Source organism: Solea solea, chromosome 3, assembly GCF_958295425.1.
Source record: "Solea solea chromosome 3, fSolSol10.1, whole genome shotgun sequence".
In the NCBI taxonomy this organism is placed as follows: Eukaryota; Metazoa; Chordata; class Actinopteri; order Pleuronectiformes; family Soleidae; genus Solea; species Solea solea.
The window spans coordinates 27,759,905-28,048,262 of NC_081136.1; the positions used below are offsets into that span (position 1 = coordinate 27,759,905).

The 288,358-nt window shown below is 40.8% G+C and overlaps 2 protein-coding genes across 4 annotated transcripts; one reads left to right on the top strand and one right to left on the bottom strand.

The window, feature by feature from the left end:
• Positions 1-21,747: 21,747 nt before the first annotated feature.
• On the bottom strand, positions 21,748-63,431 carry cerk (ceramide kinase). The gene is made up of 14 exons (XM_058624107.1): positions 63,280-63,431; positions 61,299-61,602; positions 47,946-48,071; positions 46,402-46,524; positions 43,592-43,717; positions 42,909-42,975; positions 42,138-42,283; positions 36,360-36,434; positions 36,077-36,229; positions 34,543-34,648; positions 33,926-34,005; positions 29,769-29,974; positions 26,865-27,079; positions 21,748-24,005 (listed from the first exon to the last, which is right to left on the bottom strand). The coding sequence occupies exons 2-14, from the start codon at positions 61,447-61,449 to the stop codon at positions 23,915-23,917; spliced, it is 1,665 nt and encodes a 554-aa protein (XP_058480090.1). The 5' UTR covers positions 61,450-61,602; positions 63,280-63,431; the 3' UTR covers positions 21,748-23,914.
• Positions 63,432-63,440: 9 nt separating this feature from the next.
• tbc1d22a (TBC1 domain family, member 22a) lies at positions 63,441-180,239 on the top strand. Of its 3 annotated transcripts, XM_058624103.1 has the most exons (15): positions 63,441-63,652; positions 64,120-64,176; positions 67,522-67,705; positions 68,509-68,788; positions 71,439-71,621; positions 86,286-86,356; positions 96,615-96,743; positions 100,105-100,167; positions 100,688-100,753; positions 106,283-106,397; positions 125,178-125,284; positions 137,465-137,540; positions 146,829-146,956; positions 158,356-158,451; positions 178,383-180,239. In XM_058624103.1, exons 1-15 carry the CDS (start codon positions 63,591-63,593, stop codon positions 178,509-178,511), a joined length of 1,746 nt encoding a protein of 581 aa, XP_058480086.1. In that variant the 5' UTR covers positions 63,441-63,590; the 3' UTR covers positions 178,512-180,239. The 3 variants fall into 3 exon arrangements, with proteins under 3 accessions (XP_058480086.1, XP_058480089.1, XP_058480088.1); XM_058624106.1 differs by lacking the exon at positions 100,688-100,753; XM_058624105.1 differs by lacking the exon at positions 100,105-100,167.
• Positions 180,240-288,358: the final 108,119 nt, after the last annotated feature.

The window sequence follows — 288,358 nt, forward strand, 5'->3', positions numbered from 1 at the left end:
AAAAACACCAGCTGCCTGAGCTTTGACTTGTGTACTTTTTAATTTCATAAGTGAAGAATACACAGAAGCGTCTCTTTCCCCTCATTTTCTTGACATTGGGCCAGAGTTTGTGCAGCAAACGCTGCCAATGAACAGAGACAGAACACAAACTGTCAGTGCTTTAAAATATTCACTCAGCTATTGTCTCACGTGGGACAGCGGGGGGGGGGGGGGCTGTTAATGGATTAGTGATGTGTCGTTCTCTCCCTCCTTCTATAAAAAAACCAAACCAAACCCTGGCTTCTTCACATGTTTTAGGTTTCCATAGAGACGTGATGTGGGCGAATGAGCAAGTGAAGCAGCGCGAGTGTTGGAGATGAAGATGAAAGGAGGTAGAAGGCTGTAATCAGATTGTCTCCTTTGGTCTCACCTCGGATCCATCTTCTCCCCTCCACCGGCCCACAGCCCGTACACCCGAACCCACCACAACATAAATCACAATCGGCCACCAGTCACCTTTGATTGCTGTGCTCACCCACAGATCCACAGAAGAGAGAGAGAGAGGAGAGAGGAGAGAGGAGAGAGAGAGGTTACCTTGACTCTTCACATGAGGGTTAAGGAGGTGTGGGTGCACGGCGCTCCAAGTTCTCGCTCCACACCCTTTTCTTTCATTCAACTTCTAGAAGCTCCTTGGCTTCTCCACTGCCGTGCTTTCTTCCAGCAAAGAGAGATGAAGATGGATTGGGGGTTAACGGCGTAATGATTCTGATTTACAGGCAGTCCGCCGGCACTTTTCTCAGTGGGGAAAACCTGCAGTGAAGACTGCGGCTTCACTTTCTTTACTCTTTTGCTCCCGTCATTCCTCTCACTGGCTTTGCCTCTGTGTCACTTCCTGTCCGTACCTCCCCCCCCCCCTCCTCATCCTTACTTATTTCTTCATGAAAAGAAAAGAAAACTCTGAGTGGTCAAAGCAGAAACACCAAAGTGCTTCATAATTAGAAAACGGCTCATAATTACAGCGTGGTCACAGGCTGTTAGCTCGCTTGCTCGCTCCTCGCTCAGCTGCCCTGCGTGGGATGGCGGCCTCCTGCAATGTACAAGTGTGTGTGTGTGTGTGTGTGTGTGTGTGTAAAAGACAGAGAGCGCTTGTATTTAAAAAAAGGTCATTCTGAAGTTGAGAAGGATAACAGATGTGCTGCCCCGTACTGCCGCGATACACCAGCTGCGTGTTCTGTCAAAATACTATTAGTCACCATCAAGGAAGTGAGAACATGGCGAAAAACAAACGCTGATGGTTTTTCCCTTTTGGTGTCGGTTGTTTTTTTGTTCTTTGGTCTTCATGTGGCATCTGGTGGTTCTCAAACTCTTCACACCGAGCACCATCTGAGGAAATACTGAGCTCTCGATGTGACAACCGTAAATCGGTCGAGCAAAGTCAGCCTATTACGGACAGATTTACTCCCAATAAGATCATTTGCTCTGTCGTCATCCTCCTCTTCCTCATTTATACTTCACACGCTGCTGTAGTGAAATTAGATTAAGACGGAGAAGGCGACTCTAATTTTTGTACCACCAGAGGTGACTCGCGTACCACTGGTGGTGCACGTACCACAGTTTGAGAACCATGGCCTAAGAGCATTTGATGGACTCATTTAAAGACAGATCAATTCTATCCGTCATATTTTCCTGCACCTTTTTATTATTTACTTTTACTTGTATGTAAATATGGACTCATAACATGGCTCAGAGTTGTGTTAAAGGCTGCAGTTGTGTTGCTGAGCAACATTATCTCATTATCGGGATTTTTTATTTATTTTATTTTTTTTGAACATGTTCACATGGGAGTTTTTCCAAAATCTCTCTGGGAATAAATAAAAGACAACCACAGCTTCTGACAATCTGTTACAGTATAATTAACAGCTTCTTCATCAATGAATCACTTATCTGCTGCAACTTTGCCAGGAGAAAAGAGTTTCTCACTTGATTTATAACGTGAGCAAACATTGTCCTGAGGAGATAATGTCCCCCGCCTGCTAGATTCACATCTTCTTCACAACATGATGTTGTTTTTGCAAATTCTGTTCTCATGTGTTGGATAAAAGACGAGTGAGTGGACACCAGTGTGAATTTTCACGAAACTGCCACTTTATTAGGTACACGTGACTCCCTTATAAAGGCGGCACTTACACTTCAGGTCATTGTGATAAGTTGCCTATGTCCAGTGTCTTTAAAAACATTGTTTACAGTATATTACAGCACATATCTGATTCATGCCTCCATTTATTTCCACATATGAATGAGACTTGAAACCGATCAGACCATATCTGAATCCATGTGCCGGCTTTCCTGCTTTACATGGGAGGAAAAGACACAGTGTGGTCTTCTGCTGCTGCAGCTCATCTGCTTCAGGGTTCACACAGACGGTTGGTCTTCTGCATACACTTGGTTGTAACAAGTAGTTGTTGGAGTTCCTGTTGCCGAGATACTGTTGTACGGAACCAGTCTGGTCATTCTTCTCTGACCTCTGGCAGCATTAAGGGTTTTTCTCCCAGCGAACTGTCTGCCACTCACTGGATATTTTCTTCTTTTCGGATCATTGTCTATAAAACCCTCGAGGAGGTTGTGGGTGTGAAAATCCCAGTGGATCAGCAGTTTCTGAAATACTCAGACCAGCTTGTCTGGCTCCAACAACCACGTCGCGTTCAAAGTCATTCAAACCACCTTTCCTCTCCATTCTGACGTAAATAAGAAGTTAATTGCGTGTATTTAATAAAGTGGCCAGTGCGTGTGTGTGTATTTTTAAAGAATTGACATGTTAATGGGTGGGTTAAACATGACTTTAGCACCTTAAATTAAGTTAATTCAAACTAAAGTTAGCAGGTTGTCTGAAGTCCGCTTATTTACTTTGATTTGAAGTGTGTGAATTGTGTTTAATCACGTGAAGTTGTGCCGAACGAACGACATTGAACGCAACACAACAGACAACAATGAGGGCATCCAGCAGCTCGCCTTTTTTTTTGCACGAGAATATGAGAATTTTGTTTGGGAATAGAATGTAAGCATTGAAGAAACCCTGGTTGTCAGCGAGTGACACTTTTCAGTCGCCTTATCAGCTGATTGTCTAGCTCCACCCACAACATTACTCTGTTACCCCAAGGGAAGGGTACCAAAATGGAACAGTTGGAGCTGGTTATTTTGGTACCGTTCCTCATGGAAAAGCAAAAAAAATATGTGGGTGATTGAAGCGAAGGTGGGATCTTTGTACAGGTCCAGATCATTCCATTGCATTTTTTAAAATGAAGCGAGCAAGTGACTTTGACTCCTGTTTGGCCTTTTAAATGTCGTAGAGTATTTCAGGGTTGCTGCCAGTCGAGATATTCACCTGGGTGACCAAGGCAGGCAGACGCAGCCGGGCCCCGCTCTCCCGTATCCACCGCCAGCTCTAGATACACTGGTTTCTGTGTCTGCAATTTGGACTCCGTCCCCTTCCATGGTACCTGAGCGTGTTAGTGACAATGACCATGGGAGTGGAAAGTGGACATCTGGTAGGCCGGTCCAACGCCGCACACATTCGTGCACGCTCCACAACACTCTCCCCCTTTCAGAGAGGCGTGTGTGTTTGTGGTTTGGCGGTCATGCGTGGTGAAGCTCAGGATCACTGAGACCTGACTACTGGCCCACCAACCAACTGGCCGACCATATGGATGGAAAGTGCGGGACGACACTCCGCTCTGCACACTTCCTCCCCTCCTCATCGCCCACCTGCCCCTGCCCCCCCCCCTCGCCTGCTCGAGTATCCCTCTTCACCATAGCACTCGTGCTGACTTGTTCGTTCTCTTTAATGAATCATTGGGTTCACCTGCACTGGAGTGGAAATTCCACTCTCGTCATCCCCCATGTGTCATACTGGGCTTTTATTTCCCGCTCCTGGTGGAGATTCAGAGGGACAGGCAGGAGCATGATGCATGGAAACTATAAGATGAGATGAGGTTTTAATCATCCCCTGCTAAAACAGAGTTCTGCATTAAATGGAAATAGTTCAGAGCACTCTGAAGAACATTGCATTTCACACAATCTAATCTGAACCTCACAAGTTTAGCAACACGGAAACAAGTCAATGAACAGTTTATAAACTGCTCTTCAAATAAAACTTCCTTGCTTTTATATATCGTTAACTTGTGACACAGGGTTACACACCTTTTTTTTTTTTTACAAAGATTGTGAAGATATTTCTTAACAGAGATATATATGTTCTTTGGCCTCTCGGGGACAACCTATAAAGACTATGTGCTCACAAATCAGCTTATATATTATATATTGTTAGGCACATGACAAAGCACATGGTGTCCCTGCAAATGAATGTTTGTTTCACATAGCGTACACTTGAGCTGGCACACATTAGACCAGGTGATCCTTCTGTTAAATCTGTTTTTCCTCATGTCCCAGCTGCATGGCAGCCATATTCTCACTGAACACGCATGTGGCAAATCACCTCAAAGTGCCGCATATTATATATATATATATATATATATACAACCCAACAAAAACAACAACCCTGAGCTGTTCTGTGTGTCTTTAAATACTTGTTTTTAGAAATATTTCACACTCTGTGCTGCATGATTTCCATGTTGTTAATGTGATGTTGTGCCATAATAAAGTTTTATCTGATTCTGAGACATTTCTGGAAACCGTGCTCAACCTAAATCCCCCTTGTTGGCTGTTTTTGTTTCCATTTTGACAGTTACGGTACATTTTTGCATTAATGGGGACTCCAGAGCCCCCCGCAACCCGCATGTGGAGGACCATGTGGATGTCGACCATTTTCATTGGAAAAATTTTTTTTGCACTACCTTTGATTGTGTGTGTATATTAATACTAATGCCTCACAGTTATAAGTATAGACCCTGAGGTAAAGTGAAACGGAACAAAGCAACTCTTTGTGAGTGCTTTCAACAGCCTCTTGCCTGGGTCTACAGCCACTTTAGAGCACAATATGTCTGCAAAAAAACATTTTTTTTAAGCATTTTAGTTCCCATGTTATTTAATAGAAGCATATAATGTTTGCCACAAATCCATCAAACAGCAACTTCCTCCACCTTCAGACAATCTGACAGAAAAACTTTAATCACACCTTTTTCTCCTCCGTCTTCCTCCACCTAAACTCTCCCTCACACTGTGCCTGCACTTCTGCAGCCAACACCTCTCTGCCGGCGATTCCTCTGCCCTCTTTATGACAAAAGTAACAATTAGTGTGAGTTGCAGCACCAGTGCTGGCTTCATACTGTACTGTATCACATCACCCTGAACCTATTCCCCGGCTCCACACAGCCTGCTTTTGGCACAATGCTATTACCCGGGCCAGCCCATAGGAAATAGACAGAGAAGAGAGCTTATTGATTGTCTCTGTGTGAGAGCCGGGCTGATTCTCTCTCTCTCTCACCTGTATCATCTCGCCATTCTCCCACTCTCTCTCTCTCTCTCTCTCTCGCTCGTGTCTGTCGGTTTCTCACTCTTCATTGCGTTACGATCCAAGGCTGCGTCTGAGGGAAGAAATGAGAATCACACAGTCATATAGCAACACACACACATACTCTTATCTGAGTCTGTGAAGTCCTGTGCTGCTCTTCTGCAAGAAGTACCAAAGCATGGTCTCTCTCTCCCTCTCTCTGTCTCATACACTCTCTGACAGACACACACATAAACTCAAGTGCACTCAACACTGTCTGATGTTGGAGAGAATGTGTGTATGACATTACAGGATCAAACCACTACTTAAACTCGTGCTTGTTTGTTGCTATTATTGACGTGGGAAGAGGAGAACAGAGAGAAAAACCAACACCATCAGGCTCCTTCGCTGAGTATCTCTCCACGTGGGTAGAAGTTGTTGTTTTTTTTTGGCATCATCCATGAAAATAGTTGATTTATTATCTGCCCTTTGCTTCTTAATTCAGTTTCAGTCCTTTTCCAACACACCACTGTTAGATTTACAAGAAGCCATTTAATATTCATGTGTCTGGGAGACATAAGCCCAACTCTCCGAAGAGAGATGGAGATTTATTAGCCTTGTGTGCTTGCTTTTTTTTTCTTCTTCTTCTTCTTTTTGTTGTTGCTTTGTGTGTCAGTTTGCCACCACACACCGAGACTACAAACTCTGAAAGTGTCTTTTCCATATCGTAATTATCTCACTCACTCGTTCCTTTCCCCCTTCCCGTTCCCCGTGAGCCGCGGAAAAAAACACGTGCAAGTGCATGTATCGCAGATGATGAGATGAGGTTCTCCACGTCTCCTGCAGGCATCAGGCCGTATGTGTGTGATTTTTTTAATGACCCGCTGCTCCCACGGGGAGTGCGGGAGAAAGAGTGTTTGGAAGAAACCCGAAGAACATCCCAATATTTCTGAATGTCATCAGCGCTAATCGGCAAATTCCTCACAGCGCGGCAAAGGAAGTGTTTGTCAAACCCCAACATGTGCTCCTGTGAACGCATGATGACGAGCAGGAGAGTTAATTGGTTAATGTTTGTGGATTTGTCAGTGTGTTGGCACTACTGTGTGTGTTGGAGCCACATGTAAATATGCATGCGTCTCAAAGGTAAAGCATACTGTAGATTGGCTGGTGGTTTGTGGCCAGATCTTGTTTGCACTGGCACCAGATGTAACCTTTTCCACGACAGATCCTCAGCCTCTCACTTACGCAGATGCACACACACACACACACACACAGATATGTACGTGGGAGATGGAGGAAAACGCCAACTGTCAGCCAACAAGAAATCATCGGCGCTATCATCTGCACTCTCCACCAGCGTCCTGTGTTGAGGCTATATATCTCTGAATCTGCCTGTATGTATGCACAATCATTTGTCTTTGGATCTTTGTGTGTGTGTGTGTGTGTGTGTGTGTGTGTGTGTGTGCCGTCTGGCTCTGTAGAGGGGCTGAGGTGAGTGATTGCCTTGTTTCTGTGGGCGGCAAACTGTGGCGGTTTGCTCTCACTGTAAATTTAGAAGGATTCTTAATGGAACTCCAGAGCTGTCAAACCTCAAAGTGTTGCACCTTTTTTTCTTTAAGATAAGAGCAATGACTAGATCCAGCCCCCCCATATACACATTTATTTTCAGTGTGATAAGAAGATACGATGTGCGTATGAATGGAAACATTCTGAAGAAGGGAAAAAAAAAAGTGAATTAAATATCACACGTTTCCCACATGTCAATGAACCTCTCACTTTTTGTGATAATCTTCACACCGCACAGACATGAGGAGGCACACAACCTGCCTCCGAAGCTTTAATAGTCAACAGTTTAGCTTAAGCATATCATTATGATGCTATAAAAGCTTTACACATTTGAATGGTGAAAGAGAAATGATGCCCTCCTACAGTAGTTCACATGTCCCCATACAAGATATTGTCACTGTGTTCACGATGTACGCCACAAAGGAATTGTGATCCAAAATAACATTCGCTCAAAATAAAATCACCTGCATTTTTTATCAGTGTCTTGGTACTGCTGCGTCAGTGGAGTCCCACAAGGAAGTGCACTGGGCCCCCTTTTGTTTATATTATGTTTTTGGAGCTGTCTGCTCTGAAAATGTATTCTCTCGTGTTGAAGAAATGTCTTGTTTCGGCGCTGATAGATGAATCTTGAATATACCATTCAATTCGACGAACTACTTAAAGATAACCTCTATATAATTAACTATAGAGGTTATATGAACCGGGCTTTTTAAAAGAAAGGTAAATGTGTTTGGTAAAATGTGCCGTGGCTCGTCCTCTTTTGTGGTTTAAGGGTTCTGTTTTTGGTTATATTGTTGCTGTTGCTTCTATTATTGCTTTCAAGAGAGACTCAGAATGGCCTGACAATTCTACTTTGCATGCCAGTGCAATTAAATATGAGACCATCCATTCAGAGAGACGGTGTAATACTGTGTGTTACAAGTGGAGCCAGCCACATAATATTAAAGTCTTTTTTTTATTATTACACTCAGGCCTTGATTTTTTTTCTCCCTCTTGTTTAAAATTGTCATGGCCCTTGACTTTAAGTACTACCTTTTTTCACAGTGTGATAAAAAGCGTCTTTGTATGTAAGTCAAAGAGTTTTTCTTTCCCTTGCTTCCTCTAGTTGATTCCAACTTCCTTGTCATTGTGCCTAAGTTTTACCTAACAGGAATACAAAGTGTATTGTACAACGCACTGTAGCCTTAGCTTTGTGTATCTAACGTGTAGCTCTACAAACCCTTTCATTTAGAGTGACACACTTGAGGATTTACACTGGAGATTTACTAATACGAGCAATTTTAAAGACTTAGTACATATGTAATTCTCTCACTTAGTGTTTGGAGAATAGTGATGGAGAGCGTTGTGTGATATGTCGCTTAAAATTCTCCGATATTCTTAATTCTTGTAAAAGGCTTTCCCTTTCATCCGTCTTCATAACGCACTAGAGTTTCAAAGGTTCATTTTAATACCCCACTCGAGCGAGTCCGGGGTAAATCAGCCGAATTGCCAGGGAGGCAAGTGCAGTATATATTTTACCCCAGGTGTCGAAATCGCTATATATACTTTTTGAGCGGGAGCGAGGGATGATGAAGGAAGGAAAGAACGGAGACATGACAGGCAATAAAAACAGGGCGGCAGATTAGTTTTTGATAGTGTTCATGGTGCAGGAAGGCGACAGCCAAGATGGATATTTGATTGGCTAATGCGATGAGGCGAATAGCAACAGAGGGCATCCCGTTCGGCCCTGCTCTCTTTTCTCTTTCTCTCAGCCTTGACGGAACAAGACCACCCATTGGGGATGTCTCTGATCAATGCAGTCATTATCCTTGCTGCGCACACACACACACACGAGGGAAAGATGTGCTATGATGAGGTCAGAGCAGAAGCAAATGTAAATGTGTCAGGTGAAATATGCTGGTGAATGTCGCACCATTAACCAGGCTACAGAGCGAGCTGACTCTGTGGCCTCAGGTACAATAACCAGCGCAGATTTAGTTTTGTCGTGGCCTTTCTCTTGGCTCACCGTCTCCGCTCTTCTTCACTCTCTTCCTTCCTGCCCTGCTGTCCCTTGTCTATCTTCTTTTCATGAACTACAGCTGAGACAAAGCAATAATCCCCCCCTTTTGTGTGTGTGTGTGTGTGTGTGCGCCAGTGAAATGCTTATATTTTTATATACCAGTTCACCATATGCCAGTTAATCTGTGCGCGCGCCTGCATGCCAGTCCCAGTGGAACAGCAGTGATCCGAGTGGAACAGTGTAATGATTCCTGTCTGTTAGCTCTGCACCACCTCCACGCACAACACTGTTTGCAGACCAGATATGTCTGTTTGCACTTTCTTAATGGCTTCACCCCGACGGCACCACTGCAGGCTTTTCCTGAGTCACACGAGGAAGCGAAGGGAGAACGTGAGGGAGGAATAAGAGCGATGTGGTGGGGAAGAAGGAAGAAGCAAATTAAATGAGCATTGGAAGCTGATGAAGAAGGAAAGGATGAAGAGAGGTGAACGTGGTGTGCAGAAAAGATCCTGATGGGGGCACTGGAGGACCTGCAATCATTTCTGTTTTCCCAGTGTGCTCAGCTGTTGGACGCAGTGGACTGGGAGCTCTCTCTCTCTCACTTGCTCAAAGACAAAAATCTATTTTGAGAGCATCGTGGGATGAATAAGTTTATGAGAAATACAAATTAAGGGCAATTCTTGTTTCCTGTTCTATTCTCCATGGTAGCAGCCGGCTGTCACTTTTGTGTATGCTTCTTAAGGAGTGCTTGAATGCAGCGCAGGGAGTGATGCTTGGTAGCACCCTAACATGAACAAATATTGCTTGTTGTGGATGTAAAGGCCACTTGAATGAAGGAGGTGCTCAAAAGGGATCCGGAGCTCAGTGGATGAGACACTGGACTCTCGTGAAACATGTTGTTTTTCTGAGTGATTCACAAAAAAAACCAGCAAGACACAGCTCCTGCTGCACAGTGAAAACAATCGAGGCATGTTTAATGTTTAGCTCGGGGGTTTAGCTCCGGCCCCCCAGGATGGAATTTGTGAAAATAATAAAATATATAATAAATAATCTGAATCATAATGTGAAATATTAGATTTGTCACTTGCAGATACCTGTGAATGGTTAACTTGGGCATAATATTGTTGAAATTGTACTTATTTTTCACAAGAAATTTACAAAAAGGAACTTCATTTAAAGTAAAATAAAGGGAAACATTTGTTCAACCAACAATGACGGACACATCAAAGTAAAGAAGTATAAACTCGATGACGGCCTCTGCTCTGCCGACCTCTGACACCATGAGAGCACTGATGCATGTGCGGCATGAACCCAGTGTCCTGGAAGCAGCACAGCCCCTCTATGTAAAGCAACAAAATGCAAAATATTCAAAGCAGCACTCGCGTTGTCTGCTCGTGTAAAGGCTAATCTGATGGAAAACACCTGAACCCACAGCAGCTGTGTACTAGTGCTGTGAGCCAACACTGCCTGCATCCTGTATCCTGTTGAAAAACCCACAGTTGGTGCTGGTGTGTGTGTGTGTGTGTGTGTGTCTGACATACATTATGCACTTCAATACAGCCTCCATTTGTACTGCACAAACAAGCATTTGTGAGCATGGAGGTGGGGCAGATTTAATGGTTTTTGAAGCCGTTTTAAGGTGAAATAGTTGCATAAATGTTGCTTTGACATAGTTACGAGTGGACGCCTTCATTAAGTTACCTTTCACACCACTTTTCATGGCAACGTTTGGACCTTATACACAAGTTCTAAACTCCGTAATCCATTGTCTTGACTTAATTGGGACTGAGACACAAGAACAAGAACAATGGAAGCGAGAATTTAATCTAGAATGATGATGATTTCCTGCTGTTGATGTTATTATTCTGTTGGTTGGGTAGCTACCATCGCTGCCCTCACCCTCTGAGTTAATATTTGAAACACTCTTGAACTGCAGCCGCACAGGTGCAAAACTTGAGAAAACTTGTCAGCGCGTTTTGAAACTAAGTGCTTGTTGAAATGTCTGAAGCCCCCTCACGCAAAACACCTTTTGTGGCATATTTGTAGCTTTTTCCAAATATGACAACCTAACAAGCACTCGCACCTTTATAGAGAGTTTGTCAGCAGTTCAGAGTTGAGGGGGAAAAAAAACCCCAAAACAACCTTTATTCAACTCAAAGCCTGAGTACAATCACAGCAGCTTTGGGAATGCCTTTGTTGAGGTGCGACCGTAAGAGAGTGTGCTTCATTATCCTCAACGTCTCACGCTGTCACACAGTATTCACCTCAGTTTTAGAGGAGTTGTCATTCCCGACAACTACAAACCCCGCTGCTCTCAGATGTGTTCGGACAATCTGTGTCAAGAACGTTCGAGCTCTTGTGGTTGAAGTCGTGCAAAAGCCATTATCTTCTGTTCTCTTTGTACGTGTGTCAACAGCACTCAAGCAGATCTGGGATGTTGATGGTCGCTGTCAATAAATAGAGGAATTCTTCCAAAATGCCCTGATAAGGACTGTCGGTGTAGTTGCCAAATCATTAGAAAATAAACCTACGACGCTTTATTTCTTTTAAGCAATCTAACCTTGAACTACATTGCACACATGAAAATGGGGACTGGTTGAGGACGTGAACAACAACTTACACAGAGCACAGTGTACAGAGCAGGGGTGGCAAACTCAAATGGCCCAATGAGCATCTAGTCTGGGGGGAAAAAAGTGTTGAGTAGCAGGTGAGCAGAGGTGAAAAGAGTATTGAAATGTTCTACTCAAGTAAAAGTACCGCTATTTTGATCAAATTTTACTTACGTACCAGTAAAAATACTGGTCTAAAAATGCACTTGATTAAAAGTGACTTTACCAGGTTGGGGTTCTTTCTTGTGTCAGTCAAAATGGGTCAAAGGTCAGACATGCTATGACTTTGACCTTAATCAGTGCCAGTTCACCTGTCCTCAGTAACGTATATGTGATTTAAAATGTCGCGTAAAAGTACAGTACCGCCAAAACACATACTTAAGTAGAAGTACACATTTTAAATGATTCCCTTCACTTGAACAAGGACACCACAGACTTTGTGTAACATCAGTGGGATGTCGAGAGGACACATGGCTGAAGGCCTGGGAAACACAATCCTCCTCCACTTATTCATGGACTTGGAGAGACACTTGTTGGAAAAGCTTAATTCGCATTTTTTTTTTATTACACTCAAGCAGAAGGCCAGACAGACTGGTATACAGTTGGCACGCTGCAGAGGTCATGGCTGATCAAGCCCATGTTTTTTAGTCCTGCTCCTCAAATGAGATTTTCTGGAAGGAAGTGGCAAATATAATTTCAAAGGTTCTTTTGTTTCAGCGTCAGTGTATCTTTCACAGCCGTTCTGCTTGGAAACATGCCGGATCGACTGGGTAAAACCGATATTTATCGTTTAAAGGTCTTGCTGGCAGCAAGTAAAAAGGCCATGACAAAATACTGGCTCCAACTATACATACTTTTGTTATATTAATATTGAAAAAAAAGTTACACGCCCTAGAGCAAATGACTTATTCAATACGGCTCCAAAAAGACATGGGTGAAAAACGATGGCAAAAATGGCGTGGTTATTTAATGTTCAGTGTATTGTGTATGGTATTTTGTCTTCCTGACTCACAGATCACTCCTGGGCCTCAAATATGTTTGCTCACTCTTTTTGATATTTTGCTTTTTTTTTTGCATTTTTCAGTTTTTGTGCTAAAATGTGAAAAACTTCATTCATTCATTAATTTTCTACCGTTTTAACCTCATGAATGCCAGCTGACATGTCGCCTGTCCATCACAGGGACACATAATATAGAGACAAACAACCATCCGCTCTCACACTCACACCTACAGTCGATACAGTGTCCAATTTACATACTGTAATCCCCAAATCTGCATGTGGCTGGAAACTGGAGAACCTGAAGAACACACACACACACACACACACACACACACAGAGAGAACATGCAAACTCTGATGTGTAATTCCCAAAAAAAACACGTTTATGGTGCAAAAAACATCTATTATTAAGTCAATAACGTTGACCTAATTCCATCACCTTACTGGCAGCTGTGTTTGAGGGAGGTCATGGGCCACATGTGACCCATTGGGGGGCCACATATAGGCCACGGGCCCTAGTTTGACACGTCTGTCGTAGCGCATAAACGCCACAGGCAGCTTTTTTACCCCTCATCATTTCATTGTCTTTTCTAAACTGTTTCATCATACATCATATATCACAAAACAAGCGCCGGTGAATATCTGTTTTCGGTGAACGCCAACAGAGCTCACTTGTTGATTGTTGCTGTTTTCAGCACAAACTCCAGTTCTGAGATGCCGCGTCTCAAAACCCATCACATCATCCTTTGGGGAAGACTTGGACACTTTTTATTCGTCAACCCGTGTCAGATATGACAGCTTGGTTTCCCTCCCTGCCACAGACAAACATGGCACACTACAACCTCCTGGATGATACGGAATTTCTTTCCCTTTTTCCCTTTTCGTCAAATCCGTCTCTATTTCCAAGTCTGGGAGAGGTGGTCGGAAATGGCTGGTTGCACAATAAAGCAGGACGCCCTATAGTCCTGTCACTGCAGGTAAATCAGAAAGTCTCGTTATCCATTCTCACCCATGGCACATCTTTGCACCAGCATATTGGCCTGTTTTTTTTCCCCTCTGCGCCGCCGCCGAGGTTCGATGTCAACCCCAGGGGAGAAAACGCTGTGCGTGCACACGCGACACTGACACTGCAGGTCCAACCACTCATCGGAGGTGACAGTTTCTGTTTGCCCGAGTCCTGTTGCCTTCCACCCCTGGAGCGGTAGCATCGCACCTAATGTATGAGAGCGAGGAGGGAGAGGTGCAGACACGGGAGGAAACGACTTAAACTAAATAATCCTCGGGGGGGTTTTGTTGAGACTTGGGTCGTAAGGGTGATTGGAGCCTGGAGAAAGGAGGTATTTTCTAGGGGGCAAACTGACACACCGCAGCAGTCATTTCAGTCACACTGGCTGAAGTGCATTAATATTGGATTGTGCTGTAGCCTGTCTTGACAACAGACCAAGAGACAGTGTTAAAGGAGCATTTCTGTCTGCGGCAAGAAGCCAACAAGCAGACAACCCCCGTGCCATGTTAAAGTCCAAGGTCTGAAGGTTACACAGCAGGCAGAGAATAAAGGCCGTGGAAGGTGACACAAGTTTCTATTTAAATTTCTAAACGTTGTTTTTTCCCCTGCTGCTGAATATTCACGAGTAAATAAGTCAACTTTAGAGGTCTAAGTGTGTGAAATTCGTCTCTGCGAAACTTTTAAATGTGGATGCCTGTTACATTTAAACCAGTGTCAAATGAGTTCACACGGCACAGATTAAACCCATCAGCTCCACATAACTCGCTGTATTCTGTCGCCTGGCAACATTCCCACACTGAACACTGATTGTTTTATCACTGTTTTTCTACTGTGTGTACAGTAGAGAGGCGACGGCCTCTTACCAGAATAATGTCACGAAGCGCAACTTCAAGTGATTTCATCAGCGCTCCAGTTTCTCAAAATGTATTCAATTAGTTTCCCTCACGTTCGTTGTAATACAAAAGTGCAAATTACAGAAGTCGAAGTTTGTTTTTGCATTGTCGTTTCTCTGTGCGTTTGCTCCTGCTCCCCCCCTTCATGCAGCCACTTAGGCTGTTGTCGAAGCGTGCCTCATATTCGCGCACGAGAAGAAGCAATTGCAGATGCCTTCTGGTTAATGGAGTCGTTCGGCAGAGAATGGCGGGCGTGTGTGCGTATGGTGTGTACTGTTTCCGTGCGGAACTACCACGCTGAGGCTGGCGGGAGAGGACTAGACGGCGGGCGAGAGACATTACATTGTAATTACTTCAAGCACCATTAGGAGCACAATAATGCCCGTGCTTAGAAGAAAACAAAGTCCAACATGCCCGTTGAATGTGTCGGTGCGTGTGCCTGTACAAACAAGACCTCCTCTTCAAGTGATTAACAAGTAATGAGTAGATTGTTCCAGCAACAGATTTCCTGTTTGCTAACAAAGTGCCAGCCGAGGGTAATGACTTATTCCCACAAAGCAGTGTGGGCTCGCCCGCTGGCAGAGGCCCGAGCGCCACGGCGGACTCCTGCAGCACAACCCCACTCACACACAAAGAGTGGACAGTGAGATTGATGGCGTGGAGGCCAGTCTTAGCCAGCAAAGTTACTTTAAAAGTAATTAGTAAGACAGTGTGAGTGACTCAAAGGATCAATTCCAGTTGAAGCTGTAGTGGGCAACTGTTAAATACAAATGAAAATAACACCGTCAAATGATCACAGAGGGTTGATAATCAGCGACCAGAGAAGAATATTTTTTCCCAGTGGCCACTCGTGGTACTGCAACAATAAATACTCAAAAAGCTAAGTAAAAGAGACACCTCCAGACATAGACATAGGCATTTCTATATTAACTCGCTGCTGTGCCAGATGCACTGAGGAGAGAGTTTGGATGTCAACATCCCGTGGTTCAGCGGAGGAGGAGGCTGCCATGGGACATGGTACAGATGACGGTGTGGACCCGGAGAGGAAATTTTGCTTGTGGCCTGCATGAGTATTTTTGGCTGTAGTACCACGAGTGGCCACTGGGAGGAAAAAGTATCGTATTATAAATACATCCATGGTGTATTCCTGTACTGCTCACAGAGAGGTGTGTGATTGAGGGGAGGTGTAAGCACCAGAATATACAATAGACCTAGCAATACACTGATGCTTTAAAGATATAATATGTAACATTTCTGCGTTAGAAACAATCTAAAAATAACAAGACTAACGTGTTTCTATTCAAAGTAGCAGCCCCAAAGTTATAATGGGTTATTTCTGTACGTTTTTAATTTATTAATAGATTCATTTTGCATTATACACACGTTCATATTGTGAAGACAAACACGTTTATTTTTGAAATGATGTGAAATGTCATCATAAATATTGTTATATCGATATCTTTTTCTCAAAAGGTTTGACCTTTTTTTCACTTGACTGACTCACAAACTAGACACTCGGTTTGAGACTCCTGGTTTAAACAATTTCCCTCCTGGGGAATTTAAAATAAATAAATGCTGTTTCTGCTTTGAAAATATTCAATACCCTAATTTTGGTTGATCCTCAAGTTGTAATGTGTCATTTATTCAGGGACTTTGACTTGGTCTAAGTTTCTATTACGTCCTGGTGTCTATTAGTGAAGCACGTGACAGTCCACGGCACAAAAACAACCCTGCAGAGTGGATGAGTCACATCACTGTATGTCTGGGACACTTTTCCCTCTGTTTATGAGGTCGTTCTGATGACAACGGCATCGGCTGCGCTTCAATCAATACTCGTCTGAAGTCGATCTGAGCGCGCCGAAAAACCTATGGACAGTTGGATCGCCGTCTACCGAGTTGCACCCATCATTGCCGATAATCCTCACAGGACTCACTAAACTGCTTCTTAAATCACATGTTCGGACGTTTTCCCTCAGTTTTTCATAATCTAGGGTCACGTCCACAAAGTGTAACGTTGACAGCAGCAATAATTTGTCTCAGTGGTGACTTTGCTGTTTTATGTGTATATTGATTGTGTGATTAGATCCTCGCTTCCAGCTTTGTCCTATTTTAATCATCCGTGCTTGACGACATATTGAAAAGCTGAATTATTTGTGTTTATCCCAAAGCAACACTGTTACATTATGTCAGAGAGTGAGAGAGAGAGTTTGCTATTGATTGGAAAGTTATGAGTCAATAGTTTTTAAATGTCTGGTCTATTGATGAGACTCTAATATGCTTTTTATCAACAAGAGTAAAATATGTTTTCACATTTCTTTCCCATGTACAGCTGTACATAGTAGTTTTACAGATTAAGACACAGTGATGATTACTTTTTTGACTTATAACCAAAAATGACACTTTCCTCAACTGTCGTGCTCAGTCCACAGTCTTTTGACATAGATAAAAAAAAAGTAAAAGAAAATATTCACTTTGCAGAAGTTAAGAAAAATCGTATCAGAGAATCGATTCATTGTTGCGGCCCCACTGTGGAACACATTTAACATGTGAGATTAGATTATCAGGTTATTGATCCCGCACCAGGGAAAGAGACGGGTGAAATTTGATGCTGCAAGACAAACCGTGATCAATTTTGTTGCCAAACAAATCACAGTAAATGCTTAATTTCTGTGTCATGGTCTGCTCACTTACACTCAATAAAAGGCCAGAAAGCATTTTCTACTGTTTAACGATGTAATCACTTGTCCACCGTCCTCCGACTGAGAGCTCTCATAAATATGGCAGCACGAGTATACATTATGGCATTTTTACAGCACAATTGTCGCTGCACTTAAACATAACTGTGTCCTTTTATTTATTTATTTTTTTTAAAATACACACAAATAATGCAACTGAAAGCAGGGAAAACACAACACGAGGCTAAAAGGTTTCACCCTGAGTGCACATTAGGCTGCACTTGTGCTAAACCCAACGCTCTGTGCAGCAAATTACATATGATTGCATTGCTTTGGGATGATTATTATTATTCGCAAGATTATGGAATTTTCTGGGCGTGTAGTCGTCTTGCTAATTGCTACATTAATGCTAATTCGAGGGCCTCTTACTTTGAGTGTTGGCTTTTACTCTAAATGACTATAATGTGGAAAAATGGTTCACTGACAGGTTGGGGGGGTGAAGGAACAACTTCACTGTAAGAGAAAGTGAGAGAGAAAGAGAACGGCTGCGTTATATTCACATGAAAAACAGCCGTGATGAATGAAAACAACTGCTTTTTCTTACACCTGCTTATTACATACTTCATAACAACATCTATCATGTAGTCACTGTTTGGTCTGATCATTTATTTATAGAACTTTATAAGATGCTGAATAATTTATATAAATCTAATCAAACTGGGGAGGTAATTCTGGTGCATGTGCGGAACGCCAAGTCCAACTCCAGTCCGACTAAGCGTTTACATGCAGGAGTAATCAGACTATGAATCGAGGCATATCGGTCTTGATACTATATACATACTAATATAGTAATTCCAACACATTTCCATTCATGGTAAAGGATTGGATCATTTTGGCATCTCTGCTCCCTCGATGAAACATTGGGAGTGAGAAAGGAAGTATTTAGTGATTCACTGTGTTGACTTTTCATTTCAACGACTCCCTGTGTGTGTGTGTGTGTGTGCGTGGGTTCGCTCCGAGTTCTCCGCTTTCCTCCCACAGTCCAAAAACATGCAGATTTGAGGATTAGGTAAATTGGACACTCTAAATTGACTGTAGGTGTGAGTGTATGGTTGTTTGTCTGGCGATCTGTCCAGGGTGTATAACACCCTGGACAGGGTGCTGTTTGCTGTTTGCTGCGTGCTCGGCTACAGAAAGCTACTCCCTGTAAAGAGCGAGACACGCAGAGAAGCCAAACGACAAAAACAAGGCACTTCCCATGATCCCATGCTGCTCCTCCGACATCATAATCTCTGTGTTTTGTTATTGTTTTGATTAAGAGACCCCTAATGGGCAGACATGACATACTGTGCGTGTGTAACGCTATAATAATATACAATGACACACAAATTAAACAAAACCACATTACTGGGCTCAGTGTTGAGGTCTGACCTCGCAGCATGTGCGAGTGCATTAGTGGGTTGAAATGTGTGAGTAAAGGTGGTGTGCGGGTGAGACAGAGAGTGAGAGATAAGTGGCCGGTAGTGGCTCCTGACTGAGAGGATCGACTTTTATGGCCTTATTGATCTAAATCTCTCACAGGGAGCCGAGTCCGATCAATACAGACAGAAGTGGTGTTTGGACCTCGCTCTGTTTCTCACACATGGAGCTTTCACGCCACCCACCTGATTCCCCCCACAGTCTATCACATAAACAATACTGTTTATGGGTGAGTTTGGCCTGCAGTGGGAAACAATACTTTTTAATAGGCTACTGTGATTACGTCATGTGCAGCATATCCAACTAGGTCGCCAGGATCATATGATGCACTGGTATGTTTGTGCAAACCACACAGACGTGTGCGTCAGTATGATAAAAGCGAGATTGCAACAAACAGTCAGTACATGCACAGTTTAGTAGAGCTAAGGCCGTAGTCCGACTAAGATAGGCAATCGGACAACTCGCCGAGTCCGAGTATACATGGAGGAAAAAATCAACTTATTAGCCTCCGTCTCCGTAGGTGGCGCTGTATTTCTCTATAAGCTGGAATCAGTTTCTTGTTGACCTTTACGTCACAGAAAAACAAACAGTAAATCTTGTCTCTGCGACAGTCCAAAAGTGGTTCTTTTCCCCGTAGCTATTGCCTATGCCATTGTGTTGTTAGTTATTTTCCGGCAACAGTTTATATGTCGTCTCCTTCTACATCCGGGTCAAAGACCGATGAGGACGTGCAGAACTCCAAATCCAACTCCAGTCCGACTAAGCGTGTACATGCATGAGTAATCGTACTATGAATCAATCAGTTAAGAAAACTGAATTATTGTCTTAGTCCGACTAAAACCGGACTTTTAACATGCACGTAAACACAGAGTGAAATCCTCCACCCACCACACCCTTTCCCAAACACATCAGGGAACTATTCAGTTCAATTCAATTCAAATTTATTTGACCAACACCAAATCACAACATCCAAAAAAAGCAGAAACCTTTCAAACATTATAGAGAGAAGAGGAAACCCAGAAACAGTTCACACAACGAGCAAACAGTAGGCATCTGTGGAGAGGAGAAAAAAAAAATCACTTTTGACAGAACCAGACTCAAAGATGTGCGGCCATATGCCTAGACTGGTTGGGGTGAAAGGAAAAGAAAGGACAAGTTGGAGGTGGGAGAGCCCAGGCGCAGATATATATAACAATTGTATCAAGTTATAAGTCTCGACAAGACAATTCTCAGTCAGTTACGACATAAAGACCTTATTCGATTTGTGTGTGAGGTGATTTTACACTTAAAACGATAACCGTTTTCTGGTTGTGAAGGTTCAGTCACGAAGAGGACCTGGCTAGGAACAGGAAAAGACAATGAATCAGGATGTCTCCATAACATTGTAAAATCTGTATCCTTATCTAACAACGAAAATTGATAAAACAACACAACTTCACAAGGTTGAGACACACAAATGATGTTGTTTGCTGTTAGGTTTGAGAGTTTTGCCTGATACTTGAAGAAAAATGAACATGTATTTAACACAGTTTGTCAAAAACCTCACATTCAAACACTTTTCCCTCCGCAAACTGAACAATTATTACATATACCATGGCTTGCTGAAAAGTTCCTGCTGTTTGTGCGTCACAGCTCAGACAAAGGTTCAAAACACAAAGGGAGGTGAATAATGGTACAAAAACCTTTCGTATTCCTAATGGAGAACCTTGTTGAAAAGGCTGAACCGGAGCACTAATGATAGGAACAAGTCTGAAAGACACTCTGCATTATCATGAATCCACAAAGCAAACTGTGGTTGAAGAAAACGAGAAAAGGATGAATGCTATGTGGGAGGGAAAAGATGTGGAAGGACGTGTGAGCGAAGTGATGGACGTGTTCGATGAGAAGCGGACAGATTAAGAACAAGCGTGTCCAGGGGACGTTACAGCAATGCCATGTCCTGTTGAGAAGCCTTTTGTTCGGGTAAAGACGCTGGGGACACTGGGGACAAGTGTCTGCTTTTTGTGCGCGCGTGTGGCAGCACGGGGTGTTTGCCACTGTTTCGTCTCACCTCGCGTCTCAGGTGGGATGTGGGAATGAGATAGCGGCTCTCCGAGGGCCGCCGACAAGCAGATGGAGAATAAATCAATGAGAAAGTAGCAAAGCAACGAAATGGTGGGGGGTGGGGGAGAGAGAAAATGAGACAAATTTAGTTGCAGGTGTGGACTGGAGTCGCTGACAAATCCCTCTGGTGTTTGTTGCCATGCGTGTGCTTATGTTTGAGTAATGTGGGACCATTTTGAGGACATTCGGTCACTTAGGTAGAGAATATTTACTGTGCTACCAGCAGGAGGTTCACACTGTGGTGGTCAGACGTGGTAGGAGATGACTTCAGTAAAAAAAAAAGGTATTATTCTTCATTTAATATCACACACAATAATCATATTAATACATTTTTAAGTGGGACACAAGATGGTGCTACTCTACGTATGTGGCGCGTTGTGCCACCTTATAAATAATGCATAAGGGAAGTATAGTAAAGATGTGTTTTTCCAAAGAATAAACACAGGCTCACACTTGCACATAAAATTAAAACATACGCCTGGTTTCAATTTGTTAAGCATTAACTATAAGGGCTTATGTGAGGACAAGCCTTTTAAGTGTCATTTGTTGATTGACAGCCTGCGCTGTCACTTGGATCACTTTGCATATCTGCGAATAGAGCATTTTAATAAAATATGCGCTCCAAATTCAGTTTCTCCTTCTCTTTTTGCCCATCTGTCACCTTGAAACTGCCTCACGGTGTCAAGAAAGAAACGGGACTCCAGACTATGTGTGCAGAATGTGCACAGCTTGAAATACCACTCCATCTCAGCAGAGACCTTTGATGTCTGATGTTCTTTAATGAAACATCTTGCTCACATCAGAGCACCCTATTAAATTTCCCTCATAAAAAGGAGAAAGAGTGAGATTGAGAAGGCCAGAGCAAGGGAGGTCTGACCTTTGAGTGTGTGTGTGTGGGAGAGAGACAGATAGAGAGTGAGTGAAAGAAAAGTAAAGAATAAAGCAGCAGTAGCCTCAAACATACCGCAGGGACAGACGCTGGTGGAAACACAGTTTCAAAAACCACTTTATTAAGCATTTAAATAAAACAGATCATCACAGCGTCTACTTACATCACAGTTTCATTTAGGTTCTAACTTAAATATGGAGAGAACAGCAACACTTAACAAAAAGAAGCTTAACTTAAATTGAAATTTATACTGAACTCGAACTAGTCACATCCTTGGTGTTTGTTGTGTAACAATTTCTTTGTGATTCATACAAACTAACATACTGTGTGCTGAGGTCAGTCCTCTCTAATGGAGTCGGACCAGAATGGACAAACCAAAAATATTGACCATATACACCTGTACATTAAAAACCAGTGTGCTAGTTATTCACGATCCAAACTAATGAGTTCACACACACACACACGACTTATTGCTCAGTATAGCACTATCAGGTCCTGTGCACAGCACGGAGGGATGTAGGGTAGTGACAGAGTTAAAGTTTGGGGTGGACGGACGTAAAATGGAGAATAAATGGAGAATAAATGGAGAATAAATGGGCCTTGAGTCTCACAACACCAAGAAACGTCTGCTCAAAAGACCGGTCTTTCAGCAGTTTGACGTTTTTTTTGGTGCTGCTGCTGTATACACACAAACTCTGTGTCGGGTCTGATAGTATTGCTTGACAGAGTACTTTCCGATGAAGGATCCAGCCAACAACTAATGCTACAGCGTTTCTGCTCAAATCGAATCGAGGCAGAATAATAACACACACTAAAGAGGAACTTTGGATTTCAATTCAACGTTTGTTTTCACTGATGCATTTCTGAAAACAGTGCTTGCCTACATTTACTGTGTGTGTGTGTGTGTGTGTCTGAGTGTGTGTCGGAGCATCATACCGCAGACTGAGGATGAAACATCATAGACAACAAACCTCAGTACTGACTAAGCCCGATGAGGATTCAAAGAGAGGAAAGGAGCTTTTAAGGTGTTACATTTTAAGGAGTGTGCGTGTCTGTTTTAGCAGTGTGTTGCTACAGTGAGCGTGAGTGTCTGCAAAATAGCAGTCATGAGACTTGTTGTGATAAAACGTGACACACACACACTATTCTCTGTTCTTCTTCAAAGACACTGCATTGACTTATCCCTCACCTTAACCATCACCACCAATTTAACCAGTTCCTCCAAAAACGAGGTTCTGCCTCATTAGAACCAGGTTTAGATCTCCATGAAGACTAACGGTCTTTGCAAGGTCAGAGTTTATGCTCAAAAGAAAGAAAATATCCTAGTGAGGTAACACATACAAGTACACACGAAAAAAAACAACACAATAGAAGCAGCTGCTTCTTCTACAGTGACCTCATCTTCTGACACATCAAGGCCAGCTTGACCTGGTCATTTTTCTTTTTTTAATCCATTCAACAGATTATGTCTCTAATAACAATAACCATGTATAATATCAGCTAATCCCAGATGATGGTGGAAACTGTTGCTAGTTTCCAGCCAGAGAGGGAAAGAGCTCAGAGCCACAGGTGCAGCGCAGCAGTGCTGAGACACAATGAATCACTTAGCAACCACTTTGCCTTATTACCCAGCAGCCACCGGGGTCCTGTTAGTGTATTAGCAGGGTATTCAGTTCTTTTCATTATTGCCCCTGGCTCATATCTACTTTCACCTGAGTCACAGATGAAATGTTTTTTTCCCCCAAAAAAGGGAGCAGCAGATTGCACGTGGGAGCTTCTTCTTTCTTTAAAGTCTTTATTTTATCAGTGTCGCAGGATTTTTCTTTTCCATTTAAAGCCATCCTTCTATCACCTTGGCTTGTCTATTTGCGTTCTCCTTCATGTCTGTTTGGAAATCCTATTTCTGACTGCCGTGAGTCCAGCTCAGGCCAGTTCAGCTCTGTTTCATGTCTGCGTGGACACCCACCCAGCCTCCACCAGCCAGTGTGGCAGCTTTTTTTTCTTTTATCATTCCATCACATCTTGAGCAAAGAGAAGACCTCCTGCACATTTTACTCGCACTAAAGAGATACGGGATGCTGGTATTTTTCTTTTTTTTACGTTGACACTTTGGTGATGTGTGCCTTTCCCCCCCCAAAAAAAAGTTTTTTTCAGAGTGCAACTTCACGAATTGATTTCTAGTGGCAAAAATGCATCGTCCAGCTCTCAGTCCGCACAGTGTGTGATTGGCTGTGGGGCCCGCGGTGCACAGGGATCTTCAAACACACACGGCTACGGCTGCTGCTGCTGCTGCTGCTGCTGCTGCTGCTGCTGCTGCTCCTCGATACCGCGGGCAAACAGTCGGATCAACCGGCACTGGACGCTGCAGAGAGAAAAGAGTTCACACACAAACAGCTCATCATTTCGCCCCAATAACAAACCCTCAACGTAATGACTGTTGACCCCCCCCCCCCCCGGTGTGCTGACTTGTGTAAAAGACCCTTTTAAAGAGTTGCGATAACAGATGTCGCAGTACAGATGGGCCCTGACGCACTTTAACGACACGCGTGGCGGTTTCTGATGCGTGTGAGGTACGAAGAAGACTGAACACAATGGGTGTTATGATAGTACAGTATGTTGTGTAGCCTGTGGCTTTGTCTGGCACCTCTAATTTCTCTTTTTTTTACTGGAACACCTGTTGTTTTGAATAACGGAACAGCGCAGCGTTTTATACAAATGACCGTGACCGTAATAACGCGAAACTGACCATGATAACGACATCCACGGACCCTTGCGGGTTAGATTCCTTGCCAGTTTTTACTCCCACATGGATTAGTAACTTTAAAAGCAAAACTCTTTGCTCTTTCCCTTTTTCTTTCTTACTCTCAGTCCGTTCGGCCTGGGCTATTACCATTAATTATCCACAGCCGGGCAGGCTCTTCACAAGAACGATTAGCAGAGAGGAAGAGACGATAAATGGACGGACTTCTGCTTTAATTAAAGGGGAGTAGCCTTTTAACATGGGGAGGGCCATTAAATTAGCAACATTACAGCGCCATGCATCACTGGCAAAATACAATGGAGCATGAAATAAATGGCGTGTCAAGCCGCAGTGCCACACTGGCTGTACAGAGATGTGATGTGTGTGAGAGGCTGACGTGTGGACAGTGCCAGGATAATGAGGGCAGACACGCTGCTAAGAAAGTCCAGCGGAGAACAATGAACGTGTCTCCAGATCAGACGCAGCTGGACGCTCGCACTGCCAATTGAACTACTGCTCTCGCTCCTTTCACAGCAAACAGTGGGACATCTTTATTTCCAGGTACTGCTAATGTTTCCTCGGTACAGATTATTTTACATGCTGACATTTTCAACTTTGGGTTTGTTTTTGTTTTTGTTTTTTTAATTAAATGATTCATTTCTTACTTGTTTCTAAATAGTGTTAAAAGAATAGGAGTCAGCTCTAAGGTGATGGCAGTATAATATACAGTGCGTTTGCTCATTTTGTCATAGGGTAACTAGATTTGTAGCTCGGGTTTCAATATATGAATATGTATTTGTTTTTTACACTAAATGACTTGTTTTTATTATATTTTGCTTTTTATTGTAGAACTTCTTTTTATAAGTATATTTGTGAAGCATTTTATATTGCATTTTTGCACAAAATCTGCACAAACTATTGCTAAGTCTTACTTAGCAATTAGCAAACGATCACTCGATTAATCGGGGAAATTATCGACAGATGAATGGATTATAAAATAATCTACTTTCTTGCCAAATGAATGTAGCACATTGGCCCCGCGGTCCATCATGCTTTGTGCTAGACTAGTCTCATTGTAGTTTTTTTTTAGTGCGTCTTTGCAGGCTGCTTTATTTTGGTAATTAAAAGGGATTAGGGAAAAGAAAAACAAAAAAACAAAGACCCTCTAATGAGAAAATTGGTCACAACACATTCAATCGTTAGCTATTTCAGTCTTGTTTAAAAGTAAATGTGGCTAAAAAACTGTAAGTCCTACCGCGTGTGCTGTGAATACTGAGCTCCCAAGCAAACAGTGTGTGATCAAGTCCTACTTAAGCCTCAGTTATATATGATCGTCAAAAAGAAGATTACAGCCTAATACGCAGAAGTGAAGTCTTTACCATGGTGACGTGATCGCTTTGAGCTCTGCAAGGATGTGAATATTTCTTCCATTATATTGTTTCTGCAATATTGCGCACGCAGACTCTAAGTCATTTGCCAGTCATCATCTGAGCTGCCGGCCTCTTCAAAATGTAATTTTTGTCACAGCCTTCTTAATAGTGAAAATGAGTGGGCATGGTGGTAAAATGATTGAAGTGTGCCCTTCTTGAGCGGGGGGGAAACGAGTGTTTGTTTCAGTGTTACAGTATTAAAAAGCCGTATACATTGGCAAAACATCCATCATTACACATAAGTGACAATAACTTTCCGCTGCCAGCTGCCAACTTTCTGATTTATGCTTCACACTGAAGCTCAGTTTTAGCAACTTTATTTCAAATAAAAACAAAGTGCGGGGGGGCTAACGGCCCGTGGTCATACTAACCACGTCTCGCACATTTCACACCTCATTTGTGTTTCGCTGAGTTGTGCATGTGTGGGTACTTGCTGACTTCTTCATAGCCATCAAGACACTCTCCGTGTGTTCTGAAAAGGTCTGTGTGGTCTTACACTGCAGACCATCACGCAGACCCTAGTGGACCTCTGTGCACAGGCAGACGCTCAAATGGCGTGTTTCTACCGGCTGGACTAGCCTCGCCTCGGCACTGGTACCAGGTACTTTTTTTAGTGCCTCCTCTGGTGAGGTTCCAAGCGAGCTGAGTAGGCACTAGGCGAGTGCCGTCACAGGAAGAGACGTCCGCCCCAAAAACAAGCCGAACAATGCCAAACAGTAGATCAGTTTAAAAGACTTAACAATTCCAAAAAACGTGGGTTAATCTCCAACAATTGACAGGGAAATGTCTAAATTCTCAATATTTAACAGAGGAGTCTGTGTCAGATGGAGTCTGTGCTCCGGTCATGGAGGAAGTACTGAACAAACAGTTTTAATGAACTGATTCTAATGATTACGTTGAGTAGGTGCTATCTTTGGAGTGGAAAACCAACCTAAACCGTGGTGAGGCGAGGCGAGGTGGAAAAGGGCCAAAAGTATGACCCTGCCCGAAGTTACCCGACATAACAACTGTAATGCGGCAGTTGAACTGACAGATTCTGTGATTTGTTTACCTGACTTGGATCGCGGCATGATGCAGGATCTCTCCATCGCAGCTCCAGCTGCTGTGGGCTCTGCCGTCGCTGCAGGTGGTCTGGCAGGAGCACACTGGACTGAAGTCCGCCTTCTTCTGAGTCTCGATAAGGTCTTCGAGCGACACCAGCTGCTGGTGCCGCGGCTGGAAGCGAAACTTGGTCACCCGGTGGACCTCGACAAACGGGTGGTCAAACTGGGGAGAGAGAGAGAGAGAGGCAGAGACAGATGCAGTGGTGGATGAAAGAGAGGAGGGGGAGGAGAGACGGATGGATAAATGGGTGAAGCAACAGATGTGACAACAGATGGTGCAGAGGTTAAAGACCACACTCTCTTGAATGACCCGAAGTTTCATCCTCAAAATGCAGTTTTATTTACGGTAGAATGACAGACAGGTAGTAAAGGCACGTATACCTCTGCTCCAAGTCAGGGAAACAAAACACAAGCATCAAGTGTCACAGAAACTTGTCTTTGGTGGATGACTTGAGTTCACACTGTGCTCTGACATTCTTCTGGATCATTTAAACGCCTCCCAACGAACATAAACCACTTCATTTTATACACAAGAGCACACAAAATGGGCAGTGCAACAATTCTGTGAAATATGATGATTATATTGCCTGATAAAAGAAAAAAAAAGGTGTCTTTTTTTTTGTTTAGCTTACCAGCTCCTGGTGGGTGCGGTAAAAATTTAATTTGCCTTCTATTGTGTTTTTTTTATGGACTCCTACTGATTTTATAATGAAAAGCAAAACTTCATGTGGGGTTGTCCTTCCCTTTTCCGCCATTTATCAAACAGGAGAACAAATACAAAATAATGGAAAGAGAGAGAGAAACAGAGAGAGAGAGAGCGGGGAGGAGAGGTCAGATAAAATGGTGGTGCATAAAAACAATGTAAACGACGGAAAGAAGAAAATAGAGAGATGAAAAGAAACGATGTCGTCAAAATCTCCTTTCATCTCGCCCAGTGTCGCAGAGAGGTGCAGCTCACTCCGACGCACTATTTTCCTCAACTTCACAGAGTGCCACTTTCTCACTGACTTCTTTTCTTTCCTCCTCTGTTTTCGTCTCTCTCTCTCTTCATGCTCTCACTCTCCGGCGCTCTCTCATCCCCGAAAGCAGAGTGACAGCCATTTATTTCACATCAGACCCACTTTATGACTGCAGCCGCTTTGCATTCATGCCGGACGGTCTGCCTAAAAGGCTTTCTGACAAGGCCATGAATACGCTTAGTGGCTTCTCACTGCTTGTTTCTCTCTGCTCGGCTGGACAGTGATGCTGATATTAAGTGAACTTTGATGCAAAGTCTCGCTCAGGCTGCTCATACGACCACTTGTCTACCTCATACTGTGCCGCGAGGAGAGCAGCGACAACATCCCGGAGCTGGAGACGTGACTCTCCACTGACAGCGTCACAACATGGATACTGAAATATGGGATTCTTAGACAGCTGTTTAGTAAAGTATAATCTTTTGTTTCATTGTAAACCAACGCTGTTTTGGTGGCCGTGGAGGATACGTCGCCCCGCAGCTGTCCAGATATTGCTTTCTGACTTAAGTCGTGGACCCAGCGTTTCGACACTGCCGTCCATACATGCATTTCCAAGTGTCTTGGCAAAAGCTACACTGCAAAACACAAATATGTGAGTCTGAAATGTTAGTATTTTGACCTTGGGGAGAAAAGGGATGCCTTTCATCTTTGTTTGCATATTAAGCTTCTACTTCAAATCACAAAATGCAGAGTCTGAGTGGTTTGTCCATTTGGGCTCCATAAAGAAAACCCCCCCCCCGCCGAAAGTGCACATAAAAGGCTTATCCTTGGGCTACGAAAAACCAAATGATTTGAATCATTTTTAGAGCAATTATTGACTTAAACAAACATACTTCTGTACCACTGTCACAAAGCACAGCACCACCTTTTCAGCCTCTGCACTCCTGTCTTTGAAAAGCTGTATTACTGGGTTTTATCTGACAGTAACCTTTTAAAATCATACGTTTAAAGCTGCAGATGCATAATACCCCCCCCCCCCCCAAAAAAAAGAACCCCAACTCATCCTTGTGCTCCACAAAGCTAAAACATGTTGATTTGAAAAGTTCAGACTGACCTCGGGGTGTCAGTGTTGACTCAAAATACAGTTTACAATCTCAGAACTTCACCAAGGCCGAGCCACTGAAATTACTTCCAAGATTCTTCTAAATGGGATAAACTTCCCAAGGTCCGTCCTGAAGTAATAATTACTAATCACTACACTTCCCCTGGTAATACTTTCACAACCCTAAGAGGGCATTAGTCTGGTATCAGCCCGTTCTCCCATACAGCAGATCCCTGATGCAGCGATTACTGGTGCCTCTCCGGACCATGGTGGAGGTTATTTATGATACGTGGGAAGGCACAAGGGCTGAGGCATTTGAACTAAATTGAACCATAGTTGAGGAATTGAGCGGCGTCAGCAAACGGAGGTGCTAGCACAGCAAGCGCGCTCATTCACAGACTTAACAGACTCTCAATTCATCAGTGCACAGATTGAGAAACTCCTGATGCTGAGCATTAAACTCTGAAGCGGAGGGAGGGAGGGAGGGAGGGAGGGAGGGAGGAGATGGAAGGAGCAGAGGCGAGCGATGAAATTGTCTTAAAAGTTTTGTGGCTCCTTTCACTCCTGCTGGATCCAACTGACGTATAATATCTGACATTACTCTTGAGCAATGAATGACGTGGATGTGGTTTTAAAGCAGGCAATAAAACATATAATAAACTTTTGCAATGCCAACTGCTGATTACATGAGCATTAGAAAATGAAGTGACTTCCATACCTCCTGAGGTTGGAATACAAAGCTAAATGCAAATCGGTGAAGTATTCCTTTAAGTTACGACCCCTTCCTTCCTAACCTGGTCGTCTTTGTTGGTGTGTTGAAGAAGGTGTTTGAAGAAATCGAGGCGGGAGCACTCCCTGACCAGGATGAGGTCTGTCGTGCCGTCGGCAAGGTGGGCAGACGGCGACAGGCCTTGCGGGCTGCGTGGACACGCGCAGCTCATACTGGCTGCGTTGATGGCAATGAACTTTCCGTGGATCACGCTCCAACCGCCGCTGTCACCTGAAACAGAGGAGCGTGTCGAGTTTGAGTGAGATTGACTTTTTTTTTTGTTGCCATTATTCAGTTCATTCTGTTTGGAACAGAAAAAAGTTATCCGAGGTTTGATTTTTTTCAGAGTGGGAGGATGAAAAACCCTGGCAGACATCATAGCATTCTCCATCAAATGATACCATTCCCTGGCAAAAACAGAGAGGAAAGAAAAATATAGCTTTTGGATAAAAAAAAAAATTAATAAAATAAAACACTACTGTATTAAAGCTCTTACAATTCTGCTTTGAGACTTGTATGTAATACTTTAATATAAAATACATTATACAGCATATTGGACTTTTGTTCAGTATAAATATATGAAAAACTTTAATGTGCAAATAAAGTGAATTCACTCTGACTTGAAACATGAAAGTTAGTGCACGTTCAGCGGGGAAATCTGAGACTTTTCAGCAAATGCTGTTGAACACGTTAAGCCTTGTCCACTAGCCATTTACTTTTAGCTCCTCTCTCTTTCCTCTCGACCTAAATCTCCTCTATCTGACACTAGTAAATAAGGAGGCTCAGTGCGGCAGTGAATAGACGCCACTGCAATGTTTCTTTTTCTGCAACGCTCTATTCAACAAAAGTTCTACAGCCTCTGCAGATGTTTGGATTGTGTCAGCCTTGAAGTGATGTGGTCGTTTGGGATTTTAGGTCTACTGCTGCCTCCATCAGTACATTCAGAGACTCCAGTGTTCAAAAGCCTTGAGAGGCAGCAGAAGATGACCCAATTCTATACTCTATACTATAAAATGACTGGATCCAATATTAGAACAATTAAAAACCTGATGTGATCCAAAACATAGACTGTAAAACTCAAAGTCCATGAGTCATTTTTTAGGCTGTTTATGTTGTCTTTTTGGAAGCAGAATACTTGAAGTAAATGCATCGGCACCAATGACTCCATTTGAAACTCATTAGTGGTTTTAAAATGACTGTGGGCGGCTGATATCGGTATCAGTATTTACTCAAGGTTGCGATATTGGTATCAGGCAGGAAAAAGAGGCATGCACAAGATAAAGAGCACACATATTAACACACACTGACTACACAGAACAACGTTATTACATAACCCCACTTCAAAAATCTCGAACTTCCTCAGCACAAACCTGTACGAGTTAGATAAGAGACAAAATTAGCTACTACCGCTACTTTTAGGCCGCCAGTTTTGTTTTTTTACAGAAATGCCGAAACTAATCATCTGTGTACCATCAGGTAATGACTTTTAGAAATTATACTGTGTATTTTGCACAAGCTTTATGAGTCCTGGGGTTAAGTTCCAAGCTTGTCACACTACAGCAGTGATGCTGATGAGGGTCCATTAAGATCCAGATGTCTTGGCAGGAAGCCTCGGAGCAGCATTTCCCTGACGACTGAGCCGAGAGAGAAACTTTGATGCTGTACTAAAGCTTCTGTTACGAAACACAATTACGTTTGGCTGATGAAGGGCTCGCGCTATCAAAGAGAGCTGTACAGAAAAGGAGACACACTGCGTTAACTTGAAGTCATCTTGTTATGATTAGATGCACATGTGGCCTCCGAGTCTCAAGTGACAGACGCGACGGCTGCACTTCACAAATCGCCACTCTGTTCCTCAGAGATTAGCGGCTGTTTACAAATGATGGCGTATCAAAGACACAGTGGTATCATCACCCACGGGACTGGCAGTGCCTGTCACCAGCCAGTCACTGCAGTGAGCTGCAAAAAGTGATCACAGACTTCGAAAATTAGCATCTGACGGTTTTTTTATGAGCGTCTCAGAGGGAAAATTATGTGATCTCGAAAAAGCAAAACGACTCATTACCTTTCCCCCTCATTTTGCAAAACAAACCGACAGAGGTGATAACGCGAGCCGATGATAACAAGCCCGTTGAGGCTACATGGATAAAACAATATTTTAATTGGGAATCTGTGATTAACGCTACATTAAAAAAGAAAACGTTAAAAAAAACAACAAAATCCAACTGCGGACCGTAGGCTCTTCATTTGGTGAATGTCTCCAAATGAGTATTTGCTTTTCAGAGGGGAGGTTGGCTCATTTGCAGAGAGAGTGAGTGTGTCGTGCCTCATTGATTTAGCAGTTGTCTCAGATTTCCCATGCCAGAAAAAGAGAGAAAGAGACACAGAGACGGAGAAATCGCAAAAAACAAACAGCAGCAACGGCGTGAGACAAACCCGCTGGCAGAGCCAAATATCTTCCTGATTAGTGGGAGTCTGTCACATATCACACACACACACACACACACACAGGATACACTTGCTTTCATATTTACACAAGAACACACACACACACACACACACACACACCATAAGAAGTCGCAGTCCCAGATAGCCAGAGCAAGACGTAAAAATCTTAAATGTAACACCAGCACACTAATTAGAGGGAAAAAAGAACACACACAAACATGCACCAGTGCACCCACACAGGAGTCACTATTTCATCTGCCTCCAGAGGTTTGTGCTGCTGTGCTGGTGGGCTGAGTGGATAGTAGATAATGAAGTGTGTGTGTGTGTGTGTGTGTGTGTGTGTGAGAGAGGGGAGCCACATCACCTTCGAGGAACTCGGGCGTTGACTTTTTGTACGAAATTTGGATCCCAGTTTATAATTGGGATCCAAATTTCACACCTTAAAAACCCACTCAAGCCTAGAAGCACATCAGACGGTCTGAGGTAATTACTACGTGGCCCGGCCTGAGTATTGCCTTCCAATTTTAGGCTGATTTGAACAGATTGTCTGGCCAAATGATCCTGTGAAGGATCAACAGACGCATCAGAGTCTTCGCGGTTTCAAATCGTAAGTACGTATTTACGACTGAACAGCGATTGGGGCGTGAGCAGACCCCCGCGATAGCCAATGAGAGCGAGTCGACCGGGAAACGGTTCTATTCTTAAGTCGCAATAAATCACGGGAGTTTCTGTGAGATCCCAAATCCCTGGAATCTCCTCCCTGAAATCGTTTGACTGAACACCAAGTGTGTGGTCCTGCGTCTGGACTGGATCGTCTAGTCTGCGCTTTCTCGCGATTAAAACGTTGAAAATCGGTGACAGTTTGTTGTGCTTTTGTGGGGCAGGATCTAGCCGTAGATTCACTTCAGAATTTGTTGTTTTGCCGTGAAAATGGAGGCACACGAGCAAACTAAACCATCTTCTCGAAAAGCAGCATGTGAAAGTATTTTGGGTTCTACACCAAATCAAACAGAGGAACAAGTTAGACCCACTCGAGTGAAGCAGCCAGAGAAGCATCACAGATCAGCAGCACAGTTCATCAACCTCACATAATGTGTGTGTGTGTGTGTGTGAATATCATGTAATATATTATATTGGAAAAAAAGTGACAGCCCTGCTGTACACGTAATCTGATCATGCAGAGGAAGAGCTGGATTATGGAGATTTGGAAATGTGGAAAGAAAAAAAAAAAAGAAATTTACAAACAACAGCACCAGTGGGGCTCGATGGAGAGTGGAGCAGTGTCACTAAAAATCAGTTTTATATTTTCTCGTCAATAACCCATCAAGAATCTCATCAAGAACTCCTCCTTGCTGCGGGAGACGAAAATAGTCCCAAAAAGAAAATTGAGATAAAGTAAACATTTGAGAAGCAGGGGATGGTGTTATTTACTCCCAGACTTTCTCTGGTATTTATTGTTCCCCAAAAGAGAGAAAAATGTGAATCTCCCCTGATTTAGCTCCTGGTGTGTGTGTGTGTGTCTGACTTTAAGAAAAAAGACAGCCAGTGTGGAATTGTCTCATCCTCTTAGTTCTTGGTCTTTTCCTCTCCAAGCAGGAGTTTAGGAAAAACCATTTACGAAAATAGTTCGAAAGGAAGAAAAACAAGCAGATAACGACGCTGAGGAATAAGAAAAACACTTTTTTTCTTTTCCCCCCTCGGTGTGATTAATTTAACATAATCCCAAACTTGTACCTTTATCAGACGCTTCCTTCTCCTCCAACACCCCCCGCTGCTTCTCCTTTGATGAGTGCTTGTGCTGACAGACGTGGCACCTGAAATATCAGCATAACTTAATTCCTACAGTCATCACGACAACAGCGAGCTGCTCTGCCTTAACAAGCCTAAATGATTCATTAGGTGCAAATACATTCTAGTCTATTCTACCCTGATGTGGTTTGTACCTCTTTGTATTGCAATTTAACTATTTTGAAGTTCTTTTTTTCAGAGGTAAGTCGAGAGAAGGCCTTTAGAGGCCTAGTCATATCACATTTTTATGGTAAAATAAGCTGTCAGGAAACATGGCGTTCTCACTGATGAATGTTTTTTCTAGCCTTCCCTTTCAGTCTCAATAACGAATGCAAACAGCGTTCGGCATCTCAAAAAAACACAAGCCACTTATTCTGGCTCGTGTCAGAAGAGACTGAATGTGTTCAGTCCACAATAAATCAGATAGGTTTCCCTGACAGCGCAAACTAGCCCATTTACGCCGTGGCAGGTGCAGAGCTGCTATTGAACTACAGTACATCAGATAAGTTAGTACGCAGTGTTGGGAAAGCTGCAGAAATAGATGTGGTTAATGTTTTATTTACCCTGATCGACAGAGCAGCTTGTCCCTGGGGCTCCCAATGTTGTGCTCGGCAGGAAGGAACGAGACGGTGCCTTCATAGCGGTTGTGGTTCAGGAAGATTTTTGCTCCTGGAACAAAAAAACAAACACTTTCATGTCAGCGTGTCCATATTTCACAAAACAGTTAAGGATAAAAGCTGCTCAAGTGAAATCGGGCCTAAAATCTGCAGGCTGAGTATGTTTAAGGGTACTATGGGATTTATTCCATGAACAGAGATAAAATATAACATTTTAAATGATGTTTTCATTAGTCAAATACCAACTAAAAGGTAAGAAATGTTGTGTTTTTGTAGCCTTAGAATGCCACATTGTCCTGCCGTGTTTGTACAGGAGTCTAAAATGAACCAATCTAACACTAGCTCTATGGAGGGCATTGTATTTTTTTATGTTTTATGTTTCAGCGTTTCCCAAATCATCCCATATAAAGACCCAAATCCCAAATATAATACGTGACAAGAGCAGATCTGTGCATTATGTAACGACTAATTCACAACCTAATATCGTTTTGAATTAGTAAACGAGAGATGTTTGGCATATTATGTTTCAAATTCAGCAAGTCTGTTGAAAGAAAATCTCCTGTAACCCATCTGTTGGTCTGTTGGTGTTGGGCAAAACACTTCACCTCTAGATGCCACTTAATCCTACATACTGGTCCTTTTAAAGCGCGATGTCATAACAAAAGCAAATTTGTGCCTAATATACAGTTCACATTTCTGATTTTTTTTACTTTTCTAAGTTCGATAAATGTTACAGGACGCAGGTAAAGACAGGAACACTTCATATTATTTTAAATATTCATTTGCACAGACATTTTCAACGGATATGAGAGATTTATTTCTTTCTTTTCGTTCCTCATACTAAGTCCTGTGTGATATATACTGCGCACAGACACATAACCATAACTCTACAGACAGCTGTGCTGTATCTTATTGATAGACTATTTTGGGACTTGTTTAGTTTCACCTGTCTGTGAAATGATCATTGCACCAAAGGCGTCCGCTTTTAATACAAACCTTTTTTTTTTTCAAACTGACACACATTTTCAACTTGTTTTATTGATGCTTTTGAAGGGTAAGACCCCAGATTTAGATTTCCGAAGGATTCCTCCTCTGTGCACTCAGCCCCACTTTAATTTAACCTGGCTTTATCGCGTGCATCATAGGGCTGACACCTTCCAGTACAAGGAATGTGAATATTTATGTGCAGCAACCCAAAAGGGAGGAGAAATCTTAGCAGTGGCCCTGAGTCAGTTGAGGAAGCTCGCCTCACAACAGACCAACACACGTGTCTGAGCCCAAGGCGAGGTGCATTTGATTTATATCTTTAATCCTCCGAATCCTGGATTGAGAGCGAGATCGGCACGCTCTGCCAGTAAATCCACTCTTACCCATCATTAATAGAAGCAGGTGTGTGTGTGGTTATTACACTCTGAAGCCTGGGAGCCACACCGGGACTCGGTCTGAAGAGTCACTCAAGTTTAAAGAAGCGACGGCATACCTGACAGGTCATATCTGGCGGGGCCGAGCCACCTCTTCCTCTCGCTGTCTGTCAGGACATCTCCATAGAAACCGTAGCCAAGCAACGAGACCGAGTATTTGAGGAAGGTGTCGTTGTGGTGAGCTGAGCACACGTCCATCGGCTGCGAGTCACCTGCAAAGACAGAGCCAGTGGAGCCGTCAAGTGCTGCTGCTGTAATAAATGATCAGCGCGCTCTGAGAGAACTGACACTGTGACGCCAGTCTGCACACTGAGACACACACAACAACAGACTTCCACTGACCTACAATGACGTGTAAAGCAGAGGTAACTGGATCAGTGGTTCCCACGGTGGCAAAGCAGATACAATCAGTGGAGCCTGTTGGAGCAGAGACACAAAAGAAAACATAGCTATTATTCAAAAAAGAAAAAAACAAAGGGGAAATCCTTTATTCTAAATGTTAAAATATACACACACTCCCTCCATCCATTTCACTTATCCTTCCCGTGTCAATGGGGAGCTGGAGTCTCGGCTGACACTGTCTGAGAGGCGGGGTTAACTCATTTTATCACAGAGCCAATATAAGCACTGTTTTCACATTTTGATGAAGATCAGTCTGTTACACAATTATTTGCACCTCGATTGTCAAATGTTGTAAAGTATCTGTACTGTCCTTTTTCAGAGAAGGACTTTGAAGTCACTTATTACAATATTACTTGAGTAGAAGTCTTTAAGCATATGACATTTACCGTACGCAAGTGTCAAAGTAGAAGCAAAAATATCAAAAAAGTGAGGAGCTACAATTTTTAATACCATGACTTCCTTCCAGTAGAAGGTTAAGAGGCATGGGCCTGTTCAACGTTAAAAAAAAAAAAAACTAAATTAAAACTTGCTCCCTCTTGTAGTGCTGTCAACCACCCTGTGAGTTATAAGGGCAAACTACATGAAGGCAATTTATTAGCTGAAATTGTAAAAAGGTTTGTGTGCATTTTCAGAAGACGTTGGTTTTTCAAAGCGGGAATTCAGTCACGCTCTTCTTGGACTGAAGACAAGTCCTGCAATGCCGGAAAGAGCCTTTCACAGGCCGCTGATTTCAGAAAATCCATGTGATCTGCTGGAACAGGCCAAGTATCTATCCAGATGTTTGGCACCGTCACGTGCTTGAGACGACTGCATGGCAGAGAAGAAGTCCTCTGTGATAGAATCAAGTCATGTGACACGCATGCGCATCTTCTTATTTCATTTGTCAGTAACTAGTAACAGAAGATAGTTAGGGGAAATGTATTGAAGTAAATGTGCACAATATTTATTTCGGAAATGTAGTCCGAAATAATAAACGTCGCTCAAAATAGAAATAACAAAGTGAAGTACCGATACGTGAATTTTGCACTTCAGCCTTTATCGATCAATGAGGTTTCCATATATGGGTCCTTACCCGTCAAGGGTAAAACATTTTCTAAAAGGTGTATATAACACAAGAAAAACACTTAAAGAAATAGTTTACAGATTTGCATTTAGCTTTAGAATAGGGGTAGTATTTAAACCGCAGTTTCCTCTGAGTCGAGAAATATCTTCATTCTTTTTTTGGTTACGTGCCCACCAGTGACACTTGGTCCGAGGCTTGAAACTGCAACGCTAATTCCGCACTTTTTAGACCCACTCGTAGGGGGACGGGACCTCATTCCCAGAATGTAAACAGTGTCCGCCATCTTTGCTAACAGTTACGCTAACAGGACCAACGGGAATAGAACCAGAAAAACATGATACTTTTTTTTTTTAATATACCATGTATTATGATAGAGAGAGGATTCATCCTTTTTTTTTAACAAACACATCAGTGTGTAGCAGTGTTCACCGTGTTGACTTTGTCTTCTCCATTTCATTTATTGATGGGCGGCGCTTCATAACAGTGGCAGGCTATCATGTCATGCTATCATCATAGGTGACACAGATACTGCCATTCAGCGTACACACCCCACAATGGAAACACAAGCCAGGTCAGGGTGTACTGTTTGAAAAATGCACTGCACTGAATTGAAGTGCGCTGCCTCGCTTAGTGAAAACACAGCCATACAGAGACAAGCAACACATTTTGGATTGTTTCCATTTTCCAAAATGTCCAAAAAAAACAAACCAGAATGTCTTGACAGAACACAAACATGATCCCTGGAAAAAGATGTCAACACATATCAGTAAAAACCACAAATGTGAAATGTGGTCTACACTGGTCAACACTTCAGTTACGTAGGCTTTGTTTTGCTCTCTCATGCATCAGTGCTGGCTGAGAGCTTGTTGAACCATCAACTGTCATTCATATATCTGAACCCGTTTCTTCATTCATTAGTGTGGAAGGGAAGTAATGCCTAGCTTTGGTTTGTAAATCTAAAAAAAAAATAAAAATCAAAGTTGTGGTGAATGTATTATCACTGACTGCTCGAGATTCTGAGGGGCAACGCTGGAAAGATGTTAATCACGTGTTTTTGTTTCCTTCATTCATAAAATAAATCAGTGGTCCTTGGTAGAGGTGCACATCTACTGCCAAGTAAGCAGTTAAATTCACTTGAATTACTTCATTAGGCTGAAGTGAGGAGACATTTCAGTCATGAAGTCAACCAGTCGGAGAGCTCTGGACCCTGTGCTATCATCAACTCCCTTCAGCCAAGAAATGAAGGATGAGAGGCAACCTCCGCCTTGAGAGAAATGTTGAGTTTCTTTAAACTTTAGACGTAATAAGGCTCTCTTGCTCTTTTTTTTCACTATTGTGTGTAAGAGTAAGTCACACTAAATACTTGATGATGAGAAATGATACTGTAGGGTCTATTATAGCATTGTTTAAATCACAAATCTCACTTTTGCACAGTGCTGTAAGACAGAGACAGTGAGCAAAAGAGGAGAGTCAAATTCAACTTGCGATGTTTCGCCCAGGCTCATAGAAGCATGACGGGGGAGATCAGGTGGTGGACACAGATGAGTATGAAGATGAGCCCGCTCCTGCACTCAATCTTGACTTTTTTATGAATATCACTTATGTGGCCTTTGCCTCTTCCCCTCTGAGCTTCAAATTGAAATCCGGAAAAACAGTGCTCTGCCTCTGACAGCACCGCACTTATCTGCAGGAAAAAGAAAGAAAAAAAAACACTGCGATGTGGCGACATATGCCATTTGACTCCTCTAAAGCTACACAGTAAAAGCCAACTGACTTTGAATGGATTAAAGTGGTGCACGCAGATGTTCAATGATGTTCAGCGCTCAGATGTTCAATGTTTTATTCTCCTTAAGTTACTCAAGCACAGTAGTCTGTCGGAATATTCAGAGGAAAAAGAGCGTAAACTGTCACAAGGCATATCCTCAGCGGGGAAGTTCCAGTTCTTATCTGCGTTTCCTCCCCAAACTGTCTCGCCAGTATGATCTTCCTGGCAGCGAGATCATCTTTATCTTAGGGACAACAACGCGGTCTAGATGCTTTAGTGCTGCCGTTGGAATCCTCCGTGCATGAATGTATTTATGGCTGCACTTGTAACAGTATCATATAACGGCATCTGCCAGCTCTCATGAAGCAGACAAAGTGATCTTTGAATAGCATACTTCCTTTTTTTTTTACCACCCAAAAAAATAACTTTAAGTGTTTCAGAGTTACTGTAAAGCTGCAGTGTGTAACTTTTTGTTGTTGATGTTTGGTCTTTGTGAACAGAAGCAATGCAAAATGCTGTGTTATTCATCTGAAAACGGGCTCTGTCAGACCAGAGGGAGCGCTTCTGTCGTATACAGCAGCAGGGCAAGTGTGGGCCTGAGCAAGAGGCATTTATTCCGTCACATTGCGTAATGACCTCTTTCTTTGGGTAGTTTCGTGGGCGCTTCTTTATGTTCAGTCATACTTCAGCCATTTTGGAGCTGTCTTACTTTACTAGGGCAATGTTGCTGTTGCCTCCATCTGTCTTAACCCTTCTGTGACCATCCTGTCATTGAGGATTAAGGCTTCAATACCTTAAAAACCTACTTGTTTTCCAGAGTCCTTTGATGCAGGAGTGAATGGGATATATGATATATCTATATTTTTGCAAATGTTGCTCAAACAAGAACAAAATTACATTTGTTGGGGGATGTTTTCAGCAGTAGATAACACCTTTGATGGTCAAAGCATCAGTTGGGTGAGTTTCTTCAAATAAGCTACTTCACCCACGTTCATTGTAATGCAGGAATCTGTGTCATGCACCACCTTCATGTCTTGCCTGCGTCTCCTCCCCTCCTGCATGCAATCAGCTCACCTGCGGTGGGAGCACACCTGCTCCCAATCCAATTACCAAGCACCTCTACTTATTTCCTGGTTCTCCAGGCCTTGGTCGCCACATTGTTACAGACCTCTGTGTGGTGAACACCGCTCACGGCTCTCCTGGAAGATGTCTCGGTTCTCTAGTGCTTAGTTATTTGCTTGTACTCTGCTCTTGTTCTGCTCAGAACTTCCTGGTGCTTCCTCCACCTCCAGTTTCTGCATTAGCTCATCTCATCTGTTAACTCATCCGTTCAATAAACTGCAGAACTTCGCCTGCCTGCTCTTTGGGACAAAGTAAACTTTGTTGGTTTTTGTCTCAGATCAGTGCTTATTATTGCTGGTTTTCATGATTCAATTCATTAAAAAAACGATGAAATATTCCCCTTTTAAGTGTGTTGGCTGTGAGAATCACAGTTTCAATTACATGTGCGAGCGAAGAGAAGGAATCTGTTATTCTTTCCGACATCAAACCTAGTCCGTCTGATCATCAGCTGTTATTTTCCTTGGTAGCTAACGAAAGAAGGAAACTTTTGAGGGCAAATATTAAAGTCTAGATCACTGCTCATCAACATGTTTATGCTTATTTAATGCCCTGAAAGCTCTGATGAGAGGACGGTCTTGGCAACAAGAGGGTTTGTTTCACTTAACATCACAAAGAAAGCAAAGAAAAGAACCTTTAGTACTACAAACAATGCAACAACTCAACTACTTGTATCAAAATGGCAATGATGACAATTTAAAAAGCTCTCCAGAACAGTTGATGAACATGAGCTTTTATTCCAGTGGCCCTGGGTTATTTGCCGACAGCCTCGAGTACCTCAGCTCAAGAATGATGATGTGACTGTTATCCAGTTGCATGAAAACAAAAAATTCATCCACTATCAAAAAAAATACAGGTAATAAGAAAAAAAGTCTCTTATTGAATCCCTGTGCTTTTATAATCCAGCTGTACATAGATGACCTCATACTGGTCTCTTATGCACAGTGTTTCTCTGCTCATTAGAATTACAGCGATTTTCAAAATGTCACGCAGCACGTTCTCATTCGTGGCACTTTGAATCGTTGACCCTTCGCAGGGACCAAGCGAGACTCCCTGCCCTGTTGCCATAGAGATTATTCTTCAGTAACTGGGATCAGTGGGGGTACAGGTCTTAGAAAGGGAATCAATCACAGTTCTGATGAGGGCGATTTTATGCGCAGAATAGTTTCTGTAGACTTGGGACTTTAAATTCACAAAGCCCTATATTTCCCATATTACACAACGGTGGACTTACATAGGTGACGAAATGGAGACAACAGTGAGGCAAGAGTTTTTTTTCCCATTTAAGAAAAAGTGGAAGTTGGGTGTTTTAGGCAAATCATTCTTCAGCAGCACAATCTGCTGCTGGGGAAAAAGACTTGTCAGATTTCCATTTTGTCTGACTGACTGTTTACAGAATTTCACATTAAGGTATTGATGGCAAAGGAAGAAGAAGAGGTTTTATTTTCTGTGTCTTTAAAGTTCTCCTCTGGTCATTTATTCACATTTAAAGAGATTTACCACCAACTTCCATGAAAACCTTTTAAAATATTTCTCAATGCTGCTGAAAGATCGATACTAAAGATCTCTGAGGCTTAAACTGAGCTTTAAAAAAAAAGAATATTTTAGACAGGATAAAGAAAATGTTTTCTTTTTGTTTGTGGCTTTTATTTGACTATTTGAGTTTAGAGGAAGAAGAACAGGGTGGGGTAGAATGAGAAAGGTTCCTAACTTCCTTCCTAAACCCTTTCCTGGGATCACTGTCCCAAAAACACGATTGGCAAGAGCTCACCTGCAGGAATGATCCCAATGCGTAGATCGCAAGGCACCAACTCTGCATCGGGATCGTTCTGGTCCACGCCGCGGTCAGCTTGTGTCCTGGTGACCAACCCGTGCAGGACTTCACTGAACATTCCATCTCCACCCACACACACCACCCTGGGCAAAGACAACACGAAAACACATCCGGGGCCGCAGGTTTAACAGCAATGGAAGACCACGCTGCTCCACTCTACTCCTGGTTAAACGGCTGATTTATTAAATGATTTGTGGAATCAGTTGAGGATGGTTAGACAGACAAGACACTATTTATAAAGAACTGTCTTTTCTTACATTAATTATATCCCGCGTTTGTTTCCATTTGATATTAATTATTAAGGCTGTTTTTATTACACTATACATTAATGTTTTATGTTTTCTATGACGCTCTTTGTGATTTATTAATGACAAGTGGGATATAAATAGTGCTTGCAGTTATTATTTGGAGCCTGCGATTCAAAATAAAAAAATGAGTTACCTCATTTTAATCTGTCTAATATTAACAAGGCCTGATCTGTAAATAGTGGTGGGATTACACTGTTTAAGTGTGAGATCCTCCCAGTGGTTTGTCTCAGCGACAACACAACGTAAACTGCAGCACAAAAATTCCTGTAATAGCCACAAACTGAAATACAACTCATGGCCAAGTTTGTCAAAGGTTTTATTACAATATGAAAAGACGAGAGTCAAAGTGAAGGACTGGTGTTAAAAGTCTGAAAGCAGCAGCTGTCGCGCGAGTACTCACCCGTCATATTTATCTAGATTGGCTTCTGTTTTCAAGTGGTCCCTGGCATGATTGGCACGCTCTGTAACTATAGAAGCAAATCAAATGATAAGTGTTAGTGCAGCTTGAATGAAAGGCAAATGTGCTGACAAAATGACTAGATGCTTTGTGGCTCGACTGGTACAGCAGGCCTGCTATTACTGGCCTTTCAGCAACAAGAGGACAAGGGAAAGAGCTGCACTTTGAAACATTAACTTCAACACTTCCTGCACAAATAATGTTCCCAAACACAGTGACCTAAAACTCTGTAATTCAGCTATTTCATATTAGCCTGCAAAAATGAGCCCAGAGCCTACAAAAACAAAATTTCAACAGTAAATCTGTTTACACGGCATGTGATACCAACACAGATACAATCCTGCAATTCATAGTGGCTGCAGTATCCCCAGCATTCATCCTGATTGACTATCACTACCCCAGACTATGTGAAGCTCTAGCAGGCACTTATTGAATAATAGATGTGTTTAGATACCCAAGCTTATCAACTATCACAGCTTCCATTAAGGTGCAGATGTGATTAATCGTGCTATAAGCCAAATCATATCCTTTGCACAGAGGCCGCGGTGGCCATGGAGATCTATACGGCATTCACACGGACTCATTCTTTATTTAAATGTTGGGGAACACTCCTGACGGGGACCCACCAATCACATCGGCTGAGATGCAGGCACGGCGAAACAGTGGAGCCACCTTCTGCTCGTAAATATGCTTCCCACGCCGCTTTCCGCCGTAGGGATTGATGTACACCAGGAGACTCTTGGGCCGATTGGCTGCAAAGTGAGTGAAGAGTATGAGATAGTCGTTAAAAAGCCCCAGTGTTTACTTCCCCCCCCCCCCCCCCCCCCCCCCCCAACAAATGTGTAGTTGACAGCAACTTGATGAAGTTTTCATTAACCGGAGACCTTTCTCAAAATGCTCAGTCAAACTGACTGCTCTCCCATACACGCCGCTCAAGAAATAAATAATGTCTCCACTGGATATGCGAGGAGTGTGGGGCAATTTGGAGGTGCTACATCATTTGGTGATAAACCTCCAAAGTGCTCTGATGAAGCATACTAAATGGCTTGTTTATGGCTGCGGTGGAAGAGTGCGTTTAGGACAACAAACCCAGATCGCTTAGAACAAAGCAGCTGCTCGAGGAGAAAAACAAATGCTAACTGAGCACAAACAGGAACGGGGTGATGTAAAGGTGCGACATCTTCACAATGAACGTAGTTAATTTCCTTGGACTGATTTGTCTTCGTGGGAGTTTCAATTAGCTCGTTTTATTTCATCACTCAGCCTTTTTAAAGGGCTGATTACAGTCACTGCGTCATACCACATGTCCCAAGGTGTTAAAACCAACACTAAAAAAAAAGGTCTAACATGTCGGGTATAACATTAAGGTAATGCATTATGAGTTTTATATTGTGTTTGGCAGGTGTATAATCACTTAAAAGTGCAGGAAATATGCTCACAATCTTCCTGAACACAATGGTTCTGAGGCCCTGTTCTGACTAAGCATTACGGTGCATCTTAGGTGATCCAGTCACACGTTGACGGCTCCAAACTTCATAAGTGTCAGGGATGTTTTGGTACTAATCAGTAATATAATTAATTAAAAAAAAATGTGCAATATTACACACCCTTTGTTTTTGGTACTTTGATGGTCAGCAGGACTCATGGCACTACGTAAAATGTCAGTGTTGAACACTTTAATTTGAATAAATGTCTGTTTATGACGAGTCAATTGGCACCGCATTATTTATATTTTTTATAGTACTGAAAAAGATATTGTGACAGGAAAGCATTTAAAATTCAGATTATGTTAGTCCCTATGTTGAGTACCCTATAATGAATTGTAATGTACAGGAGACTGCATGGGGCGTGACAGTGAACATGCAGGAAAGCTAAGTGCAACTCGGGCCATTATTCATTCGTTTATTCACGTCTGTGAGCTGTCAAAATGGCTGCAATTCCCAGTGTAGCTCCCCATAGGTTAATTCTACCCGTGGCCCTCAAAATCTCTTGAAACGCCTCTACGGAAAAAAATGCTGTAAGCGGAACACGTAGGGCTCCGACACTTTCCCAGACATGCTTTGAACATACTGAATACTGAATGTGCAACTCACAATAAAATAAAAAGACAATCTCGACATTTCAGAATGTGACAAAAGGCAGCGTCATGAATCAAGCCGATGTTGTGGAAAATGATGAAGGGGAACAGTTTTCTTTGCCAGACAACAGCCCATTTAACACGTACTGTAGATGGTGTGCTAGTGGACAAGTATTTATTTAGGTTTCCTTGTGGAGTTTTTAGTATTCCAGTTGTTTAGATATTTATTTGAATGTCTCCTTTTACTCCCCTCTTGTCTTGTTTTACGCTGTAGTTCTTCCTGCATGTGTGCGTCTTCCCAGTTTTACTTCCTGCTCTTTACTTCCTGATTGCCTCATTAGTTTCACCTGCATCTCGTTAGCCGTCCGTTGAGAATATACAGCCTCTGTGTTTGCCAGTTGGTGTCTTCCTCATTTCCTCACTGCATTCTTTCATTTGTGTCTGCTTTGCCCTGCCTTCACCTGTTGCTTTTGGATTCCCTCTGCCTCTTCAAGTTCCCTTTCACAGTAAGATTTGATTTAAAAGATACCTTTTTAGTTGTTTTTGCACACGAGCCTTGCTTTGGGTTTCTTCCCTTTTACTAAAAACCGACAAAGTGCATCATAAAATCTGTGAAAGCAGCAAATCTGTACATACTGTGCACCATCCATGTTGTTATCAGACTACACGGCCTTTGGATCTCTTATGATGGCGATCACAGAGCCATACCCTTGTGCCACATATGACTACACGATGGTAACCAACCCAGAGGGACTGGAGCATGGGGCAGGTTTAGTCAACACCCGTAATCGTGTCCTCGGTACTCGCTGCGTCGGTTTGCGAGAGGACAGGTTGGACTGTCACTCGCCGTCACTCTTCTTTTGCTTTCGCCATTTTTTTCTGCCTACGCTCTCTACTCTTTACAGCACTCTGCGCTCTCGTCGGTCAAAGTCACTGAAGTGAAAGACACGAACTGTCGTAAAAGGGGCAGAACAAAAATCAAACATGCCAGACATTCTGTCAGGAGGTTGTAAGATCTGTCCTTCATTCACCATGACACACTACACGGTATAAAACGATCCACTTTTGAGGCGGAGGGCTCCCAACACCCCACGTCTGTCGGCTTGGGTTACGATCGTGCTTTAATCGCGTAGTCTGACCTTGTAATTAGCCTGACAGTCAAATGTCAGCAGCTTTTAAACAAACAAGTCTTGGACCAAATATTTATAATATACCAATTAAAATATTCCATAATTCTCAGTTTCCCCCCATATGCATGTGAACATACAACTTTCCTACAGTAGATCAACGCGTCCATAGTGATTCTGATGAAGTATTCCTCCGAACATCTGTTATAGAACATCATTAAATGGTACGCACTGAGTAGTGACAGCTGCTCGTTGATAACGTGGATCCACTGCTCACACAGTGCTTGACTGGCACTGCGGAAGGTGACATCGCTGCAGCGCCACTGGTGCTGCGTCGTCCTCTTCACATGTGCAACTGCAGAGAAATAAAACGAGGAGAAAAGAACAAAAAAAAAGAACGTGGGGGGGGTAAAAGAAATGAAACATTCAAGAGTATGTACAGTAGCTATACTGATAGAGTATATTTTGTTCATTTGATAGTCCTTCCACTTTGTGCTATAACCTATTCATTTATCAAGCATCCCTGACTAGTTCCTCCTTCCAAAATACTGTGTCAAAGGTAGTTAGATGCTATCAAGACTGGAAATTCTGAATCTGTTCCCCCTGAGATAGTATCAAGCTGGTAAATAAAGCCTCCAACAGTTTTTGTCTATTCATATCATGTTTCCCACACACACACACACATACGCAGTCTAAAAGTATGTCCACAGAAATGAATCACTTCTGTGTATTTTTGGAATCTAGGGCAGGTCCTTTTTACGTCACCAATGAGGTATCCTACCTTCTCTATTAGTTCTGACTGAGCTAATGGTGGACATGAAGCCACGGAGCACAGCTTGACGCTGACCAGGTAATGTGAGTGAGAAATAAAGTAGAAAGCAGAGACATTAGAGTCACATGAGAAGAATATTGACATTTAGGGCCATTTTTGACAGCAGATTTACTCCCTAAGCAAATGACTAAGCACGCGTCTCCTTCATCAGATAGAAAAGTTAACTTTTCAGCTCCGGCATCCACATCATTTTCAGTATCTCATACTTAGAGGCAGGGAGAAGATGAGCGGGACTAAAATCGCCCTGTAATACGTTACACGATCGGGATGTAAGTGATGAGAAGCCTCTTTGAAGCCAAGCACGCACAGATTGTGGGGATGCAGCTGTGTCAATGTCGGCGCAGTCTGACTCCGGCATCCGCTAACATTAATATGGTCGTGTTGCCTGTGATAAATAATGTAAATCTGATCTTGTTTGAATATAATCTAATGGCTCAAAATCAAGCATTAGCTCCTAAATCACTGGCGTGCTGCCATCTTAGACCCAGTCAGCTAATCTGTGAGTGTGGGGGAATCTACGGGCTTATTCCCAGTGTCAGATCACATGTGATTATGGTTCTTGGTACACTTACTCAAACCTGTGATGTGACATTAACCCAGTGTGAGTCTGTCCCTATATCTGTCTGTATTAAATCCACTTCAGCTGCTTTATCCTCCACACGAGGGTCGCAGGGGGAGCTGAGCCACACAGAAAGGCCCTTGTTTTGATCCAGGATCTGACCCGGTGACCTTCTTGCTGCGTGGCAACAATGCTGGCCACTGTAACACCATATGACCGAGTCTAATTCTAGCTGGAATGAAGCAAAGATGTCTCTTTATTAAGTATTCCATAAAGAATAGTGTTCTCAAAATAAAAGCAATAAAAGACATGGGGTGACCCTGAATGGTGAGAAGACTGAGGTGAAGATAGAAGACAGACATGAAACAGGAAGCATGTTTTGTACCTGTGAATGCGTGAGGATACAGCCCAGTGACCCGCTTGTCGTTTCTCTGGCTCTTGGCCTTGTTGTCGTTGTCTTCGGCCTCGTGCACGGCCACGATTTCACACACCTGAGCCGTCTGACTGTGAGCTGAGGACATTCACAAATGAGCGAATAAATTAAAAGAGATAACAGTCTAAAACAAGATGTTCTTTTCCTGTCACAGTTTGGTAACGTTCTTCACTTTCTGGCAGGAAAAAAATGTTAAGAAAAATACAAAACAGCACTTTTGTGAAGATAAACTAATCCTTGTCTTTTCATGTTCACGGTGATCACATCACTACGGGTAATATTAATGGGTTTTTATTCACATTTATGGTCTAATTGAAGCTATGCTTGCACGATAGGAGACTTATCGGTGATTGTAAAAAAATAAAACACATATTAGGTGGGAGGAATGAAATGGCTGGATCACAAGAGAGTATGACTCAATTTCAACAATCATGGAAGGACATCAACAAGTCCAACTAATCATCAGTTTAAAAAGACGTCATCAGCAAGCACTTGTGGTAAACGACAGAACAAGATGAGTCATATTCTGACAATTGCTCTTTTTATTCAAAGAACAAGGAAGTGGCCATGTTGCAGTGATCAGTGCTTCTTTTTTTTGGAGCTGGTCTAAAGAGCTAAATGTTCACAGCAGATCTGTGACCGCAAGACTGTGTCAACAGCTGTTTTTGAACATCTCTCGCAGAGCGACGTGGGAACAACTGTTACAACTGAGCTTCGACCAAAAGAAATGACCATGATTGTTTCACATTGGTCATCTTTACTGTCTTTGTTGCTGTGACAATGCACATTTCCCCCCTGTGGGACTAATAAAGGACTCTTATCTTATATTTAGAACAGTAACACTAAATGTGCTTTAGAGAAGGATCACAAAAGCATCCGAGATTATTTCTCCTTGGGAAATGGGAATCAAGCTGCTGTGAGTGACATTATCCTTTGTCTAACTTCCTGCTTCTTGTTGACTTTAGCATTAGCTTGTATGAACACAGGACCTGTGGCTCCTGACTGGATAAAATGCTTCACAACAACAGTCAGAGCCGGGAGACAGAAAGACCTACCACACACTCTAGATTAGTAAACAAATGTCTGAATAAAGCACAATTAAACACACATTTTAACTAGCATTTAACTGACAGTTGCATTAAAGCTGGACAAAAAGATTGGGGTAAAAAGGGAATTTACATTCCTACTCTAAATTGATGATATAAATTAAAATATGGGGAAACTGTGTTGTTGGAGTAAATCTCTCCACTGTAAAATTTCCCATATTCAAATTCAAAGAGCAAAATTCGGAGTGCTCAAGCAAAACATATAGCTTTTCCACAAACAGAAGAAATTCACTTTCACTTTTGTAACCGGAAAATGACAATATTGCTCGCAAAGAGTTTAACTGACCTCTTCAACTGCATCTCTCCCTCTCTCTCTCTCTCTCACACACAGACACACACACACGCACAGATCTCGCCGACAAATTTATTCAGGTGATATAGTGAAATGGATGGGAGGAATGCATGACATATTATTTCCCTCCTGGGAGTCAGAGGGAATAGGATTTCATTTCTTTCTCAAATAAAGATGATGCGGCATGCAGGCATGAATAACTTTATGGCCATCGATATTCACACTTTGACAAATAGGAAGAAGACTTATGGCCGTGTGGGTAATGGCTTTATTTCGTTGGGGGGGGGGGGAGAATGAGGTGTGTATTCCCACTATTTGAAAAATTACATCCACAGCTCTGCCAAAGTGATTGTTGGTGTGATTTTAAAAATATATAATGTATTAGCTATTAGAATTAGTTAGTGATACTTTATCCTTCCATCTATTTTCACAAGGGGCCAAAGACGGATCAGGTCTTCCATTTCTCACATTATTAACATATTCATTTTTAAGTTTTCAATTACTTAACAGATGTCTTATTGGAAAAAAAGAGATGGACCACCAGAGGAAAGTGCTGAGAGAGAGAGAGAGAGAGAGAATGTCAGCATCGTGAGCTGACAGCACTAACTGACTGTAGCGTTATTTTTTCTCTTGTAAAATAATTGTAGCTCTGGGGAACACGCGCTGTCAAAGATGTTTTTAAACTCATCCCAGAACCTCAACACCCACACAACATGTCTCCCATACTCAACACATTAAGGACGAGAAAACAAAGAGACTGAATTTAACAAGGAGTCAACCGGTAGTTTTGAAGGCCTTAATAATTCATTATTGTGTATGAGACTTATTTTCATGGGCTGTGACCTTTTGATATTTAAACGATTTGAGTTGCATTTCCACGGACTTACGTTTTTCAGTGGTCCAATTTTATTCCCTTGTTTTGGTTTCCTGTCTGACTCTGTTAATTACTTCCTTGTCTAGTTTTTACTTCCTGTGTCCTGTGCTGTTTTCTGTGTTAACTTTCATTCAGTTTTTTTTTTTCCTGTTTATGTTTTTGCCTTTTTTGTGTGTGTGTATTTCAGTTTACTATCATTCCTGCATTTGGGTCCTATTGTTTTTGCAAACCTGACACTTATCACTGTCTAACACTTGTGGATGTAGTGGTGGGACTCGTCAAGTTGCTGATTTAAGCAACCCTTCCACGTTGAGCGTGATGGTGTGCAAGGAAGATAGCTGACACTCATGTGTACGTACATCAAGTAAGTCTGCAAAAGCAGTATGACAAGAAACGCCGTCAGTTCCCCCCCCCCCCCGCCCATCGTCGAGGTGTGCTGACAGTACAGTCACGGCGTACGGAGCAGGATGTGCGGTGTGAAATATCATTTCATAAACCAACCCAACTTAGATGATGAGATTGTAACAACTTGTATTGGATTTGAGATAATTCATGCATTTGCTGTTCATTTTCATACCAAAGAACCCGGAGTTTAAACTGAGTGGTATACATTAGAAATATCTGATCTTGTGTCCTACACATTTCCATGTACCATTACCGTGAGCTCTGTGGCTTGCAGTGCAAATCCGACAACTGTAAAAGTGTGTGAAATCTTTTCTGTGTAAACCTGATAGTCAAGCTGATTGTCTGAAAGCACATTAAACACTAAGTCTCTCTCCCTCTCTCTCTCACACACACACACACAACTTGGTCATTAAGCCCAGAAACAAAGAGAAAAATCCCATTGAAGTGTCTTAGGAGGGAAATGGGAACAATCCCTGACATTCCTACTTTCTTACGCTGTTCCAATAACCCTGCCACACACAATAATCTCATGGCACACACATTCTAGTTCAACGCGGTGCCTAAGCTACATGCTAAGCCCTCGGCCATACAAGCCAGATCCTCTCTACTCTGCACTGACACACTTTCTTTGTGCTTGAACAGAATCTTCGCCCTGGCAGTCCGCCACTGTGCTCTGCCTATTCACACCACAGGGCTCAGTGTGTTACTGTGAGCTGGAGAGGTCCACTATGTGCACACAGACTTTCAGGAACTGAAGGGGGAAAAAGGTTTATTTCCCAGTGACTGGAACTCATTCTGGGCTCGAAGCAGAATGTTTTACATAATTGTGTTGTTTGCAGTACAGTGCTGGTGACACCTGAGAACACATGAGACCCAAGATCCAGGTCCTGGAACAACCCTGGAATCAAAACGTGCTACTGCTGCCTCCTTTGAGTCCTTCCAAATGAAAGACTTGAATAGAGGACAAGTCCTAACATCTCCTGGAGGCAAAGTATGAATGATCCATCGCAAGGAGAGTGACGGAGAGAGCGGAAAAATGACATTCATGGCATAAGTGATTAAAATGACCCACTGTGTTTGGGGTTACTGACTCATTTCACTGAGACTGAGCCAACTGTAAACACCCAAGATTGCCAGGTGGTATTGATATCAGAGATTTCTTGAGAAATCCATTAAACAGTTCTCATCTTATGTCCCCTGATGGGTCAGAGGTGTTGTTTATATAGATTGATGTAAAGATGTATGCATATTGTGTCATCTGGGGTTACAGTATATCAATTGAAAATGTGGGAAGTATGGTACACTTACATCTCTACAGTAAAAATAAACCAGTGACTGGCGAGTTAAGCTGAGCACAGACACTGGAAACAAAAGAAAACTGCTGTCCTCTCGAGGACTTAATTTCTACGAGTTCAGAATTTGCCCATAAAGCCAGAGTCTGATGTTTTCACACTTTGGTTTTTACACAAATAAAAAAAAGGGGGGGGGGGGGGGGGAGATGCAGTTGAGTGTTCCATAATCTGACAATGGAGTGGATACAGTGGAATGAATCATCAGCTTCTGGATTAATCTGCGCTGCATAACCACCAAAGTGCTCTCCCTAAGTTTTATTTTTTACTTCTTCTCTGCAGGGAATCTCAGAACTGCCGTTAGGCCGATTTAATCATTGATTTCCTTCCTCAGGAGTTAACCATGGGCAACAGAAAAACTAAAGCAAGTCCATTTGCTGATAAACAACTGTTGGAAAATGACTGAGAACCATCACGGAGACATCGATTTCCTGAGAAAGCAAAAGGAGATTCATTTGGTTCTATTGTTTTTCAGTGAGAAGTTTTAAAAATAGCATACAGTTAAGTATCCAACGGGGGCATTTTGGCAGACAACTGTAAACCTGTCAGGTTTCAGATTTCCCACACGACAGATTCAAATTGACTGCTTTGGGAAGATGGCCAAGTACAGTCACAAATGAGAAAAAGAAGCAAAAAGACAGGGGGCTTCTCTGAGCCTGGGCATATGTAACCAGACCTCAAATTCTGCCAAAACCAATGTGATGCTTCGCCCTGAGTGTGAATGTAATCCCTGCAGCTTTCTCTATTGAGCCACAAGTCCTCAGGGTCAATGCAGGGCACAACTAGTTCACACTGGAATCACGTGAGACGGATTAACACTTGCACGACACAGTGAGCACGGTTAAAGAGCCACATTCAGCTTGGAGATATTTGAACAGTCTGTGAGTTATGTTATGTTTTGAATGGGCCTGTACACCAGTGGCTCATTAAAATTGGGTTCGTTTATTCTCAGAGGGCCTGTAGATAAAATAAACCCAAGATTCAAAAGACATAAAGACAAAAAAATCTAGTTTTTCACTTACCATCAGATATCAGATATTCCTTGTGACTACTTATGACTTCCATGTTGGAAACACTGACGACAACAACCTCTCATCTTAGTCTTTTTAAAATACAAACTAATCCTACAAGTGCTCATGTCACTCATATAAAGCTGTAGTCCTGCTTTACCCTACAAATGTACTGTACAATGTGTAGCCTGTCAATGGCAGAACTCGCTACTTAATAAAGTTGCCGTACGTATGTCTACAAATAAGAGAAAGTTCCAAATCAGTGAAGAGGCCCTTTCACCTCAACTTGTACTAAGGAGGACTAAGGACTAAGAGCAACTGGTCTTGGTAATAATTGTATAATAATGGAAGAAAGAGGATCTTTGTGTTCACGTAACAGAGCTTACGAGGCCAGTTAAATTCATCTCTCCTGGTAGAAACTCAATCCAGCATGTAATTCAGTACAGAGCTGCTGTTCACTGTGGCAGTCATGCACACACAATAAAGGGAGAAGTGTGTTGTACCTTTGGTGCGCAGATGTTTGTAGCTCGGTGGAAACCTATATGTTACACTAGAATACCCCTGGATTTTTCTTCTTTAAAGAGTAATACCGTGCACCCCAAGTGAGACAAAAAGGTTGCTTTGTTTGACAACATTCTTTTCATTTTATTTTCACTTTCGAAAGGGGGCGATTTCACAAGATCCCTCGCAGGCTTCCCACCACCGCGTCGAGGCCCAATCCCATTTCTCATCTACGCCTTGGGCCTTGGAACGGAGTTATGAAAGGCAGTGGTTAAAATCTATATCATGTCATAAACAGGATGGACATGTTTTTGCCAGAGAATCATCGCTGTGAAGGAAAACAAAACAACAAAAACAAAACAAAAGCTGTACCACTGTCAGCTGTTGACATATTGGCCACGTGGGCTTGTCTGCAGCGAAGTGGTGTCACGAAGCGTCAAGTCTGTTTGTTGTTTTGTTTTGCTTCGTTTAGTTATTGTGTTAGTTTAGGTTTAAAGTCCTGTTAAGTTCATGTCACTTTTGGTGTGGGTTTGATTTCCACTTCCCCTTTTATTTTGGTAAATGTCATGTCTTCCTGTCGCGTAGTTTCCTCAGTTGTTTTGACACATCTCCCCTAATTCCCTCATGCACTTCACCTGGTGATCCTTTAGTAATCACTCGCACCTGCCCTTGATTCCCTCTCCCCTATATAGCGTCCCCAGTTCCCTTGTCATTTGCTAGTGCGTCGTTTATGTGTCCAAGAGAACACGTCCAAGCGAACACGTCCAAGCCTGTTTCGCCTTTTTGTAAGCTCAAGAGCCAAGTCTAGTCAAGTTTAGTTTATCCTTCTGTAAAGAAGTGATTTTGATTGAGGAAAATAAACACTGTTGAATCATTCGTCGCGTCTCCTGTCTCGTGCATTTGGGGCCAAGCAGTGTATTCACCGTTCCTAACAAGTGGAGACATATCAAGAAACATATGCCTGGGAATACTGGTGAACCAGTTTGTGATGTTCAGTACACAGCGAAGTCCAGTGAGTAACGATAGCTTCCACTCCTTTAAACTAATTTCACATTTTTTTTCAAGACAGCTCATTACAGCTGGCCAATGGTGCATGTTGTCAGAATCAGGATCTTTATTATATAATTATTGCAAGGACAATGAGAGTCCTTGTGGCTTTCTCCCCTTCTCAAAAAATGAAATAAAATAAATAAAGTGGACTAAAACAGAAAAACACACAGGCACTTGGCTGCAGTTTGATCATGAACCCAAGTTGAACTTGTTCAACTTTTTGATTGACTCTTCAAATGGTTCACAAGAATCACTGCAAGGAGCACAATAGTCTCCATGGTGCAAAGTTTTTAGACAATGGGCCCTTTGCTCAGCACACATTATGAGCAGGAAAAGCACTGGTGGGACTGATTACATTAACAATAGCTCTGGAAACACTGTGACAGTGAGCCCCTATGAACAGTAGGGCTGCAACAAACTAATTATTTTCATAATTGTATAATCTGACGATTATTCTCTCAAGTAATTGCTTGGTCATGGAAAAATATTGATCAGTGATTTTCAGACCTGGCAATGATTGATGTTCTCAAATGTCTTGTTTTGTCCACAAATCAAACTGTTTTCTTCAGGTTTAATGATTTCTTTGTTATATGGAGCAGACACCAGAAAATATTCACATTTAAGAAGCTGAAAAATCAGAAGACTTGTTTTAATAATGAAAAAAAAACACACCCTCAAATGGATTATCAAATTAGTTGATGATTAGAGGCCTTTGCACGTTTGAAAATATTTGCGTCCAATCAACACAGCATTCACTTCGGCCGAGGGATATTGCAACCGCTATATTTTTGGGTCGTGGTCGACTTTCCTAAGCTTCCTTTTCTGACGAATTCACAGCTAACAAATCAGAACGAGTGTTGTTGACAACGTACAGTCGACAAATTCACAGCTAACCAATCAGAACGAGTGTTGTTGACGACGTACAGTTGACAAATTCACAGCTAACCAAACAGAATGAGTGTTATTGACGACGTACAGTTGACAACTTCACAGCTAACCGATCAGAACGAGTGTTATTGACGACGTACAGTTGACAAATTCACAGCTAACTGATCAGAGCGAGTGTTGTTGACAACGTAGTTTGTTTCTAAAAACCCCGTTCTTTTTATTAAAAATAACTATAAAACAATTACAAGATATGTGGAAGGCAGTTGCAATGGAGCTTTACCTTTGTCCCGTATATTTGCAGCACGTCCGGTGTGCAAAGACTTTCGTTTACTAATTGATTGATCAAATAATTATTTCAGTCCTAATGAACAGTGAAAGTGAGGAAGCTGAAGAGAACTCAGCCAGTATTTATGCTGGTGATGGCAAATTGGCTGCTGTGACGACCTTATGTAACCGAGAGAGTATTTGAAAGTAAATCCCAATGACTTGGTGATGTTATGATGGCTTAATGTGTACATGTGATAATGTTTGGAGTAGAATCATGACTCATGCTGCTTTCATACAACAGGGTGGCATGCCACCTCGCAGGATTCCTCTTAACATACTGGTTTCTTTTGCACACGTCGACATAATGTCTGTGAATTCCTCGTCACGCCCTAGATGGTTTGTTGTGGGTGTTGAAGTGTGACCGAACCCGAGCCATCATCAGTGCAGATGGAAAAATGTGAGAGTCTTGTCGATTCGGAGATGACTGATCATTACCTCGGTTTATCTCGTACAGTCATGTTTGCTCGGGAGATTCTATTTCTGTGCGCATCTGTGACAGCGCAGCACCTGCCCTTCATCTGCTTCTACTCCTCCGACAACAACAAGCTGTCATCATTTTTACATTCTGCTGTTGTCCTCTGCACCCTTCCCTCCCCTCAGGGAATCAATATGTAATCCCTTTATTGTTACTGTGGTTTGGCAGCGACAACGTGTTAGAGGACAAGCCAGTGCAAGCTTGAGGAAATGCTTTGCACGCTTTGGTGTTCCCACACTATATTTGTTGTGTTTATGTCATTCTTGTTTTGCTTCTACATCTTGTGACGTGTGACGCAGGTGCAAGAGAGAAGATAAGACTTTATGCTGAGGGTGTGATAGAACTGTGAATGTTGTTCGGCAGTCAAACTAAAAATAATAAAGAATTTTTGCCGCCATGCTGCGTATAAGTGGAAGCGAGGTCTTTGTTGTACTGCGGTTCATGCAAAATAAACACAGTGGATGGCTGACCATGAAGACAATAGTGATGCGTTACACATATTTGACTCATTGCTAACAGTTATTAGTTTTAGAGGTACGAATCTGAACTAAGCCACAGGTAAATAAATACAATAAAGCAGCAACCCACACACTTTACCCCCTCACCAACAATTCCTCTGTATCTCTCCTTCCCTCTGTAGCCATCTCTGAATACACAGACAGGGAGGCTGTGCATTGAGCTCCCAGCTTTAGATTACAAAGCACAGATCTGCCTCGGTAAACATGGCAGCGAGCTGTCAGACAAGACTTGGATTTCTCCCAAGCATAGTGATTCTGTTAAGCCGATGCTTAGGCAAGCAGATGGAGAAGAGAGGACAGACAAGGTGGATGTAAAAACAGGAGAACAGTCACGGGAGGTGCCGTGAAACTGCTTGTTCACTGCCCAAGCCAAAAGTAGCAGTGGACAGAACATCACGTTGCAGACTTCCTTTTTGTAACCTTGCTTTTTCGAAAGAAAAACTGTTGGATGCTGCTTTTGGATGGTATCCATCCTAGCAGTGTGGCTTTAGTCACTTTGGCCAGACGATGAGATGATTTCTTTGTGTGAGCACTGGAGGATAATGCCTGTATTGACGACTTTGCCTTTTTAACCAGTGCAACCCATTCAGTGTAATATAACTTTTGTGTTTTTTTAGAGGAATCCTGTGTCACTGATTCCACCACGTTTTCCAAAACCTCTAGTGTCACTATACTATAAGTGATTTTGTAGGGCCTCAGGTCTGTTTCCAGGTTTGCTTTGTAGTAGGGCAAATATCTTAACACCCTAAGGCCAAGAGAGATATCCAGGCTTAGAGGGCCCGAGGAAGCTCTCTCCTCACTAAGTAAAGTGATTTGGAGGAAAGGGGAGACGCTCTGTAAAGCATATGCCGTGCTTTGTTCCCGATTTTTCCCCCATTCTCTAGACTCAGAGGTCTCCGCCGTCCCATTGATCGGACTGTCTGTGAGAGTGAGGAAAAATAACACTCCCGACTTGGGTACCCGGTCATGTGCTCTGCTGAACACATCTGATTCTCAGACTCAACCAAATCCACTTAAATGTCAAGCAGTAACATAGGTTATGTGGCAGAAGCCAAAACATCAAGGCCAGATTGATGTTTACCTCTCATGGCAATTCCTCTTGACATTTATGGGACTTCTGCATCAGTTTGATGTTGGGCAGAAACTGGAAATACAGACTGAGGGCAACCTGTCGACTTTGAGTCGGCTAAAATACAAAGTTTCTCTTTATCTCCTACTTTACAATTCTACTTCTCCCAATAACGCAGCTTGATTATGTTTACTTTTCAATTTCAGCTAAATAAATTGGAAATGTTCATGGTAAGCACAAAGAGAAACATTCCATCCCGCTGCTGACTTACTCCATTTGTATTTTTAGCTTTTGTATGCACTCAGACACTCTGTACCTCAAGGTAATTTATATCACCACTGACAGCTGTGAGGTTTTACTGCTCCAAATCTAAGGTAAACACACGCACACACACATGCACACACACAGACATAACCATGCCAATGGGGAAGTGTGGAGTGTTGGAGCAGTCGATGATGTAAGTCGTCAACATGTACGACACATGGAGTCCAGATGTAGAGAATTTCACATTTAATTAGGTCCAAAGACCAGCCCCTGTCTTTACATCAGTCACTGATTAATTACACTGGATTGACCATCTGCTCACACTAGAGAAAGGTAAACACACTTAGCCTCTTTAGCTTGTTTCAGCACATTTGGTTTTCTTTAAATTAAAGGTGACAACATCACTTTTTTCCAAAGTCATTAAATATTTATTACTGGCAAACACTTTTTCTTTGAGCCCTATCATGAGGGTAAACTGACCTGTTCTTGTCACAATCATCACTGCAGGGGATTCTGATGTGGCTGCGTTGAACATTGACTCAATAAATGAAAGTCTTTATGGCAGGTTATTATAGGGCACTTGATACCACTTTGAGGAAGGTCAATGGCCAGGCTTAAACTCAAGTGTGCAGTGCCAGCAGTAATCACACCCCTCGACGTGGTACAGTAATTGCAGACCGGGGACCTCATCTAGATGAACAAACATTAGCCTCGAGGGGTTACATGGGTGCCTGGATTAAGTGGGGGGGTTTTTTTAGTGAAAGGGTGGAATAGAGGGTAGGGTGGAATGGACTAAAATTTGGAGCGCCGCTCAACAACCACATTCACAACCTGAAATACAGACCGTTAATCTGGGGCATGCTGGGAGTCTCTCTACTTTGATGGGACCCCGGCCTGGATTAAGTTGCACTGCTGTCAATAAACACGACACCGCAGAAATGACTCCAAGGGAACCATTTCAGAAACTCTTGACGCAACAGACCATTTCCTCCAAGTGTTATCAATAATTGGTCACTGTTGTAAAGACATAACAGTAGACACAGATAAGGATGCTGGTACTTTTCCTCAGAGCCAGTGTTTTTCTTGTGCTATAATAAGTAACCCTGTCGCCCTGCAAGAGCGCTTATCATGACACTGGCTCATGAGAAAGAAACTTAATCACTTTGTTTGAAAGTGGAGGAGACAGAGGAAGTATGCGCATGACATTATCATACCGTTAAAATAAAGACATGTCATTTCTCCATGAAAACTGCATTGCTGTAGCAAAGGGCTAATATAAACATGGCGTTTTGCTATTGCAATAAATTAAATCACAATGAGAAATAAAGGTCAAAGCGTTTCAGCTTTAAAGTCCGAGTTCAGGAGGGAGCACTTTTTAAAGGTTTTAGGAAGTCGGTGTAAGTGGCAGCATTGAATATCTTATCGTGAATTATCAACACACCCATTTCTTGAAGCTACAAGCAGATTACTGTAGAACCTGGATGACAACCACATCCTCTATGGATCCTGTTCCTGTGAACAGCAGTGTTATAAAACATTGTTCAACCTCAACTCAACATCAATACCATTGCATTTTACAAAAAAAAATAAAAAAAAATAGTGATGTGAAAGCTGCTTTCAGATTAGTGAAAGATAAATAAGGTCTAAGCAAAAATGTCTGAGTCTGAGCCTCTGAAGAGTCAGTCCAACAAGCTCCTTCTGCTTTGGGATCATGTCTGTTTGGAGGAAATTTTACCTCCTTTATAGTCATGAACAAACTCTCTGGAATAAAAACTCAAAACTTAACAAATGGAAGCGTTTCAAGGAGCTCACTGAGGCAGACAGCTCTGAGGGACAAGTCAGTTAAATAAAAAAAGAAAAAAAAAGAATAAGAGTGAATTCATGGGAGACATTCCGTATCAGATACCTGTCAACCTTTAGTACTTTTTGCTTGTAAGAAACAAAGCCTTCTAATTATCTCAGACTGGGAACTTTCCACCACTGTGACCTGCTCTTGTCAGTGAACAGACACAAACTACAGTGTTTACATGACCTGACTGTTCCTCCCTCAACACGTGCACAGTCCTGATAAGGAGAGCAGAATTGGCAGACAGGTTTCTCTTCCTTTTTTTTTTTTTGCATGAGTGACAATGGGTATAATTACCTCAGGCAAAATATTTAATGGGCACCAGTGGCTCTTTTGTTTAAGGAGCCCGTGGTATTTGCACATTGACAAGACCATGGTGATCTTATTTTATCGTGCTTGGACTGAAGTGGTTTCATCTTCTAGCCTGGTGTCATGGTTTGGACACTTTGTCTCTTTAAAACTAAGGTTGGCTGCAGTTCAACACAGCATTCCTGCATACAAGACACTCTCACTCACTCAACTACTGCTTTATCCTCCACATGAGGGTCGCAGGGGGTGCTGGTGCCAATGCAAATTTATATCTTTTTAGTTCTCAACCTTGGGTGTGTCACGTTGGTAATGCTCCATCATGTTTTAGATTTAGCGACACGGCGAATTTTGAACAGAAACTAGACCAAATCAAAACAAAAGTGTCAATATAAAAATCGCAACTCGATATTTTGTCCTAAATCATTCAGCCCTGCTTACTGCAAAGTGAATTTGAGCTTCCCTCTGGTCAGGGGTTTCACATTACTTATTCACTTAACTGAATAAGTAATATTGAACATTATTCATTGATATAGTTGATATAATTGTTTATTCTATTGGTCCAGTGTCCTGCTGTTGTGTATTTTAGGTCATCATAAGCGGAACCTGGAGCACCTTTATCATCATCAACATCGTTTCCATTACATTGCAGATTTTCACATGAGGTACTATCAAATGATTGACTTTTATAATGCAATAATGAAAATGTAACGATTGCTACCAAAAAGTGATTCATAGTTTTTTTAATTAAAACTGACATTTTATTAAATTGCAGCCTTTGTAATTTTGCAAAGGATGTTTCTGTTTTAAAACTACAAAAAATGAAATAATCGACTTATTCACTGGAAATAATAAGCTTTATTGCAACTTGCCACTGGGTGTTTTAATGCATAATGTATTTATGATGTGTTGACCTGTTATGGATGTTTGTTTTCACTTTAATTGAAAAACTACTTTTAATAACTGATGACACGTGCATTAAATGTCAGCACAGCTCTTTCTCGGACCCATTCACTCTGACTTACCTGTGTCAGACCAACTGCTGAAGCCTGACCTCCGTCTTCTGCTCTTCTCAGTTTCCTTCCAAGCCAGCACACTCCGGTTCAAAGCCACTTCCACCAGCCTGTTCTTCAGGAAAAGCCTCGAGCACAGTAACCGGGGCTGCTCTTTCTCCATAACGTCGCTCCAACGCGCTCAGTCGATGTCCTGTAGTCCTGTAGTTTCTTCTCATGACAACTTTATCGCGGCCCAGCTCGGCACAGCACTGCGCGTATCCGCGTGGCGGTGTGCTGAGTAAAAGTGCCGGTGTCCCGTCACAGCAAGACTGAGCTGTCAGCAGAAGAGAGGACTTTACACAAAGATCGTGTATGAGCAAGATAACTCACTCCGTGGCAAAACATGGACAAGGCTTGCTTTCCAACATGGACTGTCATACAGCGCTCTGTGACACATATGGCGTGTAAATAAACGAATAGATAGCCATATTTATTTATGACAACAGGCTTAGTGTTGATCTAAAATATGGAGAAAAATACCTATTTCCATTAAACTGCGAAATTAAGCAAGTGGACTTAACTAATGGAATTGGTACTTTTGTTTTTATGTTGTTAATATTACTGTACTTATTGAAGCATTTAGTAGTTGCACAGCACACATTTCCCTACAGTGACAATAAAGTGAAAGTCACAATAATAAAGTTATAATATCATATTTATTATAATGTATCATACATCTTGGTCACAAAGTACTTATTATTGAAGCATTTAATAGTTGCACAGCACACATTTCCCCACAGTGACAATAAAGTCACAATAATAAAGTTATAATATCATATCTTATTATAATGTATACATGTTGGTTACAATGAATGATTTAAAAAACATGACTAAATGATGTTTGACTAAAAACATGCAGAGCAAAAAAACAAACAAAACAAAACTTAGATAATTTTTGAGTGTTTCATTTTAAAGATTTCTATAGGTTGGAAACCTGACTTTTTTATTGCTTAATGGTATTTATGAGAAACTTCCCAAATGCTTCTACACTTATGTTCCTGAAACTAATGCCTACTTTTTCAATAAAATAACTGTAGACTTTTCAAAAGAAAACCTGAAACAGCTTTTGCAATTTTTCCATTATACAATTTGTGGCAGCAAAACATGACGATGGACTGACTGGTCTTGATCCGCCCCTGTTTCTATTTTGGTAAACAGACACCAAACTCAGCTGTGTAACCCATGACTCAAAGCAAATAATTACTTCCCCCACCCTTCCACACCGAGGCAGTGAATATTTATATTACACTGTCACAACCCATCAGTATGAGGCAAACATTGGCATTAGCACTATGATTCTTCTCCCATGCAGGACCAATAGAAAGGTCTCATTTCAGCTGCAACTTGAATTTGTGATATTTGTTTCACAGGAGATGAGTTATCACATGCCCATTGCATCTATTCAGCTGTTTCCAATATATTTCATATTCTTTGGAAGGTAAATAGATCAGGTTCATATATACATTTCCTTGAACAGAGAGAACAGAGAGACAGATGTATGTGTGCCGGTTCCTTCATGTTTCAGCCTGTTATTGTGCATTATGACATCGTATTTATTTCATCTCATGATCTCTGGTGTGTCCTGTCTCTCCATTATTGGGTGTGTGCAATAATTAACTATCTAATCAGTGTGGGTGTGCTTAGAGGAAACGATATTCAGTGTTGTATAGAAAATGCCCATCTTGGTGATAGAAGAGATGCATAAAGAATGTCCCTGTATATATATATATACATAGTTGTGAATGTAAATGTGGGGAATAATATACTAGTGGTGCCTGCCACACGGGTGCACAGTAGGTGCCATTTTTAATTTTCGCCCCTGCCCTCTCAAATGTCTGTGCACGCCACATAATTATATATAGCCATGACAATATCAACAAACGAATGTCAATATCTTTTAACTGTAAACAAGCCAAACGTTACCAAAGTATAAATACATTTAAATACATACATGAGAACGTACTGCTGTGGTCCTGATGCTGATGGGTTTTCTGTCAACATAGCAAATACAGCGGGGAGCGACGTCAGCTTCTCCCCATGCCACCTTACAGCAGAACTCACTTATGATTGGCTGCCGCTGAGGAAGTTTCGCCGCGGCCAATGAGAGGCGCGCTTGCTGACCCATTAGACAGTATCAACATGGCAGCTTTCTGAGTTTTGGTGGAGGGAAGGTGGTGTAAATAAACACATAATTCGTGTTTCACAGACAACGACATCGTTCGCGTGTTCGTGTTCGGGACTGTCCGGAGACGCGGAGTGAAAATGTCGAGTGAAGGAAACAGGAAACAGTTCTGGAAGCGAAACGCAGCTAAGGTTCCTGGCAGGTGAGTGACGTGTTCCCTCCTGCTGGCTAGCTTAGCGTAGTTAGCCTCACTACATTGACGCTGCACTGTTGAGCTTCAAGCACAACTTTCGCTGTCACCGACTGTCCTGTTGTGTTGCACACTGTTTACTAAAGTGGTGACCCCTCTTGCATTATATTAAGGTTCGTGGTCCATTAGGCTTTAAGACAGTTTTACACATTGATACTGTTTGCCAGCTAAGAGCTACATTGCTAACAGTGGCTAACAGTGAAGTTATTTACCCACACCGAATTCACAGATTTAAAAATAATTACATAGTAATATATTTACATCGAAGAGCAACCGGGGTCTCAATTTATATTGCTCACAGACGCGTTATCACTGTTTTATCCGATATTGGAATAGTTGGAAGCTAACGTAGCTGACTTGACAGCCAGTTTTAAATGAACTCACACTCCATTGACATTTGCTCTTCTTCACTTCCTTAGCATTCAACATGTATATGGAGCACAACATCCACCGTTTGACCCGCTCCTTCATGCTAAGTAAGTTCAAAGCACATCTTTTTGTGAGCTTGTTGGAGAATATTGAACATTTGTAAGGGGGTTGCCTTTTGTAGTTTCAGTTCCTCTCATAATGTGTTGCAGTTTGGACATTTCTACCTGGAAATTATATTGTAGCTATTGTCATCATCTGTTCTCTTTATCCTCTTTAAAAAACAAAACAAAACTTTATTGTAATAATGGATGATAATATTTCCAAAAATCAAGGACAACCCCATCAGATCATTTTACTTATTCTGGTCTGTATTCAAATTGTTTAGTTTCTCTTTCTTTTCTATGACAAACTTTTCGAATCATTTACTCAGGAACATGGTTTCTTGATGACACAAAGGACTGATAGATGATTACATTAGACTTTTATAGACTGTTTCATTGTATACAAACATTCCAAGCCTAGCGAGAATGTGTGCGCAGTTTGGGGTCAGAAAATGTCCCAACAGAGAAGCGAATAGCATGTACGTCCACCGAATAATTATGAATTATGTTCTTTTGTTGCCGATTAAGGGCCTCTAACAACACCTAAATAAATTAGTACTAGCCAACGGCAATAGTCTGCCTGACCCAGCTTCCATAAAAGATTGGGTAGATGATATTAGCAAGTGGCCAGATATCCAGTCACCAGCTATTCACTCTTACCTTATAGATAAACCGAGCCTGTACACTCGAGAAAGTCCATGCACATACAAGTCTTACAAGGAACGTTTTTAGCACACCATGTGTACTTGTCAGCCCGTTAGCCGGCCGGCAGCTAACTATAAGCTAGCTACGTCCAAGACCACAACATAGCATAGGTTTCATATACGTATGTGCATTGACACACACATTTCTATGAAATCCATGTTTTTCAATTAATCTATAAGAAAAAGCTGATAAATGATAACTTGCATGAAATGAAGTGAGCACTACAAACGTGAGCCTCTTTGACTGCAGTAGCATAATCCCACAGTCTTCTCTTTTTAATGCTTGGAGCCACAGACAATGTCTATTTTTTTTTTTTCTCTCAAAGATATTTTTATTGAGTTTTTACACATTACACAATCACAAAACAAGAAACCTTATCTAACCCAACCCCACCCCTCAAAACACATCATTACCTAGCCAGACACATTCACAAATGAATAAACAGGATAAACACCGACTGTGCTTAATTCCTGGAGTGGTACAGGTAACAGCTGGAAGTCGGGTTTTACTCTGAGAAAATAAAATAAAGTAAAACAAGATAGAAAAGAGAACATATATATATATATATATATATATATATATATATATATATATATATATATATATAAATTATGAACTCACAGATGGGTCAAAAGCAGATGTCTATTTTCTGAAGAACTTGCTGGTTCTATTTTCACAGCCAACTACGTTACATGTAGGCATCTTGTGTGTGTTTTCTGACCCCAAAGTGTGTGCACACATTTCTGTGACATAGCTCTTGAAAGGGTCTATTGAGCTGCTTGTCCCATAATAATAATCAGAATATCAAAATCAGAAAAGGCAGACCTTAAAAGTCCATTGTCTAAAATTTTGGTGAAATTATGGATTTTACCTAGGAAGAAATTGAAGATAAGTGCACAATTATACCTGCTTGTATAAATTGTTGTTTTTCATTATACCAGAGTGAACCTTTCATATTAATATCAGGAGCTGGGTCAGCTTGATCAAGGGTGCCGTTGTGAACCACCATGATTTTACAATAACCCTCGATGGAAAAACGAAACATCTTTTACATTTTGATGCTAAAGGGTACATAGGTTTTCAAACACTTTGTAGGGAAGGGTGAGGTTATGGATATTCAGCTGAAACTACACCAAAAAATAAATCGTGAATTTTACACACTGTAATTCACAGGTCAAATTCAAATTCATTTTGAGTGAAATTTGCATGACATTCATATGTCTTTTTTTTTTTTCTTAAATGAGCCGGGTTATTCAGTGAAAGACAAAAACTGCTGCAGTAACTGAGGCAGCACTACATTATTCTTTAAGCCACATATACAAATCAGGAATTTGCACCCCCCTTTTTTTTTATTTATTTATTTTTTTTATAAAGCATTTGACCACTGATGACACCGTTTGTGATAGGGTGTTGCCATATGTGCTTGAATGTATGACAACCTCTCATGGATGATATCACAGTATAACATTCTTCCGTTTGCACTGCATGGCCATTCCTGTTTTAGAGGAAGTGAACCTACCAGTAAATCTAGTTGGGAGAGAACAGTGTAAAGTTACAAAGACCTACACTTAGTGGTATTGTAATTTACTTGAAAAGTAAATTAAATGAATGTGATTATTATTATTATTATTATTATTAGTAGTAGTAGTAGTAATGGTTTTATTACATTTTTATTGATCAAATGTAGGAAGGAAAGCCTCATTTGGATACAAAATCTGGACCTTCTTGTTCTATTAATTTTAATTTCAGTACTAATCATAAACTGTCACTAATTTACTGTAAACTTTAATTATAAAGTGTGTGGAAAATCCTGTTTGAAAGTGTCACCATTCACCCTTGATTTAGAAATACATATTTGAATTTAAATTTTTTGTGATATATGTCATTGATGCTACCTGTTCTGTTTCTACTCCCCACCCACCAACACACCCTCACACATTGTGAGACAGTAATCATCTATTTCTTTCTTCTCTCTGATGTTTAATCATGTGCGATTCCTTAAGGGGATGAATTTAATTAGCTTTTTTTTTATTAAATAAGTTTAAGTTCAGGTTTTCAAGTTGTGATAAAACTTGGCTAATATGGAATATAAGTCTTCCACTTTATGGTAATTATTTTCTTTTGAACAAATTAGAGCACCTTATTTTTCAATCTGCTCTGTATTGCAAAATGAAAAGTTGAGTTTAATTACATTTTTTTTCTATAGCATTTCTTGTTCCAGCTAAATGAACAGGTATCGTTGCAGTAGAAAGAAAGCAACTGAGTGAAATTTTATCTTTTGAACGTGATCAGATTCTCTGAGGTGTTTAGAGTATCCATGTGTCTTACATTGAGTGCAAGTCACTGACAAGTCTTTTAATAAACAATTTTAAAGCTATACAGATTGCAATCAGTCAGTTAAGTAACATTTTTGTCTATTAGTTAATTGTTAAAGTCTTTACCTTTTTCAAAGGGCTGATGTATGTTTACTTCATTGCCCATCTATCAGTGTCAAACTGATTAACTGTCTGTTTTTTCCTCCCCCTGTGCCTATTTACTTAATCTCCATTTCTTTTCTCTCCTTCCTCTTTTCTTTTAATTCATATCATCTCATTCCCTTTCCCCTTATCGTCTCTGCCTTCATGGTACACTCTCTCTGTTCTCTAGTCTAATTAAAGCAGGAAACAAGCCTCCTCCTGCCACGCCAGGCAAGCCCAAGAAGGCGACCACCTTCCAGGAGTTTGAGAGCATAACCAGTGATGCCTGGGATGTTGGAGACGATGATGATGAGCTGCTGGCCATGGCTGCACAAAACCTCAACATTGAGGTGGTCATGGAGACAGCCAATAAGGTGAACAAACTAATGCAAAGACTTGTGAAAGGAGATGATGGATGTTTGCAGAGATGATGGATGTTTCTTGTTCCATGGAATAGTCAATCGTAAGGGGCATGACTTTTCTCATTGGGTGCGTCTGTTGTGTGTGACAGCAACTGTGCCGATCTGCTGTGTTTTGCGTGTGTCTGTTGTCAACACTGGGTTCTTGTCTTCTGCTCACCTGTGATGTTTTACATAGAGTTTGCTGATGCAAAAAATAACACGTATGCATTAAATAGTCTAAACTCTTCTCTGAATTCAACTAAAAATCACAACTTAAGTGGGAAGCCTTACATGTGTTGGTTGGTGCTGTGCATGTTTTACAAGAACACTATGTTGGGAAAATAAAAAAAGAATGGAATCAGGGAACTGCAATGATGGAGTGCTTTAAATTTGAAGGCTTCATGGAAATATAATGTCTATTCCCAAAAATAGCTGTGCATCGAAAGGCAGCCAGTGTGTCTTCTTAGTTAACATGTGTGCCTCAAGGAAAAGAGAAGTGCGCCATAGCCGTAACGCATCACATGCGTATCTGGTTTAAAACTGGCCTTAGGCCTTAATTATACTCATTTGCTGACTTGCATGCAGACAGTACCAGACACTACAAAGAAGTTGTTTTTGTCTGTCTGTGTATTTGAAATGATTCTATGCCCTTTTTAGTTAGAAATTGGCTGTTGTAGTGGTTTACTAATAAATTTTGTGTCATTCAACAATGGACATATTCTACACTGTGTACAGAGTTTGATAGAATGCTCTCTTTTTTCCTATAAACTTGACAGGTAATAGAGAATCACAGCAAGCAGCAGGAGAGACAGAGGCTGGACGACTCCACAGAGCTAGAGCAGAGAGAAGAGGACACACAGGAGGAAACGGCAGAGGACGAAGAGGAGGACGAGGAGGAGGAGGATGAAGAGGAGGAGGAGGAGGAAGAGGAGGAGGAGGAGGAGGAGGAGGGAGACGTGACCAGCCCAGAGGTGTCGTTTGCCTCCCAGAGCAGCCCTTATACTGATGGTCGCCTGGTTAAGTCCCAAAGCGAAGCTCCAATTGGGTCACCTAAAGGTTAGTCGCCACCATTGCTCACTGTCCAAAAAGTTTTGTGGCTCACCTGCATACTAAAACCTAGACTGTTTATCTGCGGAACACTGTTGTCATGGAATATTTTGAAAGGATGCCCTGAAACCTCCATGCAACCGGAAGGCAGGTCTCATCAATCACCTCACACAGTACCTGTCTGTAACACTTAACTGAGTTTCCATTAACAGGTCTATTCTTGTTTCATGATTTTTTTTTTTATTGATTTTAACATTAACCTTAATAAACAGGTGTTTGGGCAAAGCAACAATAATGGCTTTCACAAAAAAACAACAACATGTCACCCAATTCACTTTTTAATGATATGTTAAAATAGATGAGCATTTTTTTTAATGACTGGTGGGGCTTTTTTGTTGGCTTTATTTGTAAGCCGGAGTGAAATATTGACAGAAAATGAGGAGGAGAGAGTTTGGGAATGACAAATAAAAAACATTTGGGAGTTTAAGTGGGGACCCACTGCTCAAGACTTGCCTTTATTTGCCCAAACCATTCAGCCCAACAGTTGAGCATTCAGTCCACAAAGCAGAGGACTGAGCATTAGAGATTGGCTAATGTTAACACTCACTACAGCAGTGCTACTGATAGACTGCCAATGTTGTGCTATAGTTTGACTTGTGGTTGTGTAGTGTGAAACGTCTTTCAAAACATTGACGTGACACACTCAAGATTTTATAGCAGATCGTTCCTGTTGAAAGATAAACGTTTTTGCTCTGTGTTCTTTCTACACTTATAGACGATGGTGTTTGCAAAGAGATGGCTCTACTGTTGCTTTTTCAGATTGTAACATCAGCAATTGCAGCAGATGGCACACATCATGAATGTCTGGATGACTGTTGTCCTGTCTGGCAGGTCATCTGCTTGTCTGCCTGGGTGTCTACATGTTGCTGTGTGTAGATACAGATGACACGAGCAGTCTGTTGCCTTCTGGCAGTTCCTCTTATCTCCTCAGATAAGATGCAGTATGGGCTTGCACTTTCATAATGTGAGCATGTGATTATGAAACACTCACATTAATAGATGGGTCAACTGTAGGACATTTACAGTAAGGTACACAGCTTTTTTTTCAACTGTATGTTTATTTTCCAACACTTAAATCTTCTCTTCTCTCCTTGGCCAAGTATAATAATAATAATAATAATACTACACCGCACGACTTTCATTAGTGAGGCTCCATGTACTCACATTAATCATGGCAGTCATCATCCAACAACCATGTATGTAAGAGAGCAAGGGGTACGCATGCACACACACACACACACCTGTTGTCATTGACAATCTCTGCAGCCTCTGGTTTTCCTGTTATACTAGTTCATGTGATCTTCTATCTTTGTATGTGTGTTTTCTTTCTTTCATGTATTTTTCCTAATTTGGAAGAATGGACAAGTGGCCTTAACTGACTTCCTTAGTTTTTCTTTTTCACTAGCAAGTTAAAACATAAAACTTATTAAATGTGCTATAAAAGAAGTAAATTGTGACAGTCACACATGGCTCTACTACAAAATAAACAGTGGCTGGCCCTAATAAGCTTTTTTAATTATTGAAAGTGCAAATAAAGGGGTTGAGAACAGATCCGTTGCCTTTTATTTGCGCCTGTAAAGACTAAAAGGGGTATTAAAATGGGCAGAGTTCCAGTTTTGTTAATTGCTGTGGAGTTTGTGTGACTGTGTCCACACAGTTGAAATGTTGGCATCTTTCTTTATGAATGCAAGCTTCTTTATAAACTTTTGCTGAGTGTTATGACACAAGGAACTTCCCTCTCCGCACAGTCACTGTGAACTTGGCAGCTTGTTAATAACTTGTGTGTGTGAGAGCGACTGTTCTTTTTTTATTTAGCACATCTGGGGGAACATGTGGCCCCTCAGCAGACTGAATTAATGTGTTTGCGCATCCGCTGATGTAGATGCTTCACAGAAATGTTGCAACAACTGCTGCTTTCCTGGAGGCTTATAACAAAACAAACCATTAACAGTAACTACATTCATTTACACCTGGCGAGAAAAAGATTTAAGCCTTCAAATAATAATGGTATAAGGCAAATTTCCCATTGTAGGTTATTGTGGGGGTTATTTAATCCAAATGGCCAGTTTTCTACCTTTTTAAGTATTTTCTTTTCAGAAAATGTAATTTAATTGAATACATTGAATTTGCTTTTTAAAAATATGACACTTAGTGAGGCGTTGAAACAGAAGTCGGAGTATCTTTAAGTTTAAACAATAATTCAAAAGAGATTTATATGAGATTTGATTGGATCGCACAAAGGTTGCCATAGTTGAGTGAATACAGGGCAACCCAGAGCTGTGGAAGACTTTTATCCTCCACTGTGTGGGTGGATGAGAGAGAAATACAAACTTTAGAGCAAAACCATACTCTTTTAAACAGGTAAACAAAGTTTCTTCAGACTGAGAGCCAAACAGACATCGGTGGTGAGACTCCAGATAGATCACTTGGTAATAAACACAAAATATTCAGTTCTACTACATGTAATGAAATATTTCTTTCCCAATTTGGCCAAAAAGCTGCAAAGTCAACAAAGTCCTATCCTGCATCCTGTGAAATCCGTCCGTTTGTGTGTTTACATAACCCTTTGCCCTCCCTCGTGTCTTTGTCTGCCCATTAGATGCAGCGGGTGAGTGTGCAGCCCTCCACAGACAGCGTTCTCTGCCTCACCGGCCACCCGTTATCCCACTAGTGGCTCGCATGGCTGACCAGAACACATCTGGCACCCCAGCCATGACAGAGAGGGAAGCGTCCCGCCTGGACAAGTTCAAACAGTTGCTAGCTGGGCCCAACACAGATCTGGGTAAGAGATGCTCATCTAACAGTCACTCAATTTTCTCCCCATTTCTGATATGTCCCCCCCCCACACACATACACACTTCCTCGCACTTCTTTGCTTCTCACACATAGTTTGTTCACTCTGCCAGCTGTTCTGAGCTTTTAATGATGCTGTGAGGGAGAAAGTCATCCAGCCATCTGGACATGCAGATTACATGGAAAAAATACCACCACCAACAAAAGCAAATGACAGCCTTTTGTTTTAACCAATCGACAGGCCTTTATTGTTTATCCAACCCCAGAGACTTTGTTTGCTATCACTGCTACCCCCAGTGGCCTTGATATCCTCGCAGATGTCCCTCTCCATTTGATTACTGTTCTCTGAAACCCAAACTATTTTTACAGAAACTTGTATCCATTTTGAGGTAGATACAACATCCTCAAAGATGGTCTGAGTGTACAATTTTATTAAAAAATAATAATAATAATAAAAAAAAATAATAATAATAGATAATCCAACCAGTGACTAGTCTATAATGGGAGAGTAATTACAGGGAGTAATGTAATGAAAGTGAAAAACTGCTATTGTAGCATGAATCTGTGGAGTTATAAGCACATTTCACAAAAACACCTACAGTGTTCAGTTTGGGGAGCATAGTTGAATGATTCATACAGGGAAAATCAGAGAACTGAGCTGCCAAAATTAGTCCGGCATATTAAAACTCTATAAAAGTACTATATATACAACTAAGAAAAAAATATAAGATGTTTTTCTTGAGAAAAATGAACTCCAATACAGATATTTTCCATTACAAATCACTATTATTGACAGCAGAAGCTCGAGAAGATGTTTTTATTCAATACAATTTTACTTGTGTAGCACCAAATCACAACATACAACCTTACATTAAAAACACTGCAAGGGTAACTTTTCATCTCACCAGTCAAGATTATTTTAATTTGTATTTGCTAATTAGATTATATATATATATATATATATATATATATGCACTGTCAAAGCTGCTGTTAGAAGCTCTCTTGTGTGCAACTTTTTTCTGCGTTAAGTGACGGATGTACATCTGATATCCTAGGGTAGTTTTTATGTGCTTATGGTGCACTGTGCATGTGTTTGAGTGTCGCCTCATAGAAAGGGAGCATGGAGTGGGACTCCAACAGCGAATTTACAAAAGTGCAGACGTTTGCAGGAGTAAGGGTTACGTGCCTGTCTAAATACCCTAAATATGCTAAATGCAGAAAGACTGTGTCGGGGATATTTCGCTGCAGAAATTACACAGTTTAAATACCATACCTGCCATTGTTAAATGATCGCTGTGGTCTTAATATACCACAACTAAAGAGGCTAGCAGGCATTTATCTGCGACAGGCTCATATTAGAGGCAAACCTTTTATTCCCGTTTCTTCTCTTTTGATTTCTGCTGTTCAGAAATTGAGTGTCACTGCTGTCAACACAAAATCAACAGGTCATCTTTGTATTTCACTATAGGATATAGGATTATCTAAAATTAGATTAGATTTTTGTGGTATAACATTAAAAACTAGCCAGATCAGTTCTGGATTAAAAATGTCATCAATGTTGTACTGGGCTGGTTTCACACTGTATGCTTGTGCAGGGCGCGATGATGGTAGATTTGTTGTCTCACGCGCTCATGTCCTTCACATCAGCTGTGTGAATCCTCTTCACCTGCTGCAGAGCTTCTGTGTAGCTTCGGCTGCGTTTTATGTGACGTTGAACACCATAAAACACACTTGTAAACATTCTAATAACTCCTCTGCATTCAACTAAATACCAGGATTCTTCAGTATTGAGCAGCGTATTTGTATGTGGCTGCACATTATTTCACAATGAAAGTGTATACTATATAGACCAAATGCGGGCAGTGTGAAACGAGCCAAACTACAATTCAGTAATTCAGATTAAATATAAACCGTGCAGAACCACACTCTTTTGTTCTGTAGCCACACTGTCAACAGCTTCGCATATTTAGAAAAACTGACCCCAGTGTGTACATTCAGTACATTTGCTCTTTAATTTTCACAGTATCTTTGTCACCACTAAAGGATCTTTTCTAATATGTTAACGCTGCATTCACATCCATCATGTGCCATCAGCACAGGCTGCTGATTGGTTTAGCTGTAAGTGTGCACATTTGTATCACTTGGATCACTTTGCCACTGCTTTACTTGCCACACGTAGATTACTCTTAGCATTGGCCAAGATCCTAAAATGTAAATGCAGGATTTCATTAAGTTTGAATGGCCTTAGTCAGCACAGTATTTCACCTCTGTGTGCACGTTCCCCTTGGAAACTTTTTAAGCGAAACAAACTGGTTCACAAGTCATCAGCATTCGTCAACTTTCGGCGCGGCCTGCTCGGGAAGAGTGTATCGTGCACTTCAGCAGAGTGTCGTGAGACGTCAGCCGCCATTAAGGCCTGCCAGGCATCACAATCTGGCTGACTAAATTTAGTTTGGTCTCTGCGCCATGATTAGATAGCCCAGAACGGGTGAGCCATGCTGCCGGCTGCTGGCAGCATGAAAGATGAACTTCATTCACAGGACATAATTAAGTGAAGGAGTCAGGGTAGGGGGGGTGATAAGGAACGGGGCAGAGGGATAGAGGCAGATAAGATAAGATAAGATGAAACTTTAATGATTCCCTCGGGGAAATTGGGTCATTGCGGCAGCAAAGAATGGGATACAGATGAGAATACAAAGCGACGAAAAATAAAATTTCCACCAGTTGAAGTAATTCAAACCTGTAACTGAAAATAATCTGTTAATAGCTTAAGTAACTTGTTGTTATCAGTCGTCTTAAGACCTCGGTTTATGAGGTTGTTCGTCTGATTTGAAATACTGATATCATTTTTCAATTTACACACGAGCAGATTGTTTGACTTTTCCGTGAAGGGGGAAGATGACAAGAAGGATTAAACTCCTTGTCAGTAATGCGTAGGTCACTGTTCCCCGCATTGCCGTCTGTGACACATTTCCACGCATACAGATTCTCCACACATACTGGTAGACACTGTCAGCGGGGATGACGCCCCCTTGTGTAAAAGAGAAACTCGACCGACTGTCCTTGAAGCTCGAAGCAAGGGAGGGCTGAGATGATGCATTAGCTGGTCCCTTCAGTTGAACGGTGTCATTAATTGCCGCAGCCGCCATGTTTTTGGGACAAGCCATGGTGACATGTCATGGCTGCTTCTCTCCTGAGTCCACAGTTAGTCTGTGTCTGAATGTGTGGCAGGCAGTTTGACCGCGAGCGTCCATATACGTGGCTCATACCATAGCATCGTAGCTTCAGTACGTTGAGTTGCAGGTTGTCGGAAGCACGAAGTTTCACTTTTCATGTCTGAGCTGTTATGAAACTTTGCTGAAACCACTCAAAAAAGCCCTGCAGTGAGCTGAAGTGAAGGCAGCTTCACTCACCTGATTTCCCCCTTTTCCTTTTACTTGTCAACATCATTTCAGTTTTTATACCTGTCCGACTTTCCTTCACGATCACCTGTGCAATGCATTCAGATCTCTAACAGCACTGTCAGTTTCTCTCTGTCTCTTTAACTCCCCCTCTCTCCCCCTCGTTCCTTCTCTCTCTCTCTCTCTCTGCCGAGCCTTGCGACAGGTTGTGACAGCGGCCTGTTTAGCATGTAAGGTCATGTAGAAGGTGATGACCCGTGCACGTGCGAGAGTAGGGTGATTGATGTCCGGTTGATCTCGCCTAATTATTCCTGATGTCCTGAGGCGAGCCTGTCTGTTGCATGAACCTGAACACAGCACCCACTGTGCGGTCAGTGAGGAGGGAGTTCTTTCAGCCGGGGATACTGAGGAGGAAGGAAAACTGACTGATATAGCAACTCCATCCAGTAACAAGAGTTTCACTTCTTGTTACTGCTGCGCTGGGTTTTATGTCGGAAGATGACGTCTTTTTACACGAATAATCAGATATCGGAAGAATGTACTTGAATATTGAGTGAATTAGTTGAGCACAATCACTATGAAATTTTTAAGCAAGTCATAAAAGCAATATAGCATTAAATCAGTTTATAATATTAATCATTATGTTTTTAATTCCAATAAAAAAACGTGTTTTTGATGTATGTGCCCTTCTTGCTAAACTGATTTCCAAGAGTAGGCCTGGATTCAAACCCTCCTGCTGTTGCAGCAAAATCTATTTACATATGTGCACATGCAGATGTATTTGACTGCAGTGAACTTCAAAGTTTCAGTCTCTTGTATCACGTTCATCCGTAGAGAACTGCCAATTAATCATTTGTAGGGGAAAATTAAAATCAAACCGAACAACATGTAAAAAGACATCGATTCGCTCGTCAGGAATGAAATGAAACGCCGCTCAACCCCTCACTCCCTATCGGCATTTTGTACAGACCTCGGTATTGACATTCATCATTCATAGAGCCCGTCGATAAATAAACTTGTACACACAAAAGGGCTTGTCTCACCTCAACTGGGCCGTTGTTTCCCCTATCCTGTTCCTCATTTTGTTTTCCATATGCGATGAGCTTGGAAATAAACGGGGCTTGTCTCCTTCATTATTTTCTTCCTTTAGGTTTTGCCGAATTAGTGAAATACGGTTGTCTCCAGCGAACGGAGCTTAGCGTTCATTTTGAGACAGCTCCATGTCACTGGCTCGCCAAGGAAGCAAATATGCCAGCCTTCCAGTTAAGTCCCTCCGGCTAAATAAATAACAGTGAATAGTTTATAGTTAAAAGTGCTGTCACTTTTGTTCAGGTTGACACAGCAGTCTTGGTCCTCCAGCAGCCACCCAGGATGACATTTTTGTTAAGATGGTCTGTCATATTTTTTCCATATCTTGTTATAGATTCAAGCTATTCATGTTTTCAGTTGCTTGTGAGCCACTTGCCCTTTGATAAGCAACATCGCCAAGTTTCTACCGACTTTCTGCATAGCGTTTTATTTTTAATAGACTTTAAGACAAATAGCTGGCATCTGACATCAAGCAGTTAGTGCTGGATCACAGAAATACTGCTGTTGCTATGGCAATGATCCTTCTTTCTTTTCTCGTGGCAATTTATCCTTCCCCTTTTCATCAATACTTCTCCTTGTTTGTGACTTGTCTTCCTCTTTTTTTCCCCTCTGATTACTCTCTTTGTGGTCATTTAGGAGGTTCACGTCACATGTGAACTCCTTGGTAAAAGCATGCTGGACACAGACACCATTAAAAAAACATAATTTCTAGCAATTACAAAGAAACTGATGACTAAGAATGAAGAAACAACAAATAAATGCCCACATAACAAGACTATGCAGTTGCACTTCTTTCATTACATTGCTTCCTGCCGGTATGCCTCTACCCTCTGTTGGGGGTGCTACAGCTCTTTGTTACACATCCACCACCAGCACCTGCATCACAGTACAGCTTCTCCTCTTCTGCCATCTTCGTCGCTGCAGAAGCTGTGGCAGACCTGTTTCTTTTTTGCCATGCGTTGCTTGCTTACTCACTATAACTCAAGTGCTACAATGTGCAATCCTGTTACACAGCCGCGGCCATATGACAGGCTTAACATCAGCACTGTTTGCCAAGTTAATAGCCTGCCATCAATGTGGTGATGTAATTCAACTGAACTCAGTCCTAATGCGTCTGTGCATGTGTAGCAAGTTCTTTGTGTGCGACTCTTTTTTGCAAAGTGCAGAGAAGAGATGATGTAACATTAGTCTGTCATGGTAAGTTCAATTTTTTCTCTTGTAAAGTCTCAATGCAAGTTTTTTTTTTATTTGAAACATCAATAACATGCATTTGCTGAAAGCTACAAAGGAGCGAAAGTGCGCTGTATGTTGTTTTCTGGATAATACGTGACTTATTTTTAGATACAGTGAGAATGCTGAATCTTAAAATCTCAGCATTTTGTAATTTCACTTCTGCTTTAAGAAGTGTACTCCACTGTGTCTCTCTCGCACAACAGCCATGCCAACAGTCAGGGGTATATATATATGTATGTAATATGTGCACATGAATGTTGGCGTGTGCACTGCCTTCGAGCATGTCCCCAGGCAAAACACCTGACTTAATAAGGTTGGTCTAAGCACCAGCTGTCTTTTGTGTCAGTAGCATCCCAGGTTGCCTGGTTTAGTTTATTCATACGTTACACCATGTTGTCCTTCCATGTGAACCTGTAAGAGAAGCTTGACTGAACACACCTCAGCCCGTACAGTTCACATCTGTTCTCGACTGGCCGCCAGAAACTGCTGATTGTGTGTCCACTGGCAGTATTTCCACTTCAACCTGACAACTCATTGTGCACATTTTTGTGATTTATTGACTTATAGCCCGAGGTCTGTTTTTCATCAATGCACTGAAGTTTGTCTCAATGCTATTACAAGATTATATGTGTGTAATAATATAGTCATCTGTCAGGTTGTTCTTTCCCCAAGGCACTTTGTAACTCCTGCTCTCATCCTACCACAAACTAGCACCAAACTGGACGTTAGTTATAACCTTGTTTATATTAAGGGTAATGTTAACATGAGGTATTTGAAATATGAATCACTTAAAACTCCTCTGGTTTTCGACACCATAGGACTCAAACCTAACAGATCACAAGATGGCAAGGTTTTTTTGTTAATCTTTGAATTGTTAATCCATTACTATTACAATAAATTATAGCGATAGTAAATTGATTAATCAATGTCTTAATCAGCCGCCAACTATTTTCTTCATGGAGATATTTGAGTTTTGCATGGATTGAATGTTCAGTCATTTGAAAAATGGCTCAGCGTGCCTTTTTTTTCTTTACCTACTATTCTCAGTTGCATAGTGTGTAAGGGGCGACGGTAGCTCAGTGATAGAGCGAGTCATCTTTCAACTTGAAGGTTGTGGTATCCGCTAGTCTACATGCCGATGTGTCCTTGGGCAAGACATTTAACCCCACGTTGCTCCTGATGGCTGTGCCGGCAGCGTGTGAATGGTTATGAAAGATGAGTGACAGAAAATGCGCTGCCCATAGACGCACTGCATGAAAGTGTGAGTGAATGGGTGAATAAAAAAATATCCCTCCCAATATAATCACTACCAGCAAAAATGGCATAACAGAAATTAAAAAATAAAATAATTTTTTTAAAAAGTCACTAGGTCAAATATTTTAGAACTTGTTTCATCTAAATCAGTTTAAGGCAAGGCAGTCTCTATGGAATTGACTTTACAAGTCCTTATTATAGCGCTTTCCCACACATACACACACATTCTCACACCTGTTCACTCATCTATGCTTGGTGTCCTCTCCCAGCCATCTGGGCCATCCATCAGGCCTCCCGAGCAGGTATAATCCAGAGGGGAGTATCTTTTTACAAGAGTCCCATTAGTTTATGAGCCGTCTGCTCCCCGGCGCCATCACTTTGTCCTCTAGATGAGTTGGACCGTTCGGGACTCTTACAGTATTCAAGGTTTATAGGAGGGGAGCTTAACTTTTTAATACACTGCATGATAAAGGTATCTGTCTTGACTGTATTGTCTTCCTGACACTGGCCAAATGGTTTCAGATGACACTGGTTGTCCCAGTTCAAGAAGGAATAGCATTCATCTGCTTTTTACCATTGTAATATTGTCCAAGGTGTTTGGGAGTATGTGTCGCAGTATTTTCAAAGTGTAAAGCACAGTAAATGGTGGTGTTAAGAAGTCTGAACACACTTTCCCGTTTCTTCCCTTTTTATACTTGAAAACCTTACTGCTAAGCATGTTTGCACCAAATAGCACAGCACAGTACAGTTCATTTCAGTTAGGTACAATTATTTGCGTCTCCATTATCAAATGTTTAGAAGGTACCAAAATAACTGATCTGTAACACACCGGTTTTTGGCACCCTTCCACTGGGGTACCAAGAACAGTGGTCAGGCTCCTAAAGGTTGGAACTAGACTGACTGCAGTCTATTGACTGGTCAACAGATAATCGTCACTTGCGTGTGATGGTAGTGAGAAATGGCGGTGTTTTTCCATGCTGCCTTCTCAAACAATGTTTGGTGGAAAGAACACAAAATGCCCTCTGTCCTTCAGTGTTCCTTACTGTTGGCTTACTGTGTCCTGGTGTGATGTTACAGTATTTAGGTAGCTCGTGCAGCTGTCATCATCTGGCCTACACACACTGTGTCATAAACCCAAACCACATCTAGGTTTATCACTCAAAACCACACCGTGGTGAACTAAACTGCACTGTGTCGCTTGGTGGAAATGAGGTTCTACAGTGCTCACCCTGAATATGCTGAGGCAAATCCTGTTCTGGAATATGAACCTTTGAAGCTTTGGCAGGTGTGTGCGGTATTCACATGTGTCAACGTGTGTGTTGCCGAGAACCCTGTGGTGTTTTGCCCCAGTGGTCGCGCTCCGTCTGAATGCTGCCTGAATAGTGCATGGCTCCGGCCCGCCAACCATCTTCTCTCCTGCTCCTATCAGCTCCTTGTTCAGCCAGCAATGACTGACAGCACCTTCTCCCTTCTCCACAGTCTTCTATTCTTCTTACTGGCTCCTTTATAGAGAACCATGCAAATAGGTAGGCAGACTGAATGACAGGCAGGTAGACAGTTGTGTGCAGGTTCATTTTTGCACAATTACATTCAAAATCCCGCATAAACACACGCACACGTTTGTAGTAAGAGCTCTTACTCGCTTTCAAAAGCTCTTCGAACCTCGTTGTTTTAGTCCACTTGGTGTATGATTACTCTTATGGTGGCACATCATTGTAAATGCACCATTTATGTACAGTGGAGATAATTATCTAACTTCTAAAATTCTTAAGGGATCCTTAGTTAACATTAGCAAGATAGAGTCCTATCATCACATCCTGCCCCTCTTTCATCATTGTCTCTGAACATTTTTAATTAATTATTTTTATTTTTCACATTTAAGGGTAAATTGGCATCCACTCCACCAGGTAGTTAAATTTAGAAGCTGTTCATTTGTCATCATATAAACAAACCACTACAGCTACCATGAAAATGTGCCTGTATGGCAGCAGGGGTACTTGCATCACTGCTGTGTTTGTCTATATCCATTAGGCTAGAGCTGCAGTTGGACTTAAATTAAAATGACCTGCCTTATAGTAAGCCTTTATTCCAAGGCTGGGTTTTTTAGTAAGGCTGCAAGGATTAATCGACTATTAATTTAAATTTAAAAGTTTTTTTGCACCATATAACAAAGAATTTCTTTGTGGACATCAGCATTTTGAGTTTTGGGTAACACTAACCAAAATCAAATCAAATATTTTCTTACAATTTATCGACCAAACAACTAATTGATGAATCGAGAAAATAATTGACAGATTTATCCATTATGAAATTAATGGTTAGTTGAAATCCTAGTTTTTAGTCATTTGTCTTTTGTTTTTTTGAAAAAAAATTTGTAGTTGTGAAAACCAAGTTCCAGTTTCACTTTATCTGTCCGTTTAGGCCTTGACTACTGCAAAAGTGTGTCCATGTAGCTGAAATGTTAAAGCAATGGTGCTGTGACCCACATGTAAGTGGTCCAAATCCCCATGCAGGCCGAGAGAATCTGGGCCAGAAAGGTGAATAAGACACATTCTCTGCTCTCAGCAAGTACTGTACACTTGAGGTGGCCTTTATGAAGACACCCAATCCCCATCTGGCGCACCAACGCTGCTGTAGGCAAAGGTACATGAGTGACTGCAATGGGAATTTCCACATTGTGTTGTGCCCCTTCCTTTCATTTTAAACTACTCAATTCCTTTGCTTTTATTGCTTGGTTAAATAAGTTTTAATGAAAAGAAATTATGATATTTAGTTATATTTTGCCCCCTTAACATTTCAAGAGTCATTGAGCATTCATTACCTACGAGGGTCCCACATCAGAACAGCTGTTGTGGGTGTTCAACAGAAGGTACATGGTGTCCTAATCACCCCCTGTTGTCCCCAGCTTAACTCCAGCCAAGACAAAGTGCACCCGTGTAAGTTCATGCATAATGGAATACAGTAGACATGCAGAGGGAAGACTAGCAGCGGCTGCCCTTGAGTTGCACATTGCCGATGTTACAGGTGTTTTCATGCTGGGTAGGAAAAAAGATTCCTCCTGACTAATTCCCCCGGAGGTCTGCGCTTACCAGCATATTAAACGTCCTCATTCCCGATCACACCAATTTTAATGCATGTGCAAAAATTACGTGATACTTTATTGGTCCCATTAGGAAAATTGTGTTGTCTCTTGTACCCGTGTGCATATAATTTTAAATAATTGCCTGGTGAATTGACTGTAACTGGAGTTTTGGCTTAATGAGTTGCTGCTGCATTGTTTGTACCGAGACCTGTTGAAGAAAATTAGTTTTGGATGTACAGATTACCGCATGTAGGGAGAGTGACATCATTTGTGGGCTTGTTTGCACTGTTTTCTTTATTCTCTGGGATCTTGTTGCCTCAGAGGACAGCTGCAGAATCCTTTTTTAGGCACATTGTGATACGTGCCCACGGAGCAAAAACAACAGATAATTTCTTTTTTTTTAAATGTTATAGAATGCCTTTAATTTATTCCAAAGATGAAAAACTTGACTGCCTCATTTATAATGCACAAGGTAGGCCCTAGAGAGTCAGATATGTTTTCTGAGAGATGAGCTAGGCTTTCACTAATGAAATGACATCTGCAATTTAGCCTGAGTGTCAGCTATGCTCACATCGCCCTCACTCTCTGTCTCTGCCCACCTTTGGAAATGGACTTGTATTCTACAGAGATGATTTCTGAGGAATTAGAGCTCAGAGGAGTGCTGCTGTATGCTGTAGTGAGCATTTAGGAGAAAGTGGAATAGATGCATTTCCTTTGAGAGTGTATTTGCATTAGAATAAAGTGTCACCATGGAATTTATTTCACAGATGGATTATGGATTATGTGTTTCCATGAGGGGATCTTCTCTCAAAGCAGCCTTTTTAGCCTGGGACTAATTACAATGTGTGAAACTGGAAGAGTATGGTGAGACATTATTTATCCTGGTACAATTTACAATGTACTCTCCCACTGCAGAGTGTCAGGGCTCTGCCAGTCAAACTGTAGGTCGTGGTCATCAAACTGTGGATTCTTCAGTGGTCTGCCCGGCTCTCTGCTGTAGAGAGTTTGAAATAGGCTGTGTCTGGGGTTTACTGCAAACCGTTTGATGTATGGGCATAACATGCACAATCGCTATTGCTGGCCACATGGCTCCAAGTAAATATTTGCTCCTTGCCCTTTCCACACATTTACATATGCCCACACAAGGAGCCTCTGCAGTGCACACGTTCATTCCTCCACAAAACCAGTCTTAGAAAACCTCTGACCAGAGGTGAGATCACCGCAGCATGAGGATGAGACCATTAGCCAATTTGTGCCCCACGTTCCTTCTTCACCCCTCCTCTGTACCCCCATGGCGAGATTAATGCCAGGTAGGGGAAATATAACATAGTTTAATTAAGCCCGAGTCCAAAAGATTCATGGACTAATTTCTTTGTCTGACAGTGCAAATGAAGGTTCAAAGGGTGCAAGGCATGAGGAGAGACACTCTTGACTCGCCGTTAGGAGCGTAATGAATGTGGAGGTGCACACAGGATAACGATTTCACCCTGTTAGACTTAAATGAATTCTCTATAACTGCTCTTCAGCTGCCCTGCTCTGCACGCGTAAAAAGCAGATGTCACCGTGAATGGCCTCGTGGTTCAGTTGTGTAGGTTTGGCTGCAGAGATTTCAGAGATATCAAAAATGGGGAGCTGTGAAATAAAATATATATATATAAAAAATACTTTTTTTGAAGCAATCAACAGTCAAAACTCATTACTAGGTGTTTCCTGAGCTTGGAAACAACAATGGGACTGGCAGCAACTCCAGTGCATAGTCAGGCTGTCACTTTTTCCCCCAAATCATGCTTGAATGAAAATAATGTGACACCATTCCTCTCAAAAAATTTTAGATATCCCCCCCGAGGTGCGCGCACACACACACGTCCACAAAAACAAACAAGATGACATAATTTAAAAACAAATAGTCACGTGAGGCTGATCACGTGTTGTGCAGCTCATCTATGAACAGCTTCGTCCATGCATTTGTACATTTCTTTTGTTGTCTTTGGTGTAGGACCGATAATACTTTGACTTTTCAGATGCTTTGTTGTTATGATTGTCCACATAGGAGGACATTTTAGTTTGTGTGCGTCCTCCATTTTTACAGCGAAACAACATAACATCACTGTCTTTTTTTTCTTTACAGATTTCTTCTTCTTTCTTCTTCTTTATTTTAATATTAACCCCCCCCATTTGGAATTTCTGATTAAGTGTTAGCCCACTTTTTCAGTATGAATACAGACTGTGAAAGTGGGGCCTCCTAATCCCTTCATCAGTACATTCAATAGTTACTTTTCAGTTAAATTGACATTGAGGCCTTTATTAGACATCATCACACTCAAGATGGTAAGTGTCAAGACAGACTAAAGTTGATTTAGATGCAGATGATTCTATTGCATACATCAGAAACGGATGCACACATGTCCATACACTGCCCTCCACTCGCTGTGAGCAGAGATGAAGAGAATCCACCAGCAGTACCTTTACCTTTGTTACCTTAGTCATGTCTGAGAGAGTTTTTTAAATCTTTGTTTTAAGTGCAGTTAACTACTGCACAGTAGGCCTTGGGGTAATCGAAACCTTCCCATACTGTGGTTGTCTGACAGCCTCCAAACCAACAGAGCCATGCTGTGCACTAGATCACTGTATTGGATTTCTATATAATTAAAGTCACAGGGGACAGGGTAAGAGAGAACTTTTAAGTGGAAGATGCACAGGAACTATAGGGAATAAATAGCTTCTCCCATCAGTTGAACAAGCTCTAATGCGTTTCACTCAATTTAGCCAATGGACTTAGCCCATTCCTGTTTAGGTGATTGCTGTTTCCTATTCTGCTATCTGTCACTGACTCTTCATTGCATTTGCCTTGAAGAACAGGCAAGGCAGAGTCATTTGGCAGCACTAATCAATACTGTTCACTCTCTGTGAAGGGCTTATCAATTTTAGGCCAGTGCCTGGAATGAGAGTCAAAGAATTTGGCTTATTCATTAGGTACATTTGTTATGTTTTTCTCTTTCCTTTTTTAACCTCCAGAAAGGACAATGCCTTTTCATTTGCACAGAAATCAATTTTGCCTCTTCCCCTCATTCTTGGAATGCAGGTAAAACAGTGGCAGTTGCAATTACAAGTGAAGAAATTTCCATTGTGGGTTTATATTTGTCTCAGTTTGGCGTTGGCAGCTCGTTTTATTGAATGCTAATGGGAGGTTTGTAGAGTTGAAGGGCCTTAGAAAAGAGGGAGACCTCTCTGTGAATAATGGATGAGTTAATGTCAGTGAGAACTCATCCCGGATCCTCAGGCTCCTTTTCAAAAAAAAAAAATAAATGAATAAAAAAAAGTGCTGAAGAACACAGTCATCTTTAATAACCTGACCTCCTTCGTGAAGGTAGATAAGGTCACTCGGCAACGATTCACATGATCTGAAACGTGTAACTGGGGCCACTACGTCATAGCCAAAAACATGATCCATGGCACTGGGTGTGGACATCAGGGCAAGGCCTTGAGCAAACGTCTTATAGAGGCCGTGAGACTATACACAATGGCCTTTGTCTTCTGTTTATGAATATGATCTCGTCTTGAAATCAGAGCCTACACCTTTTTCTTAGTCTGCTTTTTACATTCCATCGACTTAAAATGGGATGAAACGGAAGACACGGGTTGCTACATACCACAAGACAAAAGCATTGTCATTGTTATATCATTGCTAATCCTCACACCTAACTGTCCTCTTCTTCTGTGGATGCGTGTGTTTCAGAGAGAGAGAGAGAGAGATAGAGGGAGATGGGCACGCTTTGAATGTAATCTGTAGCACTTTGTAGCTTTCAGCTATATTTTCTGGGTCTTCTTAGACCCAAAGGGAATGACTCTCTTCCAATTTAAAACTTCAATTTGCACTTCTCCATCACATTTATTTTACATTACAGCCCACCGGCTCCGCTACTCAGCCCGAGGAGAACGTAGTCAATAATCCACTTCTATCCCATCATGTAATTTCAGTCAAGGGAGAAAAAGACAGACAGATGAGAGGGGAAGTTAAGATAGTGAGGATATGGTTGGATGACATGTTGGCAGACTCTGCAATTGATTCAATGGTTAAATAAAAAGAACTCGCTTTTCCACCCAAAAACTTTTTTGTGAGGATACATTTGTGTCCTTGTGTAAATTGATTTTTTTTATATTAGGAAGTCTCTACTTGTTAGTTTGAGTAACAGATCACTACAGTTTGTGCTATATTATCTTCCCCTGCGCCTCAAATTGAAACAACTGCGTTAATAGGGATGAATTAAATTGGAAAGTTGAACCATCTTACTTCATAATCAAGATCAGGACATAAATTGTCAAGTAATTATCAACATCACTGTGTGCACTAGGCGTGTGTGTGTTTGCTACAACCTCATCATATGATTGTGCTACACAGTTAACAGCAAAGGTAATGGACATGTTTGAGATACATGCTGTATCATGTCAGTTGTCTGCTTCTGCCACCCACAGACTTTATTATGTAATGCTCAAAATCAGAAATGGCTTCCGTTTTTGAGCATTACATAATAAAGTAAAAAAATAACCTCTGTGATGAATTCTTACATTACTTATGTCTATTTTTTTTTTACAGAGGAGCTGCGGAAACTCAGCTGGTCTGGAATTCCAAGACAGGTCCGGCCGATCACATGGAAACTCCTTTCAGTAAGTACAAAAACTGTACATTTAAACACCAATTCCTAAATTGTGTTGAATATTTTTTGAGAGAAACACTCACAAAAACATTTAAATACTAAAGGACTCGGAGGGAAAAAAAAAAAACCCAATGTGACCTCATTCACAAACCCTCATAAACACAGATTAATCAAATCCACACAATTGCACACAGATAAAATTGCACAAATAAACACATTACCGATGATCTTGGGCACACGCGCGTGCGCACACACACAGACACACAAAGTTGCTGTCATGTTTTATCACCGTATCCCCTCCCTTTTTTGATTAATGAAGACTGGTAATAGTCCTGCTCTTTTTTTTTTTTTTTCAAACTTCAGTCGGGAAAATTAATTGCGAGGCACAAATAATTTATTCATGAGAGGCGCCGTGTGTTTACTCATTAAGCCATTGTTGTGGAATACAGCTCCTAGTCTGCAGAGAGAACACTGGCTTTTTGAGCGCCATGACTCTTCCATTAATTACCGCACAATACCTAATGTGCCGCAGAAAAGATGTCATTAAAGGAGTGTGTGTGACTGTGTGTTTGTGTGTGTGTGACTGTTTTTTTTTCCTTTGTGGTAGGCACCTACTGGGTGCTTTAACCATTAACGACTGCTTTGTTTAGCACTCTAGTGAAGTGATGGCTCTTAGCAATGTATGAAATCGAGAAACGCTGGCTACAGTGTCGGGAGATATGCTCAGGGGAGAGCGGGGAAGAGGAGGTCACTCTTACTAATTTAGTGCACCGTTTGTTTGTTTTTGTTTTTTTAGGGGTTTTGTCTTCTCTCAGTAAATACGCTTGTAATTGGTAAAATAATTTATGTTTGTGTGGTATGCAATAAGCATGAAATATCAAAATCTCATAATACAATAATGTTGCTGTAACATGTCCATGGTACAATATCTGTTGTGTAGTTGTGATCGTATCCATGGTACAACATTTACTCATAACATAAGTCCACTCATACCTAATGATGAGATGATTATTTTAGGTTCTGTGCAACTTAAGCTGTTATTTATTTTTAAAACGCTGGTAATGGTGATAGCGTCACGTTACTCTTTCAATTAGCGCCACTGGATCATCTGTGTGTTCCTGTGTGCGTAACGTGAGCCAACTGGTGACTTCTCGCCTGGGGCTAATGCTGGCGCTAACTAACAACCAACAACAGTGCGACCAACAGCTTGAATCATGAGCTGCTTGAATGATGCACACATTATTTTCAGAAATTACCAGGCAGTGCGACTTCCTCACTCACATTCGTCCATACCCTCCCTTTGTGCTCTCTTGGTCTGTTGGGCACTTGGTCTTTGGATTGTTGCTTATTGTCACATATGCCAACAATCCACAACAGGATGCACCATATTGCTGTGCATCTGTGCATCAACGATGATGGATGCTCTAAAGGTCACCGTAGTTCTCACTATCTTCCTCTTATTGTTTGATACCACCACAGGGAACTTTTGTCGCTATTAAACTATGAATTGGACAACATTAACAATACCTGTTACAGCCCGACAAACACCATGGTGAACTTCGGGGGAGTTGTGAAGCACAGCTGGCCTGTGACCTGTATCGATTACAGCTCGAGCACCTCTTCTTCCCTGCAGAGATAAAACTTAAAAAAAAAAAAAGGAGGCAGCAGAGGTGCATGGGGATTGTAAGATGTGCAAAGAAGTAAGAGAACTACAAAAAACCAAAACGATACAGAAGTAGAGATTTAGAAACTATCCTCCAAGAGTTTTTTACAGTTGTTTATCAAATTGTAGCCAAAAAAGTGGTGCTGACACTAGAATTTGAACAGACCCAGATTAGCTCTGTCTCCCTGACTCCAGTCTTTACCCTAAACTAAGATATCACACCATGGCTTTAGCGCTACCTTTTTTCCACAGACATGAGCGAGTTGTGTCTGAACTAATTCTCAGTAAAAAAAAGTAAACAAGTGTATTTGGCAAAATGTCAAAAAATTTATTGAAAGTTATATTACTACCAACATTCATAGAGTCTAAAATATTCACCCTTTTCTAACATTTAAAATGTAGCTGCACTTCGGGTCTTTATTAGGTAAATCATATGATACGTGCACTGCCTGAATTATTATAGTAAGTTAACTTTTCTTGAGACTTTAGAAAGTCTCAAGAAATTACTACCCTCAAATATTTTTCCCTTTTCTATACCTCGGGCTTTTTTGTCTTTTAAAGGACAAAAGAAACCTTCAGTCTGCTTAAAATGCATTGGTCATTTCAAACTGGTAAATCCATCTTTTTTTTTAATGCTGCAACGTTGCATAGCTTTGTCCCTGGTGGTTTACTTTTTTATGACCATGTCCCAAGTGATAAACAAGTATTCTGCATTGTATTTAAAAGTCTGAAAAAGTTGCAATTTATCTTGGTAGAAAAACTGCAGAAACACTGTACGCTCTCTTTTTTTGTTCCACATTTGTCTTTATGCCATAAATACTGTTAAATACACAACCTCTGAAGCCCTGAAGCTCCCAAAGAACCCATTCATTTCCCTTTAGTATTTCAGACAGATTCAGTTTTATTTCTCAACTTTCTTTCTGTTTTGTAAAAAAAACAAAAAAAAAACAACAACAACAAATTGCCGCATTGGCTACCAGACTCACCACCACAAATTCAATTGCACCTTAACAAACTAGCTGTGTGTCCGTGAGGGCACTTGAGTTCAGAGGACTTTAAATAATAACGCTTGGAGCTATTTTGACTACCTAGGCCACAATCCCGGACATTGCAATCGATTTGTAGGTCCTAAAGTAAACCCAAGGTTTGGCTTAAAGTGAAACGTGTGCCACGGTGTCAAAAGCTCCCAAATCATCTGAAGTTTCATAACACTTGACTGCCTTTTCTGTCCTGTCTGTGGTGTGACCCAGTGGAGAAATAGATAGGAGGGATCAGTCTCGAAAAATCTATTCGCCGTTTTGCACACACACACACACACACACACACACACACACACACACACACTCTCACTGAGACTCACAGCCAATGGTATTCTATAACCTTGGCAGAGGCACCTAATAAAACTTCACTCCACTGGTGTCCCTTGTGCCCTTCTCCTGCTCACTAGTGTGCGCCAACTTATTTGATTCCCCCCCACCCCCCCCCTCCAGCAGGCATGCTTGAGCTCCTCTTTTCTTTACCTGACAAAGATAAGACACAGTTTTACCCACTGTGGTCAGATGTGTCCCAATGGGCTTCATTTACCACCATGTCAAAACGCGTCCCCCTCTTTTTAACCAGTGTGGAAATTAAAAAACCATTGCCGACTGCATAGCTCTCTCCACCTCCATCCATTTTTTCTTTTTTTTTTGGGAGCTGCTTGCCCACAGCCTCAGAAACACATTCGATTGAACCCTGTGTTATTTCAGAAATAATACCGTCTTATTTAATTTGTTTAAAGAGCACTTGGTGTCCGAGCCTGAAGCAGAAAGGAGGAAATTAAATGGATTTTGTGCTTTGTGAAAGAATGTCAGCCTGTGGCGATATGTACATTTGCTAATGGAGTGTGGCTGTTAAATGTGAAGTAGTGGGAGAGTGGAAAACTAACTGGCTGTGGAAATATTGATAAGGCTAAAGTGTTAGATGAGATGTATTGAGGAGCAGTGGCGGCAGGGACAGATTTCGAGATTATTATGTTAAACTGTTAACCTGCAACAGTATGCATAATGGCCTGAGAGAAAAGAACAATGTGATTTTCTTTTTCATTTGAGACAGACTTGTATTTGACCTCAATTGGCTTGCAGTGTTAGAATCATCTCTCGTCTCGCTGGAACATTTTGTACCCTTCTCAGTCTGTACCGGTCTTGTGTAGTTCATGAGAAGAGGAGGATCCACTGTTACCACTCAAGAAAAGGAGACATAAGTAGATCCCCTTTAATCAGATCCAGGAGTAAAAATTGAAAGATGACACCTTTGTGAATGTATATATTTGCTCTCTGCATTTAAAGCATCTTAAAAATCTTAAATAGTGAAGATGAGTGAAATATGGCACCACGCTCTGCCTGACACTGACCGATTATTTCACTTTCAAAGTTAAAAACCTTGATTTCAATTCCTTCTGTAACCAGGAAGTAAGATCACATTCACCATAGTATTTTGATTATTATTTAGTTTTATCAAGTTATGTGTTACACTTAATAACACTGAGCGTAACGCAGATGACACGTTTGCGCATGCACACTTTGCATTACCGTAATGACGTGGCGGTTTATGCTATTGGATTTTTGGACAAGAAATGTTATTTTAAATATGTTGTTATACTGTTAAAATGTTCAAATTTAACACACAAAATCTGGTGTTTGTGTACAACTACAGTGATTTATTTATTTATTTTTTTAAATAAAGCATTTTGTTTTTCTTGATTTTAAATTGTTAAAACACCATTTTATCATGCAGTAAATTGTAAATAACTGCCAGATATTAAAAGTTATTCTGGAAACATGGGCAAAAGCACTTAGTTACAGGACATTTTTGAGGCTTAGATGTTAGAGGGTGAAAAGTAAACCTCATCTGTGGCATCAGGTTGATAAGGTCATTTTAAATGGACTCTTGTTTTAATAAGGGTTTGGAACATTGAATACATTTTTTTTTATTCCCTACTATTACACATACATGTTTTGGCCAAAAATGTAGAAAAGCTAAGCGTTATTAGTTTATGTAATGCACTTCCTGGCTGCTTATTTTGAATGCCAACATTCAAATAGATATCAGGAATTTGGATAAAAAATAACAGTCTGAACACGCATGCATCAATTTGAACTGTACACAGGAAGACTCTCCTTGCTAGGCTGTTGTTTATCTCAAACCAATCGAGGATACAAAGTTACAGAGTCAGAAAGAAAGTTGAGTCAGAAAGTTCAGTTTAGTTTGTTCGCCTTTTGCTGAGCCGGGAGCAGGACAGTTTGTTTCCAGACTGCTCTTCCAAGATGATGCGCTCCTGCTAAGTAGAAATCAATTTACTGCAAGGGGGAAAAATAAAATTGAACTCCCCAAATGGATTCCACAAGCATATTTCTCCTGAACGTTGACTGATGTGGATGATCCATTAGACAGAAGGAAAGGATTGAGTAGTCGATTGTTGAAATGGATAATGAAGAGATGCACTTTCTGTTGACTGATAAACAGAGGCAGCACCGTTGAAGCCCTGCGGTGCCACATTTTGTACGAGTGGCAGTTCTCTCTGAACTTTCATGCTTTGTTTGCTTTTAGCCTCCATCTCTCTCCCGTAGACCACTTATTTAATGGAAATGATTCACTCAGGTTGTCGGATGAGTACACTTGAATCGTGAGTTAGTTGTTCTTTTTTTTTTTAAAGTCTGCGCTTTTTTAAAAGAAAGGCAAACCGTTTGTATGTCTTTTCTGATGTAATGTAAAAAAGTACCTACTCAAAGTGGGCGGAGACAACACAGCACGGCTGCATGAAACTGCGGTGACTTTGTTTTACACGTGACACACACACACACACACACACCAGTGACTAGTGACTTGTAAAGCAGTTGTTTTCAGTGTAACTGAATCAAATCACTAGAATCAGTAAATTAAAACTACTTGTTCAGTACTTCCTCCATGACCGGAGCACAGACTCCGTCTGACACAGTCACTGGACTGAAATACAGCGGCAGGGTTTCTGATGCCGGTCTCGATCAGCAGTGCTGTCGCTAAATACGCCTCCTCTGTTAAATACTGAGATTTTTAGAGATTCCCCTGGTAGTTGTTGGCGATTAACCAACGTTTTTCAGGATTGTTAAGTAGTTTTAACTGATCTGCAGTTTGGCACTGTTAAGATGGATTTCTGTGTCGGACGTCTCTTCCTGTGACGGCACTCTGACCAGATCAGTGGCCTCTGATCACTGGCCGGCAGTGTGGTGACGTCACGCCAGAGATAGGTACTAAAAAAGCCCCATATAGAGACAAACAACCATCCACTCATGAAACACTGCCTTTGTGTTCTACAAGAACAGACCACATCACAAAAAAACCACTTCATCTTTGCTGCCCTTCAATGGTTCTCGATGAGTTACAGAATAGATTTTAAGATTTCACTGAAAAGCCTCGAAAGATCCGGCTGCTGCTCATATTTGTGACCGGATGAATCCTATGAAACAAATCTGAAACGTAAGCTTCTTACTACAGCTGTCCATGCTGTTGCTCTTAACACTGTCATCTTCTATAATCTCTGATAGCCATTTTTTAATTTATTTTTATTTTTGTATTTTTTATTTATTTATTTATTGGTTGTATTATTTGGGCCACACAGTTGGTATAGTGGTAAGCACTCCTGCCTTAGCAGCACAACCCCGGTTCGTGACCCCGTCGGAACAAGGGCCTTCCTGCACGGAGTTTGCATGTTCTTCCCGTGTGTGTGTGTGTAGGTTTTCTTCGGGTTCTCCGGCTTTCTTCCACAGTCCAAAAACATGCAACATGGGGATAAGGTAAAGTGGACACTCTAAATTGACCGTAGGTGTCATATTGTCTTAACTTCACATAACCTATAGATTGAAGGCCTTTTAAGATATTTTGTTATGTCATTAAGTTAGGATTTGGAGTAGATGGACCACATGGCAAAGCATTATGAGTGGAATTCTAGAGCCACATCACTGATGCCAACATGAAAATGGAAAAAGAAATCTCTTCTGTGAGGGCATGCATTTCTTTGTGAAATGTTATTGAAAAATAGAAATTGGAAGGGGAAATAACGGTAAACTGAGAGTTAATAATAACAAAAATACGTGCACCGGCCATCTGAATGCAGCTCAAGTGTGTTTATATTCTGAAAAACTTCTTTATATCCCTCCTCTCTCAAAGTCCTATAAGTACTTTTCACGATTATAAATAAACTGACTGTCTTCTTTGACACAGTTTACATCCACCTTATTTTCCTCAAACTCCTGTGTGTGTCCAGCTGCAGTGTGATTGACCTCTACTAAGCTGTCCATTAACCTTCAACACACACACACACACACACACACACACACACACACACACACACACACACACACACACACACACACACACTCTCTCTCTATCCCACCTCCCTTCATTTGGCAGAGTTCACCTCCCACTGGAGCTTGCTGCGTTGTAGCTGACCCGTTGTGTTTTCGGTTCGTGTGCGTGCACCGGGTGTGTTTGTGCATGGAGACGTTGCCTCACGTGATGATGCATGGCCTTTTTGGCAGACTGTGAATGTGGGGGACAAAAAAAAGTCCCCGTCAGTGTGACCGTCTGGCTGACTGGCACGAGTCAGGGAGGTGGGGCAGTGAGTTTGGAAGCATCTGCCTCCTTCAGAGTGATTTCCTTTTTTCTTTTTTTTTCTTGTGCAAAGATTTACATTTTTTGTTCTTAGGGTCAGTGACTGTAAACAACAGATTAAAAGAAAAAGAAATACCTAAAATGATAGATGTGCTGAATGAGGAGAAATGTGAATGTATTTTAGGGGTGCACGATTCTGGGAAAAAATATGAATCACAATTTTTTTGCTTAGAATTGAGATCACGATTCTCTGGTGCGATTTCTTTTTTTTTTTTTGCACGATTTATTGTGCTGCCCTAACATATATATTGTATAAATATTAATGTGTGTGTCTGCAGACAATCTAATCCTCTCACCTGTGTTTCTTCTTCGTCTTCCTTTCTTTTTAAGAAGTGAAAATGAACAGGAAAAAAAAACAACAACGTTTCGCTGCTGCTCCTATTGATTTTCTTTTTGAGAGTTGCCAGACATTTATAGTTTGTGCGTTCCTGTCTGCCTCGGTAGCGTGTTTATAATAAAGTCATTGCGAACTTCGAACATCAAGAGACGGCACACTCATGACGGAGACAGAAATGCACACCCACACACGGAGGCACCGTCAGACTCTTAAGGTCTGGTATTCATGTGAAGACTGTCTTTGTTGGTGCAGGCAGACGAGAGTTTTATTTTGATTCTGATGATTCTATTAAAGTGTGAGGTGTGTGTATGTGGGAGCTGCAGCCAAATGTGCTCTCAGAAAAGAAATGCTCAACTTAAATTTTCAGCAATGTCAAATCAATGTAAGAGACAAAGAGACGAATGAGAAGAACATATGAATACAAATGTGCTTAAAGGTATGGAACTCATTGAGATTTGAGGAGGGACATTTTAAACAGCCATTACATTCTGTTGGCAGCACTGATCTGCTGTGTCAGTGTGTGTTTGTCATTCACACCCACTGTGTATCTCCGGTCATTATATTTCCCACTGAGTTTGTCTTTTAACATCTTAAAACAACACATTTAAAAACTCCAAATTATTCTCTGTACTCATCAGGACTCATCTTTACATGCGTAAATGCTGCAAATATTATTTTACAATTGAAACGTTTGTGACACAGTAGGCATCGGATATAGATGCTGAAACGGTGAAGTAAGATCAACTTCACTGCATGTTTTTGCTGCGAACCGTGCGCAGTTAGTCGTAGAAATCTGCAAGAGGTCGCTCCCAGAGACGAGCCGTGCACCGTTAATTAATAGGGAGATGCAAAACAGGCGTGATGAGGGAAACAGATTTTATCCAACCATCAACAAAAACAAAAACAGTAGCTTAAAGGACTGCTTATTAGGTGTGATCCATAACTTTGATTTACACTAGTCTTCAGTTTTATGATAAAATATGTTAAAATTACAAATTAAAACTCCAGTCTGGTTACTGCAAAGTTTGTAATGAAGTTTGTCTAATGACATGCTCTTCATCAGTAGATAGACTGGATGACTCATCACATGTAGAAAAAGTGCCATATATACACGTGTGGCGTTTAAAATACTTCTCACTAATGAGAATACAATACAAGTATTACAGTTCATAGGATGCCATAGGATGTTGGTCACTAGAAGATTAGGGATTTAGGAATTAGGGATAAATGGCTCCAGTGTCAAAAGCTGCACAAACAAAATGTCTACGCATGGCACACGAGGCGTCACAAAGTCTGTCACAGCTACACGGGGGACCTTTCGTAGGAAGAGGAAGACAATCCAGGGTTTCATCACAGGGCCATGTTTTGAGGGCCAGCAGTCATGTTTGAGTTTTGTTTTGAAGTTTTTAACTTAACAAGCCTCCGGTGCCAACTCTCGCTTTTCTTCTCATTGCATAAGCCCGACTGCACAAGGAGGGTATAAACTTTGAGAAAAGTGTGTTCAAAAATGGTCTGATACATAAAAGGAATAGTACCTCCCCTAAGAAGAAGTGTATCATTTATCAATTCTACATGTCCAGTGGTGGTATTTAGTTTTTGATTGGACTTGGCTAATGTCCTCAAAAACCGGTCAAGGCTTTAGAACAAAAGATTCAAAATAAATGCTCATTAACGGTGCTATGCTGTTGGATAAGTAAGCGTGAGACAGACAACATGAAAGGCTGTGTGGTTTCTGAAAAGATGGTCTGTCTGAGTATCTATAGAACTCAATTAACGAGTCCCATGTGAACGCAACTGGAATCCAGACAACGCGATCTAAACAGACTAGTGTGTTAGTTTACTGTGCACTGTGATTGGAACTGTGCCACAAGGCATGAGAAATATTTAGAGTTAATTACAGACCTTTTTTTAAAAAAAAAACAAAAAAAAAACAACACAAGGTTTATGTATTAATAAAGGAATAGTTCCACAATTTGTAAACAACAACATATTAGCTTTTATTTTGGCAAAAGATGAAACGCCATGTTAATGAAATATAATCATTTGTCATCTCATCTTTCTGTAATCTGCATAATTAAAAACAAACAAACACCCAAGTGGCACTTTAATAGACAGTGACGGTATGTGCAAAATAAATAAATAAATGGGATATTGTTGTTTTTGCTCTTTGGAGTTATATTAAATTGTAACAACCAATATCTAAACTGCTAAACTGAGTTATTAAGATGAGAAACTCAGAGCCAGACCAGTTTTTTTTTTTTCCAGTCTCTAGTCTGCTGGCTTTTACTCCATATCTCTCATTCAAGTCAAAATTGATATATACAGATATATATATATATATATATATATATATATATATATATCAATGCAATTATTTTTTTAAAGGTTAAAAGCTGGCGACGCATTTCCCATTTTTACTTAACCTTTTGAGTGTAAGCTTCCAAATCTAAACTCATTTCAGTCTTGAAACCTCTATTTTATTACTAGATTCTGTTAGATGTAGTCATAATATTTTACATTATCTTGAATGAATTTCATCTTAAATCTCTGCTTGTTTGTGTTTCCCCCACTTTCTCTCAGGGTTACCTGCCAGCCAATGCAGAGAGGAGAGAGAGCGTCCTACAGAGGAAGAGACAAGAATATTTTGGCTTCATCCAGCAATACTACAACTCCCGCAACGACGAGCACCATCAAGACACATACAGACAGGTATATACACAGTTCTCTCAAGCACATGCATATTCATTGTCACAATTCTCTGATGTGTGTGTGTGTGTTTAATCATTTATTTATACATTTCTTTATTTATTTATTTTAAAACACCTTTGATTCCAACAGCTTAAAGGACAGAATGGAAAAAAAAGGACAACAAATAATTCTGTTTTCATTTAAAACACGTGTCAAACTGGTGGCCTGGGGGCCACATGTGGCCCTCCAATCAATTACATACGGCCCGCCAACCACTGTGCGAGGTGATTGAATAGAGACAGAATATAAGACTAAATGTATTTGCCGGCATTATTTTAATAATAGTAATCAGACATTCGGTTGTTTTATTAAATGTATTACACTCAACATGAAATTACATATATTTCAGCTGTTTTAATCACAATTATCCTCGTCATTATTTGCTAAATTTCAATTTAATTCTCTGTTTTTGTGCATCATAAATATGTTTTTATTGTGAATCATTTTATATCAAAACAAGCAATTTTACTTTGCAATTCTGTCTAATATAATGAATATCTTATATTGACCACCGACTACTAAATAGTTGTTTTTTCCACTTTTTTTCCTCTGTCGGCCCCCGCTTGACCAGACTAGATGCTCATTGGCCCCCAGGTCGTTTGAGTTTGACACCCCTGATCTAAAACAACAACTTTTCATGTTTGTACTGCAGCAGAGACCCAGGGCACAAAGCTGTTTGTTTGTATGTTTAAGAGCATATGTGTTTTGACGGATTGAACCTTGCACAAAGGATTAGTAGAAACGGTAACTTTGGGGAAAAAAAAACCCAAAACAAAAACTTCTTTTTTAAATGTGTTTATTTTCTTATGTCCTTCAGTCTCTCTCACTCATTGTTTGTCTGTCTGCCTGTCCGTCCGTCAGCCTGCCAGTTTGTTTGACCTCTGAATGGACCCAACCCACATCAAGCTTTTAGAAAAGCTGCCTATATAACATTTATATTTCACTTTAAAAACAACATCTCTATTTCTCTCTCTCTCTCTAACTTCCCCGCACACTCTTTCTTTTCAACATTTCACTACTTCCTATTCATTTTAGGCTGATAACAGACATCAAAGTGAGCGGTCGATAAGCAAGAATACACATCTCCCGCATTCTGTCCAATTTTCTCATTGATCTGCTATACACAGTGGCAGGAAGCTGGCATATATCGTTTTGATGTTTGTTTGGATCACGTCTTCAAAACCTTTATTTTTTTGGACAAATTCTGTTCATTCCATCACTGTTTAGATTGTTAGTGTTTTTTTTGTGTGTGACTTTGTATTTGTTCATATTTTTGCTTTGGCCCTCAAATTGCTCATTGTTGTGTGTTAGCACTGTTAGTATGGACCTCATCTATATGTTTATCTATATATACACGTGTCTCATACTCTATGTCTATGTTCATATGGGAGGGTTTATTATTATCCATCTTGAATCTCCATCTGTCTCCTTTGTGTATTTGTTTATGTTGCTGGTTACTTGCCTAAATAGCTTGTGTAGTGTATGGGTGTAATTAAATGTGTTTGGACGAGCTACTGTAGAAGTCCCTACTTACATTGCTGCTGCAGTTTAATTCCATTCAGAGATGAAGAGTATTTAAAGGAGCCATATGAAAGCAATTCATACGTAATTTCAAATTTATCTTACTTAACTCTTGTTGCGTAGCTTACATATTGACTCTTTTAAAAAGGAAAAAACGAGCTTTGCTATATGTATGTGTGTGTATATATATATATATATATATATATATATATATATATATATATATGTGTATATATATATATATATATCTATGTATACGTGTGTGTGTGTATATATATGTATATATGAACAGTATATATATATGTTTATATGTATATACACATATACACACATATATACATATATACATATATAAATATATACACACACATATACGTGTGTGTGTATATATATATATATATATATATATAAAAGAGTTGCCTACTTGGAAATCCAGAGAGCAGAGAGAGAAAAAAACTCATTGAATTTGTCACTTAATCTTTTACACCTAGTTTGATGTTAATGAGTCTCTCATTTACTTTATCAGTCTGCCAAGTTATGCTTAACAGATTGGATGCAGGATGCTGTTGTCTTATGCAGCCTTGTGCTGCCTTTAGTATTATTCCAGCTTAGATTCAAGCCACAATTGAACACAAATTATTCCCCTGGAGCTCCTGTGATAGGGAAGTTGTCGTTACAAGGAATTTATACGCCGCAACAACGAGAATATTTACCCAGCTAAGATGAAAAATAAAAACATGATTCCCGTTGACTGAACGTAAATGAAGTCCTTTATCTTAATTAACGTGAGAAAGACTTGCCCATGAGTCAAACAATTTAACGCTTTACAGTAGAGTAGTAACAACAAGTAACAAGTATTAGCTTGATGTAAGCCTATAGCAGTGACTTGTGGGTCATTTTGACTGGCCTTTTACTCTAGATTTTTTAATAACGCAAAAAATGTTGCTGTGATTCATTTATCAAGGACATATATTGTACAATGTTGAATTTACCTTTTCAAAATAATATTAGCTGCTAAAGATTGGCTGTAAAAATAGTCGGATATGTATATTTAGCACTAATCTGCTCTTTTTCCTTTTTCTGTTCTGAATTTTTCATCTTTATAAATTTAGTCCTTGTATAAAAGGTTTTGGAGAAACTGGCCTATAGCGATTCTCACTACCAAGCTTGGAATATACATAGTAAAACTGTAGTACGATACAAAATACTTAATTGTCAGAACAGCCCTGAAACTTGTCTTGCATCACAGCAGCTTTGTTTACAAAAACATGTAGGACAGAAAGAAAAAAGAAAACAGACATTAAACATTGCAATCCCCCCCAACAACCACAGACATAAATACGCACATTATAAGATGAGCAGAAGATTACTTTTAAGGCGTTTAATGCTCCTTAAAGTTCCATATTTAGTTTCAAGGCATTTTATCTTAGCCAGGATCAACATTTTATTATGGTAGAATAAAGTTTTTCAACTGGTTGACCTACAATCTGTGAGAGGAGTTTCATTCAAAGAAATATTTTGATTTCACAGCAATGGGCAGACTTTTAATATTGTCTTCTCATTGCCACACTGTTGTTGTTATTATTACCAAGCTTGAAATGACTTGAAGATGGTATTGCAATAATATGACTTCCCTCCCACACTTTTTTTCTGTCAAACTTTTGTGTCATTGTTCTGTAATATAAAGTATTACCCAGGATTAAGTGTATTGACATGTGCATGACGGGGACTTCTACATTGGCACTTTTGTGTGTGTGTCTGTCTGTCTGTCTAACACAACTCTCTCCCATGTTACTGTTAGATCCACATAGACATTCCTAGGATGAGTCCAGAGTCTTTGGTGCTGCAGCCAAAGGTGACAGAGGTAAGGCGGACAGAGCAGACAGGACTGTGGACATAGCTCAGTCCCTGCTCCTGTCAGTAAAAAAAAAAATAAAAGCCACACACCCTCACAAAACCGTCCACCTGTCCAGTTTGGAACATTTCAGCTGGCTTGGCTCCAGGCGCTGTCCCCCTCATCCGTCTGGCTCCCTCCTCTGACGATTCTGTCCCTCCTGTCGTCGTGTTCGTCTGCAGGGTGGATACTCTGAAATGGTGTAAACGTGGTCTCACAAGGCACATGAAAACTACACAGAAATGCACGTACACATACTGTGACAGAGGCGACTTGTCGCACAGAGACACACCTATGCACACTCAAGACCACGGCTGCAATCCATTTCAGATCACCGCAACCCCTGTTTGCCTTCAATCAAGGACATCAATCCACTAACTGTTGCTCTCTCCCACTGTCTCCGTCACTGTCTGTAATGGCCAGATCTCTGCTAACCTGCCTGATGCTTCAGTGTTTGTCTCTTTTTTTTTTTCTGTCTTTCTCTCTGCAGATTCACATTGACATACCGAGAACTAATCCCCTTATTCCTCTTTTTCAACAAGCTTCTGTCCAAGAGGTGAGATTCAGTTCCAGTCTCTCAAAATGTCCCCCCTCCCCTCTGCTGCACACACACACACACACACACACACACACACACACACACACACACACCACCTCACCCAGCAGGGTTTTCCCCTCTGCTGTCAGGCAGATAGGGGTCGTAGCATCAACCAGTGACTTGAATCACATTAAATGACAAAACTAAGAAAAAAGAAAAACTCCATCAAGGCACAAACAAAAATGGCAGCATGGGGTGTGTTAATGGCATCAGTGGGGGGTCATAATGGTATAATCATAAAACTCAGTGAAGGAAAATTGAAGATGTCAATTTATTTTGCTGCTTTGGTCTGCCTAGTGTTAAAAATGGGAAAACCCTCGCTTCAGCACATTGCATGGACTGGCATGGGCACACACACACACACACGGACATTTAGTAAGAACACATACAGAAACATTAAACCATACCTGCTCTCCTGCATGTGACCAGATCCACATTGTTGTTTGCATTGTTGTTCCACTTTGTTTAACTTTGTTGGCGCTGCTGAGCATATTGACCGCTCTGTTGTCATGAATCGAAACGCACAAATTCTGCTCCGACGACATCCGTTGTCCGCATATCGCCGGTGTTTTAGACTTATCTTTTATTTTATGACATATATAGCTTACTGTTGCCAAATCATAGACCACGTCTATTTTTGTGCTGCCTAATCACATGCCTGTATTTATAATAGTGTAGTGTTTTAAAGTGTAGCTTATAGGGTAGCTAATGGTAAGTACATAACATACTTCTACTTTTACTTTCAGTACTTGAGTAGTACATATTAAAGTAAACTACTTGGAATACATAAGTACAATAAATGTTGAATACTTTAGTACTTCCACTTAAGTGTGGTGCTTAAAGAACATTTCAACTTCTATTGAAGTACTTTTACTCAAGACTTGGTCTCTAGTACTTTATACATCTCTGCACGATATATATATATATATATATATATATATTTAGGTGTATTCTTATGGGCGCAGATTATGTCAGAAACCGAGCTCAAATGCTCGCCTGGACACGGATGATTTTTAATCTATAAATACCATTTTTAAATAAATGAAAACACAGCAAAAGGATAAACTGTTGCTGCGGTTTACTGTGTTGCTTGGAATATAAGAAGTCATTATCTTAAAGACCCTGTAAGCATTAGGTTTGATAAAGCAATATTTATCAGTGGTGGTTAGGGCACACGACCAACCATTTTCTACGCCAGTTCCTTTTTTAGACAAGAGAGTTGTTTAAATCCTTAAAATGTAAATGTGTTCACTTGTGTTTTGGGGTATAATAAACTACTTAGCATGTGCGTAGGAAGCGTGGCTCATCAGGCCAGAGGGACTATCAGAGCGCCTTCCTGATGCAGCTTAACACGGAAATTAACTCGACGCCATTCATATCTACGAGGTTAAGCTGATCTTATTATTGCAGTGCTTCTGGGAGGTCCTGTCATACACAGAGCCACTGGCTTAAGAAGTAGAGAAGTGGAAACACTGATAGCGAAATCCCATAATGAGGTGCAGGCTAATGAGGAGGCCAATACTCTGGCCTGCTCTGTGTATACACCTACACACAGGTGTGGGCAAGAACACACACACTCACACTCACCTACCCACTCTCCTGAAACCGGCGCACCACTACTATATTATGCATGTTTACACACATTATTAAAGGGAAATGGAAATGAGAATTGCTGCTATAATCTATGCACAAATCTGCGCACATGTACAAGAATATTAATTCATACACTTAAAAATATACACGCGCGCGCATACACAGTGCCCCAGGCAACACCACCTTCTGTTGCCCCCGTCTTGTACAGGATGCAACCAGGGAGGTTAGGAAAGTAGAAATAAGATCAGACAAGGTCTACTATCTCATGTGCAGCCACTGTATGCATTCTTTTCTTTTACCTCATTTTGCCTTGTGTCTCTCCCTCCCATCCCCGCACACCTCTTTGTTTTCCAAATGAAAGCCACTGGTGTGCTTTTATATATTCAAACGGAGTGCTCCTTATATATTTTGGTATGCAGTAGACTCCAAAGGCCTCCTTCTTTATGTGTGTTTTTTTCCGTGACGGCACCTGAAAATCACCTCTGCTTCATTTCATTAACTTGTTTGTCTCAGCCAGCCCTCCCTCTCTCCCTTCCACCTTCCCTCCCGTGGGGCTCGCTGAGATTTTTTGTCGAGATGGAAAGCAGTCAACAGCCTGTTCCATTTCAGGGAGAGATGGATAATAAAGCAGTTGCGCAGAGATTTTCTAAGTGCTTGAGTTTTTCTCATTCCAAAGAACAATACAGGCTTCACAAGATTTTGATAATCAGCAATTACAAGTCCCCGACATGAAAAGAAAGCACTTACTCATGGCTCCAGATTCTGATTACAGGCTGAAAGAGCAGGATTCATCACTAAACCACAATGTCTGCTATATTAAATCTCCAGTGCGGAACTTCTGTAGCCCCCCCGGAGGAATTCTGAGTAATCACCAAAACACTACCGTCGCCCAAGTGATCGCACCCGCCCTTACCCTTCCATTACTCAGTTGCTGGAAGTGTTTATCCTGTCAAACTGCTGAAAGTTCATTTTATTTTAGCAGTAGAATCTACTTCCACATCTTCTCGTGGGCCCTTTCAGCCACACTCGAACCACTATTTTGCCTTTTGGCTCAATCAGCACTGATAATTATTTGACTGTAATAGACATTCATTTATATTATTATAATGCTATGCAGTGCAATTATATAGACAGAATTGAGCTTTTACATTAACTTAGTGTTAACTTAACTTGAAGTTCCTAATCTTTTTAATTAAATAATTTGCAGTCTGCTCCTTTCTAAAATTAGCCCTATTGGGTTCTTAATGGTCTGGAGCTCATGATAAGTGTACTGTAGATCACCTGTTTTAAAGATTATGATAAAGGATTTTTAATTCATATGACATCAAAGCTGAAATATAACATTTCTTGGCTTACACCACCATTCATTGCCTTCAATGGTCTGTAGACTGACATAAATAAAAATATGTGACGTCATTTGCACTCCAGTATGCCCGAGTCAGGGGCGGCCCTCTTCCCGCCGTTACCAAAGCAGTCGGCAGTAAGTTGTAGTTGAGTTTTTGTAGTATGAATAGGAATGGAGTCTGCTAACATCGACAAACAACACACTCCCGGCACAACACAGACACTCAACAGAAACCCCACAAAAGCATAACAAGCAAAAGAAAGTTTTCTCAAGCTCCGCTCTTTGTACATTTTGCCCCTTTGACTAAAACAATGAAGGCAAACACACTCGCTTGGTATTGAACCCCCAGTTCTAAAGTGCTAGTGCTGCGTCATCACAACAGTAACCAAACAAAGTGCCGTCTGTCACCACAAAGGACATTTAAGTTGTTAGTTGAACATGATTTGCAAGAATCTGCGTCTTTGTAGGGTTGAGCGAGCTTTGGTTAAACTTGAAGACTAAGTTCTCTGTGTTCATCACAGTTCCTCCGTGTTTTCACACTGTCACATACAAATGTCCCCACACACACACGGAAAAAAACCACAACAACCCTAAATTAGTGGGTGGTTTCTTTACTTAGATGAGGGCAGGGCAGTGAGTATGTGAGTTCATTCATTGTTGTTGTCCGTGCAGGTGCCAAATGTGAAATATGTATGTCAGCTTTTGAGGTTGCATGAAAAGAAAGCACCATTACTCCCTTGCTAGCACCAGCATCTCTCTTTTGTTTGATGGATGGGGCTTTGATAAGGGGAGTGGAGGTGTGAAGTGTGGAGGCAGGTGAAGGTGGTTCAAGGCAAAAGTCTTGTGAAAACCCAGAGAGAGTTGCATCTTTCCAGTGGAGCTGTCTTAATAAATAAAAATGAAAGCATTTGCGTGCACAGCTTTCCAAAGGGCGACATTGTCGTGCTTATGTTTTTGTTCCCCGTAAAGCAATGAGGTATGAGGTTATTTAGAAAGTGCCAGGAACATGACAAACACCACAAAAATAAGAAAGTGCTTCATGGGTGTCGCACGGCAAGGTGAGAGAGAATGTGTGTGTGTGTGTATTTTGGGGAGGAAAAGCATACGCTTACCAGAAAATGAAGCTGAACATCAAGCGTCCTCTAATTCACTGGGGCTGTCAGCATTAAATAGCCACCCATAACCAAGATGGAAGTGTTTGCCTTGCAAAAAAATATGAGGAAGTAGGGAGAGAGGAAGGGAGAAGGTAGAGCAACCAGACTCGTGGGGGAAGAGAAGGATACAGACTGAGTGGAACTGGAATTGCTGTCTTGTGCCTCCACCAAACCGTCAGGTTCCAGGAAATATGATCACAATCTCCCCATCTGTTACTGAGTTATGATGTAATGGCCTGGAAAAGAACATTACGATGACGCAGTAAAGTTGAACCTTAAGCCTTTTAATATAGAAGGTTCACCACTTCGTCATTTTATACAATTAGGCATTTGTCATACTGACAACATGTAGCCTAAATGAAATGTGAATAAACACACGCATAAAGCTTTGAATGCGGCATTGTAAATTGTTTATTATTACGACTTGAGGCATTTAGTTGTTTTTGAGCTGACTGTGCAGAACCACACACTTTAAGCAAACGCTAACTAATTCTTTAGGATTAATGAACATGTTGAATGCATGTATGTCCTTAAAAACATTTTAAAATTCATGTTTACTGGATTATATCTCCATTGTTTTCATCTTTGTTGGTGCATTGCTATTCTTGTGCCTTCTGGTCCACATGAACACTGCTCTACAGCACTACTAGTGGTCAGAATCTCCACAGGGTGCCTTTAATGTAGTTCTTTATGTACTCTACGTCGAGAGAGAAAGGAGACAAAGTGTTGTGTCTCTTTTTAAAACTGTGGAATAAATATTACAAAAAATATTTTTATTTAACCAGGAAAAACTCATTGAGTACAGAAATCCTAGACCTGGCTAGGCAACCGCACATTTAATACAGTTAAAGACAGACAACAAAACAAATAACCCTAACATTTACAGAGATATATCATAAAATTCATAAATATTCCATCAACATATTAAGAAAAAAACCCTAGAATGATAAAATACCAATTTTAATATCCACTTTTGTATTGTAACACCCAGGCTCTCGTAGCAAGATTGTACCCGTTTAACTGCTTTCCTCTTCACCAGCTTGGCATGCCTCGATTGTTCCAATTCCTCCTTTCCACACTCTCCCTCTAATCTTTACACTCACATGATTTAAAGCTGCAATTTTAACAGCCCAATATTTGAAAGTTTGATGATTGGAATAATGATTTAGTGTCTCTTTAAAAAGTTGAATATTTCAGTGAATGGGAATCTGCCATTTTGTACAAAGAAAGATGAGCCAGAGACAGATTATACAACAAAAAGTTTTTTTTTTTTTTTAGCTTATACACAACAGAGGGGCTTAGTGCCTTTCTCTGTAATGTAATGAAACTATCATCTCTGTCATGTAAATGTGTTTTGACTTTTTGCCTCTGTGTGCATGTTTGTGCGTATGAAAGATTTTTGAGCGGATCCTGTTCATATGGGCCATTCGCCACCCGGCCAGCGGCTACGTGCAAGGCATCAACGACCTGGTCACGCCGTTCTTCGTGGTCTATGTCTTTGAGTACATTGGTAAGTGTCGACACTCTCCCTTTTTTTTTTTTTCAACCACTTTAAAACTCTGATCTTTTGTGCTATGAAATGGGATAACGCTGCTGAAGTGAGGATCAGTCTTGCCTTTGTGCCGCTCACCCGCTCAAAGTGCTGCCGTCCGCTGTGCGGAGTGAGGCCGTGTGACAGGCAGAAGTGGCCTCTCACATGCAGCCTCAAAAAACACTTGGAAAAGACACACAGAAGCTTCAGGTGTTTTTTAACCGAGGCGCTTCTGTGGGGGACGGGACCGCATTCCCAGAATGTAAACAGTGTCCGCCATCTTTGCTAACAATAACACTAACAGGACCAAGTGTCACTGGTGGGCACGTAACGAAGAAAAGTTGGAAGATGTTTCTCAACTCAGGGGGAACTGAGGTTGGGAAGCACAAGTTTTTCAAAACTACAAGCCCTATTCTAGCATGTGAACGACCCCTACACATGTTGTTACTAGTTCACCACCACAGGCTGCATAGAACCAACCTTTGGCCTCTCTCTACATGTAAACTAATTTCTTCTACAGCTCTGTGCCCTCTGTTTTCCACTCTTCGTTTTGATTTACACTTCAATCTCTCGTATCCCCGCTAGTAATCTCCCCCCACTGCGTGAGCTCATGTTGTGCTACATTTATGCAGATGAATTTAATGTCGTACTGTCACAATCCATGCATGTGACAGTATAAACACGAGTCAGAGCAGCTGGAGGAGATTGTTTTGTCCTTCAGTGATGATTTTGATTGTCACAACTATTAAGATGAGCGACTCAGTGACGCTTTTTTTTTTTTTACTTGCACCTCCCTCCGTCCAGGAAGACTAAAAGACAGTGACGTGCAGTCATAATGTGATGCGTCGTAAAAAAGTCTCTCAGTCAGTTAAATAAAAGTAAACAGTTTCTTCATTACATTTTTTTTTTTGGTCTATTTCAGTACACCAGACGCTTAAACACAGTCAGAAGAAATCAAATTAGCAGGATACAATAAAATCTCAATCAACCTTTCATAAATATGTCCATGATTTTGGCCTTTATTGCAACTGCTTCAGTCAACAACTGGCACTGAGAGAACAGTTTTTAATGAGCATTTTGCAGCATCCAACTTTTCATTATGTTAGTGATAGGCAGTAAACCGTGCATTAAGCAAATGTAAGTAAGTTGCACTTGCTGTCACAGAATGTTTATTTCTATTTACATCTCACATGCACTATAATGTGCTTATTTGAGCCTTTTGTACTATGCCGTGGCCCAAAAAAAAACCCCCCACTACTAAACTGAAACCACAATACTCGAGAGGAACACCTTGCACACGTCGTACCATCTGGGTGTCAGAGACACAATTAGGATCCACAAATTAAGTGCTGGGAAGCCCGCAAGATTTTCAATTCTCGTTTTGGTACACAACGCTTTACTCGGAGCAAATGAGTGTTTGTTTTTTAATGCGTTTTTTTTCCCCAGCTTCTTTGTTTTACTAAGTTTACTCCAACACACCCAAAATGATCCTGTTTGTTGTGCGGCTGTTTTTAGTCGATATGATCAGACCTAATATAGTTGTTCCTGTTATTCTGTGGAATGATTCAGAGCTGTAACACAGACCACTGTGTATGAAGTATTATTATTTTGACCTTTGAACAAAATAATACCATTGACTGCTTTATATTCAACTCTGCAAGCGTTTGGTTGATATTTAATGTGTGTACTCCAAAATGCAGTCAGCAGATTAATCGCTAATAGACATAAATGTTTGGTATAGCCTTAAAATAAACTGCGAGGTGAAAAATTGTCAGCCTAATAATTTAGTCTTTTTTTTTTTTTTTTTTTAACCTACCTCAACAATGCATTTGTTTCTCTTCTCCTAATAATTCCGCGCAGGCTGTAGACTGAAAGGTGCAATACTGCCCTCCACAGCCCGAAATCCTCAATGACTGGTCATTTATCGTAGTTCAGAGGTTTATTTCCCTCCTCATCCCCCCCGACAGAGACACATGCAGCTCGAATTGATTGCATATCCTCTTGAAGTTGGGGGGAACCTTGTACCTGTTAGGATTCCCTCCTTCCTCGGCCTTCAGTTTCTCTTCCTAACAATTTGGCACATACAATTGCATTCTTCATTCTTTTCTGGAATAATGGCATCCAGCCTTTTTTTGTCAGATTTTCCCAACTTTCTCGCCACCACTTTTTAATGATTTAACCACTTTCAAGGGATTGACCCCCCCCTCCCAAACTTGGGCTTTCAGCTTAAAGCTCCTCCACATGCTTTTCCATTTTCCTTATTTTGCTCCCCTTCCAAAGAAGAGTCTTTTGGCTTTTTCTCTCGCCGTCATTGGAATCCCAAGGCTCCCATAAGGGACTTGGGGATGGCTAACGTATTGCTACTGGACCTATACAGACTGTCGGCCAACACCCGCACTCTCCCCAACCACATGTCTCCCCACCAACAGTTCACAATTCAAACTCCCCCGTTGTAGCTCAGCAGATGAGTCCATTCCAAGTTTATTCAACACTGATCACACTTGAATCAACACAGACAAGGCTCCCGCAAGGCAAACGGGGAACAGTAGCACAGTATTGCTACTGGACCTATGCACGCTGTCGACCAAGACCTCAACTCTCCCCGAACGCCGGTCGCTCTGAGACCAGTGTGTGATCTAAACTCTTTTATCTAAACTCAGCAAATGAGCCGATTCAAATGAGTTTCCGCAACTCTCCACTTTCTCTGTGGGTGAATTTAGGCTAATGTCAGATCATCAAAGTATCGCCTTGTGCTTTGTTGCCTTGTATCTCCATGAGCTGCTGAGCCTTGAACGTACACAGCGAACAAACCTTCACAACATGCCCGGCTGGCATCTTACATGATGGGCTGATGCACTGTGATGTTGTTGCTGTTAGACTCTCCTGTTTTGTGGAGCAGAGTGAAGTTTGGCTTTTGGCCCAATTCTGCTTCTTTGTGGACGGGACGAAAGTAGGAAATTCTTACTCTGTTTTGCTAACGCTTTTCTAATTCTGTCAGTCTTCCTTTTTCACTCCTGCCTTTGTGAGCTCATAAGCACATAGTGAAAGCAGGAAGATAAATTGTTGTCATTAAAATAAAATACCCAGGCCCTAGACATGGAGACATGCTAGTGACATTTCTATGGGACATTAGGGAATTATTTTTATGCAGTGTTTAACTAATGCGCAAAACCACAACCAAGTATGATTAACATGGGACGTTTGTGAGGTTTGTGATGTTTCCAGCTAAAATTCACTGAGGCTGAAATGTGTGTTTAAACCTGGATTCATTTCTTTTTACGAGGTGATTTGGGGGCAGCAGAAACAACCTGTACATACTACCACTACACGGATACCGAATTAGGGTACTAGGTTTAAAGTTGATATGCTGAAAATGCCAGTAAATGATCACTTGCCATTCATTGGACTTGAGAAAAACACTGAAGAGCTAAGTAAAGCTGAGTAAAGCTGCAGTTAAAATCATCCATGACATTCGAAGAAACGCATTTCCTGCATGTGTGCGTCCTGCTGTGATGAGCAGTGGTTTTGTGTCTGCATCATCTTATGTACTGTATGATGTGTAGTAGGCTTGCACACAGTCTCTGAGTCACAGCCAGTGAGAGTGATCTTTTTTTGTAAAGCACTAAATAAATAAATTAAACAACTTAATTCCATGTGGAGATTATCTCATGCTCTGCCTCAAACCCACCATCCCGCTCTCTCTGAGAGAGCTCTGCTCTGAACTGTTGTCTGCATTTACATACGCATACACTTGTGTTGAGCTTTATTTCTTACTTCTTGTCGGTTTCCGTCTGACAGCTAACCAGGTTACACAGTTCACCGCAAGTGGCATCTGCTCTGTCGGTGCATCACGGTGTGTGTGTGTGGTTTTTTTTTTGTCTTTTCACTTGCACAAACGCAAATGTTCAGATTTAGTTCATCCAAAAATATGCTTCTTGTGTCTGAGCTTGAGTGACAATCTGTACCTGAGGATGTGAGCAAATGTGATTCAGTCTCTGACCTGTTTTGCAGTTGTTTATTCTCTCCTCCTAATGAGTCTTGTCCGTTTTTCTTCAGCTCCACTGTTTATCAGGCGCTTTCCTTTTAGCTCTCTCACTCTTTCTCTCAGGCTTTTTCACAGTCGTATTATAACCTCTGTGTGGCACTGCAGCTCTTGTTTGGCTATCAAACACTATATTTGCTTTTTGATGATGCAATGTGAAGCAGTGGCTCAACCTCTTAACCACTCCATCTTTTCAGCTGCCCTTATTTTCTGCCTCTGACTAAATTCCATCAATACCTGCCTGTTAATCCAAATTGAAAAGCTCCAATTGGTAGATTATTGATAAAACCTCTAAAGTTGTTGTGTATCCACTTGGACTGTTAAGCAGTCTAGCAGGCCTCCATCTTGTCAAAGGAAAAATTGATTCAGCAAGTCTGTTGTGTGAGGTAACTGTGAGGCATTACTTTGTCTTTTTCCTATCTTGCTTTGTGGAGTGCCTTTCCAATTAGCTGACAAAAAAAATGAATCCAATTAAGGCCGGGATGAGCCATGACAGGCCAGAGATCATTGCTGTTCTTCATTTAATAGCGGGAATGGTCTTTGATTGGTCAGTGGATCCATATTGTAATCTGCATGCCGATGTCTACGTATGGATCTGCTCTGAAGAACGATTCAAGACAAGGAGGCAAATAAGAGAGCGGGCAGTGATTTTGAAAATCCAAAGAGATGAGCATTTGACAGGCGTGCATGAAAGAGATGTAGAATCTGAATGAGGACAAGTGAGATTTTCTCTTGGCAAGCCTTAAGAGTAGGAAGAAGTGAGGGCCCAGTGAATGACCGAGAACGACAAACTACAGAGCAAACAAACACGATTTTCAAAGAAAGTGCCCCCATGCTGTCAGGAAACAGCCGAGCCAGGCAGCCCTTCCTCCCATCAGAAAAACCATCGCCCTCCCTCACTTTGAAGCAGAAGTTGTCATAACAGGCACAAAGTGGCTAGCAACGGCGTCTCTGTTGCTAAGATTGTTTTTCTATTTTGAGTGTGTTGTCACCACCGTGGAAAAGGAGGGCTTCTAATATTTGTGTGACTAAAAACCCTCACCATGAGGTTCACATGTTGGATACCAGTTTAGAGAGTAATTATTTACCAAATGCCTCCCTAACAGCTTTCCCTATTCTTCTTTTTTAGTTTGGTTTATTTAGTTTTCACAACAACACACTAAAGTGGTGAAACAACATCATAAGATGCACATTGTGCTTGGAGAGATTCAGAAACCCTCAGACACAGGCTTGGAGTCTTGGATATTCTTACAATTATTATAAGTACCTTGTCCAAAACTCAGTAGCCAATCAGCAGACAGCTTGCTTTGTCCCATCCATGGTCAGAAAAAATCCACGCACCTTGAACAAGTATGGCCCGCAAAGGCAAAATAGTCGCCGCAAGCAAATTTCCAATCAGTGCAAACAAAAAGTGTATTTTCAATAAATAAAATCCAATCATTTTGAATGATTATATCGATATTTTATTTGCAATTTATGTATTTTGATTTTGTGGTTCATGGTTGGTGTAGTGGTTAGCACTCTTGCCTTTGCAGCAAGAAGATCCGGGTTCGAGCCCCGGTTGTATTATCAATCATGTATTGTATTTCAGAAAACAAACAAACAAAAAACACACAACAAACTTACTGTGGATGTAAATCTAAGAGAGGCTTCTTAAAAATGTGAGCTGCAGTAGAGCCTTAAAGCTTCCCTAGTTTTTCATCATGTGAAAGTTTTTCTATTCATTGACAAACCTGTGTGGAATCATCACCGTCTTGGCACTTTGCCTCAGCTTTGTCGCATTTTCAACTCTGGTTTTTGCTGCGAGCAAGAGTATAGATGATCACTGTTCTCCTACACTGATTGTCGTTTTTTTTTTTCTAAAGTAAAACAAACAACAAATCCAGGAACACACACTACCTGTCTCAATAAAGTTAGCAACTAGCTGATGAACAATGTGAACAAAAAGAACCACATCCTTCTTTGTGGGTGTTAAATACTGCCTGAAGGTTGAACAAGTGGGCTAAAATACAACTTTGAATAAGTGATAAAGCTGCTCAGTTTTGGCACACATTAACCATAATGAGCTACAAAGACAGAATTTGTAGCTTGTTAGAGTTGAAAACAAATAAGTATTACTGATGGGTCTCTGCATATATATAGTGTCAAACTTCTTTTTCTGGGGGCGGTCAGTTGTTCATTTCAGTTCATTATTGAATTATGACGTTTCCTGGTTCTTTGGTGAACTGCGTGCTGTTTGGTTCCCTCATTGTCTAGAAAAAGAAGCACCCCTCCATGTTTGAAGAGTTGACTTTAAGCCGACACAAAAGTGATCTTTATTTCTAAAAGTTGTGATGCACTTTCAAACATTTTGTAGACAGAAGTTGTTTCCCTAGTAGAAATGAGGTAATGTCGTGGACAGTGGCCCTTGAGAAAGCGAGGTGGAGGACAAATCGCAATGTTCGAGGTTAAGTATATTTTCAAATATAAATGTGTTTCTTTGCAGCAGAAGTAGGTGCTCATCTTTAAGTGGCGCTGAGTTTTACTAGGAGAAAGGATTTTAAAAGGGAACTTTTAGACATTTGCACAACTCAACTCGCACACTTAGTGACGGGCAAAGAGGTAAAAACGTAAGGTGCTCAGCCAACCGGAGCCATTAGCAAAACCACAAAGTTTTTGGTGATGTGTCCTTGTGGCTGTTAGGGGAGACTGGGAGAATGACGAGCAAGGAGAGACTGCTTGTTTGTCGTACTGTGGATGATTTGTGTTTATTATGTGTGTGTGTGTGTGTGTTTTAGTCAGCCCCTTCTAAAACATGAAGACTTTGCCGGTCCCCAGACGCACACTTTTTTTTCCTCTGAAAGCTACTTTAAGCTTTCATAAATGCAGGAGATGTGTACTTACTTTCACGGCATGCTCTTTATCAAGTGCTTATGCTGAGCAACCGGTGTCTGCCAAGGGCATATTTGTAAATTATACACACAATTTTTACATGCTTTCAGCATGGTCACCTGTTTTTTTCCCCATTTACTTTTTCCACATTTTTTTTTAACATACTGGAGATGCACAGCTGCAAGATTTTGAAAATAAGAAATAGCACTTAAACCAACAGGAGCTTAACTCATTTATGGCCTCTTTAAAGATTTAAAAAAAAATATATTATATCCTTGAGCCAAAGGAGTGCACATTTAAGAACACTAGTGTGTGTGTGTGTGTGTCTTCAGTTTTTCGTAACTTTTTTTTACCTGAAAAAATTATTGTTATGCAATTATATCGTCAACATTTCTTATTTTAGTTGCTGCTGCAGTTGTGTCATTTTAATTGACAACGATCGACTGTGGTCCTCTGACGACACACAGATGCTGTGTATCGTCTTCAGCTGCTTTTACTGTTTGTTGTCGGTAACATGGTCATTTTTATGCTTTTTAACACATTTTGTTAAATATCTCAGCAGAAGCAAATCCTCTTTGGTTAATTTTAAACAAAATCGAAATTGCATTGACTTCCATTCATTTGGATAGCCGAAACCAAACATTATCACTAACCTTAACCATAACCAGTTAATGCCTAACCCAAACCTTAACCTAACCACAAATCGAATCTTTGCACTGAACTCAATTCCTCAGAAATGAGTTTTGGCTTCATGTCAGTGTTTATCACAGAAAAGGTAGACTAGAAACATTTTATTGTAATTTTACACTTTTTACACTTAAATTCAAAGAAACTGTGAGTGCTCTCACCAAGATGCTTCAAAACATGGTCACATACAACGCACAAACTGCGTATTCCAACCATGGACACACATGCCAATCATAAAAACAAGGCAGGGAAGAGTATGTCAGCGGAAGATGTAACAAGTACACACACACACACACTTAACTGATGTAAGGAGAAGAATCTAAACTGTCATAAATAAAACAAAAGCTTACAAATACCTGAGACACAAAATATGTCTCTTTACAATATTCTCAGTTCAGACAGGATGTGTATTCCTTAGTGAGCGGTAGCTTGGTGAAAAGCCAGAGATGTCTGCTTCGTACTTTGCATTTTTGACCCTTTACGCATCTCCTCTCCTCTTAATCAATTGTTTTTCTCATTAATCAATTCGTTGTTTGGTCCATATGATGTCAGAAAATGTCGATTGTCGTTTGACGGGGATTACAGTGCTTGTGCCTTTGTTTTTTTAAATGTTATTTTTCTTCTCGTCAGGTCATTTATACATCTATAGATTGAGTAGTCCTGTGGAGTGGATGTTGGTCAGTAGGTGGTTAACTAATATTGGCTTCTTTCTCCCCATGGTTGGGCCACTGTTGGCCGAGCCTTCTATTCTGACTCTCCCTCTGATTAACGGCTGTTATTAGCTCTAATGAGCTGCTTAGTGGTTGCCCAAGCACAGCTGCTGACACCCAGCAGGAACACTGTCTTTTCTGTTTTTGTTCTCTGTCTGCTTTTGCTTTCTCAAATTTCGCCTCCTTTAAACAATCAGTGAGGTATCAGTGGTATTGACTTGATGTAGGCATTATCTATAGGGATGTCCTGATCCGATATCAGCCAAAAAACAAGTATCGGATTATATTGGACTGCCTCTGAAATTTTCAGAAAATAATAGAGAACCCCTGGGCTAATCCAAAATAAGGGGGGTGTTCTCTGAAGACACGCTGTTACCTTTGAAACACGGGTGCTCTCAGAACACCCCCATTAGCAAAAAAAAATCGACTATTCTTATGTTAAAGGTTAAAATTTATGTAATCCATTGGTTGATAATAAATGGGTCAGTTTTTCTCATACCTACTGTTGCTGACTATTGTACTCTGTTTAACTAACATCACTTGAATGATATTCTAACATTCCACACTAAAAAATAAGTAAGTAAAGTATGTATGATTCGTGCTGATATCGTATCGGATCGATATCGGTTTCGGCCAATACTCAAGGCTGCAATATCGGTATTGTATCGGAAGTGAAAAAGTTGTATTGGGACATCCCTAGTTATTTAGGCAGATGGTTTGAGATTTGTTCTATCTTCTTTGACGTTGCCTCTCTTTTTCTCTCGCCCCCGCCTTGAGCTTCTGTCTCGGTCTCCGTCCCTTTATTTTGTTTAGAACCCAATCGCCACGTTTCTTATGTTAAGTAAAAGCATTTGAACTCAGCCTTGTGATTTTGACCCTTAGTCTTTGTCCGCCTCCACCTTTGTCTGCATAAACATCACTCTTCATTCCTCTGAAAGAAGGTCATATCTTTCAGACCTCTGAAGGCTGCCATTTTGCATTTTTCTCTCTTTTTTTTTTTATTTCTCCTGAAATTGGTTACTCTCAGTGTCTACAGTTTCTTTGCGTGGACATGTTTTCATGATACTTCTGTGGTATCAACAGTCTACTTAACTCCCCCTGTATCACCTAATATCAAAAATAATAAACAAACTTTGTTTACCTAAGCAGTTAAGTTCATCAACTTCAGTGAGCCTATATGCATGCGGCGTGCTGTTTGGCTGAAGTCTAACGTTGTTCGTGATTGGCTGTCTAGAGGTGTGCAGGAAGTTACTACCAGAGATGGGAGCTGATTTCCCAAAGGAGAGGAGGAAGATGGGGCTAAAGATTGTGTTTTCAGGAGCTGGTGCTTCTCGTTGAATGAATGAAGGTATATCGAGAATGTTGAAAGTGACATGGACTAAATTATGAGAGCAGGAACTGGAGAAAGATGACTTTTTTTTAGTATTGGTATTGAAGAAGTATTGGTCAGGAATCTGAATCAAAATGTTGTTATGAAACATTTAATATCTTGTTATTTGCTACCAGCACCTTAGTGAGGTGAGGGCACCATAAGGAAGTGTTTTAGCCATTTAATACATGTCACTGTGACAGAGAGCAGGATGACAGTGTAGTCGCTGTTTTCACTCCGAGAATCCATTTTCAGCTGATGGAGACAGAGATTTTATATTATAATTGGTCTTAAATAGACAATGACATGCATTTGTTCTTTTAAACTTTACATGCTTTGGCTCGTAGTGAAGAAATATCCAGTAAAATCAATCAGACCATTGTCAGTCCATGACAGCAGGGCATAAAAACCTGAAAATCAATAGCTGTGCTGTGCTTTCATCTGCATCTGACTTGAGCTCATTCCCCCTCCATTTTTTTATCAGAGATTCTCTCATTGCTACTGATAAAAAGCAACAGTGCCCTGAAATGATCCAGAGAAATAGTTCTGTCAAAAAATGATTCATCTTCTTTGAATAATCGCAGGGGGTTATTGAATATTTTTAGATTTAAGTTAATTACTCGACTATAAAAAGCCATAAATTGAAACTCTCCTTACCAAGAAGCCACACGTCTCTCTCTCCAGTCTTTATTCCTCGTTCCCTGTCAGCCGTGTGATTGGGGGGGGGGGGGGGGGGCAAAAAAGAAAACCTGTTTTATCATTCTGTCACCAGCAAAACGCGTTCCGCTTGACCTGATGCAATTGGAGGCAATTGAAACAGACGTCTTACTGTGCTGCTGTGCCGGTGGTTTTGTGGTGTTTTGGGTTACATCATGACCACGTGCACACACGTGCACGCCGGTACACTCGCACAAAAAGACGCACACAAACATATCCTGGTTTCCGATATGTTTGGGTACGTTTTGAAACGATGGCACTCGTCGTTGACTATATACACAGATAAATGACCTGTGTGTGTATACATTACTGTGTTTTGACAAGTGGAAATAGTAGTTAACAAATGGAATTGATCCCATTATGTACCTGGGTTTAGATTGGTGCCCTTGTTTTTTTTAAAAACAACATAGACAGCACAACAGCATATTAAGAAATGAATCGAATGCAATTGGTTCTAATACATAATAATAAATGCTTCATTTAACTTGTCAAGGGTCTATATTTATAGGGCACTTTTCCAGCCTGTTGACTGCTCTAAATGCTTTATACAGTACTTCACTCAGCGTATTCACAGAGAGAAAACACATGAAATCTAAAGCGTGAATGGTCTGTGTTCAAAGAGCACCTTTTTAATTGCATGTGTGATGGACATGTGATGGACATTCAAGCTAAAATTGTATTGCTGATGTATGTGATATAAAAGTACAGAACAAGTTGTCGTGACTGTGCACACAGACACACTGAAACCCCAAAATGCTCCTCATGCTTAGGGTAACCATCATTCCAGTAAATTGTTGGAAATGAGGGTTACATTAAAATTTTCTTCAAGAACCTTGGATAAGTAGTTAGTAGTATTTCTCTATAACCAAAGAAGGAAAGTGGGAAAAAAACGAATATTCATGAAGGAGGACGGAATCTAAACCTTACTTCAACATGTTATCACTATGTAATTAGAACTCAAACACAGGCCTCATCCTAGGCACTGTTGCTACTCTCTGGCATTGCCATGGTTACACAATTACGCTGTATGCCACCAGTTGCACAATAGTTCAGTCACTTATTTTCACACACATCTGTGGTCAGACGTTTACCACAGGGACAGTATCACTGCTGTGGTGATGAGGACGACATAGACAGTGTAAAGACAGTGGTAGCAGCCGCTACCGTTAATGTGATGCAGTGGCCATACTCAACATTAAACACTTAAAGCTCTCTTATACAAGACACCATTTTACCTTAGGGCAAGCAGATCATTATGTGTCTGCACATATGATATGGTATTAATAGCTGTATTCTATTTGATGTCAAGTGCTTGCATTATCTTGCCAACAGCTGCGGGGGCCTGCTGTTTGATGTATGGACACACGACTCAAAGTGCAGATAGTAGGCGATGAGAACATTGTGGGAGTGATTGTGCAGATTTTAGGGCCTTAAGCTTTCTTTATCACTGGTAAGGCTGAAGTTAAGTGCTTTCAATGAGTAGACTTCCCAGCACAATTTCAAGAAAAAACTGAAACTTCTAAGAACTATGACATAAAGGCACCGGGTGAAGGACCTGAACAATCGGTTGTTTTCAAATGTTTGCCAGTCATAAAGCTTGCACTTTAATAGTTGTATTCTGGATTGTTCTTTAATCATTTAGGTGCCGTAAATAGATGTCCGAATAAGATGAAGCCACTTGCATTAGAGTATAGTCAAAGTTTTAACATTTTTCACACAGGAAATCACAAATCAAATCGTAGTCGCAGTATCTGTCAGAAAAAAAAAAGCAATTGCATATTTTCCCCAAATAGCTCAGCCTTTGAGTATGAAACTAGAAAGCAGACTTGTTTCCTAGACCTGAGGTTTGTGAGAATTACAACAGAGAAATATTTAATTAACCCTAATAATGTAAAAAAGAAAAAGAAAAAGATATCTTGTTCATATAAACCATTACTAATATTTGCGTTATCCCAAACCTAAATGTATTGTCACCCCAACTTTGAAACAAGTCTTTACTTCAAATTTAATCACTGAAGTTATGGGAACTTGCTTTCTTTCCTTCGTAGAGTGACGATGTGTCATGAGTAATATCTAGACTACACCAAACACACACACCTGCTTCTAACTTCTTTAGCTCGAGCTGAACCTTCTATTTTCATGTCTCCATATTCTGTTTTGCATGCTGACATTATTCCATCGTTGTTATGCTCAAATCACCTGTGACTCTGTATGTGTGCGTGTGTACTCGGGTTTGTTTGCTGGCATAAAAAACAGATCTCGTCAGGACCAGTAGTCCACATATAGAACAAAACCTGGTCCTGAGGTAGAACCTAATTTCTTAGGAGCTGGCTAAGTGTAGGGCTAAGGGTTAGGGTTAGGCATTAACTTGTGGTTATATTTAAGGTTAGGGATAAGGCTTTAGGCTGTCAAAATGAATGGATGTCAGCACAGTGTCCTAAGAAGAGTAGCTATGTGTGTGCGTGCGTGCATGCTCGCTCTCCATGTGTATGTGAGGTTGCCAAGATGACTCTCCTCTTAATTATCCAGCAGTATGAATGCCACATCTCTGGAAAATGTTCAGCTCTCATTAACATGGGTGTTATCACACTAATTGTGTCACAGCGGGGAAGTCTTGCTGCAGCCTGGGTGAGAGGTTGAGCGAGGCTTTGTTACAGATGCAGCGTAGGTGGAAGTATCACTGTACATGTCTCGCGAGCCGCCAACGTGCTTATAGAACTTCAGCCTGACTGCTTTAGTGTCATTCCAAAGGTAGAAAGTGCAATGGGAAACGTTTGGATTCACCACCTAAATTGTAAGTCATTAGATTCATTAGATTTAACTGTGACTGCCGCTGTAAATGATAAGTAATGACTGCACCTCTTCATGTGATCTTATAAACTTTAGATGGAGAAATCTTGTTAAAGCCAATTGTGTGCTGTCTCTCTGTGGCAGTCAGCAACTCAGGATTGCCTGTGATTAATCTGAACCAACAGAAGGTTGTCAAATGGGACTGTTTTTTATTGCCAATTGCTGTTTCCCCCCCCTCCACACACACACACACACACACACACACTTTATGATTACATCAGGCCGTACTAGCTCGTTTATCATCTTACATCACATTACCTTGTGGCCCATCGTTGTAAAGAGCAGATGGTAGCACTGGCCCAAGTGTGTGTGTGTGTGTGTGTGTGTGTGTGTGTGTCCTGTGCAAAGTTTGTGCGTGTGTATGAGTGTGTTAGTGCCCGCACTCGATCTCCGGAGGTGTAACTCAGCTCCACTTGCCAAGCTGTGCGAAGTGCTCACAGCTGGCAGTGGCCAAGCAGTTGGTCTCTCTGGACAAGTTACCCCCTGCGCCAGGACAAACCAGGAAATAAGCCCTTGGGCTGGCAGGAAACTGGCTCCTTGGCCATTATGATGAAAGGTGAAGAAGAGTGGAGTGGGGCAGGAGTAACAGCATGGAGAAGAAGGGTAGCGACATAGACTGTATACAAAGAGAAGAAAGTTTTCTGGTGTGCTGGCTCAGGATGTCTCTGAAGTAAGAATAAATTGAATAGCAACCAGGTGGTCACAAGAATAATTCAGTCTGAATGGAGGTCTATGGGAAAATGAGCCAACTTTTAACTTCATTTATAACATCAGTAAACATTTTCCTGACTAGCTAATGACCTCAGTCAATAGTTTCAGATCTTCTTCAATAAAACATGATGTCAGTTTTGAAAATCAGGTTCCCATTAGGAGGACAATTGAGTGCTAATAGCAACAAAATAAAGTCAAATTGCTATATAGATTTGGACACAAGAAGTGAGAACGGCGAGCCAAGAGAAAGAGCATTGATGTGCCACGGAGTGATGAAGAGATAATCAGATGAAACAATAAAGGGAGGAAAAAGGAAAAAATCTTATTGTGAAAGAGGAGACATAAGGGAGACAACAACTAGCAGAGCTGAAACTTTGTTGGGAGAAAAATTGTTCACCTCAACTTTTTCAAAAGATTTTTGTTAAATGAATGAACCTCCCTGTCAGGAATTCAATCTGATTCAATGCTATCAGATATCTGTCCAATTCTACCTGGATTGTATTGGTAACAACATGGAGCCGATCCAGCCAGTTTCATTCTGTATCGCTCCATGTTTATGTCTACACTCGTATGCCCACTTTATTGGGTACACAGGACACTTATCAAAGTGGCAGGAGTAGTCTTCTGTCACTGTAGACCATCTGCTTCAATATTTGAAGATGGCCTTCTGTACACCTTGGTTATAATGAGTCGTTATTTGATGTACTGTTTTCTTTCTATCATTTCGAACCAGCCTGCCCATTCTTCATTGACCTCTGACCTTAACAAGGCTATTTAAGGTTTTGTTTGTTTATTTCCCAAGAATTCACTGTAGACCCTAGAGATGGTTGTGTGTGAAAATCCCAGGAGAGCAACTATCTCTGAATAACTCAGACCATCTGGCACCAACAACCACTATGCTCATAGTCCCTAATCGCCGCTCTTTCCCATTCTTTCAACTTCAGCAGGTCGTCTTGAACGTTTAGTTGCTGCGAGGTCATTGGCTGATTCGATATTTGCATAAACAAGCAGATGAAAAGGTGTACCCAATAAATTGGCTGTTGAGTGTATGTTTATGTGTACCTCAGTAGTGTACTGACACACCCATACATCATGGTACAAGGAGACCTAATATAGACTATAGCTTAAAAAACAAGAGCCAGTATGTTCTACTGCCGTTTCAGTTCCTACAAAGCCAATGTTTACATGGGTGGCACACAATTAGAAAAAAATTTACATTTTGTTTTCCAAAGCTAGAAAAGCAGAGTTGCAGTCAGGCCTGATGCTGCCCAACATATAAAAGAATGATCCTAATCTCCTCTATGCAGTGAGGCATCCAGTGTATTGATTTAATCTTCGTTTTGGATTGGTGTTTAGTATGGATGCCCAAAGCCCAGCTCGCTATATTATATTTGGAAATGAAAAAATCCTGAGTATTTATCTTTTCTGACTGAGGAGGTTTTTCTGTAACAAGCCCAAGCATCAAATAAATCCTGTGATGATTCTTTCTTGCTGTAATTTTACTGATGTGAGCGTGCAGACTTGTGTGCATGCGTGTTAGCCTCCCATGTCTGTCTGTGTTCTGCTGTTCTGCCAATTAGATGACAAAGTGCCCATCTTCAGAGGCCTGTGCGGCCATGGATGTGTGTGTTTGTCCTTTCAGAGTATGCTGCATCAAGTGCACTCTCCTACCAAGGTGAGTTTGTGTCTGACCTCTCAACAACCTGAGAATATTATTCTTGCCTAAGATTATTATGGAGCAAAAACTGACTTGAGAGCGGCAGCCATCGAGACTGCAGCTCTCTGATGGGAGGCTCACTGAAGCCTGAACTTCCTAGAAATTCCCCAGGTCCTTATTTGTGAAGGATTTCTACACGGATCATGTCTCAGACACATATTGTCAGCTGGTCCTTAGCGAGGAGGCAGATCTCTGTAAGTAATCATCAAGAGACGATTTCAAATGAATTTCTACTGAGGCGTGGATTCCATGAACGTAATTAGCACATTTTTGTTTTGTTTTTCTGGAGGCAGGTCAAGTCAGACTCAAATTTGCTGAATTCGTAGTAAGTTGGCCTTATGGTGTTTGCTTTTGTTTGTTTGTTTTTCATGTCGCAGAAACACACACGGATTGAAGGAGGATGAAGTGGGTCACAAAATCTGAATTTGGCTATGGTCTAGGTCGAAATCATCAGACATTCACTGCACAGCTTTGACTCTTCCATTCTTTAAACAGTGAACAGACAAAATACTCTCTGGACTACCTGACCATGAAAATGACTAATAACCTGAGCAGTCATCCATGTACAGCTGGTCATTGGTGTTTGTGTCAGGGCCACTAGCAATCACAGACTGCACTGTTGCCATCTGATCCAGTCACTCCCACTATGGCCTTTTCTCCTCTTCGCCCCCCTCCCTCTCGTGCGTCCTTGTTATTGTGATGAGCTATGCTCAACTCCAGTGCGGCCACTGGACTCCTCCAAGCAGCTGTCCCTTCTAATCTGTTCAGAGTCAAGGTCTGGCTTTGGAACTGTGCCCGACGAAATGGCTTTCGGCATGACGGCGACTGATTTGAGACTTTGGGATCCTCCGAGTCTCTGAGAATGCTCAAGCAGTGGCACACTCGCCACCTTGTTAATCAGCAGTGACACCGCACCAATTGCCAGTCGGCCTGTTCACAATTAATCCTTTCAACTTCAAATTTAATGTCCAGAGCCACTGCATCCCGCAGAGAGAAGGCTGCAATCATGGGCCGTCATTATCTCCTGCATCGCTATAGAGGTGCTATCAAATTAAATACTGGCTTCAAATTGGTCAGATGGTGGCTCTTTTTTTGTCTTTGCGCTGTTATAACAGCTGCTCCAACACTACGTTTAGGTCTACTTGATTATAGGTGATGTCTGTTGTGTTGAAGGGAAAGTTGAGGAGCAATATTGCATGTTTTCATCCTATCAGTTGCCTCTGACTCATAGGATTTTTGGTGGCTGACCTCTTTCTCCCCGAGTATGTTTACACTTTCATCCAAAAATTGGATTTCATTAGATGGAGCATTTGCACTAGTAATGGCTGTTGATGTGTAGCCCGTGGCTTTATTAAAAAATTTTTTTTTCTCTTTTTACATCGCTCCTGTTAAAATGAACTACGCTGATGTGTAATCACATTGCAGCCGCTGACCACTTCATATCTTGTATTAAGCATCTGATAGCAATGTGAACAAAATGAGATTTCTGTGCGCATGGACACCTTGATCAGTGCGAGCGTGATAGCACCAAAGGTCTCACTATAATGACGAACCTCTCTGTTTCTGCCCACTCTTGCCTGACTTGAGACGAGATAAGACACACACATACACAAACTTGTTTATATGTGTTAGTGAGGACATAGATATAATGTATTCCCTTAGCCCCTTACCCTAACTGTCACGACTAGGTGCCTAACCTAATTCTAACCCTAACCTTAAAACCAGGTATTAACACTGAAAAATTAAAAAAAATCTTTAAAATTGAGGGGGCCAGACAAAATGTCCCCACAAAGATAGTTTTGTACGTTTTTTGAACCTCACAAAGATATAATTACGTGTGCACACACACACTCGTATGCATTTGCATTTGTACAACCGATTTGTCAGTAGCTCTTTAGTCTGGCTTTCTTGCGGGACATGCTCATTACAACATTCCACTTGAGTTGCCAAGGATACCAAGCATCGCTGCTGGGCCCTGATTGTAAGGAGAGTGTGAGCGTTGGGAATGCACAAGGTCACACGAATGCATACGTACAAACACTACATGTTTAGTAGACCCACTCATACTTCCTGTTTCTTTGTTAATGTCTGTGGTGCCTTCTCTCTCTCTCTCTCTGTATGTCTGTCCGTCTGTCTCCCTCACTCGATCATTGTTTGTCAGTCTCGTCCCATCTCCTCTCCGCTGGTTGTCAGTGGCTTGTCAGAAGCCCGTCAAAACCCCTGCAGTCCGTCACACGCTGCTGCCATTAATGACATCTGATGACACCCGTCGCTGCAGTCACCCGCTGGAGATGACTGAGGACTTGGTGCACTCGCTGCTGGGAGACTGTTGTTTCCTCTGTGCGGTCTGCGGTTTTCGGATTGCTCTGATTTGTCTTTATATGCATACAGCCCAACCAATTCAGCAGTCTACTGGGAGAATAAACCTCTGGTTGAGAATGTATAAATATATAATATATATAATATATAGTATAAATAATGTATATATATAAAAAAAATATGACTTTGCCAGTTGGCCACCAGGGAGCGACTCCGCAGGTTGCATGGAGGTCCATGGTCTCAATCCTTGTTTTGGGTCATATTTATTGGAATCGGATGTCAATGTTGTAAGTTATGTTCCAATTCAGAGCAAAATCGATGATGAAGCATGACTCATGAGTGGACACATTGTGATTGAGTGCTTGTACTTCCAACCTACACTGTACTGGACAAATTGCAAATCTTGAGCCTTTGAAATGGGATTTTGTTTTGAACTTCAATCTACGTCAATTTTGTACATTCAAAGCATTCATGACAAAAACCCTGGCGTTTTTAAGGGACGAGGATGAAGTTCAAGTCAAGTAAAGCTTCATTTATGAACTCCATTACATGCACATTCTTCCTTTTTTTCCCCTTCCTCGTTCTCCTGTTGAATAGGGGGCTTATGATGGCGCCCCTGCTGTGCAGGTCGGCCTGATTTGTTCTCCATGTCTGATTCTCTCGAGCTTTTCATTTTTCGTTTTCTTACACTTGTTTGCTGTTTCTTTCACTCTGTGTCCTACAGTGCTATTTTCTTAAGCTCTTTCTTTTCCTTTCTCTACTCTAGAAGAGGAAGTGGAAAACTTTGACGTGTCCAGTCTCCAGGAAGAGGCCCTGAGGAACATTGAGGCTGACAGCTTCTGGTGCATGAGCAAACTGTTAGACGGCATCCAGGTAAGCATGTGTGTATGTATGTGTTAAAAAGATATCAGCTGTCTTAGCACAAACTTTGATCTAAATAACCACATCCAGTCTTATACTTGCAATAGACGGTAGATGTTCAGTCTCCTGCTGACTGTCTCCTACGTGTAGTCTGTGTTTCCTACGGTTTTTCCTGCGTGAGTCTTTCACTTTTTGTCACTTTTTCTGCATTGATGACGGCTCATCTGGTTTCAACTTACAAACCTTTCCTTCTTGTCAGTACTTTAAGTCTAATTGACTGAAACTTTTGGTGACGAGGCATTTTGCGGTATGTTTTAATGGCTAAAGTTTCCTGAAGCTAAAGTTATTGATCAGTTACTTGTTTTGATGGAAAGAAACTTTTTAGATCATTAAAGAAAAAAAATAAATACAAAATTTCCTAGTACCAGCTTCTCAGACTTCACTTTCAATTTTTTGTTTTTCATGGACTAAATAGTTTATTAATTCAATGAAAACAATGCTGACCTATTTACAAGTTTAGGACACCCTGGTGCTTCTTCAAGTTACATTTCAAATGAAACCTCAGCTCTGCTTTTTTACTCTTCCGGGCATGAACTGCACAAGCAGCTTGCAGTATAGTATATTCAGTGATAACTTAAGTGAGAGAACTCTCACACAGATATGTTATTCATTCAAAATACTGAACTACAGAGTGTCTAGAAAATTAGTATGGCTTCAAGACACAAAAGTGCAGTAATATTTGGCCTGTTTAACTCAGTTTTGTTTAATTGAATGGCCAACTAAATTACTGGTGTCTTTCCAAACAAACATTAAGCTGTTACACAGTATGTCTATAAGGGTCAGTCATGCATATGTCCAGTGGCCAACTCATTTTCTCACTGCCTGCACTTCCACAAGGGGATCTAGCATCTGAATTAAGTTAATGGGGAATACATTAAACAGAAAAAAAGTTCCCTGCTTGAGGTCAGTACTTTCTGAATATTAACCATGTTGTCAGACGGCCCTTTGGCAATGTAGTTTCTCAATGGATTCATATGCACGTCAGCGAAACAGTGTAGGTGTGTTACACAGTGCCAAAGGAAGGGGATGTAAGAAAGCATGGTAAGCCACTGAAAATGTTGGACTGCAGCACATTTTCCAGTCCAATCCAATGCCTGCTTACACAAAAAACTATTTGTAAGTCACGTTCTGGCCCTCCCAGCTTTCTGTTCAAACAGGCAGGATGCTAAACTGCTGTGTTTGCAACAGTGACTCTGCTTAGGAACCTCAAACTTCTCTGCTTCAAAAGACTAACTGAACAGACTAATGCAACTGTGAAAATTTAATTAATGTACAGTTTTGGGATGGGCATGAATATTTGATAAGAGATTATTTGTTTGATAATAGAAGGTAACTATTATGAAAATGAATACCTTGACTGCTACTGACTAATTGTGCATTGCATATATTACCACACCGTTTGCAGCAGCATTAGGCATTTGGTTAGTGGACTGCATGTGTGAAATTTGCAAGGTTTCTTGAATGCATCTTGAAGCTGCTACTTGAAACTGCTACTACAAAATTAATGACATTTATGAATTTTCATCAGATGATCCTCAGTGACTGTTGAATAGCATTGTTGCAATTGACTGGCTTTACATTTCGTTGTGATTTAAAGCATGCAGGACCCCCCCCCCCCTTTTTGTTGTTTACAGCATAATCATCAAATGTAAATTAGCTTTGTTTTTGTTGAGAATTTAAGAAATATGATTGTTTTGCTTATTCAAAAGAAAAGTAGGCCCTAAAGTCTGCAGACTAGAGAATTGAAGGCATACCACAGCTACACAGAACTTCAATTTGTTTCATCATTCCTTTCCAAGAACTTTTTTCAGCATTCTTAAACGACCTCACTCTCAGTGGTCATGGCTGAGCCATCTGTCAATATTAAATTTGTCTGCCTGCTAGATTTGCCTTGAACAGCATCACTGTCACATTCCATGCTCAACTCTACCTTTTGTCCTAAAATGACTTTACAAGAACTACATGCTGGCTCAACACAGGGATTTGTGCTGGTGTTATTCCTGCTTCAAGAAAGAGTGTCAAACATAACTTTTGATCATGAATCACCTCGGTTTACATTTTTGACTCATTCATATTATACTATATGATTTATTCTCGCTGATCATGTTTTAGCACGGCAACACTCACAATTATTTCCTGGCACAGGTTTTAAAAGCATATGCCAAGTCTTTGCAGTCAGGTCAATGACCCAGCTCTAAAATAACACTTAGGAGATTGGCCACATCAGTTAATGTTTAAATGCATTGATTGGGCAATATGTTTACTGTTGTATGGAAATAAGCAGTTAAAAAAGTTTAAGTGAGAAAAGAAAATGTTTTATCCTCATTAGTGCATGTAAGTGCATTAAAATACACTTAGGCTCACACTGCCCTACACTAAAAGCAATAAGTGCATAAAATGTAAGCAACAATAAATGACAGTCAATTGGTCAGCTATTCATTAAAGAAATTAATAGATGCTGTGCCTTGTTGTCCCTCAGAGAGCAAGACCGAAAGCAAGTGTGAGAGGAATAAAAGACGATGGGGAGTCTGCGTGTGTCGCTGTGTATGGAAGTTGTTTGTTCCCGTGCTTGTTTGTTTAGCTGCAAACTAATTATGTGCAATGGACCAGGGATGTCCCCTCTCCCATTCCAATGCATTATGCACACTGTGGTTGAGGCTGCGTGACTCTGCACTGTAATTTGTCGATGATCTGAGAACAACTTCATACAGTTGCATTATGGCTAAAAACACCAAGAAGCCCTCCCCCTCACTGAACGAGTTTCACAAGTCAATGCTACTGCTGAAAATAAACCTGGCTCTTCAGCAGGACTTCACAATCATATTTTATTCACAAGCGTGTCAGTGTGCTCGTATTTTAATCAAGTGTCATATTCAAATGCGTGCTCTGCCAGCAGAACACAAAGCCAATGCTCCGGCAGCTCCAAGTGTCCTCAATGAAGTCTGGACATGTTTAAAAGACAGATATACAACACATAACTTATAAGCACGGGCAGAAGGTGGCAGCTGTTTCTCTGTGAATGTGTGTGTGTGTGAATGGAAATGCGTGAAAGAGGGCAGGGGGACCGGGATGCCACCGTGTTTAAGTAATCGAAGCTAAACACTGGAGCTCTAAGCACCCTGTATATTCCCTATTGGCTGTGGAAATGATGTCACACTGGTGTCCACCTGTCTTGGGAAAAGTGTTGGGAAAAATATTTAATTGCATCTCAGTGCAGAAACTCATAAATGGTCGGTTTGAAAACCACTACATGGTTGGAGGATTTTATGAGGAGAAACTTATACTTCCTGTCATCCATCTATGAGCCACAGCTGGTGTTCTTTTCGCCTAAATTTATATAATTACCTGGTGTACAATGGCGATACTTTTTAAAAGATTTTTTCCCCCCACCCTCATCTTTTTAATACAGTAAATTGGCCATTAGCGCTGGTTTTCGTTTTTCACCACCACGCTTCTCTCCCACCTAAAACAGAACAGGCTATTTTGGCTGTCATTTCCCTTAAGCAGCTTCTCTAATGAGCAGCTGCATAAAACTCCCTTCCGCTGAAAGAAGGGTTGGGATAAATTGCAGGTTAGAGAGATCAGCTGATCCCAGGCAGCACTAATGTCTGAGATGACAAAATCAGGTTGACTTGTAGATGAAACTTTTCTTGTTAATGCTCACACTTCAGAGGCACTCAAATGTTGTAAGTCTTCCTCAGACGCCCCCTATATTATATCATTTTCTTTGTATATATTATTTATAAAAATTAAACTTGCTGACTAGGCTGATATCCAGGCCCATTTGTACCACTCACAGCTTTATTAGACTGCAGGTGACAGTTGAAGGGGTAAATATAGTAAACAGCAATACCTCTGTCCTCGTTTGACCTAGTGGGAAACTCATAAATGCGAGTGTGTGTGTGTGTGTGTGTTTGTGTACAACCGAATTAATAAGCACTCAGCACTCAACTGCACATTTGCACATCAAACAGGCCAGCCACAGTTGCCTGGTTACATGGTTCTGACATGATCAAAAAACATGGCTGAACTACCCTGAGCTACTAAACTCATGGCAGGGGCCTGGCAACTTAAATAGGCTTGTGCGTTTATTGTTCATGATGATCATCCACTCATGTGACACATAAGAGAGCTTTTAAGCATAACTACCTCTAAACTAATAAACAGACTGTGAGGAAATGTAATTGATTTTGTTTGAATAACTGGCTGAAGGACATCATAGGACTGATTATAATGGAATGTGCGGCCTAGGACATCACGTTGTCGAAGCCCAATGGAAACTAATGATCAAAAAGAGACATTTAAATAAGGCCCTGTGTTTTATTTGTGTTTTATTTGTTTGTAAATTGAAGAGACTGTCCGCAGAAGTGTTTGTATCCAGTCCAGAACTGTCCAGAAAGACTGACCAAATGCAATATTTCATTATATTATTTTATCCATTTTTGTGAATAATCTGTGTGATGTGTAAAACAAATAATAATTATTGAAATAAACTGAAAAAAAACCAAAAACAAATTAAAATGACAGCTTAAATGCCCCCCAAAAAATAAAAATCTTCAAATTGATACATTCACCCATATTGGCCACAGCTCTCCGGTTGACCCCAATGTTGCCTCAGAGTCTGCAGCATCCAATTAGTCTTTTAGCGTGCTAAATTTGACAGTGCCTCTGGCTAACTTGACTTATGTAACTTGTTAAAATTGTTCCAAGTCTGTCTTTTCAATGAATTTGAGTGGACTAATCATCTCTGCCCAGGATGGTGTTGTTGATTTCGACATGTCCTGCTCATCCCAAGCCATCATATGTTGTAAACATATGCATTTAAAAAGAAAAAAAAAAGTACTCCGTTCCAGAAAATTGATAACATCATTTTCACTGCTTTTTCTCCTACTGTAATGTCACAATGGCTGTTTTGAAAAGACCAATAGACATCTGAAAGCTTCCCCAACCCACCCGTGAGTCTGTGTCTTACCTGCTTGCCATGCCATGAGTAGAAAATGAAGTCAGAAAGTTTCAGAAGTCCATTATTCTTCCAGCAAACCCCCTAAGGGTTCTCAGTTTTAAAGCCAGCAGATGAAAACCTACTTTTATGCTAATTCTGCAGATATGCCTTTTTGCAGCAGGGGCTCTTAAATATATTTTTTCCAGTGCTGGACCTATCTTTGAGAAATTTAATTTCGCCCTGGGATCTGAACTCTGAATATTTCAACGGTAGTCTTGACAAATGGGGCCCAAGTAAAATGCTTCAAACCTTTTCCTTTTTTTGGTTGGTTTGAATGCCATGGTTTGATGTACTAATCTGTGCACATGATGCACACTGTAGCTCTGACATGAACTGCACAGCCACTTATTTGAAGCCAAAGAGTGGGAAAACATGAAAGATGCTTCATTTATTCAGTTTACACAGCACTTTGGCTGGGAAACTTGAACAGATGAGCTGCCTGTAATAATATTTGGCAGGTTTTTTAGTACAATTCGAAGCATTGAATGGAAATTAGCTGTGTGTCAGAACACCCACGCACTCGACACATATCCCACTAATACTCACTAACATTTGACCTCTGTCTAATCTGCATTGATGGAAATGTGACACCTAAATGGAAGCTGTATGCTAATTTTTTCAGCCTTTCCATTGCTATTGGTGTGGACCCAACGATCAGTAATAGCTACTGTGGAGGCAATGAATTCCTGTTGCCTACATCTTCTGTGACTCATCGCGTCTCTGCCAAATACAGTTCAGTTTGTGTTTCAAAAGAGTGAAAATACGAGTGTATATTTTTCACTTGGGAGACGGAAAAAGATTAGTCATTTAGACACACATTACTTTATCATAAACCTTTATCATGTAAACCTCTCTGCAGTTCGACATAATTCAAATAATGGAAAACAGATGAAATGGTCAACAGCTCCCTCTCATGCTGCTTCACGTCTGAGCTGCCTTCATCCCCTCCCTTGGATTATGAGCCAGTCGGTGTGTGCCTGCACTCTGTCAAGGCAACCATCTGTTTTCACTGTGCCAGCAAGAGATGGGGTCTCCCTTGAGTGGGAACAAGGGTCTGAGGACCGACGTCTAGCAGACGGTAGCCAGACTAAACCAGACGCCATGTCCTGTTCTGGTTTCCCCAAGGGTTCCCTGCCGTCACCTTGGGCTGTCACTCAATCCACATCCCAACCCGCCCACCCACCCTAACACACACTGAGGAGGCATAACTGCCAGCTGGTGTGTCTGCGGAAGTGTGATGCTTGACAGCATATTTGAATGTGTGTTTGTATTGTCTGTCTTATTAGTCTACCTCTAAATGTATCGGCTGTTGGAAAACAACTTCGTCTTTGACACGCCCACCTCCCTCTTATGAGTGCGTTTCCACGTACGGTTAAGTTGAGGCTCGACTACGCGGTTAAATTGAACTACTGTCCTTGTGCCTGGATACAAACACTAGTGGGGAACTGATTTATTGTCTGCCCTGTGTCCACCTCTGCTATGCTACAGTAGGTGGTGATATGCCCCGGTTTCAGCTTGTTAATATTAAGCAGTTTCTGGTTGACATTGTGGACCACTTTAGCTGCTAGCTAGTTAGTAGCATGTTGTACACCATTCCAAATCTTCCTATAGTCCAGGAGTTTTAAAATAATGAATCAAACGCACTGTCTGGTTCAGTCTGTGAGAAATACAATTGAATTCAATGTCAGATGCATGGGCATGTTAATTATATGTATTTTGCATTTCAGGTTTAGTTACACTAACCCAATAAATCGCTTTTCTAACAATATATATGGCCATATATAATCAATTGGCATCATGTTTGCTAAAGTAGGTCAGTGGTAATGGAAGAAGTAGCTGCGGTTGTCAGGCACAGGAAGGATGCATGAAAAAAAGAATGTGTATTTTGATTACTTCAATTATTTTTTATTATTTTTGTTGAAGAACCAGCCACAGAAGGTTTCACGTGATTTAAGTAAGTGACGAGGAAATTCATTTTTTCAGACAAAGTCCCGGGAGATATCTACATAATGAGAGTATGCACTGTTATGCTGGATATAAACGTTGTTAGCAAAGAATCAAATAGTGTTGATCACATTAGGGATCGTGTAAGGCAAGGCAGGGTTCTACATTAAGCACAAATCATATTCTGCAGTAGACTCCAAGTACTTGATTAAGAGCGTGTATGTCTGTGTGATATGTATAACGAAACCTCGTCTTTGTTCTTCTCAATCATAACACTATTGTGGTGCTCTTCAATAAATAGTCCTCCTTACAAGGAAACATAAATTTAATTTGAAAGAATAAGAGAGTTGTTGTAAGAGTTGTACTGCGTGTCCCTTTTGTTCTGTGCTGTTTTAATTGTCCAAGAGATATTGAGCAACAGCGGTCTGCTGCTGGCAATGACCTGATTTCTTAAAACGTCACATTTACGAGAAACACACCATGTTTATGTTGTGAGTGCTTGTGTGATTTTCATGTGCCAGTTTCCAACTGATAACACAGGAGGTGAAAAATTAGTTCTGGAGGATAGAACAAGACTATAATGAGCTGATTACTTACTTCTGATACATCACATCTGTGTTTACTGTGTTGTTAATTTGTGATATCACAAGATTTCTGTTCATTTTCCCCTGAAGCACCCACACGTCTCACTTTTCAGTGTTGACTTTACGATAGGGGGTGGGAAGGGGTGAGAAATGTCAATCTTTCTTTGTTTTACTTCACAAAAAGAAAAAAAAAAATTGGAACGTCTACTTTACAATACTTTAATATTGCCACACAAAATATTGCGATATTTCACTGTATTGATTTTTCACCCACACCTACTTTACGGTTGTATATCTGCAAAAATAATGTTTTATGTCCATCAGCCTCAGCTCTTCCCTCTGTGTAGTGCTAATTCCAATCATTATCTACAATGCTTTTCTTTTGAGTGCGGTGGGAGGAGCTGGAACCAATCCCAGCTGGTTTTGAGGGTGAGGGGCAATTTACACCCTGGAAAAGGTCACCCTGCTATCACAGGACCAGTGATAAGCAACCATTGACTCTGGTTTGCTTAATAATACTGCATTATACCGAGCACAGCCTCACAGATCCACAAGCAGGGCGAGAGATTTTGTCATGGTTGTACTCGGTGCTGTTGGCTCATTTGTGCCTGAATCAAAACAAGTGACACAGCCAGGACTACTGACTACACCTTTCAGTTGGAATTCTGCTTACTACCACGGAATTACTTGATTGAATTAAAGGAATAAAGTAAAGAAAAACCATTGACACTTGGTCCTGTTAGCGTAACTGTTAGCAAAGATGGCGGACACTGTTTACATTCTGGGAATGAGGTCCCTTCCCCTTACGAGTGGGTCTAAAAAGTGCGGAATTAGCGTTGCAGTTTCAAGCCTCAGACCAAGGCTCAGACCAAGTGTCACTGGTGGGCACGTAACAAAAAGATATTTCTCGACTCAGGGGAAACTGAGGTTGGGAAGCACAATTTTTCAAAAATACTACCCCTATTCTAGTAATACAAAGCTAAGTGCAAATCGGTGAAATATTCCTATGTCAACCAAGAGGCAACACCAGGTGGTTTCTTGTTTAGCTGGCTGTTGGTTGTTAGCATGTCAACTGTCATGTAAACGTATAGTATTTGTATTGCGGCTCGTATTCATTCAAGTCAAACAGTTTCCCATCATCAACTATTAGTGGTACATTGATATTGATGTATAATGTAGCAGTGGTGGAGCGCTGCCGAACGGTGTACATTTGATTTTTCTGCCCTCTTACTACATGTGTTGTACCATGTTTTTTGTATGTGCTTCCACAAACCCAGAGCAATTGAATGAAACCTGGACAATCTTCCCGTACCTCTGAACAAATGTAATTTATACACCCTGTCACGGCTCGTCATCTTTCTCGTGTAATCACTTTCTGCTTCTCTCTCTTCACACGCTTGCAAACATACCTGGCAGAATATTGCGCTGTCCTTCACTCTTCCCCACCTCACCGCGTCCATTATTGTGTACCTTTATCTTGACCTGTCATCTCTCTGTCGTTCTCTCTCTCTTTCACCTCTATCCTTATGTCTCTCCATCTTTCACACCTACACATAACCTTGCGACGACGTTGTGTTGCCTCTGTCCAACTCACTGATAGACATCCAGAGCTTCAATAGGAGGCAATCTTAGTCCAGCGTGGGGCCATTGTTGTCTGTAATAGAACGAACTGAGAGGTGAAGAGGAGCTATTGATTCAGCTGACTGAGGGAGAGAGAGAGAGAAGGAGAGTAAAGAAGGAGAGAATGAGGGGCTGTTGAAGACAGGCTAAGAAAAGAGAAACACAAGAGGTTATGTCTGCGCGCTGTCTGTCCATTCGCTCACGGGGTGAAACGGGCAAGTTCCACTTGCTGGGTCAGATGTGGTGGATGGACAGATGGTGGAAGAAAAGGGGAATGTATGAATAATGGAGTGAGAGTTGATTTCCTCCTGTTGCCTCAGCTGATCAAAGATTTAAAATATGGGATTTGACAAAGAGAGAAAGTAAGTGGAAAAGGAACGGACCAAAAAATGAAAATCAGGTGACATGGGGAAGGATGAAGAATGGAAAGAATTAAGCAGCTAAAACTGTCTTACCCGTAACATGAATATGTCTTCACCAGTGAATAAAAAAGTAATTTAAAAAAACAGATTTAGTTTTATAAACAACAATCAGTCACCAAATAAAATGCAATACAGCATGCAATGGATGAAACACAGGGGAACACAACGAGGCAGCAGAGACTTAATAGCATGTAGAAAACACTTAGTCAAGTCTAGCTTCATTAGCACCGGCAGACTGATGAAAATAGACAATGAAATGAAGAACAGAAGGTTGGGGGGGGGGTTTAGAGATTGATAAGGGGAGAAATTAGTAAGATGTATAAGGAGTAGGATGAAGGAGAAGAGAAAGATTTGTAAGAAAGACCGAGGGAAGGAAGCAAAATTGAATGGACAGTTTTACAAACAAGAGTTTTGATAACCTCTTGAACTTCCAATACCTTTTCCTTAAATAACTGGAGCAGAAATACATTTTATTTTTCTGCACACAGTGCAGAAAATGCCATAGTAACCCTATGGTCTAATGTTTAAAGTTCAGCTTTCTTCTAGAAGTTTACTTACAATGATGCTATGGCAGAACATAGCACGAGAGATTGTAATCACCAGTGCTGCTGTGGAGCAGTTTTTACATGTGGATCCCTTTATTTTGCTCTTTATCATCACCACTTATTTTAGTCACAACAAAGATGGAAACTTGGTTTAGGATATACATGTATATGAGGAAGTCCGCCTGTACCTTAGGCTCTTAGTTCCTCATAAATGCACACACGAGTCTAAAGTCGTGGTGCTTACATGTACAGTAGGAGCAGTACAGAGGCACTGCAGCCATTGATGCCCTGTTTTTTTGATTCAAGGACCTCGCATACCATTCACAAAAGAGCTGCAATCAAATTTTTTTTCCCCGCCTCGATCTTAGATGTGGCCACAAACTAACAAGCTCTGTGACAACCTCTACTGTCTGTGAAAAAGGCAGAATAACAAATTCCACGACTCCCCAGATACCAAAGTCCCACATTTGGGCCTTTTATAACGAACACCTCTCACAACCAAAGACACCACATTTTTTTTGTTTTGCTTTATAAAAGTGGCCAGACATCGAAGAGGAACAGCAGTTGATTATATCCAGCAGCTTCAATAATGCAAATGCAATTACTTGTACTGGCCCTTACACTTGCTAATTGCCGAACTATATTAGTAGTGTGGTGAAAAAATAATGAGAAAGAGAAGCACAGAGACACTGTGAACAGTATGGCAATATACAAATGTGAAATTAGCGACAATACTAGAGGATTTTGCTAATGGAAACTAATGTAGTGCAGAGGAAACAGAGAAGTGTCATGTAGAGATGAAAGAAAGATGATGGGAAGAAGAGTTAAGCTACATTTGGATGGACAGAAGTGCTGTGTGGAGGAAAGAATAATGGCAGGTGAGAATGGGGTTTCTCTCCGCTGCCAGACCCTGATGGACTCAGGAGGGCAAGTGTGCCTTGGTTCTGCTGAGCCAGAAGGACAACTGTAGCTGTTCATTGGTAAATGACCCTGTCTCTCTTTTTCTTCCTGCTCATTTTCTCCCTTCTCCCCTCTCCATCCTTCTATCCTCCTCTCTCTCTCCATCTGTTGGAGAGTTTGCCACATCAGCTGTTCTTCAGCCACACTGAAATGACCCCTTGCGGAAACTTGATCTTCTGTGTGTGTGTGTGTGTGTGCATTTTGGTGTCAGCCCACCCACCCACCCACACAAATACACAAATACACAATGCTTATATGCCATTTTCCTGTGTATTGTATTCTGCAACTTCACTGTCCACTGTCCACTCCTGTGTTCCTGGAGTCCTAAATCAATCATTATTAAATTATTGCAATATACATGTTTGTATGTCTAGTTGTTTGCCCCTTAATATTAACTTATTAGCTGCAAATATAGACATATTTCATCTTTTGTCCAAGGATAACCTTGATGAAAAGAAAAAATAGGCTTATTTGAAGTGGAAAATTAACATTTTATTCAGATCGATAGCTTGTTACACAAAAACGAACACAAGGTGCAAGTACGTACATCACTCCCTCCTGCAAAGACGCAAAATATGTTTAACATTTGAGCTGGGTTTCACAAGCTCCATCTCCCAACATTAATGTTAACCCATAACCTTTCATACTATACCAATGTCACGTTTTGTTTGCTTGCCGTTATCACTCAAATTCGACGAGAGACTGTGGCTACACCTTGGAAAAAGGAGGGCTGCGATCCGTTCATGGCTCACATTAAGTCAGCCCACTTAGTCTTCAAGGCCACAGACATGCCTTTTGTCATGCCGGTGCCAGTTAGACGGCCTATTTTCTCTGTTTACTATTTTTAAAGATTGCTCAGGCTTTGTGTGAGGTGTGAAAGGAGGCCCGGCGAACACTTTAAATATGCACTTTCTTATTTCACTTTTCTGACGATGAATCCTCAAAGTGAAAATGTGTGAGTGAGCCCCCCCGACGAACTGTCAATGTGTTTTTCACTCACCCCATTTAAAATTCTGTGGGTGTTTTTAATACCTTCTGATTTCTCCTTTCCTCAGGACAACTACACGTTTGCCCAACCTGGGATCCAGAGGAAAGTCAAGGCCCTGGAGGAGCTGGTCAGCAGGATTGATGGTTAGTCACCTGTCTTGCCTCCATCCGTCCTAGTTTCTTCTTCTTTTTCTTTTCTGTATCATTCATCTATTTACCATTTTGTCCGTCTTCTCTCTGCATAGTAGGCTGTTAAATAATAAAAGTTTAAGATGATGGGTAAATGTTTTGTTGTGAAGGAGAAAAGGGTGAGTGTAACTGGACACCCACGTTTTTAGTGTATTCTCACAGGCTGCATAATACATGCGGGGGATCAGGATTTTATTCCTTCAGATTTGATTTATATTTTGTTGAACTTTCTTTGATAGTTTGAAAAATTGCGTCAGAGCTAGATCCACACCAGGAGGAAATATTTCACACCTTGATTCTTCCGGGGCTTTGTCAGTTTGCAGTGACACGACACTGCGAGCGTGTCTTGCTAATTTTAATTCCACTTGACTGGTGATTATTAGCGCAAAGCAGCGGCCTGCTGAGTGCCTGTAAGTTAATATATGCACAGAGTGTACTCACACATGGCTCGGTGACATTTCACATACACTCACAACTATGTGTTAATTAGCAAAGCTGATTTCCTCCCCGTCTAATTCCCATTTTGTCAAAAACAATAGACTCACTTTGTTTCTTGGGAGCCAAGCTCCCACCTTTTGTCCCTGGAAATGCTCACAGTGTTTTCAAAGGGCCATGATGCATTGTGCAACATAAGGTTTTATCAAAGCCTCTGCGCCGTGGTCATGTCTGGGCTAACCTTGATGCTGTCAGACTATCCTGTCACCTGCTCCGGCAGCCAGAGGCAGGGGAGAACTCGCTTGCTGCATTCAAATAAAGAGAGCAAGAGAAAGTGGAGTGAGTGTTTATGCTGCCCCCGTCTTATGCTGCGCTGTTTGCAATTGTGAATGTTACCAGTAAACCTATAGAAAGGGCATCTGTGTGTGTGTTTTTAAGCGTCGGTGATGGTGCACGTCGTTGTCTTGTGTCAGAATAAGACACTGATGGTTGAGAACGATGAACAATCACGCCTCCGATTGGCATGTGTCAGAGGGGAAAGTTGGACTCACTCACATATACTGTACTGTACAACCTACACTTATGTTGTGCACCTATGTGAGAGGAGATTACTTCCTGCACCAGCAGTTTGTCTGTATTTGTCACGTGATCATACAGACGCTGTTTGTGCCCCTTTTTCCTGTGGTTGTCACTCAAAGTTTCCTGTGTCTTTTCTCTCGTCTTGCGATTGGCTTGAGCCGAACAGCCAGTCACGGTGATCTTTTTTCAGCAGTGGACGGCAACAACGCTGACTCAATATGCTGAATCAGCAGTAAAGCCGTAAGGGCCAGACAGTGTGTCCTTAACTGTAGACTAATATCTCAAGCTTGTGTTTATATTTGTGAGATGATTGTGCATATGGGATTATCTGCCTCTGCGTGTATGTTTTTATATCTCTATGTTTAGATAGACAAAAAAAAGAAAGAAAAGAAGTGGAGGAAAAGAGAGACAATGGCCTCACACCATCTGAGCTCCACCACAGCCCAACAAAGACAAACAAAAGTGACTCAGCATTCTTTCTGTACCCTATTCCATAAGTGCCCTGTCATCATAGTTGGGCCAGAGCCATTTTATACCTCACTGGCTTGACATTACCACCTCTAATGAGATCCCAGATAGCTTTTATCTTGTGTTACTGGATTGTTTTTCGCTCGGCTGTCGACACGATAGCATCTGTTTTTGGGAACAGTGGCCTCTCGTCTTTTCCAAAATTACCCCTCAGTGCTTATCAGATGCCGTGTATTTGGACAAAGGCTCGGGTCGATGTCTGCTCACAAAAGGCAGATGTCGTGACTACAGTTTTACAAAATTTCCTTTTGACGACTCGTCACTTTCGACAACACTTTCTCTCTAAAACCTCTAAGTGCCAATCGATCTGCACTGTCTACTCCTGCACTTTCCTTCTTGTACTTGTTACTTATTTCCTTCCTCTTGATGGTCTCTCATTTCACCATTAACTAAATATAAATGATGATAATTTTTTTGTTGGTCCTTTATTCTCAGTTTAATGTTTACTTGGATGTCACCAGGATTAATAGTAATAGTTGATATTCAAGATAAAACTCAGAGACCGAAATGCGTCACTCCCTTGCGACCGGGGCTTGTTTACGTCCTCAGTCTATTCTCATACAAAGCTTGACGTCTTCTTGAAGCAAACAGCCACAAACAAAGCAGAAAAACGAACTGCTGGATGTTTGTTTTTTTTATTGTTATTCATTGTGTTATTGTCTGTTCTGTCGCGTTCAACGTCGCCGTTTGTTGTCGGTCCAATGTTGCGCTACGTATCTTGCTGACGCGGCCATCTCGCACACTAGAGATGGGATTTATGGCTCTTTGAAGGGAGCCTAATCTTGAGGAGAGCTGTTCAAAAGACTGGCTCACTATTTTGGATCTTTGGAAATAGTGTAAATAAAGCTCTTTTGACTTGTAAATCATGCATCAGCTTTTTATTTGTGGTGCAATAAAAAACTAAGCAGTCTACAATAAACTTCCATGCAAAACTATAAAAAAATATATGAATATATAATAACTAAAAAGTATAACCCTGCAGAGGACTCCTAAACTGTCCTTGGATATTTAGTAAACAATTTGAAAGACTTGAAAGAAATATTACGGAAAAGAAAAAGAACAGCTCCTTCACGTCGACTCGGTTCCCATCGTTCATGCTAAAGAGCCGTTCAACAGATTATGTTCGTTCGTGAACATCACAACTCTATCACACACCCCTCCTACCAAGTAAAGGTACTGTTCACGCCATAATTAGATTTTCTTTTGCTGTGGGGCCTTGAATTGGTTTGATATCCGATGCAGAGACATTAGATAGATTATAGACAATAGGAGGAGAGGTGAGGATCGGCGGTAAAGAGGGAGTCTATGGTGTGTTTCTTTTACCTCGACTACGTGTTTCGTTTCATTAGTGTTTGCAGCACGGGGTCAGGGGGGTTAGGACACTGCTGATGTGTGTGTGTCTCACAGCACTTTCTGTGTCACCTTCTATCTGCGTCTTTAAAGTGTCTCTCCTCCCGTGTGTCCGTCAGATGTTGGGGGAAAAACATACGGTACCGGAGCAGTTTCAATCACAAAGAGGGAAAGAAGGATACACAGCAGTGAGGAATCTGTATTCTTGTATTTCACAAGGACTTAGTTGCCTCCCTGAATCAACCAAAACAACTTACTCCAATTTGTAAACTCCAAAAAGAGACGAGGTGTAGCTGAGGCACAGCAGTCCTCCATTATGGAGGGGCAGATATTATCATCTGAAGTTCTCAAACTTTGAGACCATTTGTCAGTTTGCATGTTTGTCTTTTAAAGTGAAAGAATAGGCAATATAAAGTGTGTAAATATTTCATTCAACCAACTGCACAAAGCCATGCACCTTCTAAATCGAAAAAGAATAGCTCACCTTGTATCTTGAGTTATCTCATATTCAAAGTGTTTGCTTTTCTATTAATATGAGCCCCCACTTGATTGCAGAATAATGTCCAAGACCGTTCAGTGAGTCTAATTAGTGACTGCAACTTCAGCAAAAACCTTGAAACCAGCCAAGGCTGCATCACAACACATTTGACCTGTCAACAAAAACCCATCGTCAGCCTTAACTCCAGACATTTGATCATCCTGCTGACCGCCTCTCACTGTTCAGCGACTGCTGCATTTCTGGGAGAGTCTTTCTCTCTCGATCTCTCTCTGGGAAAGCAGCGTGTAGACTTTGAATCCGACAAAAAGGATTCAGTGTTGATGCTGCAGAAGTTTGTGAAACTTTACTTCGGCTGGCTATGATGAGGTCTGGTGTTAGGTAGTGCTCTGAATTATTAAATACAAGAAAGAAAAAAAAAAGATTCATTCCCCAGGGTTCCATTGTTCTCCACATCTAATTTCACTGTTTCCAAGCTAAGTTGATTGTTTTCATTGAAACATCAAATGACTTCATCTGTTTGGGTTTGACCTTGTGTTTGTTGACAATAAATCCCCTCAATCCGTCAGGTACCCGTGGACGTTTTTGTCACGTTCTGCTATAGAACAAACAGTACAAACATCCCAATGCTAATCAAGAGGACGTAAGCCAACCTCAACTAACTGACAGTATGTTAATGGCAATATATCATTTACTATAGAAAGATCAACATGTGAATGTCGGGAAATGTTTACTCATGAACTTCCTCACGCCAATGTACAGGCATGAGTTTACTGGCCAGTGCACATTGGCGATCACCCTTTAACTCTATTTCTTTTTTTTCTTTTTTTTTCCAAATTGGAACGATTGCCTGCATTAAAGGCGATGACTTTTAGATCCTTGAGACATCAATAAATTTCACTGTTTTAAGGGACAGGTTTAATGGCCATGATGTTGCCAGTTAATGTCCTGGAACGACTGAAAAGTCACTCCCTCCTCCCTCGAGTGCTACATGACACGACTCCTCTTTAAGACTTTTAGTGGAGAATTTCCTTTGCCTGTTCAGTTTTCGTTTGTTGTCTGTGAATCCATGGCTGCACAGGTTTAGTTAATACGTGAAAATCAAAGACGCTTTGTCTCACATTTGATTTGCCGACTTGAAAACAGCAGGTGGCATCTTTGGAATGCTTTCACTTTGAAATATCTTTTGTTTTTTTTTCCCTTTGCTCATACTCTTCCTCCTCTGTAATTAATCCTACTTGTAATAAGTGACGCTAACTCCCATTAGCCTTGTTTAACGCGAGCACATGTACCCCCCCTCAAAAGACAAGCTACTTTGTCGACATGCTTTTAATGTTTCACTGATCTCTTTATCCCTCCCTTATCTCTTTTTCGTGTATTTGTTGCATGCAAGTGCATTAGCGCAAGTTCATCAACATGCAAATTGCCCAAAGGTGAATTTATTTATGTAAATTAGAGGATGCACTAGCTGTGTGTTTTCTGTGCCTGCATTGTGTAAAAAGGCTGGTAGCTTGATTGTGAGACTCTGTTGCTTAATGGAAGGCTCTGACGTGTCTTTATAGCTTAAAAAAAGAAATTATGATAATTTGAGGGTTTTTTTTGCAGGCGTTGGTGTACTTAACCAACACCTGCTTGTTTATGTCCGTGTATGTGAAAAGGCCACTTGTTTACGTGCGTCTCAAACAGATGTTTGATTTGAAATGAAGAAAGACAGAAGGCATACTGCATTAAGTTCGGGTTCAATCCTGTGACTAGTTTTATTCTGTGTGTGGTCAGTGAACAACATCTATCTATCCTGTTTTCCAGACATTACATTACAATGTTCATGCAACCTTCTTACGTATTTTTACATAGTGCCACACAGACGTTTTTCAATGTTTTTGATGCATTATGTTGAAATCAGGAGAAAACGTCCAGTGTGAAAAATACAATAGTCAGGTCCCCGTTGTTGCTGTATTTAGCTGGCATCCCCTTTTTCTGGACACATCTTCATAAAATTGATAGAAAATCTAACGTCACATGGCATTTTTATGCATTCCTAATGCAGACGCTAATTACGGCACTATTCCTTCCAAAGGGATACACACTTCATTTAGACGCAGTCTGTATTTATCACGTTTTAAACATTTTTATTTACTTTTCTCCGGACCTGAGAGTGTTTTGTTTTAAAGCTGTACATAAAAATACAAAACGCACTCGCATGACATCTGTTGTTCCCTTGTTTCCCCTCTGCCAGGTTCCACATGAACAATTTTATTTTGCCTCATTAGGACAGAAATAACAGAGAAGCGTGTCGGCGTTTCACAATGACCAAGCTAACACGCATAAATGGAGGGGGGTTTCACCATGAGAGCTGTAGTCGCCCCCCCCCCCCAGGCTAAATGGTAACAAATAATGTGACCTTGTGAAATAATTAAGTAATCGTTGCTTTAATGGACGTTTTCAAAGAATGGGGGGGAATACATGCACCTCTAGAATGCTGCTGGATCAACAAAATCTCACAGCAAGTCAAAAGATTTAGACAATTTAGACCTCCAATTCGTTGCCTTTTCAAATCAGTTGCTCAGACTGTTACTATTGACATATGTGACACATGTCTGTGCATTACTCATTTTATAAGTAGTGGAGTTTTAATGTATTGCTTATTATTTAAAGTGATAAATGATGTATTTTTGTGGCAGTGTCATCCTAAAAATAAACTAAAGAATACTCAAGCATGCAGAACAGTAATAAGATAGACAGAAATCAATATTAATAAAAGCACGATTCAACAACTGGTACACAATGCAGCATATTGTACTGTACCAGTAATTATTTCCTCACACTACGGCTCCTGCTCTCTCTCCCCTGTCTCTTTTTCTCTTCCCCCATTTTTCCTTGTGCCATTTTTACCTCTCTGGTTTTATTGTGGAGGCCTAGTCTCATCTAGGTTGCCTATATTGGTTGTTGTTGTGAATATGAGACAGTGAAAGCAGACGGGCGTGACTTAGACAACAGGTGACTGCAGCACCACACACGCATGCTCGAGCAAGTGATAGTGACTGTATTATATTAATCCGACTTATAATTTAATTATCCCTTGTGCAAAAGGATCGCACAGCGGCACATTTGAACCTTGGAAGTATTTGGCTGTAATTGCATTTCTCACCAAGGAGAATATGAAGCCAGGCAGAACTGGCCTTATCAGCAGAAACCTAGAATCTACTCACTAGTCACTGTATGACCTCTGACCTCCTGCTGTCCTTCAGCACTGTGGCCCCGGCGCATTGGCCTGCATCGCAAACTTTAACCAGCAGTGGGAAGAAAGACAAGACCCATTAGTCAATCGGCGTCGATGAAAGGTGTCATCCTCGGCCCCCACAACTACTCTACCCAGAATGCCGAGCCCTTTGCGAGCTGGATTTTTAGCCCATCTCTAGTTCAAGCAGTGCTTCTATTTTATGGTTTTATTTCCATTCTCTTATAATGGGCAGAACCATGTCATTTAACACTTGCTCCTAAAAACCTGCTCCTGTATGTGCAGCAGTTGGTATAGATCTGCTTACACCGTTAATCAGCCTTCCTTGTTTATGCATTTACAGCAGCATGTGATAATTAAACTGCGGTGAGGAGTGTGAAATAATAGCTTTGTGTTTACTTTGCGCCCCGCTCATGTGTTTGAGTGTGTGCGCCTAATTGTTAAACATGCTTGTGTGTGTGCGACAGATGTCGTTCAAGTGTCTTAGGTATATTGGAAGGTAAAAACATTATGTTATGTTTTCTTGGCCATAAATAACATGCAGAATGTTTCACTAATTAAATCTTTATTGAAGCCGTGTTTGTCACTGTGTGTGAGATAAGAGGAAGCAATAGTTCTTCCCCAACTGGCTTCTTTTTTTTTTTTTTTTCTTAGATTCTCTGACAGCTCTATAATTAAAGCTCTATCATGAAATGTGTGTGTGTGTGTGTGAGACAGAGAGGGGGGGAATGAGTGCCATGGGTTTGATGACTGAAATAGGGAGCCGCTGAAAACTGAGAGGTATTTTTAATCTTTTGTTATGTAAAGAAGAAGAATAAAACAAACATTTATCAAGAGAAAAGAGAGAGGAACAAAGGCTGCCGTTCTCAGTGTCACGGCCCCCTCTGCGGCAGGTCTGCAGCTGACATCTCTGTGACTCATCCATTCTTCCCGGAGTCTTCGTCTCAGCTTGCCATGCCATGACACCAACATCGACACTGACGTCTGACTCCAGGCTGAGGACGTATGAACAGTTGAATCGCATGGTCTTCTCTCTGCCGTGAGACACAATCGGGAGCGAACACTGAAGGAGAAATCAAACATTTGCTAAGGAGACAGAAGAAGCTTTTTATGACTGGAGGTTGAGCCAAATGACCACCTTGAATGTTGCTAAAAATGCACGCTTCTTGCCGTCTTCAACCCCGTGTTGATACAATAGAATATGAAATCCAGAAACACTTCTGCTTACTTTGAAGAGTAAGGCCGTTGGTATTCCATGTTTTTTTCTCATTGTCCTCGAATGCCACGAAAAGATCAAAACCCGGCAATAAATTGAAAGTCTCGTCTGTAAGGAAAGCTTGATGTAACATATATTCTTCTGACGAGTGTGTGCTGGAACAGAAACCTTTTGAGGAGCTCGAAGGAGCTCGCCGTTTCTTCTTGGGGAACAAAGGTTTAAATGAAGTTTTAGGGAGGAAGTTTTATCCCCTGCAGACGTAGTATTTTCCTGAGGTCTGAGCAACTTTTGGGTCCAGCCCTGTAGTGGTGAACGTCTTTGGTTGGTCAAGAGTGTCCTTCACTTACAGCGTTGTTCATAGTGCAGGCTCTCAGACAAAAGACACGTGTGCTTGAGCTTCCTTGGACTTTGGATTGAGAAAGTTTACACCTGGGAAATTTGAATTCCAATTTCACAGTGATAAGCTACCTCATCACAATTAACATATGTTAAGTTGACGGGTTTGTTGTGAAATTGACTATGAAAACCTGCAGTTTCCAGCTGCTGTAGGAAAGTCTTTTGCCATTTTAAAACGCATTCCTTCATCATGCTTCGATACTTGTGACTAGTTTCTTACCGGCACATTAATTATTGTAATGTTCCCGAGACTGGAAACATTTTTTTTAAGTTCATGTATTTTCATTGCCAATGAAATATATATTTTTTTTAAATGTCAAAAGAAACTGTGTGACCATTGTTTAATATCTCTAACATGGAAACGGAGCAAATGAGTCTTAACAGGAACTGTAGAATGCCTCCCCAGTAAAACACCAGGGAGATATTTCTGAAATAAAAAAGTGTATGTTTTGACAGGGAGGAGTAGACGTGCCAAACACAAGTAGGTATTCGTCACTTTAATTAAAACTGAAATTGGGGTGAAGAGTCACACACACACAAGCACGCTTTCTTCACGGCTTAAACACAGCCCACGTTCCGCGCACTTCAAAGATAAATGGTTATAGAGGCGTAGAAATAAACAAAAAAATTCCGTTTTAATCGGTTGCTACTGGAAGCGCTGATGTAGTGTTAGGCAAATAATTATATGTACACAAAAAACATCTCATGACTTTGTTTCCTCTAAATGCCATCCATTCCTCAGTGGACCGAATTTGCGTCAACGCTTTATTTAATAATGAATACTCTCCCTATTCAAATCCCAGTTCCACGTGGAGCTTTTCTCAGACAATTCTGATGTGTGCTATGATTACATCTCTAATGGGTGAACTCGCACTCAGTTGTATTTTTGCCATATAGACATTCTTTTCTCCACCCTTTCCACCTGACAAAAAGCTCAACCGTGATTTGTAGGAGTTGATGTACGTTTTAGTTTTTAAATGATGGTTATTCTTCGTTTCCTTGCAGAGTCCGTTCATCGCCACATGCAGCAGTACGAGGTGGAGTATTTGCAGTTTGCCTTTCGCTGGATGAACAACCTCCTGATGAGGGAGCTGCCGCTGCGGTGCACGATCAGACTGTGGGACACTTACCAGGTATACACAAACAATGACGCATGGACACACAAGCATATGTCTGGCCTTAGGTGAGACTTCAGGAAGGAGCACATTCTCTCACAATGACCCTCTATCATCACCTCCCAAATGCCGTTGTCATTTCCACAATTACATCCCACAAATTAGTTGTGTAAAGCAGTAAAATAAAGGCATTTTTATACATTTTATACACATTTCTCTATCACATGCTTAATACGCGTATGACACATATTGTGTTGCTTATCCTGATCTCAAAACCATGCTAATTAAAAAATAAGTTAAATTACAAATAAAAAAAACAAAACAGTTTTGTCAGATTTGCATGCGAGGGATTATGAAGGATTAGCTAATTCAGAGACATTTTTTTCATGCGTAGAACAAAGGGTTTTAGATGTTGTAACCATTGGTTTCATTTTAATTTCATGGCTGCCGAGAGAGTTTCCAAGTAAAACCTATTACCGTGTTGAAGTCCATGTGCAAATAAGAAAGACTGAAAGCAGGATCTTGATCTCATTCAAATGCACCTGGACTCGTTCATTGTGCTTCACATTTACACATAATAGGCAGAAATAGGCGTCGGATTGCTAACCTCTGTTGGCGGCTGCAGTAGCACCTAATAACTGATATTGATTCCGTGGGGTGTGTGTGTGTGTGTGTATGAACTGTGGATAGTTCAGCACATGAGCTCAGTACATATAATGGATTTTCTGGTTAATTCAGAGGTTGAGCACATAAGACACGCAATCACATGAGAGCGTGTGATTAGTGCAGGCTAGCAGACGAGCGGCGAGTTGAGGCTTAAAATGAACTTCTCCATTGGTGGCGCAGGTGGTTGTACAGACATATGAAGTGTGTGTTTGTCCTGCTGTGGTCTTAACAACAGTCTGCAGCTGTCTTCACTCTTCTCTCTGCTGCTGCTGCTGTCATCATCATCTTTGGCATCACCAGGTGGGATTTTAATCATTTTGTGAGACTTAAAATCTTACATAATTACACTTTGACATCACCCACTGGTTTATGAACTTCCTTTTTGATGCCTTTAGCATTTTGTTTTTTTCGGGTTTTAAAGAAGAAGACCACATTTCGATGGGAGGGCGATGTTGGCAAAAAAGTGATGTGTGGATCTAGCAGAGAGTGTGAGGAGACGATGACAGGTCATGCGTGACATCAGCTGTCAGTCGCACTATTGCCACAACCTTAAGCACACCTTCTTTAATCATCTATTTGACACAATGGGACCAAGATTAACAAAATGGACACCATGCTGTGTTGACAAAGACCTGACACTCGTCATTAAGTCCTAAAACATCTCAGGATATCACTGGTTATTGATGTTATAAATCAAGTCAGAAGTAGTGTCATTTGGCTCACTTAAGTAGACCTGGGACACATGTGCAGGATAAAGTGGAAGAAGACAGTAGACTCAGAGTTCTAGCCAGGATTTTATTTTAGCGTAATGCTAATGGAAATTGAGCGCAGCAGGGGGTTTGGTGTGGAATGAAATCTAAAATAAAAACTTTACGTTACAAGGTGGGCACTGCAATCACTTTATGCCAAGTGCAGATGAGCATTTTATGGGATATACTGACATATTTAAAGTTATACAAACAAATAAAAAGGAATGGGTGAGGTATAATCTGCCAAATATTAGCCTCATGATTGAAATCAAGTGATTATAGGGCAGAAAATATTTTTCGGTTATGAGGTAGGAGCTGCAATTACTTTTTGTCAAGTGGGAATGCGCATTTTATGAGTTGTACTGGCAATTTAAAGTTAGTCAAACAAATAAAAAGGAATGGGTGAGGTATAATCTGTCAAATATTAGCCTCATGATTGAGATCAAGTGATTTTAAGGGCATCTCAAATCATAGCGTAATGGCTAGAGCTAGAACGCTGAGACTTGCCCCCCTGATGCCCATTCAAGAGTACAGGTTTCAGGACCTTACACAAGGCTCCACTTTTTAGACCTGGCGTATATGAACAAAAAAATTTTTTTTTAACTCACCAATATAAATCCTCCCCTCTCTTCCCACTGACATTTAACAGCTACATCATGTACAGTGCAGTGCTCATGAAACTGGATAAAAGAGTCTTTCCATTCACATGACTCATATGGGCATCAGAGGATAAAAAGTTGAGGGAAATCTATTTCTCCTCAGGAGGATAACTGGTCGGCCCAACAGCAGCACTTATGTTTTCATAAACCAACCCCCTGGTCAGTTATCCATTACACTTAGCCGCTGAATTTCGTTCTATTAAAGGACTGATGCTAAATCATTACTACAAACGCTTGTCCTTCTCCCTCAGAAGAAGTTTTTTTCTTGTGTACTGTTCACTGAATCAGAGCCAGCTGGCAGGAGAGCTGTAGAGAGCTTGATAAGAATGTATTGCAGGTGTTTTTTCATGTTTTCAGTGCAGTACAAGTCTGTCCAGCGAAGACATTTCCTTGCAGCGGTCCCTTGTTATTCCTGATGAATACATTGCAAGTGATGTGAAGGGGGAAAAAAGGTAGAAGATGACAAGCCCGAAAATTTTAAGTTCATGTGACCGAACGCGGGTAAAGACGTCGGATGACCTTCACGTGACATTCTGGATCAGTGTCCTCATAAATTAAATAGGACATTATCACATTTTTGACCGCATTTGTTACCATTAAAATGCACTAGCTGACCCAGTAACGCTTTGCGCCTGACCCAGCTCTGCAGTATAACGAGCTCCGTTACACATGAGGTCTGCCTGGTGTCCATAGTAACAAGCAGTTATTTTTCCATCATGCATCATCAGGTAGGAGCTCAGCAACTGATCTATACATCATTCTACTGAAAGAAGATGGTAGTGACGCCCAGAGCTAAATGTACAAGACGGACAGAATAATGCTGCTTTTAAAATGGATTCAGAGCACCATCAGTTACTTTTATACTTAAAAAAAATCCCCTTTGGTCACATTAAAGTCTTATTTCCAGAGTGATAAATAAACATGGTGGCTCGCACTTTTGCCTCACACCTTGCTGACAGTAACTCAGTAACAAATGAAGTGGGTTTTGCTGGATGTGAGGCTTGGCAATGAAATGATGATTATCATAATATTATATACTTCAATAGAATATAACAAAAGTTCAACACATCTATCTAGGCATTGTTTATGAACCGTGCAAACAGATCTTTAGATGTAATAGCTTTCAATGTTTATCTCTGTTTAATAAATGTCTGTTTTTCTGCCCGTAAATATGTTTAAAACCACAACTACATTACATTTCCTCAACAAAATCAGCCTTCAGTTATCAGACTTCTATTGCGATACTTATCGCTATCAACCATTTGGAAAATAAACGTGTAAGTGCTGATATATTTATGGCCACATTACCCAGCCCTGCCTGTGGATGCCGCACATAAATGATCTTAACCAAGAATTAAGACTCAACCAACCAATTGTCAACAGGAAGGAGAAGAAGAAAACAGTCTAACAAAACAACACAGACATTTAAGTGAATGATTAAACGGTGTTCTTCCTCTGTGCGTGACTTGACAGCAGCCCAGCGACACGTTGTACTCGTAAGTCGCCCTCTAAATATTTGATGTTCTACAATGTCTTTTGGATCGCAGCCTTGAGACAGCTGCATACACGGGGGCCCACAACACATAAACACGCACACAGCATACCTTTTTGGGCAGTCCCTCACCTCCACTCTCCTACTACTCTGGTTGGAGATTTGGGCTCATGATTTCTACTCATGAAACTTTCAGTGGAGCTTGAAAGCAAGACACAAAATGCTCTCTGCTCCCCCTTTCACTTGCATGCTAGTCTTCCCAGATCTTTTTTTTTTCTGTGTTATATTAACATGTGACCACAGTCCAGTTGGTCAAACGGACTGTGATCATGGACATTTTGCTTGAGGTTACACAAGCAGGTTCACCAGCGCCCATAGGTACAGCTAAAAGAATACAAAGACATACATCTCTGTGAGAACTGTGCATTATTGGAATGGATTTGGAGGTTGAGTATACATGCGTGGAATGCTAATCAATTCTTTAGTATGAACAGAACCGTGGGCTAAAAAGCTGAGTGAAAGGTGACGACCCTGCTCTCTTTACTCTCAGCTTTGTTAGGGAGTCAAAAGAATTGAGTAATTGCGGGCTGCACCAAGTACTTAACTATCCTTGCGAGTGATTTTTGTTCAACGTCAGCTCTAGAGACGTGCTGTCCACTCCAAGCTTCACACCTGTTTATGTTTCTGACGTGTTGCTATGCTCGAGTATTTTCTTTTTGTATCCTCTTTGTTTGAGCCCCTCAGCAAGCCTTACCAGCTTTACCTTGGAGGCAAGGATGTCTGTTAGATGATAACGTTGCTTTTCCTCCCCATACAACCAGATTAATGTATTATTTGTTAATGTACCAGATTAATTCTGTTTTGTGATAAATGTCCTTTGGGTGTCTCACAAATGGCAGTGACGAATAGAAAGACCTTGTCATTTCCAAGTGTTTTTGTGTCTTTTGTGTGTTTCAGGGGAGATTTTAACCTGAGTGTTGTAATGTCTCCACTGTGATCTTCTCTCTGTGGTGTGGCCATCTGTTCAGTAGCCTGATCCAGCACAAGGCAGCCTTTGCTTTGTCTTTGTTTAGATCTGTTTTTTTCCCCTCTCTTTTCTTTCTTTCTACCTTCATCCTCATCTTAATGCTTTACTTTGTTTGTTTTTTTTGCTTGATTTGTGTAGTTTTCCTTGTTTTTCCTCTTTTGCACGTATATCCATATTTGTATCTTCGTAAGATAGCGAGAGGCAGGCGGAAAGGAAACACGATTGACATCAGAACACACACACACACAACCACACCTACTCCTCCCCCGTACATATAGACGGAAAGACAGACGGGAAACCAAATTTTCTCTGTTGCGTTGAGCATGAAATTAGCAAGTAGCTCAGTGTGGCAGCATTAGCATGACTGTTATAGGCCTACTATAACATTTCCAGCTTCTTAAACATGGTGCTTTTCCCAAATGCATGCTCAAAATCCTTAAGCAGTGAGCGAGGTATTCAAGCAACTTTGTAAAGAAGGATCGACTCTAGGTATAATGGCATTTGTAAATTAAGATTTTGGTTATATAGCACTTGCTTACTCTGGTTGAAAATAACTAACTATATCTACTTAAACGTAATATCTCAAGCTGCAGTTCTCTATTCAGACTTTCGTATCTATACTTGGGCTATATCTCGCATGAATATCAATAATAAAGCACATCTCAGTCATCTTTCGTTATGTTCAGCCTTTTATTCGCATCATAATGTAAGGCCTGGTTCGTCGTGGCTATGTTTTCATTGCAGTGCCCCGTTTTCCCACACGTGATGAGTGCGTTTCCCAGCAAAAATAGACAGAGAAAAGATCAGTTGATAATGCTATTATTGATATTTTCCCAGCACGATTCAATAAAACTGACCCCTCTCACTGTTGTTTAGTGTCTAGGCTGAATCTGAATTTATGAAAAACACAATTGTTATATATTTTAAACTATTTTCAGCCCGTGAATCCAAAACCTTAATCTTAACTTAACCTAATCACAATTCACAACTGGACCACTTCCCTTAGAAATGAGCTTCTGCTTCATTTGAACCAGGTTTTGATGCACACACAGCCTAACCAATTTCCAGAAATGCACACATCTTTGCTCTTCCACACTCCCACTCGTATGTGCGTCATTATTTCTCCTCTTCCGTGTTTCTTTGATTGTCTCTCGCCCCGACTCTCTCAGCATGACATAGACATAGATGGCATTTATTGCGGAGTTAATGTGCTGAATTGCATTACTGTATGTTTCTTATTTTCTCATCACTGTATGTTTCCTGGCACACACACATTGTCGTCACTCCCACACACTTATTATACTGTGTGTTCTCATTTTCAGGCACTCGGTTAGGGCTATAGACACTTGTGAATTGCCTTTATTTTAATGCACTTCTGTAGATTCAGATTCAGGACCGAGTTTATTATCCTTTCAGCATATATTCCTGACATTACTGTCCATAATAATACACTGAATGTCAGTCTTTATACCCCACACTGCAACATTAAAAGACTGTTAGGGCAAGTGCAAAACAAAAGATGATATTAATGTAGACTAAAACTGGCCGCTGTAGATTTCCTACGTGGGTAGACCACATGTGTTTTAATAAGGGCTGCAAGATATATCGATTAATCACTTTTAAATTTGTTCACAAAACAAGAACATCATTATTTCAGGGTTTGAGAAACACCGATCAACATTTTCTAAATACATTTTTGCACCAAACAACTCATCGATTCATCTATAATAAGAAACACAGATGAATTGATTATGGAAATGATTGTTAGTTGCAGCTCTAGTGTTCGTAGCTCAAGCAGGGCTACGAACCCCCATGGGTCTTGCTGATATCGATGATTCAGTCGGCTCAGTAATGGGTAACTTTGTCCACGAGATTCTTTGCAAAAGGGAAGATAAACAGCGCTGGGATGTTTCATCTGTGAAACCCCACTGCGTCCACATGCACCTCCATGGCAAACAAAATTTTGTCTTCATCATACACTTCGGCGCTGAGTGAGATGGAGCAGAAACAGCAGGTATAGGTGGGAATTCAGATTTTATTACTTTCTCCACCTTCCCCCCCCCGCGATTAACCTCGGCATTTGGTAATTTAAAATGTAGCCCGAAGCAAGACACCATATTGGAGGAGCGCGCGGTAACAAAAACTGCACTAAAGTCGATTCTTTTCACTGACTAAAGGCCTCTGTGCCATTCATCAGCCTTTTCTTGTCTTTTCTACCTCAACCACAGGATTTAAAACAATCCTGCCAGTTCCACACTTAATTAAATCAAATTAACTTCACGCGGGATTGCATGTGGCAACTTGTAGCATATACAGTTACTTTAGACTGAGACAGCTTGAAAGTACCACATACGGGTTCTTGGTTCACCATATTCTATCTGTAATAGCGTTGCATAATTGCATCAGTTTAAATCTTCTGGTTTATCATTTTACATCACCTCGATGCACCATCACCTTTTCATCTTGTCGGAAAAGTTCCTCATCAGGCCTTTTTTTTTTGTTTTTTTTTCCCCCATCTCATCAGACAGCAAATGCAGCAGTTTAAAGATGCTCTGAAGTTCTCCTTCACATTCCCCTTTCCCTCTTTGTTCACCTTTAGCCCCCCTCACCCTCTCTGTCACTCATAGACTCCCCTTTTTCATCCTCCTCCTCTCCCCATCGACTCTCTTCCCCCTAACCCGATAGCCCCCTTTCCACCATGTTACTCTTCCCACTTTCTCCTTTCTTTGATCAGCAGTGCTTGTCAGTCAGAGTCTCGTCCGTCTCGGCCAATACGGCTGCTCTGACACGAGCGGGGAGGAGTAGGACTTAGAATAACAATGGAGGAGGAGAAGGAGGTAGAGACACATTTTGACAGAGTCACCTTGGCTCCCATGACAAACTTTGGTTTTGCAGCTTAAGTGGACGGATAAAAGGAGAAATGGATGGAAGGCAAAAGAGAGAGAAATTACAACATTTCAGATCCAAACATTTATTTAAATAAATGTAAAAAGAGAAAAAAAAAAAAAAGCACTGCGCAAATCAAAAGAAAAACCGGCTGATGCGATCGATTGGAGATCAGACATGTTGCTCTGTTTGGTGCTGAGAGAGAGGGAGTTGCTTCCTCTTGCTGTGACAGTATGGTGTTGTTTCAAAACAAAAGTTTAGAAAGACATGATTGACTCGCATGTGCCACCTGCTGTAGAGAAGACGTGTGTCCACACAGACAGATCTGCAGCTGCGCACAAGAGCATGTCCCTGTAGTTACCGGAGTAAGATGTTTATATCCGTCATCTGGGCCAGTCCGCTCGGCTGTGGGTAGTCTTTGGGCGCTAAATTGTGCGCCTCAGAGTTTTCCTTGCTTTTGCATTGCAAGGGCGTTTCTGTGTGCATGTGTCACTATAGCGAGAGTCTATGGTAAAGATTTGTGCGGCCCAAAGGAACAGGAAATACGTCACAAAATGTTTTTAAGCTACATTTGAATGCAGATTGCACACGGTAGTCACGGACTGTATCATGTGTGGCTCGGTTATTTAAATTTTCCGTGTTTTTATAAATGATTTTAGATCATTCCTTTCTTTTTCTTCTTAACTCTAACCATTGTGAGGCTGGTGGCGCCCTAGCGCCCTCTATGGACGAGCCACCACTGGTAGGAGTTCAACTTGCCTGGAGTTGGCTGTTAGGTAGGAGCGTGTCAGCATAGCTTAGCTCGACAAAGCAACTCAGCAAATGTATGAATTTTCCTGCATCAAATATGTACTGTACAACAAAGGCATTCGTGACCTAAAGTGACTTTAGTGTCTTTTAGCCATAGTTTAGTTATTTTTACACAAGCCTTAATTATTAAATAAAAAATCTGAAAAGCAGAAATTACAAAAGAGAATCTACGACAAGTTCGACCAATTTTCTGCATAATTAATGTGAAGGAAGAATTGAGTACCAGAGTGCAAGAGCATTACATTTAAATCAGTTAATCACCTAATTGTTGAGCATTAATAAGCTTCAAACTCATCAATCATTGCATTGACGCCTGGCAGTCGAGTCGACGGCAATTTAATAAAATATTCTGCTTTCAAAGCATATGCATAGTAATGATTTAAGACTCTTAAGTACTCATATTTCAATTCCCTGTTCCCTTCATGCCAATTATTTTGTTTCTTTACTTTTTATTTTTTTTATTTCTTTATTTACTTTAACACAGGCTAACACTCCAGCTGCAGCCCGTGGTGTCAATAGACACTTTTTTTTATTAATGCTGAATGAGTTTGAATAATGATTGGTGGCAAATCAAAATATCAATAGTGGTTGTTAACACAAGTCTTTTTAATGAAGAAGGATCACTTTGTGGTTTGTGAAATATCCCTCTCTGTCATATCAATGAGAGAGCGAGAGAAGAGCGCGTTTAACGAGACTGTGAAAAAGAAAGTGATGGAGTGAAGGAGAAAGGCGGAGGTCGGGGGTCAAAATACAAAATAGTTTAACCTTTCACTGCAAGTTTAATGTTGCAGACATACACACAATTAAAACTCTGTAAATCTTTGGGGACTGATAAACATTTAGCTTCCATATGCCGGTCTTTTATTCCCTCATCTGTGCACTGGAGCATTTTTTTTTTTTTTGCTGCATGCTTCAGTTGTTTAAATTGGAGCTACAAGGTTTAACCCTACGAGGTCGTCACCCGTCGGTTTACAACTGGCATCACACTACGCTGTGTTGTTCGCAAATCAAATCCTTTTTTCCACCCTCTCTCAACACACTCTGTGCTTCTTTTTTCTCTCTCTCTATCCATTTCCCTCTCTCGCTTGCACTCACAGGCACACTCTCAGTTGGAAAATTCTGAAAAATTTGTCAGCTAAGTGGGTGGTAAAGTTAGAGGAAAGCCCGAGCAACAGGAGACCTACACTGAGGCGTAGAGAGGATCAATCAGTCCGGAAGGCTCAACACAACAGAAGCAACACTATCGTTACAATAAAGCGTTTCTTATTCAATTTTGACATAATTAAACATGACGCGTATCATCGCTTCTGTTCAAATCTGCCTCTTCTGATACAAATCTGTTTTTATTTTATGATTTCCCGGAGATAAATTCAGTTATCGCAGCAGAAAGGCGATTTCTGTTCATGGCTGCGGTTCTCTGTGAGAAGCAGATGGGTAGGATGAGTTAAACAGTAGCATGTGCACTTGGTTACCACACCAGGACAAAGCAGGAATAAGCAAGGCCCCCAATCCCATTTCACCCCATTGCCCCTACCACTTAGCCCCACCACTCCATTGTGAACGATTACATGAAGGTGCAGGGTTTCCCGATTCTTGCTGAGATAAGACGTGGTAGGGGTGAAGTGTGCAGGGTAATTGTCCCTTTAGATATTTTTAGGAGCACACTTCAAATGGAGAATCATGAGATTAACCGACTCCCAGGAAACAATATTGTTACGTTCATAAACCTAATGTTGTGTAGCTATGCTAACCACAACACAATATGTTTATAACATAGTAAAATCTTTAGTGAAAACATGTATTAGTGATGATGAGTTACATCCTTTAAGGGACATGTCACATTTGGAAGGGCAAGATTATAACTCTAACCCTTGAAACTCAGTTCCTAGGAGAAAAAACCGGAGGAAGATGTAAAATAAAATATGAGAAATTGGACTGGGGCTAACGGGAATCCTGTTAATAATTTGAATGTTAAACATGGCTGGATTACTGGAACATGTGTGCAGCCTCGGGCTCTTTATAACCCGCGCTAAAGAGACATGGGAGCATCTCGTAGAATTTAAGAGCATTTGTGTGCAAGTCTGTTTCCCACATGATGCCGGCGTGGTAAAATTTTGATGTAGGATGCTATGAAAGTAGACGCATCAGAGAAAATGCAATTCATGAATTCAAGTGATTAACGAGTGCAAGGGTATTTATGTGTGTGTGTGTGTGTGTGTGTGTGTGTGTGTTTTCCCCCTGGTGGCACACAGAGACATTTACAATTCCACACTATGAATCCATGAATTTTAAGCTGAAGCAACACGTGGGGAACTAAACCCTCAGACAAGCATGCCAGCGTGCAAATCAGGGAAATCTCTGCATTTTTAAGATTCACATTGGTTGTTGTTCTATCCCACCTTTATGGGAGATTGTGCTCCTAATTGACATGCATTCAAACACCTTGGTAATTATCCGGTCTGTGAAATGGCTCTGGAGGGAGCAGAAAGAAAAGAAATGATGAACAAGGAATATCTCATCCTTTGTCTTTGCTCCTGCTTTAATTTCCCACCTTCACTGCTGAGTCATAAAAAAAAAAGTGAGCCACTAAATGTAACAAGGAGCGGTGATAGAGAAGCTTAAAAACACGAGGGGATTTGTTTCCCTCTTTGGCTTCTTTGGTTTTGCAAATGTAAATGTCTGGATTTTAACGGATAAAAAAAAAAAAGTTTCACAATCTTTTTTTTTTTGCATGTATTTGTCATTTCTCAAGTTTAATCCATCGAGCTACATACAATTTGTGCGGGTCCTTGAAATCCTTGAAATTGAATGTGCTTGAAAAGTGCTTTGGATTTTGATAAAATAGCTTGAAAATGCTTGAAAGTGAAAGTGCATTTCTTTCACAGCACATTGCTGACTAAGTAGTTTCCATAGAACATAACACCGCTTTCTTTTAATATGATTTTGTGAAGTGAAATGACCATTTTGACTATGTTTCTGTTTCGATATTTAATTTACCACTATAAAAAAAACTTCAAGCTTCATTTTAGCAACCTATGACACCACTGAGATGATTGTACTATTTGTTTTATGGCTGTGAATTGTTAAACGTGTTGTAAATCAACATTTTTTTTTCTCTGTCTTCTCAGGCCGAACCAGAGGGCTTCTCCCATTTCCACCTCTATGTGTGCGCAGCCTTCCTGGTGAGGTGGAGGAAAGAGATTCTCGAGGAGAGGGATTTTCAGGTAATACGCACACAAGACGCGGTACCACCCATAAACCTTATTATCTTTCTAGTTAGAAGTAGGACACACACACACATTGGCATTTCCCGCACACAATCAATGTACACACGTCGAAATTCCGTACCTAGCCGGTGACACTTATTGTGATATATTGCGTTTGCTGATATCGTAGCTTCTCTCGTAGGAATTAATTTCAATTGTTCCGCTTGTGTCGAAGAAACTCCACAATAAAACAGTCCACCAGTCTGCCGTTGTAGAGCTGCTCATGGCCTACATCCCTCTCCATTACCGCCCTGGTCATTAACTGCGAGGTTCAAGAGTCATTGTGAGTGTATTAGTCGATGACAGTAAACAGCTGCCAGAAGGTGACATTGTTTGCCAGCTCACTGTGGGAACCTTGTGTCTTAGCAGAAGCAACACAGTCGAATATCATCACATACAGACATAATTGCTGCTCTTTGGCTGATCTCTCCTAAGTCACCACAGTGTCTTAAATATCCTATATTTACCTCAATAGCTATGCTTCTCAATTGCAAGGCACTTCTATCGCTTGTTCATATATTTCTTTTCGTTTTATTCTGAAGTGAAGTGGCGGCGGCGGCATCCACAGGTGCTGTATAACTTCCCCATTACCTTACAAGCACGTATAATTTATCAGCTGGTTGACTTGCCGCACAGACGACTAAGTGTTGTGTGCCATGGGCTAAGTATCATCCCCTTGAAGCTTAGACAAAAAGAGGAGGCGTTTGGGGGGCGATAATGAGAGGGTAGCAAATAACGTAGCATTAGGAACAGATCAAACTCCAGAGCAGCAGAGAGGACACAAAAGAGTTGCACGTTTTTGACACAGCTTTTTTTTTTTTTTTTATCGTCCTGGCTGTGCCCCGTTCTCGGTGAAACACTTTTAATTTGGTGATTAATTGAATGTGACTGTGCAGTTGGCTGCAGTGGGATCTTAAATGCAATAATCACTCCAAACAGTGTTCCAAGTGAAACCCCCCCCCCCCCAGAATTCAGTGAGATTGCACTGAGATCAATGGTTTGAAGTACTGTATATTAGAGTTTAGTTTTTGTTTGATTAGGGTCACCGTTGTACTGTGGTACTTTTCCCTAAAAGCCTGCTTTGTGTCATAATAAGCAGCCCTGTGTGAAAAACACAATCGATATCAGGTGAACGCAGGCTTTGGTCGCAGGATAATGTGTTTTTTTTCCTTTGTGCTGTAAATCAAGCAGTGATTTACTGCCTTACATTACAGTTAAAGAATAAAGGTTTTACAGTATGACAAATATGACTCAACAATGAGAGTTTGTTTGAATAACACGTGGCTCCTCGTGCTGGGGTTGATTCATGAAAACGACTATTTATTATATATATTATATTCTTTGATACCTTTGTATGTTAACAGCTTCAGAAGTCCTGCACATCAGAGGTTACTGTTTCAGGCCTCAGGTGGGTATTTTGAAGAACAGAGGGATGGAAACCAACATCATTACTGTTAATGCAAGAGGGATTTAATCCTCCTCATAATGTGCGTTGCTGATGGGTGAGATTCTTCTCTGTGACTCCGACCATATAATCAATCAGACAAAGTCTTCAAAGGCAACACGAGTCAGGGAGTTGAGGTTCTGAAGCAGCTGTGTTTTAGATGGAGACCTGTTGATTAAAGCAGACTCGCCTACTGAGTCAGACACTGGAGGCTGTCGGAGTTCTTTTTACTTTCACCTTCTCAGCCTCTTCCACCATTTCCACTTTCCTCTCAAGCTGAGGCCCAAATGCTACCTTGTTAGACTTAATTTAACTTTCAGATTGGATCTTTTGGCACTTCTCTGCGGTGTTTTGAGTGGCGCATGCAGGGAAAAACCTTGCGTTGTATTGTGTCCCACTCTCGAGTTAAAACGGTTTCAAAAGAAAATCTGTTAATTTATGGAGATATTCATCATCTTTTGAACACGAGGAGGAGACATGCTTACTGAGAGCACTTACTGAGAGCACTGGTGGCGGAGGTCAAGAGTGGCAGACTGTGAAGCCATAATACATCTGAGCAGCATCAACTATGAGACAGCTGGGTCAGCTTCATTTTTAACATGATTAGAACGGGTGAAGTTGGAAAGTATGAGTCTTCGCCCACGCACGCGTCATATCTTCGGAATAAATCTCACCTTAAATCTGTTTCGTCCTCGCTGTTGTGTTCATGGCATAGCTTTAGGGGTTGAAATATATATATATATATATAAACTTAAAGTGGCAGGCACCTTTATCTTAATGTATATAATAAATATTGGACCCATGGTTTTTGCAGGCAGTCATTGGCCTATAGGGTGCCAGCTCTACCAGCTAAGAACCAACTTCATATTTTATTGCACAACCCTTAGCAGCAATCAGTGCCAACAGCTAACCTCTGACTTCAGTATCTGCCAACATGTAGTTTGGCCCATTCTTCTAAGCAAACTGCTCCAGCACTCTCAGGTTTGATCTGGGGCCTTCTTCACATTGTACGCTCCTAAAACATCAGCACTCATATAGGATCATTTCAGAATAGCTCATTGCTTTTTAATCAGCCATTCTTAGGCACTTTTAGCTGTGTGTTTTCCTGTTGAAGGACTCATGTCCCGCAACACAACCAGAGCTTCCCAATCCTGGGCATATCCAGAATGATGAGATAGTTTATAGTGCGCTGCACAGATTAAAGATCTCCCCACGACAGACGTAGCAAAGCATCCCTAAATCATAGCCAAGCACCTTCCATGTTTCTCAGTGGGTATGGGTTTTTATTTATTTTATTTTGACAGTTTCATTTTTCTCTCCATGAACATAGGGGCTGATTTCCGATCTCATCCGTCCAAAGAAATTCCTTGACGCTTTACAGCTTGTTGACATACTTTCTTGTCCACATCCGTTTTTCATTTTGACAAATTACTTTTTTGATGACGTTTTGAATAATTTGCCATGTATTTTTATACAGATATTCACTGTACTTTGATGATAAATCACAGTTACTATGGTCTTTTCGTACACGGTCAACAACAAAATATGTTTGTATCTATAAAATACCATATCGTCGATACATTCATAGCACCTGGTCGAGTTTTCTTGTGGCTTTTTTATGTGGCCATCACATTGCATACATATACAACTTTGAATGAAATATCTTACTAACTACTGGACGAGCTATTGACTTTAGCAAACACCTTTGCGTTGCCCTGAGGATGAATCGAATCTCCTGAGGGACGGCAAAGCTGTAAACAGATTTTCAGTGTGTTGACGTTACCATTCAGCCGGAGGCTCCAGTGTAAGCAACTGTTTGACAAATTATTGAGAGCCAAGTGCACGGTGTATATCTTTAATATGTACTCAGACATACAGTACAGCCCCAGCAGTCTGTTCAAACTTCTGCAGTGTTGCTGGAAATGAAAGGAACCCCAGGACTACAGACTCCTCATTGAAAAACTTTAAAGATACTTTCCCTGCTGTACTGTACTTTGATGAAAGTCTGTGTGAGGAGGCCACACATTCATCATGGTGGCCTCAGCTGTAAGAACTAAGGGTTGTTGTTTTTGTTTTTTTTAATTTCACCCCTTCTCTCATCTGTCTCTGTTTTGATTTTCCTTTGCTGTCATTGCAAATTCAGTACTTCATCTATGTTTAACTGTTATACGCAAAACACTCTGGTCTTCTCCATGCACAGAAACCCAGTTATAGAAAGCCACGTGTACACAAAAGCAAATACGCTCATAAACGTACATGGCCAAATGTCATCCTAACATTTCCTTCTGGCTAGGATGCAGCAAATGAGCTCTCACTGTCTATTTGTTTACGTCTTCAGGTAGTTTGTTGTCTGTACCTAATGAAACACAGATGTCCTCTGTGTGTGTGTGTGTGTGCGTCTGTTCAGGATTTTCCTTTGTGTGCATTGGTGATAAAATTGCACGTGCACTTTAAAGATCCTATGTTGACTTAGAACAGATCCGTGCCTCTCTCAATAGCTGGCTTTTTTCAGAGTGTGTTGTTCATTTTGTCATATCGATCAACCAAATACCGCACAAATTACCATTTTTTTTCTGACAGTGATTAGCAGCAGTGGGGGAAAGAGACAATTTATTTTATTTTTAGACGTTTAATTCCGAGAGATTTCTGGGCCTGTTGAACAGCTCTTATCTCCTCTTGCTTTACCCTGGCAACCCTCGTGGCATCGCTCTTCTCTTCTCTCATGTGTGCCATTTCTTTTTCAGGCCGGTCTTTCTTTGTGGCTCTGCCACTCTGCTTCATGTTGCTAATTCCCAGCTGCTTTGTGTTTGCCTCTCCTTTATTTCTCTGCTTGTGTCACACTTGGTTTTGTTCTGTTGTTTCCTGGATCTTTCTCTCATTCTGATCGTCGTTCTTCCTTTGTTTCTTTTCACCATGGATCTCTGCCACTTATTCTTGGTTGTTTTTTGTTTTTTTTTTGTGTGAAATTTGGTTCACCATTTTGGTATTGACTGACAAATGAAATATCTCAAAGTTTCATGCATCGCCATCCAATCCTGTGCAGGCATGTGCGGTCTTCCCTTGAGTTTTCCTCTGCGTTTTCCTGCTCCGTCAGCAAGCCAGAGTTTTAATTGATCTTGTGAAATTCTTCAACATCTGTTAGATCACTTGATATTCATGGTTGAGAGATGATGAAATATAATAAATTACTTTCTTAAATCACTATGAAGTTAAATATATCTTGGGTTGTTTGTGTGTGCGGAATATGTTGACGGCTGTGAGTCAGATTGCTCAGAACTTTTGAAAAATATTCACGTTCCCATGACGAGGATAATGCTTGTTGATGTGGTGACTTTATGTGCTTGTGGGTTTTTTTTAGTAAAATGTGCCTTGAAATGATCATAGGCACAGTCATGTTTCCCCACAAGATGGCCTAAGAAATCATCGCTGATCGTTTATTTCTCCTTGTCTTGTTGCAATCATGTTGTCAACATTTTATTTTCATTCAACCAGAACACATGAACCATGTTAAAAGAATATGTCAACACTCTCAAGAAGTCGTCACAGTCTAGTTTATTAGAGCTTGTGTTATTTTTGCAGTCCTTAAATAAAGTCTTAAGGATAAGTGGAATCACTCGTTTTCAATCTAGAACATTCACACAATCCAACAACACATGCGCTCGGCCTCATAATAAATGTTACCATACCTATTCTCATCAATCAACAAAATTAGTGCTTTAATTTTTCCAGCCCTGAAAACCTTCACACACGGCAGTGAAATCAAATAACTTCTTTAAATAATATTTAATTACCTTTAAAAGGTGACTTTTAATTTGAAAAACAATATGACAGTGAAATCAAATACTGTCAGCAGTGAAATCAAATAACTTCTTTAAATAATATTAATTACCTTTAAAAGGTGACATTTAATTTGAAAAAAAAAATTCAAATACAAACACTAGAGGAAATCTGTTCTTTTGTGGCCATTTCAACACACACAACTGTGCAAATCTGCTCAGTGAAGCCATTCACTGTAGAGAGGAAAAAAAAAAAAGTGAGCTAATTGCCTTCACTTTAAAAAGTAGGACTCAAGGAGCATCAGTGTATGACAAACTTCTGGCAAGTTACATGCTTGGGTTCTTGAGAGGGAACACAAATTATTGTTTGCCTTTTAATAGTTAATTAAAAAATGCTTACAGAAAGTAATTTAAAAAGGATAATTCATGCATTGTTATCGAACTCAGAAGAGTAACTGTGAATCTTGTTCCCTGGTTGTGGGATTGGATTGGTTAAGCTGCTAAATGGAAAGCAGGAGGAGTGTAGCACTCCCCAAGCAATCTGCCCTCCACCGTTCCACTCCAGCTAGCACACTACTGCTAACTGCAGGCCTGGACTGACTGGATAAGTTAGTACACTACACACACACACACACATGTTTGTGCAGCATTCTTAGTGAGGAACCTCATAGACATAATGCTTTCCCTAGACCCTTACCTTAACCCAATTCCAACTTGAACCTTAAAACCAGACCACAAAATCTGTTGGAAACCACACATAAAATATGACCGAGAGAAGTTTGCACGGAGCGTTGGCATCCTGGGGAAAACAAGGCATATTCTCACTGTATACATTATATTGTTCATTACTTTTGACATATTTGAGTTACTGTACTGTGTAGAGGTATACACACACATATATAATGTAGAAAAGGGCAATCAGATTACTAAATAACTCAGGATAAGGAGACCACTGAACTCTTCTTAAAAATACAAGCTCTAACATTTACATTTTAAAACAGCGCAAATAATGTTCGGAGCAAGAAATCATTTACTTCCAGATAAAATAAAGATGTTGTTTTCAGAGAGACAAGGGGGATATAATTTAAGAGGGAAACTAAATTTAAAAATGCAGTGTGCCAGGAAAACTTGAATACATTTAATCTCGGGGGTTAAATTATGGAACAGTCTAACAGATGAATTGAAGCAGAGTAGAAACATAAATCATTTTAAATAAATATCAAGATGAAGAACAGCAGTTTATGGAAATCGTCGTGTTTAAAGCCAGACATATTCTTGTGTGGTACTGAGAACATTCAGAACATTGTATAAAATACTGTAAATATGCTAATAGTGATGGGATAGAGTAGTGTATAAAGTTCATACTTCTTCCTACTCCTTTTCAAACGTGACGAGACGTAAATGTTGCACATGTGTTTGAAATAAAAAAAAAAAAAAACAGGTTTCTACCAGGTCGTAACCCCCAAAAAGCCCTTTAAAGATGGGGACCAAAACCTGATCCTGACAAGGTTAGTGTTATTGCCAGAAAAGGTCCTAAACGGGTAACAAATACAAGTACACACACACACAGAGCTCTACTTCTATCCACAAAGAATCTAAGAATGCACGGTCATCGGTGTAAACTCTCGATCGTCATCATTTAATATTGTCTGCTTGAGATATCATTAGTAAGGGCTGTCGAATAGCCTCGGCCGCGAGGAAGCCCACTGTGATTGTCAATGTGAGACTGAATGTCTGTGTGAATGCAAAGCAATTAGTTCTGCCTAAAGTGCATCTCACTGTCACCCCCCTCCCCAAAGATCTGTAGAAGAGCTGTGAGAGGTAGAAGGTTGAGAGAGGGAGACAAAGATTTGTTTTCACCTTAATTAATGATGTGTGAGAAACTGCGGACCTTTGCAAATGTCAGCAGCATCGGTCCTCAGATCAGTTACGAGTGGAGAACGCCTTGGGTTCAGCAGCCTTTGCAATAAAGGAATGGAGGGCACTCCAGAGAAACCAGTGATGGATGAATATATTAGGGTGAAAAATTTGGTTTGTGGTGAGACATGCAATTCAGTTATTTTCAGCATAATGTCAATAGAAAAATGTTATTCAAATAGAATACTCACCCTTGGCAGTTATCTCCACAACGCCCTAAAAAATATATATACTTTTCTTTTTTCAGCTGTAACAATCATAACCTCTTTGGGGCTTAGACATGTTGATAATTGTACTATCCCCGCTTTTCTTCGTCTGTCACCCCCGGCCTATTTCGAGTGTTCATCTAACCCTCTTAGCATAGTGACACATTTCACAAAAAAACCTCTTTCAAAAAGTTTATTTTTGGACAAACAAAACTCGGATCGTTCAGTCCAATTATCAGAACAATGTGTGTTCCTGTCAGGATGCCAGGACAAATGCTTGGAAAATTGGAACTCTCACTGTTTAATCGGGACATCTGGTCACTCTAGATGTTTTACTCTGCCAACAACACAAATGCTACCGAGTATTGTAAATAATGGAATTCACAGGGCCCTCTACTGGAAAAATCTGTGTTTTGTGTTATAATTTCAAAGCCTTATTCAGCCTTTAGTCCTTTTCCTTTTATTTTTATATTATATGTTGAATAATATATTAATTATTCTGTCAAATTTGGCCCACTGTATCAACATGAACCAAAATAATATTTTCATAATGAAGAAAATACTGTAAATAATATACGTAGTCTTCAGGTTTGCAAAACTAACTCCAACGAGGCACCTATTGGAAGGTACTAGCTGTCAATCACGTGGTGCCCACTTATAGGTGCCATTCATTACCTCTTTTCTTGTGTATAATTTACAAATACAATATCATGCTGAATTGAAACCTGGGACTTTCAATTAGGTCATTAACTCCCCAGGAAAAATGTTAACTGATGTTATAAATCAAATGAGAAGTGGGCTCATTTTCTCATAGCTTTCCATTAAAAAGGAGGTCTTTTTGCCCCCTGGTGGCAAATTGCTCCTTCTATCATACATCCTTGGCTTCTCTTTTCAAACCAGGAGACAACGTTCAATTGTTACATACAGTATATGAAAGAGCCGGGTCCTCCTTTCAATAATTTATTACTTTTCACCCATTTATCATGGCACAGTCTTCTCATCTTCTCCCCCAGAACTTTGTTTCCAAACTTGGTTTGTATGAATAATACTGTCTCAGGCCTTTGAAGCCTCTCTGATGGATGGCAATGTAGTCAATAGGACTGAAAGTGAAACAAGGCCACTCCCAGTAAACAACTTTTAATAATCACCCCGTTGATTGAGTGCCGCGTCCGATGTGGCAAATGAATCCATTTGTGCCAAAACAATAGGAGAAGGGAGAAAAAAAATAAGTGGAGAACAGAGTACTTGATATGGTAGAAGTAATTATGCAACCCTCCACCCATCTGCTCTTTTATTCTGTGACATCCTTCTTTCATTGCTCTTCATCCTCCTACATGCTCTCCCTCTCTGACAACTTAAGTTCGCTGTGAGGCTAACTTGCGTGGGCTGGCACGCTGAGTTATAATTCTTGTGTGGTTTTGATGACCAGAGAAAGTTGGCAGTGATCAGTCACGGTAGACAATATATGTAAATGTGTGTGTTTTAAAAATCTGTGCAGAAACGCTGTGCAATTGATTTTTGTTGTTTCCCCTGTTGATCAATACACCCAGGCGCTGGTTTGCCATTGTAAGGGAGTCTCTGCAAAGCATTTATCAGCTGAGAACAATTGTGTGTGAAGTGATTAGCCTGCCTTGAGTGTCATTACTGACATAATCACTGGCTGAGGTTTGCCCACAAGAAAAATAGAGATTGGAGGAGTCAGAGCTTTATGGCATTTTTGCTCTAAGATATCATAATAGCAGGAGTTGCTGTCAGCCCTTGTCAAGATAAACAGCAATGTTATCCCACTTCTGAGGAATAACAGACTGCAACAGTAGCAGGAGGGGACTAATCTTTTTTGTCAAAGAAAAAAAAGAGATGGAAAGAGATTTGAGGAATGGTGGTTACTGCTCTTTTTTTGCTTCCAGATAGGGCTGGGCAATATGGATTATAAGTGAAATCTCAGATTTTCTCACTCCAAAATCAGTTATTTTTTTCTTCTTAAAAACAAACTAGAATAGAAATGATTCAAAACAAATATAGTGCTTTTATTTTCCCTTGTGGGATTTGGACAAAATTTCCCCCTAGTGTTGAAAGTGCAACAAAACACTCTCCCACTGTGCAGTTATACACACGGCAAAGCCACTTCGGCAAAATACTTTCGGCCTGGTAAGCACGTATATGGGGTCAAAGGTTTTCAGCATGTGGATAAACCCCAGCTGTACAAATGGGCACCACGTCATTAGCAACATGAAACGAAACGGCATCAGTAATAGCTTTCCACCGGGTTCCTTTCTTGTTGCACGGGACACAATGTGGAAAAAAAAGATTCAACTACTGAAGACTGGTCCTTTATCTCTCGCAGAGTGCAACGTTTCTTCCACTCGGCCACATGCCGCTGTTTTAGGAACAAATTTGTCGTGCTGCTCCCTTTGGTTGCAACGGCTTTCAAACAAACCTTGCAGTGGGTCGTGGTTTGTACGTGATCTGGCACATCTATGGAGAAGTGCGGTGAGGGGTCAGCCCAAGCCAAGGAGATTCGATTTTGTGAAAAACAAATCGCCTTAAATTCGAATGAATCGATTTATTGCCTAGCCCTACTTCCAGGGTTTGTGAACTCCATTAGGGTGGTAGAAGTTCCACACAATAGTTGTTCCTACTCATCATTGTACTCTGCTTGGATTTTTGGTGAATTTGACATTTCTTATGTAAGTTTGCCCCCAAAGCTTTTGGGTGGTAATGTCTGATGCTAAGAGGGCAAATGGTTCAATACTGCTCTTGAACTTTGTTGTGAAGTGGCAACTGTTGCCGTGCTTAGACTGCTTCTGCCTGCATTCATCTGAAGGTTAGGAACCTTTCATTGGACTAGCATTGAATGGTACAGAATGGTTGCAGGACTCTGTGTGAAGCGCAACAAGGGCCGAGTTTGTTGTTTTTTTTGTCCATTTTTTGTCCATGTCCATTTTTCCCTTGTATGTGTTATTTTTAATAAGAACCATTAAGAGACACCTTTCTTTGAGGCATCAGCGGTGGCTTCAGTATCCAAATGATAACCTCAACACAAGGACACCCACGCTTGTGATTTCGTTTGTACCGAAAGCTTTCAGGCGCTCTCATGCGCTCTCTTGTGCTTTAATCTTATTCACTCCCACAGTATTTAAATTACCATAGGCTGTACCCACATCCTATGGTGCCCTAATTTATTTCCTTTTTTACAAAGGACACAGCGGTTTTTAATTTGTTTACTCTCAGCTACCTTGGACTGACGTCAACCTGCTGCACAATATGCATGTTAGAAATACATATATATTAAATGAGAAAATTGTCCAGGTTTATTTAGACATTTTTATTGTTTGCTCAAGTTGTCAGTTTTTAGTTTTTTTTAACAGCAATAATATGTCGTTGGGCTAAACACGAAGCGCCAACCAGAAGCTCTTCAGATTAGCTTAGCATAAAGCTTGGGTAACTGTAAGAACATCATTTATATTATATGTGCTATAAACTAGGTATATTGTTGTACTGTGCATTAGTTACTAGGTGTTACACTTAGACAAAGTGCTCATGGCTGTAGATTAATACATTGACTCAGTCTTCACAACTGATTCTCTGCAAGATTTCATTTGGCTGGTCTTGCCATTCTTACCTAAACAGTATGCTCAGTAATTACCGTATTGTATCAGGTCAACAGGTTGTTGCTTAGTTGTAAGAAACTTTAAAAAATGAATAAGTTGGGAAACATTTTCATTTACAGCAGAAATACAAAAGTATTCATAAAAACAACATCACAATCAGTCTGTATTAATTTGTTGGGCTCTTTACAAGATGACTCGACTGTGCCATCCCATGTCAGCTTCTACCTCCACATGCTACAGTGCCTCAATCCTACATTAGCACCCACTGTTTGCCAGAGTGCCCATTTTGTGTAATTATACGAACTACAGCAAGCTAATGGCCCCGACAGAGCAGTGCCTGGGCCCATTACACCTCAGGGTGCTGCAAAACACCATTACCACCAGCAACCTGGAGTGCCTGTGCTCGTAGTTTACAGACGGTCTGTGTGTTGCGCGTGCAGCTGCATGTTCCTGTGTGTGCGCGCGTGCAGACGGGTTGTTTGAAGGAGGTTGGCGGTGTAATGATACATGTCAAAGAAACACAACAGCTTCTACAGACGTTTGCCATTTTTAGCCCCGGATGTGTGTCTTTTGGTATGTTTATGTACACCTCACCTGTCATCTCTCCCCCATTAATTTCTCAAGGGCTTTAGCTGCTTGTTGCAGGGAAGACAGCACGGCACCTCGCACGACTCCGGGCACTCGATGTACTCACTTTACTTAGCGCCATCACATTCTGCCAGCAAATAGATAGTTTGGTTCTAAAGTGGGCTTTAATTGTGTGTTTTATCTTTGTCTATATCTGTCTGTGTTCACATTGGTCTCAGTGTATGAGTTCAGCATTACTCAGTCAGTGTCTCAATGGTATTTTAACTAATATATCTATCTGGCTGAGTGCAAGGTACAACTATGATCACACATACCAAGTTCAGCTCACCATGGTCCAGCTTGGAATCGTAAACCCCACCCACTGCAGGCTGTGTAGCCTTCATTCATTGTATATAATGTCCATAACTTTCGATAACTTTAGTTCTTTTTTCTGTTTTGCCTTTCTTTAATCCCTTTCTTGTTTTGTGTTGTCTAATTTTGCTGTCTGTCCTAACTGTTTTTGCTGCTGTAACAAGTGAATTTCCCCAATGAGAGATAAAAAAAAGTTTATCTTATCTTATCTTAGGCTACAGGGAAATTAATAGTGTGACAGCATAGCAACATGGCACAGTCTATCCTACCAATAAATGCAGCAAAGAAGACAAACACAAGACAGTAAACACTCGTATTGTTTACGTGACATAAGAAACAGTTGATGTATTGTGTTAGCCTGACCAAACAAGGACTTTAATTCATCTGAGAGTGTACTAAGTCGAATTTCTCAAAGTCTGACTAACACTAACACATTGCTGTGTTTGTTTAGCTCCACACTTGCTTTGCACCCCGACAGAAGGTTACCAAAAAAGTGGGGCAGTACAGATCACTTATTTTGATACCCTTCACAACTCTTGTCAATTAAATGCAAAGATTGTGTAAAGTACCAACCTCTACCAGTGGAATATGAAATATCTGCTGTCAGGTTATTGTCTGGCTTTTTACTTTATTTACCATATATACTGTACATAGTGGGAGGGAGACGTCCGTAGGGCACTGGAGGTCACTGAGCAGTGAATCATAGTCACATTAAGAAGCTCAGGGAGATTTTCGGACAGACATGTTAGACAGCTCACCACCGTGATCAGAACACCGAGTGTCAGAATATTTTTGGAAGAATCGAGTACGTCTCGCGCTAGAGCTCAGATGCCGAGGTGCAAGCTGTTCTGGCAGCTTGAGGTGGCCCATCGCTGTGTTAAGGCACTTTGTGTCGGTGTTCCCTTTTAAATTAAAACCATCTTTATGTTGCTGTGGAATCATGAGGTGTCAGAAGTGGGTTACAGTCATAACTATATACACAATGGATGCATTTCCATTAGCAGTGTGCACAATACAGTACCTGAGTCTCCTCCTGAAGAAAGAGGCTTAGCACTGACTCTATTGACAATCTGTTTTCCCCTTACTATCAATATCCATTAACCACTTTAAGCCTTGCCAAGTGGAGAAGATGGAGAGCTAATTGCTTTATTCTGTAGTGAATGTATACAGTAATAGTGGATCAATGTGTTTGTTAGTATTGTGGGATAGTTAAACAAGCACAATTGCATTTGGGGGTGTCAAGCTCCTTTTTGGCTAGTTATACATAATCTCGGCACAAAGTGAGGCACAAGGCACAAAGGGTTGTCTAAATTATACGTAGGTGTGTTTTTTGGCATAATCTCAATTAAACCATTCAGAGGTTTGCTTGTCATTCCTTTTAAAAGCTAGGTGCATTGCTTTTTAAGTGGCGAACGCTGAGGAGATGGCTCTGCTCGTGTGTGAGGTGAAGGTGTGCAAGCAGAATAAATGCAAAATAAAAACAAAGCTGAGCACGCTGAAAAAGCAGCGTTTAAAAAGAAAAGGTTTAAGGAAATCGTGCCAAAGTCAGGATTGAAAAGAAGCACAAGCGCCAGAAGTGAGCTACGATACAAATAATTGCTGTTTTACTTTAAGACTGATATGTGAGACCCTTTGCTCTTTATTTTTTCTCAGCTGAATCAGCAGTGTAACAGTTTAACCATGAAGAGAAGGAAGAGACAAAGGTACAGCACCAGATACGAGTCCTGTGACCTCACTGTTCAGATTTGAAGGATCTGTGTGTGTGTCTGTCTGAGCGCTTTTACGCACAGGAGGGGGCTGCAGCCCTGGAAGCCAGTATACCCCCATTCTTATACCTTCACTAATGGGTTTGTGGTCCTTGGCCAGTGGATCCTCTTCCTCCACCATCCACTGATCCTCTGTCCCATCAACAACTCCACAAGGCTGCACTGGATAAGGAATTGACATTCAACCTTCTGTGTACATCAGAAACAGTGCACATGCTTCGTGTTTTTGTTGGTCAATGGTGGGCACAAGAGCATCTCTTTCACCGCTTCCTTCCTATAGCACACTTTTTTGCGACACCTCCCTTGTTTCTAATTTCACATCCCTCCTGACACCAACAGAAAAACCATACACTAGGATTTCACCCACTGCACAGATTGTCCCCCTTTTTCCCCCTCGCAAACGCACACACTTACTCACGCAGACACTCATGGCCTCTCAGCGTGGAGTGCTGCCACCTGCGTGCATTGGAGTGGGTGTAGTGTTTCCCCCTGACGGTGAGATGTATGCGATTAAACCCTATTAAAGTCATTAGCCCAACAGAAGTGATAGCCAGCAGATGGTCACCAAGCACAAATATGCTCTTAATGAAGCTCCTCTGTCACTGTGTGCGTGCACACGTGTGGTGGAGCATGCACGATTGCACTGGTGTGCGTATGCTGTGTGTATGTCTGGGTGTGTAGACGAGCGTCTGTGACACTCCAAGCAGCACTTGATTAGACAGTGGTTGGCCCTTCTCCTGTTGCATAGTAATCAGTGGCCTCTGTTGATTTATAAAGATGGTGGTGTCACATTGCAGATTCCCTCCTGCTATTTATCCATCTCAGTTCTTTTTACTGTTCCATAATATTTTACAGCAGTTGTTATCCATAATGTTGCATTGGTGCCAACTTATTATTCCTTATCCTTGAAACTTCATTGTTTAATTTTATATATACAGTAAGGTACAAAGGTCTCAGCCCACCATTAGATTTGTTGTTTTAGCAACACTCTAAATCACCATACAGTATAGTTATTTCACATGTATGCACTTTTAAAATCATTTTCAGAAAAGTCAGAATAGTGTGACCTACAAAACACAGTACTTTTTTTTTTTTTTTAAATGTCTAGTTTAAAAACACTGGGTGTAGTTCTACTGCACCAATATTTAGTTTCAAAACTAGATGTAATTTAGGTCTTTTTTGTCTTGAGTCCTGTGCTTTCATTATTTAATAGTGTGAAGGTCAACAAGTTAAGTGAAGAAACAAAGTGACTGAAGGGAAAATAATATTCAGCTTTTAAATAAAGTACACCGTCAAGTGTGTTATGCAACATTTCTTAGTCACAGTGTTAAAGGTTCTAGTTTGAACAAACTTTGACAGTTTTCCCACACCTGTACAATAACTCACAATGTGCAATAGCTAATATCAATTGGTGTAATGTTCAACATTTATTCATTTTATTATTCATTATTTTTACCTTTGTAGAATGACATTTGTAATTTTTTTGTTTTGTTTTTATCTTTTTTTATCTTTTATAATATGCACTGACCAGAGTTGCTTAACATTATCTTATTGTATACAATGATATATAAAGCTTTCTATTCTTCAACTCTATATTTTAGCATCCCACTTATGTGGTGATTTAATCTCTTAACACATTTTACTTGTAGTCTCATGAATGATGCACCTTCATACCGTCAGCCACAGTGTTATAATCAAAGCATGTTAGATTACATAAGCCAATACTGGCCTATCGCATAATACATCTGCGGGTGTGGGCGTGTGTGGATGTGTAAAGAATTTTGCCTTTAAATGGATGTGTTTCGGAAATTTTTACAGCCTCAGGGGCTGTTCACATACAGTATAGCCTTCTTTTTGCACTCACACAAATTCATTATTTTAAATGGAGACACGGACACAAGGATGTGTGAACAATCGGAGCAACGCAGTTGATATGTACCTGTTTCTAGAATCTGAACCTTTGCCAATATGATTTTCAACCTCACACGAATCTCAGGGGCTCCCAGGTTTTGGTTACTTAGTAACAACAGGAACAGGAGCACTACCCCCAAATTTCTTTTGATTAAAAACACTTTAAAAAACTGCAACTAACGATTATTTTGTGCCCAATGTTGTTCTTTGAAGGCGTTAATGTAAAGTGCTCCCATACTTGGGTCGTACATTTTTCTCTCCGCTAACGTTGGTCCATTCTATGTCCTTCCAGAACCACGTCACATGAGCTACACAACGCGTGGCATTGGTTCTCTCCTTCTTCTTCTTCTTCTGTTCTACTGTTCTTGTCCCTAGGACTACACATGTTTACATCAATACACGCATACACAAGAACTGCGCCCCCTTAAAACTGACGGACACATTAAAATGGCTGCGGTACAAACAATTCTTCGGGTGATAAGTCTGTTCCAAAATGAACTGTTGCTTATGAGTGTTCACAGGCGCATGTGCTGCTTACGCCGATTTTATTCCACTTGTTTGTAGTATCTGATTGTTTTCACACAGGAGCAAACATAGCATAGACACAGAACATGCATCCACCCTTCACCCTGTTGTCTGTGAGTAAAATGGGTGGATTTCAAAAGTGTGTGTGTGTGTGTGTGTGTGTGTGTGTGAATGGGAGAGAGGGCGAGTGATGAAAGGAGAGAGCTGATAGTGATGCTCTATTGAATACAGATGAGAGGAAGGCAAGCTGAATTCTGATGAGGCTGCTTCCCTCTCTTTCTACCACTCTTCCTTTTTTTTTTTTTTTTTTTTTACCCCCACTCTCCATCCCTTGGTGTTGATACACTTCAGAGAAGTGCATCTTTTTGAACCATCACTCTGACCTTTCAAAGTCAAGTTCCAGGTCTTTTCAAAGGAGAATCTCTTACTTATTTTTTATTAAATAAGTGGAATGATGTCGGTGATAGTCACATCAAGAATTGTTATATACTCCGAGTCCTGTTTTATGTTTATCGACACTGGAGGCCAAATTTGCTCACATTTTAAAAAGCGCTCTCTCGCGCGCCCGCTTGTGAGTTTTTTAAATACTTGAAGAGGGGTTTAACGCATTTAAGGAGCCTAAGGCTCATAAAAGTCAGTCACCGCCGTAATCACCAGCTGCTCTTTAAGTCGAGCCAGGACATTTTTTTAAATTTACTGTATGTCAGAACTGATATTCAGCTGGGCTCACCTGTTGGTTACTTAAGAAAAACAGATGTGGAAAAACAAACTCCACCTAATCTGTAAGATCTTGCTGGGAGCGCGGCTTTGAGCTTCATTAGTTGGAGAAATTGTGCACGTTTTGTTTTTTTTCCAAGGCTCGACTCGGAATACAAATGCTTTTTTTTTTTTTGTTGAGAAGTCATCAGGGTCGTCACTGCAGCTCATTAAAACCGAGGCAGGAAAGAAAAAAAAATTAATGGAGCCAAACACCTTGGATTTAATTTGTCAGAAGGTAAAATAATACAAAGTGCCTCGTTGTGGTAAATATGCCCAATTAAAGTTTAGCATAGTTTGACTTTCACAACAGTTGGAATGTGCTGATAAAATAGAGGTTTAGAATAAGTCGATATTAGTGACCCGTTATAGCAATATTCACATAATTAAAGGTAAAATGTGGACTTCAGCGACCTTTACTGTTAATAATGGTAGCTTCCATCCCAATTCCTTACAGTGGATGAGTGCGGTTGAACATTTTGTGAATCACAAAGATGTATTTCTTCTCCTCCACTCTTCAGTTCATGTACTTACTCATCCGCATATATCATTGTCTCACCATCTGTTTTATTTTTTTATAAACATTGATCCTATTTGGGGCCACATAGTTGGTGAGTTTGCATGTGTGTGTGTGGGGGTTTTCTCTGGGTTCTCCGGTTTCTTCCCACAGTCCAGTAACATGCAGATTTGGGGATTAGGCAAATTGGACACTTTAAATTGACTGCAGGTGTGAGTGTGAGAGTGGATGGTTGTTGTATCCTGCCTTTCGCCCTACGCCAACTGGGATTGGCACCAGTGCTCCCACACGACCCTCAAGTGTAGGCTAAAGAGGTAGGAGATGGATGGATGGATCCTATTTGGCTCATTTTCATGTTTAAGCAAATAATGGAGAGTGAAAGTGTGCCCGCATTAGATTGACAACAGTGATGACAAGGATGACAGGCAACAGTAACAGACTGTGAAAACATTACATATTTTAAAATTTCTACCAACAAAGTGTAGGAGAGAGCGGAGAGTTGGCTAACCTTGGCTGACATTCTCTGTTTTGATTTCCTGTCGGTGAGAAAAGTATCCACGTCGGCAAGTCTGAGGTGAACTTCCTCTTAGGTTTGAGCTGCTGTCTGTATTTCAAGCACATTTCCACTGGAGAACTTTTACATTTTTCCTCCTCTCTGGTTAAGGCTGGGTGGGCGGTGGTGGGTGGCACATTGGACCATAACACCAAACTAAAAGAAAAACTCTAAATATCTAGGCTGCACCATTGTTCCCATTGAAACCAGTATCTCAGGTTAACATGTTTTCCCCAATCTCCAATGACACATCACGGTCATTTTATGTATTAATATTGTAGATTTTCATATATGGCACCTTTCTTTGTTTAAAAAAAATAGAAAAAGAAAGAATAAACACAGTGTTGAAGTGCAGCAAATTACTCAGGAGTCAAATGAGTGTAGAAGACCCAACGTGACATGTCCTCCAATGTGATTATCAGCATCGTGATTGGTCGTAAAGCCTGTTGTCACGGCAATGATTTCAGCCTTCATGATGAAAACTCCAGAGACACTGATAGCCACGCGCGCACACACACACAGGTTCAATCTTACAGACTAATGCCTCTCTCTCAAAGGGGAATGAGACTGGTTAGCACTGAGACAAACGGATTGTGTGTGTGTGTGTGTGTTTTGCTGTTTTCTGTCTTCACACTCGCAGTAATGTACAGAAGAGGAATCTGGGAAAAGGATTGAACCTCACTGAATTGTACTTGACACTCTATCCTTTCTTTTACTCCCACTCACCCACCTATGCCACTTTCTTCCTCCCCGCTTTTATTAAACCACTTTGACTGAGTTAATAACATCTCTGTCACACTCAAACACACAGACAGAGGCAAAAAAGCAAGTGTAACTGTGCCTGTCTGCTCCACTAACATTAAACTTGTGCGTACCAGACAAGACCCCTAAAGGCATACTTTGTCAGATCACAAACGCAGCTACAGCCTGTAATAATATTTTGTGCTGTTGTTGCATTTAGATAGTCGCACATAATTTTCTTCCAGCAGCAGACTTCAGCCGTTTTATTCATCCATATAAGATATCAAGCCAGAGATGCTTATTCCTCCATGTCTGGAAACAGCCAGTGGCCAGAGACATTATGTTTGCGGTTCATCTGTGTGTCCTAGACTTGTGAATGCAATATCTTAAGGGCACCTTGAGGGATTTGCTGTGCATTCATTTACCTTGCTTATGTTCCAAATGATTTGAGGGAATGTTTTCATGACTGGCTCAAATGTCCAGTTATACTCACTGATTTAGCTGGCCTCTGGTCAGGGTCACGGTAAACTCACAACTGGGGTGATGAGGAAGTTAGTGTGCTGCTTGCCGAAGTCTGCAGCTTGAAGTTCACAGGGTCACAGTCAACTCACAACAGGTGTTTGCCCTCTTGAATACAACGAAAACAAACAAACAAACAAAAATCTACTACTAAAATACTATTGATGATACTTTTGTTAAACCTAGTTTAAAGTTAATCGTGCAGTCTTTTCGCCGTTGTTTAAGCGACTTTACAATCCACGCGCAGACGTGCTTCAGCGATCCTCGTCACTTATATGCAGAGTGAATGTCGATGTAATTCCTTATCCTGTGCAGTCTAATGTGGAGTTGTTGATTGGACCGAGGCTCAGTAGTAGTACGATGAAAACAGAAGGACCACCGGCCAAGGACCACGTACTCATTAGCGCAGGGGGCTGTTGGCTGCTGGGACACAGACACACAGGTGCCTCCTTCAGATGTCAGCGGCGAGGTTTCAGGACTCCTATCTGCTGCTGTACATCTGTCTCTTCCTCCTCTCCATGAGTAAACTGTTATACCACCGATTCGAAATAACGAGCAAAGTGTCCCTGACGTTAGTTCCGACATTGTGCGTCGTCTTACCCACATCATCATAAAAATGTTCCATCCATGTCTTGCACAATTTGTATTTATCACTCTCCTCTAAATGTTTGCGGGTTTTTTTCTGTTCTTGTCTTGTTTTTCCAACAGGGGTTAATGATCCTCCTGCAGAACCTTCCCACAATGCACTGGGGTAACGAGGAAGTTAGCGTGCTGCTCGCCGAAGCCTACCGGTTGAAGTTCGCCTTCGCTGATGCGCCCAACCACTACAAGAGATGATGAGCGTGGCTCATCTGCAGTTGCTCCCATCCCCTTCCTTCTCCTCTTACTCCTCCTTTTTCCTTCCCAGCTCTCATCTACTGAACCTAAAGGCCTCTCTATTCCTGTATGGAAGGACCTCCCCTATTCTTAACCCCTTTTCCCAAAATCGCCCCAATGGGCCTTTCAGCAACTAAGAGATTCAAATCAACCAATGACTTGGAGGAGAGGACAGGCGGTGTCGTGTTCTAACAAGTTGATGTGGAGCCTTTTTTTTGTCTTCTTTTTTTTTTTTATTAAGTTTATTTTTCTCTGATCAGCTCTGAAAGGTGCACTCCTACAATTGCAGTCGTATTGCAGAACCCTCATCTTCATCATCGAAGACCACAGCTCTGTGTTCGTTCTGCTCTTGCCGACACCCCAGAATACAACCTCAGGCCTGATGCGGGACTGTGAGCTGGTGCTCAGCAGTGCCTGAGGGTCTTGGGTGCTTCTTTTCTGCTTTCTCTTGTTGTTTGCAGTACCATGGCAATATATTGTTCTTTGTTCCCCAAGGCAAAAATGTGACCCTTTCTCTTTTTCAGTTTGCAAAGACAGAGAGTGACGAGTGGCAAAAAGGGCACAGCCCTAGATGTTTACATGTCTCAGCCCCTCTCCTGGTCAACACAGAACCTGAAGGAACAGGAACTCGACTGTTTTCCTTCCTTCTCTTCACGGGGGATTGTTGTTTTTTTTTGTTTTTCATGAACACATCAGGATTTTACACGGGAAGAGAGAGAGAGAATGAGAGATTGTTAGTCGTGGTGGGGTATTATCATGTCTTCTTCCTTCCACAAACCATGCACACTGGTTAAATCGACGTATTTTGTTCTTCTTCTCCCACCATCGCCAACATAAGAGACAAACAGAGGTCAGGAGAGTCACACATACACAGTAGCTATTTATTTCCACTCGTTAGGATTTCCTCCAACCTAACTATACAGTATGTAAAGTCTTATTTATTCCTGCTCCTCCACTCCTACCTCAGAACACCGTTATAAAAACGCGCTCATTAGAGCGTACGAAGACCGTAAATCATTATCATGTTTATTGTGACAGAAAAAGACTCGCACCATTACATACCCTTCAGTTCGGTGTCAAAACACACTATTTGCGGTTCATTCATTTATTTAGCACTTGGCATAGTAAGACTTATTTGTGAAATTGTGAAAAACAACAACAATTCTGCCTTCAATAAGGTTTGTAGTATATTTCTTTCTCCAACCGTTCCTCTCTTACAGGCTTTATTTTCTTCTCAATGTTAAAAGGTTAAGCGATCTTGTCCAGTGGTTTGGTATAAGTGGACACCAACAGTGACATTTGTTAGCCAAAATAAAACTTTCTGACTTTTGAGACATGTTACTAACCTGAACCCATGTGCAGCAGTTTCAATTTACCTTAAAAGTTAGAGTTTTAATTAATGTGTGTATTAATTAATAGTTGCATGTCATCAGATGGTCGTGGAGAACACCCTGGAGTTGTACTGGGTACACTCACCAAAACAAAGTTTTCTTTTCCAAATGCAAAATTGTCTTAATATTTTTAGATTTCTTGATGCTTTTTGTTGCACTAAATCACCTATTTCATATTTAAAAAAATGATGGATTCATTTTTTTTTTTTTTTTTCGGTCACATGGTGGGCAAAATCAGTTTTAACGCTTAGAGACTTGGAAAATCGAAACAATGACAATATAGTCTTTTGGTGTACTTAATTATGGCCTTATTATTATTATTATTGTTATTATCTGTGCGTCTGCTGTTTTTGTCATCTTTGTCACATTTAAAGCATGTGTCTTAACCAAAGTCACCGTCACCAGAATCGGCGGGATGTTGGGAGGAAGTGAAGTGGATGTGATCAGACGTTCACGACACAACACGTTGCTGTACTGTAGATGTTTGGAGCCTATTTGCGACTCTTGACAGGATCCATTACTGTCAGCGAGCTCCACAAAGACGGTGTGCATAGATTTGTGGGAGACACATGTGTCTCTTTGGAGGTTTCTGAGCTTTTTTTCTTTTCTTTTTTTTGTGAGAGCTGCCAGTCCCTGATCGCACAGTGGGATATTTTCTTTTCTTCTTTTGTCAACTTCACCAGTTTCACAGACACAGAAAAAAAAGTCCACAGCCTTTCCTCCTCCACTCGCTCTCACTCTCTCTCTCTCTCTCTATGCGATGTAAATCTTCCAATTAGCATTTTAAAGATTTGTCTTTTTCTTTTCCTTTTTCGCTTTTAATGTTTTTTACTGTTTACATGACATGCCTGTTAAGTTGTGCCTGACTCTGAAAACACGAGACAACAACCTGTCTTCAGCCTCAAAATTAAGAGGTTTTAGATTTTCAAAAGCAATATGAAATTTTGCATTTTTTGTCTTTTTTTTCTTTTGCACATCTAGATTTTGTGTGATTTTACTCTGGGCATTTTACTCCAAACTCACCCACTGACTGTGAAACTTCTCCCATGAACAGTAATCGCAGCTTAATGTTGGTATTGGGTGTAGTGTAGTCAAGCGTCAGCTTCCTCCATGTGCTGAAGTGGTTTACTTAGCTTTTAGAGTTTGTATGATTATGTCAGATGTGTCCGGATCAGGTTGAAATGAAGGTAAAACATAATTCTACTTCTCATTCTACAAAGATGAATAATTAGAGCTTGAAAATAAATTGTCCTACAGTGTGTGTAATTGAAGCTAACTGCTTTAAATGAGTCGTTGCGATTAGAGGTGAAGTTTTTGGGGTCCAGCACTGATGTTACCCCCACGTTATATTTGCTACACAATCGCTTTCTTTGCTAATATGAAAAATGACATGATAATATTTGCTCACTTACAATAGTGTTAAAGCTCAGCAGCATTTTACCCGACAAAAAAGGAAATCATCCTCTTTTTTTGGTGTGTCGTTATCACCGACCACGTGTCGAGAATGAGAAGTTTCACAAGCATGACAACAGTCACTGAGGTGAGGATGAGCAAGCAGTCAGTTATTGTCCAGTTTATAATCCCCGATCCCTACATTTAAAGATACAATTTCGCCTTATTGCACATATTCAGTTTTGTGGGGGAAATGATGACAGTGGTGACTCGGGCAACAAAGATAGAGGTTGACACTTTGTGAAGCCGTGTATGTGTGAGTGAGTGAGTGAGTGAGTCATGGCCAAACAGCGTGGACTCCCTCACTCCGTTTTAATCTTATCAAACTCAGAAGAGTTCTTGCTGTCGTGTCTTATGCAGCGATTTCTCTTTAACAAGAATCAGCTGCCTATAAGATGGGTGCGCTTGTGTAGTGAAGATGGTTTAATGAACAATCCTATTAATATCACATCCAGCTGCTAATAATCGTGTCAAAATGGACCCGTCTGTGACGCCCGGTAGCTCTCGTCTGCACACGTGTCCCATGTTGTGATGAAGTTCTGTCAGACAGGAGTCCTTTTATTTTTTCTCTGAGTGCATAAACACACACACACACTGAGGCAAACTTCAAACACAGTTTAGAGCGTCTTCCTAAGGGTAGTACCATTTTCAGCAGCTTTCATATCTTTTTCCCCCCCCACCTCTACTCTGCTCTCTCCAGTCATGTTTATGATAAAAACCAAACTGTGTTTTGGCTCTTCATTACTCCCGAGAAGTCTAATAATACTAGAGCAATGTGGGTGACACGAGTTACTGGTTCTTGGATTTAAAAGAAAAATGTGTACAGAGAAGATTTTGAAACAAGATTATGTAAATAGAAAGTGTAAATAAATCCTATATATGACAAAAACGGTATCGGTATGTGGTTGTGTCTAAATGTCTTTTCAGGTGCCCGGTGCGTGTGTCTCCAAATGTTCCGTGTCCAATTGCAGTCACTTAAAGTCAAGGTATGTGTCTGCGTATGTGTCGCTTGCCACAGACGCAGTGTAACAGGTAAACACTTCTTGTCTGAGCCGTCTGTGTGGAATCATTGGCAGCAGAAGCTCGATTAATGAGACTTTTTTCCCCCACCTCTGTGTGAGTGTGTGCTTGTGTCTCTCTCTCTCTGTGTGTGTGTGTGTAGGTGCTTTGCAGAGGACGGAAAGAAGAAGATGGAGACGACAAAAACGAGAGAGAGCCAGCTGCATGTACTTGCTGAGTTGAGTGTATACCTGCACGTGTGTGTGTGTGTATGAAAGAGAGAGCACATACAGCAGCAGCAGAAGCTCCTCACTCTCGTTAAGCTGACTGATGTTCACACAGGCAGCCAATTATGGAGTGCTGGTCACTGAGGACTCCAGTCACTTCATGGGAAATTAAAAATACATTAAAACCAACAATGGGCACAGGAAGGTGCCCCTGCTTGCTCTCTCTCTCACACACACACTCACACACACACACACACACACACACACACAGAGTAAGTGTAAGAGAATGAAAGATTTGTCGAGGCACTAACAGCCGAAGCAGCCGGCGCTCACTGTGAAGCTAAAGAGATATAGCGCACATATTAGCACAGTCAACTGTTCTTTTGGCCATTTCCTCGCGGCCATTCTCCTCTCTACATATCGGAGGTGTTTACTATTTATTTGCACAGTACGTCACATTTATAGCACGGAGCCTCTGCTGGTTTATTTTGGAGGCACTCAGAGCTCCGAGCACTGCAGCTCAGGAAAACACACACACAGAGAAGCAAATAAGGAAAACATCTTCATCAATTTGACAACACATGCTGCTCAATTTGGTTGCTGTTTTTTTTTTTTTTTGTTTTATTGTTATGTTTTCTTAATTTGCTTGTGTTGTGCGCTGAGCTCTGGAGGACGCGGTGGTTTTTACCCACTCGATGCCATTTTGACTTGTCTAATTTACAGTCCTATAAACCACTATTCACCAGTGTGAGGCCTTGTCGTCAAACTCATTGTAAGTCGGGGGACACGTCCAGAGCTGTCTGAGCCCAGATGGGCCGGACAAGTAAAATACTAGCATAATAACCTAGAAACAACAAGAAAAACTCCAATGTTTTCCTCTTGTTTTTACACAAAATAAATCTTTTCACACAACATTATTATGAAAAACTTAAAAAAATGTTATGTGTAATTTGACCATTGACACGTGCACTGTATCTTACAAATCACAGTGGATCTACAAAGGTACAAAACATTTAGTCACAGGTATCTGGAACTAAAGATTCTAGTATTTCACACATGATTAGAACATTTTACTAATGAGGGAGCTAATGACTAACCCTGGCTCTTAAATGCAATTTTACACAAATTCCATCTTGTGGGCGGAATTGGAACTTCTGGTGGGGCCGTATGTTTGACACCCCTGTTGTAAAGGAATTAATATGTTGAGCGTCTTTCCAATGTCGGGCACTGAATGGAAAATAGTTTCCGGCTTCTCACACATTCAATGTTAAGTGAATCTGTGTTTATTTCCTCTGCAGAAGAAGGTCTGCCTTTACAGGGAAATCCAGTGAAGAGAGTCAGCGTCAAGTGCACTGCGAGTGACTATTGTCTTTAATTTTTGATTTCTCCTCCACCTGTGAAGGTAAAGCAAACGCCTGCACGGTAATTTTATCATAAAGATTATAACACTGGGCTAGTGCATGTTTTTGGGAGTAAAAACATTTTCAAAAAGCAGCTTTAAAGCAGGAGGTAAGAAGGTAAACGAGCAGCTGAGGGAAAAGTCTTATTTCTGTGAGCTGGTAATAGTAAAATCAGCTCAGTAGCACTTGGATTTATCAGTCAGTGACAAATGCAGCTTCTGTGGAACAGCGTGTTCTTCACAGATTAACGTTGATGAGTAATTAAAACAAAGGACGCTCTGCTGTAACGAAGAAATAATCCCTCATTTAACTGTCAGAATCTTAATGATTCAAGGTCATAAATCTGGCATCTTCACACACTTCCAGTGTTAAATTCAAACTTTCTTTTTTTTTTTTTGAAGTCCTCACGTCAACAGTGAGTCAAGCTGAACCGTCAGATCTGTCGTACGTCCTCTTATCACTGCTGACAGTCTCGCCGCTGACGTGACGTACACACGTCAATCCGAATCCACTTCCACAGACCCAGTGGTGTTTAGACGGATCAAAACAAAAAACGCAGCGAGACGACCTCTGCACACGTTTATTTATTATTTATTATTTTATTACAGTTTCAAGTCGCCATTCAAATGTTATCCCAAATGTTGGTGAAAGAAAATGCGTCTGTGTTTCCATCAACTGCTGTGAAGTGAAGTACATATGTAAGTTGCTCTGTCCTGTAATGAACCAAGCCAGGTTTAAGGAAAGGGAAATAATGAAAGAAAGTAAAAGTTATCGTAAAGCAGCCAGACCAAACAACAGTGTTGACACCTTTGTGACTTTATCGCAATATTTAGCTTCATGTATCGGTATTTACTGCGTCTGACTTTAAAAACGGAGAGAGAGAAACGGGCAAGAACGTGTGGATGTGCAGTGTGCAAAACAATCACACATCTATATTGTTCGTTCGAGTAAAACTAGCGTCTGTTTTGGTGTCTTCTCCCCTTATTTTACGATTAATCTTCAACACTTTGTTTTTTTTTCCTAGTGTGAAATCGTTAAAGACGGGACTTGTTCTCGTGACTTAAGTTACTTTTCATTGACAGTGAACGCTAGCACAAGAGAGAGCAGGGGAGTATAACGTCAACGCGTATTCGTGTAAAGCAAGTTCGGTGTTGGAGACCTTTTAAAAAAAAAATACAGTTTCAGGTCTCCGGAAACACTAATATGATATAAAAAAAAAAAAGTATGCAAAGCTGGAAACTGGAGAAGGTGCAGCTCTTACATCACTTGAGCTGCATCAGGAGTTATTGCTCTGAAAGCCCTGTCGGCCTTGTTTGTTGTGTGATGCTTCTCTAACTAATGCTGTTCACCCAGTAATTCCTCACTTTTATCTCACAAAGCTAAACTATTAAGCTACTGAATCCAAGACGTGCCAAACACTCTTTCTTCCATGTAGGATAATTGTTTTGCTCTATGCCGGTAAGAAGGCAGTAAATCCAGAGGTCTTTTTTGTTCTTCAGACTGGATGGTAAACAGTGTCACAAATGGAAAGGGTTATACAAATGTAATCTAACATCTTTGTGGGGTTTTCTTGCACTTTGCTTAATGCAGTGCCCGTTATCAGCAAGGAAAACGCACTAAAACGCACACTACATTTTTTTTTAAAAACACACACATTTCAAATGTAAATGTCAAATTCAGATCTTTCCCCAAAAGGTGCTGCGAAAATGTGTTCATTTGAAAATGTCAGTCTTGAGTGTGAGAGTCGGCGGAGCAAACTGAGCTTGTTTGAGAATGTCAGTGTGACTGTCGCTTGGTAATAATACAGGCATAGATGAGGCCTCAGTAGTTTTACCTGTCACATTTCAGTCACGGGCACATCATCTTGTTCCCTCTGCTTCTCCAATTTCTTATGTGGTCCTATTATAAGTAATTTAATAAGTAATTATTTTAGTGAGATTTCAAAACGTCTCTTTTTTTAATTCACTAAAATGAGTTTCTATTGCAGTCTTTCCCTCCCTTTAAGGGTAAAACTTAAATATGAATAGTTTTTTGTGTCCTTATTGACATGTTTTAGGTGAAAATGTGTCTTGTTTTTGTCATGTTAGCAGGGTGGACAGTTGGAAGCGTTCAGTGCACAGATCTATTAACACCTCAGTGTGTGCGGCTGAAAAAAAAAGAACAACTGCTGTGTTTACATGTCGGTCATCCAAGAGATGACTCAGTATCAACAGACTACTGCCGCCCTTTTCACGCCAATATTGGATTTTCACCTTTGGTCCTGACACATAATCTCATCTTCTCAAATAACCGTGGGAAGCCCCAGCATGGATTATTTATCTGCTACATAGTTGATGGAGCTGCGTGTCTACGATTCGAGTTTTTCTTCTTTTCTTCTTTTTTTTGTCCTCTCCCTGGAAATTCAGTGAGTGGCGAGCAGGCTGGTGATGAGCTCTCCCTCAACATCACTAAGAGCCTCTATGAAAAAAGGTCTGACCCACACGGCAACATGGTGAACTGTGTCACACCGCACCATGGAACCAGCAGTGAGCAAATGTGCAATTTACAGGCAGTGAATGTGTTTCGCTGAGTCAACTGACGGTGAGGGAGACGGAGGGGAAGCCGACGTGATCTGTTACAGAGCAGAATATCATCGGTGTGAATACTGATACTGTCAGCTGCTCCATCATTACTGCCTCTCAGAAAGTAGGCCTCAGTCTTTGCAACCAGCAATGTGTTCTCCTCCATCTCCAGATGCCAGGTCACTGTAATGGAACACATCCAGGAACAAACAAGAAACATGTACGCAGTTTTCACAGTAATACGGAGTTAATGTTACTGTTTGTCCTATTTTATGTTAACAAATATCTGCTGTGAAAATCTATTTCGCCAACTTTATTCGAGACATGCACAGCCGCATTTCCGGTGGGATTTTAAAGGAATACTTCACCGATTAGCATTTGTGTGTGAAGATGTGAAGATGAAGGAGTTCCGTGTGGTAAGACGGTGAAAAAAAATTAAAAAAAAATTAAGTCTCAAAATCAATCCTAAAATGAACAGGAAGCAAGAGGATGGAGTGCAAAACACAGGTGTGACGTGGTCTCACTTTTTTTTTTTTTTCTCCAGTGAAAAGGCGAGCGCCGGCGGTGTTCTGGACAAGCCGGATTTGTTGGACAGATGACTGGTCTAAGCGCACATGCAGAGAATTATAGTAATCCAGCCGAGATGTTATAAAAGCATGGATAAGTGTCTCTAAAACTTTGAGAGGGAGATGAGGGCGCGATGAGCCTCAGCTGAAAGAAGTCAGACTTACTACTCGACGTAGCATCTGTCGAGATTTGCTGTCAAAACGGACGCCAAAGGCTTTTAACAGAAGAGTGGGTTTTTGCATCCACATCCATTCAATATGACTTATACTATACAGTCAAGCAAGGGCCACTGAGTGTCTAGTTTGGTCAGTAGTGAAAAAAAAAGTCGAAAAAACAATATCTATGATGATATTTCACATCATTTCAAAAACAAAAGTGCTTCTTATGACTTGGAACGATAAATAGTTCACAATATAAACTTATTGATGATGCAAATTGAATCCATTAATAAACAAAACGTGGAAATAACTCATTATAAGTTGATGGAATTGATTGGGGTGCTGCATGTAGCCCGGGGGCCGCGAGTTTGAGACCTCTGGCTGAGCAGTTAAATGCAAACTTGGACACTATTAGTGAAGAAACATCTAAAACAGTTTAAAATGTTACCTGTACTATAATCCACACAAGTTTGCAATCTTCTGATGTACGGTGGTTGCAGCTTCTTTGCAGCACAGTCGTCCACGGCAAACGCTGTTCTTGTTCTCATCCCTCCGCTGCTGCGGCGGCCGTTTTCCCCCCGGGATTATTGGGAAAGAAAGAAGAGCGCTGCATTTCAGGAACACATCCATTTCAAAAGTGCAATATGTGTCTTAACCATCACACCGTGTGTGTGTGTGTGTGTGTGTGTGTACACAGCCTCCATCACAGGCCACCAAGCTGCTGTGTTGGCGAAAATAGCAGGCGACCTTGCTGGCCTAAGCCTAAGTGACTCTGTAATGATAAAGACAGACCGGTTAGCAATGACACACTCAGGATATGTAATCATCTGGTGTGTGTGTGTGTGTTACCCCTGTTTTTCATTTGGCAGCTTAACCTGTTTAATCCTGTCTGCTGGACAGTACAAATCCACACACACACACTAATGAGAAATACCCTTATTGGCTTTGTCCCTAATTGTTTGAGGTTAAACTGATGAAGTAAAGTCAAATGTATTCTTTTAACCTTATCTCTGTGTGTGTGTGTGTGTGTGTGTGTGATTTCTGCTGACAGGTTACAGTCTACCATGCTGCATTGCCTGAAGCGCTGTAAAAACCTCATGCAGTGACATGGCGCCACCTGGCAAGTATCCCCAGAGTGGATCTGCGTGTTTACATTTTGTCTCGCATGGTTCAATATCATACTCAACGTTATGGCGGAAAAAGGTGCCAACAACAGGTGTTGGTCGCAAATGAAAGACGGGAAAGCGACTGCCAAGAAAAAGGCTGATGCAGAGCGATCCAAGAGCAGAGTGAACAACGGTGCTGCGTTTGAACGGTAGCCCTGTTTCTACTGCACAGGTGGGTTCACTTTATGTTTTTTTTTTTTTGAGTATTTGTTGTTTTTCATCATCACGTTGTGAATCGAACAAGTATCCAAAAACCTTGGTACCAAAAGTAACCGTTCGCGGTGCTCGGGAATCCGCGTTCGTTGCGCGTTCCTGTGCTCTGGAGGCGTAGCTTCGGCGGGAAGTCTGGAAAAAAGGGGCTCGGACTTTTAAATTCAATATGTAGCCTGCTCCAAATGTTTTTCCAGGATCTCCAACCCTTTACCTTTAAGGTTAGCTGCAAGGTTAGACACTCTTAAAGTCATCATTGAAGTCAAAAACACACCTCCCTGCACAGTTGCAGATACAACCTATGAAGCTGTGGAGCCAAATTGTTCAATATAGAAACACCACGGACTGGCAGCTTAATATGTTGCCTTCACACCTAGCCTTCAAAGTGTCTTATTTTAACCATAAAAGCACCAGAGAATGTCCTGTAACTCAGTGCTTTTGCCAGCTATTTACAATTTAGTGTGTGAAAATACTGTTTTGACAACTTAAAAGGAAGAAAAACACACGCCAAAAAATGGAACGTACGTACAGGTGTTCTTCCCGTCTTTGAAGTGCAACTTCTCAGCTTTCAGAAACCGTTGGATTTTTCCGATAACTACAGTCATACAAAGTGCAGTTTTAAAGGGTTAATATTGATCACGTTTGGACGTGTGGGCTTAATTATGCTGCAAAGTTAACCTTAAAAAGACAAAAATAAATGTAGCACAGTTTTCTACCGTTTGTCCACATCCATATTTGCAGCACGCGGATAAATATCTAATATTTTGCTCTTCGGGGTTCAAACTTTAAATGCTGCCAATTAGATGAAGGACAGCAGGGACAGAACTCGATGAGATGTTTGACCTTTTTATTTGTTCCGCCGGGTCGGGCTGGCCCGAGCCGAGCAGCAGTGTGTGCACAGAGTTAAACACGGGAATGAAAAACTACACATCCAACAACTGTCCAAACCAAGCATACCAAAAGTACACAAGCGAATGTTTGACTGTGTGTTTTTACAGCCAGTTTACTTTGGTATGAGACCAGTGGAGCCTGCAGAGGACAGTGAGCAGCTTCAGGAGACAGACACTGTGTGCCCAACTCACCCCTTCACCTGAAGAGGGCCTGAAGAGGACTATATATATGTTTGTCTGCAGCAGCCTGAGATAAACTGTTGGTTTCTAATACGTCGAGAGGACTTGTGAGGAATCCAGACGCCACTACAGACCGTCTGAGTGTGTACCTGCTCAAACATACAGTCCGTGGCGTATAGAAGAGGAAACTAAATAACACCGCTCCCATTCTGACCTGACGTTAACTTCCGTCCGGAGTGATCTCATCGAGATCGTGATAAGTGCAGGCCTCAGTCTGTCCTGAAAGCATTCTGTGTTCTGGTTGTCGTCTGCCTGGCTGTGGAAAGGTGTCATTATCACGTCTGAATAAGGCTTTTTGTCTTCGCTTGGCAGAATTCAATACAAGACAATTATTGTCATTCTCACTGAACATCATAATCTCGCTAAGCCTCAAAATGTCTTATTTTAACCACAGAAAGGACCCGAGAATGTCCTTAAACTAAGTGCTTTTGCCCATTTTCCCCAGAATAACTTCCAAAACAAACCTGCCAGTTATTTACAATTTTACTGCATGTTAAAATACTGTTTTAACAACTTAAAGTGAAGAAAAACGGATGTTCCTGTGTGGTAACAGTAGCTCGTTTTCTCCTTTACCTTCACATTTTCACACAAAAGCCACTCGCTCAAATATATCCATCTCCGCACAGACGGATGCAAGAGGCCTTCAACTGTTTGACCCACAGTGACATTCTCAGGTCACAGTCACACACATACGACACACGGCTGAGTGCCAGTGTCTCCTTTTTCCTTTGATTACCACTCGTGTGCTTCCTTCCCTCTCCCTTTCCCTCTCCTTTTCTTCCCTTCCCTCTCCTGCTCCTCTGGTGAATCCTGCAGCAGACTTCTTATTAATCTTCATTTGGATGTCAGAGGAGGGATATATCGGCTGCATTTCATGATAGTTTAGTCTGATGTGGCAGATTGAGACGAGGCGTCTGGTGGGTCCTGATTATCGCAGGGTTTTTCCACGTACGGCAGCAAAGTTCACACTTGGTGACTCTCAGAGTTGAAGAAGTGCCGTGTGTTATACACTTTGCAGTTAGTGTAAGAGTTCAGTGTTAGACTGAACTCTTTTCTTGTGTGGTGTCCAACAACTGTTGTGCAATTGGCCAGAAATATGAAGTGGGGAGGCGTGGTTAATGCCTTGTCATCCTCTTTGAGGACCTCCCAGGAGTTCTGCACTTGAGGATGTGGTGAAGTATGAAATGTCCTCACTTGGTTCTTGTTCTTGCCACCTTGAGAAAAAGAAGAACACATTTCTTACAGTTCTTGCAGAGCACGCACAGGCCTTTAGTTTCACCTTGTCGTAGGTGTGATAAAGGAAATGCCTTTTGATTCTCGTTAGTACTACTCTCTACGAAACTGAGCAGCTGACTGAAGACGAGAGAATCTTCCCGTTTACACCTCCAAGGACAAGGGCAAGTTTATTTGTATGGCGCCATTCTTACACAAGGCAATTCAGAGAAACACCGAACAGACAAAGCATCTGTTAACTGAAAATTAATAAAACATTGGAATGTAATTTAAAATCATTAAACAGGCAGATGTGAAAGTAAACGTGGTTAAACCAAAATGTTTTCAACCCTGATTGAAACAAGCTGACAGTTTGTGCACACCTCAGGTGTTCATGGAGGACCATAGAAGCTAAAGGCAGCTTCGTCACCTCCATGCACATCCTCAGTCTACCTGGTCATGTGATTAACCTTTTAAGGCATTTAATCCTTTAACACCTTATTATTTTTTTTGCTTATTTTAACCATAAACGGGCCAGAGAATGTCCTGTGAGTAAGTGCTTTTGACCATTTTTCCCAGAATAGCTTTCAATATCTGCCATTTATTGACACTTCACTGCATGTTAAAATAGTGAATTAACGATTTAAAATGAAGAAAAACAAGTTTTATTTAGAAAAAACACTGTTGTTGTACATGGACACCAGATTTTGCGTGTACAGTATATTATTTTTTTAAATTTGAACAGTATAAAACATATTTAAGGTGACATTTGTTGGAGTTTTTGTCTCAATGTCTAAAAACAGGCCAAAAAAAAAAGAGGAAACTATGCACAGGCGCTTTTCCAGCTCTCTTCACTCTGGTGACAAGACGCTGATTCTCCAGCTTCCTGCAACAGTGCAGGTGAAATGACTGTAATAACCACACGTTGGCTTTGACGTGCAACTTCCCAGCTTTCAGAAACAGTTGTCATTTTTCCGTTGCGTAATTACGGTTAACGCAAAGTTAGGGATGTAGATTATTAAAAAAAAAACTGCCATTGAAGCATGACTACACATTTGATTTAGCTGTTGTTGTTTTTTTGTTTTTTTAACTGCAGCAGTGTTGTCTCTGATCTCTGGCACTTTTTTTTTTACATATATTTCTCCTCCTCTCTTCCATTTGATGAATTCGATGTTGTTTTCCTGTTTCCTGGGTTTCAGACATAGGTCATATGTATGAAGACAAAACACACACATGAGAAGCGACATGGGGGAAGGATGCCGTAAAATCAGCCTTGATTTCGCTCAGTTTCATCTCTGCCATTTTTAGACTTGGTTTCATGTCACAATGACTCATTTACTCATTCACTTTCAGGGACGTCATCGAGAGTCACGAAGCTCTGAAGGTTAAATGAGTACGTTTGAATGTGTTTTTTTTGCTAGTTTTTATTCGTTTTTATGTTTTTGTAAATGCTCAGTTTGAGTTGAGCGTTAAATGCACTTCATATCAACCCAAAGGATTATGAACGCAATGAATTTTACAAAGATGAGAAGTAAGTTAGTTTTATAAACACAAAATTCAGTTTCAGAAACGGTGACTGCCGAAGATAGACTTACATACAGTAATAATGCGCGTTAGAATTACTGTCCATGGTGTTGCTATTGGATTCAATAAATTAATCTTCATTTAACCATGAGATCATGAGTGTGTTTATTGTTGTCTTCTTGTGCAGGAGACACTTATTTAAAGGCGCTGGAGTCCATACCGAGCCCACGGTCATTGTCCATTTTCCTTGAGAAAAGAAATAGAATAAATGAGTCGCCGGAGGTTTACCTTGAGTTCCTTCTCAAAGGAGACTGACAACAAAGACCTTGCTTTGCTCACTAAATGCAACCTTTTATCTTTGGAGAGTCCGAAGGTTTCGCCCGAGCAGAACACTGTTCTACACATTCAGTTCTTTACTAGACATCTTTGATTCCTCGTTCTAGTTAAACTCTTCTTGTTTGGTTTGCTTCATAATAATGCTGTATTTGACTGTGACTAGCAAAGGGCTAACCTTAGCATGAGAGCACTCCTCCTCCTCCTCCTCCTCCTCCTCCTCCTCCTCCTCCTCCTCCTCCTCCTCCTTCTTCTTCTTCTTCTTCTTTCCACCCTGATGACTTTGTGGACAATGCAACAGCAGCTCAGACAAAATCTGAAACATTGCAGAATACAGAGCTTTGGAAGCAGCTCGCTTCGAAAAAGTCACTGGAGTCGTTCTGTAATTGCCTTCAGCGCGCTTACCACTCAAGTAATATTTTCTATTGCCTGGGCTTAGTTTGATTTGTTGAATCTGTTCCACCTCAGTTATTTCTTTAGTAGGGAAATGCTTCGCAGTGTCGGCTTACTTAAATTGAAAGTGACAAAATTGCATTTCTCATTTTCGGGGGAGGGAACATAACTGAATAGTTGTGAGGATACGTGTTGTTTTCAAACCCTCACACGTCAATTTTGGATTAAATCCAGATGCAGAAAAGAAATGTGTTCTGGAATATGTGGACAAATGGGTTCTCCAATCGGGTTGCTGTAGAAAAATTGTGGCGCAAAGCCCTTACCTATAGCTTTTTGAAAAAGATTGTTTACTTTTCATGCCGTTACCATCTGGACGTGGCCTTACTCTACGCTTCAAGTGATTTTGCTTTACACATTCAGCGTCTGAAATACTGTGATTCTCATCTGCTTGTTCCGATTTCCCCAGGTGCAGCACAAGGGTTACCAACTCCCTGATAAGAAAATAAGAAATGGTTATACGGTTCTACATAGTTTTATTTTCCCTCATACAGATCGTGCAATCGTGAGGCCTGATTATCTGACGCGCTAATCATAAGAATTTCACTGAGATTTCAAAATAAGTTGAACCTTTTATTAACGGAAGGATCAAAGTAAAATAGTGACAAAACAAAATATATGTGGGCAACCCATCTCACCCCTTAACTTTTGATCCTCACCCATATGTGACCACAAACAGAACACGGAACGTGTCTTTTATCTTTCAAATACGGAAACAAATCCTCATTTTACGGAACACACGCGGCACGTGTTTCGCTCAGTTCGCCGTGACAAAGGAGCACTAATTCAAATGTGTGTTTTGATGTCTCAATAATGGCGCTGTTTTGGGAAATGAAAAGGAACGAGAGCGTTTCATGGACTAAATCGATTGGTTTCTGCAACACAAAAAGCCTCGTGCTTTCACATTGTCATGGCTGTCTAATTATAGTCAACTTGTGTGTTGAGTTTTATTCCCCCCCCCCCTTCTATCTTTCTCCTGAAGCTCTCCCTGCTTGAAGTACGGCTTTGAAGTGAAACCCACAAGGTTGCAGTTGGGCTGCATGTTGTTTTCCACCTGACCGTCGGTGGAAACTGCCCGGGCAGCAGCTGGTAAAGTTACATAAGATGAACCTGGAAGAGGAACTTTTGATACGAGAGATGAAAGGTCCAGTACACATGCACAAACACGTGTACTGGTCTGTTCACATCCTCATGTAGTACACCCTACTCGGGTTACGTAAGCCTACAGCTGTGAGCGCGTCTTTATCTCTCCTTCTCATTTATTACGCACCAATCACCTGTTGCCATGGAGCAATACCCGTATCCTATCCACTGCTACTCCTACACAGCCGCTGTCTAGGCAACAATTTCCTCACATCACTTTGAATGTACTTTTTTTCCTCTTCTTTTTAAGAGCAGTGTGACACCAAGTTTAGGGGGAAAAGAAACACCGCTGAGGTTTATTAAATGGAGCTGTTTTATTTCTCTGACATTATGTAAGATAGAAGACGCTTTCAGTACACGTAATGGCTGGATCTGAGGAGTCGCAAAAGATTCGGTTTACCTTTTATTGCCTGCTGAATGTTGGATTATCACTGTGACGGCTAGTTTGACCTGTTTTTTAACCAACTAGTTTAACCAATTAGTCCCTTCATGTTAGTGTTCACCATAGATTGTATATAAAAATGGAGATTCATAACTTAACAGGTGCCATTCTCCTTTAAACCTTAGAACACAGGGTGCTTTTTATATCCTTTGTTTCAGCACAGCCTAGGCAAAATTATGCCTTTTTTTCTTTTTTTTTTGAGCAAAAAGTCGTACAAAAGTACTCAAAATTTGAATTTGTGAAATTGGGAAATACGTCACAGTTCATGAACTTGTTTTTATGAACAAAAAGAAAAGCAAAGCGGTCTATTTTGTGACTTCTGAACAATTATTGCTACTTTATATCATTACTAAAAATGCGATATAAAATGAATGAAGATGAAAAAAAACACCTGAATATGTGACCTCATCACAGCACGGCACTAAGGGTTAAATGGCAACATAATTTACCGGATCAACATTACGGGCTGTTGAAGAAACTTGAGATTAAGATTTTTATTGACATCATAACTCAAGTCTCTGAAACGCATTTTCCTATAGACTTTCATTCAAATGGAGATATTTTTGCTACTAGTGGAGTCAGTGGAATATCAATTTAATCATTCACAAAATGATTGTATTTTGTTTTTTGAACGTTAGATACTTCAGCATGTGTCGTCCAAAACTCAGTAGACAATCAGCAGGCAGCTTCCTCAGACTCGCCCATGGTCAGAATCGCAAACAAACAACCACGGAGCAAAGAACAAGTGTATTTTTAACAAAGAAACAACAAAAATCTAATTCCACACTCCCAAGGCTTCACTTTTCTAAGCAGAAGACGACCTCCAACATTATTCTGTCGTCCATGGTCTTCAGCTCGTCCATTCATCTCTCCGCCGCAGTCTTTTCTTTTCCCTTATGTAGTCAGCGCCACATTCACGTCGTGTTTATCTGATTTAATCAAGCATACAGAATATAAAATTCAAGTCTGGTCACAGCAGCTGGGATATCTTTTAAAGTAAGGACCCTGTGCATCACCTTGGCAACACTAAAGAAGACTAAGTTGGGTAAGTGTTTGAAACTGAAGAAAGATTAAAGTGTAACACTCTCAGAAAAAGTTATTGCTGTTCAAATGAGTGAGGGACTAACTAATTCATATTAAAATTGAACTCCCCACTGAATCTGAAATAAAGCTGCAAACTCATTAAAATTATAACAAAATAAATCAATTAAGAAGTAGAATATTTGCTATATCTGTAAATGTCATGTGTGTTTTCTCTGTACTAATCAACTATTTTTTTTTTATTATCAGATTATGTCTGTTGACTTAAGGTAAGTATAAGGGCTAAGGTTAAGGTACTTGCTTTCACATGAGATATGGGATTATTTGTGTTTATAAAGGAATGGCCGTAACAAAACAAAGGAAGAGTTAGAAATGATCTTTTTCTCAGATGCAAATAATGTGTGGACATTTATATGTCAGGTTTTTTGTCAGATTACTCTCACATTATGTTTTTATCCATATAATTGTGTACTGGTCCTGAACCTAAATGAGGAGTTAGCAGTTCTTGTATAGCTTACATTGACTTTTGCTGTATTTTCCCCTTAACTAAGCTCTTTTTAGGACCACAATGTCAGTCTGATGTGGTCGCTTGAAGTTCAAATCAAGAGGAGACTTATGACATAGGCCATCTATCTGAAATCTGTAGTCACTGTAAAAGCGAGCCACCGTGATACTGATTCATCACACCTCCTCTTCTTCTCCCCCTTTTATACTCAGACATCAGAAGAAAAAAAAACCCACACTGTCCACCTCCAGTAGTCCAGTATTACCTCTAATCAAGCATTGATTTCCTTCTCTGCCGAATAATCCACAGGAGTCTCTCCACGTCAGGGTGTAAATCAGTAAAGGACAGGGACAGGGAGGAGGAAAAATGGAGCACAGCGCGAGACCTAGACTTTAAATTTACCGATTGAGGAATCATCTCACAAGCCACATCGGTGTCAAATGATTGAGGGGGAGAGGTTTGCGCTCACGATGAGCCCGGACAGGAAGATACATTTTTGCGTGTCAACAAAAATAAAAGTGAAAGATGTCCATTGATCTATGTGGGAGGATTGATTCCCCACAGTCTGGCTCAGAATGCAGAAAGAGGCCGAGTTATATCTGGGACTTCCTGGGCAGCACATTTCCTCCTATAATAATAATGACTTCTCGGGCCAAAGATGTGTGTCAGATGTTGTGTACTTGGAAATCAGCTTATGATACACTGTCATTGTTTAGACTTCAGTCATCTCAGCAGCTCCCGGATTTCGGATGCCTAATAACAACAGACATGACAGAGAGGCAACGCTTCGAGCACCTTGGTGTCTGTGGCTTTGAAACAGGGGAAGCTCATTTCAGGCCCAGTTTTTTATTAATACAAATTCTTACGTAAATTCTGTAAACGAACAACAACTGAGGCCGAAAAAGGCCCCACTGTCGTGTATGTTTCTGTGACGTTGTCAATCAAAAACTGGTTCCGCCTTTCAGACAGTTCCTCCAATCATCACGCAGAAGCCCAGCTTCTACTGTCGTGGAAGCCCAGCTTCCCTGGAAGTGATGATTTTTGGCCAATTACCACTGAGCTCACCACAATGAAAAGAACCTGTTCTGAGCCATCTAATAGATTGAAGCTGAAGTGGTTTTAACACGGAGGCTGCTACGGGAATACGAAAGTCACGTAAGACGATCCTGAACAGACTAGCGCACGTTAAGTGTTGAAAACACACTCTGTGTTCCCCCTAAAAACATCGTATCCCCTTGACTCCGCCCAGATTTGGTGTTAACATCAGAGTCCTCAAAAACAAGTGGCTATACTGGAACTTACTGTCCCCTGGGAAGACAGAGGATGGAGGAGGCCAACGAGAGGAAACGCTCTAAATACGCAGAGCGCGTGGTCTGTGGTTAAATGCACCACTTGGAGAAGTCGGGGGCTGATCATCCCCTGACTGGGTCGCCCGGGTGAGGGTGTCTGATGGTCAAAGACCCGAAACACCAGCACTGATGATTTCCGGTGTATTTCAGAGCGACATGGAAATACAAAACAGTACATATTTGACGACATTTTAAAGGAAGCTGAGCTTCCCTTGCCGTCTTAGAGCAATCACCACTGGTTGGTTTCTGTCGCGTACCGTCGTACGACGACCTCAAGTGTTTTCTCCCAATATTTATGGGCCTTACACCTAAAGCCTGAGAAGCTCTACTTAACATCCTCACATCTGTGTGTGTGTGTGTGTCTTTTATTTATTTATTTTTTTGCATTTCCCAGTGACAACATGACAGGAATTTGCCTCCAATCTGACTCTTCTTCACAACACACTTGTTTGAACCCGCAGCTTTTCTGACGCCGGGCAATTTATCATCCCGCCATGTGTCTCCACCCGTGTGTGACACTGAAATATTTCTTAGACAACAGGGGGGAATGTTCAGTTTATAAAAGAAAAGAAAAAAAGAATCATGGCGTTTTCTTGAACAAGCAGACTTGAGTGATATGAATCAGTACAAATGCAACCATATGGTTCAACTAACAAACACTCATTGTTACTAGCAGGAATCAGACGGAGGACATCCAACAACAGATACAGTATTCATCGAGCCATGTGGTTCTTGGTCGGGGGTCTGATGAATTCTGTGTGTGCGTTCACATCGGTGACATAACATTTCATCGCTCCGTGTAAATTGTGGATGACACCGGGGAGGAGACTGTGGGAGGATGCCGGGGCAGACTGCAACACCCCCGGCAGTGTCTCCCGCTGAGGCGCTGCCTGTTTCGTTTCAGGCTCCGAGCGTGTTGAGCTGGAGAAGAACGAGTGGAGAAGGACGAGAGACCAGGAAAGAAGATACAGTGAAGTTTTTTCGGGGGGGGGGGAGGAGAGTCAGAGAGCAAAAGGGTAACAAACAAGATTTCACAGTGTGCCACACACTCAACCCACCAGATAAACACTATTCATTTGGACTGTGGATTTTCACACTTCAGGGAATGATTTGTTCAGGCATACTGTCGGGCTGCCCTGAGGTGATGTTTTGTCACCTCTGTGTCACCTGTGCAGGACACACGACATCACAAACACACCACAAACAACAACACAGTGGTTTGGGCGACCAGAAAGGAGGACACAGAATGACGCTACAATACAATGATGCTATGGTGATTCTGAGATAATCTAATTCATGAGATATCACGGCAAAAGTTCAGTGACATTTTTATTCGTGTATGGTAGAAAGCGAATACTGATACTGACATAATGGCATACAATAAATACGGAAAATTGAACTACATGGTTGCATAACAGTCGGTTGGTTGTCATCGGGATGCAGAGCTGGAGTTCAGTAGGTTGACAGCTGAAGGAACGCCTTACCTGACATGCAGCGTTACTTGCCAGTCGAGCACTGCGTTCATCATCTGCCTCGGCTTGACGGCGCCTTGTCTCACTCACAGTGCTGTGTGAGTGAGAGGGGGAGTGGCTACCGGAGAGCGGCGAAAGGCAATGTGTGCTTATTTAACAATATATTTTGCATTAATTATCGAAGCGACGTCAGACTTGGCACTGCACTTACTCGTGCCCGTCGCAAGACACCTGTATTTGACCCCCTATCAAAACATTACTAAGTTCTTGGTGGAGAAACCCTTGTTGGCCAGTACAGTCAGACGTTTCTTGTAGTTGATCACCAGGTTTGCACACATCTCAGGAGGAATTTTGGACCACTCCTCTTTGCAGATCCTCTCCAAATCCTTAAGGTTTTAAGGCTGTCGCTTGGCAACTCGAAGCTTCAGCTCCCTCCACAGATTTTCTATAGAATTTAGGTCCGGATACTAGCTAGGCCTCTCCATGACCTTAATGTGCTTCATCTTAAGCCACCCCTTTGCTGTATGTTTTGCTGGAAGACCCATCCACAACCCATTTTATGTTTCCTGGCTGAGTGAAGGAGTTTGTCACCCAGGATTTCACGGTACAAGTCCCCATCTATTTTTCCCTCGATGCGGTGAGGTTGACGCTGACGCTTCCACCTCCATGCTTGACAGTGGGGATGATGTTCCTGTGAGTCGAATTGATTCCAAAGAGCTCGATTTTGACCACATCACCATCATTCTCTGAATCATTCAGGTGTTCATTGGCAAACTTCATGAGCAGGGGCACCTTACGAGCACTGCTGGATTTAATCCACTATGGCGTAGTGTGTTACCAATGGTTTTCTTGGAAACTGTGGTCCCAGCTGCCTTGAGATCATTAACAAGCCCCTCCTGTGTAGTTCTGGGGTGATCTCTCACCTTTCTCATGATCATTGATGCCCCACCAGGTGAAATCTTGTGTGACCGATGGAGACCGCAGTCATTTTATGTTTCTTCCATTTTCTAGTTATCGCACCAACAGTTGTCTCCTTCTCACCCAGCTTCTTGCCGGAATGGTCTTGTAGCCCATTCCGGCCTTGTGCAGGTCTACAATCTTGTCCCTGATGTCCTTAGAAATGTATTTGGTCTTGAGACAAGTTTCCTTTATACAGGTAACAAGTTGAGATTAGGAGTACTTTATTAAAGTGAGAGTCTGTTGGAGCCAGAATTCTTTATTGTTGGTAGGGGATCAAATACTTATTTCACTCAATGAAATGCAAATAAATTTGTATCTTTTTTTTAAATACGATTTTCTGGATTTTAACTTCTGACACATGAACAGACTTTAGCTGTAAAAACATGTCTTTCAGTGGCTCCTTTTCCTCCTTCTGTTGCTGATAAAGCCACACTCTCTTGACCATTCAGAATCAAAAGACTTTTTACCGTACTGCATCATTGTCACGTTAGCCGCAGCCGTGAACAGCAGCACCGCCTTTTCTGTGAGTTGCCACAGCACACGGAAACATGATCAGACGTGCAGTATTTGATCGACCTTTAAGACCATAGATCTCTTCCGAAGTCCTACCTGCACCTCAACGTGGTGGAAGGGTGAACAGTTAAAGTAGGGGACTGCCTGCTAGGGCTATGCCATCAGTGGAGAAGGTCTTGCGGGCCCAAGTACCACCCAGGGCGTTACGCGAGGTGGACGGGCCTGGCAGGAACCCTGAAAACACTGGCCAACGCAGGAGGCAGGCGCTGGAAGGACTGTCTGTCTAGTCGGAACATGACACACCGGAGAGGAAAATAGAGGTCGCAGAAATTAGATGATGGTGGAGAAAAGAAGAGAGGGATCTCAGGGTGATGTACAAGGTATTGACATATACGTGTTGTAGCGTGTAAATGATGGAAACGATACTGGTATTTGCATCACTACTAAGAAGAAAGACAATAAAACCTCACATGCATTTGACCTGGTAGTGAATGCCGTGAGAAATCCATTTAAATTAAAACATTTTATCAATTTGAATGCTGTATAAATGATTTTAAAACCATGCAGAAGGGCCACTTTATTGTAAATTAAGAAATCATAATCAATTGCATTTTAACTTTGAATAAGCGTCAGATGTTTGTTTAGTGATCCGACACGTTCTGTGCTGGAGGCACGTGCAAATATGTGGCTCCCGCTGCACAGACACGAGCCGGGCATACGAGACTTCACAGAGCATAGCAGATAACACACACTTTTCATATCCAGTGAAATCAAGCAGACATGCGAGACAGTCCACCTGCGTGTTTGACTGATCATGAAAGAATGTTTGCTGTGATGAGAAACATGTTCATCCGTTCACGTAATGGACATTTGCAATTGATTTAATGTTATCACAGCTATTTCTGGGTATGCTGGGGATACCTGAGACCAACATATGTACTGTAGTTACCTGTTAGACATTGGAATTATTGTGTATTACATGTAAAAGTATAACCTTATAACAATAAGTTAAGTAAGTTATTGGAGTAAGTTATTTTATTTGCTATGATCCTGTGGCATCAACGCTGGTTCTTGTCCCCTATAGCAATAATGATAAGATAATGCTTATAAATGATCTATTTTATTTATAGAGGTATACATGCCTGAGAAAAGAGCCCTTATATATTGAAGTAGTGTGTTTTTTTTTGTGATTCACAAGAGTCAGGAGGGATATTAGTTTAACGTCAGAAAAAAAAGCTCCATATTTGGTTACATATTATTTAACCACAGGTCAAAGAAAAATACCGTTTGACCTTGAAATCTCCTTTTTTTTGGCTTCCCACTGAACAATTGTGCAATTTTTTGGTGATCTTAAGAAAGTAAAGAAGAAAAATTCTGTAGCTCCTACAAAATCAATTTAAAAAGAATCTATCCTCACTTTTGGCAGGGACTGAGGCTCCAACAATCAATTCAAGTACCTGCAAGGTTTTTCAGGTTTTTGTCCTGCTGCAGGATGTACTTTAGTCGGAGATATTTCCGCCAAAGCAGCCCCTCACTTTAATTGACCTTTCTCTAACCTCCTGCTCTAATTGTGCGTGTGTTTCTTAGGCCGAGTGTTTCAGAGTGACTGCAGCCCCTCGCTGAGAAAAGCTCAGGAGCTGGAACATAACAGCAGCTTGACCCTGTGTCTGCAGCAGCGGCGGCGGCACTCTGCCTCTCTTGTGGTCCCTTCTTTTCCCTCCCGGCTCCCCGCAGCATCCGTAACTGCTGACATCAGAATAAGGTATTAAATTCTATTCCAGCCTTGAACCGTCACTTTCTCAAATAAACCCACTTTTCATGCTTCCACCTGCCTTTTCGTCCTGTTGTATTTCTTGCTCCTGGCTGCTTGGACTCACACTGGGCTGGTGGCTTGTGTGTGCGTGATACTTGTGGTTCTAATGTGTCCTTTTTTGAACAGTTTATCTCACGAGGGAAACGGGCAAATGAAACATATGGGAGGACAAAATAAGAAATGAAGGCAGCGCACAGATATAAAATGCTAGTTGCTGTGGGAATAGTTAGGCTGTCACTTAATTTTAGAGCTTATTATAGAGACCGACAGTGATATACTGTTAGATTGAGGTGTAGAAGTAGGAATGGAGAAATGTCATACTGGCAGTGTTAGCCTGGTGTTGAAACTTTGACACCAGAGAACTGATGTGTTTTTAAGAATACCAAGATATTATACTATATTATTAGACTGATGAGGTCATTGTTGGCCAGATATATTGGCCCAAATACACCGGTTTTTAAATTACAATCTGCATTCTATCAAATTTAGGATCACTTTTGACCGGAGAATCAGATTCCTGACCAAATCAAATTTGACACAGAATTAAGCTGCGAGATTCTCACCTCACATTAAAGTAGGGTTAGGGTAAGACCTGTAAATATATGTTATTAGTATTTTAAATTGTTAAAAAAAGTATTTTAACATGCAGTAAATTGTAAACTGCCCAGATTTTGAAAGATATTCTGGAAAAATGGGCAGTTAAAGGACATTTTCTGGCCCTTTTTTGGTTAAAATAAACAAAAAAAAGTCATTTTGAGGCTTAGGTGTTAAAGGGTTAATGCGTATCACAAGTTACTGTATGTCTTTTTTATCATTGTCTTTTGAGGTCAGTATTCTACCCAGAAGGCATTGTAATTGTCTGGGTTTTGAAGGGTGAGTACACCCTCAAAGTTGATGATCAGGAGACTTTGATAACACCTTGGTCCACACATCCCCTGAAGGTTTTGTTCAGTGTAGATCACCCCCAGGTCCCTAAAAACTCCTTCAAACATCCCTGCTTCTGCCTTTGTGTGCTCAGCTCTCCCAACAGTCTACAGCGCATTTACTCTGAAATTCATGGCAGGAAAGAGATACTGAAATAACTCTTTAACTGCTGCCATGAACAACCTCGTGCCCCCTCTTGCTCCCCCGCAAAACATCTCCACGTTTTTCTCTTTATTTGTCAGCCACAATGCTCTTTGTCCCCAACTCACAATCACTCTCACCTTCCACTTCTCTCTGCTCTACCCTTTTTTTGTTCCGTCAAGCATCTGCACCGAAGCACCTTCCTCCACGAGGAGCTTGAAAAGAGCATCTTGAGAAGGCTCGGCATGGACGGAAAACAAACCCTAACCATGAAACATGGTCTCTCCAAGGCAACTCTTACTCATCTGCCAAGTGTGCCTTGCTCGCTCCGAGACAGCCTGCGAGAGGAGTTTTAATAAGTGCCAGCTCCATCCTGAGTCCTTTGGTGTAATAAAGAGGGATATTATTGCTACATTCATAATCTCCCTTTCATTTGACTCTGGATTTTCTTGCCGTCTCAGAGACTGTGCTCTTAGTCTCTTGAAGTTCATTCGGAGCTAAGTCATAAAAATGTTGTGCCAGAAGTGACAGGAGATTTAAGTGCTGGAACTTTATCACGCGTTTGTCCAATTTTCTACAGCAGCGGGAAGTTAAAATGCTCGGTGAGCAGATAGAGAAAGATGTGGTAACAGATCTTTGCTGTATTCTGTAGCTGAGGTTTTTACTGACTGCTTGAGAAATTTGCCTGCGAAAATGTCGGCAGTTACTCCTGTCAGCCGTTTTCTTATTCCCTTGTTTACCTTGGATACTATACCTCGCTATTATTGATCTGCAGTGTGGAAAAGGTCACGGGATTGAGTATGACAGCAGCCATGGTAACCATGGAGACTCACTCTCTTGTGGCAAAGCACAATATCAGTCAGTGAACGTACCTTTTAACGCTGGTTGCTCTGGTTTGTTTCAAGTGAGTGGGCGATCACTTCCCTGTTTTCTTTGCCCCATCTGTGGTGCAAATATTCACATGCACATCTCACTTGTGACCAGCCGTCTGAGCCGGGCCTCTTAGGCGTGCAGCAGGCTCAGCCCCCAACGCCGAACCTCCGGATGGCGGTCAACTAACCCAGAAAAGTCAGCTTGTCTGAGCTGGGGCATGGTGGAGGAAATTCCATCAAAATCCATCATCCACTACAACCAGGACCACCTCCAGATGCCTGGTCAAGAGAAATCAAAGTTCTCTGCTCAAATCACGGCCTCTATCACCGTCTGAGACATGGCATGGTCATCATCAGCTGTGATGGACGGACGAGAGAGACGCACATAAACGACCAACTTAAACCAGCAGCGGTATCATTTGGGAAGTGGCAACCAGCCGTGACGTCATCTGTAAATATGTCTGCACTCCTGTATTGAAGCTGCAAAGTTTGACATTGTCGAGGTTTGGCAACCTCGTCTGCACCTGCAACAGGTCACCACACCAGTGTCCGCTCATATGTGCCGTGCTTTGGCGTTTATTTCCCTCGAAATGGGATCTTGATTGGGATTGTTCTATTGGAGAAAACCTGAAACTAGTCACTGATACCGTTAACTAAATCAAGTTAGAGGTCAGCTTTCTCCAGAGACTTCAATTGAAACTGACTTTTTTTTTTCTTTTTTTCTGATGGATTCTCACTACACTCACTTAATGAGTCCTCATCTGGCAAAGCAGAAGTCCATCTAGTTTTTATATAGTCCATTCTATATTTGGACTCTCAAGGCTCTCTCTCTCTGTCTTTAAGTCCTACCAGATGAGCTGATTTACTCTGTCTATTGTCTTAATGTCTTCTTGACTTTTTTGCCAGTTGCAAATAAATGCAACTGCAAAGTCAAACAGCCAGTAGGAGTGCTCTCTCTCTCTCTCTCTCTGAACTGTCCTATGATTGGTGAAATCCTTTAATTATGGACCAGATTTGACTGTAAACAGCTTTCAGCCAGCATGTCCATGTGGACCCCATAGGGGTTATATCAAGGCTGACAAAATGGGTTCTAAGTGGGTTCGTACGTGGTTTCCCAGCCCATGTCTGGGCCCATGTGTTACTGAAACCATATGGGAGTTGTATAATTAGCCCACTTCAAGACCACTTAGTACCCTTTCCAGGCTACCTAAGTGGTCATGGAGGGTGTAGAGAAGGCGGCACAGAAGTCTAGTTTGCTCTCAAATCACATGCTGAAACATTATTATGCACTTATTGATCGATACTGCCAAAACTGCAGTGCCAAGCCCAGGTTTAAATGTTGAACACCGAGTTCTCAGAGCCTCAGTCAAGGACTGATTTAAGCCATTTATGACCGGTGATGTTTTTTTTTTTGACGACTAACAGTAACAATATTTCACAATCTCTTTAGTATTCCATACTTGGATCAACTCGGGTCCATAAATCATCTTTCTACTGGGCAGTTTTATAGCCGGCTGTAATACTGTAATTTAGGGGAAGGTAGTGCAAGAACAATATAAAGCCCTGCACTTTATAATTATGTACATTTAGACATATTTAATAGGTTGTTAGCCAGATTACAATTTAACTGCATTTGTCTTGGCTTTCACAGGTCTTCGTGCAAATCAGCATGAGGTCCACTTTAGTCGAGTAGGTGATGGTGGTGCACTTGAATCTGCTGAAACGACAGCAACAGTCTACATATGATTTAAACCTGTGTGATCTATATGATATTTGATGACCTTTTTGTCGACGGATGCAACAAGAGGCTGTCGGATTTTGTTTTTGACGCATTTAACTTCTCGCCAGTAGACGCTGCCTCTCAAGGCCCTTTAGGTAATTGATGAGTTTTTTTCCCCACAATGTTTTTTTAATCAAATTCTTCATTCTATGTGGACATGACTTTTGCTGACTGGATGATGTACAGTGAGTGACTACAGGCGAGGATGAAACAGGCCGGTGCACTCAGGTTCACTCAGTGTGAGCTTGACAGCTGGCAGTCACAACACTGGGAGGTTCGCCTCAGTATAAGTAATGAAAATAGAATGGCTAAAATATCCCCGCTGTAAGACTACTGTCTGCATATGTGCTGGTCGAATATGATTATTCATTTTAGACATTATAGTAACTTATTATATGAACTCATTTAAAAGTGTTTGCTGATGCGATATTGCTTACATAACCACATCCTCCTCACTTCTTAAGAAGTAGAGGCACGACTTTTGTCAAATTCCAATTACGTTGCATTGTGAATTTACTGCAAAGGGCTTATACAAATCTCTAACTAATTTAGGGTAAAAAACTATTATGTACCTGTGCTTTAAGTCAATATATGGTAATTTGTTTTAGCCCACTGACTTGAACTTATTGATTATTTTCGAAGAAACTGTTTGACATTATGGTAAATAGCCTTATTTGCTTTCTTATTGAGAATAAGATGAGAAAAAAAAGTGAGACATACATAGAAAAACCTGTGCGCAAGTTAACTTAGATAAACTTAAAGAATCATATATCAGGCTTTCTCCCCACAGCTTATTAAATACAGCTCACACCTTTCACAGACAATGAAAGCAGGCACCCTGAAACTGAAGAAGCTAAATGGTGCTCACCCATTATTCACTGGATTATTTACACCCTTTAAAAATCATATCTGGTACTTTTCATTTGCTAATGATAAAACTCTCCTGGAAGCTACTGCAGCCGGCCAACCAGAAGACCACCATAACTGTCCAAATACCAATGAGTGTCATTTTCACACTTCAGTCTTTTATTAAACACAGTTAATGAGCTTTTCTGAAGAGGTGGTAGGCAAAATATCACAGGCTGTTACTGTAAATATGTCTGAAAATACAAAAGCAAAAGTGCTATCATTGATGTCAGACAATTCCTGTGTTTCTGTTTGTTGAAATCCTACAAACAGAAACCTCTATAGTCCATCCACGCAGTCTGCAAGTCAGTTTTTCAGATGCCCTGTGACCACATATCACCTCATTTTTAAACAAGAGAATTCAATAGTTAAAGCTTGCATGGTTTGTGCATTCCATTTTAACATTTAGCATTTTATCGTTTATTTAACCGTTCATGTTTTTGTAATACTATTTCATGCGATCCCTATCTTCTTCTTCCTCATGCGAGACAGGTTGGGCGGCGGTTTGACTGATAGCTCGTTCTGTAGCACCTGATTGGTTGAGCTCACTTTGCTATCGTTGTTATTGGTAGTCTCAGGCACTATGCCCTGAAACCAATAAAACAATTCACCAAATAAGAATAAAGCAACTGTCACAAGTTCTTCTAGTTGTTAATATTACATTTCAGCATTTGATTAACTAGGTTTCAGGTCCTGTCTTGACTCTACAGTATGTATGCTAATTAGCTCACCTGGCTTCACTGATCTCCTCCACACCTGTGGCTCATTCTCCCTAATTAGGCAGCAGTATATTATATACACCTGCTCACTTTCACCATTTTCTGCCACGTTGTCTGTTGTTTTAGCCAAACATTGCTTCTTCTTCTTTGTTCTTTGTTTTTTGTTTGAATCTCAGCCTCTTTATTTTTTGTGACGTGGATTTCTGCTTCGCTCTCTTGGACTTGTTTGCCTTCATTATTGGACCCGTATTCCCGGTGTCTGACCTCTGCCAAGTAAGCCGACTGAACTGGTTTTCGCCGGCTTCTCTGCCGCACTTTTTGGTCTCCAGCCTCCTGGGTGGCTACAGAAACGTTAGTTTTATATAATTCTGTAATTAACAGTTGTATTTTTCATGCGTTACCCTCTGGAAGAGTGACTGCGGAGAGAATGGGGGACTATTAAGTGTCATAAATCCAGTCATTAGTAAAGCAACGTGTCTGCTTTTTCACATTTTTATCAATTTGCTGCTCATTACGCTCTTTAATGTATAATGTAATGGTTTTAGTCTGAATGATCAGAGCGGAGAGAAAGAGTGAGCGGAGAGATCTCGGCCGAACAGCTCGTTATGCCGCGCGTCACTTTGGCTCATCAGCGAGCAGCCAGTCAGCCAGTACGTTATGTTATTAAATATTGATTTGGCCACTGCCACTGCTGTGCTACATTAGATCTATGTGTTCTTCACGAGAGGACATCAGCTGCATTATGGATGCACGATGTGAAGCATGTTGGAGTTGTGCTTAGAAAAGGGGAAAAACCTGAAACCCAATCAGCTGCTGGTTTCCTGCTTTGTGCTGTCGACGATGAGTCTGCTTTTGGACTAGATGTTTGTGTGTGTGTGTGTGTGTGGGGGGGGGGGGGTTGTTGATCTGCAGAGGTGGCAAACATACCCACAGTCTTTACGTAAGTGCAGATACTTGTGCAAGAAAAGACTGTTAACGGGAGAAGCACTGACTCCAACGTCCTTATTTAAAAAAAGTTAATATGACATTTCAACTTTGAATAACCCTTAGCAGCAATATTCCACAGTTTATATCCCTCATCAGCGTAATAACCTCTCTATATGGTTGTCTATCGCTCTCTGTACTGGCGTGCAGGTGGACCTTTAAGCCGTGGGCTGTTTGCGTGGACTTAAAAGAAAATACTTCGGGTTCAGGTGGGTCGGTCAAAAGACGGCACCGTTGTAAATAAACTATGAACGACTCTCTTCCGTCCCTCTCACTCACATGTGGATGAGAATGAGGCTTCACCTGTGGGGGTATCTATAGCTTCTTTGGTTGTTGTTTTTCTTGATGCACCGCTTGTGTCAAAACTCATTCTGGAGGGATCTCTTCTCTACATGCCCTCCCCTCTCCTCTCCGTGCAGGCTTTTTTTTTTCGCCCTTGGAATAGTTTATTTCTGTTCATTTAGTATATTTATTTAATCTCTTCCAACACCTGTGGCCTCAAGCCTAATGGAGGATTGCTTCATTCCCAGGTCGTCCGTGCGCGGGGTTCGTCTCTCATAACAGGCCGGGCAGGTGTGGGTCATGAATATGTTGTGTTTTTACATCATAATCCATGTATTTTAAAATCAGCCTTGATGTTGGGAAGGTGGCGTAATGCAGTACAACTTAAGTAATAAGCCTGATTTGAGAATGTTAAAGTTACATATGTTACATGTGTGTTCAAATGCAAGCGTTAAAGTAAAAACTTGTCATCAATCAATCTACTTAACGCCTGCTATGGGACTATTACTGTACACACACATCTGGTGTTCATGTACAACTACAGCATTGTGTTTTAAATTGTTAAAACACTATTTTACCATGCAGTAAATTGTAAATAACTGCCAGATATGGAAAGTTATTCTGGAAAAATTGGCAAAAGCACTTAGTCACAGCACATTTCTGGCCCTTTTTAGGGTTAAAATAAAATACTTCACCGATTAGCATTTAGCTTTGTATTACTAGAATAGGGCTAGTATTTTTTTTAAATTGTCGAGAGTCGAGAAGCCTTGGTCCGAGGCCTGAAACTGCAACACTGATTCCGCACTTTTTAGACCCACTTGTAAGGGGGCGGGACCTCATTCCCAGAATGTAAACAGTGTCCGCCATCTTTGCTAACAGTTATGCTAACAGGACCAAGTGTCACTGGTGGGCACGTAACAAAGAAAAGAAACTGAGGTTTCTACCCCTATTCTACTAATACAAAGCTAAATGCTAATCTGTGAATTATTCCTTGAAGTATCACATTTCATTTCTTGTTAATCTGACACCTAAACGGATCTCTTCTGCTCTTGTTTACTTAGGTCCGGATTAAAATGTCTCACTGGCGAATGGATGGACATTCACGGACGTGGTCATCAGTGTCACCATGAGGTAAACCATTTTGCTTATAAAGTCTTATACTGTGTGTGTTTTTTTTTTTTGGGTTTAGTATTGTTGTCAAGAACACAACAAATTATTACCAACCAAGACCAGTGCACTGCTTTTCATTAGTTATCAAAATATTTGCGGGTTGATCCTTTGTCGCATCATAAATAGAAATTTATGGCGGTCCTTCTCCCAGACAGTCCTGGTTCAGATGCTTTATTATAAAAGTGCCGCAGTATATGTGCTGGATTATATGAAGAGTGTGTGTGTGCCCCTGTCTCTGTTTGCTAGCCTTTAGAATTTAGTCCCACCTGAACCTGGTTTTATCCTTGCTTCAGCTCTTTAAAGAACTCGTGGGATCGCCGGTGAACTTTTCTGTCTTCAGGTACTTTGTGGTGCCATTATTGCTGTCTATTCCGGCCAATACACACAGACACTTTATGCGAGCAGACACATTGTTTCCTGATAAAGGATTAGAGTTCGGCGATGAGCAACGTATTTCACGGCAAATCATCACCCCCACAGGACTTAGAAGTTAGACGCTTATTACTGGTATTTCAGGGCAATATAATGATAAAGTTTGCTGCAGTGCACCTGCCCTCAGCATTTAACTACTGCAGTAGTACAGTACTTTTTCTTTACAACATAATGGTTCAGTGTTGACATATTTTTTGTGTCACTGCAGCTCTGCCTTCGGTCTCCCTGGCTGTAATTATGTATGTTCAAGTCAGTTTGACCTTTGACTATTACAGTGTATATATATATCCTGATTCACGTCAAAAAAGTTGCACTTTTCCCTAACGTTTCTTGTGATATTTATACCTTTACACCAGTGATGGCTATGCCTGAAGGCGTTATGAATATTGGGTCTGTCTGTCAAATGTGAAACTAGTCATCACTTAGACTCAAGGGGTGAAGTGATTAGATGTATATGTATATATATATATATATATGTATGTATATGTATATGTATATATATATATATATATATGTATATGTGTATATATATATATATATATATATATATATACACATATATGTATATTTGGGGGGAGGGGGGTTATAAGTCACATATTCAGGTTTGGTTTATTTCATCTTCTTATGTGTTGTTGAGTCAAAGTTATGATTCATTTTATATTGCATTTTTAATAGCGATATAAAGTAGCAATAACTGTGCAGAAGTCACAAAATAGACAAGCCAAGTGAACTTTGAACTGTGATGTATTTCCAAATTTCACAAATTCAATCTGATTTTTAACATTTTGAGTAGGTGTGTTTATATAGTTGGTGAAAATAATCTTTTTCTTAATCCGATTGCCTAGGTTGTGCTGAAAAAAAAGGATATAAGACACTATAGACACAATATATATATTCTTATAGCCTCTGTAAATTTAAACATATTTAAAGTAATGGAAAAAAGCAGCCCCAATGCTCTGTGTTCTAAGGGTTAAAGTGCATCCTGAATGTGTCTCCTTTGACCACATGATTGGATTTGGCATCCCGCATTTTATTCAGAAACACGCTGAAGTCACACGAACAAATGAGCTTTGGTGAATCAAAGCGCTACTCCATCTGTTGTAACATGTAATAGGTTTTCATCAATCATCAAAGAAAATGTGTGATCAGTGTTTAATATTGCGCTGGGAGCTGCAAACGAGTGCTTATTAATGTAAAAACAGGCTTTCTGTGATCTGCACGGAGAACAGATTGTGTTCATGCAGCGCAGGTGTGCGGCCACCAGCACGTGTCCTCGGATCGAAGGTAGTCATAGCTGTACTTCACCAGATCACCCAAGACTGATATTAATACTCGGCTTGAACAGGGACTTTTAAATGTCTTTGGCACAGATGTTCACCGGGACTTGTGGATTTACTGCGTAGATATGCTTGGTTGAAAGGATAAGGTGACTTCACAACATGTTTTTGTCCTCTTGAAAATGTCCTCTTCTGTCATCATGAGCCTTGGTATGAGTTTGAAGAATATTCGAGTTGTTTCGCTAAACCCCCCCCCCCCATTTTTAATCTCTCTTAAACTCTGCGGCCTGTTTTGCTGCAGCTCTCCGTTTTCCGACCTGTTGAAGGCAACATTTGTATTTAGAGACTTAATAAGCAAAGTAGCACTCACACAGAACATTATCTCTACAGTACATAGGCTTGTATATCGGATGAAAACGCAACTTAATGCAGTAATTATATTTATTTACTGCTACATGAGCTCCGGCAGTGAAAAGCGATGTTCTTTTGGCATCAAGGGTGAACCAGTGTGTCTGGAAAAAAAATAAAAATAAAGGCATAAAATTGTTTGCATTTGGAGGCAGTGAGTTTGCAGTGCACAGATGTGCATGTGTGTGTGTGTGGCATTTTTATGGATTCAATAAGGCACAGGAGGAGTGTGAAAAAGTGAGGCCTCTTACTATACAAACACACACCCCAGCGAGATGTCACGATGCTGAGCTGTGCTGGGTGACTCCACATGGTTGACGCTAAAGACCTCACTGCAGGATGCATTTATATACACACACACACACACACACACTCGATCTCCACTCACACACACACACACACACAGCAGGACTTAACCACAGCTCATTACTGCTGGTTGACATAAAATGCAGCACACACACTGGGAGTAAATGGGTAAATAGCTCCCATAGAACAGTGTGAGCTGGTGTCTGTCACTGTCCTGTGTGTGTACGTGTGTGTGTGTGTGTGTCATTTGTGTCTATGCAGGACTGAGCTCCACGGGTCAGAGACGCTGTTAGATCAGTGCTCGCCGACTGACGCACTTCTCTTGCTTCACTGTTTACATATAAACCTCAGTCACGCTGTGTCTAAAAGCCAGGGGTTTGGATATCTGTATCCACAGTGGCGCAAATCATTCCTCACACACACACACACACAAACACACACACACACTGAGCGATGGCCACATTATACAGTGCAGAAAATCTTGTTCCAGCTTCATCAATATCCGGCCCTCAAGCCAAAAAACCTCACCACAGCCAAGAGAAAAATATGACTGAGGGAGTCAGAGAATATTCATCACGGCTACGGGGAGGGAACGGGTGTAGCTCTGGGGAACCTACAGGTTGTTTGTTCAAGCCAGACAATGTTGTGTTAGTTTATTGTTGATGTCTGTTGCCAGCTGGCTTCCCCATCTCTGCCACAGGACAGGGATAATGGACAGTGTCTTGTTTCTTCCTCGCTAATATTGGTTTGTTTCCCCTCTACCCCGGCAACGCGGCCACAGTAAACGCTGTGTGCAGCACTGGTTCTGCGGCAGGAGAGCTGCAGAGGGAGTTAGTCGCCTCTCTCACCTCCACAGGAGCTGCTGAGAGACTGGAGGATGCTATATCCGTGTCTTCCCCCTGTCAGATTTCACTGCACCGTAGCTGGCGATGCTTCGACTCCTGAGCTGTCCTCACATCCATAACATATAGTTACAAGGACAAGATACGACTGGAGTGGTGAGGCGTTAGGGAAGGGAAATAAATGAGCTCACTACTAGAGTATTTGTGCATGTCCCTAGAATAGTGTTACTCAATCCTGAGTCCTGGGGACCCTCTGCCCTGCATGTTTTAGACGTTTCCCTGCTCCAACACACCAATTTATTTGAATAAGGTGTGACACTGCTCTAGAAAATGCAGTCGGGACAATGAGATGGTCACAGGCTGTCTGACCAAGTTGTGACTATAGCTCCTGTTTCGTCATGTGATGCTGTGCACTGGGAAACATGCGACTGCTGCCACTTTCGCAGACGAGGAGTTTTTCTTCTTTGGGACGGTTGTTATGTTTATACAAATCTGGACATTTCAGTCAGAAAAACATGTTTGCACTGTACTCTAAAAGTCTCACACTGTCACATGATCGCTCCCGCTTTCCTTTTTAAACGGTACTGTCAATTTGCAGGGCAAGACGACGATGACAGCAGGCGATCCGCTAATTGCGCACTGCCGCTTTCACACACGTCTCACCTTGATTAACACAGATATGACAGTATGGCCAACGAGGTGATGAATTTCTTCCCCTCAAGCCAGACTTCACATTTGCCGGCAAATTAAATTTAAATTCAACTTTATTATTCAAGGCATAAAAATAATTTCATCAGCGATGCAATGAATACACAAAAGCAATAATAAGACTGTCACCTCAGTCCCACACACCTCCTCTCCGTACGTTTTCTAAATCCTATTTTAAAGTGAACATTTCTAAAGTTGAAAAGTGAGATGTGCGTTCGTTTTTATTTAAGGTGCTGTGTGAATTTGGTAAAAATATCAAAAGCTACAGAGCTCTAGATGCACCTGTTCAATTGCTTGTTAACACAAATGTCTAATCCGCCAATAACATGGCAACAGCCCAATGTCTTTTGGGATGTAGACAGACGTTTAAAGCGAGCATCAAAGTGAGATAGAAATGTAATTTCAGTGAGATTGGCATGGTTGTTGGTACCAGACGGGCTGCGGTGACTTTTTCAGGAACTTCTTTAATCTATTTGGTTTACCCACGTTAAATGTACTTAAAGAGACACGAGCACGTAATGATTTACTGTTTAGGTAGCGTTTTAATTTGAATTCAAGGTTCTCTCCCGTATCTTAAGGGCTTGCCAACCTTTCACAGTCTTATGAAACCACACTGGGATAAAGGAGGAATGTGTTTTTTTTGGAGGATTTCATGGGGCAGATGCAGCTTGCTGTCAGTGCAGGATGTGGTCAGGCCCGCTGGGTCCTCTCCTCTGCTCAGGATAGTCAAAACCTTACCAACAGGGAGGAGGACAGTGAGATGAAAGACTGGCTTATAATGAAAAGACCTTCCCCAGCTATGTGACTGATCTTTTGTAGGTCCCTGTGTGACTCCTCACAAACAGTGCAAGACAGCATTTCATCCATTATGTCACACATCTGCCAATATAATGCAATGTCTTGCTATTAAGTTACTTTCACTGAGTCCCTGAAAAGGTAATGTTCATTTTTTTTCCTTCTAGTTTATAGCAAACCCATCTGTATTTGCCGTCACAGAATTATCTGTATAGCATGCTTAGCACAGCTTATGTTATAAAAACAATGCATTCTGTGCATGTAATCCCAATGTTTTCTAAAGGCTACTAAAAGCTGGCGCAGAAAATGACAATGAAATGGTCTATCCTCATTCAAATTCATCATTGTTTTTATGGTCAAAGACAAAGTAAATGCCTTAATTAGGTGACATATTTTCCGGATACACTCAACATTTAATGTAGAGATGCTCGTTTTTATGTGAGGATCATATCGAGGGAATCCATAAAATGAATGAGACACATTGTGAAAATCTCTCTGTGCCTCTAGCTCATATAGGTATATAGACATTTTAACAAACAAATAAAGGTTTTATTTAGACCTGCGGATGGTGCTAGGTAAAAAGTCTTTAACCCTTTAACACCGAGTGTATCGCAGGCGACACGTTTGCGCAAGCACACTTTCCATTACCGCAATTCCACGACATTTTGTGCCATCTGAAAAATTCCAGCTGTTTCCGAAAGCGGAGACGTTGCAAGTCAAATCCAACATGTGGTTATTACGGTAATTTCACTCTCACTGTTTCAGGAAGCCAGAGAATCGGCGTCTTTGTCGCCTGAGAGGAGAGAGTTGGAAAAGCACCTGTATATAGTTTCCAATTTTTTTGCCTGTTTTTGAACATTGAGACAAAGACTCAAACAAATGTTATTTTACTGCTGAAAAACTACAGTGTGTTTTGCTTAATTTTAAATTGTTAATAGGCTATTTTAACATGCGGTGAATTGTAAAAAACTGTTAGCAATTGAAAGTTATTCTGGAAAAATGGGCAAAAGCACTTACTCACTTTATGGTTAAAATAAGCAAAAGGCTTAGGTGTTAAAGGGTTTAAACAGATGACTCTTTAGCCCCAAACCATAGCAAGACTTCAAGCAAGACTACAAACTATCATGGAAATCAAATTTCCTATCAGTATGTGGGAGTATTCATAAAATAGACAGAAAATCTGAGGCAGGTGTAGACGTTTTTTCAGAGAAAGGTGCCGTATAATATTGACAGAACTCGGATAATGTACATACAGACGTCCTGTGCAGTACTGTATGTTGTATGTATTGCTTTGGCTTCTCATACATAACTATGCTATTCAAAACTTGTCAGGCGTTCATCAGTGGATATTTGAGAAAAGTGACATGTTCAGTGATGTGTTAACAAAAGGGAATCGCAGTATTTAGTTACAGTGCGACACATATACCGGTGATGAATGATATTAACATTTCTGAAGGCAGTACTGATGACCTACATTAATATACACGATCCATCCTAGTCCCTTTAGGACAGACACACATTTCACAGTTTCTACTTTCCCTCACACACATGCTGAACACACTCACACACACAAGTACGCACATTTTCATACATATACTCTAGAGGGACATTAACTGCAGATTAGAGGAAGCGCAGGTACAGACAGAAAAGCTGCTTCATTACTGGTGGCATTTAGCAGGAGGAACCCCCGCACCTTATCCAAGACAAATGCCAGTGTGCAGCACACGCTATAACCTATTATATTATGACATCTGTGAAAGGTTAATTCAGTCCATAAGTGGAGGAGATGCCTGACTGCGCTGCAATGTTTCAGCTTACTCCATTTCCATTGGCCCATGTGGTGTGAAGGGCGGAAAGAAAGAGGCACGTGCAGGGTCACTTGTGCTTATGTCTATTTTTATGCTTCACAGTATTCCCTGTGTGTGTGTGTTGCTGTACAATGAAATTAAGAAGCAAAAATAGTTAACGAGAATTTGTGCAGGTTGAAAGGTGTCAGCAAGAAATTTAGGAGAGATTCTATTTTGAAATGGTTTGGTTACACGTCCACTGTGATCTATAGCAAAGCTTCTTTAAAGTCGGAGTTTTGAGACCCCTAAAAAAATATATAGCAAAACTTGGTCCGTATTACCAATGAAAAAATCATAAAAGATAACTGGACCATTGTGATGGTAAAAGTAGATAGATAGATAGATAGATAGATAGATAGATACTTCTCACAGAGAAATTCACAGTTCAGCAGCTCCAAGAATATGTTGCAAAATAGAAACATAAGAGGCATGCAAAATACGTATATATATAAAAAAAATAGACATAAAAAATATAAAAGAAGGTAAACTACATCAAAAGATACACATCAATAACCATAATCCCGTAACAAAAACATGTAAAATATACTTCAGCAAAATGTTAAATTATATCAGGAAAATGAACAAGAACCATGGAAACCATGATTTGAATGATAATTGCTCTAGGGAGTGTTGACAGGCGAAAATGTAGGATAATTTTAGTCATTTCAATATGTAATGTATAATAATTGCCACTTTAGCTGCGAAGCCGCGTGTTGCGTTTGCAAATAAACTTATTGCATGCCATTAAAATGCCAATAACAAATTGAGGGATACTATTTCATCACACATTATTTTAACATGTTGCTATGATGTTTTATCTGTTTTGTCCTAGTAAAGACAAAATGTGTTTAAGAATTTATATATCCAGTTGATATAATTATACAGAAAAAATCTTATATTTTTTATTTCTTGATTGCTGTAATTCTTTTAGATTATATGGGGAAAATGCACTTCCCAAAATATCTCAAGGTTATTTGGTTCTGGGTAATTTGTGTGTGTGTGTGTGGGCTGTGAGCAGGAGGCTGATGTGGGGCTTCAGTGGCCAAATGGTTGGACTTGATTTTGTGCTCGGCCAAAAAATACAACTCACATATTCTAATATTTGGCTTATTTGCCTTCTTCCACACAACTCTGCGGGGGCACTGTGTGATCCGGGGTGGTTTCGGTCAAAAAAAATGAGGTCAGCTGACTACATAAATGTACTGAAAAGGGTTTTTGGACATATTCGAAGAAGACAATGTTAGGATCCATCAGGCTCAAATTGTGACAGAATGGTTCAGGAAGCATGCGAGTCATCATTTTCACACATGGATTGTTCTCCACAGACTCCAGACATCGTTGAGAATCTTTGGGACGTGCTGGAGAAAACGTATTACAGTGGTCCAAAAACAATAAAATAAAAGTCAATTCATTAATTAACAGTGGATTGGAATAAATTGCGTAATTTGCGCCTGTGGCTCGATGTCACAACATCTCAGCGGCGAACAGAGATTTTTTTTCTTAAAAACAGAGCTGTGCCTGTTGCTACTCTAAAATGCAATGTCTCGCTATAACTGTGAATCAAAGACACTGTGTCTGCAGGTAAGTAATTGAATTAGGAATTTTCAGTTAACTGCCTGAGGGTAAGTGGCCTCACGGGGAAAGTTAAAAGAAAAAAAGCTTTTGTCATGAAACTTCATTCGCGGCCCCTGTTAGCACAGCTTTGATGGATTCTGTGTTGTAAAAGAAATACACAAATAAAATAATACAAGCGACGTTAATTTTAACAGGAGCAGTTATTTTGAATGTAAGGAGAGCGGAAAATAATTGGTATTATTAGCTCAACATCAGAACTTTTAATGATGACAGCTGTACAAACTTAGCACACATTTATGAATATATAATTTGATAAAACAGAAGGGATAAATCACAACAAATATAAGGCCAATACAGAAATCCATTAGTTTCCCCACATTACATTTTGTTCCGGTGTAATTACGCGGTAATCTAAATCACTTTTAGTTCTCCTTGTTATCTTTTAGATACAGAGTAATTAGAGTGTGCAGGTTGCATTTATTACACGGTTAATTAGTTACCCCCTTGTTACATTAACTTACAAAGTAATAGCAGGTTACATGGGCAGTAATCTAAAGCCTTTGTTACCTTTAGTTACAAGAAAAATGGTATGCAGGTTGTAATCACTAATGTGAACCAGAAAATTGAATTTCTTGCACACAATTAAGGCTGCATTTGTTGGATAAAGAAACTCTAAAAATGTTACCCGCTGCGTTAATACTGCCCCAATTTGATGATAGCAGCACTACATAATGTATTAAATCTTAATGACAGACTGCTCAAAATAAACTAGTTACTAGTAGAGTGGTATTGAACCTTGTTGGTGATTTGCATTTAGCTTTTTATTACTATAATAGTATTTTTGAAAAATTGGGCTTCCTAACCTTCATGTCATATTTAGACTCGTCATACTTACTGCATAAGCTATATTTCATGAGGCTTAAGTATATGTTTTCCAAAAATGGGTTACACTAATTAATTAATGGTTTCTTATTAAAAAAAAAAAAAAAGAAAAAGAAGAAAAAAGTGCAGCCTTTGTAATTCTGAAAACGATGACTTTGGCTGTAAAAGATTGGCCAAACAATGCAAGGCTTTGTAGTTACTGCACAGAAAAAAAAAGTCCTCGGCATCCCGGAGTTTCCTGGAGGGGCTGATTAATGTTGGATGGAGTAATGTCTGAGTTGTTTGTGTCGCACAAGTCTGCTGCATTATTCCAACAGGCGTCTGATTCAGGTTCTTAATCACGCTTTCTGTGCTGGAAAGACCCTGCAATACAGATGTAACCGTCCTCTTCTTTGTAGCTTTGGTTGACTCTGAGGTTGACAGTCCCACAAACAGACACATGTAACAAGAGTACTTTACCCACACGCACACACGTACACATGCGCGCAGCCTCCTGCGTTTCCCTCTAAATGATTTATCTGCTCCGATTTGGGAGAAATGATTCTCTGTAATAAAACAGACAGGGAAGATGATTTTTTATTCATCTCAGGACAAAACAGGCCACGGCCCTTCTCATTGCCCGTAGACAGCTCGTATAAACATCGCCAACGAGTTTGGAGTTTTCCCATTAGCCTCCTCACACCATCTCATCATCCCCTCGCTGGATTCGGCGTGCTTGGACAGACGGTCCGTCTAATGAACGCCTGAAAATTCATCACGCTGCGCTTAGGAGAAGTTCGCAGAGAATCTTTCTGTCATCATCGTCTTCTTAATCAATTTACAGGTCGTGAGCTGCGGGCTTAGCTCGATGATTATTGTCATGGCGAGGCGGGCGTGCTCATCGCTCGCTTGTCTAACCTCGCTAACACCTCCAGAATAGGCGGCCAGATTGAACAATAAAGTCGTCCCTGCAAAACCCATCCTGATTTAGAGTCCCTCGTAAAATTGATACTTACTTTTCTCTTCTCTGGTGCCCACTGAAGTGCGATATCATAAACTGCACCCCCCCCCCCCCTTCATTTTTCTTTTCTTTTCTCTTTTAGAGATTTAAGGCTATGGGTCACAGGGGTCACTGAGCAGGGCTCCCTCAGTGTCAACAATAATCAAGCGACTGCCTCTGAAGTCTGAGATTCTGTTCGGCTGAGGGTGAAAAAAGAAACAACAAAGGCAATTGAAGTCTGACTCACAGCCCGCTGCAGAAAAACACAGCAGTGACTGACGCATGAGGTGGCTACTTTTGAGTGATTTAAACAATTTTTCATGAGCCTCAAGTGGATATTCAGGGGCCCCCGTGACCCCCGCTCCCTTTTTCTTCATCTGTCTCGTTGTCTCCTCTGCGCTGCTCATACAGGGAGCCGCGCTAAACTAGAAGACAGGCTTCGTGAATCCACTCCTATTATCTTCTGTTAGTAAGCTGGTTTTATGAGCTGCAACGCTAGAGTGGGTCAAAAGCTGTCATATCTCCTTAGATGATTGACAGAGAGACACACACATATACACACAGGACTGTGGAACACTGTGACAGAACAAAGCTTTTCAGTCGCACACAAAACAAACTCCTATTTTGAAGCCTCAAGATTCTCAAGGGTTTTTGAAATCAGAAGTTCAAATATTTCCCCGGCAACCAGGCACCTATTGGGCGTCAATCACACTGGTGTCCTATCATATGCGCCATGCTTTATCGTTTATTGTCCTCTAAGTGGGATTTTTTTTGGCATCCTGGTGCACAGAAGCTATCCACCATCTTCAGTGTTCATGAATACAGCCAGCGAGGGGACGAGTTTCCAGGCACAGGGACCTGGTGTATATGCTGCAGGGTTATATAAAGTGTGGCTTCCTGCCAAAATGGCGTCGTTATGGTTCTGGAGTGTTTGATGCTATGACATCAACTGCCAGAGTTCTAGTTAAGAAGAGCTGAAACTAGTGCCAGGGGCCATTAAATCCTCAGGAAAATTACGACTGATGTTGTAAATCAAGTATGACGTAAACTTATTTTCCCATTGGAACAAGAGTTCCTTTTTGCAGTGGCTACCTGCTACGTCTTTTTAAATATACAATCACATATAGAGGATTTTATATGAATATAGGTGCTGTAGTAGATGACTCCATGCTCTGACATCCACACTCCCTCTGGGCCGTGTTACAGTGTGATGGCGAGGACATGTACATGTGTAATGCAGTGGAAGGGACACGACCTGGCTTCATGTACTTTGAGATAAGGAGGGTTTGGAATAGGCAAGGGATCTATTTTTATCTCATGTGAGCACTTAATTGTAAGGATGTGTCCTTACAGGTCAGGGTAAATTATGCATATTCATATTCAAGCAGTGGATGATGACATGTCATGAATGTAATTTTTACTTTTGTCTGTTAAACAGGCTATACAGTGGAGATGGTTAGACTTTTTTTTTTTACCCCCTAGAGGAAACAGGCCAGTACAAAATGTTGCTTTTACAGTTAGACAGGACACAAGTACAGTACACCAGCCTGTGCACACGTACGAACATGTAATCTCCTATCTTTGAGACACTGTATTCATGGATAATTTCTCACGATCATGTTTCGTGGCGCACAGGAGTGGAGTGTTTTTTCAGTGAATGCATCACAGGACGGTGACTAAAGTGACATGATGCAGTGGCTGGCACTGGTGCACATTAATCTGTGTCCTCGGCTTGTATTCAGTACCAAAGCCACTGTCTATAGCCGTTTAGGATTTGTAAAGATTCCTAATTTCTTTTATTATTCTTTATTTTTCCTTTTATTTCCACTTAATGGTTCCATCACTCCTTGTGCACTTAATTGGCAGTCCTTTACAGGTGTGTCCTTGCATTTTTCTCTTTTGTAAGGACAAATTAGGGGTGGGGTCAGGGATGTTATTCATGTTAAAGGTCTCTCTCACACACACAAACAGAGTAAATAGCATATCTGTGTGTTTCGTCTGCTGTACTTTACTTCCCCTTTTCCTACGTTCTGCTCCTCTCCAGTGATTAGCCCCGTGTTGTCTTCAGGATCAGCATCAGTTTGTTTGGGGCTGAGTATTTTCAGAGCTGTAGTCAGAAAAAGGCAGATTTTGCCCACTACAAAGCGGCAAAAGCTCTGCTCCTGTATGAAACCTTGTTGGCTTACTGCGCAGCTTTGTGTTTTGACAGATAGGGAAGAGCTGTGCTTTGCTTTTCTCGGGGAAGGTTGGTAGACAGCAGAGACACCCAGAAGAGGATTGTTGTGTTGTTTTTTCTTTCATGTTGTGCTTTTATTTTTTAACTATAAAATCAAATGTGCTACATGCTGCTGTAAGAAAAGAAAAAGTGTTCATATTAACAGAAACAGGTGATGTAGCATATCTTAGAAAGCAACTAGCTCTACATTCTTTACATACTCATTCACACTTTTCATTGACTTTTAGTTCAAAGTAATACATTTGGAGTCTATATAAACAGGTTTATATACTGGAATAATATAAATCTGGACCCCAGAGCCAATTGTACAAATGTCATTGCTAATAAGGGCTGGGCCATATGGACAAAAAAAGTTATCATGATTTTAAAAAAACTTTCCAAAAAGCAGTAAAATATGAATGATTGTCCAGCCCTGTAATCTGAATATGAGATACAACACAGAGTAATATCCACAGCTTGTAATGCTTCCAAAAAAAAGAGGCTGGAGGGCAAGACCTGAGGAGTCTTGACATAGCAATTTAAATTAAGCAAAATGGGTCGGATATATACTTTAATTATATATGAATAATTAATACGTGTGTGTGTGTGTGTGTGTGTGTGTGTGTCATGCAACACTTGCAGGGCTCACTGAGATCACTGCACAGCAAAGATAATGTAAATGAACACTCTGGAAAAATGATTTCCTCTTGACACGAGGAGAGTGCAAAGCAATTACAAACAACATTAAAAATGTAATGAACTATATTTGTTTCTGAGCTGTGGGGGAGGAACGTGGGGGTACTTGTGTGAAGGATGGAGCTTAAAGAGATTCAGTAGATGAGAGGACTGATAGAAGCAGGGACACATATTAGGGGGACCTGTAAAAAAAAGAAAAAAAAAAACTCACACACTCAAGGAGGCGTTGAGAGGAGGAGTAGAAAAAAGAACTTGAGGAGAGAGCGGAAAACATACGGAAAATGATGTGCGAGTCCGTGCTGCTCTTTGAGGTGAATATTTGGAGTCTGCACGAAATAAATGCAAGGTCTCTCGTAACAGAGCAATAATAAAAGGGCCTGCAGACACGGGGGGAAATTGGATTTTTATGGCAGCTCATCAAATATAATTAAAAGTTTGGGATATACAGACTGGCACCGCTAAGAGTTTAGACAGGAGAGGAGGGTGTGTGAATACCTTTGTCTCGAGCAAGGGACAAGTGTGAAACACCTTGAGGAAAGGCAGCATGTAGGTGTCGACTAATTGGACTAAGCTGAGACTGAGTTTGTCCTCTGATCCGGTCGCTGCCCATTATTACCGAGTTGCTTTTGTTGTCATCAGTGTGGGTTTATCTGTACGTTTGTCCTTCTGTTAGCAACTTCCTGTCTACAATCTCCTCACTCTTGGTGTCTCTTATAATGGCAAAATCTTAATCTTAACTTTAATTTCGCGGCCATTTAAAGTCAACTTTGAAAGGCCTGTTTAACAAGTTTAGATGTGTAGGGTGAATTATGTCAGGCTTACGATGCCAATAGTTATAAGCAGGTAAAGTTCTTCACACATAAAATTTCAGGTGCTGGAATTAAACGAACAAAGGTCTGCTCTTGTTCTCATTAACATCACTTCAAACCTCTATACCTTAAAGGATCATCCTTGACCTTGGACAGTGACTTGACAGAAATTAACAAAGGTTCATCTGAGACATCTTTCTCTCTTGTAATGGCCCTGAGTGCTTTGGTCTCGAGGAAAACATGTGATGATTTTTGACAGAGGACTTTAGTGGCATCACAGAAATCTCTCCGGGGGGGGGGGACACAGCCCTGCTGCTAGATAACTGGTTTGAAAAACACATTGTGACCTTTTCCGTAATACCTGTGTTGTGAACAATGTGAGACCAAATCCTGGAGATACAGCGTGCCGAGGTTGCAAATAGCCCTGTATGCTGCCATAGTTCACCCGACTCACTCTGAGAAAGTTTACTCACCTCCTGCTCCCTTCAGACTGTACAGTCCCTGTTATTCTCATCTCTCTATCCTTTATCTCGTCCAAATATAGCTGTTTTCCCTCCTCTTCTGTCCAGACTGCGGTGAAAATTAGTGTATTTTTGATGACTGTCAGTTTTTGTTTTGTTACAGGAGACCTGCTTATCTTTGGGGGATCATTTTTGGGGGGATTTGATAGCTGCCTTGCGACATGACTGCACCTTGTGTTGTGTCTCTGTATTTACTCAGTTGCTGAGTGTGTTCCCTGTTGTCAGAACTAAGTTAGTATTTGATTTGTCCTCTATGTGCAGATTCCCTGCAGTGTGACCTAAGCTTTAGCTGTATAAAAGAAAAGGATTTTAATTATCTTTTCTTCTGAAGAAGCTGGACTTGAAAGTACCAGTTAATTCTCAGTGTGTTTTTCACCCTCGTTTGTTTTTTAATCAAATTACATAAAAGCCATTTTGTAATTGGTGTTTGCTGTATTTATAAAGCTGTAATTGGTAGTTGTGAATTCACGTCTTGCATTGTTAAAAGTTTCATAAAAAAAAGTTAGAACAAAGCACATGTGTATTTGTGTTGTTAAAGTCAGTAATAACCCACATTTTGTTTTTATTCAATTGTTTTTATTTTGATTTCTCCAATTCTTACTGTTAAATGTTTGTTTCCTGTAAAGCACATTGAGTTGCCTTTGTGTATGAAATGCACTATACAAATAAAGCTGCCTTGCCTTTAGCCCACCGAGAGAACATTGAATCTCAAAATGAAAAACCAAACACCTACTGAATAAATAATTAGACAGATCACTGGGCCCAGGTCTAGCATATTTATTTTATATTTAATTTATATTAAGGCCCATTGCCTGTAGAGATAATGGACACCCCTTCTATAACATGACAAACAAATGATGCGCTATGTGAGCTGTTATTAAATGTCTTCAATGCCTGGAAATAGTGGTGGACCAGTTTAAGGTGCAGAAGAGATGAAAACAAGGTTTGGGCTCAATCCCATTTCACCCCTTGCCCTCTATCACTTAGTTCTACCCCACCAGTCAATTTTCAAGTCAATTTTATTTAGAGCCCAACATTACACAATTTGCCTTGAAGGGCTTTACTGTTGATGCTGTACAGCAAGTGACACCCTCTGTCCTAAGACCCTCACATCTAGTGAGGAAAAACCCCACAAAAACCCTTGTACAGTGTACAGTGTGTGTAACTACAGCAAAACCTGTCTCCGTTTATTTTCAGGCAAGCACATTCTCATAGACAATGTTTGCAACGTCGATATAACAGGTGATAGTGGCAAATGATACGTGGAATCTCCAAAATTGGTTAGCAAATTGTGTAGCTAGCTATGCTAAATACAGCAAAACTTGTCTCCGTTTTGTTTCAGGCAAGCACATTTTCATAGACAATGTTTGCAACGTCGATATAACAGGTGATAGTGGCAAATGATACGTGGAATCTCCAAAATTGGTTAGCAAATTGTGTAGCTAGCTATGCTAAATACAGCAAAACTTGTCTCCGTTTTGTTTCAGGCAAGCACATTCTCATAAACAATGTTAGCAACGGCTATTTAACAGGTGATAGTGGCAAATGATACGTGGAATCTCCAACATTGGTTAGCAAATTGTGTAGCTAGCTATGCTAACTACAGCAAAACTTGTCTCCGTTTTGTTTCAGGCAAACACATTCTCATAGACAATGGCGATATAACAGGTGATAGTGGCAAATGATACGATGAATCGCCAGCAAAAAGCATTTCACTTTTGCTAAAATGTGATTATGTGTCATATACTTGAAGGGATTTATTTTAACCACTACCTTAGCCACTACCCTTAGGGAAGAAATATATTGGACCTTGTGATTAGTAAAGCTACACATCTTTCTAACCAAAGTTAGCATTTTGAAGGTAACATTAGGTTGTTTGGATTTGGTTAAACTGGGAAATGGTTCAACCTATAATAGTCCAGTATCTTTTGGCTAGTTTCAGTACGTATTTACATATTTTTTTGCATTTCCATTAGGAATAGTACCAAAATAACCGTTCCCAACCATTCCATTTGTTGGTACCCTTCCCTGATTGGGGTACTAGAGTAATGGTATGGTACTGGTTGACCCACAACAGTGAGCTGATTGGGTGACAGAATAGCGCCACTCCCTTGCCATCGGTGTTTCTTCAAAAGCTTTAGTCTATTTTCATACAAACATGGTCGTGTGGAGATAAACAGCCACAAACTGAGCAGAAAAAAACAAGCTGTTGTCTGTTGTATCACGTTCAATGATGTACTGTTCTCACAAGAAATGCAAGCCTGACCGAGGGCTTTACCTTTCCAAACCATACTGTACCGATGGGACCACGGCTGATATTTTAACCACAGTTTGACGATGTATGATTCATACGCTGCTATCTAATGAAGACATAATTACATACACAGCCATACTGTAAGCCTCAGTAGCCTACTGTTTCAGCAAGAGCCCATTATCACGTTCAAAATGAGATGTACACATTACTGGTCTGCACTGAAGTAAAACAAGCGAAGCAGGCGAGGGTAATTCCAAATGGAGAAGAAAAGTTTAATGAGTAGTCTGGTGTTATAAGAAATGAGGAACTGGTTGAATGAGGGCGAGAGAAACAGGAGAGAGATGTAAGAAAGACCCGAGTTCCTCAGGCAGGAAAACATCACAGACAGAGTGTGAGGAGGGGAACAGAGCATGTGTCAAGTATCTATGGGAGAGACAAGATATTTTTCTCGCCATCAGATGACACTCAGATCTCATTCAGTCATTTGTCGGCCACACAGGCTGTAAGACTAATGGACTAGAAAGGCATAAGAGACACAAGCTCTGGGAATCCTTTCAGTTGTTATCTGCAATCGACATTATCAGACCTACTTACTGTGAGCTGGCAGACAACAGAGCTGACTCCAAGGAATGGAACTACACAGCCAATAATTTAAGTGTTAGAGGGAATAAAAGATTACTGTAATCTCATAGCAGTACATGTGATCTGATAACCAAAAATTGCATCGCCCTTGAACATGGACTTAACTCCGACACTGCTTACAGACCACCACCAACACTGCAGCCTGAGCTATAAATATGTACTAGAAACTATCAAAAATAAAAGAAGAGAGAAACAGAACCCCAGATTGAAACAAGTAGTATTAAACCAGAACAGAATTTGGGAAGCAATTATGTCCAGATAGGTATTTGAAATCCTTCGAATAAACAACAATACAGAAGAAAGCAAATGATACAGCTGGTGCGCTCATGACATAAGAGCATTTCTTTTTAAACCATTATCACTTGGTTGCTAGGAACTCTACTACATTCAGCTGTCACATGGCTGTTATATAATCAGCCTTTGGTACATTGGGCGTACATTCACACCATGCTGTCATATCATTGCTGCGATTACAATCAAAGCAAAGTACATCCTCTCGTTTATAATTGCCGTAATACTTGGTGTCTAGTGGGATAATACTAATTTGGCAAGACAGGAACCAGACTTGTATTATGAAGAAAAAAATATAAACTTTTATACATATATCTATATATATATATATATATATATATATATATATATATAGATATATGTAGTTGCATTGACATTGAAACTCTATGTTAAAAGGTTACAATCAAAAGTTAAAAGCAGTGTGGATTTACATGCACAGAATTGTCTGACTGCCGTGCTGCTTTTTGGTCGGCGTTGTGTGGTTAAATTTAAATACCTCAAGCTGTTTGAATCACTGCTGAATTTCTGTGTGTGGAAGCAGAATGTATTTTACCCTCCTGTGGCATAATAGCACGCATGAAAAAAGAAAGAAAGAAAGAACGAAAGAAGCAGAGAGCTATCACTGTAGGCTGCTGTACTGAGCTGTGTCTTACACACGCAGCCAACAGAGAATATCGAAGGCATCTGTGGGTTTATGCTCCCCTCTTCCCGTGCGCCGCTCAAGGAGACACAAGAAGTGTAGATGGACAAAAGGCTTTGTGAATCATATGTGGTGCATTTCGGGGAAGACACAACACGGGATGAGCCGAAAATAGACGGCGCTCTTGTGTCATGCACTGAATATAGCTTATTGTTACCATCCATTCGCTGTCTGATGTGCTCCGAGACGTCGATGGCTTGAGAACATTCTCCTCCAAGAGGCTGCACTCAAATTGTAACTGTGAGCTGAGATGTGCAGCACCTGAGGTTGGCGTCAGCTCTCAACTTTATTGTTATAACTTTGTTTGGTCATTTCTTGGCAGATATTGAGGGTGTAAAAGTTTTGTTCATTGTTTTTAATTGTTTTTTTTTACAAAAATCTGGCAATATCATACATATCCTGATATATCGGGATAGAGTCAGCAAGTCAAATATGTTTTAAGAAAAGCTCCCATATTAAAAATGACAATGTAATACAGTATGCATGTTTAATATACAGTGCAGTTTTCTTTTTTCTAATAAAATGAGTGGGTTGAGGGATAGAAAGTCAAATGGTTGCAGTCGGAGGCTCAAACTCAGTACAAATCCACTGTCAAAATATGTCCGATGTTGTGATTTTGCATTGTAAATAATTGATACAGTATCACACTATGAAATATTAAGATATTTTCTTACACTCCTTATAGACAGTGCGACACAACTCACAGTGAGTTGATAGAGAACCTTTGTCATTCCTCATCATGATTAACAGTAGAATATCTGCAGCACATCTTTGCATCAAAAGAAAAAGGGACAGCATTAACCTCACTCGCAGGGTGCATTTTTGAAATGAAACCCCAGATTTACACCTTACTTTGGCTTAGTCACCATGGCAGCAGCATCATCATGGGTAAAGTACTGCTGACACATTTTGCCAAAATGATGGATTAAAACAGGATTTATCGGTGACAGAGTTAAAACATAAATTAGTGGCTGTGAAATAAATGTGAATTATTAACAGGCAGTTGTTTGATTTTAAAGTAACACAAATCTGATCTTGAATCTTGAACGTTCAACTCACAACTGTGTTCTTAAGACTCATTTAAGTCTTAATGGGCAAGTTTGATCTTCTCAACTTTTAGATAGATTAAAAAAAAAACGAAAAAAAAACACACTTCTCCAGTCATGACAAACTGTTTCCTTTATTACTTTTAAAAGGTTGAAATCTGATGGTGCGTCAACTGCCAGGTCTTCCATAAAAGAAATGGCAGGTTTAAAGAAGTGGCTTAATGGTTTGACTTTTAGTAAATGGGTTCAGAATCATGTTGGAATCTGTTTGAAATTACTTTGTTAGAGTATGTGCAGGTGAGAGTAGTGGAATACAGTTGTACTGTTCTGTACTGTACTGTACTGGACTAATACTGGAGTAAGAGAACAGTACTGCAGTGCAGGAATACAAGGGGACCAGTTCTTCTGCATGGTTCCAAGTGGTTTACTGAGTTACTGTTGGGAGTTTCCTTTAATGCTCAAAGTATAATTCTGAACCAGTCTGAGTATTTTTTTTCTCTGACATTTGGCATCAGAATTGCTGCTCTCTGGATAGTTTCACTTTTCCGATCCATTCTCTATAAAAACCTAGAGCTGGTTGTGTGCGAAAATCCCAGTAGATCAGCAGTTTCTGAAACACTCAGACCAGCTCGTTTGGCACCAACAACCATGTTCGATCCTCAGCAAGTCAGCTTAAACATTTCCAGTAGCTGCCATGTTCTTTAATAAATCTGAAATTGTTATGAAGAAAATTTGTTATGAAGTAAGATTATATGTATTATGTATACTTAAACAGCTAAGTGGATTGTGACTACACAGTATACAAATCATTCACAGATTCCTTTTATAAGAAAGGAAGTTTACTTCACATCAATTTAACAGCAATGTCACATGGTGTTAAATTGATGATATTTTAACAGACAGGTGTAGTCTCCTATCTTATTTTTCCACAACTTTTCAGAAAGGAAGATGCTTTACATTGTGTCGGTCAGAGTGTCTGTGCAGCAATAATGTGAACAAACTGCTTATTAAGTCCAGAAAGATGATTTTGATCTTCTCTGTGCAGGTCATTATGTCATTATGTACGTAACTGTGTATTTACGGTTTTATTGAAGTCGTTTTTTTCAGATGAAGACAGTACCTGTCAAAGGAGAAAAAAAATAATGTTCTTACTTTTTTCAACTCCGCTGTGGTTATTCGATTAGATCAGATTAGATTAGATTCGATTAAATTTTATTATGTTATGTATGTCACAAATTCTGTACAAGGTAAGGAAATGCAGTAGGCAGAAGTGCATAGCAGTGAGGTATAGACACAAATATATTATGATGAAAAGTACAAATATGGCCATATGATAATAAGTAGGTGAAAAACAGGTTATGAGGTGCTATGACTAGAAATATGGCAGTATATTCAGACTGAAAACGATAAATAGGTTATAGGTCGTAACAGGTCGTATAAACAGGAAGTCTGATTACTAAAAGACTGAAAGAGATGAAGATAATAAGATTATGAGACAATAAATGTGAGTTTATTATCAGAATCTACTGAGTATTAATTGAACACTGTCCTTATAAAGCATGCTCTCCTCACTGGTTTCTCCTTGCACTCAGATCAATAAAGTAGAAGTCATTGTCATTATGTCACGATGACAGCGTGGTTTGTATCATTTCAATTTGTCACAGCCCGCTGATAAAAATATACACGACCACGTGTGCTACGTCGTCCTGGATTTTCGCCCCGAAGGCGCAGCAGGAGGCTAAACATCTGCCCGCATTGTTTTGCACCATGTCCACTGGGGGCACTGTGCGGCACATCTGGAGCGGTCCACCAATGCCAAGGAGCTTCAAAGAAACTGGCATCCTTTGATGCTCGAGCACATTGTCTCTGCCCACCAGGAAGGTTGTGTTTTTGGCATCAGGTACGGCAGCAGACAGACAGCTGGGACCATGTGAGACATGCTCCCAAAAACAACTGAGGGATACAACATGCACCTACTTTTAGAACAATAGCATTGCATGTTTTGTAACCATTCCTTCTGTATTACCTCTATTTCAGAGGGATATTGAATGAACTTGTATGAATGACTTTGTTGCATTTGCAGTGGTTTTTTCAGAGAATGAATGGGTTTGGTTTTAAATTTTGTTTTTAAATATGAAGATGGACATGACCTTTTAGATGTATGTGGTGCAATAAGACAACATGCATTGTCAGGTTAAAGCAGTGGTTCTCAATTGTTTTCTGTCATGCCCCCCCTAGAGGACAGAAATGTTTTCACGCCCTCCCAAATTGAAATACTATTGAGAACCTGAGCAGCAGTGGCCAAAAGTGGTAATTACAGGCTTGTCTTCCTACATTTCCCAAGATACTGTTCAAGGTCTCTTCAGTGATGTCATCATTAGGGGACTTCAATGGGACAGGCCATGTTCAGAGATCCTGGTACACAAATATAAGTCTGGTGGCTAGGACTGAGGGAAATGAGTCTTTGTTACTTTAAAAAAAAAGGACCAGAAAACAGTCTTGTCTATTTTTATGGCCCAGTATGAGTGAATGGCTCTCTGCTAATTAACACTGTAGCTCACCTCATGGAGAACCATTGGAACAGGACTGAAAGTAGGAAACAACAGATGTCTTGTAGAAAGGTACAGTGCCCACAGTTCTCATTTACTTTTAATATTTAGCTTAAATGTAACTCAAAGACATGGGTATTAACTTACAGGGATGGGTGAATGTATCTTTTATTTTATCTAACTATAAATTGAAGAAGTTGATTGTTGCTCTTACCATGAGGGTGATGAGTAGCCAGTTAGCTTAGCGTAGCTTAGCTAAACATTAATGTCCTGAGCAAACAAACAGGTGCCTTTTAGCACCTCCAAGGCTCACAATGTACTGATGTGGCTTGTTTGTTTTGTGAAAACATTTTATCCCCACTGCTTTCACTGCTGAAGCAAAGCTAATTGGCTTTTATGTATCAGACATGAGTCATGAGTGGTGCTCATTTTTAAAACTATCACCAGCTTTGTAAAATGTAATTAGAGAAACGCACACATGCTATAAATACTGGAAAAGTAACACAAGATAACAAGTGACGTGAGTGGAAGTGTATCACAAACCTTAGGGCCTTACATGGAAAATGTTAAAATAACAGTAGACTAAGAAAAGCAACAATACATGATTTTGTACATAATGCGTCATCATTGACTCAATATTCAATCAATATTGTACAAAATGGAAAATTGGACAGTTATGGTCAGTGTGTTTCCTCCTGACCTCAGGATGAGTCGGTGAATGCAATTTCCATCATTTCTTGTGGGACCACATTCTGCGGAAGTTAGGAGTTTTAAAGTTCTGAGTGACTTCATGCAGTGCCCACGACCTCAGAGTGGAAGAATGAGTTTTTGGTGGCTGCTCCTGTCGTCGTCAGTCATCCCTTTGCTGCATTTTGTGCCCTACTGCAGCCGCAGTGTATCATAGGCTCTTCTAATTGTGTTACGATCAAGCGGCGTCTTTGAAAGAGCGCGTAATAATCGATTTTCCGGGCTCCCCCTCTTCCTTGTGTGCACGTGTGTCGTCATGTACAGTTGTGGATCGTAGTGGCAGTCACTCTATAAACCCCAGAGGAGCTCTGCTGCAGAGTGTTTCAGATGAATCACGGGGGGGTTATTACAGACAGAAAAACACAGAGATACAGAAAATTTGAGATGAGATAAAGATGATTGATGCTTCTCCAGGGGGCACATGTGTGAAAACATGCCAATGACTCTATCACCTTTAGGTCCTCGCTCCTCTTTGCTCTTTGCTCTGCCGCTCTCTATTTCTTTCTTTCATACAGTCTCATATTCAGCCCACCGCTTCTTCACTTGTTTCGTCTCTTCACCTCTGGCATCTACACTAATAAATTCATTTGAGCTCTTGTTGCGACCTCTCAATCATCACCCGAGACCACCTTAAAATAACACTCTGGGAACAGAAAGAATGGGGCTGGCGTGCAGAGGCCTCATGCCGATGTTATTAATTGTTCAAGAGATGAATATCCCATTACAGTCCGACTGAGGAATGGAGATGGAGCGGGGGTTATACCGTGATTAATGCTAAGTTCATGCAATGCATGATTAATTCTGAAGTGCGAGTGGGTGTTTAATCAAGGCAACATGCGATATGATCAATTATAGGGTGAAGAAAAAGAGCTGGATGATTAGACTACCTTCCAGAGTGTGAAACATATGTCACCCGAGGTTTAGTGGGTTCAGCCGTAATGTAGGATTACAGTGGTGGTAAAAAACTAGGAATATAACCGTGGAGGCTGGATTATACTGCGGCTTTAAAAAGATGGGAGTGTTTGACTTTACTGAGCTCATCCATGTGTGAACTGAATGTGTTCTGCACTTTTCCAACAGGGATAGAAGTACAAGTGCACCTGAGGTACCGTATCAAGTGAAGTCACCTTCAATATGGGTTGCCTCACCTCACATGTCTCAGTTTCCATTTCACTGGCAAACCTTTACACCGAAGCATTAATATTCCTTAAAGGCACAAAACTTACTCGCTGGATGTTGCGCCGGTGCGAGATGGATTAAATTAAAGAAAATGTTCCACATTTTGGGACATACACTTGCTCTGTTACTTTTCTGCACAGAGTAAGATTACGAGATCAATACCATTTGACAGCACAGGTGTTAGGAAAGCGTTACCCAGCAGCTGGTTAGTTTAGCTACGCATAAAGACCATAAACGGAGGAATTGACTCACTGGCTCAGGCAAGGCGTTGCAAAATACACATTTACACTTCAGTACGCAATCATCCAGATTGTTAATTTTGAGACGATAACAATTACAGTTTGCATTCAAGACGATAAAGTTTTTACTGACATGAAGTCAAAACACGACGAGTCACTTGCGCTTGGAAAATGGCAGCGTTACAAAATCTTCATTTATAAAGCATTCATTCTTCACAATTTTTAATTGCTTAAATGATCACAGCGCGTCATAATATCAACCCCTAGGCTACGAGTCGTACATTTTCTAAATTGATAATGTGTTTATTTTTCCCCCATAAGTTGACTAAGTTAAAAAAAACAAACACCAATTAATCACAACATAAAACTCGTGTCTAAGTGATGTGGCTGGTTATTTCTCTATATTATGGCCTGGTTTAACGGATCTGCCTTTATGCCACGTTGAAACAAGAATCCTCTTTTGGGACATTTCTTGTTATTTTTCAGCCGTACTCTCGCTTTATTAGGAACAGTGCTGCTGTGTTTCCTCCTTGTTTCAGTCTTGATGTCACTTTCGACGTTTGACGTCAATGTTGCCCAGCAACACAACCTTCAAAACCTTAATTTTCTATTCTTTGTTGTTGTTGATGGTGATGTCACTGTAATGCCCGTCTTTGGTCTTTCTGAACAGAAATGATGTGACATTATTTGTTTAGTTTGTGTCCCGTCTCAGAAAACTTCAGTCGGTGTTTTCAGTCATCCTCCAACCTGTTTGCAGCCGTCTCACTTCACTAATGCAATGCTTCTGTTGTCTCCATCTGTCTGGACTTAAAACACGTCACTTCCTGTGTGCAGTGCAGGAACGTTGTCTCGTGACACAACACCTAAACACTTCTAAACATAGAATCGTGTGGAGGTGACAGACTCCATCAGTGGCGTGTGAACTTGTGTGACTACGGCTTCAATCTAAGCGACATTTGTTTGTGTTTAAAAGTGACACACTTCCGTTGTTATATCGATCATTATAACAACACAAAACAAGAGCTTGCCGATGAATAAAGAAGGAAGCGCGATGCGTCAAAGCTGTTGGTGTCGAGTTTGTCCGACACCAACCGTCGGCTGTCTGCGCTTGGCTGCAGGGGGAGAACAGCTTATGTGAATGTGCCCTTAATCTGGCCCCTGTAAATGGTTTTGTTGTGTTGTGCCAACTTTCATAAGCGAGCCAGAGAGAAAGCGTAACACAGCCTGGAGCAAGATATCATCATTCAGGAGAATAATTGGGGCATTTAAACCGAACCTGGGACTCATCCATGCCAGACAGATACAGGTCAGAGTGGTCTGTCCACATGGGGAGGAGGAAGGGATGGATGGATAAAGAGGCTGGGAGGATGTGACAGGGGAAGAGTAACCAGGAAGTTCATAAAAAAGAAATTCCTGCTTCATGGATGCTGTGTTCTTAATACAAATATGGAGCAGTTGATTCAAAAAATGTGAACAAATAAGCAGTTTTTTCCTCAAAACATTTTGGATAAAGGTCATACTATGATATTATTCTAGTGTAGCTCAATATTAATTTATGTTGAGGTTTCACCTCTGAGGAATATAAATCAGTCTCAGTGGTTGGATCCATTTTATGTTATTTATGTTCTTATTAAAAAAAAAATCAAAACTTTTGAATGAATTTCAAAATGAGAGTCGCATGCAGCTATTTGTGGGAACGTTGTAGCTAAGGTTTTTATCAATACACCTGCTCTTATTGATCTGGCTTGTTGGTCTGGCGCTTTAGCAGCTCTGCTTATCAGTTGTTTTTTTTTTAATTACTGCGCAAGAAAACAAACGGTATTAGTGTAACAGAGGGTTCACTGCTTAGTGCTGGTTGTGCTGGCAGAGTAAAGACAAGCTTGCTGTTCTCTGCTGTTGTTTATCTGATAAATGTCAAAAATTCATTGCTAATTATGTGCAGCAGTCACATTTAGTTTACTTATTTAGTATTTAACGTGTGCATAACATTTGCACGTACAGCCTGGTAAGCCCCATATGGCTCTGTGAAATATACCGACTGAGTTCAAAGCTTTATTGACAAGCTGTTATGGTTCTTTGACAAGGAATACATTGCCTGCGCCGTCTCCCTAATGACAGCTTGTATTGTGTTGGCTCGATTGCGTGCTGTCTTTGATGACTCACACTCTGATCCCTTACATTCAGGTGGAGTTGGTACTGTAGATCTATCAGCTGAGAATGAATCCTCGACTGTTATATGTTGCTTTCCTTACATTTTTACCCCAAACTTTCTCTCAGTGATGTATTTGAAACCTGCGAATTTGTCCAGAATACTCATGCCAGCTTCTTCCAGTTTACACGAGCACCTCGCAGTGTTGACTCACTGTAAAATCATATGGCGCTTTTCCACTATAATGTTCGGCTTGGCTCTACTTGGTTCGTCAAAGCAAAAAAAAAAACAAAGAGCAGAGCCGTGCTCGAGCTGTAAAGTGGAGAAGCGCCAAGAGTGTGATCAAAGTGCAGAGTTTTTGAGTAGAGGCCTTTGCACACTACATCCTCAAATGACAAATGTAAGATTACATTTGGCTAACCTCACTGACTGTGAGGCTATTTATCAGCAGGTCGTCTTCATCAAGCTTAAGGTCCCGTTTAGACCTGGTATTAACATTCGTCCTCAGTAATGTGATTGCAAGTGGACAGCGCTAAATAGGACTGTTCACGCCTGACCACATTATGATCGGATCTGGCTTCACCCATCCTTTCTTCAAATACACATATCAGGCATTTGTGTGTCCTGTGTGCCTCATGTAGTCATATTTGAGCCATTAGAATAATGGATCCTATGATGATCAGTGATACAAAAAAAAATCAACATATGAGCATATGATTGGTGGAAAAGGCTAAACTCAGCAGGTCAAAGGTGGTGGTCTCTGATGTCCCGGGGACGGATTGTGTTCATGCAGTAAATAGGCTACACGTGTCCTCCAACTGCCTCTGAATGTAGTTTCTGTGACCGGAGGAATCCGAGGACACGAGAGCATTCAGACCTGTACTATGCTCGGATAGATGTTCATGTCAGGTCTGCTAGGTTTTTTCATTGAAGTATCCTAAACCTGGTTTGTGTATGCGTGTGTGGTGTAGGAGGTATGAGACGTTAGTGTGCTGTGTGTTGCGTGTGACGTCAGAGGGGTGCGTAAGTAAAGCAGGAAGTAATGTGTGCCGTGTGTTTACATTAGCGAGCCACGGTGAATATCTCTGTCACCCTGCATATTTTGAGTTATTTTCCCTTTTGTGAGAGTCACAATAATAAGAGAGGCTGTGCATCACCCTGCAGTGCTGTGAATAAAGTGTGTTGTTGCTATAACAAGCTAATCCAAGCTAGAGGAGCTAGCAGTCTTCGGATGGCTAATACAGTACCTACAATTATTTTAAGACTTAGCCTTTTAGTTACAATTCTTGCAAAGAAGTCTCCAACATTGTCTTAATTAGTATTTACTGTATTCATCAGTGATTTAAAGGCATGGCACAAAAAGATTGTGTTTAGCATTTAAATTAAGGATTTAATTTGCTATACCAATGAGATTGTCTCACTTATCCACCTTACAGCAATGTAAACACATAATAGTAATTATGTATTAAAGCAAAATCAGTTACCCAAACCCCAGCAACCCACACTCTATGAGCGTCTCCTCTATAATTCAGGTAGTGAGACAGCAGAGCCTGTAACAAACAATGAGAATTTGCCTAAGACAAAAAACAACGCCACACGAGGGGATTCTTACACGAGTTTGAGAGACGGCTGCCTTATGGACTGTGCCACAGCAGTCCCACACCGCAAACCACGACCATCTGGCAAGAAAGGCAGGCTAACGCAAACAGTCAAACTATCCAAGTGGATTCAAATCTCAGTGCAATAGTCCCACCCTCTCTTTATCTGTCTCACACACACACACACACACACACACACAGAAACACGCAGCTTCTTGTGTCACTCTATATACATGGCATTTGTGCTGGCAATGTTCGCTATTCTTGGCTCTATTCAGTACAATTTCTGCTGCATAAACACAACATATTCCATCCAACACACCAGTTCTTATGTAAGTCAGACATTTCTTTTTCTTTGCTTTCTTGTACTTGAAACTCCTGCGTAGGTTTTTTTTTTTTTTTTTTGCCCACCTACTGTGTTAATGCGCATGTGACTGCCAAACCATTATTATTATTATTTTTTAAATTGCTAAGCAATTTTTTTTCAAAACTTTTAAAATGTCAAAAGAATCACAAAAAAATATATATATACATGAATTTTGTAAATGATGTTCCCATTAGAGGAAAATATATAATACATTTGAGTGGTATTGTCTCATAGGTGACAGGTGACAGGTCTGTGAACTTTTCAGTGACAGTCAAACTGTAAATCTAGGCTTCAAAATGTGTGGGAAAAAAATGTTCATGCTTTCTGATTGGACCCTTTATCCTGAGTTGGCCCTGGATTTTTTCAGAGACAAGTAAAACACAAACCATCAAGACAAACACCGCTGTTGGTAATATTGTGATGCATCTTGTCCAGGGACTTTTTTAATTTTTTTACAAAACTGAAAAATATAGAACCAACACAATCTTACATCCCAACATCTTTCCTATAGTAACACATTGTTACCCCAGAAATTTGGGATTTTTGGGAATGTCCAGAAGATATGGGAATGATCTGCACTCAAGTTTCCACTCTGTCTCGAGCACTTTTCCTGTGATTTGAATTTCCCAACCTAATACTCTCCACTTCTTTGAACTTGTGGATGATTTAGCTTTTTTTATGAAGTGTTTAATGCACCTCTGTTACACTGTGTCGGAAGAACCTTATATCACAATATATATTGTTTTATATATATTGTTTTTGAATTATTGCCCAGGCCTGTCAGTGTAGGTTTTATGGCAAGCTCAATTAGGGTAATGAATCAGGCTTTAAAATGCAATCTCTTAAAATGTGTACCCTAAGGCCTTTCTGTCTAATAACTGAAGCATCAGTGTGTCGTGAAGAGGTCGTAAGTTAAAAACACCTCGCTCCTTTGTCACATTATTGCATCAAGAGAAGTGACGGCGCTCTATATGCACGCGTCGTTTTCCTCGTTGAAACCCATATTAGACCTGAATCATTTTTCTGACCTTTTTCCTATTATTGCACAGTGAGTGATTATCAGGGCAGAGATGGGCTTTTTCCTGCATTTTACCAACACAGATTACCTGTATAATGTAATTATATAGAGGGGTATATGGACAGACAGGGGTTAATGGCTTCTCTCTCTCTCTGCGAGAGCGCGTGTTGCCTTGTCTATTATATGGCTGCAGACGGTGAGTGACTGTTCAACCCACAGCAGAGTGCTTTCCCCCCCGAGGCTTAGCCTGTGGGGTGGGTCTACGAGCAGCCGTCATGAGCAATTACACAACACCGTGTTAACTGTTATCAGTAGAAGATGGGGCTTTTTTTTTTCATCCCAGAGCCTAATAAAATTTCCTGCAACATTTAGGATGCCCTTGGGGGAGATACATTACCTCCCCAATATTCCATTGGTGCTGCTCTTTGGTCGAACTGTAAAAGGATCCTTTAGGTGCATCACTGAGTCAGACATGGAACGGGTGAAGCCACATCTGTTTGGACAGATTGGCACACAGGCCCTATTGATGTTCCTCAGATTCCCCCCCCCCCCCCCCCCCCCTTCCAAATGGAGTGCCTTTTTGTGGACTTGAACAGAAACAAACAAAATGTAGCTCAAAATAGGACATGCATTACATTCTACTTTTTTTTTTCTTCTGCTTTAATTTTAAAATGTGTTAAGGGGTGTCAAACTCATTGTAAGTCAGGGGCCGCATACAGAGCAGCCTGACCTCAAGTGGGCCGGCGAGTAAAATAATACTTCTCTGTGTTTTACATTGAATGAATTTTTTCCACAAAACATATTATGAAAAACCTGAAAATGTGACCATTGGCACACGTGCATTACAACTTACAGATCACAGTGGATCTAAAGGTACAAAACATTTAGTTTGATTGATTAAGAGTTTGTACTGTACTGTAAGTGTTCTGCTTCAACGTTGTCATCAGAATAACACAGCAGTGAGAAAGAAAAGGCCTTAAGATGACAGTTTTGTAAGGAACTGCTAGGTAACACTTTGCAGATAAAATTATGGTCCCCAGAGGATGAAGTGTATTTATGCTGGCAATATCGAGAATTTTCTTTTCCCTCCTGTGCAGCAAACCCCATTGCCAGAAAATCTGAGATGCTTTCTCAAGATGCAATAAAACCAATTGAATCTGAAATTGACAGATTATAGGTAACATTAGGCCTACAGGTAAACCTTCTCAAAACAAAAAAGGAAATAAGACCACACTAGCATTTTCCCTATGGATTGCCTGACAGGTCTTCTGAAGCTTTTCATTGATTTCTGCAAACTACTGCATCACATCATCACTCATTTAATTTGAAATGCAATAATAAAAAAGGATTCAATGATAAAGAGGAACAGAAACTGAAACGAGTAAAGAGAATAAAACCCATGTCGGAGTCTGGATCAGGATGTTGGAGGAAGTGCATTGCAAAAAACGTGGATACACGTGGCGAGACAGGAGGTGGAAATGTAATAGCTCTATTATCTCACCCTTTTTTTGTGTGAAAATGTTATGACACAAAGACGGATTGTGCAAAGGAGCTTTATTTTGTCTCTGTCGGAAAGCACTGGCTCATGAGCTGACAATATGAGCCACGCTCGCCACTGAAAACGCTTATCTGCGTTTTCACTACTCTAAAACAGTCATCCAAAAAACGTGTCTCCACTTCACTTGAACCCTGAGTCCAGCCTGTTAAAAAGATGTCACATTGTCTTAAAGTAGATGAATTACATCATCTGGCTCTGATGTACTACATAACATTACCTAACAAGCAGATTCAATTCACATGGAGTTTCCAGTGAAAGCCAGTTTTTAGGTCAATATCACAGAGGCTATTTCTTTAAGTGGAAGAGAGCCGAGACGCATCAAAAAGTCTTTTTTTTTTCTTTTTTTTTTTTTAAAGGATGACTCATCAAATCTGCCTGAATATATTCTCTACTACTCAGCTAAATTAACCAAAGGGGAAATTCACCAGACACGGTGAGTGCTTCTTTTTCCGCCATTACAGCCAACCAGCAGATGAACTGATGAATGGCTCGGGTTCATGGGACCCTTAAATTGTTATCGTACAACAATTTATGTCAGTCATCAAATGTTAAATCCGTGTGAAATTGCTTCATGAATGGCAAGAGGTGAAGTGAAAATAGAATTATGACCCACTATATGTGCATTCCCCAGCCGGTTAACCTGCAGTTTACATCAATGTCTTTTTGGACCTTTATAATTGTATTGATTTAGCATGATCATAAAACCTGACCAATTCTTGAGTTATGGTTAAAAAAAAAAAAAAAATTGACATGCTTTTGCTCATTTGTGAATAATGAAATTCCTTCCATACGTTCCTAATGTATCACCTTTACCAAACTGGGATGGAAGTGAGGTAAAATTAGTCTTGTCTAAAGTACTTTAAAGGGATACTTATCTAAGTATCTTACCAGAAAATTATTTTGGTAGAAGTTGAAGTCACTTTTTTTACAATATTACTTTAGTAAAAGTCTTAAAGTATATGACATTTACTGTACTTATGTATCAAAAGTAATGTTCTGATATAAAATGTACTTAAGTAGGATTGAGCCATGGTAGCCCAGCGGTGGGGGCGAGTTATCTTTCAACTCGAACGTCTCTCTTGACTTTAATCAAGTCACTTCCTGTGTGCAGCAAGGAACTGTCGATGGGCGACAGGAGATCCTAACACAGAGAATCATGTGGTGCTGATCAGCTTCATCTGCATTGTGTGAACTCGGTTAACAATGATTTCAATGTAATGGACATTTTGTTTATGTATTTAAAAGTTGCTGTTTTAAATAAATCATTTCAGGTTTCTGTCTCAACTGAGGGTTATAAGAAGCATGGGTATCATTTTTTATTAGCTCTGTAAAGTTATCTTCTGGCTGACTGCTTTGTTCTACAGATTAAGAATATGCTTGACTCAGTTTGCCACCCAACAGGCCAGGCTTATCTCTCGACTACTGTGATGGCCTTCTGGCGGGCTTCCATTCATGCACAATGAAACCCTTCCAGATGGTGCAGAATTCCACAGTACATCTGGGCTTCGATCAGCCTTAAAGGACACATTTCACTCCACTGCTCATCGGCTTCTGCTGGCTACTTGTGGCTGCCCAAATCAAATTTATGTCTCCAGTACTTAGACGAAAAAAACAATCCCTGCTCTTCATCCAAGTACTTGAACTCAAGCATGCATAATCATGCACAATCCATTTCCATCAGCCTCTTTTTTTATGTTTTTGCCCATTGTACCACCGACTTGCTTATCTACAGTTAACAAACTCCCACTCTCTTCCCAAAAAACGTAACTGGGATCGGAACAACTACTGCATGTATACCTTCAGTTGGACCAGAGTCGGGGTCAAGCTGACCTGGGTCATCACACTTCCCACCCAGTGGCGGTTGCTGATCTTTGAAACAGGTGACGCTCATTTCAGGCCCAGTTATTTATACATAAATGATTACATAAATTCTGTAAACAAACAACTAGAACAAAGAAAAAAGGCGATAATTATGTTAAACTGAAATGCTATAATAGTGCTTTATTTACAGTGTTCATGTACAAATCAAAATGTGCTATATCGCCTCTCCATTAACTCAGAGAGAAGCTGAGCTTCCCTGGAAGTAAAGTTTTTTTATTGCCGCAAAACTTATTCTATGCCATCCCATAGAGAACAGTTGAAGCTTCTGTGATAAACGGCTGATTCTGAACGAACTAGTGACAAATTCCAATCGTGTTCTAGTACACGTTTTGTATTAAATTGTAAATACAACACAGAACATACATATGTCGACATTTTAGAGGAAGCTGAGCTTCCTTTGCTGTATTAGAGCAATCTCCACTGTTCCCACCCCCACCTAACAAAAGCCAGTAAACTGAAGAAGACAGGCCAGTACATTTTTGGACTGACGAGGAGACCAATTTTATGCTCTGTCAGCTTAAAGCTACGCCTGTAGCTTCACTTAACCGTACATAAACACTTGGCTATTGTTGATGCTCTTGCACCAATTAGCAGTGTCCATTTCCCAACCACAGTAATATCCGCACATGCAAATGATTTCTCTCGTTCCGACCTCTGCTGCCTTGCCCTTCATTTTTTACATTCCTGTTCAGTTCTGCAACAAGAGCGATTGTGACTCACGAAACAACAGCGTACATGTGTTTGTTCCCAAGCACACAGATAATGCACTCAAGTATGGAGCGCCAGCTGTTGGCTTAAGTACAGTATGGTAATGACCAGAATTCTGATGCATCGCCTCAACCCACGGAGTGTTGTGAAGAGTGTGTACAGACTGCACTTTTAGGCAGTCGTCGTGTAATCATACTGTGTGTGTGTGTGCTTTTGCCTCATCTGTTTCTGATCTGATTTAGATGCTGCATATGGAGTCTGTAAATGAGTGATTCTAGAACTACTGACATAACACTGGCATTGGAAAGAACAATCAATAACAAGTAAAAAAATTACATATTTATAAACAGTTTTACTTAAAAATCTCCCCAATCCCTCAATCCCATGTCCGATATTAGACATTTTGGATAATTTAAGCTCTTTAGCCTCGTCACTGTTTGTAAAACTGGCTTCCCTGAGTAGTTTTACAAAATAAGAGAGGCAAGTTTTCATTTTTCAATGTTATCCTCAGGACATTTATTGCAGCATTCATTTAACCACCACTTCTCCAACAACTTTCTTGTTTACGCAGTTTTCTCAGTCAACACTCCACCTGGCCTTCTCTGTTACTGAATGTTGGGCTTGTGGGCAGATAGAACACACACACACACACACACACCTACAAAATGCAGCACTATTGATTTGTCGAGCACTGTGGTCAAGCAACCCTGAATAGCTGTGCTCCTTGGGTGAGACGCACAATCGGTAGTGGATGTGCCGCTCCTAAACTGTCCCCGGGTGCCACTTCAAATCCCTGTAGATTCACGATATTGATTTGAACCATTTCTCCCTCTGCCAGCGTCTTCTCCACCTCCATCATGTCCCCTTTCGCTTCTTTTTTATCTGACCTTTGTTGTTTTGTTTCTTGTTCCCAGAGGAAATTCAGTGATAACTTAAAGACAGGCATCAGCTCCTCTTCTATTTGTCCTGTTGCCAAAAAAAAGAAAGACAGGAAGGAGGATTGAGGGGCAGAGCATTATGATGGGAGGAGGACAGAGGATTAGTGCAAAAGAATTTGTGTGATTGCAGTCTTACAGAAATCCACTCTTGGATCAGAATCCATCTTGGAACTGTAGTTTCAAGATGTTGTAACTTTTAAATTTAAACACTGGTCACATTTAACGGAATACTTCACTGATTTGCATTTAGCTTTGTATTACTAGAATAGGAATAGAATATTTTTGAAAAATTGTGCAATTTGTGCAATGTGTCATTGGTGGGCACGTAACAAAAAAAAGAATGAAGATATTTCTCTACTCAGGGGAATCTGAGGTTGGGAAGCACCTTTTTTCAAAATGACTACCCCTATTATAGTAATACAAAGCTAAATGCAAATCGGTGAAGTATTCCTTTAAACCTTTAAACCGCATGTTTTCTCATTATAGTGGTGTTTAGAGCCGGCGACATTCATGTGCTGCACACAGGAAGCGATTCGCTTTATGTCGAGACAGGCGGCAACGGCAATGTTGGAGTACGAGTAAATGTTTTAGAGGTGAGATCCATGCTTCCTGCACTGCTGCTGTATGCACACGCATGTAGTCTTCACAGTATACCAAAAAATGTTGCATCATTTCTGTTCGTAAAGACCAGAAAGAGGCAGAATAACAACCTTAACAGCAACACAAATCACCACAATCAACACACTACTAACATGTGGGATTATTTTAGTGGGATTTAGATGATTGGGTTTGTATTTAATAGGTTTTTATTTGTAAAAAGGTGTCACTGAGTTGTATTGTGGCACACTGAGACTCACCTTACTCAACCCGCTGTCAATTCCTCTCTGCAATCGTCGTCAGTTCTCCACTGGTTCTCATTGTCAGACTGTGTAATTGAGGTAATGCTGTTAATGATGTGTGAGTGGTCTCTCTCTCTCTTCTCTTAGACTCTCTCACACACACACACACACATCCTGATGGCAGTAGATAGGGCTCTTTCATTAGAGTTGGCATGGCAAAGACAAGGCAGCGGTGGCTTATGGGCACAGACGACCTCGCCGTTGGGGAGCGGGGTCTTTAAACACTAATTAGGATGACTTTGGAAGACAAAACAGGTCGGGAGGGGTGGATACGTGGAGGCATGGAGCTGGGGATTTGACAAATGCGGGAGGAAGGGACAGGAAAGGTGATTTCAGTTTTAAAAAGTAGGAGGGAATTGGAAATATGAGGACTGGCGATGACAGTTAAAGTCAGACAAAAAATGGACACAGAATAAACAGAATAAAAAAAAAATCACCTGCAATTTAGACCGAGATTTAAATTGAAGCAAATTGGCAACTTTGCATTCAGCAAAACAGTATGATTTCTAAAAATACAACTTTGATACCTCCAATTTGCCATTTTCATGCTGTTCACATCCAGCTCGAGCAGAGAAATCATTGTGTAATTCATCACTTTCTTTTATCTGCGGGAATACTGTAGACGTGAAAGTTACTGCATGTAGAACACAAGAGCGCTGTAACAGGAGAGCTATTAGTAAAGCGTCCAGGTTTACTATGTGGGGACGGATTATATGCGAGGCTCCCACAGCCGTGATTACTGAGAGGAAAAGCACGACAGAAAGGCAGCAACAGTAAAAGTGAAGGAGCTCTTGTAACAAAGCAAGGGCAGATTTTTAATGTGAAATATAGCATTTGAGCACAATTAGGTATTTTCAGCACTGCAAGCTTCACCCAGAAGGTTCCTGAGCTTATCTCAAAGCTCTAACCCCTGAGCAGGAATGTTGTTGGGGCCAAAAAAACTACCTGGCACTTGTATCTAGTTCCTGCAGTGAAAGTATACTTGCTTAAGGACAAACTGAGGGAGCCTCTGACAATGCTGATGTCATGATGAACCCAAAAAATGCTTTTTTTTGGTGCAAAATGTTTGGTACATCGACCAAAACATGAGTTTGAAGTCTGTTTTTCCACTCTTTCAAATTACAAAAGGCACATTGATTTCCCCCAAGTGCTAAGCCTCTCATTTCCTTTCCAATTATTTCATTAATTCCTGGATTATTGCAGAGATAAGTTCCGTGATAAATAAAAGTTAAAGCCTATTGTCATGTGCTATCCACAAATAACGCCCACTTTCAATTTTAAATCAACGCCGCCAATAAGCCCTCAAACCCCGTAATTTAATTTGACTTCTTCTACAAGAGCTTTTCCTCTCAGAGAAATCGGCAATACTTTGGAAGAGCATGAGTAAAAAAAAAAAAAAAAAAAGCAGCTTAGGTTTAAAGACGTTTGCTGCGGCACATCAAAATGTGACAGCATTCCATTTATAAAGTGCACTGAAAAGCCTCCAGATCCATCAAGCTGTTGTGTTGACATGATGCTGGAGTACATACAGTCTGTGGTGAAGGTGCACTGTATTAGTGTGCTGAGTCATTTGATGGACATGAGTGAGGGTTCACACACTACACACACACACACACACAGTACACACTCTTTCCTTTTCCCTTTGTTGCCACTGCCACTTTAGCCAAATTGCTGCTAGAAGCACTGCAGTACCTCATGGCTTCAGCCAGCAGAGGACAGATGCTGCGTAGGAGCGTGCGTTTGTGTGTGTGTGTGTGTGTGTGTGCAAGTATTACAGGTGGCTGCATGTGAGGGAGCCACGAGCTCACACACACACATAAACCAGTCTCTTCTCTGCTGCTGCTCCACAGTGTCCCCCCTTCGGTAAATAACACCATTCATTATCTGCACAAGGTTCGGAAATGTACACCATGGAATAGATGAGTGTGCCGGCCAATGCGATCGCGTTCTTTGTATGCCCGAAAAAATACAACCTGCGGCTGCTGCTGCCCTCGGTATTTCTGTAAATCGAACTTCATGAGCCCTATTTAAACTAAAGTCTATAGCGCGTGGTCAAAACTGCAGTGTCCAACTCATATTCTTTATTCAGGATCCAACTCTGCCCCCCCCCCCCCCCGTCACCGGGACCCTACATTTTTAAAGGTTATCTTTAAATCATCATTTGCCCATTTTAGGGATTCTATCTTCAGTATAGAAGCCACTTGAGGACCATTGTTGGTCCTCTCTGTCTCCCGCTCTTTGCACAAACGAGCAGTGTCCAGGACTGGCCTCCAGGCTTCCATTGTAAACGTGAGTCCAGTCTCTCATGAGGAATTTCCTGCTTGCTTCTCAATGCAATGACGTGCACGTCTTGAACGCATTCGAGACAGAAGTTAGCTAGTGTCAATGTGTTCGTCTAAGTCGGATACACAGTAGTCTGTGTGTTTTGTGCGTTAGATTAATTGACTGTTTAATTTATCGGGCTTTAAACGCCGGGCGCCGGGCGCGTTTCTATTTAAATGGCAAACGTAAGGAGTGAGAAGTGAACGATTCTCTGCGGAGATGATGGAGCTGCTTGTGAGAGAGGTGAAGAAGCAGAATAAAAACCCAAACATCTATAAAGCAGTGTTTGAAAAGAAACCATTGAGAAATTTCAGGTTTGAAGTGGATTGTGATGAGACAGGAGTGCACAGATGTGCGGCTGCGATACTAATCATCGCTGGTTTACATTCAAGACAGATGACGTGTGAGGCACTTTGGAGTTATTTCGATTCTCAGCATAAATGGTTGGAAGTGACGGAAGAAAAAGCAACAGATAGGAGTCGTGTGACCTATATTGAGATCTTAAGGATGTGCCTGCCTCTGAGGTTGGATTAGAGGTGAACTCATTTACATATGTACTTCCTTTACTTTCCACATTGTGCACGAACCCTTGTCTATCGTGTAAAACAGTACTGTTTGTTGATAAAACTGCATTTTTAAACAGTAAAGAAGGCTTATACTGACTTACTCCAATAAACTTTACTTAAGAACAACATTTGAATTTGGTGAATTGTAAAGACTGCTCATATCGCCCAAGCAAATATGAGATTCTCGCGTTAAAAACCCTTATAATGATAAAAATCTCATCCAAAATCATATAAGATTGCAAGCAGATCTAGATGTATGTCTTACCGTTCAGATTTACAGGGGAACAGCTGTTTTTTTTTACTGGAAATGCCATGAACCTGTTTGTTATAGTCCTGTTCTAAAGCCTTCCACTGTTTATTTATCGGTATCCTTGCGGTATTTTACGATGATCCCTCATCATCATCATCATCATCATCATCATTGTCTATTCCTCCGTTAAAAAAAAAAAGTGCCCGCATATGTCTTCGTTTATTCTTCCTCAGGCTGCTTCTTCCAGCCGCATGCGTCACAGCAGGACGGCGATAGATTAATGATGGACTCTGCTGTGCCGGGTCTCTGTTAGACATAACGGTGGCTGAAGGTCAATCTCTGTTTCATCGGGCCACATATTTTATGTCATGCTTTCACTGGTTTAACATGCTTTTCTCAAAGTTGCGGCCTGCTGCTCCGAGTCCTTGGCTCCGTCTTCTTGACAGGGGTCCTTCACACCTGATTAGTTAACCTGACAAAGCAGGAAGAGTCTGGGTAGTTTTTGTAGTTGGATTGTGGATTGGTTGTCTTCACGCACACATATTCTGTATTTTTGTTGGGGGGAAAAAAACAACATTTTATCATGACATTATGCGGTTATTTATCTTTAAAATATTGCATGGTGAGGAAAATGTCTCCCGCCTTCATCAGGTTTCGTCTGTTCGGGTTTGAATGTTTCAGTTTTGGTCACGTGCCTCGAAAAGGAGCCGGGACCTCTCCCCCCCCCCTCCCCACGCACTCCACCACAGAAAAGACAATAGTTAAGAGGCATAAATATTTATGGGATCACGCTTGCATCTGGATTTTTGCCAGAGCACCTTATGAATTTTTCATCCACGGCAAAAGTGCGCGTTGGGAGCTATTCCGGGCTTCTGGGCGAATGTAATGTCAGGAGGTGCAGTGGGCCGATGTTGCAGATTCGGTGACAACGCCGGTGAATTGAACTTGTGACGGACAACTGGATTGCACGGGTGTGGTGTGGTGAGGTGGGTAATGCTCTCTGTGCGCTGGGGGTTGGTCGGAGTGTAATTGTGTGTTTGTTAAACGGTGTGAGGCACAGTCAGACTGATGCAGAGTGTTTCGAGTGGATGATTTCATGTGCACTTCTTCCTCCTCGCAGCTCTCAGGTCAGAGGTTGACGCCGCAGGGCGAGAGGTTAGACAGTCAGAAATGAGACATTATTGGGCAGAGCTGCGCCGTCGGTCGATGTCTCTGAAAGCACCGAGGTCAACAAAGGGGCTGGTTTAATGACATAGGTTACAACCACACATCACTTGGCTGTGGGTGTCAGATCCGTGTGTGTGTGTGTGTCCTGTTTACAAGGGTCAGGCTCATTTGTAAGCTGTCAAACAGAGATACTCAGACAGAGATCAAGAGCAGCTCACAGGGGTTAGTCCTGCTCTCTAGGGGAAATAGATTCTGTTTGATGTTGGGTGCGTGTAGGAGGGAGTGATGGTGGGTGGCAGGCAGGCAATAGAACGGGTGAGGGCAAGAGAGTTGGGGCACACGCACAGTGGGAAAAACACACATTTAGTTGAAAGGGAGAGACAGAACGACGCGGTGAGCTTAATTGAAAGAGGAGATGAAAATGTGAAAGAAAGCAAAATGGATTTTGTGATGTTTGGCAAATGAAAGGTCGCACAATAAATGGGACACAAAAACAACAAGGTAAGAGACAAGGTGAGGGAAAACAAGCTGGACTAATGGCTGCCAAGAAATGAAAAGAACCCCTAACTAAAGGGGAGGTGAGAAGAGGAAGAGGGAAAAAAAGCTTCTTTTTTTCCCCCCCTGCTGCTTGTACTCATCTGAGTGTTAATGAATGTTCTTGAATGCAGGGACGAGCCAAAGTCTCATTATCTCCAAAGCCCTGGAAACTGAACTGGGTGAGTCGGCCACGAAGATAATGAAATAAAGAAAATCTGTGTGGAGTGGACAGTCTCATTTTGTTCCGGACAAAACGTGTGCCAGTTATAGGTGAGGGCTATTACCTTGTGGTTTCTTGTAGTCAAAGAGGTTCCTTATTAAATATAAATATAAATTGTTTGGTATTAGGATTTCTTTTAAAAACTGACATGATGTGGTCTTCAGTTGTATGTGTATTCATTATGTGAGGTAACCTCTATCAGATTCAGTCTGTGGTGGACATTTTGTGTTGGAAAATCTCATATTGGAGCAGTTTTGTTTGTTAAGTGCAGGTGAACAGCATTTTGTATGCATGTAGAGAGATTTGCCCCCAGTTCATCGATATTGTCTTTCAACTACACATCTAATACTTTGTCAGACACTCTCTGTCTGCACCAGAAGAACCGAGTATGTACAGTAAATGGCCTTGTTCAGAACCTTGCATTACCTCTGTCCTCAGTGATGTTATTGCATGTGGACAGCATTAAATACGATTGTGTCCCAGATGTGTCTCCTGTGACCAAATGATCCGATCTGGCATCCGAAATCCATAAGACGGGGGGGAACAAAATTGTGTTTTTATTGTGTCTGATCATCTGACCGTACAGATGCGTCCACCACGAGAGATGGAGGAAAAAGAAAAAAGAAAAGCTGGAGGGAATCAAACCCTCTAATTCAGCTGCTGTAACATGAAATAAAAAAAAGTAATTGTTGTGACAAGTGGCGGTGATTCTTGGTTTGATCTGGATGTCATTGGATCACTTGGGACAGATGTTAATACCAGGTCTGAACAGGGTCTAGAATAGTCTGGTTCTCCGGTGGCATTTTGTAAATGTTTGTCATAATGTCAGTGCACATAAACACAATAGTGGTACAAGTCAGAGCCTGGTTGCATGGACGTGTATATATAAATATATACTGTACAGCATCACACAATGACACAAACTTAACATCACACTGTGTTATTGCGATCAGACGTTAACACGTTGCACCCACACGTAGATTTATATTATTGTGGTTATGACATTAGCGTTTTGAAACAGACACAGAACACAACCTAGGCTTTATGTAGATGTGATTAAAAGAGTTTATTTCAGAAATGAACATCGTCAATAACTGCATTGAGTTTGATATTTACATAATTCAAATCCTACCACAAGCTTACACTAGAGATAAAAATGCAAAAGGTCACCAGATATGACTTTTTTCTTTTTTACTTGATGCTGTGAGAGTCAGAATCCTTTTTTTTTAAAATTACATTTCAACACTTTGAGCAGTGGAATATGACCGTCTCTGGCCATCCTCTCTGTCCATAATAGCCCGTAACACGCCTCCATGTTTCTGTTCATCATCCCCACTTGTCAGCACCTCCACCCTCCCCTCTGCCTGCTTTCCTTATCAAACTTTCTTTCTTTCTGTATCCATCTCGCAGGCGCTGCCCGAATCACATTCCGTCTCATTCTCACCTCTCAAACTCTCGCCATCCACTATCCATCTCCTCCTCCCCTCCCTATCCATCCTATTCTACTTGTGTTGGCATGACTGATTGCTGAAACCGGGGCCTCTTTCTCTGCCGCACTGCCTGCAAAAGTGTCTCGCACAAACCGCAACTGTGTCGCCCCTGATACGCAGCCCCGCTACGTGCATTGATTACCCTACATTGCGAGGCGATAATCAGTGGGCGTGACCAGATTTCGAAACGTGATGGGTCCTTGCTTGTGTTTAAATGAAGCTGATCTTGCCGGGTTTTTAATCAGCGACGCAGAGGATGCTTAATCAAGCAGTATTTTGATGGATTCATGGAATGGGAAACCCATTCATCAAGTCAATTACACATTAATCATGAGCTCACCCGCAGATTTAGGAGTGAGACGTGAGGAGGGGCTCCACTTTGTTCTCAGGATGAATAGCAAGCAGCGTTATGTAAAACCCTCTTATCCGCGAGCCGGTGAATTATTGTACAATAAAACACCAGACTGTTGAAGAATGTTGATCAGCCGAGCGTTTGTGTGCTCCACAAAGACGGATTTTTTTTTGAAGTGGCTCCATTTGCTGTGTGCTCAGTAAATTTCACTGTGGGAATATTAGTTGACATCAAAATGTCCATCCACTGCGTTGTAATGAGTGTAGAAAAAAAAAAAAAAAAAAAAAACACCACGAAGAAATCATTGATTACATTGTCATATACAGTAATGCAGCACTGTACATGAGATTGGGTGTAAATTAAAACCCCAGTCAGTGCCAAGTGTAGACCCGGTGTGATTGATATTAAAACATTGATTATCGTATCCCCTCACCTTGGGAGTGCCCTGTATGGACAATTTAATTTGCATAACGTCCAAAGGCTGTTGGGCCACAAGACTGAAGCGGAGGAACTCGAAGAAAAAGTGTGGAATGGTGCGTCTATAAATTATGTTCGTGGAAAAAAAAACAACTTACGAAGCAAACGCACAGGGATATAAAGACACTCATCCTGCTTTTCCACATCCTTTTCTTAAAAATATAGGATCAGTAGTTGAATTTATAGGACGACGTTTAATGTTTTGGAGTGCTCTCTAAACATATTTACTCTACGTCTGTGCGCGTTGAGTTGTTGGAAGATGAAGGCTACGTCTCTGATTCTGTGATCTCTTGTGGTTTAATATTTATTTTTGGAGGTTAATTTAATGCAAGACTCTTAATGCTCTTCTATATTAAACAAGTATTTTAAAACTGTTTAATTTAAACTCTGTTATTATTCACAGTTCAACTAGGAAACAGTGTTTAGGTCAAGTCAAAGAGGGAATTTTAATAATGGAAAAGATGAAGAACCTAACCATGTCTACTGAGGCTATATATTAGCTTTAAATGAACTGCTCTGTGGGAGAAACTCATAGCATGAGGGGGATCTCGCAATAGTAAGGATGTACAAGAGGCCCAATATGGGCAGTGTGCTATTAAGTACAATAATAGAAATTTTAATTCTCTCCTCTTCTTATAAATCCAAATTAACCTGAAAATGAGGTGCTTGTGAACAAGCTTAGTTTACAGAGAGAGAACAGAGTAAATGAATAATTACAATAATGAGTAAAGTGAGCGCCAACTCAATGAGATCTCAAGGGCGCACTACAGACGTCATCTCTTACCAGTTTTCTGAGAGTCTGGGGCTCATCGAGTTGCAGCCCCGGGGGAGTGACGCTACGTCTGTGTAACAGCCATGGTTGTGTGTGGCATGACGCTAAATATCGCTGGCCTCCTCCAATTAGTGGGACATTTGCACGCCACTTAATTGCAGAAACCCACTGTGCCATCGTACAGTGCAGTCGTGTGGCGGGCGCGCGCACGTTGACCACGCGTGAAACCAGAGAGGGTTGCACGGCGATCAAACGTGTGTGAAATGCTGCTTAATGGATTTATTTGGTTGCAGACATGTCGGGCCTCAGCGTGTGTCAGAACCACTTTCGTCACAAAGGAACATTATTTTTTTAAATGCGTAAAAAAAAAAAAAAATAATTCATCATCCTTGGGTGCCCTTAATTGAACATGAGTGCGGGCAATCGTGGCAGTTACATTCAGGGAAGTGGACATTGCTGCAAAGTGTTTTTTCTTTGTTTTTTTGTTTTTTTAATAGCCGCTCGTTCACCTGCAGTGTGACAGACCCTAATGCACCCAGCACAATGTCTCCTCTTAAAACATACCTGTCACCCTTGTGTTTACCTCAGCTCAAATGATAGTTGCTGCTCATAATAATTACAGTAGTGTGTAATAATAGTGTCTGTGCATGGGTTTTCTCCGGGTTCTCCGCCTTCCTCCCACAGTCCAAAAACATGCAATGTGGGGATTAGGTGAATTGGACACCCTAAATTGACCATAGGTGTGAGAGTGAGCGTGAATTGTTGTTTGTCTCTATGTGTGTGGCCCTGCGATGGACTGGCGAACTGTCCAGGGTGTACCCCGCCTATCGCCCGATGTAGCTGAGATTGGCACAGCACCCCCCGCGACCCTCTGGTGGAGGATAAAGCGGTAGATGATGACTGATGATGACTGACTTGTAAAGAAACTGGACACATAGAGCTCTGAATGTCCACATGTCTTACTATAAACAGTGTATATGCAAGGTATTATACCAAAGAGTGCAATTTCTGGCTTTGTGGGGGCCCTATGTAAGCTATTTGGGAGCCACTAGTTTTCCAAACTACAATGGACAGATTCCTAACCCCTTCAATGATCCACGAAAATGCAAAACAGGCTACAGCCATGGCAGCCTCTCGTATAACCTCAAACATCCTAAGTTGAGTCACTCAAGCAGGTTAAAGTGATAAAACAATGACACTACAAGGAAAACAACAATCTTCTATTCGTCAACATCTAAAATAGATATTGAGTGAGATTTAATAAAGGTTATAAAGGTTCAGGTATGAAATTTTGGAAACGGGGCAAAAGGGAACTGATAACTGCATGTATTACCTCCCACCTACATTCTTGTCGATGTCCCCAAAACATGGGAAGCCATTGTCTGTTGTGGAACTGGGATTTCTTTTATTTACTGTATATACCGTCCAAAACCTGGCTCTTTATGAATCATACCTTTTCCACCTTCAGAGCTGAGTCTTACTTACAGCATTCCACATCCAGGGGGGAGCAGAGCAGAGTAGTACTGTAGTTGTGGTGACAGAAAGGGACACGTCCACTCAGTCCATTTGGACCAAATGGTTCCAACTGGACCAGATCAAACACTCCTGTAGTCAGTTTCTGACGGTGGTGCTTGGCAGAGTGTGATTTCTGATGAAGGATGCATCACCGAAATAATATGACATTGTCTTAGGGTCAGTGAAGACATGTGGCAGAAATCATTGGGTAATGGTTGGGCGTCTTTTGTTTGGACTGTTTTACAGTTTGATAATGAAGTGTTTATTGTGTTTTAATTGCGTCTCTGTTTTATGGCAGCGCATCTGTGGAATTAGGCAGCAGTACATTATGCACACAGATATTGTCTCTTTGTTTTGGGCTCCCACAGGGTCAGACTCAGTTCAACTGTCTCTTGGTGCTTTTACTCTTCCCTAGATTCTAAGCCATGAATTGTTGAGTGTTGTTGGCCAACCTTGGCCAACTGATATCTCTCCCAGAACCCTCTTCTCCTCTGGCAGTCCCCAAGAACATATTTCTCCTGTCAGTTCATGTCCAGACCCGGAGTAAGCCAGCTGGCCTTTCTCAATCACTGTCCTCAGCCAGAAACCCATAGGGCTCTCTATCTGCTGAACAGTTTCAGCCAGGAAAAGTCACACTTGTCTCCTTGTGCCAAATCAGCAACGAGCCATATGCACATTAAGTTCCTGATGCATGGCAGAGCTACAAAAGATTACAGGAAACAAAAGACCAGGAGACTAACTTTTCCAGTTTTAATATGAGGCTTTCAAGTGGAACTCTATAATGTCTGATCAATCTTGAGCCGTGAAAACTTATTGGCCAACAATAAAAGTGCTAACGGCTCGCTTCTCTGTGCAGTTCTGTCTGCTGCACTTCCTCATATAGATTAATCCCTGCAAATCCCCATTGATGTGTCTCTCCACACGGCTTTGAAAGCCATCTAAGATAACCTCACGAGAGATAGATCATGAGGCGGATAAACTGGGCCATAACCACAGAAAAACCCACTGGTATCGAATACAAATCCACCGCTATCTTTGTACAGGTGATGACAAAATTGCCGACTCCAAAGATGTTGAAGTGATGAGTTCTTGCAACTTGAGAATGGTCTTCTTAGTTCTTTTAATAAAGGCACTGAGGTTTCCTTAAATATGAACATTTAGGCTGTTCCTCTGCCTGGTAACCAGCCAACACAGAGAAAGAAGTACATGACATTGAATAATGGTCCTCTGTAGCTGCATGTAGATAAGACCGGCCAGAAATCTAGTGCATGGATCTATCTGAGTAGTCAAATGAAACACGCTAGTTTGCTCTGTCGCTGAACTGCAGCCACGAGACAAAAAACGTGTTTCTCTCTGCAGCCACAGCTCACAAGACATCTCTATTACTATGTCCTGCTCATATGGGCCAAGTTTAACCTGAGCGCTGCTATTATCTAATGACCCGTCAAATTATCAATGAATAAACTTGTTCCATTGTGCTATTTTAATGTGTAGATGTTTATAGGTTGTATTATTTGAAAACCTGCACTAGTACGAACAATTTTATTCTGGGCAATAAATGTGTAACGTGTAGCATATTTATAATATAAATAGGGTTTGGCAAAAAAAACAACATTTTTCACTAATTTAATTAGGAGCTGAGTTGTCACAGGCAGTCACAATGAATCATGTGTGTTTTCTTTGTAGTATGAAAAAAATGCATTGCTTCTTTGTAACATCTCTAATTTAATATTTTTTTTAAAGACAAACAAAAACTACTGCTAACTACTAAAACTTGACTAATCAATTGATGATCTTGACGATCAATTACTGCATGCACGGTCTGTGACAATGATTTTTTTCTTGATTATTTAAAACCTCCAACTGGGTAAGCAAATGGAGCGCACCCTCTCTTGAAACTGTAACACTAAAGTAAAGTTTGGAAACATATTCACTGATGCAAACTCATTTTCATCAAAAAGACCTGGAGAAACTACATTGATCTCTACATGCAGTCGTCAGTGAGACAGTTGCTGTCTACATCCCTACAATTCAAAATATGTCTTGCATTTGCTTCAACAATATTTTGTTTAAATGTCATTGATTGCAGAAATTCAAATCTGTGAATGTCTTTCTAACTTTACTTAACTTAGGTATTAATGAATCCTTGCAAGGCCAGGCTTTTGAGAATGTCTTTGTGACAAGGTAATTCATGGGAATGATATTAATATCATTAACTGGTATTTTGTGTGCATGTTTTACCTATTTCATCGCCACAAATTAGAGGTTTTTCTTTTTTGTCTGGGGCTCCATACTACTCCAAGAAATCAAACACAACAAGAGCTTCTGTGAATTTGTTGAGATTAGAGCAGTGGCTACGAGATGCATTCAGTAACCCTGGTAAATGTTCATGTTCTGTACGCATACAGCCCATTAACCAAATACTTATGCCACCTTGTGGCAGATGCGCTACTCATTAGGTAGTCAGTAGGCCATTGGAGAAGTGTATTACTATGTTATGTTAGTAGGTCATCGCATCTGTTGTTTTTTGCTTGGCTTGAATTTGCCATGTGCAAATGTAAAATATATTTTCACAACACAAGAACATACAGTTTGTCCACTCACATGTTGATGAAATATTAAAAATGTCTCTTTAAGGTACATTTAGAAAAATGTGTGAATTTAATTATGGAAAATCATGTGTTTAATTGTAACTTAATATGATCAATTGTAAAAAAAATCCCAAAAAAAATCATTGTAATTAAATGCAGGCTGAATAAACCAGAAAAATGGTTTGGATTATCCCCCTTTATCGGAGCCAAAAAGCAAAGGGCCACAGTGAATCCAGTGGAATAATCCCTGTCTCTCTCAGTGACAGCTCTCATTCCCATTTAAATCATAAACAATCAGCAGTTACCTTCCACAAAAGCCCACCAGTGAGCAAGTGGAAATTGTTACTGCCTCTCATTAATTGTTGAGTGATGACAGATTACCTTAACGGTGTCTTTGTTCACATGAGCGCTTGGCCTCGGTAACGAGTGAAGATACAGGGGGGGCTGCACAGATGTAACTGTTTGGAAGGAGCCTTGGGGGGGGGGGGGTTCAAATGCCAGGACGGATTAATTCACCTCCTGCCAAGAAGGCCACCCACTGCTCAGATCTACAGCCTGAAAGCTGTCCTCGCTGGTGCAGATAGAAGAAGACTGGTCAGACTCGGACATAGACAAGAGCAAGCGAGGTGGAGGAATAAATGAAAGGTAGGGAAAAACAAAGCCAAGTATAGAGGATGACTGCTGCCCATAAACAAGCACAATGTCCAGATTGGAGGGGAGTGCGTATGATTGACGGCCCCTTTGCTTGTGATTAGTCAGGGGAGAAATGGGATAGGACAAGTGTGTGCACACTCTTGTGTGTGTGTGTGTGTGTGTGTGTGCGTAGGAGACAGTCCCCATGGAGACGGCCAGACTAAGTATTAAGGCGAGAAATGGGAAGTAGGTGGAAGTAGGTCTGTGTGAACACACACGTGTGTGTGTGTGTCTGCTGTATGACAGTGATGTGATAAGACTGCTTGACCAATGTTTGATCCTTTGACTCAAGTCCAAACCCAGTACTTTAGTGGAACTAGTAGATGCACAAACACACTGTACTTACTGTTTTTGACCTGAGTGATGGGTGAGTGCATTAAAGGAGATATTTTTTTTTTATGACATATTGACATATTACAAAACCGAGTTTGCAGAGCTCGTCGTTTAATAATTATCACTGTATATCATGGAATTAACAATACATTTTTACTCTTGACTGAAAGTTAAAGAAATAAATCAGTAAATTGGGGCATGAAACCTCTTTTTTCCCCCCAAATCTGAGGCTAAATATAGGGTTTTATATCTAAAAGTGAGTTTGGGCAACAGAAAAACTGTATTGGGATATAATTGCTATTGAAGTGTGGTGCATTAATTATTGTTATTATGATATTGGCCTGCCCACTGACTATAAAACAAGCGGAACATTTAGGATAGATACATAGATAGATAGATAGATAGATAGATAGATAGATAGATAGATAGATAGATAGATAGATAGGTAGAAAGCTGCTACAGATAAATATTGTTTATCTAACTCATAATCAGCCCTTATTGAAAACCTGAGCAACAATTTACTCACAATGTCATCTTTAATAACTGAACTCTGAACAAGACAAATGAGTTCTCATATGTTTTTCTGCTTCCTCTCCACCAACCAAAGACAATGATGTAGTTATCTCTCCCAACAAGCTCAAAACAAACAAACAAATAAAAAAAAAAAAAAATCTCTCTTGCATATCCACAAACATCTTGTGCGACCACAACAGAAGTCCAAAAGTCAATATTTATCCGATTCTTTTCTGTCACTGATTAGATCAAACTTCAAAATCAAAATTTCCCATCGATTTGGTTCTTCATCGTCATGAAAAGTGTAATCCATTCTTTTAACATTGGACTCCAGCTATTCTGTCGGACACACGGCAAACGGTTCAAAGAAAATCGATGCGTCAGAAGCAGGTGTTCTCAAAAACCACGTTACCCTCGATGCAACTCGGCCAAATCATCAAAGGCTTCTTTCACCTGATTTTTCATATGCAACTGTCCTCCCAAAGTATCACCAGTAGTTAAAAGCATCAAAGTACTTCCCTTTTAAGCATTTGTGGCTGCCAATCACAGTACTCCTAGTAGATGTGGTGAGGACGCTTTCGAACGATGGCTGTGGAGATGGCTTTTCTTATAGATGTGGTCTGTGTTTGTTTTCCATTTGAGGTTTAAAATGAATATATTTGACTTTCAGACCCCTTGTCATACAAAACGAGCAAATGAAAAGAACATGATAAAAATAAGAAACAATCAGCATTCACCCATGATTCCAAAGACACTGTCTCTGACGTGTGTGTTGGGTCTACAGGTTCATCAGTGTGTAATTAGAACGCTACATCAAACTGCTCAGAAGCCCAGACTCACCGTTACTGCCGCTAATTGTACAATGTGTTCCCAGATAAGAGATCCAAAGGAGCTGCCACATGTGAAACAGGATCGTGAAAAAAGTGCAGGAAGAATTAACATATACCTTTTGGCTCACAGGCACCGGCTACACATACGTACATTTCCATTAGAATACCCAGTAACTACCGTATCAGAGATGAATGTATCTGCAAAATACACTAATCAGTGAGACCGCTGAACCCCAAGGGGTCAATTGATGGTTAATAAATGATACAGCAGTTCAAGGGAAATCTCAATTAAAATCAAATTTGTGCTCCAGAAAAATGGTTTGAATGGTCTAAAATATGTATTATTAATGCAGGTTAATGAATAAAGTGGCCAGAGTGCATTTTAAATGTGAAAATGTGCATAAGATGAATTTTTGCAGTGGTGTTCAATTTTATACTCGCCATCAAATCTTGTTTGTACACTATATTAATAAAGGTAATGGGAGAAAAAAAACCAAGAGCAGCACAGATTTGAAAAGATTTTTTTCTTTAAATAAGGTCTGGGAAATATTTTTGCATAATGACTCAGCGAGTTGAACATGTACATTATGCAAGTCATGCTGTTTGATTTTGAGCATTTCAGCAGCGGTTGGCGTCTTTTTGTTTTACTGGAATTTATGCATTAGCAGAGGAAATTAAAGAAGTCATTTCCGAAACCCCATTCCCACCGGTCAAAACTTTTAATATTTAAATTTAATCCAGGATTTAAATGGGTTTTCCACCAGTGGGAATGTGTTTAAGCGGCACTCACTCTTGGGTCATACGACTTCGTGCAGCCATGATCTTATCTTTTTTAAAAGTTGACAGTGCTCAGTATCATGTATTTCATTCATCTGATCATCCAAAATGATCCATTTAAAGACACCAAAGTAAAAGATGCATAATTTTCCACACTGACTTGTTTTGTTTTGACATCTCCGTGACATCACAATTCCCACGCTGGTAAAACGCGCGTGAATTTTCACAGCCATGGGTCAGAAAACCCACAGTGGGAAATTACTTTCCATCATTGGTAATGACAGAAGAGCTGTAATCAATACTTTTACATAACATGCTTTTCTTAAAAAATATGACTCCCTTCATAGAACTTACCCTTTTTTTTTCTACCCTTGCACCACCTTGAACAGCCATTTGGTAAAATTGCCAAGGTAGGATAAAAAAAAAAAAAAAAGAGAGAGTGGCTACAGGTAGCCAATTAACAGCAAATGGGTTATTTAAATAGAATTCAGATAAAGTGCTGTTTCATCAAATTTAACCCTTTATGGCAAATAAAAAAAAGTTATACATAATAGAGGCAGTTAATTATATGCTGCAGGCGAATAATAATCAAGCGGTGTCCTTAAATGGCTACCACACACACACACACACACACACACACACACACACAGAATGGACAATACAGTACATGCATAGATTCAAGAACCATAACAATAGTGGTGAAAATAAGTGAAACAAATAAATAAAAAATAATTAACAAAAATCAAAATAACTGTTTTAGCTGTGAAAAGTAGGTATAAGTACAAACATTGCACCACTACGTTCAAAAATTGTTGTTTTAAATGTATGTAGTTATTGTTCCTTTTTGTTGTTGTGTGTGTCCGTATTGTCTCTATTCGATAGAAAAGGTTTTGGATTTAATTATCACTTCGTCATGGTGCTAAAAAGTGATTGCACGGTGTAATAGGATTGGAAAAATAACACCATCCGCATTTATATTGATCTCCTATACGTCTTGCTCTCTCAGTTATTTTCCCGGCCAGCGGAGTAGGGTTGTTACGGCATCTATTTATGGCACAAAGGAACTGCATAATACCCAATCGAAAACAATGAAAAGAATAGTGTTCACTTGGTGTCGTGTTTTTTCACAGCAGGGCCGCTAATTGCGACACAACACAACCTAACCCAGCTCTGAGGAAAAGCACCTGTGTCCCTTACTGGCATTTTGGGACTGCTGTGTCTTTACTACCTTGACCGAACAAGAGACTGTCACTTTGAACTGAACAACACAAAAATGATCCTTTTCTTTTTAAGTATGGGGGCCACGTGAAGAAAACAATATTTCTTTGCCATGACGAGATTCATTTGCGAGTCTAGTCTCAACACGTTGAGTTTAAAGCCGACATGTCGAGATTAAACTTGCAATTTTGAGAATGAAGTTGGAATATCGGCTCCACGGACGCTGCCACTGCATCCGGACAGTCGTTTTTTTTCTTGACTGGAAGTGGTAAAAACGTAACGTAAAGTCTCCCTCTTTCGTGATGTTACCGACATGTTGAATAATATTGTTTTCTTCATGTGTGGCCTTATTACTCGGAAAGGAACGGTGGCAGGAAACATCATTTATACCTCGCAGGACCTACTTCCAGTAACGTTCACATTTATATACACACAAAAGAAAAAAAAGTCAAACGAGAGTTGATAAGAAAGCAAAGAAAAATAAATATATAAGATCAAGAAATGCATGCTTCACACTGACTTCAAGGAAGACACAGACCATGTGTTTTTCAAAGGAACAATGGCCAATCAGCACAATAGAAAAGACGGGGGGGAAATAAGCAGCAGAAAAAAGACAAATGTCAATAGAAATGTTTGTATGGCGTACAACTAAAGGACAATCACAAGTATGTATGCATGCAGGGTAAGATTACAAGAACAAAAGTTTCATTTGTTCTACAAAGGTAATTATATACAGTGCTTATATATAATAAGTGTGTCATGGTGAGTTTTGTCCCAGTTTGACTCTCGTATCCAGGGTGTTCCCCTGTTTACTGTTCAATGCAAAGTTTGGCTTCAGTCCCTGCTGTGCTCCTGAACAGAGATAACAATGATTACAGGATTAGGAGTCATCTCCTTCAAATGAAAGATTCCTGGTATGACTGCATCGTACATGGAAAGGTCTCTGCAAGGAATTTTCATTGAACTTCATTGGGTGGTGGTCTAATGAATTTGTTCAGCACTGTATATACATATAATATCATAATCTTATTTATGACAGCGAGGCATCCATCGTTGTGTGTCGGAGGGCATTTTGGGCTTGTTTTCTTTCGTTCTTTCCACAGGGCGTTATTAATTCAGGTAGCAGGTCGTGTTGCTCTGGTTGTAAATCAAGTCTGGTTCAGTCTCTGGCTTTGGCATGTTGCTTTCTTAGCACAGGGCTACTCTCACTGTGGGATGTTTTGACCCGGCCGGTGCAATAGTTAGCTTTGCAGCAGTGCGTTCACACACCAATGTGCCCACACGCCGAGCCTCTACGGCCGAGGCCACACAGGATGCAAACACGTTATCACGGTTCATCACCTACGCACACGCATCTCACGTGGCTCAGTGCTTGAGATGTGGTTGAATAATGCCAGTCTGTTTCGAAAACACTGCTTGGTTGAGTCTTGGTGGTGAAGAGGCAGGCAGAGGAAGATCTATTTGTTTGGCTTTTATTTATTGTTTTGCCTCTGGGTGGTACTAGGAGAAGCAGTAGGTGTGCACACACCACTTTGCACTGATGTCCTTTATGCATCAGACACATCTTTTGAATCCCATCAGCATGCAATGACCTTAGTAACTATTAGAGCTGGTGGAGTCACGACTCATCCGGGTTAATAACCCGTTAAATAACTCATGAGTCATGAATCTGATGAATCCATTAACCCGGATCCATCGAGTCCTAACTACGCTATGACTAAACTATAAACCCCATCGCGTACATACCTCTTATAAACATGTCAAACTCATTATAAGGTCAATATAGCCATAGTAGCGAGTATAGCTGCTTAAATTGCATAACATACAGTTTGTTTGCACCTTGTAAACCAGCACAGCGCGAAGCACACACACACACACTTATGATTCAATCTGTCGGTTAACTTCCTGTAGAGCTGAAGAGAGAGACTCTGAACCGCTAAGCTTATAGTGCTTAGTGAGTGAGAGTCCTCTGGTTACGGCCAAGTTGAGTCTATACCGCCATCATGAGCGGTTGGAGCTCCTGAGTGAGTCCTCGGTTACAGCCGGAAACTCGCCGGAGTCTAATGTTCTAACTAACTATACATTGGTATCAAACATTAGCAAATGACCACTAATACTAGAAGGCAGTTTATCAGGAAAACACTTAGGTGTCATATCCAATCATTTCTGCTTTCGGAGCTTATGGGACAGATGCTCCATAACGTCTCAAACTGCAACCTTCTGCTTATTAATTTACAAGCTATGTCTCGCAGTGTAAATGCGAATTAGACTTCTTGTAGGAGGAGGGGGTACATGGGAACAAAAACACACCCCTGGGAACGATATGATGGATAGGTTGTTTATCGGAACAGAAGACACTTCACAATTTACCCTTACACCCACTCGCTGTGGGAGTTACCTGACACCTGTTTTTAGTGTTTAATCTTTCCTGTTGCTCGTCGCTGAATATTTTCCTTTTCATGCCGTACAACTTCTCAAATAGTCGGGGAGCTTTGCTTTCACAAAATTACCTCAAAAAAGGCCCAAAAATAACAGATACCCAGTGTTTTTCTGGAGCCACACATCATCTAATAGATGGATATTTGTTCAAGAGAGCGTGGGCAGTAGCAAAATAATTACTTAACAACTCACTTACTGACATTTTGCAACAGTAAGAAAACAAAAAAATGACCAATGCTTTAAATATTTAGATAGGAGACCACAATAGCAAGCACATCATAGGCTGCTGTGAGTTTGAATGCAACTCATTCCTGTTGAGAGGGAAATAAAACCCACATCACTACCCACACAGCTACAAGTATAATTTGACATAGTTACTCCATTTGTTGAGACTGAATTGAGGTCACAATTATTCCTTTGCAATCACTGTGTTTTTTTAGTGGATTTGGTGGTGTATAACAACAGCGAGTAGGCGGGGGAAGGAAAAGCTGTGAGAGCATCTGCTGTGGGAGTCTTGGTTTACTGGAGGCAGTATGAACCACTGCACTGGAAACTCAAAACATCGTGCCTTAAGATTTCGGTTGTGCCGTTTTTAATCAGCCCCAGTGGGAAGAACTGTGGCCTACAGTGTGGCCCGCAGCTTTATGGAAGGGAACAGGAATTGACAGTATGATACATGCTATTAATTTAAAGCTAGTTTATGTGAGCCTGATTAAAGGCTCTGTTCTTGGCGGGCAATCTGGCTACTCGTGGCACGGAAAACAAAGGTGCAATTAGTAACATAAACAATGGCTCGGTTCCATGTGATTGGTCCAGTTTCAGGTCTCTGGCACTGAGTCATGCTGGCTCACCAGCATGGCACAATGACGAAGAGCTGCCAATGTTAGTTACACTTGTGTGTTTCATAGCACAAAAAGGTCAAAATACACCACCAGTAAAGAGGCCTATGTTTGAAATAGTGCACAAATCGGTGTGTTTTTAATGAATATCAATAGGTTTCTTTTGTTCTTATTTATTTAATAAAACAGAACAAGCATAGCAGTGAATCTAATGGTACTTTTCCACTATACAGTTCTAGCACTGCTCGCCTCGGCACAGCTCGACTCTACACGGTTCGGGTACCAGGCACGTTGTTTTCCATCTCACAAGTTCAAGTCAAGCCTTATAGGTATGACAAAATAATGCCGATCATGTCAAAGTGATCCACACCAAAATTTGACATTTTGTGAAATTCAGCTATTATTCATGTGGTTATTCACACCTCTGATTGTCCTACTCTGACCCTTCAAAATGTCTGCAGTGACGAGGGCTTGTACTCCATCCTTCCACGAGGATTTGTGAATATCTATTCAGTAGTTCTGATGTAATCCTGCAATCAAACAAACACAACAACAGACATGAGTAACATAACCTCCTTAATCCCCCTCACACCAGCAAGCCAAATACTAGGATAAAGCTGAATGTAGCTCACCTACATGAGACCATTTGAGGCTGTTTAAGAAAAGTCTGACATTTTGTAAATCCTGCATATTGTATTTGATGTATTGACGGGGGTTTAATTAAGAAGAAAACACTACTCTTGCCTTTGTCTATGGATCTACAGACCACTGTGGACTAGCTTAGCCTCAACAGCACTTAATGACACGTTATAGCTTGTTTGTTTTTCCATACAGAAACATTCAAATGTATTTGTAGAAAAATAAATGTAAAAAGTAGGATTGTTGTATATTCAAGCCTTGGACATATTCTTTGACAAATTCCAAATTATTTGGCGTATTGGAACATTAAAACAAGTAACACAATAGTTACTTTCCATGGTAACTAGTTACTTTTATTTACCCACTTTGCATTACAATTACGCAACGGTTGGTGCTAGCTGAGAAGCTGCAGGTCAAAGCCAACGTGTGGTTATTGCAGTAATTTCTGTTGCAGGAAGCCGGCGAATCAGCATATTTATCACCAGAGAGGGAAGATTTGGAAAAACGCCTGTAGATGGTTTCAATTTTTTTTGCCAGTTTTCGAAACATTGTGACAAAAACTCATGCGTTATACTGTTCAAATCTCAAATTTAACGCACAAAATCTGGCGTTCATGTACAACTACAGTGTCTGGCCCTTTTATGGTTAAAATAAGCAAAAAAAAAAAAGGCCAGATAGATAAATGATTAATGAAAGCAACGTGCCCAACACTGTAAAATAAGGTCTATTGTGCATCGTCGTTGAATATTTTCCCATTCACAATAAATGACTAATTCGTGTGAATCGTGCCAAATGAAAATGTTTTGTCACTTGTAACCACATGGATATTTGTATGCCTGCATGGTGTCTGCACTTGAACTTGGATCACAAAGAATTTAAATAAGCAAATTAGCATTTCCCTTGTACTTCCCTCATGGCAATGTGTTTAGCACAAGGCCTTCGGCGGTGACATATGCATCCATTTAAATCAACAGATGGGGAAATGTCTTGACTGGCACAACTTTCCCTCTTACCTTGCACTTCAAAGCACAAACTCGACATCGTCAAGTCATTTTAAAGGGTTTTGTCAACGTTATCTCAACCCTTCAGTCCTCGGGGCCAAGTCGAGTCCGGACAGATGGGACCTTTTCACCTTCCACACAATTTAGCGGTACCATTTCCTCTTTTGTTGATGTATCTGTGTATTGAGTATTGACTATTTGACTTTGTAAGCATGTGCACACGTGAACAGTATGTGTGCGCCTCTGTCAGTGCAAAAGCTCATCTCCTTAATGGGACCCATCCTTTGTCTACCACTGACAAGCGTGACCATTGTCCCAATCCCCCTCAGTGTAGTTTCATGCATGGGTGAAAGTAATCATTTTGCATGTGGTCACAGTGACAGTTTCACAGGGAAGGATGGAGGATATTGCAGCAGAATGAAAAGGAGGAACTCCTCAGCACATTCTGTATAACGCAGGGAAACTGGCTTTGATAGGATTGTTTGTTTTGGACATTTTGGACTCTATGCTTTCTTCCAACTTTGATTATGGGATTTTCATAATGAGTGCAATTATGGTTACAGTGATGAGTTTGAAATACAACATTTCTCCAGCTTAACCAAACCAGCCCAACTTCCGTCCCTCCGCATACTCCCACCAGCACTATATATATGTGTGTGTATATATATATATATATATATATGTGTGTATATATATATATATGTATATATGTGTATATATATATATATATATACGTATACGTATACATATTTGTTTATGTAGAAGCAAAATAAGCAATATGAGAGAAAGAGAAATGATAATAATGATAATATTATACAGAATTATACAGTATATTGACAATTTGTTTTCAGCTTTAAGAACACATTTAACTATGTTTTTTTTTTTACTAAAATACTGTATTATACTAAAGTAAAAGTACCACTATTTTGATAAAGATTTGATCAAAACATTTTCCTTAAGTACAAGAAAAAGTACTGGTCAGTGCATGAATTATTATTATTATTGTTATTATTTTATTTTTCAGGCCAACACTCAGTAACGTATGTGATTTAAAATGTAATGAAGTACAGTACTTCCAAAAAAATATACTTAAGTATTAGTAAAATGACACATTTTAAAGATCACTTTAAAAAATACACAAAAACCTACTCATTACTTTCATTACTTTTCCACCTCTGATTGAAAGTTTATTCAATCATAAAATAACTGCACATTTGCATCAATATGTTATGAATAAAGTTAGCAAAAAATGGGAATGTTGAAAGTTTACAGTAAGTTTAAAAATTGTTTAATACAATTCATAGAATTCTCACTCAATACAGCACAGCTAAATTTAGTATCTTTGTTTGCATAATTATAACGTACATACAACCCATTAAACATGCAAATAAGCAGTAAAGTGAAGGAACCTTTACAAAAGATGGCAGTTTAAATAATAAATAAATAAATAAAAGAGCTGCTGGGATCTAAAAGGTAGACTACTCGACTGGTTATATTTATTTTTTAAAAAGCGCGTCAGAGTGCCGTGGTATTGTCTTGGCTGTGCTGCAGCCCAAACCATATTACAGCGTATTCAATCTCCTTCTCCTGCCAGCGGGTGACTGCTGACAACTGAGGCCAGAAATTATGCTCTGCAAAGTTTTTTTTGTAAAAACAAATGTTTTATTAACGTCCATGTGTTCTCTCCCAAGTTTGAAGTGGCCACTTCCTTATGTCATGTAGTCCTACGGGCAGGGAGCGACGCTGCAGACATTACAACTCTGTAATCAGTGTTGTAATGGATGCAATCTAGGGTGAAAACCCTTACCTGATTTCCATTGTGTGAAGACTCTATTGGAACTGGATACCATGTTTCAAGATGGTACTCCATTGAAGTTGTCTCCATACATCATATTGATTTAAAACTTTCTGTATCATTTTTGAATAAATGTGAAATATCGGCCACAGGAAAACGACATAGCTGCTGGGTGCGTAACCTGGTTCAATACTAGGTTTTAGTTGAAATATCTAATATCAAACTGTGTTATTGCCAATGCAGAGGGAAGTGTCGATGTTTATAGCGGGAGTTTCCCTCCTGTCACAAAACGGCAATAAACGATGCCCTTTTTTTTTTATTTGTCAAGATTCCACATTCAAGCCCTTTAGTGTCATTGTAGAGCACAACAAAATTGCTATTGTGACAACAGAAGAGATTCATTTAAAATCCCAGAGAAATGAAAAGAAAAACATTTAAGAACAGTTCAAGTACAATAAAACAGATAAAGACAAAAATAAGAATTAAAACCAAATGTACTATGTATGTACTTTTACTATTTTCGCTTTTTCCTGTAATCAAGATGCTCTCTTCGTGTTTACCATACCAGAGTGCCACTTAGGGATGTCACAGGAAGAGGGAGGTGTGAACATTGGCAGTGGGTGTAAATAAGGGCTCTTCAGAGTCACTTATAGAGGTGATGAATTTGGCAATATTCAGGCTGACATATTCAAATAATCAGCAGTGACATTCAGTATTTCTTATATATAGTGTGGAGGTGGCCATTCTAAGGGCACCCAAAGGGGAACATTGTTCTTGATGGCTCATTTTTATACCTTTTTGTATCTTGGCAGTGTGTGACCTTCTCTAAGGACCTTGACACAAGATATTTAAACTCAGAGACAACCCAAAAACAGAGATAACACTCTTAAGTTTATTTCTTTTACCTTGATTAAAATTAATGCAATTTAGTGGGGGGGTGCAGACAGAGTGGCACCATGCCTGCCAATCACTGCGCACTGTTAGTTAGCGAGTTAGTTGTTTTGTTTAAAGGAATACTTCACTGATAGGGGTAGTATTTTTGAAAAATTGTGCTTCCCAACCTCAGTTTCCCCTAAGTTGAGAAATATCTTCATTCTTTTCTTTGTTACATGCCCACCAGTGACACTTGGTCCTGTTAGCGTAACTCTTAGCAAAGATGGCGGACACTGTTTACATTCTGGGAATGAGGTCCCGTCCCCCTACGAGTGGGTCGGAAAAAGTGCGGAATTAATGTTGCAGTTTCAAGCCTCGGACCAAGTGTCACTGGTGGGCGCCGAACAAAACTGGGGAAACTGTGGTTGGGAAGCACAATATTTCAAAAACACTAGCCCTATTCTAGTAATACAAAGCTAAATGCAAATCTGTGAAGTATTCTTTTAACGTGGTGATGGCTGAAGGTATTATAGGTACTTCTTGCTGTTTAGTTCTTGTAGGTTTGGAGTTTGTAGACCAATTGTTGGTTATCTGAATGAGTTTTTTTTAGTTTTTTTTTACAGTGAGCATGTCAAGGAAACAGGTGGGGATCAACATGGAGTCCTTTTAAGTTTGCGTCTTGCTGAAAGTCTTTGATTGCCTTTTTTCTGGATACCTGTTGTGTGGTGATCAGAAGTGAAATTTGTAACAATTGTGAATCCAAGGTGTCTGAGATGGTCTGCCGTCTCTACTGTTTCATTCCTGACGATGATGGGGAGATGGGGTTGTGGGTTGCCAAAGACCATTTCAAAGACCAGACATTAATACTCCGCCCCGGTGATTTAAAGTCACACAAGTTACGGCCCTCAATTTTGCCTGCCAGCCGCAAATCCTAGCGCAACAGGCCCGATGCGCTACCATGCGCTAGTTACATATATGTATATATGTATATATATATATGTATATATATATGTGTGTATATATATATATATATATATATACGTAACTTATATATATATATATATATATATATATATATATATACATATATATATATATATATATAAATACGTGTGTGTATTCATAAGCATACCTCACAAGAGAAACCTGATTGGCAGCAGCAGAATAACCATATAACCATGGGAACAATGTGTCTGCAGCTTATGACATCAGGGGAAATGATTGATGTGGGTTAGCCTGCTGGGAAGCTTGTGTTTGACATAATCAGATAATTACTATAACATGGATGACTGCATATAAATGAAAACATTAATGGAATATTCTGCTCCCGCAATCCCCACCACTCGCCACCCCCCGGAATCAAAACACAATCACGAATGCATTCCAACAAAGTCGCTGCTGATTTACCTGAAAGTGTTGCATTCTGAGTGACTTTTGTTTGCCCACGAAGTCTCACAAAGGGAACATGTATTTTCGGGCGAAAAAGCAAATCTGTGTTTAATAACACTGCGCGAACATAAATGTGTCTGTTAATGACGCGCCTGTGTCTCAGTGATTGCTCATTTCCATTTCTAGTGTCCTCATTAGACTTGATGGAACATGTACAATTCAGTAACATATAGTGCGCGCACATACAAAACTTGACACAAGGCTGTAGGATCATAATGTTATCCAGATAAGCTAATTAAAAAGTGTCAGTGCACGCATGGCACTAATGATAATGAATTCAACTGTGAACGAGCGTAAGCCCTGTTGAGTTCTATGTGCATCACCTTAAGGCCCATTCAGCTCCGTTCACAGAGGAGAGGTCAGAAAGGATGATATTCACACCCTCACTCATGACTTATTCAGGTATAAACGCATGTTTAACGTCTCGTAGGCGTCATAGTGTGGTCATGAAGGTGGCGCTCGCCCATGGTCTTTGCACATTATGTTAAGTTTAGGAAATGTATGTAATAGAAGTATCAGATCTATGCTGTGAACGAGTCGACAAAGGGCATGTTTACCATTCTGTTTGTGTAACGTTGCTCCAAGCGGTGGCAGCCATACAGAGATGCTTCCTCAAAGGAAGCCAAGTTTTTCCCTTTCCTCAAAATATCAATAAATATGCAAGACGCATACATCTTTTCACAGAGTTTAAATCAAAGGACAGGACACATTTACTCAGTCGTTAAGTGTAAAGTGCTTGTTTTTTTTCCCTCATCCTGTCACCTCTCCTCGACACTGTCACTTCTTTGCTCAAATGTATGCATACGTTGCTACAAGTTCTGCTTTTCTTTGTGCACTGCAGGTATAGACACCGCCTGTCAGCAGCAGCAGCAGCAGCAGCAGCGATATAGGAGGACATGCTCACATCTGCCTCGTACAGGTAAGGTAAGTGAAAAAAGTGATTTGTCATCTGCAGGAAATAGATATTGTCGTTGTTTGTCTTTCCCCCCTTTATTGTATTCTTTAATAATGCAAGGTGATGGATTTGCTGAATTGTCTGAGTTGTTTATTGACGCTGGCAAACTTGGTTTGGTTGAGCAAACGGCTCGTTCACAAAATATAATTCTTCTGCATCTTCTGTGGTGGAATAACAGCTGTTAATAGACCATACATTTTTATTTTTATACCCAACTCCTGACAAGCGTATATTCACACATTTTTGCTGCAAAATTCCAAGCCTCGCCTGAATGAAAGAAGAAGTTTGTTTCAAAATGAATCTAACGTAACATCCTAATATGTTCATATGCCTTTATAGACATACAAAAGAATAGAAAAGTACCGTTGCTTATCACACATGTGGCCAACTTCGATGTAGGTCTGACTTGTATTAAAGTCTGTTTCTGTTTGTATATATACTATATATATACTGTGTGTGGGTCAAGGGTTTAATAGTTTTCAATTTCTCTTTAGGTTTAGTTACTTCACTCCAAGGAGTAGGAGTAAAATATTGTTTTTAGTGGCGCTGTGTGTCTGTCTGTCTGTCTATTTGTGTTTCCACACTTGCCAATATGACCACTAGTGGCCACTAGTTGCGTGAATGGGGTGAAGTCTATTTAGTTTTGACTTTTTGTTTAAATTGGGTAGGGGTAACAAATACGAGCGCGCACACACATACACACGCACACATGCTCACACACTTGTACACAGACCTTTGCTGCCCCGTCCGAGCATCTATTCATACCGTGGTAAACAAGATGTGTGAGGGCGGGCTTTGACCCGTTCTGTGTAAACCCACTCGGCACACAAACACACACAAACACACACACACACACATACAAGGACAGAGAGGGAGAATCTACTTTTGATTCAGACCACATTCATCAGATCTGACGCCACAGACTCGATGTGTTTGCAGAGTTGTCTTCGCTTTTCTTTGTGTGGCACTTCCTGCTACTTCACCTCATTAACGGCGGGAAAGAAAGAAAGAGAGAGAACATACAGTACATCTAACTACGTATATATGTATATGTGTATCACATTTGCCTACATATGTATGTATATATATACTATATATATATATATATACATATATACATATATATATATATACTATATATATATATACTGTACTTCCACCTCCTGTATAGTGAAATGTAATGTAAAATGGTGCATACCATGTAATTTTTCAAGTCTTTGTATAAGTGTATAAATAAGACAACAATTTCTTATTTTCGAAACATAATTGGCATCATTAGATGAATTCTCATGTGTTTTATTTTTCACATGAGGCTCCTTTTCATACAGAGCTTCATAATGGACAATTATAGATTCTCTGACACGACTCTGACAACTCCCTTGAACTGCTCGTGTCTGGATGAACAAGAAAAATAATTAGAGTTACACAATGATATTATTCGGGGTTATATGCTGGTTTTCACTTGAATAAAATGGATTTGTCAGATCCCTCGCTCAGTCTCTCACAGCAAATGCAGTTCTTTCTTTTTTTCCCCGTGACAACTGATTCTCTGTCCAGTATTTACCACACCGAGAGCTGTAGTTTTGTGGATTATATGGGTTTTTTTCAGACGAGATCTTGTATATTTGACATCAGTGTGGGGCAGATAAGTGCTTTCTGTGAGACATATTGCCTGCTGAACCAGACCAATTGACAGTTGCATCCTTCAAAAGCAATCAGGCTGGCACCTACACCTCCAACACCAAACCAAACGTCTGAGTGAAGAAAAGAGCACACAAAGACTAATTCTTTAAAAACCAATTTAAAGTCCCCAGAAACTTGTATCATAAAATATTAAAGCCCATAACAGTGGAGTGCTCACACATTATTTACTGTTCAACTGGAGTTTAATTCTCAATATTGAGGCTGTCTGCCTTTTACAAAAAAAAAAAAGGATTTGTCTCTGCATACAGCTTAATACAAACTGGATAGTTTAATTTTATGGTTAGATGATCTCTCAAATGACAGTTTCACTGCATTAACCATGTGTTTATTGTTGTAACAATGGCAATAAAGGTCCTCTAACCTTGTATATGTAATCACTTCAGGTAAAAACTTGACCTTTTACAGACCAAGTAGTTTCGTAATTAGAGTGCAGAGCCCACTTTGGACAATTTGGAGCCTCACAGTGTCTTCATATTTTAATCTAGAGATGTGGTTGAAACTGTCATAAGAGTTGGGACTTTTTTCACCTGTATCAAAGTTTCGACACCTATTACGGTTTTTAAACAATCAAAGTTGAAGTTGTCTAACCCTGTGTTGTTTTCATTTTGATATGACTTGTCATCGTCTTTTTCTTAAAATCACCTAAAAGCACAGAGAGTTCTGGTCAAATCTTCCATTGACTCCCATTTTAAAACTCAGCTTTGAAGTTTTTAAAGAAAAATGAAGACGAGGGTGATTTTAAATCTGTCATTTCTCTGTCAATTCACACCTTTTTTTCACAAATTTTAACAGGAGAGCTCCTGAAAGCCTCCTGACCCTCACAAACCTTCTTGAGATACAACAACTTTAAAACACGTTGCTTTCTCTGTTTTTCTCAATTTTTTTTGACAGTTAGAAACAGGTGTTTTTTTTTGGGAGGTGGGGGTCAGGGATATAAGTTTTAAAGGTTGATTCCACCCAAATCGGCAGCAAGACGCAGGCCCGATCACAATTTTGCTGCAGAATTTTCTAGAATCATTGTTACTGTCATGGGTTCAGTATGTTATTACTATGTATAAATACATCGCTTAAAATATAAATACATAAATACATATGCTTCTCACCTGCTGAAGTAAGAATATTAGCCTGGAGTAGTTTCAACCTCAGCCACCTTTCACCTTGACTAGCAGCCAGCTACTGTGGCAAAACTCCCGTTCCAGCAGTTCATGTCCGTGCCCGCTGACACTGAGCTGCCAGTGAAGCCAAGTACGACTGTGAAAGTGAACAGCGTAAACGCCCTACAGCCACTGCTACACAGTTTCACACTGATCCGGATATTAGAGACGGAGGATGGAAGGAGCCGTGCCAGTGCACCACCACGTCTTGACACCAGGGTAGATTTCCATTGCTCTCTACAGTCAGAAGTAACTTAAATTCACCGCAACAGCCGTATTTAAACACCATTATTTCTACAATAAGATGGTGAATACATATTTTAAACATTGTCTGATCTTGCAATAATAAATCCCATAGCCTACTGTGTCTAATTCCTATTCAACCCTTCAACACATAAGCCTCAAAATGTCCATCTGGACTTTTTTTGTTGCTTATTTTTAGCAGAAAAGGGCCAGAAAATGTCCTGTGAGTAAGTGCTTTTGCCCATTTTTCCAGAAGAACTTTCAACATCTGGCAGTTATTTACAATTTACTACAATTTACTGCAAAATAACAGGTGGTTGAGTCTTTGTCTCAACGTCCAAAAACAGGCCAAAAAATGGAAAAACTATACACATTCGTTTTTTCCAACTCTCTCCTCTCTTGTGGCAAAGACACTGAATCCCCGACTTCCTGCAACAGCGTGAGTGAAATTACCGTAATAACAAAATCTTCTCAGCTTTCAGAGACCGCTGGAATTTATTCCTATGGCACAAAGTGCCACATAATTGCGGTAATGCAAATTGCATTTGCACAAACGTGTCAGCTGTGATGCACTCGGTGTTAAAGGGTTAAAATAACCACAAATAAAGATCAATAAAGACATAAAGTCCTATAAAAATAGTCCTATAAAACCAGTGCTTCTTGTCAGTGCAGTAATACTTCCATAACGCCTCAACTCGACTCTATTTAAAAAATAGGAAAGAAGTAATTCTCGCAGAAGTTCAAGAGGGTATCTTTGGCAGTGGGAGGTATAATTGTCTCAGAAAAGACAGCTCTGTTACTCTGGGGTGAAATGTCATGATTTGGTTTGAACCAAAGCCCGTTTTATTCTTCATCCGTGAGAGTAGTTTGCAGGATATCAACAGGCGTCTGAAGCTGATATCTCATGAGTTTTGCAGAAGCTCAATCCCCCAGATCACAAGACATTGCGTATTTAATTGTGTAATTGCGAAGCAGGTATCAAAAACAATTAAAGCAACGGGATTGACTATGTCTCAAAAGTACACGGCATCACGTTGCTCTACTAATGTAAACCTCTATCATCTGAGAAGGGTTTGAAGCAGTTCTGCAGCTTGGTGAAGGAAAAAAAAAAAGTACTTCTTTTATAAGATCCATTATAAGATTCACTGCTGACACAGATGTGCTTCAAACTGCCTCTAAGTTGTATAAAATGAAATCCTTTGGAGCCAAATTGTGTGGAACATGGAGCCAGGAATTCCAGACTGAGTGGTTTGATTATGACTGCATGAGCCCATATGAAAATTAAACATGCGGTAAGTAAAGTAAAAAAGTGTCCACTACAATTTCAACAATTGCAACTTTAGAGCCACTTTCACGGAGAAAGGAAGATTGCCCGGTCATGCGTCTTTGAAAGCCGCTTTATTCCTGTGATTACTCACATTCTCAGAAGCGGACGCACTGAGTGGTTTGATTATAACACACCTGCGCTGAGAGCACCTTTTGGACAAAAGAGGCTTTTAGGAAAAATGTCAGACGTAGACATCACTAAAATGTCAGCTTTTGTTTATGCCATTAACGTGCGTGGAGGCATCTTCATATGTGTTTTATCTGAGCAAGCGGCGTTTGCGTCGGCTTTAATGGGGGATTTTACTAGGGGTGAAAACATTATTGGTCACGTTCAGGATACAAAAGTGATTAAGGTAGACCGCTGCTACAACGCTAATACTTAGGTTTAATGGTCATATATAGTGTAATAAATGCTAGGATGCAGTTCTAGATATTCATAAACACATTTTCGTTCCCACTGCTTTGTTTTCTATGGAGTTATTCTAATATAATACTTTAAATTGTATATTCTGATCAAATGTGAGGCGTTAATTGTTTATGTATAAATACATATATACATTTAAACATTTCAGTGGATGTTTGCAGCCCTTTGAGGCACCACTTTCAGACGGCAGTAATAAGGATTGATACCGTGTGCTTTCAAGCACATAAAACTCTCTCGAGCACTTACACCTTTTTCTGATCTTTCTCCATTTTTGACGCGGTAGCCAGCAAATGCAACTGCGCCTTTCATGTCAAGCATCGTAGGAATTTTATTGATGATTTTATGGGTAGTTGGGTAAGCTCATTAGTTTCCCCATAGAGTGAAAGCTTTCGCCAAGTCAAAAGATTGACAATGGCGTGCTGTAGGACGTTACAGTCACCAGCGGCGTCATTCTCCTCCTGCGTGAGCCGAACTTCCACCAGTGCTTTCGAGCTGTACTTCATGCGATGACAACGAACAAAGACGTGGAACTTTTATCGTTTAGTTGCTGTGTGCACATGCGTGCAAGAGCCAAAAACTATGGGGGAATAAACAAAGTACTTCAATTGTGGACCTAAAGCATTACACGTTGCATAAAACCGATTATCTGTCAAGTGTTGAAAGGTCAAGGAAAAAACCGTATAGCTATGACATTTGATTTTATAAGTAAGTGCTTCAGTGTACTAATGTTTGCTGGTTCACACAGTAGAGCTGGGAAAGATTAAACAAAGTGGTATTTTATGGTGTTACATGCAACACCTTTTACTTTCATTGGTCAGAGGTTAAGGACAGAGGATGGTGTGACTTTGTCAAAGCCTGAGGCAAACTGTGATTTGTGAATATGAGTTATGCGAATAAAATTTGATTCATTTGAATAGTTCTTAAAGGAATACTTCACCGATTTGCATTAAGCTTAGTATTACTAGAATAGGGGTAAAAGTGTGGAATTAGCGCAGCAGGTTCGAGCCTCGGACCCAGTGTCACTGGTGGGCACGTAACAAAAAAAGAATGAAGATACTTATCGACTCAGGGGAAACTGAGGTTAGGAAGCACTATTTTTCCAAATACTACCCCTATTCTAGTAATACAAAGCTAAATGCAAATCGGTGAGGTATTCCTTTCAGATGTTTGAAGTAAAAATACAAAAGGTACAACTTATGGAAGCTTTTGAGGAAATAGTGGAACACCAAGTCAATAGAGATTGCGTGCTATGTTCAGTCTAAATATACCGTCGAATGTGCTGATGTCACAGGAGACACATCCAGGGCGCGTTTCGTGAAAAGGCATTTTAGTGCCAGGTGTGAAAAGCCGTACTTAGCGCTGTCCACTTGTGATGGGATCATTATGGACAGCTGTTAATACCAGGTTTAAACAGGGCCACAGACACTGACATCTCGAATGACTTCTACTCAGTAGTATGTGTGCAGTAATCCTTCATATACTGCTCAAGGCTTGTATTCTATCCCTTTATCCCTATGGTGACATGTAAAACTATTTACTGACACAGAGTCTTATTGGCTTTGCACAGATGAACCCATGCAATCGCGTCCATCTTTACTGGCTAGTTTTATATACACACACAGATTCAGAGAACGACTCCTTCTGAGTCCTAACCTTATTCTTGAATGACATTGTGTGGAAGCTGCACGCCCTATAAACTGCACAACAGGCCCGCGGCTGGCAGGTAAACACGGACACACTGAGAAAGGTCAGCCTATACAACTCCTAACAAGATTAGAAATGATTCATGAGACCTCGGTGATACTTTTCACTTACTTCCCCCCTTCACAGAGGAGCTGGAAGTGGTATATATACACATATATATATTTTTTCTTTTTAAATTACCAAACTATTACTAAGGTGAAGCAATAGCCAGATTGCCTGGTGGGTTAGTCTTGAAATTGACCTCATCGTGGCGTGTATTCAGCATGAGTAGTAGTTTAAAACGAGATGGAAGCAGCCACAGGTGCCTTCCTTCCTACAATGAAATCAATTCCCATGCGCCTTTAGAGTTCGGATGAAGCAGGGTTCTGCCTGTTGGACTATGTTTCAGCGTCTGTGAAAATCCCTCTCCCTTATCTGTATGTGTACCCATGCACCGCATTTGCATCTGTATGTGTGAGTCCCAGGACTGCAGGCTATTATATTATCTAAATGGGTCCAGGCAGCACTGGGCTGGAACCAATCACAGCAACCTGTAATGATAGGGATCCGAGGGGACAGCAGCAAGTAAATTCTTTGACTTTTTTTTTTTGTTTTGTTTTTATTTATATGCACATGAATCAGCCCAATATGACCATTCACAATATCTGCACTCATCACATTGTCATACAGGAGAACGTCACCTGAATACGTACGTTTTGGCCTGTGTTCACACCGCCAAGGCAGTACTTCTTGTTGTCGCCACATACGCTACATCCTATAATACACATAAAAATAAAAAATAAAATAATACACCGTGAAATAGCAGGGATAACGTACACAATCAAACGATACAATAAGAATCAAAACTGACACCGTGCTACAAGTTTCTGGCTGTGAAAGAGTGGCATTTTTATTGCAGGTTTCATCGAGTACTCGGGTGATTATGAGGCACGAATGTGGACATTTTAACATTCACACCAGCACAAAGTGCAGCTCAGGCTGATGATGGGAATGTCATTAGGTCTGCATGTATCCAAATTGAAATTTATTTAGATGAGAGGAGTCAGACAAAAGGCAATTTTTGACCTGACAGTGGTTGCAAGATGAAAAGTTATCCCAGCAATTCATCATCGTGCCATAATATCACCGGCGTTATGATAGGGGCTTGAAAGTGATGCAGCAGAGGCAGATATTACTTTCTTGTCAAGATCTCGCACTGACTTTACACCCATTTTTTTCTTGCTTTCACTTTCATTCTTGGTGTATTTAAGCCCTAACAGGAAGTATTTCGATTAGTACAATCACTGGATTTACCCTAGACGATGATCACAATGGGGGCCACACGGTTGGTGTAGGGGTGAGCACTCTTGCCTTTGCAGCAAGAAGACCCAGGTTTGTGACCCGGTCGGAACAAGGGCCTCGCTGCATGGAGTTTGCATGTTCTCCTCTTGTGCGCATGGGTTTTCTCCAGGTTCTCTGGTTTCCTCCCACACTCCAAAAACATGCAATATGGGGATTAGGTAAATTGGACACTCTAAATTGGACCATAAGTGTGATTGTAGGTGGTTGTTTGTCTATGTGTGGCCCTGTGATGGACGGGTGAAACTGTCCAGAGTGTACCCCGCCTATCGCCCTCTATCAGCAGAGATGGGCGCAGCGACCCTCATGTGGAGGATAAAACGGTAGATGGATGATCCCAATGAAAATAATGATTTATCCTGGGACTAAATCTCACTTAAAACTGCAATGAACAGCCTCACTTTTGTCAGTCACTTGATGGTGCACTGGCTCACTACCCAATCCTGAATTCAGATGCTGCAGGAAAATATAATATCGAGATATCTCCAAAATAAGTGGAACTTCTTACCTGCTGTTGGCACTTAAGGGAAAAGCCAGCTCATTAACAAAAGTTAAGTCTCAATATCCTGTAGCCCATGGATGTTTGCTCTAAATTTCAAGGCAACCCATTCAACAGTTGCTGAGACATTTGAGTCGGCGCGGTTTAATACCATTAGGTACTCATTAGCTTTTCTTCAAAGTTCAAATATAAGTTATTAACTCGCGGTAAATCGGTCCTCAGCCTCTGTTTATTACCTTTCATTAAAAAAAAAAAGGGGTGCAGAAAATGAAGCAGACTTATTACTCATTCCAATTTTAAAGTGGTTAGAAGGCATCAGAAGTATGAAAAGTGCACCGTAATCTCACTAAACACCTGCAAACCTGCTACTTAGCTTTGAGGGAGCTGCGCATTAACGCCGTTGTCATGACCAGGGCTTTGTCTCCAGATATGATAGCCTAAATCGGTTGAGGAAATTATTTATGAATCACGCTTTGTTTGCTTAACTCCCTCGCATCGATTAAGGACGGAAACTGCGCCGAGCAGTTGTGCTACTAAATGTTTCATGTGGCATGAATTAAGAATGTGAGGATCCCCAAGGAAAGACGATGGAAGGCAGGTGGACGGCGGGAGGGGGGGGGGGAAAGTTATTGAACTGACAGATGTGTGTGTATGTGTGTCTGGGTCTGCGTAAGCTCCAGGTTATGTTAGTTTTCCTGGGAAGCCATAGGGCATAGGGACAGTAGCTTTTAACGCTGTAAGATGGACACCAGAGGCTGGATAGACACAAACACAACACAAATCCTTGCACACGCACACACACACACACACACCGGGTGGAAGTCCACTCATGCATATCAGCAAAGCTGATGATCTTTAAGTGTAATCCGCTCCCTATGGCGGCTTGGCTCGTGTCTTCAAGCCCATTTCAGAAGCACGTGAGGGTCTGTGCCAGGATCAAAATCCATTTATCTCTGTTTTGAAGCTTCCTAATTCAAATCAATAGCAAAAAAAGCCGGCGAAATCTCCCGAGGCGACTCGAGGCGGGGGGGGAAGACGGAGAAAAAAAATAAATAAGAAATGGATGAGAGCATTGGGAATACTGCAAACAAGGAAAACAAGTAATTGGATGAGGCTTCATTCACAAACGCATGCTCTGGCACATTTATCTAAGGAAACCTCTCTGAATACCAGAGACATTTTCCTTTCATCATTTTCAATTAAACTAAAGTGGAGTGGTAAAAGACGACTGCCGTTTTCAGGTCGCGTTTGTAATCATCTCATGTTTTCTGCAGGAAACTAATTTACACTTTGATATAATTACACACTTATCTCTTTTTTATGAACTAGAAATTGTCGTTTTTAATTATAATTAGCGCCGGCTGCACTAAGTGCACTTTACCGCATGCGGCCCCGCATGGAGGCACTGGTGCTGGAGACGATCGAGTGCAGGGACAAACCGACACACAAAAGACCTGCAAAGGAGTAGCTGGGAACATCACATGGGCAGTCCCGTGACGACTAACAAGACACTGCAAGGACTTGTGTTCACATTTTTTCCAGAGCTATTTTATTAGCCCTTTATGCTACTGCACTTTAGAAACAATATAGACTTTAGGGCTACAAATATGTGAAAAAAGTATGTGCAAAATTCTCAGGATTCTCTCTCACGTCTGTTTTGTATGCTCTCAATCAATCCATCAATCAGTCCGTCTTTATGTGCCGTATGTGGCACTTTTCATACGGAGAAAAAGTACATGAAAAAAGGAGCATACAATAGAAAAATACAAATCATCAAATCAAAAGTTAATATTATGTTAATATTAGTCATATGCAGTCACCGTGATCCTTTTCACTTTTACGAGTTGATTAAACATTAAAACATGTCTGGCATATTCAGTTGTGGGCATTTAATATTCCGTGTTATCTTGGGCTGAAAGACGGGGAGGACTTAAAAAAGTGCACATGCAAAATGAAAAGGTTTGTGCGACTGAGAATGCGGCTTTTGCACAGAGGACGCCGCCTCTGGTGTGCGCGTCTTACGCGTCCAGACATGGAAGAGAATTAAACAAAAGATGCGATGACAAAAGCAAACACAATGAAATCCCCGCTCTTGCAATATGAGTAAATCATTACAGAGAGAAAGAACAATCATCACATTTAAGAACACACTCGAGTATTTAGTCGGGATTATTTGGCGTACAATGGCCTCATAAGTGAAGCAATCTTATTTTGCATTTTAACGTCGTCACGGTCTCTGTACTTGTGCACCTTTTGTTTTTCTTTCCCAGCGATTTTGTAGCCGCAGGACATCTCTGAAGCACTGCATACTCAACATCTGCAGAATGAAAACTAAAAGATGTGTGAGATATGTTATGTCAACCATAGGTTTTCTATTTCATTTTTCTCTCACAGTATCAAATCCTCCACATTTAAATTAAATAATTTAATGCTATTCAAGTCATAGTTCTGATCAATTATCAAAATACTTTATTAATCCCAGAGGAAACTGTGTGGTCATGCCAGATCTAGAGATATACAGCAACACGAAAGAAAGTCCCAAATATCATGTATATGTAGTAATAAATGAAAAGTAAGTACAATGAAATAAAATACCCCTTATGAAACAGCACAATATGTACCAGATAAAAACATTATCAATTTGATGAATAAGAACATTGGTAGTGTGCAGGGATTAGACAATTTGTTTCCCACTAATTTAAATGACTTTAAATACACATTATTAAGAATCCAACATATTGTAAATGGAGGCAGGAGACGTCGTCTTTCAGTCAGCAACGCACACATTCACTCATTCACACATTCAGTGACGTTATAAAATAAAAACGTCAATTTGAATAACTTGTTTTAACTATAACTTATAACTTATTTGATGAGCAGTAGTATTGGATGCACAAAAACAAGGTTCATTTATACACGATATGCGACGCACTCACGGGAAACAGGAAAACCCGGAGAACATGCAAAGTGCCACCATGTGGCCTGGTAAGAAACCGTTATCTGCCATAATTAGGTTTAGTTGACCTTTAGGTCGTAATGACTGCGGCTGTGAGAGCGTACTGTTGCTATTTGAGATGAGTGATTCTGTTGTTATCCTTTGCTAGAATGTTACACATACGCAAAACACACAGTGAACCAATTTGGCCCGGACTTTGGTGCAAGCATCTTTGCAGCGGTGACATTTTAGGGAGGCTTCACCGTTGTTCATTCTTCTCCACCTCTCCCCAAGACTCCCTCTGTAAACCAATGCCGATCCCTAAGCAGCGGAGTGGCTGACTGTCTGTGCGGTAGACGCACCGACTGTGCCCAGTGGTGGATTAATGTGGTTACTATCGAATCCCTGGGTTAGGAATCGATCCGTCTGTCCGTGGCATGAATGTGTAAGGTGCATGTGTGTGTGTGTAGATGTGTGTGTCTGCATGCATGTGCATTTGTCATTTTTCCTGACCTTTAAACTCTGCTTGTTTGCCTAATTTCCATGTACAGTATATTTGTGAAATATTGCATACACAAGCTCCCTGTGAGTGTGTGTGTGTGTGTGTGTGTGTGTGTTTGTATAGATTCCGAATAATTGTATCTGTGGGTCATGTTTTTGCTGATCACCTGTCTCCATTTGGACAATGGATAGAGGGCAGATTCCACGAATGGTTTCTCCCTGGCCTGATAGAGCTCTATGAAATCTAGTTTAATTTCATTTCCCTTGGTGATTCGACCGCATGTCTCCATCGCGCAGGTCTCAGCGAGCTTTAGACTGAATTGGATCAAGCCATATTGGCCTCTGAAGAGATCGCCTTCATCTTTCCTTGGTAATATGTGTGTGTGTGTGTGTGTGTGTGTGTGTGTGTTTAATTTGATTGTGATAAAAGGCTCCTCTGTATGTTTATGTTTACTGGTGCCCTAAAAGCAAGAGTTTCGTTTTTTTCTGCACCCTTTTCTACGGAAAAGTGTCACATGAAAAAAACCCAGCAAAAATTCAGAGATTAAAGTCATAATTCTGGGATTAAAATCATAATTCTGAGATTAAAGACATAATTCTGAGATTGAAGAAGAAATCTTATGAGAAAAAAGTCAGAATTCTGATCTCAGAGTTCATGCTGTTTTATTTTATAAATATATATATATATATATATATATATATATAGATATCTTTATTTCTCTATAATTCTCTTCCATACTTTTCTCCCTTTTATAACCATCTGAAAAAAAAACCCAGACACAGGATTAGAAAAAACAACATACTCTTAATAAATAGAAATTATGGACGACCGTAGCAAAACACTGAAACTAAACAAATAAATCTTAAAAGCCAATGTGTTGTAGTGGATGACCTAACATTTTTTAAAGCGAACATTTATGCCGTGTTTTCCTCTGTTCCGCCAGGCAGTTATTATTTTGTGCCAGCTGTTGTACTTGCACAATCATCTCTGAGCAACTTTATTAAGATTTTATGACCTGTCTTATCAGATGTTTGTGGAAAATGGGTCACGCTCGCTGGTCACATTTAAAAATGTCCCGTACCGAATTAAACCGTCCAAAGCAAATGGGCCCCGTAAAAGGTTATAAAAAGCAAGAACGAGAACAACGGCGACGGAAAAGAATCACAAATAAAGGGTGAAATGTTAGCATCCATTGTGGCATGTCATTTTTTTATGTGGTGTTTAAGAGAGGGTTCGTGATTTGATTTACGTTCCATTGTGTATATCGCAAGACTCAGTAATCAGTGATATTAAGAAGAATGGGGTAAATAATCTAGAAAGCACACGATGGTGATAGAAATATGCACAAATAGCTTCAAACCTAATAGTGTATACTTCATTTTACATAAAGATACTTCCACAGTGACTGTCGGCAACCACTGTGTGTATCCAGCCTCCCTTATCTGCTTGCTACTAACCAGTTATCACCTCTGGACTCTGAATCACTACCCTGTGGTTGCTTCCTCCCTGTCTGCTGCCTCAGAGTCTCCATGGGTGGGTCTCTTTGACTAAGACCATGCCGCAGCGTGAAGTCCCCGGTGATGGATTGTGCCATTACTCTGTGACTTCCTCACTGTTTGCCTGTGGTACACCACAGTGTGTTTAAGTGGATTGTGGTCAGTTTATGTGCATATGTGGGAACCGAATCTCATTTATGGGCAGAAACACTGTCAGGAAAATCTGAGAAAAAGAGAGTTTGAACCTGCAAAATGGGGTTTAATCCCAAGTCAGAGCAACATTACTATGTTTAAACGTACAGTATATAGATGTGCGATATAGAGTGTTTTATATCCTTTTTTTTCCAGCACAAATGATAATGAAAATTAATTATAACTGTGACTCAAAACAAACAAAACATTTTTTCAGAGCCTGAATATGTGACCTATAAACACACCACCCCAGGATGTCCATATAAGGAGTTGTGTATTATGCCCAAGGCAACTTACCGTGGATCTAAGTGTTAACATTAGACTTGGAATTAAAGTAACAATCCTTATTTTTTTGGGCCATTTTCAGTTGGGGAAGAACAAGCTGTGAACTCAACTGTAAGAAATTATTATTAAAGATTTTGGTATGAACTCAATTTTGCAGCCATGAGGCCTTAGTGTACAACTGAAATTCTTTTGGATTTCATGGATGGAAACTATAGTTGGGTGTCATCAAAAGCACCTTATCTTATATTACATAATCATATTATTCTTTTTTTCCAGTCAGTGGAGTTTGAAAGTGAACGTTTAAGGTTTTATTTTCAAGTCAGGCTAGAATACGGCAAAGCTTAAACCTGTGGTGCGTTGATTTTAAATAAAAACAAGGGTCTCAAATGCTCCTTCAGTCCCTCAGTCAGGTTTGATAGTATTCCCATTTTCAGATAAAGGACGCCACATGGAAATAATGTGACGTAGTTTCTGTTTACAACGACAGAACACAAATAATAACATCAACGGCAGCAAAAAGTGAAAATGCACCCTATGCATATGTCTGTACACTGCAAAGCTACTACCTCTATAGCACAACAGTCACAGAACAAAGAGTGTAATCTTCTGTGCCTCTGTTTCTTCCAGTATGTGTGACCGAGGTTTCAAACGACAGATCTGTTTCTGATGACTGCACACACACACACACACACACACACACACACACACACGCCCCGTCTTTGATTTTGCACCACACTCCCAGGATTTTCTCCCACACTCTCACTCAGCCCCTCGTTCCAAATCCTCTCACTGGTACACATTCGGCAAGAATCTCGACATATATCACGTCACATCATTATTGCACACGTGTAGACTAACGCTGCCTCTATTTTAAGAAATACCGACCGACACACTTTGGACAAAAAGAACAGAACAGAAAAGAGAAGAAAAGTCAAAACAGTAGTGAGATGTTGTCTCTTTAGCATTGGCACTTCACTGAAACCGGTCCTGTTCTGACAGCTTATTTTTAGCAGTAATGGCTGCTGGTGTTCTGGTCTCAACACACACAACAGCTACAGCCACGTCCTCTGCGGCAGGGCCACTTATCTCTTCTTTGCTGCACTTTCTCTGCGTTGGAATCAAAATCAGTTACGATTACTAAGCTGCATCTTTCTCCACTTTCACTGTACATGAATCATAATGCATAATGTTGATTGTAGAAGAAAAAATACATTTGTTTTTCTCTATACAATTTAAGGAGAATGGAAATGGGAATAAAAATGTGAGCTTTGCTGCACTTGAGCTCTGCCCAGGAGAGTTAGCATTAAAATATAGCCGGGACTTCTGTGGCTTCCTGGCTCAGCAAAGGCTTTAGAGTGTAAGCCCCTCAAATATTGGGACAGTGACACAGTTTCTTCTTATTTTGCATGTGAAATGACAGCATCGCTGCTGAGTGAAAGCTTTAATCACATGCTCTTTCTCCAACATATTGGCTCAAAGGCAGAGCTGGAATCGTTATTTTCATGTCACCCGTTATTACACCAGTTTGAAAAGGATTTCAAAAGATTAGGTTGGTTCTGAATTATCAGACTTTTCTTATTTTTACTTGTCATGAAATGTTCTCTGTGTGCAATTACTTGTGGGCGAACAGACGGAATTAGAGAGGCAGTGCTCATCGCTGACGCTCATTGCACATAAGGTGACACGCAGAAAGAGCCAGACATGTAGAGACAAAATTAGACAGCGAGCAGTGAAAGGGCAGGAACAGACGGAGAGGGAGGAAGGAAAAACGCTCAACAGCTCAAGCCTTTCACTCCACTTTGCCAGCGTGAAGCTGTACACCTTTTGTAATGTTTGCCCTCAAACGTGTGCTGTCGGCGCCGAGACTGTCCCTCCTCACACTCGGGAGGCTTTTCCACAGGATGACAGGCTTGCACAAAGCCAAAGTAACCACCTACAGAGCGAGAGGGACTTGCAGCCTCACCTGGATGCACACACTCGTGCGTGCTTGTCAGCTTAACCGGCGCACGTTTGCATCTGATGGGTAAACATGAGTGACAGTCCTCACCTCGGGTTCTCCGTGTCACTGTGTAAACAAACGGGTGATGTGATGTAAGTGACAGTGTTGCGACAGAAACCCTGCCTTTGGAAATCAGTATTGTAATGCACCAACGACCAGAAAAGAGGACACGGGGAGGCAAACGGTTTGAATGATACGAATTGATAGATATGAATCGATGGACTTTTGATTATTACACTCATTTCACATGTTAATAGTCAGACTTGGGTCCACCGGGGCCTTTAGTCTGACTATGGTCTCGGCTCGATGACACAGTGCATGTAAACGTACTGACTGTTAAAGCTGCAGTGCGTAACGTCTGGTGATTTGCATTTGTGTGTGTGTACACTGGCAGAAGCCGGGCAGTAGAATTCACTTCTGAAACTTTTTCTTTTGGTTTTCAGTCATACTCCCAAACTAGTTTGTAGCTGTCTCGTTTTCCCTGGCACCATGTTGCCGTTGCCTCCATCTGTCTCGACACAAAACAAATCACTTCCTGTGTGC

Bases quoted from the DNA above. Each gene is read 5' to 3' on its own strand.
- tbc1d22a (XM_058624103.1), top strand. From the start codon at position 63,591: ATGTCGAGTGAAGGAAACAGGAAACAGTTCTGGAAGCGAAACGCAGCT. The intron at 71,622-86,285 runs GTAAGAGATGCT...TTTTTTTTACAG, and splicing joins TGGGCCCAACACAGATCTGG to AGGAGCTGCGGAAACTCAGC. The intron at 106,398-125,177 runs GTAAGTGTCGAC...TCTCTACTCTAG, and splicing joins CTATGTCTTTGAGTACATTG to AAGAGGAAGTGGAAAACTTT.
- cerk (XM_058624107.1), bottom strand. From the start codon at position 61,449: ATGGAGAAAGAGCAGCCCCGGTTACTGTGCTCGAGGCTTTTCCTGAAG. The intron at 36,230-36,359 runs GTCAGTGGAAGT...CTGTCTTTGCAG, and splicing joins TGCTTTACACGTCATTGTAG to GTGACTCGCAGCCGATGGAC. The intron at 34,649-36,076 runs GTATGCCGTCGC...TTTTTGTTCCAG, and splicing joins CGCCAGATATGACCTGTCAG to GAGCAAAAATCTTCCTGAAC.